The 288358-nt window shown below is 42.0% G+C and overlaps 1 protein-coding gene, 1 non-coding gene and 1 pseudogene across 7 annotated transcripts; all 3 read left to right on the top strand.

The window, feature by feature from the left end:
* The first annotated feature begins 117228 nt into the window (after positions 1-117228).
* ZNF518B (zinc finger protein 518B) lies at positions 117229-260357 on the top strand. Of its 6 annotated transcripts, none has more exons than XR_013346003.1 (5): positions 117229-117316; positions 254806-255035; positions 256400-256566; positions 257098-257172; positions 260128-260357. XR_013346003.1 is itself a non-coding variant. In XM_077815847.1 (2 exons), the coding sequence occupies exon 2, from the start codon at positions 123940-123942 to the stop codon at positions 127111-127113; it is 3174 nt and encodes a 1057-aa protein (XP_077671973.1). In that variant the 5' UTR covers positions 117257-117316; positions 123722-123939; the 3' UTR covers positions 127114-130096. The 6 variants fall into 6 exon arrangements, 1 of the variants encoding a protein (XP_077671973.1); XR_013346002.1 differs by lacking the exon at positions 117229-117316 and adding an exon at positions 251328-251627; XR_013346005.1 differs by lacking the exons at positions 254806-255035; positions 256400-256566; positions 257098-257172; positions 260128-260357 and adding exons at positions 197819-197907; positions 228318-228380 and having other exon boundaries at positions 117235-117316.
* A 14684-nt stretch (positions 260358-275041) lies between these two features.
* LOC144264442 (U2 spliceosomal RNA) lies at positions 275042-275245 on the top strand (annotated as a pseudogene).
* A 4644-nt stretch (positions 275246-279889) lies between these two features.
* On the top strand, positions 279890-280075 carry LOC144264441 (U2 spliceosomal RNA). Its single transcript, XR_013346047.1, has one exon. It is a non-coding gene; the product is annotated as a U2 spliceosomal RNA (small nuclear RNA).
* The last annotated feature ends 8283 nt before the right edge of the window (positions 280076-288358 follow it).

Here is a 288358-nt window from a genome sequence, read left to right as displayed (position 1 = left end):
CACTAAAACTCTGGAGTACAAGAACTTTATGTTCAGAGGGACTGGTGATGAAATGAGAACTTTTAAAACGATTATGTTGAAGAGACTGTCTCAATATGAGCCATGGGACAAACTAAACAAGCAAAAACTGTCAGCAGAAGACATGTTTTTGAAGCTAGCCAAATATGAATCTGGACAAAGAGCTGGAGAACAAAATTCCAACACTCCAGTAGAATTTGTCTCCTCTAATGATACATACTGAGGAGGCCGAACTTCCCAAGCCCCTGGAGTGGTAGCCTCTATAGTCAATGATGAGTGGGGCAGGCCTACAGTAAAAATCAAAATAATGGGAAGCTTCAGAAAATTTGAACAGCCAATGCTAGTGGATACAGGGACCTCTACTAGTCTATTATGTGCGAAGGGAAGTCCTACAGCCAAAGATTTACCAGTAAAAGAACTAAAATCTCTGGTATCCTATAATGGAAAAGAAAGTGTTATTCCTTTTACATATGCTATCACTTGTCATATTGGGTCGTTATCTACGCAGGCATCTTTTGGACTACAGAAGCTGGATAGCACCAGCACCCTAGGAATAAATCTATTACAACGATTAAATAAAGCCATCGATTTACCCAATAGAATGCTAATCCAAGCAGAACAAGGAGAATCAGGCAGCATAATGTATGCTGCCCACCTCATCTGTGCTGCCAAGGCTCCAGAAAAACTGCAACTCCCTGTATGGGAAGAAGAGATCCAACGTGTTACCAACAAACACAGGGAAGTGTTTGCTCCCAGTAAACTGAGTTGTGGTAAAGTTCAAGCTGCAAATTGGAAGGTCCTGACCCGAAACCATTGTATCAGTATCAGTATTCTGCAGAAGCAAAAGAAGGAATTTGATCTACCATAGAGATCTTACTACACCAGGAAGTACTAACACCTTGCCAGAGTGTCTGTAATTCTCATATCTGGCCAGTTAAAAAAGCAGATGGAAGCTCCTGGAGATTAACTGTGGACTACAGAGGACTAAATAAAGTGACACCCAGGTTAGCTCCTGTTGTTGCCAAGGTCCCAGAAGTAATGAACTTAATTACTGAGGGTGCATGCTGGTATAGTGTTCTGGACATTTCCAACACTTTCTTTTCTATGCCACTGCATCCCTCCTGTTACTATAAGTTTGCATTCACTTTCAACGAATAGCAGGTTACATTTACAAGGGTTCCCCAAGAGTATCACAATGCCCCAAGCCTATGTCATTGAATTGTTGCAGCATTGTGGAAAACTGCCTCTTACCGAGATAACATCATTAGCTATGTGGATGACATACTGATAGCTACAAACACCAAGCAAGACAATATCAAAGGTTTGGATGAATTTTTGGGAATTCTGAAGAAAGCTGGATTCATGGTGAACCCAACTAAAGCGCAACTAGTACAACAACAAGTCGTCTATCTAGGAGTACAACTGGGTCCTGCTGGAAGAAAGCCAGCTACTAACCGAATAGAACTGATATCCAAACTGCCTGCTCCAACAGACGTGAGTACCCTCAGATCTTTCTTGGGCCTGGTCAGTTTCTCTAGAGACTTTATTGAAGTCTATAGTGAAAAAGCAAGGCCACTATACCAACTACTCAGAAAAGGCCAACTGTGGAAGTGGGGAGAAACAGAACAAAAAGTGGTCCAGCAACTCAAGAAAGCTTTAATGGAAGCGCCTGCATTTGCGTTCTCACAGGTAGACAAGCCCTTCCACCTCCAGTTAGCCACTACCAGCATGGCAATTAGTGCTATCTTGTTACAACACAATGGAACTTCTTAGTACCTTAGAGCCATAGGCTATAGGTTTCAATCAGCAGTAGAACAAAAATTCACAGAATGTGAGTGAACTACTAGCTCTCATATGGGCACTGGCGCATTGGGAGTACATAGTAGGTATGGCTCCCATAGTACTGAAGACCACACATACTTCTGTAAAGTATGTACTGACTGGAAGAGCCAACTCAGAGAGAGAGTCACCCTCGTTTAGCTAATTGGACATTGGCCTTGATCAACAAGGAGATACAGGTGGAGAAAGTCACACACCCTAGCCTGGCACTATTTGCACGTTGTGCTCCAACAGAGTCCCAGACAAATCATGAATGTCCACTTCCGGAAATCAAGACTCCTGAAATTGTATTTCCCTTTAAATTGGAATCAATGTATGAAGAAGCTAAAGCATGTAATTGAGACACATGGGTTGTAGATTGTAGTAGCATGTACATTAACGGAAAAGCAGCCACAGGATTTGCAGCCTTACATGTTGCTACAGACAAGGTGTTCCAAGGAACCATTAGGCATAACTCAGCCCAGGCTGTTGAGATAGTAGCAATTATTGTAGCCTTGGAGAACGCCGAAGCTTCAACGAATATTACCATCTGTACCGATTCTAATTGGGCAATGAGAGTACTACTGGACTGGATGACAGTGTGGAAAACAAGAGATATGAAAAGTACAGACAACCAGCCAGTGGCTTACGCAGGATACCTACAATATGTATGGCAGCTAGCGGAATCCGGGGGGTGACACATTTTTGGTCAAAGTCAAGGCTCACCGTAAAAACCAGGCAGAAATCACCCTCCTAAACAGCAAGGTAGGCCAACTAGCAAAGCAAGCTGCAGCTTGGGACCAGAGTCCAGATGAGACAAAGTAAAGGCAACTATTGATGCCCTAACAACAACAACAGACCCCTCTGACCATTAGGACATTATACAGTTGCAGTTACGAAACCCAGAAATTAAACAGCTTTTAAAGAATGGAAAGTCTAAATCATATAACATTCAGCAGCATCCATCTGGCTTAATCATGGCAACAAAGAACAAAGGTAAAGATCAGGAATCAGAGAAAGAGAACATTCCACTGCTTGTAATTCTGAATGTGCTTAGTCAGGAATTAATACAATTAGAGCATAACCAAAGTCATTTTGGGGTATAAAAGACACTGAAGAAGTTGGCTACTGTGGCCTGATGTCCAGAAATTGTAAGGGACACTGAGCACCTTATTAACAATTGTCTAAGATGTGCTCAGAATAATCCAGACACTAAAATTGTAAAGGGACCTCTTCTCCATGAGCCAGTGGATGGTCCACAGCTAAGGGTATGAGTTGATTACATCAGTCCCCTGCTTCGTATGAACAGAGGAAACCAGTACTGTCTAGTATGTATCGATCTCTTTTCCAAATGGATCGAGGCCTATCCATCACGCAACTGTACTGCCCAAACTACCATTAAACTACTGCTAGAAAATGCATTTAGTCCACTGGAGAAGTGACGAAACAACTCTGTATAGCCCTGGGGTGAGACAAAGATATCACGTAGTGGGCGACCTCCAAGCTTCAGGCCTCATGGAAAGGTCAAACTGCACTCCGAAAAGTTATAGACGCCTCAGGCAAAAACTGTGATAGACATCTCCCATTGATCCTCATGACAATAAGATCCACAATAGGATCCCATGGTTTTACACCTCATGAGGTACTCTTCGGAAGGCCTGTGGTAACACCGGAGCAATGATGGGTGCCAGGAGGGGTGCCCCCTGATGAATATCAACCGAAAGTAGTAACTGACCAGTATATAAAATCTTTACTGAAGGTACTCTCTGATGTGCAAAAAATGGTAGCTATCACCCTGAAGACCAACTGTAAAAAGATGGACCAAAGATTAAATAATTGTTACCCAAAATTGGGCCAGCTAGTAAGCTTAGGGAGGATTAATGACCCACCAGAGTTTGGCAGAAAGCAGCACGTTTATTATGGTGATAGCTAAGCTCAAAAGAAGTGGACATGGGGGGTCACGCTCACATACTCACACTCCCAGGTCAGGCACAGCACTGGAGATGTCAGGATCCTTCAAGGTAAGTGTCCCACAGTGCAGCAATAGATGGTGTGATGAAGGTAAGTCTTCCCGAGGCATGATGGAATGCAATGTGGTGAACCACTGGCCAGGCGGTCCGGGCGAAGGGCCTTCACGGGAGGTACAAGCTTGTGAGTGAGATTCCACCACCTCCCTAGGTAACGCATTCCAGTGTTTCACCACTCTCCTAGTGAAAAAGTTCTTCCTAATATCCAACCTAAACCTCCCCCACTGCAACATGAGACCATTACTCCTTGTTCTGTCATCTGCTACCACTGAGAACAGTCTAGATCCATCCTCTTTGGAACCCCCATTCATCCCACAAGCAATCCAGGAGGGAGGGGGAGGGGAAAAGCCACTTCACTGGTATTCAAAGAGGGAGAGGAGACGGGGGGGTGGGGAAGAAAAGTGTAACAGACCTTTTGAGCATACAGGTTATACATAGCATACAGATCACGGCTGCTCCTAAAACAATAATAACCTCCAGTTTATTGAATGGCACGTAGGTGACCAAGTTTTGTTCAGATATTACTCAGAGAAGAACCATCCACTCAGCCCCAGATGGTTTGGTCCTGTCACCATTGTCAACAAAGTGAGTCCCACCACCTACCAATTAGAGTTAAGATCTGGAAAGAATGTTCTCTTTAACTAATTATGTTTCATCCAAGTTTTGTAAATAGGACAATTCAGAAAAACACCATAATGTTACCTGAACTGGAAATCTTCAACTCCAGTATTCTGCATTCTGGACTATGGGTTTTCAAGGGCCCCTTTGAACTGGAAACGTCATTCAAATTAACCATTGCGCCACCACCAAAAATTAGTTATGTGGGACCTTTTGTCATAAAAAGAGATGTTTCAAGAACTGTAATGATTAAATCTTAGTTTGTTTTAAAGAAAATCATAATGCCAATACAGATATCCATCATTCCACTACACCTTCTACGTGCACCCTTTGTGACACCTTAATTGATGGGATGGAAAGCATGGCTACAAGGCATCTTACCATCCTCTGTACAGCAAAGAAAGAAAAGGGATATAATAGTCAAGGTGCTTGGAGATGTAGGAGTCAGGCTTGGAGTAATTAATACCATCAACCAGAACTTTCTTGCCAAAAGAATAGGCGATCTAGGGCATGACGTTTTGACATTAACTGAGCCATTGTCATAAGTGTTGATGGAGTTAGGGACCACCGAGTTTGATATTGTTCATATCCTCCCTTATTGGCTGGATATACAAGAACAAGACCACCTGCAAGTCTTGGGAGCACTGGGTATTTTGCAATCAAATCTGTCTGAGGCACTGACCTGCATAAAGGCACAACAATGGTTACTGAATATGGCAAAATCAATCATGAGAAATGGTTTGAATGGAAACGTGCCCTTAGAATTAAAAAGAATAATTGGAAGTAATGCCAATAAATTTGAAAAGAAACATCATGAATCGTGGAAACTTGTTAGCTTTACATATTATCCCCACAATGAAACAATCATAGCCCTTGTACTTACCTTAAAATCAGCTGTTGAGGAAGTCATCTGTCCTCTAGTTTCATTGGAAATCTTCGCCAACAAATCCCTCATGGTATCTATAGAGGATAGTAAATGGGTACATTTTAAAGCAAAAGAGTATAAACCAGTTAATCTACGGGCTTGTATGGAGCAAAAGGGACTGGGGTATACTTGTACTTCGGGCATATGGGAAGAGGCATGTGTGTCTAAACTCTTTATTGGGGACATGCAATTATGAGTTACACCATCATTCCCTTGAAAATCAGTCAGCCATAGTCCAGGTGGACAAACATATTTGCTTGAGAAGCCTGTGTCCAATGTTTGTAGTAAATAAGTTCTATCATATAGCAAACAACTTTACTATAAATATTTGTTTGTGTCAAGTGTTCAGTTTAACAGGATGTGATATTAACCTAACACTGCGTGATTTAGAGTCCAAAGTTATACAACCTGAATATCGGTTATATAATTATATAGAGCCCATACATATTGGAGCTAACTTAGAAGCTATTAAAAAAACTATTGCATCACAAACAATATTTTATTATTTTAAAAACGGAAGGTCTCAAAACCTTGCTCACAGTCCATCATTCAGTTGATAAAATTAAATGAGTCCTCAAAAAGGTGAAGGATGAAACTATTCCATTACATTGGTGGGAAGGTATCTTACCACCAATGCAGGTGAAGCTCATGCTTCCTGGATTGTTATGCTCCACCCAATCATGGTGCTCTTTATAATACAATCCCTTTTAATCATATATGTGGTTATATTACATGTTTACATGTGTAAGCTCAGAAAAGGTAGAAAGAAGTCTAAGCAAATTCCTTTTGATATCTCTGTTTTAAATACCTTGTAGATGCTTGCCTGTTATATTATTTGTGAATCCTTTGTGCATTGTTATGTTAATATGTATTGTTATCATTCTACATGGTTTGAGGTTGATTGGGACCTTTTATAATTAGTTAAGTAAAAAGGCCCCAAGGAGGGGATATGTTGGGTGTAAATTGTTAAATTGTTGTTAGTTTATTAAATATATGTGCATGTTATGCCTAATAATTAGTTTATAAGGATATGACAGCAATCCAAGATGGAGTCTGGTCTGTCATCTTGTAAACTCCATTTGTGACTCTTTTGTGCCCTGTCGTCATGACCTAGTAACAACTGGATCAAACTGGTTTGTCCCCGCCACTGGGCGATCTCAAGAACATTTTACCTCAGACTGTTTCCCGCCTTTGCTGGGACTATACCGTGTTTTCCCACCACAAACTGCATAAAAGGACTCACAGACAAGTGGCGCAGTCCATCCTAGTGACTGTGCGTGCATGGTTCAGGTCTTTGCAGCATCAGTGCATCGTTGAAGGATACCACCTTTCCTGAAGTGAAGAGAAAAGAGAAGACAACATTCCACCTTACCTGCTCCTGTTCCTGGGGACGTCATCACCAGAGGGTTCTCAGTCCGCTTCTTCCATCCTGGTTGACATTGAGGGACTCTCCAGTGCTCCTCCTTTGTGGGTTCCAATTACCCTGGACTTCGACGCCACAGATGTGCTGATAATGAGATAATTAGGGTTCTTTTAGTCAGGGTTTTATATGGTTATTGCCAGGGTGACTTTGTATTTTGGGCCTGAGCTTCATGCTCCTGTTTTAAGCTGCTGTTTCCCTGTTTATGTTAGTTCCTATAGCTACTGTTTTATTCATGCTCATCCCCTTCCCCTTATTGTACTTATTCCCTCAACACACTTATCTGTTATTTTTAACTTTACTTATAGTCAGTCTTTATTTCACACACTATACATAGGGAAGAGGGAGATCTATCTGTGTGCCAGTCCAACGGTGACAGACATGGCAGAGGGCAGGTCTGCTCTTCTGAGTAAAAGGGGCTTGTCTTATCTCGATACCTACACTATTATACATATAGAAAAGGAGTACTTGTGGCACCTTAGAGACTAACCAATTTATCTGAGCATAAGCTTTCATGAGCTACAGCTCACTTCATCCGATGAAGTGAGCTGTAGCTCATGAAAGCTTATGCTCAAATAAATTGGTTAGTCTCTAAGGTGCCACAAGTACTCCTTTTCTTTTTGCGAATACAGACTAACACGGCTGCTACTCTGAAACCTATACATATAGAGTTAGCTTGGCTCCCCTCTGAGGTAACTGAGTCCCAGTGGGGGCCAGCTATGGTCACTCAATTAGGGTGAACTGCAAAGAATGGGGCAGACAATCCCCAGAAAGCTGGTGGATATTCCAATACTTAGATTTACCACGCCAGCATAAAACAGCTTCTTTATTACCTTACTTGTTACTCAGAAGTCCAAACAATGCAGTTCCCTAAAAGCGATCCAGCCTCAGGCCTCCATCCAGGTACTTAAGTCAAATATGATGATTTCTGAAAATCTTATTTCATCATATAAAAGAAAAGGTTCTACCAAGCCCAAAGGATCGGACACATTACCTCCCTGTTAATGAATGTTTCAGATCTTACCCAAATAAATGCTACAGCCAATTCTTATGAACTAAACTAAAATTTATTAAAAAATAGAGAAAGAGTGTGGTTAAAAGATCAATATCCATACAGACATGAGTTCAGTCCATTGAGGTTCAGATTCATAGCAGAGATGGTGAGCTTTGTAGTTGCAAAGAGTTCTATGAACTGAATTATAAAGGGTCATAGTCCAATGTCCAAATATACTATTCAGGGCATACCAGTATAACTGGGACCTCAGTCTTGTGACTCAAACTTCCCCTGATGAAGCTTAAGCAGATCTGAGATGACAGAATCGGGACCCAAGGGTCTTTTTATACAGTGTTCTAGCATCCAGTTGACCATGCAGTCCTGGTTAGTAAACAATGATGTAACCACTTACTTAAACACCACCAGTAATTAGTTACACACATTAACATAGGTCAATTTATCCATTAGGCAGTCTATCACAGACTTCAGAGACATATAGACAAAGAGACATTATTTTACCGAAGATTCATCTCAATGTTAATATTACATTTTGATCTCTGAATCAATAGTTAGAGTGATAGACAGGAACTGTCTGATTACATGCATAGCACCGAAGATACACACAATTACTATTACCTCTAACTTCTAACATAGGTTTGCATTTCAAAATTCTAGCCTACTTAGCATGCAATGGCCCTAATTAACATTTTTAGCATGTCTTTAAAGGTCGGCTTTGGGTCATTCAGCCTGCAAGCTGTTTAACCCTTTCTGGCCATGAGTTATATTTTGTATAAGATTTGCTGCAATTATATAGCAGTGGTAGCAACAATGGTTTGCACAGTTATATTTTAATTAGACAATGTCACACAGGCATCTATGTATACATAGATATTGTCTTTACTAGATAAATATTAAGATGTACTTTGATTTATGATCTGTGTAGAAGAATCTTTGAGATTTCTATTAGCATTTGTGCAATAGAAGTTCTACTGGAGCAAGCATTTACACATACTCAGAGTTTTCAATATGAAATGTGCTGTGGGGAGGGCTCTACTCACTGTAGGTGGTGCTGCCTCCTGGCAGTTCTGGCAGGGGTGATGGAACAACTTTTATAGTGGGTGTGCTGAAAGCCATTGAACCAAACTGTAAACTCTCTACATCAGTGGTGGGCAACCTGTGGCCCATCAAGGTAATCCACTGGCAGGCCGCGAGACAGTGTTTACATTGACCGTCTGCATGCACAGCTGCCCACAGCTCCCAGTGGCCATGATTTGCTGTTCCCAGCCAATGGGAGCTGCGGGAAGCAGCGGCCCGCACCCCCCTGCGTCCTGCACCACTTCCTGCCCCTCCCATTGGTTGGGAACGGCAAACGGCTGCCACTGGGAGCTGTGGGTAGCTGTGCCTGCGGACGGTCAATGTAAACACCGTCTCGCAGCCCGCCAGTGGATTACCCTGATGGGCCACAGGTTGCCCACCACTGCTCTACATAATGGAAACCACTTCAAGCCAGAGTGTGCGGCAGCACCCCTAGTTCCAGCACCTATGGGTTCTGGGGATTATCTTTACATGGCTGACCCCCTTCACACTCCATCTGTGTTTCTCTCTCTTGGTCTTCAGCTACTTTCTCGCTTCAGTTGCTACTGCTGCCTCTTCATGACTCAGCTCCCTGGTCAGGTCACTCAGCATTCCCCCCTTCTGAGTTCCATGATATCAAAGTCCTTTCCTGTAAACAGGCTCAGGCAGTCTTTTCATTCCTTGCCCAGATGGTGCCACTTCCTCAGTGGCTGGTAGGGGAACTCAGGCTTACCCTCTACTCTGGGTTCCAGTTCAAGGATCCTTCTCTCTAGTCAGCAGCCACAGTCACAGTCTGCTCCCTCCTGAAACTTGCAGCCTTTCCCTGAGCATCTTCCATATCTTCTGTCTCTTCCCACTCCTCTGGGTTTGTCAGCCCAACTCCTGGGAGTAATCATAGGCTACCTACCTCTATAACCCCCAAACAACCCTTTCTTCTCCTAGGGAGTGACTGCAGACAACTTCTGTCAAGGCTGAATCCCCACTCTGTCACTTTGAGTGCAGAAGGTAGGGGCCTGCAAGGATTTTGAAAATTAATACTTGCCACTCCAGGCTTGTATTAAACTACCCAGGTTACAGCTTTTCTCTGACCTTGGCTTGGTAAATGCTGCCACCACGCAAATGCAAAAAAACCCCTTTGAATCCAGGAAGGAGCACTTGGGAATTCCTCCCTGTGGGGTATCCTCAAGCCCATTCACCCCCTCCAGGGAAGAGCTGAGAAAGAAAACAACTGAAATTAGCTGTGTCTGCCAGCTAATTAAACAACATATACATAAGCCTCTTAGGACACCAAAAATCCAATCCTGTTCTTAAAAAAGGTAAATTTTATTAAAACAAAAAGAAAGAAAATACATCTGGAACTTAGGCTTTTGGTAGATTTTAAAGGAGCAATTCCAAAAATCAAGCACCCAAAATAGCTTTCTTGGGGGTTCAGCTTAACGGTTACAAGCAAACAAAAGCATCTGTGGTTAGCATAGAGGAGTCCACAAGCCAAAATAAAGAATAAACCTGATTGCATTATCTAAACGTTCCCTATCCCCCAAAGCTTATTACGTCTGTTAGTCTATAAGGTGCCATAGGACTCTTTGCTGCTTGTACAGATCCAGACTAACATGGCTACCCCTCTGATACCTATCCAAATGATTCCTTCTAGGTATGGAAGATAATTTTTCATATCTGGTTCAAACTACACACAGCATTACTGCTTATAGCATTGCTGCTCTGTCCCTGCTTCTCCAGAGAACAAAGGGAAAGTTTCTTTCCTATTTTAAAAAGTTCTAGCCTTCCCATTGGCTCTTTTGGTCAGGTACCCACTCCTTTTCTTTTACCTGTGGGCTTGTTAACACTTTACTGGTAAAGCAAGCCAAGAACAGTTACCAAGAGGAATTTTACAGCTAACTGGCTGGCTGGGTGTCTGTCAAAGGGAGCTACCTCCCCTTTCATTTATCACAACTTCGTTACATCCTTCCACGCTATTTCCAGTCTCCTGAATTTATAGAAGCCCTGCCTGTTCCTTCAGAGGTAAGCCTCCTTCTGATTAGCTTCCTCCAGTTTAAATCTCTCCCTTTTGCAGCCTAATTGGCTGATTGGGTCTAGCTGGATTAATTCACTCTTGCAGGGCTAGTGTGAGGCGTACACCCCATCACAAAGAGATTTTAAAATTTGAGAATCGCAGAGAAGAAAAGCATTTTTTAGGTCACTTCATCCATCTTCCCACAGGCAACATTTAAAGTGTATTTTCAAGTGTTTTGTTCATGTTAAGATGAATGTTTGTGAAGCAAGCCTGTCAGAACTGCATAAGCCAAGGGGACTTAAAGGAAAGCTTAGAGACCAGTGGGATATCATTTACTCAACAGCAAAGACTGATATCTTGCCCCTGAAAGGACAGAACACAAACACTTTTTGGCTTTCCTAAGTCTAAGTCCCAAAAGCAAAAATATGAATTGTGGTTTGCTTCAGCCAAGTCCCCCAAGCCACAAATTACAGTGTGGCTCATCTCCTTCAGTATTCAGAGAGGGGAAAAAAGTGGTTCATTCCTAATTTACTTAGATTTAAGTACAATAATAATTTAAAAAAACCCCAACTCTATGAAAAAAGAAAAGGAGTACTTGTGGCACCTTAGAGACTAACGAATTTATTTGAGCATGAGCTTTCGTGAGCTACAGCTCACTTCATCAGATGCATACCGTGGAAACTGCAGCAGACTCTATATATACACAGAGAATATGAAACAATACCTCCTCCCACCCCACTGTCCTGCTGGTAATAGCTTATCCAGCACAAATGGAAATGGCTTTTAGATAAGCTATTACCAGCAGGACAGTGGGGTGGGAGGAGGTATTGTTTCATATTCTCTGTGTATATATAGAGTCTGCTGCAGTTTCCACGGTATGCATCTGATGAAGTGAGCTGTAGCTCACGAAAGCTCATGCTCAAATAAATTCGTTAGTCTCTAAGGTGCCACAAGTACTCCTTTTCTTTTTGCGAATACAGACTAACACGGCTGTTACTCTGAACTCTATGAAAGGCTTTAAGCACTCTAATACATCACTGATAGTACAATAAAATCCCAGCAGCATTAATCACTTCAACAGGAATTCAGTCAATCACCTCCAGAAACTCCTCTCCACCCCTTCATTGTTCTGGAAAGCATACTGTCAACCCTCTCCAAAAAGCCTATCAAAGCCTACAGATATTTTTGTATCATGCCCAGAAGGTCTTAGCTCCACCCCTCTTCTTATAGGTTTTTCCTCCTGGACTCTTGTTCCCAGACAACTTTTAACTGTCAACATTATATCCATTGCAAGCAGTGGAAGACAATCTCCAACTGATTTCAGTGCAGCAGGATCAGTCCCATGGGGTTCTGTAGGAAGTTAGGGGTAGGTCCACAAAGGGAACTTTGACTCAGCAATGCAGCATTAAAAGTGAATGTGCCCTGCTGATAGGGTGACCGTACATCCTGTTTTGGCTGGGACAGTCCCTTTTTTAAGCCCTGGCCCAGCTGTCCTGACTTTTAAAAAAAAAATTATTTTTGGCAAAAATGGGCATTTGTCCCATTTGCTCTTGCCAACTTGTGGAGTGCGACAGGGGGTGTGGGCTCTGGGCTGGGGCTGAGGGGTTTGCAGTTTAAGAGGGGCTTTGGGTTGAATCTTGGGCAGGAGGTTGGGGTGCAGGCTCTCAGAAGGAGTTTGGGTGCAAGAGGGGGCTCAGAGCTGGGGTATGGGAGGGGGTGTGGGCTCTGGCTAGCCAGTGCTTACCTCAAGGCAGCTCCCTGAAGCGAACAGCATATCACTGCAGCTCCTAGGCTTAAGGGCGGCCAGGTGGCTCTGTGCACTGACCCCCCTGCAGGCACTGCCCCCGCAGCTCCCATTGGCTGCGGTTCCCGGCCAATGGGGGCTGCGGAGCCAGCGTTTGGGGTGAGGGCAGTGCGCAGAGCTGCCATGATTGCCCCTGTGCCTAGGGGCCACAGGGACCTGCCGACTGCTTCTGGGAGCCGCACGGAGCCAGGGCAGGTAGGGAACCTGCCTTAGCCCCGCTGCGCAGCTGACCGGACTTTTGGCCTATTAACATCCTACAAATTGCTTTCAATAGCAACTAGGCCAATTCCAGGAGACTCTTGGCCAATCTGGGAGGGTTGGTAACCCTAAATATACTTAGAACACTGGGTATCACTGCGGTGTCTTAACCCTCTGAAATAATTTTTTTTATATAAAAATTTAAGCAGCTTTTACCTAGCTAGAACAACACTTCCCAGAAGGAAGGAAAACAACAGAGTGGCTGAGTCTCCCTAGAGGGCTGGATAAACTCCAGGAAAGGGAAGCTTATAAAAAGTACTCTCCTGCTGTGAAATTCTCATTCCATGCTGAAGTCAGTAAAACAGATCAACATATACGCTTCTGTGTGTATTTAACAAATATTTATTTAGTCTTTGCTGCTGACAGTTACAAGTCTTACCAAATATGTTACCCCTGCTATGTTGAACACTGATACAAAGTCCCATGTTCCAGAAAGAGATAGTAACTTCATGCAGAGGGAGAGGAATTACTGACAAGTCAAACAGGAGGGGAGGTATGACTTCTGACCCTTGATTTGGACTATCCAAGACAGCTTGCTTCAGAAGCATTACTAGCTCTTTATCAGAGATAACAGGATATGCTGAATTCTTAATGGGAAATTACCTCCCTAGTGTAGCTGATATTTCCACAGGGAATTTGAGTAAATCCATTTTAGTTTTGCAAATGTTGAGATTTGTGGCAAATGCCAGTACACATATGTTGAAGGTATGCAGCAGTTTAAAACTAAATGGAGTTTTTTTGCTCAGACAACAGCCATATGTCTAATCGCTGGCTCAGAACGGAGTTGTATATGGGTCTGAAGGGTGGGAAGGCTTTGAGGATTCACCCATCATTTTGCATAAGCATGCCTAAGCCCAGAGGAAAGGTTTGAGTGAATTGTTTGGAAAGCATGAATCTGCCAGATCTGAGGAAGCTAGCTCCCATCAGTACATAAGAAGTATATATGTATTTTCCTGCCTCATTTAGTCTCTTATAAACATAAGATGGCATGCAATATTGCAAAGACTGACACAAGAAAATGCAAGCCAATGTACTGCTTTATTGGACTGCTTATGATGCATACCCAAGCATATGCCTTGTCAGATGAAGTAGGAGAACGAGCCCTCTAATGTGCTTACTAACTCTTGGTTAGGAACAAGGGAAGCTGTCATAATAAGCATAGATAGATTTTAGGGAAATTAATTTCAATTAGTTAATTCTTTCTACTAAAGAGACAAGCACCTTGACAGGTCCTTCGATTTTTTTTTTTTTTAAAGATGGTTAAAAGTTGCAGGAGTGCAGGTTCCAAAACTGATTAGGGGATGGAGACGAACTCTGCATTACAAAATGAACAAAGGATGTATAAGGCTACTGGTGTTTCAGATTTGTCAGAATTAATGCTAATAGAACAAACATTGCCTCCTTTAGTCAGATATGGATATCACCATTTGAAACCGGTATAATCTCCACAGGGAGAAAATTAAGGAGATTTAACTTTGCTTTTAGGATCCATTTCATTTCAGAAAAATGTACATGAGGATTCAAGCAGTACTTGGAGATTAATAATATGTTGGAAATAACTAAAGATGTAATTTGACATGTAGCCAAAATAGTTTTAACAGACTGCTCTGTCAGCACTGAGTGTGGACAAGAGAAATTAACGAATTGAGGAAATAATTAACTTTTATTTTTTTAAATTAGCACAAGCATAATGGAGATGTCACAGAAAGAAAAGGAGTACTTGTGGCACCTTAGAGACTAACGAATTTATTTGAGCATGAGCTTTCGTGAGCTACAGCTCACTTCATCAGATGCATCTTAGAGACTAACGAATTTATTTGAGCATGAGCTTTCGTGAGCTACAGCTCACTTCATCAGATGCATCTTAGAGACTAACGAATTTATTTGAGCATGAGCTTTCGTGAGCTACAGCTCACTTCATCAGATGCATGTCACAGTTTTTTTTAAAAAAGGTAACCAATTAAAAGGGGGAAATTAGTATTATATCCACTGTTGCAATTGAAAATTCCGTGCTTGATATTTGCACATTGTCTTTGAAAATGGAGATAAGATTGATAGATTATGAATGGCATATAGACTTATGAATGATGTGGGATTTTTTTCAAGTAGGCACACCGAAAGCTGGGAAAGCCTCATGCGAGAGATGACGTGAAAATCCCAGCGGCTGCTCAGGCTCCTAGAGCAAGGGCTACATTTTCAAAACTCAAGCACTGTTCTCCCTCTCCTTTTGAAAAATCTCTGTGTTTTCTAGGGATTTAACTAAGTGCTCAAATGATGATATTTATCTGTATTACAATAGTGCCTAGAAGCCCTGACTGAGATCAGGATTCTATTTTGCTAAATGCAGAACAAATACATAGTGAGAGACAGTTCCTGCCGCAAAGAATGTACAGTCTAAAGAGAAAAAGATGGGGTGAGAAAAAATAAGAGTAGTATTCCTGTTTTACAGGGCAGGATTGAGGCATAGAGAGATTAAGCGATTTGCCCACAGCCACACAAATAGTTTGTGGCACAGTTAGGATTTGAATTCAGACAATAGTCCAATAAATCCCTAGAAACACACCCAAATTGCCACCTCTGAAGATTCTTCGGTACATCTTTAAATGACAGAGTGTATGAAGATAAACTTCAAACATATGACGAAGAAATGTCGAACTACACTGTGACTTCTTGTATCATAGTCCTAATTGAGCGCATCAACACCAAAATACAGTGACCTAGATAAACTACAGAGCAGTGGGGGGCAACCTGCAGCCCACGGGCTGCACGCGGCCCGTCAGGGTAATCCACTGACGGGCTGGGCTGTGTGACAGTGTTTACACTGACCATCCACAGGCACGGCTGCCCGCAGCTCCCAGTGGCTGTGTAGCGCCATTCCCAGCCAATGGGAGCTGTGGGGAGCCATGCCTATGGACGGTCAATGTAAACACTGTCTTGCGGCCCGCCAGCGGATTACCCTGAGGGGCCGCATGCAGCCCATGGGCCGCAGTTTGCCCACCACTGCTTAGAGACTCTGAAGAATAGTTTTTAAATTTTGCATTTTAGTAATATATATAACAAGTTTGCTTAAATAACATTTTTTCAAAATTGTCTGTTAATATGAGCATGGCCTCTAGACTTTATTGGAATAGAAATAAGAACATTTTAAAACTGCATTGCAACTTACATACAGTGGTTGTGTCTATTCAACATCAGGAGGAAGTGGGAAGGAATAGAGAAAATTACTTTTCCGGGGAAGAATTTTTCTGAAAGTAGATTTTCACACTACAAAATTAGTTATTTTAAGCAGAAATCTTAGAAGATTAGCAACTCAGGACTTTCTTAGGAATATGTATTTTGGCCTGGCTTGAATATGAACAAAAATAAAGTGAAGTGGGCATAAGCAGAGGGTAAAGTTTGGAAGATTTCATATTGGGCTTGTTCTTAAATCTTTTTGGTTCAGAAGCTTTCCAGGAAAGTCTGTCTGCTACAACATTCTTCAAAGGGGAGTTCCACATCAGGATTGCAGTGCAGGTCTCACTGCTTTGCAATGTACAAAAATGTAACTAGTCAAAGCTTGGGTTTCACTGTTTTAAATAGGTTTTAGAGTAGCAGCCGTGTTAGTCTGTATCCGCAAAAAGAAAAGGAGTACTTGTGGAACCTTAAAAAACTAACAAATTTATTTGAGCATAAGCTTTCGTGAGCTACAGCTCATTTCATCGGAATGCATCCAATGAAGTGAGCTGTAGCTCACGAAAGCTTATGCTCAAATAAATACGTTAGTCTCTAAGGTGCCACAAGTCCTCTTTTTCTTTTTACTGTTTTTAATAACTGCAAAAGCATACAAGATAAGGATTAGACATTATTAAGAATAACAAGAATATCCAGAGCTATATATATATATATATATATATTCAGGCCATAGTCCAACCTCTATTTGTGGTTTCAAAGGTAACATTTCCTGGATGCAGGTTTTCCCATAACTGCCCACTGCAGGATTTCTTGCACTTCCCTATGAAGCATCTGATACTGGTCACTGCTGGTGATGAGATACTGGACTAGATAGATGAGTGGTCTGATCCAGTATAACAATTTCTATGTTCCTGGATAATCCACTTCATCTCCCTATAAATGTAGGATTGTTCCTTACATTACAAGTGCTAGCATTTGGTTTGATCTAGGCTACTTTTAGTTTACTCCAGTGTGCCTGGCTACTGCTGAGCTTGTGTGTGTGTGGGGATGGGGGGGGAGGGAAGTGCAGGGGAGAGTTTTCTTCCCACTCTAACAAGAGACACGAATTTTATTGCCTTGTACGCTGGGCTGAACAGGAATCAGTGAAACTCCAGATGTCTGAAAAAGTGCCTCTTTACCCCCAAAAGAGAAGCACAAGACCTACGCAGTCCTAACTGGAATTCTACCTGACCCATTTGGGTACAAGATGAAGCCCAGTGGCCCCTGAGCAACAGCATGTGGAAAAATTTAGCACTGTGAGGTTGCCCCTGACTCTTGCTAGCAAGCTGCATATATACATACATACGCATGATTCAAGATTGTGCAGGTACATCACCCATGCCAGGGATTGGGGACCCTCCAAAGGGTTTGGATGATTCACAATAGCAGGGGTAATCTCTACCCCTTGTCAATAGATCCCTTTCTAGGTCTCAGCTACCCCCAGAATACACCAAGCCAAGTCTTAAGCACTAATATTAAATGCAGGCTCCATAAAACAGCTAATCTGGATTTGCAACAAGAAAAATAGCATATATAAATATTATCAGACAACTTAATAAGGGGATCTCATGGGGAACCCACAGGATTCTTTTAACTCCCCAAAATAACTGACCACTCCCAACACGGCCCATTTGTCATGTGTAAGCCCCTTCATTTTCAGTTTAAACTGATTTTTATCGAAAAAATTCTGTTACAAAAAAGTATTATTTGTTTTTTTTCCTGATTTTCACCATACTTTTGTATCATTCAAATATATAAAAATAATTTGTTTTATTAGGAAAAAATGCATTGTATGAGATGCATGTATTATGAAAATACATTAGTCTGTGTATATGCAAAGCTGCCTGCTGAAGTAAGGCTATGTATCAGTTTAGAAGATACACACAATAAACAAACAGGCACGCATGCAAGCTCAGAAGTGTGTGCACATCTGAATGTAATGATTACTCTCATGCCCATCCCATACACAGTTCAAGCTGTTAGTAGATAATGGTTTAAAGATCTGACACACTAAAATGGGAAGAAGGCAAAAATCTGTAGCAGAATATGTTTCAGAACACAAGTATTCAAAAGCTTTAAACAAACAAAAACAGGAGAAAAGGATGAAGTTGTGGGTATGCGCTGCAAATGGTTTGGCCCAGCTATTAAATGTAAATATTTATAGGCTAATTGTTCTAAGTCTACAATAGTAAACTGTTTATTCAAATGAAAAGTTTTATTTGAGGATTAGAGAGATATTTTTTCTTAAATTCAGAGGTGGCATTGTGTTTTGAATTCTGTTTTACTTCTGCAGCAAACCACATTGAATTCTCTTCATCAAAGCATTAATCTCCTGAACACTCCTCCCCATCCTTGCGTTCACCAAAATAAATCCCAATATTTACCCAGAAAAATTATGAATAGTTTTCCTACCAATTTTCACCTGTTTCTGTTGATGTACTAATAAACAATGATAAATTCCCAGGAAAAACTAAAAACGAAGGGCCCTAGTCATGTGGTAGGATTAAGTTAGTGACATCTGTCCTATAGAAATGTGCAACAACAGTGACATCTGGTGTCCAGAGCTCAAATGGCAAGCTCCAAACCATGCTGTTATGTTGTTTATGTATAGACTCAGCAGCAGACCATACTGAGACAATTCTAACCAGGATGTGGCCCCTCAGCGCTTCCCAGATAAACCAACTTTATTTAGACCTCAATTCCTGTCACTGCCAGGGAATACATCAAGGGCCTTAAAACATATTCCTGTGCAGGATAATGGAACTTAGGTAGCAATCGTTACTAGTATTATCATTTCATTATTTGTAAAAAGAAAAGGAGTACTTGTGGCACCTTAGAGACTAACCAATTTATTTGAGCATGAGCTTTCGTGAGCTACAGCTCACTTCATCACTCCTTTTCTTTTTGCGAATACAGACTAACACGGCTGTTACTCTGAAACCTTTCATTATTTGTGTTACTGTAGTGCCTAGGAGCCCAAGTCATGGACCAGGACCCCACTATGCTAGGCAGTGATCAAACAGAACAAAAGATGGTCATAGCCACATGGAGGTTACCATGCCACAGTGGCATGGATTCCATCATCCCCCAGTGATTTAGTCATACTACAGTAGCATCCAAAATATTCTAGGCAGACAGCAGTACACAGTGCCTGCTCCAACAGTCAGAATGTTCAGAATGATGATTGGTATGTGTTTTGTAAGCTCCATGTTTATCTCCAACTGCCCCTTTATCCAATCATTGTTAGTTTCTGTTGTTCTTTCAATAAAAAGTGAAATGGAACCCAGCATTAATTTGGGAAAACACCACAACCATATGACTATACAAAAACACCCACTCCAGAGTATGTAGGGCAGTGTCCTTTGCCTCAGTTTCTCACCTTGTGGTGTGAAAGTCTGATAAACAAGTCACTCCCCTCTTCCTCCACTGCACCCCCTCACAGTTGCTGTTCATGGTCAGCAAAGACCCAGAGTTCAGAGGTGCGTTCACGTTAGTTCACCTCCCACTCCGGGTGGGTGGGAGGCACAAGCATCAAGCAGAGAGTACCTCAGCTGCCACCATTTGCTCTGCTGCCGCCCCCAGCCACTGCTGCTGCTGGCCACCATCCTGCTGCCACTGTCCTCTGCTACTGCTTTGTCTCTGCTGTGACATCACATTCTGATGTTCCACCACTTAACCCAGCTCTTGGTGAGTAGCCTCCTGCTAGTGCAGGCTGTCCAGTCCCTTTCACTGCAAGATGGTCCCACATCAGCTCAAAGATTCAGCACCTGGTTATTAGTGATTTCAGCTTTAACAAATATCAAACAAAACAAAGACCCTCAATTGAGTCCCATCAGCCCTGTCTTTAAACACTGGATAAGGGAGGGTCAAATGGTGTCTAGGACTTCTTAAGCAGAGCCTACATCACCAAATAAGAACACCTGTCTCCACCTACTCTTCCCTTCACTGGGATTTAGCATCCCTACCCCTGCTTAGTGAGTGAGGTTCAGTTTAAGGTGACCCCCTCAATCAGGGCAGGCTAAGTACAGTTCTGCTGCCCTTTACTCATGCAGTAAGAATAACAACATTTCATTACTTCTGCACTCAATAGTAAAGTGATTTGTGATCCAACACCAGGCAAAATTGATCACTTTGGCAAAGCAGCTCCATCATGCTGTGTACCTAGACAGAGTAGGTGTGTTTATGCAAATACGGTCTGTTCCTGAAAACACTAGACATCAGGGGAGAGCATACTGACAGGCTGAAGAATCTTACATGTTACATTTTCATTGAGAGTCAAATTATTTTCACATAAAAATGAATCTAATAAAGGCACACAATCAAAATTGTCATCTGTTACAGGATGACTCCACAACTGAAGCTTTTTTATCGTGACTTCTCCTTTGTCTTGCACATCAAATGTGGCCACTGATATTCCCTGGAGACCTAAAAGCAGTTCATTTAACTGAGAAAATATGTCCACTAAGTATGCCAGTTTGTGATAGCCAATTTTCATTTTTTAAGACCGTTAGAAAGTTCAGAAGGATAATCCATGGAAAGCATAATGAATGAATTTTGAAGAAATGGGTCAATATCTTTCCTTAGGATAAATGGACTTCTGCGTGTAGAAGTAATGTTGAATGTTTACTTCCCATGTCACTGCAAAGAGTACTAAATATGCACAAATTCATAGATGTGAATTGATAAAATTCACGAGTTTAACTGCATCATTAAAGACTATCTTTAATTCTGTTGACATTTTTTCAATGCTAACGCAACTTCAGGTTGCCAAATGTCGACTACATTAATACCCCCAAGTCATTTAAAAAGTAGCCCCAAAATAGCCAAATCTATTTATTGGCTACTTGCTCAAAAGTAGCCCCATCAATTTATTAAAACAAAGGTTTTTTTTATTAACACACTGAGCTATACATCAAATAACAAATGAAAGCTTTCATTAGATACCTAATACAGAACTGATTTTAGAAAATATCAATTAAAAAATTAAAAAAAACATTATTATATATTTATTTCTAATTGCATTCAGTGATGGTAGTCAGCGTCCATATTTTTTGTTGAATTAGTTTGTTACTGTTCATCTGTAAAAGGCAACATTTCATCCTCGCAGTTTTCATCGGAAGTAGAATGCTTCTGCTGCAGGTCATACATATCAGCAGTGATCAGTGCAATCACTTCTTTCGTTGTTGCAAACTGTTGGCAACAGATTTTGTGTCGTTGCATGTATGCCCTAACACAGTGGTTCTCAACCTTTCCAGACTGCTGTACCTCTTTCAGGAGTCTGATTTGTCTTGTGTACCCACAACTTTCATTGCATTTAAAAGCTCGCTTACAAAATCAGACATAAAATATACAAAAGTATCACAGCACTCTATTACTGAAAAATTGCTTACTTTCTTATTTTTATCATATAATTATAAAATAAATAGACTGGAATATAAATATTGTACTTACATTTCAGTGTGATACTTGTGCCTGTGTTTCGCTTGTCAGCCTCGTAATTCTGGGAGGCAGTGAAGCGACAGCAACAATTAAGCTTTTCTCCACATTGGGTCTATTCCTGCTCTTTGTCTTGACGACAGTTATAGCAGAAAATGAGACTTCACAAAGATACATTGACCCAAAAAATAACAGAACATCCAAAGCACAGTTCCCAAGGTCAGTGTAGTCTTTCTGTACTAAGCATCAGAACTGAGTTAGTGTGGAGTCCTTAATTTTCATTCGCAGACCATTGTCTGAGGACAGCTCAAGAAGATTTTCTTGCTGACTGGCAGAGCGGTGGCTAACAACTGACAAAATGAATGGGTTTCTTACTCAGTCATGTTGAGCTGAGTTGTGTTCAGTGTTGGGGAAATATGACTTGAACTCAGATGTCAAGTGGGCCAAATGATCTACTATTATTTCTTTAATTTTGCTCTGCTCAATTTCCCCTGTGCAGATAATCAGTGACATACACAAGAAGCAGTGGAAAAAAGGTAGAGTCTTTGTCTCCACATTTGGACTTACAGAATTCAGTTTTCTTGATAAAAGCCTTCACTTTGTCATAGAGATTCAGAATGTTAGTGTCACAGCTTTGCATGGAGAAATTTAGATCATTAAGCTTGCTAAATATATTTGGGAGGTAGGTAAATTGAGCTAACCACACAATATTGTCAAGCACAGAGGCAAGAGGGGATGATTGGTCAGAAAGAAACATGTGAACTTCTGTGCGTAATTCAAACAGTCTACTGAGTACTTTCCCTCTTGAAAGCCAGCAAATCTCTGTGTGAAGCAACAGCTGTGGGTGTTCTGAGCCCGTCTCTTTGCAAAGAATGCGAAACAGGTGAGCATTGAGTGGCCTGGACTTGATAAAATCGCCAATTTTGACAGACTCATTTAAAATTTCATGCAGCTCAGAACTCATCTTTTTTGAAGCAAATGCCTCTCTGAGTATGATACAGTGCACCCACTGCAAGGAAGGGTTTTCTTTCCTGATTCTAGCTACAAGTTCATTCACTCTCCTGGTCATTGCAGCAGCCCAGTCAGTGCAAATGAATTTGCATGAATTCCAATTCAAATAGTGTTCAGGAAAAAAAAAGTCAACTGGTTTAAGAATGTCCTCTCTGGTTGAGTATCCCTTTATACATTCACAAAACAGTATATGCTCATTGATATCAGTGGTTTCAGGGTATCGAATGTAAGCAATCAGCTGAGCTTCTCCACTAATATCCTTGGACTCATCAACCTGAAGGGCAAACGATTTTGCCATTTTAAGTTTCTCTACAAGTTGAGAGACAATATACTCCGCCATGTCTACGATACACAGTGTCGTTTGATAAGGGTACTTTCTTGAAAGTATTAGCTGCTTTTATTATCAAGCATGTGCTCTGCAAGTGCCACAGCGCCAAGCAGAATCAGATCTTCTTCAGTTGTGTACGGCGTCTTTGATTTTGCTGCAAGAAGGGAGACAGCATACGAAGCTCCAAGTGCTTTTGTAGAAATAGTTGACACTTTTTTTATTTGAAGCTGGCAAGTCTGTAACTCAGAAAACTTTCTTTCAAAAAATTCCACTGGCTTATCTGCATGCACGGGATGTTTCGTCTTCAAATGTCGTTGCAAACGTCGTTGCAAACGTGTCGGCTTCATACTGTTATTTGATAGAGTTTCTCCAGAAAGGAAACGCAGGCTTTCAGGTGGATCGCTATTTGAAGATGTGAATCCAAAAGCAATATATTCCTCGCAAAACTGACAATGTTTTATTTTTTCAGTCATTTTCAATTTCTTAGAATTTAATCACTGTCACCATTACCGCTGCTTCCAGCTGTCCTACTGTCCAAGGTTTGTACAAACACAACACAATGTTAAAAATGACGTCATTCAGGACTGAGCACAGTAGAAAGACTTAGTACTGCAAGCGATTTAATCACCTGGGCATTTGGTGGCAACCTCTGTTTCACAGACTCCAACTTGAAATCTCGACACCTATTTTTGACGCCTTCAAGAACGGGAATGGTTAGCGTGTATTTTGAAAGTTCCAGCTGAAAAGCAACTCCAAAATCAACTGCGCAAAGCAGTAAGTAATTTGACTCATAAGTGATTTCATAGTTTATCAAGCAGTCCAGTGCTCAAAAACACATGGTTTCACAACTCTCACTCGCAGGCTCTGGTAGAATGTCATCAATTCCTGCAGCAGCTTTCCAGTATTAACACTTTCCAACTGAAAGATTTGGTTTATCCTCCAGGCTTCCTGAAGGACTGGAGGTAGAAAAATCAGGGAAATTTTGTTCACTGGATCATTGTACATATGATAAAGGACTTTGGCATTGCAGTTTCTTTCTTTGTCTTTGGCTATCTGAAAGCATAGCTTCAGTTCACCAAGCTGATCAAGAATTCTGTTCACACAGAGACTAATGGAAAGCCGGAAAAGCTGCAGTATCTTCAATGGTGCTTTGCTGACATTAATAGTAGCGTAGAGCTCATGGTATGATTTCTGGCTCAGCGTGCTGTGAGAAAACTAATTGTGTTTGTGAAATCATATCATCAATATTTGAGGAAGCAGTGTAATTGCTTTCGATGAACAAAGTTGCAAAGAATGACACACACACTTGGTAAACACAAAGTTTGCATGAAGATCGCAGAGCCTGGATACCACAGAGGTTTTTGTCGCATGTTGTGTTGCAGCCATCAATAGCTAGACCGATAGAATTACTAATCTGCATATTGTTCTCTTTAAGAAATGTCACTGTGTGATGCATTCAGCATCTCTGCCCAGTAAAGTGATCATGCCACCAAATGCTGACGGAAGTTGCTTCTCTGTCTTACTGTAGTCCCTCAGAACCACACACAACTATTTGTTAGTTGTTGTATCAGTTATTTTGTCAATCAAAAGCAAATGTGATGCATCTTTTATGTCTGTCATAAGTTTGTGTGACATCATAGTGCCATGAACATTTTTACTAGTTCTGTGCATTTTGTTCAGTGCAAACTTATGTCCTTCTTAGACAGCTCAGCTACTGTAGGTTCAAGATGGTCTACAGTGAGAATACTTGAGTGACAAGCAATGTAAGCAGCTAGTTTAAGCTTGCCAGTTTTCAATGAATTATCAACATGTACTGACTTGAATCCAGAGTCAAACAGGGTTCATTAATTCAAAAATGGAGCAATATTCCTTATGTGCAAAACAAGATATTTATGATGTGATTGTAATTCACATTTGCAGTATTTACACATGGCTTTCAATTTATTCCCAGGTACATTCTTTATCCATTTTTTAAAGAGATTATCTCATTTCCAATCTTTGTTGTATTTCTTGCCGTACTTCGCTCACTTGCCACGATGCATGACTGACTAGGTGGATAATAATGACAACATTGACTTAGGCCACTACAAATGAAAGAATTTTAATATTTTAATGTAGTTGGTAACTACTTATGCACTTTACTTTCTGCATTTCTCTAAGCGTAGACAATGGAAAAAAATCAGTTCTACTACTTTTAATTCATTTCACGTTCAGTGTCTTAGTTCTCCAGGGGGTGTAGGTGCACAAGAATCTTTGTCTAAGGACTATTTTCAGTCGGATATGTAGCCTTTTTTGAAAAAAAGGGTTTGGAAACTTTTTAGTAGTCTGTGGTTTTATAATTTGGTATTTAAAAAAATAAATCATAGGTATTGGAAGTAGAGGTGCTGGGGGTGTGGCAGCATGGACCTATAATGAACAAATTTTGGCAGCCAAATCTTGCAAACTATTCAAAGTGGCTTGGGTTTCTGTGTACTGAAGGTTTATACAAATAGTTATGATAAATACAAACGATTAAGTTGGAAGAAGGTTTCTAGTGTGTTGCTGTAAGGATTTGAGAGCGTAAACATCACCTCAATGAAATTCACAGATGATACTCAAGTTCGTGAGACTCTGGCCTTGTCTATCCCGGGGGGGGGGTCGCGAGCTAAGTCGATCTAAGTTATGCGACTTCAGCTACGAAAATAGCTACCTAGAGCTACTTACCATGGTGTCTTCACTGCGGTAGGCTGACTGCTAATGCTCCCCCGTTGACTCTGCCTACGCTTCTTGCTCTGGTGGAGTACCGGAGTTGACAGGAGAGCGCTCAGTGGTCCATTTATTGCGTCTTCACTCGACGTGATAAATTGACCCCTGCTGGATCGATCGCTCCAGAGGTAAGTGTAGACATGTCCTCTGCCACCCTCAGAAATATTAAAGAGTAAGAACAACAGGAGCTAAGATTACTTACCAGCTGGAAGAGAAGGCCATATAGCAGAGCAAACACACAGCTGTAAAATGGCTGCTTGAGGGCAGCAGTTACTTGTTTTTGCACATATAAAGGACCAGCAGCTCCTCAAAAGGTGTTCTGGGAACAAGGTTTTAGAAAAGTGTAACCCTTGGGAGATTTGGTAAGATTAAAGCTTTCACAGAGGAATTACTATTTCTCTGTAACAGTTTATATGGACCTACCTGGTAACCTGACACAAAACCCATTGTTGGCAAAAGGAAAGACTCTCACAGACAAGTGGGACAAAATGGCAGAATAAATGGGCACACTGGGATACTGCATTCACTACAAAATTAGGGAGTTGGAAAAAAATTGGGAAAGTTTTAAGTGTAATTTAAACAATATTTGTGGTATGGCAGCACATGCTTGTTTCTTCACATTAGGGAAAAATTACAGGTGGTCATTCTGCAGCGCTAATCTTGCATTCTGCAACGTCCAGCTGGGCTGGCTGTCAGAATAATTATCCCTGCCCTGAACGTGCTGGGGGCAGTAGCCCCCTCCCCAGCATGGCCAGCGGGTAATGGAGGCTGGGGGAGGCAAAATGTCTCCAAACCTCTGCTAATACTCTCCACTGGAGCCCCCAGGCTGGGCCGCAACAGGGCTCAGAGCTCCTCTGGGCAGCCTTGGTTAAGGGCTCAGCCCCAGTGGGCTGGCTGGGGTTGAGGGCTGCTCTGGGCCCCAGTGGGCTGGCTGGGGTTTGGGGCTGTGCTGGTGGGCTGGCTGGTTAGAGTGTGTGTGTGGGGGGGGAGCGCGGAAGAGGCGGAATGGGGGCAGGGCCTCAGGCAAGAAGCGGGGGGTGAGGCCCTGGGTGGAAGAGGTGGAACAGGAGGCTAGCCTCCCTGAATGGGGGGGAGGTGCATGTGCTGCCCATGCTCCCCAGCTTGAGCAGCCCCAAAGCATTGTCCCGACCTGCACCCCAGACATTCTTAGCGGGGCAGGGGCTGGGGCAAGGGGTGCATTCTGCCCACCTAGGAACATGATGGGTGGGGGCGAGGGAGACCCTGACCTCTATCCCCGCCAGGCTCTGTGCAGATTAGGAAGCTCCCACAGCTGCTCCATGGGTTGGGGAAGGGCTGCAGAGCACATGGCAGCAGAACAGAGCAGGGCAGTGGGAGTGAGAGACTAAAGGGCAGTGCAGCAGCAACATCTTCCATACATGCTGCACACAGTCACTTGGGGTGGGGAGGGGGAGGGACGACATCACATGAGACAAGAGGATGGGGTGTCTCAGCAGGGGGCGGGGTGGATCAGGAGGCTCCCTCCTGACTCCCTAGCAATGCGGCCAATGGCAGCAGGGCAGCAAAATAGCCCAAAATACCTCCACCCGCAACTGCTAAAAAAAACCCCGCAACTGTCAGTTAGAAATAGCCCGATTAGGCTAGAAAACCACGACCTAATGCTCAAGCTCTGTCAGTAAACAGACCAACATGAAGCTCCCAACTGAACATTGTTTTCTGTTAAAAAAAAGAATTATTCAAAATTCAATGAATATCTTCTGCTGCTGTGTGTGTGGGCAAACAATGACAATTCACCAAATCTTCAACCACCGAATCATCAAAAATATACCAAATGCATGAAAGAAGATTAGCCACACCATCAACATCTGTTGCTTCATTGAGCTGCAAGGCAATATACAACTCAACTGCAAGTGAGAGACACCAGGTGTTTTTCCACATTATCGCTCAATGTCATGTATTCTGCTAGATACTATGATGTTCTCAGGCAGAATAATTTCTAATGGCTTTCCTTGCTGCTCTCCTAGTTATGTTTGCCATAAACTTTGTTGCTGGAAGAATCAGTTTTTCAGCCATTGTGTGCGATTTTCCAGCCTGGGCAATTTTGTAACTAACTGTTTTCCAGTCTTCAAGTCACCCAATTTTTGTTTAAAAAAATTCTACACAGCATGTTTTGTAGCTAAATGGTGGTGGAATTTGCCTGGTTTTCTGAACACATTAGAAAGTACATTGTAACATGAACCACACAGTGGCAACTGTATGACACAGGGAAATCCAAATTTAATGTGAAGTTCATCGTACTTCCTGTTGTTCTTTGTGCTTTGTCGTCTTCTGTATATTTATGTTTCACCTCAGTGACAATTATTGATGATGATTCCCTATCACGAATTACACTTTTGTTGTCACTTTGATCCTCATGGATTTCACATTCTGTTTCAATAGTAGATAAATGTGTGTTCTTAATGCTTCCACTTTTTAACCTCTTATCCTTTTTTGTCAGATCACCTTTATTTTTATTTTAACTAATATTATTTTGTGGTGTAGTATTGAATGCTCAAATACTGGTTCTCCTGCCCTCGCCAGCATGGGAATGCCCCACCAGCATGACCTCTGATGCATGGTGCATGTAAGCTCATTCTGTGTGAAGGAGGCAATTTGAGAACAAAATGACATCCTTCATGCAGCAAAAATGCTGGAATGCCATCCCATCACGTTCTGGCCCCACTCCAGTATGCTGGCTCAAAGGATGGACCCCTGCATAACCCACAGTGGACCCCAAGGGTTGTAACCCCACTTTGGGAACCACTGCTCTAGGGCAGTGATTCCCAACCTTTTGTCTGCTGTGGCACACCTTGAGACCTTTAATTATTTTGGGGCACACCACCATATTTTCTCCAAATGAACTCTCCCTCTTATTGCCTCAGTTTCAGCTGTTTCCACCCTTTCCATTCACTGTCTCTGTGTCACATTATTAACTTTATTGTGCAGACTGTGACAAGTATTTTCAACTCACACATTCACAAGAACAAGACGCCAAATAAAAAAATTAATTGTTTTATATGATGAACAGCAAATAATACAGAAGTTGTACCAATCAAAAAGCTTCAACTAACAATATTATTATGTATCAAGACTTGTGGGATTAACTTTTCATCTTTGAGGCACTTCCACTTTTATATGGCTTTGGAAGTGAGCAACATCAAATACCGAACTCCAGGTCAGAGATCCAAACCTAGCACTGTCTGACACGGAATGGAACTCTGGAATGCTGCCCTAACTCACTGAACAGAGTGGTGCTGCATGCTGTGATTCACAGACTGTGATGAATGACCACAAATTATATTAGAAGATGAAAAATAAATAACAAAAAAACTTTTAATGAGATATCTGAGCTTCTCTTGATGTGCAAAGTAATTTAATCCTGGGAGGAAGTGTTGACAGTGCCACTCTGAGCTCTTACTCCAACGCATATGCTCTCTTAGTTTGTTCTTGATGTAAGTCAAGCTTGGAAAATGTAACCTGCACAGCTATATTGTTGAAAAGGGCAACAGAATGGAGATAGCATGGTCAGAGATTACAGGACATTCGTCTCCCATCTTCAACCAGAAAGAGTCCAACGATGCAGTCCATCCTTAATTCAACAAGCTGACCTTGAGCCATTATTGTAACATTCTTAGCTTTTTGCAATGCAGAGAAACTCCAAGGATCTTGAACCCAGTCAAAATCTTCTATATTAATTGAAGAAAAATATGAACTAAAATTTTCTTCCAGGCTTTCCAAACACTCAGACATGACGTTGACCAAAATACAGGATCTGCTGCAGTTGCCAAGGGGAACATCTCTGTTGTTCCTTTTGCTACTTTTTCACAACTGAGGGCTAATTTAGACCTAAACTTGTGCAGTTTATCTGTGTTGCAGAGAAGATGCTCATTTCTACCTTGCATTTTCTAGTTGAGTTCACTGAGATGACAGAATATATTAGTCAGATAGGCAAGCTTTGTGCACCAAGCTACATCAACGATCGAGTCCATGTACATTGATTTCTCTGAAGTTAGGAACATTTTGATCTCCTCTCTCAGCTCATACAAGCATGAGAGAACTTTTCCATGGAAAAGCCAGCGTACTTCAGTGTGCAAAACTAAACTCTGGTGCTCTGCTCCCATTGCTTTACACAGCAAGGAGAAAAGGTGTGATTTTAAGGTCAACAATTTTGTAAAGTTTAAATTCTATGTGTATGAAAGTCAAAGTTAGAGAAGTAAAGGCTGAACACACAAAAAATTCATTTCTGAAAATTTTATGGAAGGAAGCTAATGTAAGAAAAAAAGAAACATGGTTGATCAGAGATACTGAAGTTCTAAGAAGCTGCGAGATTTTCTCTAAAGACTTAAGAAACTAAGTCTGAGATCTAAGATTGGTACATGCCCCACATCAGACTTTTTCCTATTTATTACTGAAGACAAAGATAAATGCATACTGTGGCAAAGTTGAGCCACCTGATTTCAGGCTCAGTTGTTGGGAGAGGTGGGATCAGTTGTTGGGAGAGGTGGGAGCCAGCTGATCCACCACAAGCTGAACCTTAAAGGGCCCAGTCAGCCTGTGACACATGCATTAAGTAAAAGTTAATTTTTGCTCTCACAGAAGGGGTGGAGGGGCTTGATTGATAGTTGAAATCTCTGAAAGAAATAAAGGAGTCCAGCTGCCCAGGAAGCATAATTCAAATAGAATAACCAACAGGGTTTCTGCTGCCATGTTTCTGTTGTTCAATGCACAAGTAATTAAATTGTATTTGTACACATTTCCTCTTTGCCTTCTCTTTTAAGTTCCTTTCTGGCTGCTCACAAAGAGTCGCTATTGTGCTTTTTTCCTCTCTCTGTTCTCTATACCACAAACCACACGTGCAAAAGTACTGGCTGGCACATACTGCAGAAAGCTACTATTTCACGTGAATCACGGGGAAGTGTAACTTGTTTGTGTGCAGTAGGATTTCTGTTGTAACACTGCACCCTTGAAGCCCACAGTGGAAAATTGTCAAATCATCCCAGCATCTGAGAATGAGTGCTGGAGAATAGAGTTGAGAGAGATGATAGTATGTGGATTTTTGCTTGTGGATTTGTGCTTGATCTTTTCTCCCTCTGCATCTTAATCTCCAGGTTGTCTCATCCACTCACATGGTTTTGGGTATTATCTCTATGCCGATGACTCACAAATCCACACCTGCTGGTCTTTGTCCAGTTCGCATTTCAGACCTTCACTGATATGCCTTGGTGGATGACTCACCAGCAGTACAAGCTGAACTCTTTATTTTTCCTCCTTAATCCTCTCCACTGCTGCCTTTTCTCCATGACTGTTCACAGCACTACCATCCTGTCACTCAGGATCACAGTCAGTCAGCCCTCACACCCCATCTAGGCGCTGACTAAATCTTCTTGCATCTTCTCTCCCTGGGGTCAAAATCAGTCTTTCACTCTGTCCCGATGGGTAAAACACTTGCCCTCATGCTTGTCTCCCTCCTCAATTGCTGAAACTTCCTTCTCTGCAGCCAACTGATGTCCTAAAAGAGTTGCATTTTGGATGAATGGGACAGAAATGAGATGGGTATATTTCTCACCACATCACTCTTCTATTGAGTCCGTCCACTGATGCCCCCTTGTCCATGATATGTTTTAAACCCTATGAATGTAACTTCTGGCTTATCTGCCCTGCTGTGACCTGGTGTCCGTCCAGACTCTGCATTTAATAATAATTTATAAATAATTAGTATCAATAGTGATAAACATTTTAGATACTTTTTAGAACCAATTTTTCAGTTTTATTCCTTTACATAAACCCACACGCTACACTCATCATGCTATTTATGTGACTATGCTCTTTACACTTTTTTATAGTTTCCATTGCCAATTTGGAAAGTATTTTTGATGATTAGGGCAACATCCATCTTGCTTCACTAATGATGCCAGCCTTGCTGCCCAGTTCATTTTCTTCTTCCATCTTTTTCCATTTTGTCCTTATATATGTAGCATGGCTTTCCCATCTGAGTATGCCAGAACCTCTCCATCTGCTCACTCAAGCCCCTTTTAAAGACTGAGTATTTCTAGGAAGCCCATGGGAACTAATTCACACTGAATGACCTTCCCAGCTCTGCATTTCATAAAAAGATACAAATGTAGCTTGACTTGCTCCTTTGATTCTCCCTGTGTCTGTCATTCAGACTGTAAGATCTTTTCGAAAAGGGTTAATCCTTTTTTAAAATAATTTTGTATAGAGCCAAACTCATTGTTGATGTTTAACAACTAACAGTGAAAAACCTCATCATATTTTACTATAGATTTTTAAGGTTGATACAGTCTTTAGGGTTTTTAAGGGGCTGTGGCCATCCTGGTACACCCTCTGCTGGCCAAGGTTTGGTATGGTCCCTCTGCCCACGCTGGGATTACCTTCTCTGCTAGTTCCTTAATAATTAACTCACAGACACCTTGTAGCATGTTAAACAACTCAGTTGCTGGTATTTTTATTTATTTTATCAATCCCATTCTCCTGCACTAGGCTGTGTAGACCTTTGATTGTCTTTTCTTGGGGTGCAGTCCTCAATTTCCCCTCATCTAGACAACCCAAATTAATGTCCTCCCATTCTGTGATAATCATAGTCTTGTAGAGTTCATATAAATGCCCTTCCTGGCCCACCTTCTCCTGAAAGGTTTTTATGAAGTTCCCATTGTTCTTTACCTGGCCTCCTCTTGGGGCTTACTGCTATTTAGAGTTCAAGTCTCTATCGTTCCTGGGCCTACCTTCTCCTTGGAGGTTTATGCTACTTCTTACAGCTCATAACTATTTTTATTATTGCCCTTCCCAGACTTACCTTCTTCCTGTAAGGTTTTCATGCAGCTTTCTACAGCTGGACATAATTCAAGACTTCTGCCCTCCCCATCCTATCTTCTCCTGAAAGGTTTTTCATTCAGCTTCTCAGGACAGAGCCTTTCTTTAGGTTCTCTTCCCAGCCCACTGTAAGCTGTCTTGCTGTAACCTTCTCTTTCCTCTCTGCAAGTCCTTGCTTATTCTCAAAGCCAGGTGGTGTTGCACCCCTCATCAGGCCCCAACTGGGCACAACTGCCTAGTCATCAGGAGGCTGGTCCCTCTTCATTTAAAAGGGCCAGTCACCCTTTGACAGGGTTGTATCAAACATGTTAGCAGCTACCTTCTTAGTACAAGCGGAAAAATTGTGAGGCTGTACTTTGCAAACTATTTACAGACATCAGGAATAATCTTTAGAATAAGTGTCTTCACCCTCACTCAATTTGCACTCATAATGCTGCTTTGGTCATGCCCTTGTTCCCTCAGGCTTTCTTCTGAATGTTCCATAAAAAGACCCATTATTCAAATGCCTCTAAATTCAGTGAAATCCTTCCATGTTTCCTGACTACTGTTCTCACTCTACTCATATCCAGAAGCTTATGTTATCTGGCCTTAGGAGAGAGATAGGGTATGTCTACACTACGGAATAAGGTCGAATTTATAGAAGTCGGTTTTTTAGAAATCGGTTTCATATATTCGAGTGTGTGTGTCCCCACAGAAAATGCTCTAAGTGCATTAAGTGCATTAACTCGGCGGAGCGCTTCCACAGTACCGAGGCTAGAGTCGACTTCCGGAGCGTTGCACTGTGGGTAGCTATCCCACAGTTCCCGCAGTCTCCGCTGCCCATTGGAATTCTGGGTTGAGATCCCAGTGCCTGATGGGGCTAAAACTTTGTCGCGGGTGGTTCTGGGTACATATCGTCAGGCCCCCGTTCCCTCCCTCCCTCCGTGAAAGCAAGGGCAGACAATCGTTTCGCGCCTTTTTTCCTGAGTTACCTGTGCAGACGCCATACCACAGCAAGCATGGAGCCCACTCAGGTAACCGTCACCCTATGACTCCTGGGTGCTGGCAGACGCGGTACGGCTTTGCTACACAGTAGCAGCAACCCATTGCCTTCTGGCAGCAGATGGTGCAATACGACTGGTAGTCGTCCTCGTCGTGTCCGAGGTGCTCCTGGCCACGTCGGCTGGGAGCGCTTGGGCAGACATGGGCGCAGGGACTAAATTTGGAGTGACTTGACCAGGTCATTCTCTTTAGTCCTGCAGTCAGTCCTATTGAACCGTCTTATGGTGAGCGGGCAGGCGATACGGACTACTAGCAGTCGTACTGTACCATCTTCTGCAGGCAGGCAAGAGATGAGGACTGCTAGTAGTCGTATTGTACCATCTTCTGCTAGGCAGGCAAGAGATGAGGATGGCTAGCAGTCGTACTGTACCATCTTCTGCCGAGCAGCCATGAGATGTGGATGGCATGCAGTCCTTCTGCACCGTCTGCTGCCAGCCAAAGATGTAAAAGATAGATGGAGTGGGTCAAAACAAGAAATAGACCAGATTTGTTTTGTACTCATTTGCCTCCTCCCCTGTCTAGGGGACTCATTCCTCTAGGTCACACTGCAGTCACTCACAGAGAAGGTGCAGCGAGGTAAATCTAGCCATGTATCAATCAGAGGCCAGGCTAACCTCCTTGTTCCAATAAGAACAATAACTTAGGTGCACCATTTCTTATTGGAACCCTCCGTGAAGTCCTGCCTGAAATACTCCTTGATGTAAAGACACCCCCTTTGTTGATTTTAGCTCCCTGAAGCCAACCCTGTAAGCCGTGTCGTCAGTCGCCCCTCCCTCCGTCAGAGCAACGGCAGACAATCGTTCCGCGCCTTTTTTCTGTGCGAACGCCATACCAAGGCAAGCATGGAGGCTGCTCAGCTCACTTTGGCAATTAGGAGCACATTAAACACCACACGCATTATCCAGCAGTATATGCAGCACCGGAACCTGGCAAAGCGATACCGGGCGAGGAGGCGACGTCAGCGCGGTCACGTGAGTGATCAGGACATGGACACAGATTTCTCTGAAAGCATGGGCCCTGCCAATGCATGCATCATGGTGCTAATGGGGCAGGTTCATGCTGTGGAACGCCGATTCTGGGCTCGGGAAACAAGCACAGACTGGTGGGACCGCATAGTGTTGCAGGTCTGGGACGATTCCCAGTGGCTGCGAAACTTTCGCATGCGTAAGGGCACTTTCATGGAACTTTGTGACTTGCTTTCCCCTGCCCTGAGGCGCATGAATACCAAGATGAGAGCAGCCCTCACAGTTGAGAAGCGAGTGGCGATAGCCCTGTGGAAGCTTGCAACGCCAGACAGCTACCGGTCAGTTGGGAATCAATTTGGAGTGGGCAAATCTACTGTGGGGGCTGCTGTGATGCAAGTAGCCCACGCAATCAAAGATCTGCTGATATCAAGGGTAGTGACCCTGGGAAATGTGCAGGTCATAGTGGATGGCTTTGCTGCAATGGGATTCCCTAACTGTGGTGGGGCCATAGACGGAACCCATATCCCTATCTTGGCACCGGAGCACCAAGCCGCCGAGTACATAAACCGCAAGGGGTACTTTTCGATAGTGCTGCAAGCTCTGGTGGATCACAAGGGACGTTTCACCAACATCAACGTGGGATGGCCGGGAAAGGTGCATGATGCTCGCATCTTCAGGAACTCTGGTCTGTTTCAAAAGCTGCAGGAAGGGATTTACTTCCCAGACCAGAAAATAACTGTTGGGGATGTTGAAATGCCTATATGTATCCTTGGGGACCCAGCCTACCCCTTAATGCCATGGCTCATAAAGCTGTACACAGGCAGCCTGGACAGTAGTCAGGAGCTGTTCAACTACAGGCTGAGCAAGTGCAGAATGGTGGTAGAATGTGCATTTGGACGTTTAAAGGCGCGCTGGCGCAGTTTACTGACTCACTTAGACCTCAGCGAAACCAATATTCCCACTGTTATTACTGCTTGCTGTGTGCTCCACAATATCTGTGAGAGTAAGGGGGAGACGTTTATGGCGGGGTGGGAGGTTGAGGCAAATTGCCTGGCTGCTGGTTACGCGCAGCCAGACACCAGGGCAGTTAGAAGAGCACAGGAGGGCGCGGTACGCATCAGAGAAGCTTTGAAAACCAGTTTCATGACTGGCCAGGCTACGGTGTGAAAGTTCTGTTTGTTTCTCCTTGATGAAACCCCCCGCCCCTTGGTTCACTCTACTTCCCTGTAAGCTAACCACCTGCCCCTCCTCCCTTCAATCACCGCTTGCAGAGGCAATAAAGTCATTGTTGCTTCACATTCATGCATTCATCACACAAATAGGGGGATGACTATCAAGGTAGCCCAGGAGGGGTGGTGGAGGAGGGAAGGAAAATGCCACACAGCACTTTAAGCACAGCACTTTAAAAGTTTACAACTTTAAAATTTATTGAATGACAGCCTTCTTTTTTTTTGGGCAATCCTCTGTGGTGGAGTGGCTGGTTGGCCACCGCGTTCTTGGGCGTCTGGGTGTGGAGGCTATGGAACTTGGGGAGGAGGGCGGTTGGTTACAGAGGGGCTGCAGTGGCAGTCTGTGCTCCAGCTGCCTTTGCTGCAGCTCAACCATACACTGGAGCATAATGGTTTGGTCCTGCAGCAGCCTCAGCATTGAATCCTGCCTCCTCTCATCACGCTGCCGCCACATTTGAGCTTCAGCCCTGTCTTCAGCCCCCCACTTACTCTCTTCAGCCCGCCACTTACTCTCTTCAGTCCGCCACCTCTCCTCCCGGTCATTTTGTGCTTTCCTGCACTCTGACATTATTTGCCTCCACGCATTCGACTGTGCTCTGTCAGTGTGGGAGGACAGCATGAGCTCGGAGAACATTTCATCGCGAGTGCGTTTTTTTATCTTTCTAAGCTTCAGTAGCCTCTGGGAAGGAGAAGATCCTGTGATCATTGAAACACATGCAGCTGGTGGAGAAAAAAAAAAGGGACAGCGGTATTTAAAAAGACACATTTTATAAAACAGTGGCTACACTCTTTCAGGGTAAACCTTGCTGTTAACATTACATACATAGCACATGTGCTTTCGTTACAAGGTCACATTTTGCTTCCCCCCACCGCGTGACTACCCCCTCAACCTTCCCCCCTCCCTGTGGCTAACAGCGGGGAACATTTCTGTTTAGCCACAGGCAAACAGCCCAGCAGGAATGGGCTCCTCTGAGTGTCCCCTGAAGAAAAGCACTCTATTTCAACCAGGTGACCATGAATTATATCTCACTCTCTTGAGGATAACACAGAGAGCTAAAGAACGGATGTTGTTTGAATGCCAGCAAACATACACTGCAATGCTTTGTTCTACAATGATTCCCGAGAACGTGTTACTGGCCTGGAGTGGTAAAGTGTTCTACCATGAAGGACACAATAAGGCTGCCCTCCCCAGAAACCTTTTGCAAAGGCTTTAGGACTACATCTAGGAGAACCGCGAATGCCAGGGCAAAGTAATCCTTTCACATGCTTGCTTTTAAACCATGTATAGTATTTTAAAAGGTACACTCACCAGAGGTCCCTTCTCCGCCTGCTGGGTCCAGGAGGCAGCCTTGGGTGGGTTCGGGGGGTACTGGCTCCAGGTCCAGGGTGAGAAACAGTTCCTGTCGGGAAAACCGGTTTCTCCGCTTGCTTGCTGTGAGCAATCTACAACCTCCTCCTCCTCCTCCTCCTCATCATCATCTTCTTCATCCCCAAAACCTGCTTCCGTATTGCCTCCATCTCCATTGAAGGAGTCAAACAACACAGCTGGGGTAGTGGTGGCTGAACCCCCTAAAATGGCATGCAGCTCATCATAGAAGCGGCATGTTTGGGGCTCTGACCCGGAGCGGCCGTTCGCCTCTCTGGTTTTCTGGTAGGCTTGCCTCAGCTCCTTCAGTTTCACGCGGCACTGCTTCGGGTCCCTGTTATGGCCTCTGTCCTTCATGCCCTGGGAGATTTTGACAAAGGTTTTGGCATTTCGAAAACTGGAATGGAGTTCTGATAGCACGGATTCCTCTCCCCAAACAGCGATCAGATCCCGTACCTCCCGTTCGGTGCATGCTGGAGCTCTTTTGCGATTCTGGGACTCCATCATGGTCACCTGTGTTGATGAGCTCTGCATGGTCACCTGCAGCTTGCCACGCTGGCCAAACAGGAAATGAGATTCAAAAGTTCGCGGTTCTTTTCCTGTCTACCTGGCCAGTGCATCTGAGTTGAGAGTGCTGTCCAGAGCGGTCACAATGGAGCACTCTGGGATAGCTCCCGGAGGCCAATACCATCGAATTGTGTCCACAGTACCCCAAATTCGAGCCGGCAACGTCGATTTAAGTGCTAATCCACTTGTCAGGGGTGGAGTAAGGAAATCGATTTTAAGAGCCCTTTAAGTCGAAATAAAGGGCTTCATTGTGTGGACGGGTGCAGGTTTACATCGATTTAACGCTGCTAAATTCGACCTAAAGTCCTAGTGTAGACCAGGACATAGTGGTCTCATCTGCAATTAAAGTTAAAGTGGTTTAACTCAACTTGTAAAATCTTTCTTTTCAACTGCATGTAAATCAATTGACATACAGTGTGATATATATGTATATACATGGCATATCTTCAAAAAGAAAAGGAGTACTTGTGGCACCTTAGAGACTAACAAATTTATTAAAGCATAAGCTTTCGTGAGCTACAGCTCACTTCATCGGATGCATACAGTGGAAAATATAGTGGGGAGATTTTATATACACAGAGAACATGAAACTTTGGGTGTTACCATACACACTGTAACAACAGTGATCAGGAAAGGTGAGCTATTACCAGCAGGAGAGCTGGGGGGAGGGGGGGGATCTTTTGTAGTGATAATCAGGGTGGGCCATTTCCAGCAGTTGACAAGAACAGTAGGAGGGGAAATAAACAAGGGGAAACAGTTTTACTTTGTGTAATGACACATCCACTCCCAGTCTTTATTCAAGCCTAATGTAATGGTGTCCAGTTTGCAAATTAATTCCAATTCAGCAGTCTCTCGTTGGAGTCTGTTTTTGAAGTTTTTTTGTTGAAGAATTGCCACTTTTAGGTCTATAACTGAGTGACCAGAGAGATTGAAGTGCTCTCCTACTGGTTTTTGAATGTTGTGATTCCTGATGTCAGATTTGTGTCCATTTATTCTTTTGCATAGAGACTGTCTGGTTTGGCCAATGTACATGGCAGAGGGGCATTGCTGGCACATGATGGCATATATCACATTGGTAGATGTGCAGGTTAATGAGCCTCTGATAGTGTGGCTGATGTGATTAGGCCCTATGATGGTGTCCCCTGAATAGATATGTGGACACAGTTGGCAACGGGCTTTGTTGCAAGGATAGGTTCCTGGGTTAGTGTTTTTGTTTTGTGGTGTGCGGTTGCTGGTGAGTATTTGCTTCAGGTTGGGGGGCTGTCTGTAAGCAAGGACTGGCCTATCTCCCAAGATCTGTGAGAGTGATGGGTCATCCTTCAGGATAGGTAGTAGATCCTTGATGATGCATTGGAGAGATTTTAGTTGAGGGCTGAAGGTGATGGCTAGTGGCGTTCTGTTATTTTCTTTGTTGGGCCTGTCCTGTAGTAGGTAACTTCTGAGTACTCTTCTGGCTCTGTCAATCTGTTTCTTCACTTCAGCAGGTGGGTACTGAAGTTGTAAGAACGCTTGATAGAGATCTTGTATGTGTTTGTCTCTGTCTGAGGGGTTGGAGCGAATGCGGTTGTATCGTAGAGCTTGGCTGTAGACAATGGATCGTGTGGGGTGGTCTGGATGAAAGCTGAAGCCACGTAGGTAAGTACAGCGGTCAGTAGGTTTCCGGTATAGGGTCGTGTTTATGTGACCATTGCTTATTAGCACCGTAGTGTCCAGGAAGTGGATCTCTTGTGTGGACTGGTCCAGGCTGAGGTTGATGGTGGGATGGAAATTGTTGAAATCATGGTGGAATTCCTCAAGGGCTTCTTTTCCATGGGTCAAGATGATGAAGATGTCATCAATGTAGCGCAAGTAGAGTAGGGGCATTAGGGAACGAGAGCTGAGGAAGCGTTGTTCTAAGTCAGCCATAAAAACGTTGGGATACTGTGGGGCCATGGGGGTACCCATAGCAGTGCCGCTGATTTGAAGGTATACATTGTCCCCAAATGTGAAATAGTTATGGGTGAGGACAAAGTCACAAAGTTCAGCCACCAGGTTTTCTGTGACATTATCGGGGATACTATTCCTGACGGCTTGTAGTCCATCTTTGTGTGGAATGTTGGTGTAGAGGGCTCCTACATCCATAGTGGCCAGGATGGTGTTTTCAGGAAGATCACCGATGGATTGTAGTTTCCTCAGGAAGTCATTGGTGTCTTGAAGATAGCTGGGAGGGCTGGTAGCCTAGGGCCTGAGGAGGGAGTCTTCATAGCCAGACAATCCTGCTGTCAGGGTGCCAATGCCTGAGATGATGGGGCATCCATGATTTCCAGGTTTATGGATCTTGGGTAGCAGATAGAATACCCCTGGTCGGGATTCTAGGGGTGTGTTTGTGCGGATTTGTTCTTGTGCTTTTTCAGGGAGTTTCTTGAGCAGATGCTGTAGTTTGTTTTGGTAACCCGCAGTGGGATCAGAGGGTAACGGCTTGTAGAAAGTGGTGTTGGAGAGCTGCCTAGCAGCCTCTTGTTCATATTCTGACCTATTCATAATGACAACACTACCTCCTTTGCCAGCCTTTTTGATTATGATTTGATTATGATGATGGTCTATCTTGGTGACAATTGGAGTACACTATCCAATCGTACTCTGCAATCTAGGAAAGCATTAACATTGCCACCATCTATTTTCACCCTGATTGCAACATTTTGCCAGTCACGTAATACTAAAATGCTGACAATCTAATACAAGGCATGCACTAAATGTTTGATCCTGTTCTTGTCATGCTCACAATAGACTGAGATGCAGTTCTTAGTTTACCATCACAAATTGAAATGAAAGAGTCTGATTTCGCAACATCACTTTCATGTTCCAGTGGATCTCAAGAACTGTTTTCATTGGACCAGTTCCTCACCAGTGTACATACTAATGTAACACTTGGTTTGATGAAAATTAAACAAATTGTACAAAATTATATCCACATGCTTTGTTTGTCACAAGTATGAATTTTAGTAATAGGTGTGTATACAGCCATCCCATGTGGATATGGAGAGGAATTCAAATGCAGTAAGTGGAAGCCACTGTATATTAAATATTAGTCATTTTTATGAATCAGAGTGCATATCAATCCATCAATGTGTAGTGCTCTGATTTCTAATATATCAGTATAATATTACTTATTCCTTGACTAGATCTGTGACTGTTTTCTTCACTGGTTACTGTCATAGAAAGCACGACTGTTTCTCAATCTCATTTGTCTCATTTTCAGGACAATACACACTGATGGATATCTAGTTATTAATTAAGTGCTGACAGTAAGATCAGTGGCATGCAAGACAACAAAATGAAGATTGCCTGCATTGAAGAGTGCACAGTTTAAATCAGAACTTTTTTGAGAACTTTGACATATTTCACATTTACCGTTTTCTCCAGTCTTTTAACCTTTTTTAGCCATGTCCTGACTTCATATTTCTACATGTAAGAATAATGCAAAGAACATATGACATTGGGAAATGTATCTTGGTACTGACCAATAAGAAAGATCTAACAATCTGAAAAATTAAATATCTGTGTGTGTTCGTGTGTCCGTGTTTAATGCATTGATCAAGTTTGTGTTTGTATCCCACTAGTGGCTGGACACTTAGAGTTGAACCAGAACTGCAGCCAAGCCACTGCTGATGAAAAAGCCACTACACGGGGTTGTTTTCATACATAAGTGACATTGTGAACACTCTCCCAAAGGTTTAAAGGCTTTTCCCCATGAAGCTGGTCAAAACAAAGTTGGTTTCATGTTAGCACTGATTGGTGGATACCAACTGGTCAGTCCATTCAGGAATTTGGACACATCAGATCACCAAAAATGGAGACTTCCTCTTCAGCAGGGAGGTAATAAACCAAGTTAAACACAAGTGCTCTGGGTTTTTAAGGTGTAATAAATAATCCAATGTAGATGTGATTAAAGCAAACCCTAGTGACTACTTTTGTTAGCTATATATTTAAAAGTGGTGTCTTTTCTCGAGTGTATGAGGACAGTCTGTATCTCAGAAGAGCCGTACAAGATATTCGTGGCGAGAGTCCAAAAACCCAGACAGGCAGACACAAGGATTTTGGGTCAAATTGCAATATCTTCCCTTCCTTCTGCAAGAGGCCATCTTGTAATGCTGGATGGCAAAACAGAAACTGACTAGTCTGCATCAGCAACTCTGTGTACCAGAACTGTCTGGCCCATGGAGCTACCATTAATCACCTAAACTTTGTCCTGTCTAATCTTTCTGAGCATGAAAGGAATTAATGAGATAGAAAGAAAGGTATAAAGGAACCCTGTGCTCCAATTCAGATGGTCTCTGCTCTAGAGCCAATTTATTTAGTGTTGGTTTTGATGGTGAACAGATCTATTGAGGGTAAGGGGCAGATGATCCCATTTGTTGACTCTGAAATCCACTGCACACTGCCTCAGGAACCATTTCTGGGTTGGCTATCTGTTTGTATATTGTCTTCCATGAGATGCAGAGGTACTGGAGAGATGTGGTGCTCTATGCACACATCACGGCGGTTGTCCCTCTGTGTAGGGTGTGGAAGTGAGCCCCTCCTTGCTTGCTTATATAGTATATCACTGTGGGGTTGTCAATTAGTACCTGCACTACTTTTCTCTCTACTGGTGGCAAGATGAATTTTAGCTCTGGACAGTGGGTGTTCCCTCCGGTGGTGATGGCTCTCCTGTCTTTGTCTGTGCCTGCCGACCCACTGCAGTTCCAGTCTCACTGCCACGGCTTCGTGGCACAGCCCTCTGGCCATGTCACAATCTGGGTTTCCCCCTTCTGGGGGACTCCTTCTGCAACAGTCTAGCCTCTCCTCTTAGTGGCTTGGCAGTCCATAGCCTGGCCTCCTCTTCAGTGGCGAGTGTGAGTGGGGGAATCTAGGCCTGCCCTCTACGCTGGGTCCCAGCCCAGGGACCATGTAAACAACAGCTTCCCACTGCCCCTTTCTTTTTCCACTAGTATGTCTCAATCCCCTGGGCCACTTCCCTGCAGCCCCAGCACCTATGGCTCCTGTCCCTGGCTCCTTCACCCTCTTCCCAAGGCCTCAGGCCTGCAAGTCCTAGCAGCTCTGTTCATGGTGCTAGTTCTGCAGCCCTTTAGGAAGCCAGTCCCCTCCCCTGGGGTTTTTGCAGGAGACTCCCTTGCTCTGACCTGCAGCTTCCTTTTATATGGGCCGTCTGGGCCCTGATTGGCTGGTCCAGCCACGGCCCTAATTGGCTGCAGCCACTGCCCTAATTGGCTATTTTCTTGCAGCCCTCCAAGCTGGGTTTTAACCCTAACAGGGCCAGTGTGAGGCAGATGCCCTGTCACAGGGCGCCATGTAGGGTTGCCACCTTTTCCACAGACCAAAACGGGACATATTTTTGAATTAGCCTAGGTTAAACACCCATAGTACTAGATCTCATTACAAATCAATAAGATATAATTACAATATGATTATACATATTTTACTTATGTAGATATAGTTCTATTTTGTAATTAAAAATACTATAGTTTCTTAAAACATAGTAACAAGATAAAAAAATTAACTTACCCAGTACTTCTTCCCTGTGTACTTTCTATTTGATTTTGTACCTTTCAGGAGTTCTTTGTTTTTCAGTACAAAGTCATAAAATTCCCCACAAGACACAATGAAGTTGAACTTGATGCAAATTTCAGACTTGACCAGGTGTGAAGACATCCGATTTTTTTCATCGTTCCAAAGTTTTTGCATAATACTGAACACTCACCCCACAAATGCACTGCTGACTGGAATTGCAAAAGCACATTCTACAATTTTCAAAAGGTTTGGTGCATCACATTTATCAAAAAATTTCACCCGTTTCTGGTCCACTGAGAGTTCATCACTGGGATCAACCTTTAGAAGTGCTTCTTTCAAGATGCAGTATTCTCTGAAAAGTTGTTCACCACCTATGTGTACATCAAAAATTCTTGGAATCTCACATAGATTCTCAAACATGAATGTGGATTTAGCCTTCAAGCTGAGAATGGCAATTTTCTATAGATATGACTCTGGTCCAAAATTAAACCGCTTCTCCAAATACTCTGCTTCTTTGGTAGAAGTATTTCATTTGAATGCCTTTTGATTGCTTGGTGGCAGATTCTTCAGTGCTTGGTTAACTTTGAAGTCAAAAAACTTTTCTGAAATGTGAGACTTTAGATTATGTGGCACTTCGTTTAGTACACTGAAGATCTCGATGGACTGTGTGTTGTCATGCTCCATTTTCAGGATTGCAGGTTGAAATACATTCATTTAGCTCTGCTCACACACACACACACACACACGCAAAGTAACACTCATGGACACTGAGATTTGTGTTGAGATTTAACCCATCTTCTTGAGATTTCACAAAATCCCAGCTAAGTGCTGGACAGCCTTCTTCCCCCTGTTGAATAAAGTACAACTTCACTGAAGGCCAGTTCTTCAGAAGCTTGTCTACAGCTGTGGGGAAGCCACTGGGGCTGTTGGGTTCTGAAAAGGTGCAGCCCAGGTTGGGCCTGCAAACAACGCCCCCCTACTGCTTGTGGTGGGGAAGGCCAGGGGCCACAGTGATGCTGCTACAGCAGCTGGGAGTATCCCTGCCAGAATTGGGTTTCTTCCCGCAGCCCTCCCCACTCCCCCTACTCAAGGGAAAGGGGGCTGCATATTACATGGTACTGCTGTGGTGGCTGGGAAAGGCCCTGGCTCTCTGCCCAGGCAGTCCTTCTGGAGCCAGACCTGTGGGATCAGGTTCTACCTACCACAGCCACCAGGTGGGGAGCCCAGGGGTCATGTGGTGTATCTCTGATGGTAGGGAGAGATCCTGGGTCCCTGAGTGTCCCTGAGTCTGTTGCTTTGGTCCCCTCCCCTCTCACTATTCACTGGGGAGGGTGACGGGGTTACATGGTGCCCCTAGGGTGGCTGGGGGAGCCTTGGTCCCTGGGCAGCCCTGATAGAACTGGATCTGCTGCTTCGGCCCCCACCCCACCCTGCGCACTGGAGGAGGGGCTGCAGGAGTGTCCTGCTTCTTGTGTCCTGCCATATCCCCCATCACTTCTGGCTTCTGGGATGGGGGGAGGAGAGGTGGAAGGGCTCGTGGGGGTATGGCCAAGGATATGGCCTGCAGGTGCCCACTCCAGGAGCTGCTCAGAGGGAGCCAGACAGAATGCCCAGTCCCTTCCCCCCAACTTGGGGGAAGGCGGCAGGAGTAGGGGTTCCCTTCCTCAGGCACAGGAGGGATCCAGCCCTGCCCTAATGGAAGCACTGAGAGTGGTGGCCTCAGAGGTGGGCGTGGGCTCATTTGGGCAGCTTTCCCAGGGAATTGTGGGGGAGCGCAGTCCTGTAGGAGAGGATGTGCTCAATCTCTGCAGGAATGGAGATGAGGTGAGGACAAATGGCCTGCAGCAGGTGCAGGAGGAGAGTTACAAGTTGAGGGGAGCAGCTGGGTAGGAGTTTGATGTGGACAGTTCATTTTGCAGATGCTGTTGAGTTGGAAAAGTGCCTTCTTCCTGGCTGGGATCCAGAACGCCTCATAGAGGAGGTTCAGGGAATAGATTCAGGGTCTGAGTCTGAGGATAGTGAGGGTCCAAGCTTCATAGAGGTGGATGAAGATGACAAGGAGCGGGTGAGTGGCCCTGGGCTGCACCTCACTCCCATAACCTGCTAAGGGTCCAGCAGGCATCCTCAGGATGCGATGGATTCATTAGAAGGCCGTAGATACTGAAGCAGGGGGATGCAAATCTCAGTGCTCAGGGGCAAGTGTGGCAGGAGGAGGGATAGCTCAGTGGTTTGAGGATTGCCCTGCTAAACCCAGGGTTGTGAGTTCAATCCTTGAGGGGGCCATTATGGGATCTGGAGCAAAAATTGGGGAGTGGTCCTGCTTTGAGCAGGGGATTGGACTAGATGACCTCCTGAGGTCCCTTCCAGCCCTGATATTCTATGATTCTATGATCCCAGGTCTATCCTTCCTTGGACACCCCCTACGCCACAAAGAGATATGGGTGACCTGGCACTACATATAGCAATGCCCCTCTGCCATGTACATTGGCCAAACTGGACAGTCTCTATGCAAAAGAATAAAATGGACACAAATCAAATGAAAAGAATTATAACATTCAAAAACCAGTTGGAGAACATTTCAATCTCCCTGGACACTCAATTACAGACCTAAAAGTGGCAATTCTTCAACAAAAAAACTTCAAAAACAGACTCCAATGAGAAACTGCAGAACTGGAATTAATTTGCAAGGTGGACACCATTAAATTAGGCTTGAATAAAGACTGGGAGTGGATGAGTTATTACACAAACTAAAAACTACTTCGCCATGCTAATTTTCCCCCTACTGTTACTCACACCTTCTGGTCAACTGTTTGAAATGGGCCATCCTCATTATCACTACAAAAGTTTTCCTCTTGCTGATAATAGCCCACCTTAATTGATCAGTCTCATTAGGGTTGGTATGGCAACACCCATATTTTCATGTTCTCTGTATATATCTTCCTACTGTATTTTCCACTGCATGCATCCGATGAAGTGCGTTTTAGCCCACGAAAGCTTATGCCCAAATAAATTTGTTAGTCACTAAGGTGCCACAAGTATTCCTCGTCTTTTTGCTGATACAGACTAACACAGCTACCACTCTGAAACAAATGGTGGGAAGCTTGTTTTCAGGTTTCTCCAACATTGGTAAACTTTCTTGCATTGCATAATGAGTTTTGATGCAATGGACTGGGTATTCACACTGTGCTACATTGTTATCTTCAAGAAGTGGAATAGTCTAGTACACTTCTTTCTTGGGTACGATGACATATTTTGCTGGATTTGGGTTAAATACCCACTTGGTTTGGGTCAAGTTGAAAAATGCTACTGCAAGTTGACAAATCTGGAAGCAGAATTGCAGTGAGTGTATGTTTCAATTTTTTCAGTTTGGTTAAGGCGTGCTTCTCTGCTCATTGCATACTCACATTTGTCAACACTGTTATTTGCCCACATTATGAGATCAAGTGTGTCATTGGTCACAATATGTGAAGGTATCACAGATTCGTCATATTTTGTTAAGGCATGCCTGGTAGGAGGTGCATATTTCCTTAAGATGTTCAGCTGTTCAAGGACTTCTGGAGATTGACACAAATCATAAGAACATAAGAACGGCCATACTGGGTCAGACCAAAGGTCCATCTAGTCCAGTATCCTGTCTTCCAACAGTGGCCAATGCCAGTTGCCCCAGAGGGAATGAACAGACCAGATCATCATCAAGTGATCCAGGCCGCGTTGCCCATTCCCAGCTTCAATGACATCTACATTGCACAAATGGCTTGAGTGATCCCTCTCTCCTTCATAAAATGAAAGATATTACTCTGTGTGGGCTAAGTGCAACCCAGGACTGTTAAACCAGCTCTGTCAGTGCCTTATTACTAGAATGGGGGGAATAGCGCACAGAAGTGAGCTTTATGTGCTGGGCCAGTTGTAAATGCCCATTTCACTATGGCAACCAGGTAATTTATGTTTTCAAGCTTTTCATGCCATGTCATCAACTCAGTTTAACAGTCACATGTCACATGCACAGCAGTTAGAAACAAAGGCTTCATGCTCTGCTCCCTGGCCTTTTTCATATATGTCACATTGCGTGACACAAAAGCATTAATCTGGTCAAAGGAAACCGCATATCTATCCAGTGTTTCCCATCTTGCTTTACTAATAGTGTTAAAGTTCAAAACCACACACTTCAACAGAATCATGTTTAACTTCAATTCATATTCATCTTCTGGTTTTCTTAAAATAGCCAAGGTGTTGAGAACATATTTGTCATCTGATTCCAAGATCTCTCCAGTATCAATGCCAATCCTGTCACAAGATTTCAGCTGTTCTTTAATTTTGTTTACTTGATTTTTATATACTCTTGGCAAATAGAGTTTCCATAAATGTCTTGAACTTGGTATGATTCCAGCATTTTCCAGGTTACATTCTAAATACTCCTTTTGGGTAATGTAGTAGAAAGAGAGGGCCTGAAGCATGGGGCCTGGTAAAAGGCCTGAAGCCTGAACTAAAGTGAACAAAAATCAGGCCATGAGCAAAAGTCAGGTCCTGCTATAAAGCAAAAGCCTGCTTACAAGTTCACTGGCCGGTACATGAAGTTGTCAAGAATATAGCTGGCATTGCTAAAACACAGAAATTCCTAAGAAGTACTAGGCACTAGGTATTCATATAAACACGTTCCAGAGGAGCAGTACCGGAACATCCCAACACAAGTTGTGATATAAACACACTCCCTAAAGATGGTACTGTTACCCCAGGAACAGACTCTGGGGTCCCAGAGTAGCTTTTCTGTTGCTTACTTCTGGGTTCCCAAATTGTTACCTATTAATCTATTCCTACAAGGTGAAAGGGAATCTCCTATGCCCTTCAGGAAATGGATCCAAGGATCTCCCTATGCCCTTCAGAAAATGATGCAGATCAGACTAGAACTGTTCACCCCTGGGAGAATATGGATATACCTTTCCGCTCAAAGGATTGACACTCAGATAATACTTTTCCAAAACAAAGTGTTTTCTTTATTTAGTGTACCCAATCATTTCTAACACAATCTAAACTTAAACTAAAAACATAAACATAAATCCCTTAGCACAGGTATACAAGTCAAAGTACCCAATACTGTAATGTCATATCGTTGGAATGGCGTAAGTGATATGTTTTGCGCATGGTGATCAGGATACTGACAGCAATCTTAAAAAATGGTTATTAACCTTTTGTAACTGTTGTTCTTTGAGATGTGTTGCTCACGTCCATTCCATGTGTACACTGTTGCCAGAGATTTTTCCCTTAGTGGTATCTGTAGGTCCGGCTCTAGTGCTGTCTGGAGTCACACACATATATACTAGTATAAGGGGTGCCGATAGCCCCGCACCCTCTCAGTTCCTTCTTGCTGGTAACTCCAACAGAGGGGTAGGACGGTGGGTCATGGAATGGACATGAGCAACGCATCTCGAACAACAACAGTTATGAAAAGTTAGTAATCCTTTTTTCTTCTTTGAGTGCTTGCCCTATACATTCCATGCTGGGTGACTCACAAGCAGTACTCTCAAAGGAGGGCTTGGAGTTCATGGATGTGCTGACAATAACACTGCTCTTCTGAAACTGGTGTCATCTTGGGCCTGTTGGATGATGGTGTAGTGGGATGTGATGACCAGGTTGCAGCCCTGCAGATATTCTGAATCAGTACCTGCTCAAGGAATCCTGCTGATGAAGCCTGGGCTCCTGTGGAATGAGCAGTCATCATGTCCAGGAGGTGGAACATTCACCTGCTCGTAGCAAGCTCGGATACAGGTGGTTATCCAGGATGAAGTTCTTTGGGGTGGCACAGGGAGCCCTCTCATCCTTTCTGCTACTGCTACAAAGAGTTGGGTGGACTTGTGAAAGGGCTTAGTTCTTTCACGATAAAAGGTGAGGGCCCATCTAACATATGAAGCCAACATTCCTCGAAGGTCTTGTGTGGTTTTAGGAAGAAGACAGGTAGAAAAGTGACCTGCTCGTTATGGAACTGCGACACCACCACCAACAAAAACCTTTGTGAAGACCATTGGGGCAGTCAAAGGGCTGAAGTGTCCAATACTGATAATGTTTGTGGCTGACCACAAACTAAAGAAAGCGTCTGAGAGCTGATAAATTGCGACATGAAAGTATGCATTATGGAGGTTGAGGGCCACAAACCAGTCCTCTGGATCTAGAGATGGTATTATTGCTGCTTAGGTTACCATTCTGAACCTCTGTCTGAATAAATGTGTTCAGTGTTTTGAGGTCCAAGATTAGTCTCCATCCCTGTAATGGTGTGGCCACTGGCCCCTCACAAGCATCTCCTGCTGGCTGGGGGCATGCCTGCACTCTCTGCTTTGCAGTAGGTCTTCAGTGACTCAGCCGTCGGGCTGAGTCACTCATAGTCTGTATGTGAAAAAACAAAACACTGTCCAACAAACAGTCAGCCCTCCCCAAGGTCCAGAGTCTCGTCTCTGGGCCTGTTTAAGCATTAGTTCCTTTCTCAAGTTCCAAACAAAACTTGTCCCCTTCTTGGGTTCCAAACAAAACTTGTCACCTCCTTGGCCTTTGGCCACTCTGCCTGTGACCGGTGGGGGGACCCAGGCCCACCCACTACTCCAGGTTCCAACCTAGGAACCCTGCAACTAGCAGCTACATGCTGCTTCCTTCTTTAATGTCTATTTGTTGCATTCCCTGGGATGCTTCCCACTGTGTCCCCTCAGCCTCTTGGGTCTTTGGCCTGTTACCTGTTTAATCAGGGTCTGTCCAGGCCTCCTTGTCTAGAGAGTCTAACAGTCTGTCCTGTTCTCTCAGGGGTTCTTTCCCTCAGACCCCTTCACCAAGTTATAACAGTCTCTGACCCTTCTTGTCATGGATCTCTCTCCCAGGCCTCTGTGCCTGGAGATCTTCACTTATCCCTGCTTGAGCAGGGTTTCTTCCCAGCCTTTTTGCCAATGGACGGGTTTCAGAGTAGCAGCCGTGTTAGTCTGTATTTGCAAAAAGAAAAGAAACTACACCATCTGCTCAAGAAACTCCCTGAAAAAGCACAAGAACAAATCTGCACAGACACACCCCTAGAACCCCGACCAGGGGTATTCTCTCTGCTACCCAAGATCCATAAACCTGGAAATCATGGATGTCCCATCATCTCAGGCATTGGCACCCTGACAGCAGGATTGTCTGGCTATGTAGACTCACTTCTCAGGCCCTAGGCTACCAGCCCTCCCAGCTATCTTCGAGACACCACTGACTTCCTGAGGAAACTACAATCCATCGGTGATCTTCCTGAAAACATCATCCTGGCCACTATGGATGTAGAAGCCCTCTACACCAACATTCCACACAAAGATGGACTACAAGCCGTAAGGAATAGTATCCCCGATAATGTCACAGAAAACCTGGTGGCTGAACTTTGTGACTTTGTCCTCACCCATAACTATTTCACATTTGGGGACAATGTATACCTTCAAACCAGCGGCACTGCTATGGGTACCCGCATGGCCCCACAGTACGCCAACATTTATGGCTGACTTAGAACAACGCTTCCTCAGCTCTCGTCCCCTAATGCCCCTACTCTACTTGCGCTACATTGATGACATCTTCATCATCTTGACCCACGGAAAAGAAGCCCTTGAGGAATTCCACCATGATTTCAACAATTTCCATCCCACCATCAACCTCAGCCTGGACCAGTCCACACAAGAGATTCACTTCCTGGACACTACGGTGCTCATAAGCGATGGTCACATAAACACGACCATATACCGGAAACCTACTGACCGCTATACTTACCTACATGCCTCCAGCTTTCATCCAGACCACACCACACGATCCACTGTCTACAGCCAAGCTCTACAATACAACCGCATTCGCTCCAACCCCTCAGACAGAGACAAACACCTACAAGATCTCTATCAAGCGTTCTTACAACTTCAGTACCCACCTGCTGAAGTGAAGAAACAGATTGACAGAGCCAGAAGAGTACCCAGAAGTTACCTACTACAGGACAGGCCCAACAAAGAAAATAACAGAACGCCACTAGCCATCACCTTCAGCCCCCAACTAAAACCTCTCCCATGCATCATCAAGGATCTACAATCTATCCTGAAGGATGACCCATCACTCTCACAGATCTTAGGAGACAGGCCAGTCCTTGCTTACAGACAGCCCCCCAACCTGAAGCAAATACCAGCAACTACACACCAAAAACACTAACCCAGAAACCTATCTGTCATAAATATAAAGGGAAGGGTAAACAGCTTTAAAATCCTTCCTGGCCAGAGGAAAATAACCTTTTCACCTGTAAAGGGTTAAGAAGCTAGGATAACCTCGCTGGCACCTGACCACAATGACGAATGAGGAGACAAGATACTTTCAAAGCTGGAGCAGGGGAGAAACAAAGGGTCTGTGTCTGTCTGTGTGTTGCTTTGGCAGGGGACAGAACAGGAATGGAGTCTTAGAACTTAGTAAGTAATCTAGCTAGATATGCGTTAGATTATGATTTCTTTAAATGGCTGAGAAAATAAGCTGTGCTGAATGGGATGGATATTCCTGTCTTTGTGTCTTTTTGTAACTTAAGGTTTTGCCTAGAGGGATTCTCTATGTTTTGAATCTAATTACCCTGTAAGGTATTTACAATCCTGATTTTACAGAGGTGATTCTTTTTACTTTTTCTTCTATTAAAATTCTTCTTTTAAGAAACTGAATGCTTTTTCATTATTCTTAAGATCCAAGGGTTTGGGTCTGTGGTCACCTATGCAAATTGGTGAGGATTTTTATCTAACCTTCCCCAGGAAAGGGGGTGCAAGATTTTGGTGAGGATTTTGGGGGGAAAGACGTTTCCAAACGGGCTCTTTCCTAATAAAAAAAACGGTTAGATGTTCGGTGGTGGCAGCGAAAGTCCAAGGGCAAAAGGTAAAATAGTTTGTACCTTGGGGAAGTTTTAACCTAAGCTGGTAAAAGTAAGCTTAGGAGGTTTTCATGCAGGTCCCCACATCTGTACCCAAGAGTTCAGAGTGGGGAAGGAACCTTGACAATATACTTGCAACAAAGGCCGTTACCAGCTGTGTCCACATATCTATTCAGGGGACACCATCATAGGGCCTAATCACATCAGCCACTCTATGAGAGGCTTGTTCACCTGCACATTTACCAATGTGATATATGCCATCATGTGCCAGCAATGCCCCTGTGCCATGTACATTGGCCAAACTGGATAGTCTCTATGTAAAAGACTAAATGGACACAAATCAGATGTCAAGAATTATAACATTCAAAAACCAGTTGGAGAATACTTCAATCTCTCTGGTCACTCGATTACAGACCTAAAAGTGGCAATTCAACAAAAAAACTTCAAAATCAGACTCCAACGAGAGACTGCTGAATTGGAATTAATTTGCAAACTGGACACCACTAACTTAGGCTTGAATAAAGACTGGGAGTGGATGTGTCATTACACAAAGTAGAACTATTTCCCCATGTTTATTCCCCCCTCCCCGCCCCTACTGTTCCTCACACATTCTTGTCAACTGCTGGAAATGGCCCACCTTGATTATCACTACAAAAGATTCCCCCCGCCCCCGATCTCCTGCTGGTAATAGCTCACCTTACCTGATCACTCTTGTTACAGTGTGTATGGTAACACCCTTTGTTTCATGTTCTCTGTGTATATAAAATCTCCCCACTGTATTTTCCACTACATGCATCCGATGAAGTGAGCTGTAGCTCACGAAAGCTTATGCTCAAATAAATTTGTTTGTCTCTTAGGTGTCACAAGTACTCCTTTTCTTTTTGCCAATGGAGTCTCTCAGCCTTCCTCATCCCAGCCAGCAGTTGTTCTGTCCAGCTGCTGAAGCTTCCTCAACCAGCTAGGAACACCATATATTTTCCTTTGGCTTCAGCCAGCATCTGAGCTGTCCAGGCCCTGCAACTCCTTTTATATGAGCCTTCTAGGCTCTGATTGGTTGCTTACCCTGTAGCCTTTCTAGGCAGTTTGGAGGACGCAGCTCTACTTCCTTTTTTTCTGGGGCAGGGTGTAGTAGGACAGTTGGGCCTTCCAGAGGGCCTCAAAAGGCCTGGTACACCCCATCACAATCCCGCTTTTCTTCTTGGATACTAGAAAGTATCTGGAGTGGAGCCCTTGCCCTATGTAAGGGGGAACTGCTTCCACAGCACCCAGTTGCAGGAGAGATTCTCCTTCTTGACTTAAGAGATCTTCGTGAAATGGGTCCCTGAAAAGAGATGGGTGATGGAGAGGGATGGAACTGAAGTGAATGGAGTAGTCTGATGTGATGACTTCTAGCACCCATCCATCTTTAGCAATTATTCCCATGAGTGTTTGAGGAAAGACAGTCCCCAGGTGGTGGGAAGTCAAAAGATGAAACATCATAAGGTTCAAGTGGCAGAGTGACTTGTAGCTCTCATCTGACATATTAAAATGGCCAGTTAGTGGAGGTTGATGGCTGGGTAGTCACAGATGTAGAAGCTGATTGTCTGTTCCTTTGGAATCTAGGTCTTTTCTTATGTGGTTCTTCAGCCCTGTGATATGTTGGGAACTGGACTGGGTGGGACCTGTGGGCTGTTTATGATCTGCTGTAACTTCTTTTAGGTGCAGGAGTACAGATTCCAAAAGATTGAAAAGTCACTCTGGAATCCTTTCAGGAGTGGAGGGATGCATCCATGATGGTGTTGAAGAGCTTATGGCCCTCGAACAGAAGATCCTCCACTGCATTCTGGACTATCTATGAATTCCAGAGGACTGTTACTAGGACTTGTGGTCCATCACTATGGCTGCTGCCATAAATCAGAAGGCCAGGTCTGCTGTGCCCCAGATGCCTATAATGAGGCCTTAGCAACTAGTTGGTCTTTAGGGATGAGTTTCTGGAGCAGGGGTGGCCAACCTACGGCTCCGGAGCCACGTGTGGCTCTTCAGAAGTTAATATGCGGCTCCTTGGATAGGCACCGACTCTGGGGCTGGAGCTACAGGCGCCAACTTTCCAAAGTGCCAGGGGGTGCTCACGGCTCAACCCCTGGCTCTGCCACAGACCCTGACCCCGCTCCACCCCTTCCCGTCCCCTCCCCTGAGCCTGCCGTGCCCTTGCTCCTCCCCCTCCCCCCGAGCCTCCTGCACACCACGAGGTGCTGGGAGAGGGGGAGCTGATGGGGGGGCTGCTGATGTATTACTGTGGCTCTTTGGCAATGTACATTGGTAAATTCTGGCTCCTTCTCAGGCTCAGGTTAGCCACCCCTGTCCTGGAGCATTGATCTCTTTGTTCCGGAGGCAAATATTCAATAAAATGAGTCCACTTGTTGTAGTTTGTGAAGGCTGCTGGAATCAGAATTGCTGAATCAGAGCTGCTTAACCCACAGACTCTCCGTGTAGGCTTGTATGCTGGCAGCGAGTGTCCAGACAAGAGAACTACTGCAGCAGAGCCTTTTGAAGCATTTAGGATTACAGGGAATGTAGTGACACAACTCCTCACTGGTCTGGATTGCAGCCCAGAATCTGACAACCTCTACAGGGAAGTTTCAGCACATGAAGACATGGAGGATACAAGCCTCCAAAAGCTACATCAAAGAGAAAAGAGACTTTCCATAAACTTTGAAAAATGTATTATTTGTCAAGAAAATATAAAGAATGCAAAACTGTCAAAAGCCACCAGTGCTGGCCAGAATTTGGTGATGCTGGCAGCAGAAGGCAGGAGAGATGAATTGTACTGGCAGCTACTGGATGAGTTTTCTAGTTTTGAAGATGTGCAGCCAATATGCTATCACAGGGGTTGCTTTCAGAAATACATAACAAAGTCTAATTTGGCACATCTCAGAGTTGTATTGAACTCACAAAAGAAAACAGATGCTGAATCTCAGAGAGCATCATGTTCACCTGCTTCTATAGCCACCTTCACTGATTGGTCCTGTTGCATTGTTTGCTTGAGAAAAACACACAAAGGCAAGAAACTTAATAAATTAGAAACATTTGAGAGAGCAACCAATCTAAGGGAGAAGTCACTTCACAGAGGAGATGATGACATGTTGTGCATATTATCTGTAAAACACTTAATTTCTAAGAATGCAGTTTGTCACTCAAAGTACCTTTTTTACTACTTGAATAAAACAAATCTTAAAACAAAGCCATCTAGTTATACTACAACAATACAGACACCTTATGATATTGCATTTTATTAGCTGATTGAGGAGTTAGATTGTGATCTTATGTACAACACGAAGGATTTTATCCTGTCCAAGCTGCTACAAAGCCATACTTCCCTCAGATATAGATACTGCAAGCTATTCCATGAACAAATTGCAGGCAAGATTAGAAAAACACTGTCAAGGTTCCTCCCCCACTCTGAACGCTAGGGTACAGATGTGGGGACCTGCATGAAAACCTCCTAAGCTTATCTTTACCAGCTTAGGTCAAAACTTCCCCAAGGTACAAAATATTCCACCCTTTGCCCTTGGATTGGCCGCTACCACCACCAAACAAATACTGGTTACTGGGGAAGAGCTGTTTGGAAACATCTTTCCCCCCAAATACTTCCCAAAACCTTGCACCCCACTTCCTAGACAAGGTTTGGTAAAAAGCCTCACCAATTTGCCTAGGTGACTACAGACCCAGACCCTTGGATCTTAAGAACAATGAACAATCCTCCCAACACTTGCACCCCCCCTTTCCTGGGAAATGTTGGATAAAAAGCCTCACCAACTTGCATAGGTGACCACAGACCCAAACCCTTGGATCTGAGAACAATGAAAAAGCATTCAGTTTTCTTACAAGAAGACTTTTAATAGAAATAGGAGTAAATAGAAGTAAAGAAATCCCCTCTGTAAAATCAGGATAGTAGATACCTTACAGGGTAATTAGATTCAAAACATAGAGAATCCCTCTAGGCAAAACCTTAAGTTACAAAAAAGATACACAGACAGAAATAGTTATTCTATTCAGCACAATTCTTTTCTCAGCCATTTAAAGAAATCATAATCTAACACGTACCTAGCTAGATTACTTACCAAAAGTTCTAAGACTCCATTCCTGGTCTATCCCCGGCAAAGGCAGCATAAAGACGGACCCACAGACCCTTTGTTTCTCTCCCTCCTCCCAGCTTTTGAAAGTATCTTGTCTCCTCATTGGTCATTTTGGTCAGGTGCCAGCGAGGTTACCTTTAGCTTCTTAACCCTTTACAGGTGAGAGGAGTTTTCCTCTGGCCAGGAGGGATTTTAAAGGGGTTTACCCTTCCCTTTATATTTATGACAAACACTATGGTTTTGCAATTTCATTTCATGCGCAGCCTGAACAAGGCAAGACTACCATTATTCTATGCAGCGTAACAACATTAGCTGATGCGATCCAAGCTGCTAGTAATCTGAAGCAGGATTTTAAGTCATCCACGTGTTTTGTGGATGTTCTTCAGGTGACTGTGTGTGGTGAACAGCTTTCAAATAAACAAATGGTCTTTTATAATGCTGCGTCAATCCTTCAGTCTGAAATAGCCAAAAAAGAAAGCCTCAGAATATGACCCAAAGCCAGGTGATCGTAGAAGTCAGCTACTTTTGTGCCCCAGTTGGTGCTGGAGTTTGTCCTTTGCTTGAAAGAGGCATATAATTCAAGCAGCAATGAGTTACCATCCTTCAGAAGACATTCACAGAAGATGCCTCTCAGTTGCAGAGTGTATAGTATTTAAAAATTCCAGATTTTTCACACCAGTGCACATGAATCTTTTTTCTGGGGCACGGTGCTGCACAGCTATACCATGGATTTGGGGCTCACAGTTTAATTGGCATACTGCACCTTCACTGATTCTGCATCAATTATGATGAGCTGATGCGGTTCAGCACTACTGCTGCAAACAGTGAAGTAGAAAAAAGACTCCAGGGAGGTGTGTTCATTGCAAATGGAATTATACTCCTTTGTGCTGGCAGAAATCTCATCCATGAAGGAGATGATAATGTAGATGTGATGTTGCACTCCATATTTTTATAAAAATATGTTTATAAGCATGGATATGATGTAACTGGAATATGCTTTATGCAAAAGGTCTCTTGTAAGGTATCATTATAAATTTATAATCTACTGAGTGTGGTCATCCTATTTGTATGAATGTATCATTCCTGTATCTAAAACTAGGACTATGAAATATAACTCTGAAGTCCTATTGTAAAAATGCAAAATGTGGGCCATTAATGGTGATTTGAAATCTTGATGGCTCCCATTTTCCAGGACAAATGGTTGTAAATGGCTCTGTTTACTCATAAGACTTCCTGTATACCTGTGTGCCAGCGAGTGGGTAATGAAGTCTCACAGGACATATGATCATGTCACCTGAACTGGAATCCATCTTTAACCTGGTGCTTTTCCATTTAGAAGGAAGGGTGGGAACCCAGAGAGAGACAAAGGATTCCCGCCTTGTGCCAAAGCTATTAAAGGAGGTGGAACAGAACAAATGGGCTCCCAGTCATGTGGAATCCCCTGCTTTTCACCTAAGATGCCTTCTGGAACTAACAAGGTCTGTACAGGGGAAAGGATTGGGCCCAGATTAGGAAGGAGTCTAGTCTGTAAAAGAAGCTTATTGGAAAATCTCTGAGGATGAGATTTAACTGTATTCAGTTTCTTAAATGTATTAGGTTTAGCCTTGCGTGTTTTTGCTTTATTTTACTTGGTGGCTTACTTTGTTCTGTCTGCTATTACTTGGAACCACTTAAATCCTACTTTTTATTCTTAAAAAAATCACTTTTGTTTATTATTGAACCCAGAGTTAGTGATTAATATCTGGGGGAGCAAACAGCTGTGCATATCTCTCTATCAGTGTAATAGAGGGTGGACAATTTATGAGTTTACCCTGTATAAGCTTTATACAGAGTAAAATGGATTTATTTGGGGTTTGGATCCCATTGGGAGCTGGGTGTCTGGGTGCTGGAGACAGGAGTACCTGCTGAGTAGTTTTCAGTTAAAGCCTGCAGCTTTGGGGACATGGTTCAAACCCTGGGTCTGTGTTGCAGCAGGCTTCTGTGTCTGGCTCAACAAGACAGGGTTCTGGAAGCCCCAAGTTGACAGGAAAAAACGGGCTCAGAGATAGTTTCAGCACGTCAGGTGACAGTCCCAAGGGGGTCTCTGTGACTGAACCCATCACAGTAGACATCAACAGAGACAACTGATGGAAAGAAAACCTTCCTGACTAGAGTGGTATTTCAAGAACAGTCTGCAGATAGTCCAGCATCACAGGAAATATCACTGAAGCATCTGAGAGAAAAGTCTCTTAATCATCTCTTATGCAGCGTGCAGCATTTGAAAAACCTAAAACACATCCAGAACCAACTTAATATGAAAACATATTTGAGAAAATAAACACTTGGCACCTACAAATGAACATTGTCTGAGATTTCTCCTGGGGTTGTTTGGAACTACTACCTACCAATATCACATGATGTTGGTATTGTTCACACGCAGATGACTCCATTTTGGACTGGTTTCAATCAGAAGCTTGTGACAAAGAAGAGCACCTACACAGCAGTTGCATATGCACCTACTGCGAATGCCAAACCAGCTGAAATGGCCACAGTCTATACTACAGTGTTGAAATGAAAGGAAATGTCAGCAACTCTAGGGCAGAAGCATGCTGTTCAGACCATGGATCAGCAGCTCTATGCTGTTTCTAAGCAAGTGAAATGGACTCTCCCAAATGAACTTAGTAGCAATGTGATTCTCTGGGGTGGTTTCCACACACTGTGCTGTTTTGTTTCATATATTGGGAAATTTTGGGGAGACGCAGGATTGCTAAACCTTCTTGTTGATTTTGATGGTCATGCAGCTTGTTCTCCAGATCAAATGCTTGTTGGTAAGCAATTCACCCATGCTCTGTGAGGCTTCATTTGAGGTCCAGAGTGCTCTGTTATTTATTTGTTAAATGGCCTAAGCAGGGAGGAGGTGCTCTTTTAGTTCCAGCATTTGTCTGGAAAATGTTGACTGACATGCAAAAAGTGTTTGAGTCTGAAGCCATCGAGTCCTTACAACATGTCATTAAAGAGCTTGATGATGCTGTAACTCAGTATATGCCACCACTACTGGAGAAATTTCAGACATCGGGGAATGTATACTAAGGGTATGTCTACACTTGTAGAGCTTTTGCACTGTAAGTTTCATCAGTGATAGGGAACTTGTGACTGTAAAGCACTGGCTTGTGTACTCACCCAATTCCTCAGGCATCAGAGAGTGTTTACACTACCAGCACTTCCATCGCTGATGAGAGCAGTGCTGTAGGGCAGCTATCCCACAGTGCAGCTCTCTGGTTAGGTCTTGTGGGAAGGGGAGAGTGAGCGGAGGGCATTCTGGGTCCCTGCTCAGTGCCCCGTGCTGCCCTGCTTCATGTCCCAGCAGCCCTGTTACTTCCTTGTTTCTTTCGTGGCATTTTTTTTAAAAAAACCCCTGCTGTCTGCCTGCTTTCCCTGCCATATCTACAAGCAAAGGGAAAGGGAGTTTCAAACTTCCCAGGGCTTACAGTGGGAGGGGTGGACGTCCATTTACCTCGCGTCAGAGCAGCCGAGATGCTAGCCAGAGTAGTCACTTTTGGAACTTGGGATAGCCTTCAGAGGCCAAAAGGAGTTTACACTGGTAGAACATGTCTTCACTTTCACAACAGCGCAAAAAGAACAGACGTAAGAGCTATATGCCTCTCGTGAAGGTGGTTTTCTTTTTGTGGTGAAACTTCTGAGTTTCACTGAAAAAAGTCATTAACAAGTGTAGACGTGCCTGCGGTTTTAGTGCAAAAAAGGGACTTTTTGCTCTTTAAATGGTAAGTGTAGACACTCCCTAAGTGTAAAAAGAAAAGGAGTCCTTGTGGCACCTTAGAGACTAACCAATTTATTTGAGCATGAGCTTTCGTGAGCTACAGCTCACTTCATCAGATATCTGATGAAGTGAGCTGTAGCTCACGAAAGCTCATGCTCAAATAAATTGGTTAGTCTCTAAGGTGCCACAAGGACTCCTTTTCTTTTTGCGAATACAGACTAACACGGCTGTTACTCTGACTCCCTAAGTGTGACACTGATAGGCCAGCTCAGGTCAGAGTCTCAGAACAATTCACTTGGGTGTGAATCTCAAAGACGTGTTAAGTGTACCAATTCACTTGTATGTTAGAATAGTTCAAAGGAATGTAGTGGTATTGATTTGCTTATCTGTTTCCTGTGATTGTTATCCTTGTACTTAGTTAGCCTTAGAGCAGAAGTATGTATTAGTGCTAAGATGAGGATATGTTCGATGTGTAAACTGCATGAAAACTAATTAAGGATTGTTTCTGGCTATCACATTGTTCATGAAACTAATGAAAGATTGGCTGTAACTAAAGGCATTATGTATAATTGCCCATCAAACAGGATCGGAGCTTTGGAACTATAAATGAAGAAGCATGTTAACTTCAAATCATGGATCATTGTGTTCAGCAATGGAAAATCCACAAACTTTTTGTCTGTGTTTAGTCAACAAAGGGAGAGTTCCAGCTGTGATGGGAGTACTTGGCAGATTGCTTTCCAGGGAAACCAGCTATAAAAATTAACTCTGGGAGTGATTCTGTATCTCTGGGCTGTTTGGATACCTTCAGGAGGTCTTCCAGATGTAAGACAGAGATTCCCCAAAACTATCTGCAGTAAACCTGAGAGACTTACAGAAAACCAGCAGATTACTACACCTCTGCTAATCATTTGGATTTACAAATTATGATTCACTTGTAATGTATTTTACCTGCTTTAACCTCTCAATAACTCTCATTTCTTTTTCTTCACTAATAAATCTTTAGCTAGTTTACTAGATAAATTGGTTTCAGTGTTGTCTTTGGTGTGAGAGCAAGAGCATCCATGATCTGGGGTAAGTGACTTGCCCTTTGGGGTCAGGAATGACCTAATGCATCGTGATTTTTGGTTTTACTTTCATCGCTTAGTCCAGCTTTTCTGGATGGCAAGATGTGCTGGAAAACAAAAGGGGACTGTCTGTGGCTCCATGGTAAGACTAATGTAGTAATCCAGGAGTGCATGCTTGTTGTTGGTTTGAAGTCTAGTTATAGAATATAGCACCAGAAGAGGGTGTCCACCCTGTTTTCTGACAGTCTGACCTGAGATAGGCTCTTTCAGTTGTGAATTGTCCCAGACACTGTGTCACTCAGTCTCCTGCATTCAAGTTCTGGGATCATTTGCTCCAGGTTATGCAGCTACTACTTCTAAATGTCCATGCAGAATGAGAGGGTGATTGGAAACTTCACCTACATTCACAGCATGCCGTGGTTCTATGCTTCTTTATTGCAAACAGGCCCAGTTATGCCAGGTGGATGCCAATCAATCTACATTCTATGTTAAATTTCCCTGAAGAAGTACACAGTGCCTTTGAATCTGAGGAATTTGTTGTACATCAGACTCCTGGTTCTTTCAGGGAAATCTGGAGTGACATGGGAACAAGAAAACTGTCATCAAGGACTCAAAGGGCAGCAGCGGGATTGTAGGACTGACAAGAAAGAAGCATGCCCTTGTCAGATGGAGTGTCACAAGACATGTCCTGTGTGAATATGCAAAAGCTATGAAAGAAAGAAGTGGCCTAACAAGTTCAGTAGTGAAGACAAAGTCCACAAATAAGTCTTTGCTTCTTCACTGAAAAGTGATGAAGAGCATGTTACAGTTCTTACCAACCATGGCATTAACAATATGACAAGCCCATTTGACTCTGAATCATATCCAGAGCTGCTTATCATCTTATTTACCGGAATACATGTAACATCATCAGACATACAAGAGCCTCTACTGAAGGTAGCAGATGTTGGTGAAGAACAAACGGAGAGATTTTTAAGAGGTGCACTTCATTCTAATGACACATGTCGCTTCTTTAGTCCAGTCAAGAAATCTGGCACCAAAGCATTTACTGACATGGCCAAGGAGACCAGATTTAAGTTTGGCAAGGAAGGGGCAATAACAGCAGCTATCAGTCCAGAAATTTTTTTCTGTCCTTAGCAAGATGCAGAGATGATGTTTCAATGGCAACTGTTTTTAGTCACCTAATAGGACCTGTGCCTGTGTCCCCCCTCTTCTGTGCTGGTGGAACAATGAGAAGAATAGACAACACTGAAGTAGAGCATCAGATGGAAGATCAAGCTGAAGAATCTACGAGCTAAGAGCATGCAACAAAGAAACCTCAGTGTACATCAGAAATGCCTTGGCTGTCATGGAAATGATGTCTAAAGACAAATTCCACACATTCTTTGAATTGACTGCTGAGTACTTGAGGCAGGTCCTCAAAGAATTTGACCGAGCTAATTCTGTAAGTGATGTCTTTGACAGATATGACAACACTGTAAAACTGCATAAAGACAACACCAGACAGGATATAAGATTGTGTGCAAGAAATACCCGTTGATTGGTGGTGTCCCTGTGCATCCATGAAAAAAGTTTCTAAATATGGCATCCAACAAGCAGTCACTTGTAAAATTCCTCTGTGGATATATGGTTCAAAATGCATCTCAGTGTGTAGGAGCACACCCAACACAAACACCCCTCATTGGAGGCTTTTCCAATGGTGAAGTAGGAAAGTCCATCACCAGCATGGGAAGCGTGTATAAGAAGCATGGGGAGGCTAAGCCTCCCCAAAATAATTTGTCCAGATCATCAGCAAAAACAAGGCTGGCCATGCAGGGAACAAAAGCCAGATGCGGTCATCTCCCTTTGGAGGATCATCATTTGCATTGTTTTTGGCTGCAGGGAGGTGCCTCTCTTCCTATTCCTGCCTTTGGTAATTGTAACTTTAATAAAACCTGTAAAATGGATGAGAGCTTGTACTTGTGAATGTATGTGTGGTCACTACCCTTGGTCTTTGTTCTTAAAGACTCTAAATCTGAAGCAAGTAGCAGAGGTGACTTTCACTCCGTTAAGCTTGAAACTGTAGCCACCAGAGCTGAACCCACGGTGATGAAATACAACATTATAAAATTCACTTTAAATAAATAAATGGCTACACCATGAGGAAGAGGACTTGTTAGTGGATGGTGTTGCCTCTTTGTCAGTCCTCGCTTCTTGCCCCTTAATAGGTTCCTGATGAGGTGGAGAGGGAGGGAGAGTCCTGAGAAATAGATGGCTACCTCTCCTGATAGTCTCTCCTGTGTGAGGGTGCCCTGTTGCACTGGTCCCCATATGTGGCCCAGGGGTTCCAAAAGGGCAGTTGAGGTGGGGCATAGGAGAAGAGCATTGTGGTTTGAGCATTGGCCTGCTAAACCCAGGGTTGTGAGTTCAATCCCTGAGGGGGCCATTTAGGGATCTGGGGCAAAAACTGGGGATTGGCCCTGCTTTGAGCAGGGGGTTGGACTAGATGACCTCCTGAGGTCCCTTCCAATCCTGATATTCTATGATTCTATGATACATAGAATATGAATCTGCTGAAGGAGTCACGTGTTTGGTTCCTGAAGACCCCCTTTCTGAGTAGATCTCATGGCTGAGGATATGAGGGGATAGGAAGTAGACCTCTGAATGGAGCTGTTCAAGTCTGAAGAGATGTTACCCCTATATTGAAGAGGGAGTTATCTTTCCAGTACTGGTGAGTGCAATGGCCAGTGAAGAGATTCAGGCTCCTTGGAGACTGGAGGTCCCTTGATAACAGGAACCTGGTGCCATCTGTTCTGATGTGGGATGCTGGAGAACTGATTCAGATATTATAGTGGCGCCAAGGATAGCAAGCCAGGCTCACCAGAATGTCCCCATCTAAGTTCCCTCTAAGCTGCACAGTGTCATGGCCTATCAAGGGCTGTGCAAGCGCTCAGGGCTGCAGCAGGGAGAGGTGCCTCTTCCCAGCCCCAGCCCTGGATCTGCTGCGGCTGGGGAGAGATGCTCTCCCCCTGCCCTGGAACTGCTGCAGCTGGTGAGAGGCGCCTCTCCCCTGGCCCCAGCCCCAGAGCTGCCACAGCAGGGAGAGGCGCCTCTCCCTCCAACCCAGGTGATGCTGCAGGAGAGAGGGCTGCGGGGAACCCGCTCTCCCCGTGTTGGACCCGGGGCAGCCTGAACCTCAAACTCCTCATCCCTGGCCCCACCCAGCGCCCGCACCCCCAGCTGGAGCCCTCATCCCCCTGCACCCCAACCCTCTGCTCCAGCCCAGAGCCCCCTCCTGCACCCTGAACCCCTCATTCCCAGACCCACCCCAGAGCCCTCATCCCCAGCTGGAGCCCTGACCCTCTGCTGCACCCCAACCCTTTGCCCCAGCCCTGAGCCCCCCCCATACTCTGAACCCCTCATCACCACCTCCACCACACATTACCTCATTATTGGTGCACACAGCAAAATTCATTCTGCATATGCGTGGGAAAAATTAGAGGGAACATTGTCCCCTATGGTTGTGTTCTGCTGGTGGAGTGGGTACCAGGGGATCTGATGCTGGCACTGTCCTCTTTGAGATGGTAGTGACTGGCTGGTTTTAAACAGGGTGCTGCCATTGGTGCTGGATGGGGATGCATGTCAAGAGATTTTGTAGTGCAGGAAGCATAATACGTTTTCTTGGTCAGCACAGGAAACTCAGTACTGGTGGGTCTAAAAGTCTCAACTGTACCCACTCCAAAAAGTGAGGTCTCCTTGGTGGGAGACATCTGAGGTGATTTTCCCCTTCAGTACCTCCTGCGACACTATATGATTGAAACATGACCATTTATATATTAATATTGCCACTGTTAGACAACTGCAATAAATCTTATGCAAAGTATGAAATGTAAGGTGTGAATGGAAACGTTATGATGTGTGAATATGATTATCATATTTGTATGCATGTATCATCTTTGTATCTAAAGTGATGAATATTCACTATGTACCAGTATTTCAAATGTGTTTGCTCCTGGGGTAACACCCACAAGGCAATTTACATCCACTCTGCCCAGCACATTGTGAATGGACCATTCAAGTTGATGGCCCATCAAAGAACACTTAACTGCAACAATAGGCCATAGAAGAAATTTAGCCAAAATATGGGTAATGGCTGCTCCTATGAGTCATCAAAGCATGCGAGGACATGTGACTTACTCATGTGACCCTGGACTCCATCTTGTGCATGTAATTTTCCACAAACTAGGACTAAGAGTAGTCCCTCCACACGGGAAAAGGTATAAAAGACCCTGGAAGCATCTCCATTTTGCTTCTTTCCTGCTCTGATCTCTGGACTAGGGACTTACACTGAAGGGGGCATTCAAACCAATGGAGTGAGGACCTTCCAATCTTTTGGAAGTTACCAGAGACTTTACAAGCCAGCAGTTTATTCCTTAACTGCTACAAACCTGATCCAAGAACTTTGAAATGATTGTATGTATATGTGATAGGGTGTATCAACACTGCATTGGCCCCTCAAGGGTTAAGTGTGCACTGCAGGCTGGGGAAGCCATGCCCCTCCATCTCTGCTGGGCATGCTCAGCCTGGAGATAGGGTATAAAGGGAAGCAGACCAGCTCAGGTGGGTGGACCACCGAAGAGGGTGGAAGCATATTGCGAGCCCCCTCCACAGAGCTGCGGAGCCCCCAGTTCACAGAGGCCAAGCATGCCAAACCCCAGGTGGACACCAGATGGCCAGCAGAGACCTGGGAAGGGACTGAGTCACTGCAGATCTCACCAGCAGACAAACCCAGAGGCCCAGAACACCCATGGACTACTGTACTGGGAGACCGAGTAGGAAGTGGCCCAGGGGAAATAGGTACTGGTCCAGTTGTAGGACCGGGAGACCCATCAGCCTGTTTTGGTGGGATCCCTGCTGACCCAGTGGTGGGACACCACTGCTAGGGCCTTGGGTAGGTCCCCCTATCCCCTGCTGCCAATCCCCAAACCAGGGTGGCAGCTCCCCCACATAGGCCTAGAAGCTTGTCTACAGTGTACCAGAGTCAGAATGCTAGATTACTCAGACTGTTTGTTTGCTCCTCCACCCTGCCTGAGGCCCTGAGCCTCCCACCATCTGCCCGACTGTTTGTTTGTTGCTCTACCCTGTTTGAGGTCCTGAGACCCCGGGTGGTGGCCCAATCTATCCTGACTACCAGGTCACTCTGCCCTGAGAAGAAGGGTAGCCCAAGGACTCTGACCAATAGGTCACATTCTCTCATTTGTGGGTTAGGCCATCACAGACTTGAGCAGGTGGGGCATAAGCTTCCTGCTGACTGTATGTGACCAGACACCCCTTGATGGGGTGTATCTACCTCACATCAGAATATGATTTCTTTGGCCATTTTAACTCTCTCTTTTCCTCTTATAAATAAATCTTTAGATATTATATTCTAAAGGATTGGCGACAGCGTGATTATTGGTTAATACCTGAGTAATATATTGAGCTTGCTATGTGGGTGATCTCTTGGGATTAGAAGGACATTTTCTTTGATTAAACTGGTTCTAAATAACCACTCACCATAAAGTCTAGTCTCTGGGTGGTGAAACAAGGGCTGGGATGCCTAAGGAGACTGCAGTTTGGACTTCTTGTTAACCAGTATGATGAGACAGAAGTTTATTTTTGTTTCTGGCTTGGTATATCTAATAAGAGAATAACCACCAGTTTGGAGCGAGAAACCCTATTTCGCAGGAGTTTGTCCTGAATCTGGTATCCTCAGCTGTGACCCAGAGGCACGGTGACACCTCCCTAACTGGAGGCCTAGGTCTCTTCTTTTTTGAGGTCTTAAGCTAGTCTCTGGAGCTGCCCTGTGGTTTTTACCTGTTGGAGCTAGAGCCGCAGTGGAAGTTGAAGATGACTGGCTGACTGACCCTATTGTACAGGACAGGTAGTCAAGCCCTGAGTCAAAGAAAGGACTCATCAAACAAACCATCAGGAGAAACTTACCCTTATCTTCCCTCATTTTCCTCTGCTTCTGAATCTCATGCAGATCTTGTATTTTGACAGGATATGTGTCCTCTCCAGACAGTGGAGACATTGGAATGACCATCACTGAAACAGATCCTGTGAAGGTATGCCAGGGTTTAAAACTTGGGGGTTTGGGCATACTGTACAAAAAAACTAAAAACCGTAGGGGGTGGTAGTGAGCCCTGACTGCGGAAGGATCGGAGGGTATGGGGAGCGCCCCCAAAATACACAGAATTATGTGCAAAGGTGAGTAAATCAAGAAAGCCTAAAATTAAAAATATGATATAGGACAAGGAAGTAGCTTAGCTAAAACTTGGGAAAGCACTAACTAAGCAAACACCCCAGGTTCTATCTCAGGCTTCAAGTGCTTGAGAAGAAATTGGAGTGACAGTGGCTTCACCCTGAATTATTTGCCCTCAAGTTGGAGCATGAGTGTATTCAGAGCCCAGGTGCAGACCATGTGCACACTGCTACCAAGAATCTCCAATCAGAGGAGCAAGGGGTGTTCACACACCTGGAACATCTATAGGAACAATTACTCAAAGAAGAATATAAATATCATAATAATTTCAGAGGCAGTGATATATTATCATGTTCATTGCACATTTTATTCCATATTAGTAGGAAGACGGCCATTGTGCAAGAGAAACTAAGAGCACTATGACCTTGCATCACTCCATCTCATTAGTGGTCTCTGGTCAGGGAGCAAATTTAAGAGGGAGCTTGTTTTACACACTTTCCAATTATGACTTGTGGAAGAAAACAATGAGCACTTTTCACAGGGCATTTGCACATAATATGCTACCACATTTACATTATTGTGTGCTCAGCACACCTATATGATTCCTGAGCAGTGATGACTTGCACAAGGGCTGATGGGTTTGGAGAAAAGAAAAAAATGACAACCAAACAAATGCCGGAAGTAACAGATAGTAGGTCATGATTGTCATTTTGGTTGTTTCCTTGGTGGACTCTACAGCCAAAATATGGCAGAGGCTTTTGGCTAGCACTGCATAAGTACTTTTCTGGTTTTTGCTAGAACAGTCCATCTAGCAAGACCCCAAACCAAAGACTGTAAGTTTTATATAGACACCATCACTAGAGCAGATTAGTGAACTGTGATTATTATGTAGCCAGACATACTCAGATTTGTGTGGAATAGGATTTCTATTTTCATTGTTATTCCTGTGATGTTCCTCATAGTAATAATTGACAACAGGTTACTATAATGATTGGCTGTATTTGGGGAAATTACAGGTGCCATAGATGAGTAATTTATTACCTCTTGTGGAGGCATGGTGACTTCTGTACTGTTGTCTGTCTACTTCAACATCAAACTAGTGTGGGGTGTTTGATTTGTGTATAGGAAATAGTGACTTCTCCTTACTGACATCACATAATCCCTTGAAAATACTGCTGTGCATCTGATGAAATATGCCACTCTACACAATCAAATGCTTTTTTCTACAGCTATCAAGACTATAATACAAATCTATTTTTATTAGAGATTGTTTAATAGAATCAAATCTCCCAACCTGATCTTTGTTCGTTACAGTAGATAATATACTTTTTAATCCTCTGGCCAAACTCACAGTATTTTTGATTCTGCATTATTAAAAAGTTTGCTGTCACAGGTTCGCTATCACAGAATGTCTCCTCTTGGCCGGTCACAACACTGCAAATATTCTGGATCTCAGTTCCCCCTCTTGTTACCAGTCCATCCTGCCTCCCAACCCAGTAGAACAGACACCACAGCTTATAGTTCTGCTGGATGACTTTTCCTCAGGCTGTCACTTTATTGTCCAATGGTAAAACAAAGCAAGTTCAGCTACATCAGTTAGTCCTTTACCTGCTTTTCACCCCAAAGTTCCCTTCTTCATTCAAGGCTTGTGCTATAATTAAAGCTACATTTATGTCACGGAGGTCACGGAAGTCACCGAAGCTGTGACTTCCAGAGACCTCCATGACATTTTCTGCTTCATGCCCTGGGTCTGCGGGATTGGAGCTGGCAGCCAGTGGGGCCCCAGCAGTATTCCAGTGACAGGCGACAGCCTCCTCAGGGTCCCCCTGCAGGTTTTCAGCAACACTTCACAGCCTCCTCAGGGTCCCCCTTAAGGTTTCCAGCGACAGGCAACAGCCTCCTCAGGGGGGTGCTCCTCAGGGTTCCAGCGACTGGGGACAGCCTTGCGGGGGGAGGGGGGAGGAAGAGGATGACCCTACAGCTCCCAGTCACCATGGAGGCAAAGGAACCATGGAGCCGCAGCAGCAAAAGTCACAGACAGGTCATGGCTTCCGTGAATTTTGTTTTATTGCCTGTGACCTGTCCGTGACATTTACTAAAAATAACCATGACAAAATCTTAGCCTTAGCTATAATCAATTGGCTAAGACTCTCTTGGTCTACAGGCTGCTTCTCTCATTTATAGTTGGGTCTTCTCCCAATTATATCAAGTCGCTTCCATTCACATTTCATCCTTAGACCCAGGGGCCCGTTCAGGAGTCTACAGTCTTCCTGCCGTCTTCTTCTCCAGCCCATCCTGTACTCCTGTTTGTGCCTCTCTGCTCCCAGAGCAAGGGCCTGCAGAGAGATTTCCCTTCTCCATTCCCCCCACCTAGTAGCTTCTTTTCTTTCCTTTCATTAGCATCAGGTGTCCATCATCAAGCCCAGCTGGGAGGCCCTACTCTGTCAAAGGGGTTCATTTCCTTTAAAGTAGTTAATCTCCCTGTGACAATTGCTACTGATAAAGAACATAATTGTGAATATTTCTTTAGATTTGGTGTACTTATCACTTTACACTCATTTTAAGAAAAGAGGTAATTTAAAAAAAATAACATTTAATAAATGAGTTCCTTTCTTGGAGCTCCTACATAACTTCTTGGTTGGGCCATCTGATCTAGGGGTCTTTCCTCCATTCATTATTTAATAACTTTTCTATTTCATGTTCTATACCTTTCTAATAGGATTTCCTTAAAAAACCTCATTTATTTGTAACTTTAGGTAATTTGGGTGATTGACTAATCAGTTTGTGGGTCACTTTAATCTATTTTCACTAGTAAAAGGTTCTTCATAATATGCTTGGAATTTTTCTTCTATGCCTATATATTTCATAATTAATTGACTGTCATGGATATCTTTAAGCTTTTAATATATGTTGTAGATTTAGATCTCTTTAAATAAATTTAGCCAACATTTTCCCCAGTTTATTTCCCCACTCAAAATATTTTGCTTAATTTTTAAAAAAATAACATTTTCTGTTTCTCCATGTGTACAAAATATCTAAATCGGTTTGTTTTGATCTTTTCTTTTTCTCATGCTAAGCTGAATAGGAAACTACATATTCCCAAAGGACTAGTTTCATTGTCTTCCAAAGCAGTGAGTGGGGGGATTGAATTGCTGTATTTCATTTCTAAATATACATTTACTGTTTCCTTTTTAATAGTTACATTCTTTTATGATGGCAAAGCACATTATCAAATATCCATTGGCTAGTTTGAAGATCTGAATTTCTGTCTATATCTCCCAATGGTGTGCCATGATATTTTTTTTTGTAAGTCATGCAAAAACTTTTAAGATGACAGATTAAAAAGATGTTTTTCTAATATACACATAGCAGTTAATAAACTTAATGCATTCATTTTGGCAAATACTAATAGTCATATATAGTGATAGCTGAGAATATACAAATATATGATTACCTAATCTTTCTACTGAAATTGAAAATCCGTTCATCTATCTTTTTTGAGAAACTCCTTGGTGACCAAGTCATAAAAATCTGATAAGCTAAGCAGATACCTAATCATTTTCTTTTTGATATTCAGTAAAGTCAAGTTGGACAGGTGTTCACCTCCCTGGGTGTTTCATGTGAATATCTTAATGTGCATTAAAGTTGATAAAGACCTTGCCACTGTGGCTGAAGAGTACAGAATAGTCAGAATTAACGCAGCCAACTTGTTGACCTTAGAGAAGCAAGTATGTAAATCCAGCATATAAATAGTTTCATTTATGTTCAAATGAACCTTTCCCTTGCAGCTGTTCTGAGTTGTACAGAGCTCACACAGTTTGGGACACAAACAGCTAATGTAAAAAAATATTCAGATAAGATCCTATCAGAGATTCAAGAACATCAACCTGAAAATATGTCTGGAGCTCCTTGAATCTTTTTAGATTCAGCATATGGACAAATTCAAATTTCTCTCCACTCCCAAATCATACTGATAGCTATTCACTGATATTGTCAATAACCTCAAAGAAGAGACACATATATGTTGCTTGGCCTTCCCTTGCTCTTTTTCCCAAGATTCATATGTACCTAGCTCTGACACCTCTTCCCAAAACTCATCAAAAGTTTGTCGCTTTTGGTGAATTTTCTCTAATGTCTCCCAAATCTGCTGAATACAAAATCCAGTGTCATACATCGTGCTCTGAAGAATGTCAAACACCACTTCTGTCACTTCAAGGATTTTGTTGCAGAGGCAAAGGAGAAACAAAAACTGAAAATCATCAAGGATGGTCAGAAAACTCTTGGCTGAGGAAAAAGACAGCATTCCAGTCTGCTGGGTTTTGTGCAACACTTTTGAAAAGTTTGATCAGAGCTTTTCTGTTCTGCTTAACAATTCAAAACAGAGGACAAGATTTAAAATATGAGTACAGCAATGAACAAAAATTGCACAAGGGAACTTTTCACAAACACATTTCTGAAGCCTACTTACATCACCTGCCATTATTGCTGTACCATCATATGTCTGAGCTACTAATTTATCACCGGATTTAAACTTCTGTTATACCATTTCAGCATGCTAGCAAAGGTCAGCTGTACTTAAATTGTTACTAACTTCAGTAAAACCAACAAAGCATTGTATAGCATCGCCATTCTTGGTCACTTAATGCAGTACAGTCGAAAGCTAAGATTTATTGGCAATAGCTGAAGTTTTATCAAGTAAAATAGCAACAAATGGTACTTTCTCAATTTATTTGGCAATGGCATTAAGTTGGGCGTTACTTACTGCTTCGACGAGGTCATTCTGAATTCTGTTCGATGTTGCAGAAAAAGCATTAGAAATTTACAGATGCTGCTTGAATAAAGCATTGAACTCACTAATTCTAAGGTTTCTCCATAATTGCCCTGATTCAGGGAGTTATGCCCAGCTCTTGTTCTCCAAGATGACATACAACAAGAATTAATCTTTGCAAAGTAGCCCAATTCTGACAAACTTTTTCACTGTGTTGTCTCACAGCAATTATGCCTTGCTCATCTAACTGAAGATCAGTGGGAACTTGTCCAAATGTTCATAACTGTATACAGACTGCTAGGTTTTGCCAGCTAGTTTCAGGATGTCTGCGGACATTGTATAGTTTGTTTAGGTCATTGTATCTTGCCTTATTCTACATCTTCTTTTCATTGAATAAAAAGTAGACAGGGCCAACAGTATAGCTTGTTTGTTTCCGCACACCCACAGTTCCATTCACATTTGTACACCACAGTGCTTCACTGAAATACCATTTCAATTCTTTTTCTGCTTTTCAGTAGGTACTCTCTAATTCCAATTTTGGTTTTGGCCTTTTATTTCTTATTTTTTATTGTTGAATAATCTCTTGCACTAAATGATTTAGTGACCAAATTTGCACTAAACTTTCCATCCTGATGAAGAGGTCATGCCGTTAGCTCTGTTCTAGCACAGATGATTCAGTTCTTCATTTGTATGCCTTAGCTACTTTTTCCAATGCACAGCCAGTCAGGAAATCAGCTGCCTGCAGAGTCATGTTGCCTAGGCAATGTGATACAACTTGAAGCATTGCATGCCTTGCCAGCAAAACAAGAAGACATCTTATGTGAACAGATTCATTACATGCAGGGCTTTCTTATTCTTGCAAAATAAAATATTTTTTTGTGACTTTTCAGGCATGTAATGTATGTGTTTCATGCACAGAAAGTATGCCACGATACGTCTGTAGGTATTGAATTGTGATCTGAAATCATGGTACTTCCTATCTGTAGCTGAATTACATTTTGAAAAACACCCACAGATGGGTGGAGAGAATTAAATACTTTTCATCAGTATTTGACATGTGGTAGTGAAATGTGTATCTCTTATAATAGATGCAAATGTTTCCAGAGATCTTTCCATTCCAAATCTTTTGCTTTATTTGAATGGGATTCTGTTCATTGCATTGTCTAAATGATAGCTAAATCTCCAGCACATATAATATGGCTCCTACCTATATTTACTATATTTGTGAAGCCTTCATCATGGGAACTGGGGACATGTATTAATGCAGAATGTGATGGGGTAGCTGCCCGTCACTGGCAGAAAAGGGGTTAAAAGCAGCCAATTAGAAAGGGGCTGAGAGGAGTAGCCAATTATGGCCTGGCAGGCTCATATAAGAAGGGCTGCAGGGCAGAGCAGAGTTCAGTAGCTGCCTGGAGCATGAGGAGGGAAGGTCAGCCTCCTAGAAGGAGAAAGGAGTGCCAACACCCTGGACAGAGGAGTGCTGCCAGCAGGGACCAGGGAAGCTAGAGAGAGCTCCTGGCTAGCTGCTAAAACAGGCAGGCTGAAGCCCTGAGGTAAGGTCAAAGAAGGTGCCAGGGGCAACGGGGAAGTGGCCTAGGGAAAGGTACAGAGATGTTGGAGGGGACCCAGCACGTGCCTGCCATCTACAGGGTCCCAGGGCTGGGACCCAGAGTAGTGGTTGGGCCCAGGTCCCCCCTCTTCCTTGCCACTGAGGAAGTAGCCAGACAATTGGCTGTGGCTGCCACTGAAGGAATTGGCTGGACAGTTGACTGCAGTTCCCCCGAAAGGGGGAGAACCGAGTGTGACACAGCCGGACTGCTGTGTCCTGAAGAGGATACCACAGTCCTTGGGGTGACACAGGTCCAGGAGCTGAGGTGATGGTGGGTGAGACACCACCAGAAGAGGATGCAGAGCTAATTCCCAAGACAGCCAGCAGGAGGTGCCGCAGTGGTGGGTCGCACCCCGTCACATGGAGTAATTAGCTGGCCTTGTACTTCACCTATGAACATTGCCTTTGTACAAACATTGACAGTTCCCCATTAAAAGGTCTTGTTTATTATGACAAGTATCCTTCCTTCAAGTTACATGTGGTTCTGCCAGCACCTGATTTACCCAATTTTTAATTTCATGTGTCCTTGATAGGGAAGTGAAGTGCCTTGCCAAGGACATGCAGCAGGCCAGTAACAGAGCCGGGAATAGGACCCAGGTCTCTTGAGTACTGAGCCATACTGCTTCTCTTAAATCCCTTAATATTCCAAGCATGCAGTTTGTTTTTCAGCATTGTATTGGCTGTGTATGTAGTGTAAGGATAACTGGAAATAATGTTAAAGCAGATTTTGATGTAGATCATATAAATATAATATAAACTATATTATAAACTTGGAATTTATCCTGAGCTTAGTCACGCATAACCTGTTCCTCAAGAGAGTTCTCTAGAATAAACATGTCCCAGTATCTGGATATACTTTTAGGCATACTGTCTTTAAAAAACAAACTGAGTTTTATAGTTGGATATGAACAACTATCTCCATTTTAAATTTCTATAAAGAATGTATAGTTAAATAAGGCTGAAGTAATTAACTATGCATAATTGAAACAGTTTATCAGTGTAATGCCATATTTAAAGGCATTTGGGGACAGCCTGCCAAAACATTGAGGTGCAATTTTCTACAGGAGATGCCATCTTTGTTATTTACTTATTTTGTAGTCTCTGTCTGAAATCCTGTAGAAGATAAAGGGAACCTTGCCATTAAACATCCACTATTGTAAAAACACACATTTTTTTCAGTCAAAATTAGGTAGTGGCACACTTCCCTCAAACAGAGGTACTCATGGTACAGAACATTGATCCCATATAGTCTCTCAAACCACTCAATATTACTTCAGTAGTTTTGCGCAAAGGAAATCAATTCTTCTTCACAGGGGAAGTCCACAGATCCATTACAATGCATCTTACACAAGCTTGCAGCTCCTTGGAGACAGCTACCAAATGTTTCAATCATAGCAGGCTGGGAATGGCCACATCCTTGAAGCCTTTGCCAGTTCAGTCTGCCTAAAGCAGGTGCAGGAAGGCTTCACTAGACCTCCTGCTCAGAACAGCAAAACAACAAAACAGAAAGGGATTGTTTTCCCCTTAATATTTCAGTTATTGGATACCAAGTGTCAGTGGGCTGTTACTTAACATCTGTGTCTGGTCAGCAAGATTGCTGGAAACCCCTTCTGATCCTGAGGTAACTGGCTGTAGGCCTCTTTGGTAGGAACACCTCACCTGCTATCCGGAGGAATAGAGAAGCTGGCAGAAAATGCCTGGGCTAACCAATGTGGGCTGGCAATGCCACACCTGCCAGGCTAACTGGAGCCTGCTTACTGTAGGTCGACTATTCCCCACTACTGACCTGTAGCCCTTTGCAAAAGAGGATGTCCCCAGGACTGTTATACAGAGGAAAACTTGACCTCTGAGTAACTCACCCAGGGAAAGGAGCAGCATACAACAGGGTGGAAAGTGGGGTTTGTAAAATAAACAAACAGAAGCTTCAAGGAGAAGTCAGCCAGAGGCCAGAGACGCCAGGAACAGCCAAAGCAGGGACTGCTGCTTTGAGAGGCAAGGGAGGTAAAATGGGATATATTTGAGGCTCCCTCCCCTCTCCAACACCAGAACATGGGCTTAAATTGCAGGAAGGGAGGTTTAGGTTGGACATTAGGAAAAACTTTTCAACTGTCACGGTAGTTAAGCACTGGAATGAATTGCCTAGGGAGGTTGTGGAATCTCCATCATGTTCAGAGGATGAACTCCTGTGGGGGCACTAGGACTCCTGTGTGTGTGTGGGAATAACTTCAGGAAGGAGCCAGCAAGAGACTCCAGCTGGCAGGAACAGCTAAAGTAGGGACAGAGACTTTTCTACAGTTCGGAGTAGACTTTCTCTGCCCACTGTTTTCTCCAATCCTTCAGCCTTCACGGTCTATTCACTTCAACTTCACTCCATACCTTCCTTTCTTACTCTCTTCTCCCTTTCTCTGCCCCCCTCAGCTCCTTTATCTTTAGAGTTCCCTCTTCCTTCAGTTTTAACTCATTCCCTCCTAACTAAACCCACTCAAATAAAATAAAACATATGGAACTAACATGCTGTTTGCTGACACTGCATTGATCACTCTGCTTTTGTGTTTTATGCCTTTCCACCCACTGTTTTGTCTAACTACTCCTGGGGGAATTCTGTGCCACAGCACAATGCAGAATTTTGCAGAAATTAATGCTGGGGATGCAGAATTTCCTTTTTGCCCCACAGAAATGGGCTGCACAGATGGTGGCTGCCACTAGGGGCTGCTGGACCCAACAGAGCCCAACTCGCAAATAGAAGACAAGGCTGAGGGGAGCGGGAAGAAACTGGAGGGTTCCCAGCAGCTGCAGTTCCCAGCATGCCCTGAAGGAAGGAGGAGGCAATGCGCAGGAAACTCTGTGCAAGCCTGGGACCCAGCACTAGGCTGTTTCTCCCTCTGGATCCCTGGGCTCTATGAGGGTAGGAGGTGTGAATGTCTGGGCTGGGGATAGCCCCATGACTGGGCTCTGGGGGGGGCATGAGTGTCTGGGCTGGGGCAGGGGGGGGGCACAGCTGGGCTCTAGGGGGTTAGGGGATCACAGAATCATAGGACTGGAAGGGACGTCGAGAGGCCATCTAGTCCAGTCCTCTGCACTTGTGGCAGGCCTAAGTATTATCTGGATCATCCATGACAAGAGTTTGTGTAACTTGCTCTTAAAAAATCTCCAATGATGGAGATTCCACAACCTCCCTAGGCAATTCATTCCAGTGCTTAACTACAGTGACAGTTGAAAAGTTTTTCCTAATGTCCAACCTAAACCTCCCTTGCTGCAATTTAAGCCCATTGCTTCTTTTCCTATCCTCAGAGGTTAAGAAGCACAATTTTCTCCCTCCTCCTTGTAACAACTTTTATGTACTTGAAAACTTATGTCCCCTCTCAGTCTTCTCTTCTCCAGACTAAAAAAACCCAGTTTGATCAATCTTCCCTCTTAGGTCATATTTTCTAGACCTTTAATAATTTTTGTTGCTCTTCTCAGGACTTTCTCCACATCTTTCCTGAAATGTGGCGCCCAGAACTGGACAAAGTACTCCAGTTCAGGCCTAATCAGCACAGAGTAGAGCAGAAAAATTACTTCTCGTGTCTTGCTTACAACATTCCTGCTAATACACTTATGCTATGTTAGACATCCAATCACCAACAACCTTCTTGGTGAAAACCAAAACAAGCAAGTCTTTAAGCACCTCTGCCATTTCCACATTTTCTGTTATTGTTTTCCCCCCATCATTGAGTAACAGGCCTACCCGGTCCTTGGTCTTCCTCTTGCTTCTAATGTATTTGTAGAATGTTTTCTTGTTACCCTTTATGTCTCTAGCTAGTCTGATCTCGTTTTGTGCCTTGGCCTTTCTAATTTTGTCCCTCATACTTGTGTTATTTGTTTATATTCATCCTTTGTAATTTGACCTAGTTTCCACTTTTTGTAGGACTCCTTTTTGATTTTTAGATCATTGAAGATCTCCTGGTTAAGCCAGGGTGGGGAGGAGCCGATGGTTGTGGTATATGTAGGTACCAATGACATAGGGAAGGATAGGAGAGAGGTCTTGGTGGCCAAATTTAGGCTGCTAGGTAAGAGATTGAAGTCCAGGACCTCCATGGTAGCATTGTCTGAAATGCTTCCAGTTCCACACACAGGGCCAGTTAGACAGGCAGAACTGCAGGGTCTCAATGCATGGATGAGATGATAGGGTAGGGAGGAGGGGTTTGGATTTATTAGGAACTGAGGAAACTTTTGGGAAAGGGGGAGCCTATACAGGAAGGATGGGCTCCATCTAAACCAAAATGGAACCAGATTGCTGGCACTTAACATTAAAAAGGTCATAGAGCAGTTTTTAAACTAAGGGCTGGGGGAAAGCCGACAGGTGCAGAGGAGCACGTGTTTTGGACAGACATATCCCTTAGGGGTGGATCTATTAATGGAGATTCTCTATGTCCTAGGAGGAGGAGGATAGAAGATGATAAAATACAGGTAGGTTCTGATGAGAAACAGACAAATAAAAAAAGTCCCTTCAATTACATTAGGTAATGGCAGAAAGCTAAAAAGGGACAAGTCTTTAAAGTGCTTATATACCAATGCTGGAAGTCTAAATAATAAGATGGGTGAACTAGAGTGCCTTGTATTAAATGAGGATATAGATATAATAGGCATCACAGAAACTTGGTGGACTCAGGATAATTAATGGGACACAGTAATACCAGGGTACAAAATATATGCAAGGACAGAACAGGTCATGCTGGTGGGGGAGTGGCACTATATGTGAAAGGAAGCATAGAATCAAATGAAGTAAAAATCTTAAATGAACCAAACTGTACCATAGAATCTCTATGGATAGTAATTCCATACTTGAATAATAAGAATATAGCAATAGGGATGTATTACTGACCACCTGACCAGAATGGTTATAGTGACTGTGAAATGCTCAGTGTGGAAGTGGGGAAAAAGGGATAAAGGGAATTTGGATGCAGGCCTCTTAGTTTTCTCTGAAATGAGCAGGAGTCAGGCTAACTCTAACCGTCCTAACGCGAGACTGGGCGAGTGGGAAGTGAGTGGGAAAGAACTGTAAGAGATGTTGTTTCTTCTTGTGTAAGATAAGAATGGAATGTAGACTATAGCAGAAATTGCTGAGAAAAATAAGATATCAGGAAGGAATATGTATAAACAAAATGCAACTGTCGATCATTACTGTATGTAACAAAAGGTATAAATGCTGGCCCTAATTGTTTACCTTTAGAGAGACCTGCCTAGACAGGGTGAATCCCTGTCAGTGTGCACTCTCTCCTCCTTGCAATTGCTTGAGAATAAAGACTGTCTCTGACTTGCTGCAATCAACCTAAGAGTGAAGACTGCGTTTCTTCCACAGATTAGAATGGCTATTAAAATTTAAAAAATCAATAATAATGGGGGATTTCAACTAGTCACCCCAGGAAGGGAAGAAGAGATACAGTTTTTTGACACCTTAAATGACTGCTTCTTGGAGTAGTTAATCCTGGAACCCACAAGGGGAGAGGCAATTCTTGATTTAGTCCTAAGTGGAGCACAGGATCTGGTCCAAGAGGTGACTATAGCTGGAGCGCTTGGTAATAGTGACCATAATATAATTAAATTTAACATCCCTGTGGCTGGGAAAACACAACAGCAGTCCAAGACTGTAGCATTTAATATCAGAAAGGGGGACTACACAAAAATGAGGAAGTTTGTTAAACAGAAATCAAAGTACAGCGCAAAAAGTGAAATTCCTGCAAGTTGCATGGAAACTTTTTAAAGACACCATACTAGAGGCTCAACTTAAATGTATACCCCAAATTAAAAAACATAATAATAGAACCAAAAAAGTGCCACTGTGGCTAAACAACAAAGTAAAAAGCAGTGAGAGGCAAAAAGACATCCTTTAAAAAGTGGAAGTTAAATCCTAGTGAGGAAAATAGAAAGGAGCATAAACTCTGGCAAATGAAGTGTAAAACTATAATTAGGAGGGCCAAAAAAAGAATTTGAAGAACAGCTAGCCAAAGATTCAAAAAGTAATAGCAATTTTTTAAAAAGTATAACAGAAGCAGGAAGCCTGCTAAACAACTAGTGGGGCCACTGGATGATCAAGATCGTAAAGGAGCACTCAAGGATGATAAGGCCATTGCGGAGAAACTAAATGAATTCTTTGCATCGGTCTTCAGGGCTGAGGATGTGAGGGAGATCCCCAAACCTGAGCTATTCTCTTTAGGTGACAAATCTGAGGAACTGTCCCAGATTGAGGTGTTATTACAGGAGGTTTTGGAACAAATTGATAAATGTCAGACACATAAATGAACATAATTTGTTGCGGAAGAGTCAACATGGTTTCTGTAAAGGGAAATCATGCCTCACCAATCTACTAGAATTCTATGATGGGGTCAACAAACATCTGGACAAGGGGGATCCTTTGTATCCTAAGTATAGTGTACAGGCGAGTCTCATCTTACGCTGGGGTTACGTTCCGCAGTCAGCGCGTAAAGCGAAAATCACGTATAGTCAAAATTACATTGAGTGTAATGGTGGGAGGAATCACCCGCACTACAGGTACAGTATTTCAATTGTTATTTTTCTCTGTTTGTTTTTTTTCCAACTGTGCAAAGCTGAATTCACGCACGCTAAATCCGCATAAGATGAGACTCGCCTGTATCCCAAACTGCTTGAGGCTTTGGGTGTGGCCACTCCCAGCCGGCCATGACTGACAGGTTTGATTCTGTTTCCAAAGAACTGCAAGCAGAAGTAAGAGCCATTGCAATAACTCTAGTGGGAAAGTCCACAGAAGAAAGGATATTTCCACATAAGTTAAGACAAATTTTCCTATAGCTATACTGTGAATTTATAGAGTGAATCCATTCATTCAAAGTGCCCCCAAGGTCCACTTCCTCCAAGTTTTATTCCTGAGGAATTGCTAACAGGAAAGTGCTTTTACATCATGAGATATGAAAAAAAGTAAAGTGAAGAAGTAACTGTTCAGTGTAAATCCCAGTCTATGTTCACTAAACCTGACATTCTAGCTTTTAAAGGCATTTTTACTCCTGATTAGCAAATTAGCTGTTATAATAGGTGTCAAGGTTCCCTCTCCACTCTGAACTCTAGGGTACAGATGTGGGGACCCACATGCAACCCCCTAAGCTTGTTTCTACCAGCTTAGGTTAAAAACTTCCCCAAGGCACAAATCCTTTGTCCCTGGACGGAATGCTGCCACCACCAAGTGATATAGACAAAGAATCAGGGAAAGAACCACTTGGAATTCCTATTCCCCCAAGCCCTACACCCCCTTCCTGGGAAGGCTTGAGAATAATATACCAACCAAATAGGTAAACCAGATTCTTAAAAAACAGAACTTTATTATAAAGAAAAAAAAAGTAAAAGAAGCACCTCTGTAAAATCAGGACGGAATATAACTTTACAGGGTAATCAGATTCAAAACCCAGAGGATTCCCCTCTAGGCAAAACTTTAAAGTTAAAAAAAACAGGGATAAACCTCCCTCTTAGCACAGGGAAAATTCACAAGTTGAAAGCAAAAGTTCATGTAGCGTGCCCTGCCTTATTTACTTACTCTTTTTGCGATATTGAGACTCACTTTAGGATGGTTTATAGGAGAAGGAGTTTTCTGACCTGGTGCTTCTCTACTTCCCAAGAGAACATGCATAAACAAAGCCTTCCCCGCCCCCTCGCAGATTTGAAAGTATCTTCTTTCCCCATTGGTCCTTTTGGTCAGGTGCCAACCAGGTTATTTGAGCTTCTTAACCCCTTACAGGTAAGGATGAATTCTAGGCTACCCTTAGCTGAATGGTTATGACAATAGGTTTGTCACACTGTTACTGGCCCTTTAAGGGGAATCAGGACCAAGTCTGCTCATGACTGCACTCTGAAGGTCCACCTGGGGTTAACTGACTGCCTGGGTGGACACTTAATGGTTAATTGGTAAAATAGAATCATAGAATCATAGAATATCAGGGTTGGAAGGGATCTCAGGAAGTCATCTAGTCCAACCCCCTGCTCAAAGCAGGACCAATCCCCAATTAAATCATCCCAGCCAGGGCTTTGTCAAGCCTGACCTTAAAAACTTCTAAGGAAGGAGATTCTACCACCTCCCTAGGTAACGCATTCCAGTGTTTCACCACCCTCCTAGTGAAAAAGTTTTTCCTAATATCCAACCTAAACCTCCCCCACTGCAACTTGAGACCATTACTCCTTGTTCTGTCCTCTTCTACCACTGAGAATAGTCTAGAACCATCCTCTCTGGAACCACCTCTCAGGTAGTTGAAAGCAGCTATCAAATCCCCCCTCATTCTTCTCTTCTGCAGACTAAACAATCCCAGTTCCCTCAGCCTCTCCTCATAAGTCATGTGTTCCAGACCCCTAATCATTTTTGTTGCCCTTCGCTGGACTCTCTCCAATTTATCCACATCCTTCTTGTAGTGTGGGGCCCAAAACTGGACACAGTACTCCAGATGAGGCCTCACCAATGTCCAATAGAGGGGGACGATCACGTCCCTCGATCTGCTCGCTATGCCCCTACTTATACATCCCAAAATGCCATTGGCCTTCTTGGCAACAAGGGCACACTTCTGACTCATATCCAGCTTCTCGTCCACTGTCACCCCTAGGTCCTTTTCCGCAGAACTGCTGCCTAGCCATTCAGTCCCTAGTTTGTAGCTGTGCATTGGGTTCTTCCGTCCTAAGTGCAGGACCCCGCACTTATCCTTATTGAACCTCATCAGATTTCTTTTGGCCCAATCCTCCCATTTGTCTAGGTCCCTCTGTATCCTATCCCTGCCCTCCAGCGTATCTACCACTCCTCCCAGTTTAGTATCATCCACAAATTTGCTGAGAGTGCAATCCACACCATCCTCCAGATCATTTATGAAGATATTGAACAAAACCGGCCCCAGGACCAACCCCTGGGGCACTCCACTTGACACCGGCTGCCAACTAGCACCTGGCCCTAAAGAAAAGTTAGCTGGGGCTAGTTAAGGGAGGCACTCCCATGGAGACAAGAAGCTTCTGAGGAGAGGAGCTCCCAGCAGGCCTAATCAGGAATGGTCACCAGAGCAGGGAACCTGAATGGGGTAATTCTAGAGCAGGGAGCCTAGATGGTGCACTCCTGGAGACAGGGAACTCATCACAGCAGGGAGCCTACAGGGTGCTCTTAGAGATAGGAGGTTCCCTCAGGCATAGCTACAGAAGGCAGGCATTCAGGAAGGGTTGGTTTCAAAAAAGGGATCTCCCAAACTGTGGCAGGGAGCCCAGCCTGCCAGGAAGCTACTCTCAGGTAGAAGGGGCTGACAGATGAAGGAGCAGTCCCAGTGAAAAAGTTCTCCCAGGGAAGGGATGGGAGCAACCCAGGAGACCAAACTTGGTGCGTGATGTCCCAGGGAGCTACTAGAAACTTATTCAGTAAAGAGCAATGCGCTGTCAGGAGAGGAATTGAAGCTAGCAGGATGCCCCACAGAGGCCCAAGCTCCAGACAAGGAATTTAGCCTGAGTGCACTCTGTGGCTGAAGGGCCAAAATGTCAGACTGACTAACCCCAAGGCAGAAGTTTTCCTAGTGGAATAGCTTACTGAAGGTACACTTATGTTTTGTATTGTCCTTTTCTATCAAACAGAGGAGACCCTCTGAAGAGGGTGCTCTTTAATACCTGAAAGCCTGCTCAGACTTGTTTATACCCCGGGTGAGGGTATTAAGGTGTGAGAGATTTGACTACAAGGTTCCTGCACTTTTTCTGAGAGATTGACTGGGTCTTCAGACCCTTGGTTCTTCTACACAAAGGAGGATCTTAACTCATATCTCCTCTCCAAAAAGTGTAATCAGTTGTAATCCCATCCAAGGGGGGGAAAAATACATTAAATGTACCATGTGTGACCTGTGGTGCTCAATGAAGGAGTAGGGATATTGAACCAATTACCAGTCTGCAATTTTGCCAGTGATTTAAGAGGGCATATGATCTGTAAGTATCATTCATATTCCATTACTGTACTGTATTAGTTTGTTCATCATACCAAATATGTAAGCACTTTGGAATTGTCACTTGAAATTAAATTTAACATGCTCAGGTTTTTTCCCCCACACCACACCACACCGATTCAGATACATATTTTATTCTTCCGTGTGTACACTGTACTTAGATGGCAACTCCATCCAAAACAATGTGTAACAAGATGTGTTAGGTTTGCTTTTATATTCCTTGTATCATATCAGTTTAAGTTCACTGTGGAAGAACTGTCACTGAAAATTAAAACCAACAAATATTCTGCCTCTATTCCAATTCCATATTCAACTTTACGTTGTAGTGTAATATTGTAATTCTATGAGACCATAATACCAGAACAGGGAGTGGAACCAATATTTTACATTAGTTTGTGTTCGGTTCCTTTCACTGTGTTCAGGTTCAGTTCTGGTTCAAGCCACCACAAAACCCAACAAAAAACAGTTCAGTTACCAGTTAGGACTGATTCAAATCAAATTTCAACCTTGGAAGTAAATTCAAAAAAGATAATTGAAAATTAACATTGAAACTATTTTGATTTTTAACCATTTATTTTTTAACGTTAACCTTGTAAGTTTTCCTAGTGTTGCCAATAAACACATTTTTAATGAACAATTTGCTTGCGTGAATTAAAACATCTTATAATCTTTAGACCTCTATGTGAAAGGATAAATTTGAGACCTGACAATGCTTTTTCAACACTCATTTGTGTTGCTGGAGCTGCCAGTACAACTTTTGCCAGTTAGAACAGGTCAGGCATGAAATTTTTATGAGGTTCCCAGTAGTTTAATATGTTTTTGTTTTTAGTGAGACGTGGCCCAATCCTTTTTTGGACTTTCTTTCATCCAGATAGCTCTTTCTTTTTGAGCATGTCATAAGCTTTAAGAAGTTGTTCTAAATCATCCTCTGATCTTTCAATTTCAGATGTGTCTGACATTGATTCAATCACATCATTATTTTTGACTTCTGACTGAAGCATTTCCATTTTCATCCACATTTTGGTTAAATGAAATTTTGCCTTGACTTTATGCTTCTGACAGTAGGAGTTGATATTTAGAATCAACGTATATACAGGAGAGAATGGTGGTATTTTCAAACAGATTTTTTGTCTTGCTTTTTCACTGCAGACAGAAGGATTCAGTAAAAAGAGATTTTTTATGTTTCCAGTGGGCATTTTAACCAAGCACCACAAACTCATCCGTGGCCAGAATATTTGTTTCACTTTAGCAGGCTTCAGTGCAATTGTGATGCCTTCTTATGACACTCCATTCTGTTTTGTTAGGTGAAGCTTATGGTTTGAGGTGGCCATGTCCTGGCAGAAATCCCTGAGCTCCAAGAACAACAAGGAGTCCGTGTGGCACCTTAGAGACGAACAAATTTATTTGGGCATAAGCTTTCGTGGGCTTGAACCCACTTCATCAGATGCATGGAGTGGAAAATACAGGAGCAGGTATAAATACATGAAAAGATGGGAGTTGCCTTACCAAGTGTGAGGTCAGTCTAACGAGACAATTTATTTAACAGCAGGATCCAAGGGAGGAAAAATAACTTTTGAAGTGGTAATGAGAGTGGCCCATTTCAGACAGTTGACAAGAAGGTGTGAGTAACAGTAGGGGGAAATTAGTATTGGGGAAATTAGGTTTAGGTTTTGCTCAAGCATGTCATAAGTTGAATGCCATCTGGTAGGACAATCTAAGATTAGGTATTTTAATTTTCTAATCACTACCAATATTGTTTGGTTTCTCAATTTTTTACAGACATATCAGCTTCATGTCAGAGATTATACATTCCTTCAAAGAGTCTTCACCTGCAAGCTGCAGTACCTGGGCACAACAGTGAACTCCCTTTAATGTTATACCCATGGCCCCAGCAGATATACTAAATCCAGCTTCTTCAACAATATGCATCAGATCATTTTGATCTTGGTCCACAGTCTTCTTGATCATCTTTCCCAGAGAGTAAATTGTGTTTCCCCTTCATTCTGAATTTTTTGTTCTGCTTCTTCAGTTTTCTGGTTCTCAGCTGTTAACTTCTCTCCTTTCACTATGTTTGCTGCATTATGTGTTGTGATACAATATATATGCCTTGGATTGCTTGTGTGGGTACCAACAACTTCAAGAGCAATTGATTTTAAATATTCAGAAGTGTTTCTTTGCTAGAGTCCAAAGAGCAATTTGTCCTGCAATAATATACTGAATATTAACCCCTAAAAGAAATCAGGGAGGCACAATCCACTTTCAATTAAATTAGTCTTAGTTTCTTTTTTGATCCCTTCCTGAATGGTGGCTGCTACAGCAGCAACTTTGCCTCATATGTTTTTAGCATCCAGTGTAAGTTTCATCCCCAGGCCTTTCAGAACGGGATCAACAGTTTTGCGAAATTCTGAATCCTCCATTAGTTTAAATAGCCTTCCATTTACAGTGACTAATTCTAGGCAAGCATCCAGTAAGGTAGCTTCATCAATTGTTAATGTAATTCGTTATGAACATGGAATCCAAAGTAACTTGTTGTAGGGTGGTCATGGCTGTCCCTCCCCATCCATCTAGGAGGACGGCTGTGCCTCTAGAGGGGCACAGTTCAGGGGGAATAGCACCAGGGTCTCTGACACTCAGCGGGGTAGCACAGTTAGTAGCCTTGGAGCCCAGGCCCGCAGGCTGGGCGGGGCCCCAAAGGGTTAGGGCACTCTGGCCTGTAGTCAGGACAGAGCAACAAATTCTATAAGCCCAGGCCCTCAAGCAGGTTGAGGCAGTAAATAGGAGGTCCTGGCTGTGGCAGACCACTGACAAATGCAGACTTCTTGGCCTAGGGCAGGGAGCCTGCTCCCCTTGAGGTGGGGAATTGACTGGGTGTAGGGGTACCCAGGACCACCCAACTCCACCGGGTCCCAGCCCAGGGCCCTAACTATGGCAGACTGGTCTGCCACTGAGTCAGCGGGGAATCTGTCTGCAACATGCTGGCCGGCTGTCAGTCAGCAATGCAGCCAAACTATATTCGGCTTCCCATGGCTACTTCCTACACTCTCGTTCAGGGGGTATCTGGATCCTGGGCTGTACTTTGTCTCGCCAGGGTAAACAGCTAATGGCAGCCCCAACAGCTCTTTGGTGTGTCCAGGGACTGGCAGCTCCGGCAGTCCTCCTGGGTGTCTGGCACTGTAGCAGCCGCCATCAGGTAGGAGCTCCAGCAGCAGGTGGAGTCCTTCTCCTCCAGTGGCTCTTCTCCAGCTGAGCTGGAGGGCCCGCCTTTTATATTTCTGGTTCCTGTCCTGCCCTCTGCTTCCAGTGGGGTGGGCATGGGTGTCCTGGCTCTGCCCATCAGGGGGCAGTCCCAGCTGTCCACCCATCTGTCCCGGCTGTCCACCATGTCCCCTCGCTACACTTGTGTTGTAACAGTCTCCTTGCTTGTGGGTTCATCAGGATTGCATGCATGTTGTGGTGGTTTATTATTATTATTCTGTAATTTTTTTTCTGAAGAAAGTGCAGCATATTTCTCAGGGTGGTGTATTTGAATGTGCCTTTCCAAGTTGGTGACATGATTTCCTGACATGATTAAATGTCACTCTAATTCTGCAACTTGACAGATATTCTTTTTATACTGTCATATTTGAAGAACTTTGTTATGGAATTGTGTTGGTTTCTCCCCAGGATTAATTCTTAATCGCTGTAATAAATTACAACAGAAATATATATTTTTATAAATAAACCAAGGTAATAGTGCAGCCCTGTTGCATATTTTCAGAATCTAATTAAGTATAGTTGTGTTTTAGCAAAGTAGTGGCAAAAAATATGAGAAGCAGTTCAGAGAGGGGTGATCTTGAGTCATGACCGATCCATGTGAATTCATTTAACTTGCAAACTTTTGCAGAGGTTGTTCTGACTCTGGACTCTGCCTTTCCAAAATGTAAGCTGCTTCTCAGATTCCTTGCCAGTGCCACTCCTTTGCTGATACTCTAGCAGTGTATGACTGTGGAGGAGCTTCAAGTGGGGCAGTTGGAGGGAGGAGCCACTTTTATTATTTTGTTATCTTGTTTTAGAATGAAAATAAAATCATAGTCGTTTTTTAAAATATTGAGCTTAAAAATGCTGAAACTTTAATTTAACTGGTATCCCAATTTTTTTGTTAAGTCCAGGTTCAGTAGGTAGCACAAAATTATGGTTCAGGTAAAAAATATGGGTTTGAAATGGTTCTCTGGTTCCAGATTATTATTTAAAATAAAAACAACAGGTTAGCTAGCCCCAGATGCTTGTGCTCACTGCTTTTAGAGAAATGTGGAATGAAATGTGACTAGGAGATGGTTTGGATACAAAGCATGGCTGCTCACTGCCCTGCTATTAGATTGTTTAATTCATATAATACATATTAGGGGCTGATTCTCAGTGATTTTTCCCCTTTAGCAACTAAATTGTGCTATGATATATGAAGAATTGACTGTATAATTCATGTTCCTTTACAAAGAATGGTTAGTTACCCCACAGTAACTATGGTTCTTTGAGATGTAGTCACTGTGGATCCTTCTGGAAGTGCGCATGTACCTCACGCATGCGAGACTGCCTGCAGCCATACCCCAGTTCCTTGCCGTTGAAAGCCTGTGTAGACGAGGACTCTGAAAAAGCAGGAATGGAGGGTGAGTTGTGGAATCCACACTGACGACAACAGCTCAAAGATCAACAGTAGGGTAAGTAACCATTCTTTCTTGCTGAAGTATGTGTCAGTGTGTGGATCCCACTGTAGGTGACTGGCAAGCAGTGCCCTTCTCAGGAGGGGATAGTAAGCAGTCTTGGCTTCATCAGTTAATCAGAGATTGAAGCACTGCTGTTCTGAAAATGGCATCTGCTCTGACAGCTATGACGAGTGTATAATGCTTAACAAGGTCAGTGGGCTGATCCCCATGACTGCCTTACAAATCTCAGAGACTGGCACATTTCTGAAGCAGGCTTAAGACCTTTCCTGTGCCCTGGTAGAGTTTGCCTTGATACTCAGGTGAAGAAGCTCGCCAACCAGCTGATAACATGTGTAAATACACTGAGGTATCATGGTGAGATTCTCTGGGAAGAGATAGCTTGGCCCTTCAATGCACCAGAAATATCCATGAAGAGGAAGGGAAAGAGTCTGAAAGTCTTGGTCCTATTGAAGTAATAGAGCAGGGCCCTAGAAATGTCCAGGGTATGAAGCTTCATTTTTCCCAATGAGTGCAGCTTTGGGAAGAGGACTGGTAAGGTAATATACTGGTTCAGGTGGAATTCTGAGACCATTTTAGGGATAAATTTTGGGTGTGGTTTCATCACCACCTCGTGGAAGAATGTGTGGGCCTGCAACTCACTGACTTTCCATGAGAAATACTATTTTAATGGTGAGGTAGTATAATGAGCACTCTGATAATGGTTTGAAGGGTGTCTTCATGAGCTGTAGAAGGTCAAAGTTGAGATCTCACATGGCAGTCAGGTCTCCTACTGGTGGGCAGGTACAAAGAAGGTTCTTGTGTAATTTCAACATCATAGAACGTGAAAAGACTGGATGTGACTGATTCAGAGCATGGCATGCTGATATTGCTGCCAGGTGGACTTTAAGAGAACTAAATACTAAAAGTCCTGCTTGCTTCAGAAGCAGTATGTAGTCCAGAATCTTTGGTATTGGGAAATCTTTTGGGTTCACTTTATATTGGGTTATAAGCCCATATGGAAAATCTTTTCCACTTGAAGGAATAAGTCTTCCTGGTGGAAGGTTTCTGGCTTTGTGAAAATAATCTTCTGAACCTGCAGGAAGCAGTCTCAGTTGATCCAGCTCATCCAGCCAACATTTAGGTTGTCAGGTGTAATGACTGTGAGTTTGGGTGCAGTATCTGGGTCTGTGATATCTCCAGACAGTCAGAAAGGTGTATGGGAGGCTGTCTGGACATTTGCAGGACATCAGATAAGCAAAACTGCCTCAGCCAATAATGGGCTATCTTGATCACTGTAGCTCTGTCCGATATGATCTTGGATATTATCCTGGAGATCAGGAGAATAGGTGGGAAGGCATATAGGAGCTTGATACCACTGAAAACAGAAACCTAGAAGGGAGCCAGGGCTCACAGCTCTTTTGGAGCAGAAGTCCTTGGCAGTTGATGTCCACCATGGCAAAGAGATCTATGGTGGGTGTCCCTGAGTGGTGAAATATTGGGTCTGGAATGGATTTCCACAGTGACCAGTTGTAGCTAGTTACCACATTCCTGCTCAAAGTCACTTAGGTCATTGCTGTCTCCCAGAAAGCGGAGAGCCAGCTGGGTTAAGCTGTGCTGATGGCACCATCCCCAGAACCTGATTGCTTCCAGACAAATGATAGGACACCTCCTTGTTTGTTTATATAGTGTGTTGCTGCTGTTTTGTCCATCAGGATCGCCATTGTAGAGTTCTGAAGGAAAGGTAAGTATCCATCCAGGCTAGCCTGATGGTTCTCAATTCCAAGATGTTTGTGAAACACTTGAGATCATCCCAAGACCATGAGCCTTGCATATAAGATGTTTCAGTGCTTGCCCTAGCCTGTCCTTGACACATCTGTGAGCAGCATCCTCACTGGGGAGGGAACTGTCTCTTGTTCAGAGGGTTTTGCAACCACCGAAGCTCCTGCAGGACTTGGAGCGGGACTGCAACTTGTTTGTTTATATGATGCCTGGATGGGGAGTAGATGGTCCTCAGCCATTACTGCAGAGGGCCACAGGCAAAGTCTGGCCAGCAGCATCGCATATGTATATGCAGGCAGGTAGCCTAGGAGCCCCAGACACATACAGATTGTTGTTGCCTGTCTTATCTGTATGTCACGTACTACCAACTGAGGGGATTAGAATCTGTCCTGTGGCAGAAAAGCCTTTGGCAAATTGGAGTCAAGTAGAGTTCACTAAGGGTCCCAAGTGAGAAAATAGGGAAAGGATATGATCTAAAGTTGTTTTGGTCTCATTGAGACCTGCCTGTGGTCAGCCGGTTGCCTACATATGGGAAGATGAGGATTCCTTGTTTCCTCACATGTACCACTACTACAGCCAGGAATGTGGTGATTACTCTTAGTGCCATGGAGAGTCAGATGGGCAGAACTCTGAATTGATAATGGTCAGGTCCCATTATAAACCTGAGGTACTTCCTGTGAGCCTGGTGGATGGCTATGTGGAAGTATGCATCCTGGAAGTCAAGAGATGCAAACCAGTCTGGATCTTGAAGAGCTGTAATGATGGAGGCAAGCTTTATCTTCCTGAACTTGAGGTGGTGTATGAATTTGAGTCTTCTCAAGTCTTGAATAGGATGGAGACCCTTCAAAAGAAGGAATTATGGGGAGTAGAATTCTCTTCCTGTTTTCTCAAAGAACCTCCTCTTTCACTCCTAGATCAAATGAGGCCTTTTCTGTTTGCAAAAAGTTCACCTGAGCAGGGTCCCTGAAAAGGGATGGGGAAGGGGGTGTTTAAAGAGTAAAGAGCAGAATTGGATGGAATAGCCATGAGTGGTGATCTGTAACACTCATATGTCTGATGTCACAGGAGTCCATGCCCAAAGGAATGGGGTGAGGCAGCTTCTGAATATCAAGCTCTGCGGACTGGTTTGAGTGAGGCTCTTGACCATCTTGTCAAATCTGCTGATGTGTCAATACAACAGATTGTGGGGCAAAGCTGAGGAAGGTTGCCACCCTCTATTGTACGTTAGGTATTTCTTATTCTGGTATTCAGTCCGTCTACGGTGAGACAGTGTCTGCTGCCTCTGCTGAAGTGATGGTTTGAGTGGTGCACTTCTCAGTAGGATGGAGGAGTGTGGCTCCCCAGGGAACATAAAGTCATTTTTTTCAAGTGCCATTTTGTCTAGAGTTTAAGTCACCTGCCTTCTGGATGGAGCATTGGAGGATGTGAGCTTTACTATAAAAAAGATATTTGAGCTCAGTTCTTCTGGATCCAGTTCCACTTTCATGATTACTCCAGAAGGTGGAGCTTCAGCCTTTTATCTTTGGCTTGTGGGTCCTCGCGATGAAGAAGAGGCAGACTGAGCCTGTGTGAGATATGGGATTCTTCCAAGCAGAACACACATCTTCTGTGCCATCTTTTAAAGAAATTAGTCTATCACAGGAAGGACAAGGTTTCAAGCCTGCAGGTTCAGAGTCCATCATTTCTAAGTCTTTCTGCAGGTGTGTCTTTACGGGGACAAAAGATCTGCTATAGTTGATCCAAAAAGCACTAGAACAGAATAAGGTGACTAAATTAAAACAATAAGGTTGTTCTGATGATTTTTGAAGGTGTTTAACCTGAGCTAAGATCTAGTGGATTGGACAGCAGCTAAATTCTGACTTGCTGCCACAGGTAGTAAGAGTGAACTGAGGGAGGGTTGTGGCTGCTCTGTCCTTTATGCGCTCATATGGGAGCATGAGAAGGCACAGGGCACACATGAGGCCCCGATGGACACTGTTAATAAAAAAAATTCCAGTCTTGCAAGCATGAGAGACTTGCACATCAACAGTGGGATCCACACTGACACATACTCAGAGAAGAACAGTATGTTGCACTTGTATAGAATCTTCCATTAACAGAGCACTATATGCCAAGCCAAACACTACATGAAGGCCTCACAGCACATCTGTGAAGGAGAGATCACTTCACTCACCACTGAAATACAGATGCCTCTAAGAAGCAGGACAGTGGTTGTTTGACAGGCCACAGCAACACTACACAAGAGTTTAGGCTGGCAGAATGCAACTGCCTATGATGGAATTTGACCTGAAACATCAGCTGTTAAGATATTATGAAAAGCCCAATGGGATTTTCAATTAAAAGTGGTCAGCTCAGTTTTGTTGTCTTTAAAAGACATCAGCAAAGTGTTCTCTCTCATCACACTGAGGCATTGTTTCAGTAGTGACTAGGACAGAAGAACCAACTTCATTTTCTGCAGCAACAAGTTGTTCATTTGCGATCTCCCCTGTAAATATTGACCCCGCCCAACCTATCCCTACTTAACTTGTGAAATCTTTCTGGCTTATATGGCTCAAAGTGGTGTGGCGTTAGGTCATCACTAAAGAAGCACAACATAAGTGGTGGTGTTTTTCTGTTAAAACAGCATGATATGGCAGGGACAGACAATACTACAAAAATATCCCGCAATGAATGATTGGGATAAGGGGAGTTTAATTCAGTTACTGGAAGAAATAAAGAGAAGTGTTATCTATTTTGAAGAATAAATTTTAAAACCACAAGCTCCCTGAGCCTAGTTTAGTTAACAGATGGGTAGAGTTTCAGCCAATTCAAACCAAAAGGGCCGGTTCCTTCATCTGGTAGCGATACAGTATCATTACAGGTTTTACATTTTTAATCGAAGAATCTAAAAAAATAAGGTTTTTGTCTTAAACCTTCTGATTAACTATTGCTGCATTTAAAAAGATTTGCAGCAAGATTTTACACCAGACCTGCTAGATTTCTTAATTCCCCAAAACTTGCTTTCCTAAAATCTGCTTGAACCTCTGCCTTCTGTGATCTGGTTCCTTCCTATGATGAACTAAAGTAGCATGTTGTCACTAATATTAAGCTTCCATATTATTCTTACATTCTCTGTCAGTAAGTATATCCAAGATGGCTTCTCTGGATCAGTTCTCTTACTTTGTGGATCATAAAGCTGTCTTAGGTGTAGCTACAGTGAATATCTATTTTGGACAGACAATACAGCTAAACATATTCTACAATTCTGGGCACTTTGGGAGGTGGTTCTGTAATTTTCCTCCCTTGCTCTTCTCTTAGCTCTTGTGGTCTGTAATATATGCATATTGTTATTTTCCCCTGTATTTTTCATTGTTGTACCATAACCCAAATAATTTCAAGGATAGTCTTAATTTTCATCTTTTGGTTCAGATCAACTCCATCTACTGCCTTGGAAGTACACACCTGATTATTTGAATTAAATGAAAGCTCTTTTCTTCTCTCCTACTACTTAATTTAAAATCTGCTTCAGAAGTCTTGCTTGTTTTGCATACAGGAAGTTAGTATCTCTTCTGTGTATGCGGAGACATATTTAATCCAAATAAGTTCTCATCACACAAAACAATCCAAAACCTTTCTGTCTACATCAGCTGCTCCTGCATTACTTGGTTTCCAGTATTTTTTAAATAAAATGCATGACTTGCTTAATAGCTTCAGGTTCATGTACAATTCCTCATATGTGAAGAAGTATGTATCAGTGTTTTACTTTCCTCACTTTTACTTGGTACTGACAAGAGCTGAGCTCACCTATGTTGGCCAATTTCACTTCTTCTGCCAGGTCCCTGAAGTGATCCATGAGTATACCAAGTCTAACCTTCACCAGTGTTTGTTTCCTATTTGGAATATAATAAATGAGAAATTCCCAGTAGTTCTTTGGGTATCTGATGTCTTTAATTTTTATATAATTTGTAATGGCACCTGACAGGGAACAAATCATCCATATTGTGTTTTGTTTTAATTCAACACACAGATGCCTTACTATGGAGGAACTCGGAGCACAAAACCCAGTTCTTATATTGTATCACTCACCAATCTTCCCCTTATCTGTCTTGTGTATTTAGTGTAAACTGTTCAGGGCAGGGGCTGTCTATTACTATGTGTATATGTAGCACAATCTCATTTGGGGCATATAGATTCTGCTGTAATACAAAGAAATCATTCTTCCTTCTCATCACCAATGGTGTACCATCTGTATCAATTTAGTAGATGCTGCAGCAGAAGTATTTTCCCAGTTCCTGATGCCTTCTTCAGTGATAATGAAATCCTGTCCCCAACACAGGGGACCCATTGTGAACTGGATGGTGGCGGTCCATACCTGAAGTCCCTGCTAAGAGAAGCAGCCTTTCAGCATCCTTTGAAGCCCGAGTGGACAGGGATGGGATGGGGGGAGGAACAGCAAAAAGTAGGAGTGGTACTTCCCTTCCAGGTGGTAGGGTATTAAGGATAGGACAGTGCAGACACTATCAGCCCAGTTCCAGAACGTTTGCCTGAATGCGGGCTAAGGTTCATGTAACAAATGTACTGAACTCTGGGCTTTTGAATTGGCTTTAGTTTCTTTATGAACCATTCACACACCTCCAGTAGCAACAGCTCAGTTCATATCTATAGCAGTTAGACCAATCTAGCATATTTTTCAGTTTAAGTAGTTCATCAATATCTCAGATTAGTATGAATGAAGTCTTACTGTACAGCTGAAGCAGAACTAATTTTGCTTTTTATTAACTCAGGTTTTCCTCTTCCTGTTTTTGCTACAACTCAGAGGAAATGGTTCTGATGTGTGTTTGTCTTGTACAGAAGGTTTGTTCTGCATCAGCAAGTCTAACTAAATTGCATCCATCCAGATATACAATGGCCAAATCCAGCAATCTAGTTGAATCCCCTTTAACATACTGCTGCAAACCATGTGACAGTAGATACAACAGCAAAACATGACACTTCAAGTGACATTCTGGGTTTTTCAAAATTTCCATTAAAAAGTCTTGTGCTAAATTTTAAGGGCAAAATTATGTAGTAACGGATGATACAAATGAATGGTTAGCAGTTCCTGTTTTTGTTAACAAATGTGACAGCTGATGTGGCAGAATCCATTTTCTGAGTTAAAAACATTTGGATACTATGGTGCTGGGGGCTACAAAGACAGCATAGACAGAAAATCATTTAGTGAACCTAAAACCAAATATAGCACACAACTTGCTAATGTAAAAGATAACTGTCCGCAGGTGAAATTTACCTGCTTTAGTTTTAGGTTACATTTCAGGCCTGAGGGGCAGATTCTCAACTGTATAAATTGTCATAACTCTAATGACTTTAAGAGACCTCTGACACTTTCAGGAGTAGCTCCTCAGCTAGTGTAAACGCTGTCCAGATTTGTGAACCTGGGCTGAGTTCATTGAAACTTCTGCCTCCATGGCAGGAAATTAAGATTTCAGCTGTGCATACATTGGATAGTTTTACATTTGCTTGCAGCCTTTGAGTTCTTTTGTTCAAAAGTAGTGAAACTCAGGGGTGTGGAAACCATGTAATGTGCAATTGTTTCACTCCTTATGCAGATGAGTCTTCCTGCCTTTGGTAAGGCCTAGAATTATCAGATTCACTTTATTCCCTTGGCATAATAAAAATCTGTGACTCTTTTCTAGGCACATTGCTTAAGGCACTGTGAATAAATCAGTATTTAACAGTTTACCCACTTCCAGGCAGTGACATAGTAACCTCTCTAATCAAAAATGCCCAAATTTACACTAGTTGAAAGCTACTGGCCAGTGAATAAACAGCATTGTGACTGTATAAAGAATGGAGTAAATCTAATGCTTCCAGTTTGTAGGAGATATTTGCTCATTTCAGAGATTATAGAGATGAAACAATTAAACAAGCTTTGTGCTGCTGGGTATTGTTTCAAATTTGTCTCTTAAAGCTGTCTTTACTGGCTTGCCTTTGCATCAGCAATATATCCAGTATAGTGATGAGATTAAATGAGAGTTATTTGAGCTGCAGCTGCATCTGTCTCACAAGCAGCTTCCATAAATAACTCAGCTTACTGATTAAGATAATTACCTAGGTCAGTTTTAAATGATTGCTTCCCTGGTTGCTAGACCCACAGCAGATATCCCTATGAGATAAGGGAGCAGGGAGATACCGGACACAGTGTTGGTATATAATTCACAAATACTCTTTATTGCTTACAAAATAAACCACTCACTCCACATTCATAACTCAAGCATACTACACCAGAGTCTGAAGATCAGAATTGATGTCCTGATGGCCAGTTGACGTTCAGTCTGATCAGAAGATGCGGGGAGCCAGCATTACCACGTCTTAATCCAAACAGGGCTCTGGATCCACAAACGACTCCAAATAGCAAGTGTATCGAACATCATTTATAATCCACTCCGTCACGTCATCAGTTGTCTGGGCAATTTCAAAGAGACAGTTCTGAGCAAACTGCAAAATCCCAAGATGTTTAGAAACAGTCACAGGCCCAAGATGTTCCTCTTTCCCCAGTTCTTGTTTACAACTGCGGCAGATATATTGCAACAGGTACATTGTCATGGCAATGCCCCCAGTGTTATTTCCTTATCTGGTATTTCTCCATCTTTCTCATAACAAAGTTATTTTTCACAAACAGCTTTTGACCACTTAAAACCTCAAATTCTTGCTTCGGTTGTCAGCACACAACTCACGTCAAGCACACTTCATCCACGCTAGGTCTATAACGTATTACATGGATATATGGCTTATATATTTGGGGAATGATCCAAAACCCATTGAGAATCAATGGAAAGACTATGAGCTTCAGTGGGTTTTGAATCAAGTGCTTGGAGCTCTCAATGAAGATTTCATTTGAGGGAAGCTTTCATATATAAGAAGAATTTAGTCACAAATCCAATAGTTTGTTTGATCACCTGACAATTATATTCAAACCCTCTGTGACTTTGTAGATACTGGGCTGAATTTAGTCCTTATGATTTTTCTAATTCAGTATAAGGAAATATCTCAATTATAAATCAAATAAACTGTAATACAAGCTCAATATACCTGGTAGGTTAGCTGTGATCCACCTGGTAAGACAAAATGTAGAAATGTATACCATGCAAGTCAGTTATTCTCACCAATTCCCATTGAGCATGAGGCTTACCCCTTCAAGGCTGATTTAAAAAAAAATACTTTGAAATTTAGTTGGAGACTACTTGTAAACAGTTTAACAGGCAGTGTTTTTTAACAAATAAGAAATGGAGTACTTGTGGCACCTTAGAGACTAACCAATTTATTTGAGCATGAGCTTTCGTGAGCTATAGCTCACTTCATCAGATGCATACTGTGGAAACTGCAGCAGACTTTATATCTACACAGAGAATATGAAACAATACCTCCTCCCACCCCACTGTCCTGCTGGTAATAGCTTATAAGCAAATAAGAGTGATATGTACTGAGGGCCAAATTTTTAAAAGTATTTAGGTGCCTAAAGATTCAGATAGGTGCCTAGTGGAATTTTCAAAAGCACAGTTTTCAGATGGGAGTTAGGTGCCTAGATGTTTTTGAAAATCCCACTGGGTGCCTATCTGAATCTCTAAATACCTAAACACCTCTAAAAATCTAGTCCAGAGAGCTTAGTAGACAAAAATGGCAATAGCTTAGACAAACCTGATTTTAGAGTAGATACTGTTCCAGAGCTCTGGCACATAAATCTTCTTTTTTCAGGGAAGTCTCTCGCTGATTTCAAATGATAAAGACAAGGTCTGTACCTCTGTCTCTGAAAAAGACCAAAATGTGCAAAGCTGCAGGCCTAAAGTTAAGCTACTAAATCCACATTTGTGAACTAAATGAAGATGGCCTGATTTTCAGAGTTAGTTAGCACTGGAAACTGTCATTAGAGTCAATACGTGATTTTAACTGAGGTCAAACTTTTAGCCATAGTGAGACAGAATAGAATGTAGGATTGAAGTGAAGACTGCTTCGAAGGTATTTGCTTTAAAAATGAATCTCTTTTTTGAACTGAGTTTTTAGTTTAATTGAACAGTTAATAAGTTGGAAAATAACCAAGAAAAGATAATACAGGGAAAAAAATCAAACAATGAGAGAATTGGAGGGTTGTTTCCTTATTAAAATGGGGACAGTACTAAGAAGCCAATAAAGTTTACAAATAGCTGAAGGGAGGGAAAGTAATTATTTAGGCTGGTCCATGAAATTAAGCAGTAGAAGGAAAAGTGAAATGAACCAATTCTAATTGGGAACACTAATGAAAGGGAAGGGGAATTCTCATGGTGAACACTATTCAACAGTGGAATAGTTTCATATGACAGAGTGGAAGCCTCATTGCTAATGTCATTAGGGAATGGGAAATATAGGGAACAATCCTGCACTTGTAGTAGAAGGATTGTTCAGTTGACCCAGATGGCCCCTGATCCTGCAAAAAGTGATGCATATGCTTAATTTTATGCACTCTGAGCAGTCCCACTGATTTCAGTGAGAGTACTCAGTGTATAAAGTTAAGCACATACATAAGTATTTGCAAGATCAGGGTCTAGGACTTTCTCTACTCTAATTTCTTTGATTGTTCTTGAACTCTGATTATTGATGCTATCAGATGGATAATTATAGGCTGAAGATGGAAGACTGTTTTTTCCTTGAAAGAAATACCAACTTGCAACTGACAGGAAATGTGTTCTCATCTTGGAATCACATGATTTGACTAGAGATTTCCTTGTTGCTAGCCTCATTATTTTTAAAAATAATTTATTGCAACTAAAAAATCTCTAAATGTGCCTACTGAGACATCAGATTGTCTTCAAAAAGCCAAATAAGATCAATAGGCATAATTCAAAAGATTAACTGAATCCATTATCAGCTAGAAGCCAATTAATTGGTATTTCAGTTAAAACCAAAAATCCTTTCTATAATTGTATGCATTTTCCAGTGATAATTATAAGACTAATAATGCCTAGAAAAACTAAATCACTCACTCTAAAATACATTTTAGACATTCTAAGAGGCAAGCAGTTTTTATCTAGCCACAAAAGAAGCTGTTAATTTAAAATTAAGGTGGCTCAAGCATATTTCCATTCAACATAATCAGTAAGGCCTAGGATCCTCATTTCCACTGAATGCATCCGATGAAGTGAGCTGTAGCTCATGAAAGCTTATGGTCAAATAAATTTGTTAGTCTCTAAGGTGCCACAAGTCCTCCTTTTCTTTTTGCGAATACAGACTAACATGGCTGCTACTCTGAAACTTCCATTGAAGTCACCGAAGATTTGAGCCTAAATACTCTTGTGGATCTGGGTGTAAGGCTCTGATTCTACAACCACTTGAACACATGATTAACTTTGAAGTCAATGGGTTACTCATATGCACAAAGTTAAGCAAATGCGTGTTTGCAAGACTGGGGCCTAAAAGTCTAGGAAGTCATTATTTAAGGTAATGTTAAGAAACCCACCTATCCACATACTGCCAACTTTGCTATTGCACAACACACACACAAATCACAACTTTTTCTCTTCCAGTACAAACCTATGTCACTCAGTCCATGCTCCCAGTTTTTCAAAATCAACATAAACTACTTTAATTATCACCATATAATTTTTCGAAGTATATACATTCTGACAATGTATGATTTCTCAGCTTCTGAAGTATCTTCATATGCTTTAAACAGCCATACAGTTTACTACACTTTTTTTGCATCATTTCACACATTCTCAAGAAACAAACTTCTACTTTTGCTTATAAAAACCCCAAACATATTTGCGGCCTCTTCAAAACACCATTTACATATCTGTATTTATTTTAAACTGACATTTCTCAAAGTCAGATTTACATGCTTCAAGAGCTGAGTACTTGAGGTCTGAGTTAAGGTTGTGCATTTAATTTTTATGTACTTTTAAAAAAATCACTTCAGAGCTGTGCAGAACATATGCTGGAAAATGGTGATTTTATTAACAAAGCTCTCTTATACTGACTTTCCTTGCGTAATTAAAAGTAGAGCTGGGTAAAAAAAATAAATCAGACATATAATTTATTCCCTGAAAAATGCAATTTTGGTTGACCCAAAACTATTTGTGAATTTGATATAAATTTACCAAATAGTTTTGGCAAAATAAATAAATAAAATTAAAAATACAACCAGGACTTAGGCACAATTTACAAAATGAGAAGGAGGAGCCTGCCTTATACCTTTAGCCTATTGGTTAGGGAACTCAGATGAGATGCAGGAGACCCAGACTCAGTTCTGTCTGACGTCGAGCAGGGATTTTAATGGGGGTCTCACACATTGCAAGAGAGCGTTGTAGCCACCACAGTATGGGATATTCTGGTGTGCATGTTGAGGGAAGGGAGGAAGAGATCTCAATCTTTTCGCCTGAAGCTGTTTCACCTTGTATACATAAATAGTCATTGACACAGGGATTTGAACTTAGATCACGTACATTGCTAGAGACTACCCTAACCCCTGGGCTAGGTCAGCCTAATCTGGGTCCTTTTTTCTTTTTGTCACTTTCTCTTGTTGAAGCTGTTCCACTTGGTACAAAAATACTTGAATAGTCATTAGGCCAGAGAGTGAGCCTGACTATGATGCAATAGCCTAGTGATTAATGCACTCAGTAGGGAAGGGAGAGCTCCAAGTTCATGTCTTTAAGTCCAATGCTTATTTAGTTATGTATACACACTAGAATTGCTTCAGCAGGAGATATTGAGAGAGAACCACAGCATGCTATCCCAGTGCCCAGCTAGCTCTGTTTAGAGACATAGTTTCAAACTTATGCATGACCTAGCTAATTTTTAAAAGAACGCTGCAGTGAAAAGATTGACTAAAGAAAAATTATATTGATCAGTTAAATAAAAAATAACTGCAGTGTACAGTAACAGTCGCAACTGCAAAGTGCATGGTTTTCACTGACTTAGTTATATAACTGTGTGTGGGTGCTGGCACTGTATCAAATAACATTGCCAGAAAAGAAAGTGTTCTTCTACTGCTGAATTATAGATAAGTTACAAATGAACAGCTCTGATTTGCTTGCTTTGCTTGTTTCTGTTTCTTTGCTTAATAACTTCTGAAAATATCTAACACTCCTAGAATAAGTTTCATGGGACTGCCTTGGGCTGGAACTGTATTTGCACAAATGCACAAGGTACAGATATGTCCCATAGGCTCACATGACAAGAGAGAGGAATATGACACAGAGTTTTATACAGAAACCAATGCCTTATACTTTGACTACTGGGGGGCATGGATCAGTGTTCATGTCATGCCCCCGTCAGTACCCAGCCTGGACCGGGGAAGCTAATGATCCAATCAGTGGACCTCATTCAGTGATGAATCCTGGTCAAATGCCTCCTGAGGCACATTGCACATACACTAAGAAGACGACTAACTATTCATAATATATCTTAACCCTATTTTCATCCTTTCCCATGTATGGTTTGCAGGCTCCAAGGGAGCACTACAGAAGTAATATATTGGAAGTTTAGTATAGCAATGGATACTGTGTCTCAAAGACTCACTTGAAATATTGAGTCATTTGGCTTGTATAAGCACACTGTCAGGGGAACAAGAAATTATTAAATGACCACATTGCAGTGGGCAAAGTATCAAGTAGGGGGAAGGCTAGGGTTAAATTTCATTTTAGTTAAAGGTGACCTGCAAAGTAGGAAACAATATTTTGTGCACTTTTTTGCCATCGCTATAATTAATAAAGGTATGAAAGACTTCTTGAAAGACTTCTTTTAACCTTAAAAAATTCAAGTAATCATGGAGCCTTCTCCATATAAGAACCTGAATCAAAGTCTTCTTTTTTGATAAAGATCATTAAATACGTTGTTAAAGGCAACATGCAAATATAAGAAAACAAATCAGATTTGTGACCGTTTTTTCTTTAATATGAATACAGAAGGCTTGAAAGGAAGGTTTTGTATTATTTTCTCAAAACAATAGAAATTCACATTAGGGAAATCTATGTATTATGACATCCCAAATACCAAGAAAGATAAAAGTGATCAAGGGGAAAATTATTTTTATACAGTCTGTTAAAGCTCTGAAGTGTTAGTCTTTTTGTTATTTAATTAATATGTTTGATAAACAGTTGGGAGAAAACATTTGTTAAAGATTCCACACCAATACTCCATTGCTGTGGAACCCCGCCTCTTGAAGGCACTGAATGCACACAGTGGATAGACGGAATGAGCAAAAGCTCCGTCAAGCTTTGCCTCATTCCTTACACACCTTTACATTCAATGTGGAATGCGGAAGGGAACCAAAGCCATGCATCATTCCATATATACCTTCACAAATCATATCCAGCAGATTGCTTTGTCATTTCTTGCCATCATAAAGGCCTGGATCTTGTCAACATTTATTGAAATGAATGGTCCTATTGGAGTTCCTCAGATGAATAAAGTTACTGACATGTGCAGGATCAATCCCTTTGATTAATAGTAGAGTAGTAGTAGTAGCAGCACTTCATGTTTATTTAGGTGCCCTTTCAGTAACAGGGTGAGGGGGGTAAGTTATGTACAACCCATATCACACTCTCCTTTCCTGACCTCAGCTTAGCTCTTTGGTGAAGCACAGGCCAATAATTCTGTTTTCTCAGAAAGCATTACACAGAGTTCCACCCCAAGCTATGGTATTCAAAACCCTAAATGCAGGTATTAGTAATGGCTTCAAAGAGAGAACATCTCATAACTGCTTAGTTTACAAACATCTAATATGAAAAATAAAAATTGTAAACTTTATTTAAACTTTATTTAAATACCTTTGAATAACTTTAAACAAAAGCTATTAAATAGTTCCTTATGTAGACCTCTACCACTTCGCTGCTGTTACATACGTTTCAATGTAACATTTCAACATAACATTTATACTTCTGTAATTTAGCACACACATTCTATCCCTTTAACTTTCAGAGATTATTTCTCAGTCTCTAGAGGTTGGCCTTAAAATGTAGAGTGTGCCACTTACATTTCTTCAGATCTTGAGAAGAACTGGAGCGCCACTTCTTTCTCTTCCAACCACTTCCAGTCTTGTCAGAAAAAAAAATGTCTAGGCTTCCTTCCAGCTCGCAGCATCCCAGTTCTTGGGTTAATAGCTGATTGGTCTATGGTGAGATAGGATAGCTGTAGCCCATATCCACAGTGGTAAATGTACTGAGCTCAACATATAAAAATATCTATTCCCTAGATCTCTGTGGGGCGCTATTCTTCCCCAGTGATTCCAGATGAATCAAATAATCTACAAACTCTCACCTCACTGAGCTCTGCTTCTATACTGTACTCAAATTTAAAGCATCTAGCTAAAAGCTAAACGTAAATTCTGTAAACTCTGAACCTGAGGGGTGACAAATACTTTCTTCTCAGCTTCCCCTCTAGATCCATAAAATAGACCACAGTGGACCATATGGACCAAAGTCTACTCTAAGGGGTTCCCTAATAAGTAAAGGCTGATTTAACACCCACCTGTATCCAATATAGTACAGGTATTGGGACAAACCTTGACAGCAGACACATCTCTTCGACCTGCATCCATCAGCCACTGAGTCCAATAGGGCTATGTCTACAGTAAAGACCTTATGGTGACACAGCTGTACCCAGTGCAGCTGCGCTACTGTAAGTTTTCTTGAGTAGCCACTCTATGCCAACAGGAGAGAGCTCTCCCATCAGCATAATTAAATGCCCCAGTGAGCAGCGGTAGTTCTGTCAGCAGGAGAAGCACTCCCACTGACATAACCCAGTGCACACTACCACTTATGCTGGCAAAACTTGTGTCACTCAGGGGTGTATTTTTTCACATCCCTGAGTGACATAAGTTTTGCCGACGTAAGTGATAGTGTACACATGGCCTAAAAATTTAACTCTTATGTTTATAAGCTCCCTCTTGCTCTGATTGGAAGATACAAGACTGCTTGTTTTAACAAAAGCTTATAGAACAATTAGTAAGAATGCCTAGTAAGTGCTATGACACCCTGGCACCCCAATATTCACTGTCATGTAATTAGGATATGTTTTGTACAAAGTATGCCTTGTGAGGTATCATTCTAAAAGTCTTGATCTACCAGACATTAATATGTCATTGGATAGTATGTGCTATCGTCATATGCGAAGTTATGAAATTTGGCTATGTATGTGTTACTGAAACACGTTGTGAGGTTGAAAACACCCACAACCAGCCTTTCAGGTACAACAGTAAAAAGGCCAAACAATGTTAATGGCTTATTGAGGAAATGTACACAAGGACAAAGATTACCCCAGGAACTGTGTACAACAGAAATTTCTCAGAGATAGCACTACACAATAGGAACTGTTTGACCCAGGTCACAGTAAAAGAACTTCCCAGCAAGTGGGAAGAAGATATTAAAAGGGGACAATGACATCATGATGGAACCTCAGTCTCCCTACAAAACACACCTGGAAACACCTGAGGGGCAAGGAATGAACTGTGGGAAGTGATGGTCCCAGGCTAGAGAAATTTTTAGCCTGTGTATAAAAACTTGGGAAAGCCAAGGCAACTTGTGCCTTAAGAATCTCCCAGCCTGTTTATCACTCAGGGTGAGAATTTCCTAATTTATATCCTACTTACTAGTGTGTTTGTGGTTTTGTTTATTTGCTAGGTAATCTGCTTTGGTCTGTTTGCTATCACTTTTAATCCCTTAAAATCTATCTTTTGTAGTTTTTTGTTTTGTTTTGTCTAAACCAGTGTGTGGGGAAATCCTAACTTGGGGCAGAAAGCTGTGTATATCGCTCTCTCCCCATTGAGGGAGGGGACAAATTTTATGAGCTTATGCTGTACAGTCCCATATACACCATGGGACGGCATAATTTTGGGTTTACGCTCCAGAGTGGGGTGCGTGCCTTAGCAACTGGGAGGTGCCTTAGCTGAGCTTTCCCATGCAGAACTGATCTCAGCATCTATGTGTGAAGCTGCACCTGGGTGTATCCCTGTGTGTATGCTGGTGAAAGAGCAAGATTGGCAATTTATCAAAGCACCACAGTGTGAAAAGGAACCCAGGCTGGTGGGTCAGGCAGGCTCAGTGGAACCTCAGTTCCAGGTGGCACAGCAAGGGCGGGGGACCCATCACAAGTGCCACACCCTCCTTTTGCATGTTTGAGCCCTTCTAGCTGCGTTGCACTCTTCTACTCTTTGCTAGTGTGCATAAACACAAAAGCGTCAAATAAAAATTTATATATCTTTCCTACTCCTACTCTCCCTGTCTTTGGACTTAAAAATCACATGCTGCAGTATAAAGCATGTGAATTATATTAGCTGTTTTAGATAGAGACCATGGGTGAAATCCTGGCTCCACTGAAGTAAATGGCAAAACTCCCATTTCCTCCAGTGGTGAGGGTGGGACAGGATGACTGCTTATTTTTTTGGTAGTGTTCCAAGCACAACTAAGATGCTATCTATAAAATAAATGAATAAGATAATGAGAGGGAAAGGGAAAGGGTTTAAAAGAAAAGATAAGCAGTCAAGTTTTTGCCATATTTAGTTTTAGGAACAACAGGACAGCCACTGGAAGATGTCTAAAAAACAGGAAGATAAATCCGCCATCATTCAACCCAAAACAAATCAACTCAAATTTCATTTTTTAAACACCATAACAGATGTTAGAGATATAGATGCTAAATTGTTCTATAAAATACACAATAATAAACTATTTGTTTCATCATCAGGAGTTTCACATATTTGTTAAATTAAAAAAGGGAAGATATCTGTCATAACTGAACAGTCTTCAACACTGATAGCAAAAGGACCATATCAAGCTGTTCTTTTACTCCTATCAGATGAAATAATTTGCACAGAATGATTTAAGCCTCTCTCTCTCTATCTTCTAATAGAAGTGCCTCAATCTCAGATCTATGGAGGAGCTTTTACTGTTTTTCCTTCTTATTGTTTAGTATTCATATTACAATAGTACATAGAGACCCAGTCAGGAATCAGCTTCCACTGTATTAGGTAGAACAAAAACAGCCTCTACTCTAGAGAGCTCACAGTCTAGGATTATGACAAGATGAAGCAGGTATATAAACAGGCAGGGCCAATTAGAGGAGGGGCCAGGAAGGCATTTGGCCTGGGCCTCAAGTTCAAAGGGGGCCTCAAATTTAGACACTTGTTAATTTTCTGGCATTTGATAAGTTTTGCAACTTGTTTTTATGCGCATCCTTATTGGACGAAAATGTGACAAACTCTCTCAGCTTAGAGCTGCAAATTTAAGCAAATAAGAGATGTGATTTGCTAAAAGACATAATCTTTTTGTTAACTGATATAAATTTGTCATATTAAAGAGTTAAAATGTTCATGAATATTAATAAAAATATATCGGTTCTGATGGCACAAGATTAGACCATGATGAACGTGTCCTCTCAGATCAGTTGATTATATAAACAAACCACTACTAGTAGGTGGTGCTGGATTAAGTGCGTGTTGAAAGGTAGAGAATTGTTACATTTTAGTGTCTGTATAGTTTTACGTCTAGTTGACTAAGGAATCATTTATGTGTGAGAATTCCTCATTATTATCTTCATATGGTAGCTAAAAGAGATGACTGATTGGTTGGTTGAGTCCTACCTTGGTAGCTTCGCCATCATCGTAGGCTTTTGTAGTCTATAGGCCCAGATTCAAGGTGAAAATTTGTGAGGACAATGTTGTACAGTGAGTTTCATGAGGACACACGTTTGAAATTTTTGGACATTATCCCTCTGTCTGTATCTGTGTCTGTGTTTACTATATATATATATATATATATATATATATATATATGTAAGCAGAGTCAGGATGAGCTCCACCCTGACATCTGGTGGTGAGGTGTGGCAAGTTGTGGAAAAGAACTTCAGGGGCTGATCTCATTTGCATAGGCACACCCACCCTGCCTAGAATGAGGCCATAGCTGCCCAAATGGTCACTTTGGCTGTTGTGGGATCCCCAGTGTCTCTGTTATTGGGGCAGGAAGAATAAATTGTTATTACCCTGATTATGGGAACTGTGCTTGGAACTGTACTTGACCTTTTGTTATGATGGAAGGACTCACCATCAACTAAGTAGCATTCGCTAGGTAAGGGACATGGGTTCCAAAACTCTGTGAATTGAGAGAGGCTTGAGACAGGTATTAGTACCTGGTGGTGTTGGCCCCTTTGTGAGGGCCTGAAACACCAACTGCATCTCTGTCTCTCTCCACTGTGGAATGTCAGAGCTAATTTTGGGTCTATTAAGAGTCTTGCTACAGGTACTGTGCTGAATTCACTTTGGCCTTATGGTGCACCAGCATTAAGGCTCCCACTACTATGAGCTGAAATCACTGAGCACTGTGTCAAGTAGTGGGGAGCCGGAAGATCTAGAGTGCAGTGGTGCTGTTTGCGGATAGGCTGGTTGAGTGTTCGTGAGACGGCGAGGTGAGCTGTGCAGAGCGGAGCCATTCATGAGACGGCGGAGGCGGAGCATTCATGAGACAGCGAGCTGTGCAGAGCGGAGCCATTCATGAGATGGCAGAGTGGAGCCCTGTGGGGCAGTCAGCTTCAGGTCACGTAAGGTGCCTCTTACCTCTTTCCCCTCACACACAGGCAAATTTCTAGCCAGACTGGGGAGTAACACTCTGCAGATGAACTTTTGAACTCTGGGGCTGGACTTTTTGGACTTTGGGTGATTTGTGGATTGCTGGACTCAAGAGACGTTTGGGTTCTGGCACTCAAGAACCCGAGGGAAAGGATGTGGCCCAATTTGCTGGGGTGGGTCTTTGCTCGTGGTTTGGTTAATGAACACTAGTTGTGGTGTTTCCCCAATTTAATGCTGATGTCGTTTACCTCATGTTATTAAAGATTCTCTGCTACATCGAGACTCTGTGCTTGCGAGAGGGGAAGTATTGCCTCTTTGAGGCGCCCAGGGGGTGTGTAAGATTTTCCCAGGTCACTGGGTGGGGGCTCGAGCTAGTTTTGCATTTGCTTTGATGAGAGGGAACCCCTGTGTAATGAACCCGGCCCTTGCTGCTATCAACTTGGCCTGGCAGAAGGGTTACATATATATATATGTCATCCCTTTGTCTTCAGTTCAGCCTGTTATATTATATCTTGTTTACTTGAGTTTTGATCCAGTGATACGGATAATAACCTGACTGTTTCATTTTGTGTTCTTAATTAGTATTCCTTCAACAGCAACAGGAAGATGTAGATCTTATGCAGCAAGAGCAATTAATGTGTACTACAGGTTTGACTGTGACTGACATTGGAGTTATTGACAAGAGCAATGCTACCCAAATGCAATCTTTTCTTCAAATTAGTTGTTTTGAAATTCCAAGTAATATTCCATGAGATGTTGATAATCATGCTTTCCCTACTCATCTGCTGACAAAAACTCTTCCAAATGGTGAGACCTGCACAAGAGACTGGTTATGCTGGAGTATGGAAAAACAATCTATGTACTGTGCACCCTGCTTCATTTTGAACAAAAGTGCTGCAAATGCATCAGTTCTCTCTGATCAATCAGGATGGAGCATCAACGGAGGTTGGAGGAAGTTGAAAGACCGAATACCATCACATGAGAGTTCAATGTCACACAAAGAAAACTATGTTGCATGGAAATCAGCTAGTAGGGCAGCATCAGCTGAAAGTTCAGTTGAGAATTTACTCTTGACTGAACTCTCTACAGAAACTAATAATTGGAAAAACTTCTTGAGCGCATCCTGAATGCCATCCTTTTTCTTTCTGAGCGAGGATTGGCTTTCTTTGGTTCCAGTCAACGTACTGGTGATCATGCAAATGGAAACTTTCTAGGCACAGTTGAGTACCTCAGCAAATATGACCCACTTTTATCAGAGCATGTTAAACGTGTTTGAGACTTGCAAGAGAGCAAAAGCGCATGCAAGTCCATTATCTCTCCACACTCATACAAAACAAGTACATTGACCTATGTAGGTCATTCGTACAAACAACAATTCTTAATAAGATTCGAAATGCCAAATATTTTTCAATCATTGTTGATGCCACTCCAGATTGTTCTCACAAGGAACAGACTGCTATGGTTATTTGATATGTTAGGATTATAGATAGCTCAAAATTTTCAACTGAAGAAAATTTTTGTTTGATAATTTCATGAGAAAAACTGGAAAAGAAATTGCTACTCAGGTACTAGGAATTCTAGAAGGTTTTAAGTCAGATTTTCAAGTCTGCATTGGTCAAGCCTATGACAATGGATCTAATATGGCTGGGAAATACAAAGGTGTACAAGCAGTTCTGCCTGAGCATAATTCAAACTGTATTTTCTCCAGCTGTGGAAATCAAACCTTGTAGGTGTTGACAGTGCTGAATCATGCAAGGAGCAATTACTTACTTTGGAACTGTTCAGCAAATGTACAATCTCTTCAGTAGCTGTCCACAAAGGTGGGAAATTCTGAAGCAATATCTTCCTGTTTCACTGCATGAGATATCCAAAACTAGATGGTCTGTATGGATTCATGGTGTTCAACCAGTTGCACAGCATTTGAATTCAGTGAGAAAGGCTTTAAATGAGCTTGAATCTCTCAATCTCACTGCACAGGCTCGAACTGAACTTCAGTCTATTCAGAAGCACATGTCCAAATTTGAATACATTCCGATGTCATCTTTGTGGATGAAGCTACTTACAATGATCCACCAAATTAATCTGGTAATTGAAGCATGCAACACTACACTTGATGTTGAGAGGGATAACACTGAAAATCTTATCAATGACATTTAACAGATTCATGAACAAGGGGATGTGATCCTGACTGAGTCCAAATTAGCAGCACAGAATATTGGCATTTAATCTGAGTTCTCCACCAATCACAATTTACCTATTGAATCCAATGCCGAGCAGCATTATAGGGGCAATGTCTTCCTTGTCATCATTGACTGTATTCATTCAGGTCTTACATGTCGATTTGAGTCACTGCAACTAATTTGTACCTTTTTTAGGTTTCTTTGGCAGTTCAACAGAGTGAGTAATGAAAATCTATTTTCTGCAGCTGAACAATTTCAGCAAAGTACAACAAACAAACCTCAAAAGATCTCAGTGATGAGGTCATCTTCCTCAAATGAATATATTCCACAAACTTTAAATTGGATTGTAAGCCAAGGGAATTGCTTCAAGAAATACTCAAACTTGGACTCTCTGGAGTGTTTCCTAATATCACAATTGCATTGCGTATTTTTGTCAGTTTGCCTGCATCAGTGGCTTCAGGTGAACGAACCTTTGCTTGCCATGCTTAATATCAACTGTGACATGGCATGAAAGCTAGATTTTTCCTCAATAATTAGTGCATTTGCACAGAAAAATGCTAGACAAGCATTTGTTAAACAAAAAAGTATTCAAATTATGTCTCACTCTTTTTTTTGGTGCGTTGTTTTGTTTTCATGTGTCGTCATTTTTTATTTTTATTATGGCTAGGGGCCTCAAAAACTGGAAGTGGCCCGGGACTCTCTGGACCTCTGAGACGGCCTGTAAACAGGCAAATGGGACTGGAGTGGGTAACAGTAAAGAAAGTTATATTTGCATTAATTAGTAATCTCGATGGTCAAAGTACTCACAAATGACCACTAGCCTAAGCAAAGTGGTTTTACTTCTGAAAACAGTATGCTTAGGCTGCACTGAATTGGGAATACTCCCATATTACTGCCTGTTTGTTACACATTACACAAAATGAAATCAAACTCATTAATGATATGGAGTGACCAAAGTTTATAAATGAACCAAGTTTACCAAAATGAACTGATTATCTAAACATCAGACTAAGGGGTCACTCAGTGACCTACTGGCAATGTTAATGTGGTTTTTGTATATTTATTTGTTTAACTCTTATCCAAAATGTTTATGGAACTGCTTATAATTTATTATTATATTATATATAAGGTGTCTAATTTTCTGTAAAATATACATAGAACCAAATAAACTGATGGATGACAAAAATTTCTAACAATGCAGATTAAATGGTTGATAAATTATGTTTGCAGTTAAATACTCATAAAAACTAACAAAAACAGGTTATAATCCCATAATTTAGGCATTTAGTATCCTCAGAGTAGGACACCAGGTTAAAAAGAAACAACATCAGAAGAGAATGAAAGCTCCTCTGGATCTCATCAGTTTTGTTTTTAAATAAACTGGTCAGATCCTGAATAGAGAAAGGAGGAGTATTTAAGCAGAGAGACAGTGGTAGTGAAGACTTGTCAAGGATTAGAGACACAAGAGAAGGGAAATAAGATTGCTCAACCATGACTACAGCACAGCTGAAGGAAGAGGACAAACTTAAATTGGAGGAAGGTAGCAATGTCATCAGACTTCTTCCAGAGGAGCTCAGGAAAGGGTGAGAGAGGAGAGCAGGAGTGGAGACAACAAAGGTGAGGAAAATGCCATCTTTAAAATTTGAAAGGAACAAAATGGCAAAGTGTGGAAAGGGCAGTGCTGATGGTAGAATCAAAAAGAGTGAAGGGGAACCAGGGAAGGAACAAAGAGGTTGACAGCATCACACTGATAGATGGAAGTCATGGAAGGAGCATAGGCAATGATGAAGGAGATAGGTAGAGAGAATGATATATCATGGAAATTACTGCAAATAATATTTTTCTCTCTGATGGTCCAAAGAGGTCCAGAGCTGGAGATCAAAGAAGGAAATGAGAAACAGGAACTGGGAGGCAGCTGAGTGTGATTCCTTCATCTGAAGGTTGAAGTCACACAGAAGAATTAGAGAAATAGGGATAACTAGGCACCACATTCTTACAGGAAGGTGGAAAAGAGCTGGATTGGATGCAGCTGGAAGGTAGCAAGAAAGACACAAAATGACCTCCAAACTAGAGTTGATTGAATAACTGAATAGCCATTGGAGCAGAGAAAAAAGTGAGATGGATTCTATAGCCTGGAAGTCGGGGGCTGCATTCAGGATGTCATAGAGTTTAAGACCAGAAGGGATCATCAGGTCACCTAATTTGACCTCCTGTCCAAGTCCCTGCTGCAATGACTATTTAATTATTTATATATGGGGTGGAACACCTTCCACAGGAAAGACTGAAACAGCCCCACACCAGAATGTCCAAAAGCTCAGTGACTCTTCTGTAGTGTGGGAAACAAGTTCAAACCCTTTCTCCACAGCAGATAAAAGGGTGAGACTGAACCCCTGTCTCTTACATCACAGCTGAGTGCCCTAACCATTGGGCACTAAAAGATATAAGAAGGGCTCTTCTTCCAGCCATTTTGTGACCCCATCCCAAAACATCAAAATGTTTCAGCAATGCCAAAATGGACTGTTTTGTTTTGACATTACGGAAACATTTCAGTTACATCAAAACTATTTGGCAAACTTAGCATGAACTTGTGAATAGTTTTGGGTTGACTGAAACTGCATTTTTCAGTGAATAAATTTTGCAGAAAAACCCACCCAGCTCTACTCCAAATTATCCATTACAGTGGCCATTTTGATTCCAACATTCTTGAGTTTAGTTTGATTTTATTTAAATACTAAGTGGTCTATACTGCCTTTGATATAGACAGTTGTCTCATTAATTCCACTGTGAGTTAGATATGCATATCCAGGCAAGAATAGACTCCAGGGTAAAGATACACATTTAATCACTGTTTTAATATCAGATAAATGACTCCCTTTCTGTTGTATGAAACATAATTTTTTCATTTTGCATCATCTCAGATTTATCTAGATTAATTTAATATTTTCATCATTCGTATGACTAAGAGGGCTTTAATTATGTGAACTACTGCTAGCTTGTGTGCCAGACTCTCAGATTTTGATTAAAAGAAATGTCTAACCCTTCTGGTTGTGAAGAAAATCTTGAAACTGTCAACCAAGTGTAATCAGTGTAGTGATATTTGCAGAGAAATTGAAACAATACCTCTGTGAGTTGTGAATTGCCCCCTGCCCCCACTGATCTGCCTCTGTGGACACATCTACACTGAAAAAAACAAAAACAAACCACGGCAGCAAATGCCAGAGCCCAGGTTAACTGATTCAGGCTTGGGGGGCTAACGCTATGGAGCTAAAAATAGCAGTGTAGACATTCCTGCTCCAGCTGGAGCCCGGGCTCTGAGATACCCCTCCGCCATGTCTCAAAGCCCAGGCTCCAACCCAAATCCAAGCATCTACACCGTTAGCCCTACAGCACAAGCCCTGCAATCCTGAGCCAGTCTGTGAGGCTCACACTGAAAACAAACAAAAACAACAACAAAACCAAACAAAAAACACAGCAGCAGCTGTACCCTATGACATCATCAATGGCAATTCTTGTGATGATTATTTATCAACATTTTTAACTTTTTCACATCAAAATGATACCAGAGAAACTCCATATTAAAGTCCCCAGACTCCATTTTGTATCCCTGGCTTCCATTTTGAATCAGCAGGAGTCAATCATTAGATGGAACTATAGAAGTGACAGGAAAACCAAATTGGTGGGGGAAAAGGTGGTAAACAAGAAGTCAGTGGGTGAAATAATGATCACAAGTCTAAAAATAGAACTGACTGTTAGAAGGAGCAGGTAAACAAGTAGGATGACGTCACGCATCTAAAGTTCTGACCGAAGGGTATGAAAGTCAGCTGGCAGTTGAGAGACAGACAATAGAGACGGTGTGGAGAGAAAGAGACGTCTGAGAGAGGAGATCCAGAGAGAGAAGCTGAGGAGAGAGAGAGAGAGAGAGAGAGAGAGTGCACAGTCAGTGCAGCATAGTCAACGAAGTAAGTCTGTCAGACAAAGTTATAGTTATAGCTACAGTACCGAATAGTGTTAGTGTACGTGTGTGTGCATGTGTTAATAAAGATATATGTTGTGTTGTGAAAGGAATTTATACATGTAAGACGTAAAGAACATTTAAGAACTGCTGTCAGCGACCTGTGAATAACTGGCCATTGGAAGTAGGGCACAGCCACTTAGCATCATTTCAAATTATAAGACAGTATGGTTTGGGGTGCTCTTTAACTCTTGTAAGGGATTAGTGTTTTAGATTGTTATTGTGCTAAGGATTTGTGTTAAAGGGGGCCTTGTTTTGGAACACTGCTTGCGTCAGTCATAAAAGGAGGGCTGTATATGTGTCCTCTGGGGATAACAGGTCTGAGCTGTTCTGAGGAGTTTCTGAAACAGGGAATCCCTGGCAAGCCCAAGATATTCCTTAACCACCCTGGAGACCCATACCTTAGGAGAACAGATTGGTGAACAGGTGGGCTGTTTTGAGGGAAGCCTTGGTAAGTCTGGAAGGGGGCAATAGGTAAGATATTCTAAGGGGTATCTAAATTCTGTTTTTGGGGTAACAAAACTATGTAAGAAAGGTCAGGGAGGGTAGCCCCTCATTTTAGTACTGCCAGTAGGTAGCAGGTACAAGGGTAGCACCATTCTCTTCTCTCCTCCCTCTCTCACTTGAAGAGCCAAAAAGCGCAGGAAGCATCTGAGCCAAATCTAAGGGAGCCCAGCAGAGGCAATGTGTATATCTGGATCTTGCTGAGGGTTAGCTAAGCCCTTGGTTCCCAAGGAAGTCAATGGGAACTGAAGGACACTTTGCCCCTCACAAAATACAACTCCGTATAAGTCCCAGTCATAGGACCCATTCAACCAAAATAGATATTTGCTAAATTGAATATAACCTTGATCAGGTGTATGTGAGCCAATGGTGCAGGTAAGTCAGTATGGCCAGGTATGCTGGACCATTAAGACAATACGCCGTACTGGAAAGACACATTTTCAAGAATGAATGAGCCCTGCATGGATACAAATTTATACCTGTGGATGCAGATATCTGGGGATAGAAATCGGTACCCGCGGAACTGCAGGGCTCTCCCAGGAACTGCAGCGGTGACAGGAGCAGAACGTGGGGCCACTGCTCCCCGGAGCCAGTGCCCCGCACCAGCAACTCTTCTGGCACGGCTGTACTGCCACCAGCTCTTTCACACAGCTACATCTCCTGTCTGGGATCTGCACAGCCCCACCAGAGGCCAGGGCTGGGGGCATGGAGCTGCCGGTGCAGGGCACTTGCTCCTGAGAGCGGCGGCCTCGCATTCTGCTCCTTTTGCTGCTGCGGTTCCTGGGAGAGCCCTGCGGCTCCGCAGATACACATTTCTACCCATGAATATCCACATCTGCCAGGTATAAATTTGTAAAATTCAAAAAAGAACTAGATAAATTCATGGAGGATAGGTCCATTGATGGCTACTAGCCAGGATGGGCAAGGATGGTGTTCCTAGTCTGTGTTTGCTAGAAGCTGGGAATGGGCAACAGGGGATGGATCACTTGATGATTCCCTGTTCATTGACCACTGTTGGAAGACAGGATAATGGGCTAGATGAACCTTTGTTCTGGCCATTCTTATGTTCTTATGTATCTGCACAGGGTTCTAGTCACAGAACATTTTTTGTGAGGGAGAGTGGGGTCGGTACCATACTGGTAAGAGTTAAAATCCCCTTGCACCACTGATGTGATCTTATGTAGTGACAGACTCTATTATAAGGTGAAAATTCTCAAAAAGGACCATGTAGCCCAAGTAAAAATTGGCTTTGTCTTGAAATAGAGTAGTGGGATACCCAATTTCACACCTTACCAGAGATGTAATGTTTTGCGGGAGAAAATGCGTTGCAGTTTTGTAAAACCCACATTTTTATGCCAATTTCCAGCGTCCCTTTAAATGAAATTTAGATTTGGTTGGAAAATGCCTGAGAATAACATGTAAGAAGAGCTGTTTTGACAGTTTCCACTACAAATAAAAAGTTAAAGCATACATCATCCTGTTACTGAACTCTAATTAAAGGGCAAATCCTGCTCATCACCCTACTGCGTAGTCCCATTGAAATACATGATGATAAGTGTTATGCATGAGTCAATGGCAGTGATGAGATATTTAAAAGAGCAATTGCAATAACATACTACTGTAATACAATCACCTTGGAATAAAATAACCTTTCCTCATGCTATTACTGACAGCTTTTTCTGATGTGACCATCTTTGATTTTGGCAGAAACCTTATTTCTGGGAATGCTCATCATCTGAGCCAAAATTGTGGTTAACATTTTAACAAATGAAAATGTAAGACTACATACAAACATATGAGAATAAAGTTTATGCAGATATTTTGCCCTGCATATTCATATTTCCATGTATACTGTTCCTTTTGGAAGTATTTTTGTGATATTTATAGAGATACTATAATGCATTTCAAAATTCACTTTAATTCACTTAACTGCTGATTCAGTTGTACATTTTTGCATGTATTCATGTTGCACACCATTGTGCTTTAATACTGCAGAACATCTCTATATAGTTTGTCATGCTTACTACATCTTCCCCTCATGAGGAATTATTTTTAAATGTTGTTTTAGATGTAAAGAACAGTAATGTACCTGATTATTTAAAATGACAGTGAAGTGCCCAGTGCTTTGCAAATGTATATTTATAAACAAGTGCATCTGTTAAAGAATCACAGGAAAAAGAAAGACTAAAACGGGGGCAATACAAAACTAAACGTCCGTTTGTGAGTTTGTAAGAGAAATTTAACATCTCGCTTATTTTACAGTTGCTATATGTTCTGAATTCACACTATTTCCCTGACTGACTTTACTTGAACCCACTATTCTGCCACAGTGTTCCTTTGTTTAAAGAATTATTTTACTCCCCAGGGAAGCTACAGTGAATCGCCTTTTGCAACAGATTGTTTTCATCCCTATTATGCCCCTCCATGTATCAAGTAGGCGCCGCAACCTCGAAAGCCACCATGTTACAGGCCCATGCGAAGGAAACACTGTAGACTCTTCCGAACACACTGTTACCCAGCCCCAGCGGCGGGGCTGGGCCTCGCCGGGCGCGCAGAGCGCCCCGCGCGCCCGAGCAGAGCTCTGCCATGCCCAGCGGGCCCGTGGAGCTGACCCTTGCGCAGCCCGTAGGGCAGGAGGCTCAGAAGCCCCGTCAGCCCTGGCCCTGGGCAGCCCCACGTGGCACTGGCAGCCCGCGCGCCCACCTCTCGGCGCATTCCAACAACACCCTCCGCTGCCGCCGCCGCGGCCGCCCGCCCCGCTCCCGGCGGCTCTGTAGAGCTCTACTCTCCCACGGGCGGGGCGGGGCGGGGCGGCGGCGCTGGCCAATCGGGCGGCGCGGCGGCTGGGGGGGGCGCTGAGGTCAGTTCCGCTGTACGCTCGCTGGCTGCTGCGCTCGGCGCAGGGCGTGGAGCCGCGTCGGCGCGCTCTGAGCGCGCGTGGGGGGCGCAGGCTCACCCACGGAGGGTAAGTACCTGGCAACGGGGCGCTCTTGCTCCCCCGCCCTCCCCCCGGGAGGCGTAGGCGGGCGGATGGGGGTCGCTGCTGGCAGCTCCGCGGCAGGGAGGCGGGGGGCGTCTGAGCTGCTGGGTGAGCTGTGGGTGTTCGGGGTCCTCAGCTCCCGCCTTTGTGACCCGAGGTGGGGGCTGTCCTAGCCCCCCTCTCTCCCTCCCGGGCAGAGGCAGCCCCTCGAGTAGGCCCCAAGGGGACACCCTCCCTATCCCGCCATAGGGGGAGGCTGCGTCCTCCCTTTCCGTCGTGGGAGGAGTCCCCAGCAGCGGGACCTGCTGCAGCCCCGAGTCCTGCTGTTCCAGCTCCCGCCTCGTCACGGGCGGTGGAATGGGGGTCCCCCTAGCTGCGGTCCAGGCGGGGCTGCACTCGTCGCTGCGGGGGTGGTAGGACTTGCTGCTGCCGCACTCCGTGCTGGCTGTACTGCCCTCGCTGGGCCGGTCGGAGCATTGCGGGGATTAGTGGGAAAAACCTTCCCCCTCCTACCCCCTTTTTATTTTGTAGTTACAGGCGGCGAGGAATGTCTCCTTTCCCCAAGGAAGGGATCAGGGACCCTGCTTTGAGCCTTGCAAAGTGCAGGGAGGGAGCAGGCTGTCTGCTCCAGTCGGTTCCCAGTAACGTTTCCTTGGGCGCACAGCCCACATGGGTGCAACTTCTGGCTATTCAACAATTTTGTGTGTGGCCATGGGGTTAGGCTTTTTCTGAGCCCTTCCATCGACACTTACTCTGTTTTCCCAAGATTACTATTGAATCTTTTGTCTTGGTACTGAATAGGAACTTTGATTAGTGGTTCTGCTACTGAGGGAGGTTTAGTACATGGCATTAATATACAAATTAACAATAAAATACTATGGGGAAGAGCTGGAATAGATCATAGAATCATAGAATATCAGGCTTGGAAGGGACCTCAGGAGGTCATCTAGTCCAACCCCCTGCTCAGAGCAGGACCAATCCCCAATTAAATCATCCGAGCCAGGGCTTCGTCAAGCCTGACCTTAAAAACTTCTAAGGAAGGAGATTCCTTTAATGATTAAATGAAATCTGTTCTATCTGTAATTTGTTTCAAAAGAAACTCCCCTAAGACAGTAGTAGAATTAATATATTTCCTCAAAGGATTTAAACACAAATAGTGATTTATAATTAATATGCTGTAGGGAATAATCCTGCATTAACTCAGATTTGGCTAAATGTCTTGCAGTATATTTTCCAATAGCAAATTTCCATGCTGCTACTAAGAAGACTGTGAGTGGGACTACTCATGGTAGTAAAATGTTTCCAGGGTCTGGGTCTAAGAGATACATACTTTTAAAATTGGATACCCTTCACCATACCCTTGGTTCTCTGTTTTCTTCAATGCCATGCTTCTTTACTGTATTCTTATTAGCCCTTACTTATTAGTAAGTATAGAATAGTATCATATTAAACCCTGCTTAAACAAGCTTAGACTATTGAAGGATTATTTTTATGGGCATAAATGTGTGCAACAGAAAACTCTGATATTTAATTTTAAAGGCTGGCAATTATACATCTAATCATAAACAAGTGTAGGTATCTCAAGTACCTTTTACAAAGGTAACTATAGGTGCAATAAATATTTAGCATGTCAAAGTGCGTGTGTCAGGTTACTGCAATAGGACTATTCTGTAGTTTTCTGCTTGAGGTTGATAGCAGCATTTTGTAAAAGGTAAATTGAGGGCCCTGTCCTTCACTGAACGATGTGGTAGACCCCTGTAGTTCTCAGTACAGGATTGGGGCTAGAATACTGTGCAGTGCATTTACAATACATTCTTGTTTTCATGGGACAAAATACATTTAAGCTATGCTTTAAAAATGTCCAGTTTGTTTTTAACTTAATATTTTGTATAATTCACGTTATAGGAGGTCCCAATAAATTGTTCTGCATATAATTCAAATGGAGATTTTTTTTTACATGTTGGCAGGATGTGAAATAATATAAAATAATTGTATATGTTATAATAAAGGCAAGCTTTAAAAACTGGTATATGGTTTTTGCTTTTTAAAAAATCTGGTGTATTGATATTTCTGTTTATTTTTAAAGAGAGAAGAACTTTGAACTCCACATACATTAAGTATTGTGCTACATGGCTAGAAGTTCATTTGGAAACAAAATATCTTCTACACCATTATTTCTGCCAAAGAAAGTTCCATTGGTATAATTTGGTGGCTCACTTGCTTTTTAGTACAATATTGTTTCTGAAAATTTATTAATACTTTTCTACATCTTTTGAAGGTAGCAGTTAGAACTGAAAACAGTATTCCAGGAGATTTATATTACAACATTATAACATTTTCAGTATTCTCTTCTCTTCCATTCTTTAAATATTTTCTTTGCTATATGGGCTGCTGCTGGACGTGAGCAGAGGTACAAAATGATGCCTTTGGATTTTATAGTCATCCATACTTTTCTGTGCTCTTTTGGGTTATGCTGCACTTTGAAGAAACTGTTTCCTTTAGTTAACCTTCTGCATTGTATCTCTATGAATACTTTGAAGAATATAAAGGTAGGCTACAAAGTGTCCAGTTTTTCTACATACTTTGTCATGCTGGTGTGTAGTGAATGGGCAGTATGTTGCCTCCTGAGACTGTGTGGATTTGCACAATTCATAGTCACCATGTTCTGGAATATTCTCACATCTTATTAAAACATCTATATTTCTCTTCTTCTCATTCATTCTATCCCATACAATGACAAAATGGAACCCTTCACACCAAAACCTTCCAGATTGGACTTTCAGCACTCAAGAATAACCAGTGATGGGACTTGGCAAAGAAAACAGGGCATGTCATTAAGACGACAGATTGCTGTTTAAACTTTTTTTTTCCCAGAACACTATTTGAATGATTCTTTTTATTTTCATTCTCTTGATTCTAATACAAATTTAATTTGAACATGGGGTTTGCCACATGCTTAAATACAGGATTTCTTCTAAATATAAGGTCTGTTCGGTTCAGAAAACTCAATAGGGACAATAGACTATCGAAAATATCCCAGTTCAGTTTCTACTGTGTCAGACTTTCAGCTTTTCAACTGATAGCTCAGTTGTATGTCTATTAAATCAAAACGATCTTTAAATAGTTTTGTTGCAAAAAAACTTCAAAATCTCTCGTGTTCTGCTAAGGCCTGCCTCTTTGATATACTTTTGTTCATTTTTTCATATTTTGTGAAAATTGCCTTGCTAGGTTTTTTTAATAGCATAGGAAAACACTTGAGTTTTTAATGCTCTTTTTTGTGATCATGTAATTGGCAGCTGAAGCCAGAAGGTTTTGTTTCCCTATTTGGTTGAGTGCAATTATTTTGTCTATGGATGGTTGCACATAGTTTTTTTTTTTTAAAAAACGCTTAGGATTGACAATGAGAACATTTATGTTCATTTCATCCTTGCTATTGAGATAAAGTTTCATTAAGATTTCAGTGCTGCAGACAGCATCAAAACAATTGTGTGGATGCAACAGTTTTGAAGAAAATGTATTTTAAATTTAACACCAATATAAACATCAAGTAAAGTGCTGTATCATCTTCTTGACCTGAAACACAGCAGTACGCCTGTCATATTTATGTCCAAAAGAAATAAAGACTTGGATGCAAAGTGTCTTGCTCATCTTCAACCTCGATGAGACAGACGTGATACTAGTATGAAGAGAGACGAACCTATGTGGGACAAATAGGAATTTTCATCTAGTTCTCTAATGAGGGCACATACCCTCCAATTGTCAATATTGTCAAAGCATTGGAGTCATAAAACCTACTCATAGACATCCAGATGGCTGTACAACAGCCAACCTTTGGCTGCGCAGGAGTCTAATATTGCTTCCAGATGTGAATTTAGCTACAGTTATTACCACATGAGACTGGATTACTACAATTTGGCTTCATCCAAAAGGCTATCAGCAAACTACAGTTTTATTCAGCACATACCGCCTAATCTGCTAAGTGGAGTGAACCAGTAAAAGTACATAACACAGTACTATTAATTATATTGGCTGCCATTTGATTTTCATAAAAATTGAGGTAATTCCTCAAAGCCCTGGATGGACTTAAAACCAAGATATCTTTGAGAATCAATCCCTTTCCATTGAAAGTATTTCCTAAGAAGACTAATGGATGGAACACAGATTCAAGATCAAATGAACTCACAATGCATTCACAAGGAAGGTCTCTGGAACTCATTCCAACCAAAGTTCAGGCTGACACTAAGACTTACATCATTGTGTAAAAGTGTCCTCTTTCACATGGGCATTGCCTTCATATGATATTACTAAGTAATTCCAACATCATGCTCTTGGGGCAATAGCCCAAACCTTACTTACCTATAAGTAAGCAAGGGGAGGGGAGAGGGTGACTCCTGACGGTTATGTTGCTATGCAACATCATCTAGAAATGTCTCCGTACCTAGATAAGCATTATGCAATGGCATCTTCATATATAGAAATGCTTGTACAGGGAAGATGTGAATGGATTTTACATGTTGCTTCTTGGGTAGGTGTGACACAGAAGGAGAGTCTCAATCATTAATCTTTATTGAGCTTTGTGCATGCTTTGAGGACAAAACTTTTTATTTTTTAACATATAAGCTTTCTCGCAATCTAGGCAACAGCTGAGGATCAGATTCTATTTACATGAAGTTTAAAAACTACAGGAAAAAAACTCCTTTGCTCTTTGTTGTTGTTCAAAGAATTTTGGAACTATCAGGTTGTGAAATACATTTTGTTTAGGAGTACTAGTGGCACCTTAGAGACTAACCAATTTATATGAGCATAAGCTTTCGTGACCTATAGCTCACTTCATTGCATGTGAGCTGTAGCTCATGAAAGCTTATGCTCAAATAAATTGGTTAGTCTCTAAGGTGCCACTAGTACTCCTTTTCTTTTTGTGAATACAGACTAACACAGCTGCTACTCTGAAACCTGTCATTTTGTGTAGGCTAATGCTACATGGTTTGCTATTGTCCTCCATCTTCTGTCCCACTGTGTTTGTGTGGTTTTTTTTCCTTTTCTTACCTGTTGCATCTCGTGTATTCAAATTAGATTGTAATCTTTTCAGGGCAGGGATCGTATGCCTATGCATAGAGCCCGGCATGGATACAAATTTATACCCACGGATGCGGACAGCCCTGGATATAAATCAGTATCCGCAGAACCACAGGGCTCTCCTGGGAACTGCAGTGGCGAAAGGAGCGGAATGTGGGGCTGCTGCTCCCAGGAGCCAGTGCTCTGTGCTGGTAGCTCCTCTGGTGCGGCTGTACCGCCCTCAGCCCCACCCATTGAGGTGGTCATCAGCCTCACCGGCAGCCATCCCTGGTCGCGCTCTTATGTTCAAGTGGCACGCACACCCCCAGACAGAAGACGCAGACAGCTGCATGGAAGGGATGGGAGCAAGGCTGGGGGTGGTACAGCTGTGCCAGAGGAGCTGCCAGAGCAGGGCACTGGCTCCTGGGAGCGACAGCCCCATGTTCTGCTTCTTTTGCCACTGTGGTTCCCGGGAGAGCTCTGCAGTTTCACGGATACTGATTTATATCCGTGGATATACATTTGTATCCATGAAGGGCTCTACCTATGCAGTAACTAGCACAGTGGGGATTTGGTTTTGACTTGGGTCTTTGTGCAGCACTGCAATACAAATAATAAAAAAATGTACATCAAATAAACTGGTTTGTCCTTATCAGTGGTAGGATTGGCCAACTGTAAGCTACATGCTTTTTTATGATTATCCAAATTTATTTTGATTAAAAACTTTGACACTGACTAAGAGAACCTTGCTTTAGTGAGGTTACATATTTGAAGCATTTGCAAATAGCTTAAAAATCCCCTTGGTGTAGATAAACTCATGGTAATTAGGAATGTGATCTTGATGGATAACAAATACAAAGACTATTGAGGTAGATTTGAATGAGTAAGGGAAGAAAATTTTAGACCTACCTCTTCTCAGTCCTCGGCATAAACAAGACATGGAAATGTATTCTAGTGTCCATTTGATAATTTGGCTTTTGCTCTCAAATGACAGAGAGGTTTCTCTCTGCTTCAGTAACCTTATGTCAAATTTCATTTTTTTTAAAGAATTAAAAAAAATACATAGGAGAAAATACCATAGAACACTGTATTGTGTGAATTTTATATAATACAGATTATAGCTGCAAAATGTAAGCACCTGTGAAAGAATACATTGAGTACACTTTAATGGTTGTATGTACTATATGCCTAATAAAGCAGAGAAACAGATTTGCAAACTGTATTTCAACAGTCAGCTATTTTTATTATACTGCAAATATTTACTTACCAAGTAACAACAATTTTTCAAAGTGTTTTTTCACTAACTGACCCAGTCTTTCGCTTTTATTTTTTTAGTGCTGCAAGTTGAGAGAATCCAGTAGAGAACTGAAAATAGAGTTTTATGGTTTCAGAACTTGAAGCAATACTTATTCATAAAGATAAAAATACACACTCTCCAGAGCAGTTGCCTGAATGATAACTAAGCAACACATTTGAGAGACTGTCACTATAAAAATTGTTTGTGTCCATTGCCATTGTATTTGCCTAAACTGGCAAGAGCCACTTGTTTTGAAATGCAGATAAAGAAAATGAGGGAAATTTTACCAAAACTGTATACAAGCCAAGTTAATGACATAAATAATTCTTTGACTACATCTCCAAAGCAAGCCAATGAGGATGAAGCAAATCAACCAAAAGGGACTGAAGGCCAGAACTGTGTCTATCAAGGGGATGAAGCTGAGGATAAGCTGCCATTGGTCCTTTGTATAAAGTGCAGAAGCGTGCAGAAACTTCCAGTGCCTGACTTACTAAAGCATAACAAACCCAGACAGACTGAAGACAAAAGTTTCATTTGCCGCAGGTGCAGTCTGAATACGCCACCGACTTTCCATTGTGTAGCTGACAGTGCCACTGCCATAGATTTAGAAAATCAAGAAAAACCATCCCTAAGTAAAACTCAGAAAACATTTAAAGTAAAAAACTTTCAACCAGACAAATATTACTGCGATAAATGTCGATTTTCAACAAAGGATCCTTTGCAGTATAAAAAGCATGTCGTTCAGCATGAGGAGATTAAATTTGTGTGCGCCCACTGTAGCTATGTATCCTACACCAAAGGAGAATTCCAACGGCATTTGGTGAAACATACTGGAACTTTTCCATATCAATGTGAATACTGTGAATATGGTGCTGTTAGGCATGATTATATAGTAAAACATACCAGAAGAGTACATGAAACAGTTACTGAGAAGGGGCCAATGAATATGGTTACAAAACAAGAGCAAAAGAGATCTTGCTTACCAAAGAGAAGCACTTTGTTTTCTGAAAAGCAGAAGTGTGATCAAAAAATTCCTCTTCGGAATGAGCCTTCAGATTTATCATCAAGTACAACTTGCAGCAAAATGCAAGATGAAATGAACAAAACAGTTTGTTTGTCTGGCGATGTAGAATGTAGCCTAGGTACGACATCAGTCCAAGATAAAACTGTATTGGAACCAGCTGAAGTAAACATATATGAGAACCAAAATGTGGAAGTTGAAGTTTATTCTCCAAAAAAAGAGCCCATACAGCCAGGAATGCCATTAACAGTGATTGCACCTTCAGAACTTGTAGTTCCTTCTAACTGCTTAGCTCAGTTATTAGACATAAAAATAGTGAATGGCACACAGCAGTTGGTTCTTAAACTTATTCCTCTGAAAGAAACAAGTAATAAACCTATAAACTGTAAAGAAGAGGAACTCAGGAATCAAGGTGCAGAACAAACAGAGAAAGGAAAAAGAATAACTTCTGTTGCTCAAAATGAATTAACCACTGAAGCAACTGTAAATTTATCTAGTGTTAGTAACATGCTTGCTTCGGATAATAAATACAAAAAGAACTCTGAATGTCTTAATTCCTCCAATTCTGACTGTAACTCAAATGTACCTAGGCAGGATAAATCAAAAATAAGTTGTCCTAAATCCTCAAATAAGGAAAAATATGCAAAAAATGATTTATACTGTTCTAAAGAGACCCTGGACATGTCCACACGTGCATATGCTGCTTCCTCTGAAAGTGATAGATCCCAGACTGTTTTGTTGCAGGCGGCTCAGAAGAGCAACAGTTCCTCTTCATCTCCTGCCCTTGGAGAAAAGGACATATTGCCTTTTAACGGTGATGACAAAGAATGCAGGAGCCAGATCATTAGCTCTCTGGAAACACATTTGTTTGATACCTGTTTGGTTAAAGAATCTTTTAAAACTTCTCAAGGATGGGGAGAGTTCTCTTTAAATAAAAGTTCATGTTTAGAGGAATCAAGTGTTGGCTTAAGTAAATTAAACAGAGAGATCTCTGATTGTCAGAATAATCCTTTAGAAGCTTTAGAATTGCAGAATGTAGAAAATAAGGACAGCCCTCCTGAGGGTCCTGTCATTTCATCTGTATTTTCCCTTAGCTCTGGGGCTGAAAACATCCCAGAGGGAATCAAGTGGGATAATACTGCATGCAATAAAAAGTCAACAACAATGTTGTGTAGAAAGATTGCTCAGTTGATGTCCGCTGCGGAGTGTAATGTGAAATCTACATTGGTTGCTTCACCTATGCCTGTTAGATGTTGTGCTTCTAATAAGAAGATGCCTTTGCCTCAGGAAACTTTAGCAAACTCTGAAAAAAAAGTCCCTGCTACTGAATTGGAACAATTTGCATCTTCACTTCAAACACCACAGAATGGTGGGATTGGTAATGAATTGTGTAATAAACAACCATCACAATCACGGTCAGCTACAACAAAAGCTAAAAGTAGAATGACTAAAAACACTCACATTGCTACTCCAGTGTTCATTCCAAAAGGGACAGTGCTGAAGGTCCTGAATGTCACTAGGAGTGAGAACACAAAAGAAGAAGGAGATAAGAATGAAATGTCATCTGCTACGATGTGTTGTAACGAAATGTTTCTACCACGACCAGTTCCTTTCAGCATTTCTGAGAAACTAAGCAGTAACCTACCTTTGCCAAATGAGAGTGAACTTAATGAGCAGTCCAGAAATCAAAATATGTCACTTAGGCACAGACCAAAAAGAGAGGCTAATGCAAAAAGTAATAGCAAACAAAATTTTATACTACTGCATCAAAAAAGTGATGAGCTAAGTAAGCAGAGCAAACTTACTTCAAAGGATCAACTTGGACCCAAAAATAAGGTAAAACAAGCAAAGTCCAGGGATTATTTGTCTAAGAAGAAAACAAGAATTTACTCAGAAACCAGTTGCATTTCTGAGGCGATGCCTCTTTTGACAGCAAGGCGTCTTAGGCTTGTACCACTTAGAGAACATCAGTTGATAAAATGTCCTCGTCGTAACCAGCCTGTAGTTGTATTAAATCATCCTGATGTTGATTCAGCAGAGGTAATTAATATAATGAAAATTGTCAACAAGTATAAAGGCAATATTGTGAAAGTTGTTTTATCAGAAAGAACGAGTAGTTGTCTTGGTGTGAAACAGTATAATAAACGGCTTACATTTCAGAACTTGGAAACAACAAGCCAAATGAAAAAGCAGAACTTTTTAAAAATGAAGCTAAAAAAGACCCATAAAAACAACTACAGGGTAGTGGAAACTTCACCAGCTAAAACACTGCAGTGTATGTTTAAGTGTTGGTTTTGTGGAAGGATATATGTAGACCAGGAGGAATGGATAAGTCATGGACAGAGACATTTGATAGAAGCAACCAAAGGCTGGGATGTTCTTTTTCTTCCTCTAGAAAGCCACAAGTGAGAAACTGTCAGTTTACTGCTCTTATTTTAACATGAGTGCCATTAATTTGTTTGGAAAGGGAGACAGTAAATATTTTACTGGAGGGTTTTTATATTTGGCAGGTGGGAGAGTGGTAATAGGAATTATAAACTGTATGAGAAGCCACTCTTGAGCACTAAACACTACATAGCACTTGGATGCCTGAAATAAGTGTTATGACTATCCCTTGCTTTTTTGAAAGAGACCTGGAAATGATTTGCTCTGAAAACATTCTAGTGCAATTCTCTTCACTAGGACACTATATGCAGTAACGTTATGTTGCGAGGTCAGTAGGGATTTAAAATATCCAACTATATGACCTGTGTGAAATTAATTGAATTCAGTCTGAATTTTACTACTACAGCTTAATGGTTCAGAGGTCAGGCATAAGTCTAATGAAGAGTATCTTTGACTCTTATGAATAAAAAAAGTGTGCATCATAATTTAGTAGCAAATTTTAAAAAAATGCCATAGTGGGGAAAAACTGGTGCTGAATCTGATTAAACTCCAATTTTAAGGAACAGAAGTAACTCCTCACTGACTTCAGTGGAGCTACACCAGTGTAAATGAGGAATTGGTGAGATCAGAATCAGACCCACAATGTGGAGTGGCAAGGAAAGCTTAATTCTGTGTTGTACAGTCAGGGGCCAAGTTGTGTCTTGTGCCACACAAGTGTAAGAGCAGGAAGAGGACACAGGTGACTACTTACTGTGCAAGCAAGCAGAAGCTCAACTTAAAGTGCATGAAATGAGGTCTGGCGTCTTTACTGGCTGGCATGATGTGATTCCGATGGATTGTGCATGCTGTAGGGCATAATGATCAGTGCTATGTGTAATCCGATTGGAAATGTATACTTTCAGGATACAGCCTTTAACCAGGACCCCAGCCAGCCTAGCAGCTAGTGCATAGATAGGAAGAACTAGCTGGAGAACCAAACTGCTGCCTTGAAAAAGAGAGATTATGTTGCAGAACTCTACATTGCCAGTACCTATCCACATTTTCTGTAGAATCTTTGTTTTGACATCCTAAATTTGAAGATTTTGCATGTTAGAATCTACACATGTAAGCCTCAATTCAGCAAGCTACTTACTAATAATAATAATAAGCACATGCCTAATCAACTCCCATTGATTGCTGTGTGACTACTCAGTGAAGTCAATAGGATGATTCATGTGCTAAGTGCCTTGCTGAATGAAGGTGAGTTTTTAGTGGGGAAGGAGGATGGTTGATAGTGAAGTTTAATAACTGGCCACTGTACATGTATAGAATTTTCTCGGTTATCTTGTCACAAATTGTAAACCATTTTATTTTTTTAAATTTCATGTACAGCAAGTGATGAATTGAGCACATATTTTGCAGTCACATTTCTACAGGTAAAAAAATAATTAATTTGATGCTGGAGATATATTATACATTTGAATTTTGTATAAATGCCTGTAGTTCCTAATTGTTAACAGTGGAAAAACACATTTTGTTAAAAAAACAAACAAAAAAACAAAACAAAAAACCCCACAACCCCTCCAGCCCCCGCAACAACCTACTAATCTGGGAATATTTTTTTGTTTTTTTTATACTCTAGAAAATTAAACATGGTTTTGATAAGGTATGTACTATATCTGTATTGAAATGTAAATATTTTGAAACTATAAAGCACATCTTGAGACTTGGGTCTAATTTACAAAAACAGTTATGTGAAACTTTTCTGTCAGACCATTTTGCAATACAATATTAAAATCTTTAGATATTTGGTGCTTTCAGAAAGGAGATCTTGTATTACTTTGCAACTTTTTGTATCATAGTGAAAGGCTAAACTGTTCAATGGAATACAGTTTGTATTATCTCTGTTTTTTTCAGTAATTAAATGACCGTTCTTATTTTGAAACAGGAATTTATATTTTTTTAGACTGGTACAGTAGAGATTTTCACTTTGTGTTCTTTGAAGCGAAACATCATGTTTCAGTTTTTTAAATTGTGAAAATAGTTTCAAATTCTAAATCTGTCATATCAGATTTTAATAAATATTGAAACTGCTAACATATGAAAAACCACTCGTGGCCAAATTCGTTCTCACTTACATTCATCCACCCAGGCAGATGTTTGAACCTACTTGAGTTTCTGTAGAAGCTGTTAAGGAAATACTTTTGAATCCTCTGTTTGTTTGGCAAAATATGACTGACATCTTTTAATCTTTAATCAATTTTGTATTCTTAAAAATTGTGTTGCGTGCAGGATTATAAACCGATTGTAGATGGTTTAGGGTGTTTTTCTTTGCTTATTTTAGTAAACAAAGACTGTTCTTTGTATCTCATTTGTTAATCTACATGTAACTGTTCTCCCTGTATTAAATTTACAAAATATAAGTGTTTTTGTATTAACATGAACATTTTTAGTAAATTGAATTGTACGGTGGATATAAAAATTTGACAGCAGATCTCATGCCTTTTTCTCTTGCCAAGGACATCCAAATTCTGGCCAGATGGGTGTTTGTCTAAATTATTTATTTATTTATTTATTTATTGATGTAGTATTGTATTTGGATAGTTTTCCTTCTGGAATTTTAATAGTTTTGTGACTTGAGATAAAGAGTGTGACCCAGATTCTCTCTGTCCTGAGCTTCATTTGATGGAGTATGTTCCAGGAGAGAGGCTGTCTGGGAGTTGGTTATGGCTTTCAGATTCTCAGAGCAGATCTGCACCTTGATGAGCCCAGTAGAAGTTAGAACAGGGGTTGGAATACCCTATTTGGGTTCTATAACAATTTTCTTCCTGCATCCTGTCAGACAAGATACTCTTTCTTGTTCCTGATTTGTTAAAGGACCCATGACTGATTCTGTTTTCTATTACATTTTAATCATCAGAAACAAGGTTTGCCCTATACATTCAAGCTGAATTTAAACTACAGTATGCATCTGAAGTGAGCTGTAGCTCACGAAAGCTTATGCTCAAATAAATTGGTTAGTCTCTAAGGTGCCACAAATACTCCTTTTCTTTTTGCGAATACAGACTAACACGGCTGTTACTCTGAAGCCTACAGAAACCTTATAAATCTCAAATGGTGTGTGTAAAATCCTTTTTGTACAAACTTTAGTGTGTGTATTTTTAAAGAGGCCAGAATTATGCTCTAGTCTAGTGCCTCTTGACTATGATTTTCTCTCAAGTTTGCAAAGGATATGAATTCAGTGGAACTAATTGCGTGAATAATCTTACCTCCATAAGGGTTTGAAGAATTGGGAATTAAATGCAAGCCTCTGTTGCTGGAGCTAAAGAATAATTACTGTTAAGTCTTACTACTAGGGATGACTATCTCATAGAGGCCAGCCCTAAAGTCTGATCCAGTGGTTGTTGAAGTCTGTTGAAAGACTGTAATTGATTTCATGGATATTGGATTGGTCCCCTACTGAGCAGGTGATTCCATTGTTTAAAACCCACCTGTAGTCTGCACCAGTAGTGAAAAGGTTAAACAGTATAAGTGCCAAGTTAGATGCAACTTCTCTGAGTTTAAATGCAGGAATATTTTGTAATGAAATTCTAATATATTACATTGTTTTGTTTCATGGATTTATTTTGTATTCCTAGTGACTTTTCAAATAACAGAGAGGTTTTGTTAATGTAAGCAATCAAACAATTTATCAATTATCAGCAAGACAGGGAAAATATTGCTCAGAAGTTAGCTGCTGTTCATACCTTTTTGTGCAGTTGTACTATGACATTTGTACATGCCGGAACACCCTTTATTTGAAGTTTCACTTTTGTATATTACTTAATTTTAATCACGCACAGCAGAGTACAATTTGATCTAGTCTCATATATGAGAAATCACATTTCATAGTCTTTTCTCAAGAATTAGAACTCTTCATTGTATTCATGTTGAACACAAATCTAATCTAATTTCTACACAGATTTTAAATATTAAAGTGTTCTTATTTTTACATTTATACAAACAGATTGAAATCACTTAGGGTAAGAAGCATCTTCTGTTCAACTTAAAAGGATGTGTTAGGTAACATTGTTCTCTCTGGATTCCAGACTTATCCTTTCCATCAATAAGTGTAATGGGAACACATGTGTAGAAGTCAATGATTTCTTGCACAGAATCAAACTTCTGAAAAACATTAAACAATTGAACACAGAAATGCTGAAAATCCTTATCTTCTGATATGAAACAGGTAAGAAGAACCAAAGCAATGACCACATATAAGAAATAACGCCCCCCCACCTCTCCCACACATACTCCCACCCCATTTCATCCCCTTTGTACCTCCAGTAGTCTTCCCTGCTTAATATTACACTGGGACACAGTAGCTTTCTTTTTTAGGGGCAGAGGGTTTTAGACCCTTGGAATGTAACCTAAAATCTAGCAAACAGCAACATGTGTGTGTTTTTAAAATGTGGCATTGTCCATAAGGGATAAAACAATTGATTTATTTATATATATATAAAATACACACACACACACGTACGTTCCTAATCTATTATTTACTGAACTATCTAAAAAACTAAAATTGACATTCAGTGCAGGATACTTTAGGCTGTTATGAGGAAAGTAAGATAAAAACATCCTCCTCCTCCTTTTTTTTTTTTTTTTTAAACTAACCAGTTGGGAATATCTTGTGAGGTGCTGAGCATCTCCCACCCTCGTTAACTTTAATGAGATTTGAGAATGCTTAGTAGTAACTCCCAGAAGATGCTTGGCTCGTTGTACGATTGGGCCCTCAGGTGAGCTCAATTTAATATACAAAATATGTATGTAAATGTGTACAGCTGTGGCTTAATTGCCAGAAAAAGGCACCAACAAAGTTATGATTTTAAATTTGGTTTGTTTTCTCTTTTGCTTGTATTCATTGCATTATGGCTTTGTACCAATTTAACTGCATGATGTTTTAGACACATGGTGTTGGTCACCGTGCTGCTAATAGAGAGGTAACAGTTTTCTAGGATAAATCCAAACTCTAGTCAATACAGTTCTTTTTCATAAAGAGACGTAAGGCCTAATGGTATCCTTGGATAGATGCTTAAGTGGAATCGATTCCTTCTCAGAAAACTTCCCAAGGAAGAGTATGAAAAAGAACATATATGATAAAATCTACATTAGTTAACAACTAACAATCTTTATATGAAAGATCAAAACTAGTATTTGGGATGGATTAAATTAATTGAGTTTAAAAAATAGGTAAAATAAATTGATCCAAAAGTGAAAGCATGCTGCAGAAAAATTCCGTCACAAGAGAGTTATCCTTTAAAGAAGTGAAGATGCGGAATTGGAGAGAGGATGTCAAAGTACAGATTTTGAATACTAGGGCTGCATCTGTTTTTTTCCTTCTGTCTCCCAGATACAAAAATGGAATTAACCTTATCTTAACAATATATTCATTTGTACCAAATACCTCTGAAAAGCATTTAAGCAGACAGGGAAATTACAGACTGCAATTTTACTCTAATTGTTGAAGCCTTATAAATGTTTTAACCTCTTTGAGACAAACTGAGAAGAGAATAAACAAGGAAGAGCAGCTTTGGAATCCTTCTGCTTACTCCATCTGAAATGCAGAGGCAGCTCTGATGAACAGTACACGGTGCCTCTGATCCTTCACTGTACCTGCATCTCTACCCCAGTTCAGTGCATCAGTTCCCTCCCCCCTTTCCCAAGGCAGGTGCTGGTGTGATAAAAAGAAATGCTTCTCTTGGGCGTCTCTCTTCTCTGGGGCTTCCTAATACTGCAGAGAAATGCTATTCAATAGGAGACTTTAGTCAATTTCCATGTTGGTTTCTGGGAAAGTTATTTTAGTTAAGTTTAAAAACAAAGCAAAACATATATAGCCAACATTAAAATGGAGGATTTAAGCCTCCTGCCCAGGTCGTCTGCCCCCGGGAACTAGCCAGGCAGAGAATTGGTGGCTTTACACAGAAAGGACGTTTGCCAGGATCCGGCAGGATTTCCATGCTGAAAGTTATAGATTTACTTTGTTAAAAACAACCAGTCTTATACACTATGGTGATAAGAACCAAGAGACTATTCAAATGCTTATTTTTGAAAATGGAACAGCATTGTAATCTGAGTACTTTTGATGCAGATCCACAGTCTAGGGTGGGCATGTGCTCTCTGTGCACAGATTAGAACCTACTTATGAGTTCTGACTTTTGGGTCTTTCCATTAGCTGAGATGACAAGGTTGATATGTCTACCTTCCCACTTCTATCAAATCATTGTAAGATTTTTTTCCTCAAAGTTGTTTGCATTTATAAGATCATATTATAAGTCTTTCTTTTCCAATGTACTAAAATGTTTGAAACTTGGTAGCTCTCTGTACCATTGTGTAATAGTGCTCTGTACTGCCAGTGTCATTCCATTCTCACTGTGGTCCCAGAGCTAGGAGGCTCAGATCTGAAAAGAGTCAGCACTTTAGAGTGCCTCACAACCAAGACAAGTGGGCTCCAGCAACACCTTGGTGATGAACCTTTTCAATCTGAGGGATAGAACATTTACATTCTTGGAGTGGATGGTCCCTTTAAGAGCTGAGTGCTGGCTGGAATCTACACTGTGATTATTAAGGTATAGTAACCGTCTACTTCCAAGTCTAACTCAATGTGCCTGAGCTGGGGTCCTGTCCTCATTGCTAAAAATGCATCCGCTGAAGGGAATCTGCCCTTGGAACTCAGGCCTCAAAAGTGCTGTCAGATGCATAAAGTAAAAACTGAAAAAATAGCAAAAATTATTTTAAAAAAATTGTACATGTCATTTGGAACCATGTGGATGAAACTATATAGGCCATAACTGTTCTTACTCAGGAAAAATTCCTGATGGTTTAAAATGGGAATTTGAGCATGCAAGATTAGGCCCTAAATTACTCCTGTGACTTATTTGTCAGCATTTCAAGCATTTACTATTTGAAATGAAAAGATTTGAAATGAAACTTTTAAAGAAACACCTAACAAGTTAGTCTTCTTTATGTTAGGTTTTGTATAAGAACATAAGAATGGCCATACTGGGTCAGACCAAAAGTCCATCTAGCCCAGTATCCTGTCTTCTGACAGTGGCCACTCCAGGTGTCCCAGGGGGAATGAACAGAACGGACAATCATCAAGTGATCCATCCCCTGTCACCCATTACCAGCTTCTGGCAAACAGAGGCTAGGGACACCATCCCTGCTGATCCTGGCTAATAGCCACTGATGGACTTATCCTCCATGAACTTATCTAGTTCCTTGAACCCTGTTATAGTCTTGGCCTTCACAACATCCTCTGGCAAGGAGTTCCACAGGTTGATTGTATGTTGTGTGAAGAAATACTTCCTTTTGTTTGTTTTAAACCTGCTGCCTATTAATTTCATTTGGTGACCCCTAGTTCTTGTGTTAAGAGAAGGAGTAAATAACATTCCCTTATTTACTTTCTCCAGTCATGATTTTGTATACCTCTATCATATCCCCCCTTAGTCGTCTCTTTTCCAAGCTGAAAAGTCCCAGTCCTATTAATCTCTCCTCATATGGAAGCTGTTCCATACCCCTAATTACCTTTGTTGCCCTTTTCTGAACCTTTTCCAATTCCAATATATCTTTTTTGAGATGGGGCGACCGCATCTGCATGCAGCATTCAAGATGTGGGTGTACCATAGTTTTATATAGAGAGAATAAGATATTTTCTGTCTATTCTCTATCCCTTTCTTAATGATTCCCAACATTCTGTTTGCTTTTTTGACTGCCACTGCACATTGAGTGGATGTTTTCAGAAAACTATCCACAGTGACTCCAAGATCTTTCTTGAGTGGTAACAGCTGATTTAGACCCCATCATTTTGTATGTATAGTTGGGATTATGTTTTCCAGTGTGTATTACTTTGAATTTCATCTGCCATTTTGTTGCCCAGTCACCCAGTTTTGAGAGCTCCTTTTGTAGCTCTTCACAGTCTACCTGGGTCTTAACTATCTTGAGTAGTTTAGTATCATCTGCAAATTTTGCCACCTCACTGTTTATCCCTTTTTCCAGATCATTTATGAATATGTTGAATAGGACTGGTCCCAGTATAGACCCCTGGGGAACAATACTAATTACCTAATTAATCCCCTATAGTATTTAGAGCTGTTAAGTGCAACAGGTAAATAATAAAGTAGAATATCAGATGGTATTTCACTCACATAATCTCCTCTGAGCCCTGTTCCCAATGCATATTGCTGGCTGTCTTCCAGAAAACGTATTTTAATATTGTATACCTTGTTTCCGTAATATATGACCAAAACATATGGTTCAGCACTTGATTTAGTTGAACAATCTCTGACCAAGAATGTCTCATCCTGCATGACAAATTATAACATTAGTTATACTTGTAAATTCCAATAATGTGTTTACATAAACAGCCCAGAAGTTTGGGGTAAATTCTACAGGATTATTTAATGTGTGAACTATATAATGGAATATTGTAATCAGAATAGATCTTGTAACATACTATATATTTAAACAAGGTGTCTTATGACAATATAACATAGAGAGGATTTTTAATTAGTAAAGTTATTAGATTTAAGTAATGAATTACATATACATAGTATACTTAATCTGTATGTACAATAATGAGAATTATAGCATGATGTATATTGCAGTATTATAGAATTTTTAATGTGGAAGTACCTTTTTCATATTACAATGCTGGAAAAACTGATGCTAAGAAGAAAATGTATGCGAAGAAAGAAGAGTAAGAAGATGATGTAAGGTAGTGGGAGTGTGATACCTAGGGTATTGCATCTAAAAATAAAGTTTTGGTTCATGCACCTCAATTACACCTGGATGTAAAGTAAAGGAATTACAGGGACTATCTGTAATGGAACTTATGACACAACCATAAATTCTATATGTTGCATTGAACCTCTTAATTTATTTTGATTTAATTTTATGGATCTAGATGGAAGTACATTTCAAAATTAGATTTTTCAAATAGTATTGTATTTGCACATTTTAAAGACCTGAAAAAAGCAGTGCTGTCTATCAGACTTAATTTTATTGTAGAATTACACGGTAAGAGAATTGTGTAGGCCCCAATCCTACATACACATACTTAATGTTGCGCTCTTGAGTTGCCCCATTTTTGTCAAAAGGACTTTGTGCATAAATTTAAGTGCTTAAGGATATGTCTTCACTAACAACATTACAGCTATTAACATAGCTGTGTCATCGTGGCACCAGTGCTGAGAGAGAGCTCTCCCACTGCTGTAAAAAAACCACCACCACGAGGGGAGCACGGCTGCCAGCGCTGGGAGCACTGTCTGCACTGCCACTTACAGCGCTGAAACTTGCATTGCTCAGGAGGGTGTTTTTTCTGACCCCTGAGCGAGAGAGTTTCAGCACTGTAAAGTGGCAGTGTAGACAAGGCCTTCATGATTGCAGGATTAGGGCCTTTATTCTAGTGAATTCAACAGGGTTGCTCACATGCATAAGTACCGGTAAGTCATAAGCTTAAGCGCTTGCAAAATAATGGCCTCAGATTCTCAGGTCTTCAGGGCAGACACTTCCTTCTGTGACTGGAATGTGCCTGTCACACTTTGGATGATACCATCATATAAGTAATATTAGCAGTAAAGCTATTAAGATATTCCCTCAATTTTACATTTAATTAGCCCAGTGTCTAATTAGGATCTGAACACGTCTGTAACTACTTTTAGCCACTCTAATTTGGGATTATTCAACCTCACAATAAAAGTAGTCTGGCAGGGAAAACAAAGTATGTGCCCTTTTTGACAACTGCTGTTTCACATATTTCATTTGTTGTACTGAACATTACAGTCCTGGGTGTGGATTATTTGCAGCCTATCTTGTGTGTATTTTATTTTTAACCTTCACAAAGTGTGAGGGCCACACTGAAAGTACAGTAAGAGAGACTAGAAATGTATGTTGCTAAGTAGGTACCTGTAATAAGTGTAGATATCACACAAGTTGTTTTGAGACACTGCTTGATAAATTAAGCAAATAGCTTTTATAAGATACTTCAGGAATAGTTTAGTATCAGGTAAATGACAGAATAATTAGATGTACTAGGTATCCTGAACTTCATTTTTCCTGTTCAAGAAAAGTTATTAGTGTCTATGGGGCTACTATTGAACCTATTGAAGTCAACAGCAAAATTTTCCAGCTCTTCGATGGTGCAAGATCAAATATTTTTTCACTGGCAGTTAACCCGAGAAAGAAAAGACCTCATAGTGATGGGGTTTTTCCAGAGGGCTGTTTTATTATTGAAGGGGAAATATTTTCAAAATCCATTTCAATGTATCTTTACATTAATGGAAGTTTTCCTTAGCCCTTACCATGAGAACATTAAAAGACAAAATAGGACCCTCTTTTTGTGGTGGAGTCTTAATGTCTTAGGATGAATATTGGGTGGGATTTTTCACAGGTGGCTAAAGGAGTTAGGTGCCCAACTTCTATTGACTTTAAAATGACAGAAAGGAGGGTGTTCCCTCTCAGACTAGCAGGAGAAGTATGCTCTGAATGGTGTCCTTTTTATATTGAAGTCTGAAACACATCCATATAAATACAAACCACCAATGCAACAACTCCTTGCTGAAGTTATCCCTCCCTAATACAAAGAGAAGTTTTGCCTGTGATCCAATTTATAGTATTGGAAAGCTATGTTCTGGTGAGATATCTCCTGCAGTCAGGTTGTGACAAATAGCATGCTCTTGTTAGCTGCTTTTCCTTTATACCACTCACCTGTAAGAAAACAAAAAACAAAAAAAACACTCCCTCTTTTGCTTACCAAACCAACTATTGTGAGGATGGCCAGTACAGTTTAGTGCTGTCAAATACAGCCAATGCAAGGGGCTTTCAGCTCTTGTATGCTGCTTCATGCTGATTTAGAGTTCTTTGGGGAAAAAGTTGAGCCCTTGGAGAAACAGAAGGTCTCCCACTTACCTTGGTTTAAAAATATGCATAAAATGGCCTGAAATAATATTGCAGATTCCTTCATTCACCTATTTAACAGGAAACCTGTCTGCAATATTTAAATGATAAATAAGGCTGGTTTCAGGAGAGCATTCCCTCTAATTTTTCCCACATGTGCAGAATGAATTTTGTTATGTGCACCAATACGAAGGTGATGTGTGACACATCACCTTCGTATTGGTGTACATAACAAAATTCATGTGGTGGGGATGGGGTCAAGTGTGGGAGGGGGCTCAGGAGTGTGGAAGAGGGTTGGGCTGCAGGGATGTGAGGGATCCAACTGGGGGTGTGGGCTCTGAGGTTGGGCTGGGGATGAGGGGCTCAGGGCTGGGGCAGAGGGTTGGGATGTGGGCTCTGGGGTGGGGTGGGGCTGGGCCAGAGATGAGGAGTTTGGGTTTGGGAGGGTGCTCTGGGCTATGGTAGGGAGAGAGGACTTCCCTCAGCTCTCTCTCCCCACAGCAGCATCTGGGATGGGTTGCGGGGGAGAGGTGCCTCTCCCTGCCACAGCAGCTCCGGGGCTGGAGCCGTGGGATAGGTGCCATGGCCGTGGCAGGTCCGAGCCAGGGCTGGGTTCGGGCCAGGGGAGGGGCGCCCCTCCCTTGGCCGTGGCAGGTCCAGGGCTAAGAAGGGTGCCCCAGCCGCAACAGGTCTAGACTGGCGCTGGGTTTGGGCTACCCCTCCCCGAGCCATGGCAGGTCAGGGGCTGGGTTGGGGCCGGGGGAGGGGCGCCCTTCCCCTGGTCGTGGCAGGTCCAGGCCGTGTGAGTTGCCTGAGTGCCTGCACGGCACTAAATAGGCTGCTGCATGATCACACGGTTTAGAGAACTTACTTATTTATTTAACAAGCAATAGCAGTACTGATGCTGCTGTATCTAGCCTTGTTGTTGGAGAAAGAAGGTTGGTGAGGTAACTTTTACTGGTAACTTTCTGTTGGTGAGAGACAAGCTTTCAAGCTTACACAGAGCTCTTCAGGTCTGGGAAACTAACTGAGTCACAGCTAAATACAAAGGGAAACAGATTGTTAAGCATAAGTAGTTAAGACATAATTCAACGGACTGTGCTGGTTGTGTTTGGATTTTTCTCTGAGACCTTTTCCATTCTGTTCCCAATAAATGAGCTCGAATCTGGGCTTGTCACTGATGTGTTTTTAAAATTGACATTCAGCAAAATTACCCTTAGGTGATCAAGGTCAAATGCAGTGGCGTGGGTATAGAGATTTACCACAACTCCAAAGCACATAATACATTAATTTTATATAGAGACTAATGTGTCCTCATTACATAAATTCTAAACTGTCCACAAGGTACAAAATATGCTAGTAAACAAAGCTGCAGATGCAAACTTATCACACATTCCTTTTTAAAATTATTTCTTTATTTACTAACTACATGTTTACAGGACCATTTGTGAATTCATGCTTTGTCCATTGTTAACCTCTTTTTTTCCTTACTTTGACTTACTGTTTTCTTTCTTTCAGTGTAGCAGCCATGTTAGTCTGTATTCGCAAAAAGAAAAGGAGTACTTGTGGCACCTTAGAGACTAACAAATTTAACTGAGCATAAGCTTTCGTGAGCTACAGCTCACTTAATTGGATGCATTCAGTGGAAAATTACTGAATGCATCTGATGAAGTGAGCTGTAGCTCATGAAAGCTTATGCTCAAATAAATTTGTTAGTCTCTGTGGTGCCACAAGTACTCCTTTTCTTTTTGTTTTCTTTCTTGTTCATGCAAGGCCAACAGTTGTATTCTTGGTCTCCAAATCTGTGTCTGCTGGAGAATCTGTGACAGTCAACAGGAAATATGGCAATGCATAGTTTCTTGCAAGACCCTGGCAACTTTAAATTTCCTGCTGCTGGAGATTAACCCTATAATTCCTTTCAGGAGTGTATTTGTGGGACATTAGATGAAAGATTTTTTTTTTTTTTTTTGGCAACAGTACCCATTTTTTAAGAGTACTGCTTTTTTTCCTGAAGAAAGACTGTTTTAATTATAGTACATCCATGTGCAGAGATGTATGTCATATAATATTAGTGCCTTTGTCTTGTAGTTTTACAGCAATGATTTCAATTCCTGCTTTTGGTTCCCGATTATGATTCATTTAGTATGTTTATTTTTTCCCAGTCTGTCATGTTTTGGCTTGGTTAAAGAGAGGTTCTAGCAGTAGGGATCATGTAAGAGAGGACTGAGCTACATTTACTATTTGAGGAACCTTGCATAATGTTGACTTTACCCTGCGTGTTTTAAGATTTATGCTGATGCAGCAGTTGGAGGAGGTGAACGATAGGGAACTCAACCCCAATAGCAAAGAATTTCACTAAAGAAATCATTAGTGTTTCCTCTTGGGATTAGGTCCTGTGTAACAGGATGGTCTGTCCTTTTATAGGTCAGGGAGGTTGGGGAGCAGACAGCCCTGTTCTAGCAAGGAGCCTGGAAGGCAGGTACTGGGAATCATCCAACCCAGCTGGGCAGCATCAAGCGACTGGGTCTGATGACTTCCAGCTAAGGAATATAAATGAGGGCCTGAGCTCCATGTGGGAGCCTGAAACCAGAAGAGGTCTGAGAGAAGACTCCTGAAATTGCAGCTGGGGACGGCAAGGTGGACTTAGACAGGCCAAGTGGAGGTTCTGACCAAAAAGTTGCTGAAGGCCAGTAGGCTTTGGGGCTGGTTTGAGACTGGGTGCTGTTACTTTATGTTATGAATCCATGTTTCCTTTTGTTGAACAATGAACAGAGCCCTGAGACTATGACTGTGAACAGATCTGAGCACTGCTGATTGTCTTTCCTATGCTGGTGATTGAGTCCACCACCTTACATCCCCTTTCTTAGCTTCTCTCCCCTCCTTTCCACATTGTCACTTCTAATTCTTGGTCCTTAGTCTGTCAAAAAGTGTCACAAGTGCCTCCTCTGAGGAGCAAGCAATAGTCAGGAGCCTCATGAGTGATACAAATTAACTAGGGCTATCCCTCAAAATTGGGGCCCTACCTGACCAGGGCCCATGAGTAGAGCCTTGCAAATCTGCGGATATCCGTGGATGCGTGTTTGCAGACCGCGGATGGATGCGGATCCAAATTTTGTATGTATACAGGGCTCTACCCATAAAGCTTGCCCTGATAGCAGCATACTTCTGGTACTGTTCTATTTAAAGGAAAATGTTGGTTTGCCTAGAAATAAATAATGTTGCTAAAATAAGCATATTTAATCCAGGACAAAATATGGCAGTGTACTATGGTGTGGTATTCTTTCCTTAGTCCTGATCCAGCAAAGCATTTAAGCACATTAATGTACGACACAACTGCAAGATGTGTGTGTATTTTTATGAGTATCCGTATATTAAAAATCCCATAAAAATAGGCCCACTGCAGCCCTGAGGAACGGTGTAACTCCCTTTAATATTGTCTGGAATGTAAATCAGCAAAGAATTTGGCCATATATGTTTGTTTGACTGATAATATGTAAATTACAGCTTCTGAAATAAATATAATTAACAGCTGTACAATGAAAAGTCAAAAGTGATTAAAAAAAAGTTGCCAACTCTGTTCATATACGCTGTACCCAATTAGACTGCTACATAGTAAATCTTGTTTTTCTCCGAGAGATAAACCCATTGCTTTAAAGATTAGTGATACTCACGGTGTTCTCCTGTAACAAAGCCTCTTCTGCTTTCTGACGATCAAATTCTCCAATATACCAGTCATATTTATTTAAATCCTGAAATGTGAGATGTTATCCATAGTATATAGCAATGAAGTACAGTTTGCAGAAGCAAAAGCCAATGAAAATATACTGATTAGATACAGTTTGCTTTTGAAGGAGAACAAGTTGTGGCCAAAATAATTTATCTAGTAGTATAGTTACATTAAGGAAAACCTTTTTTTAAAAATCTGTGCTTAAAGTTAGGCATAATAAATCTGTAATTGGCTTGATTTTCGGAGCTACTAATTGTGACACTATCAGACCATGTGCCAAAGTCCCCCGTCTCAGTTAAACACTGACAAATACATAGCTGGAATCAGTCTGGCTCACCTGTGTGTTAGTGTTGTTAAAATGAGTAGAAGAATTTATAAGACTGTGTTTGGACTGCTTGTTGAATGCTTGTGAGTTGCTGTGTGAATTAATCTCACTTATAACATCTGTATCCCATACTATAAGGGAATATTTGAGTGGTTGTATTGTGAACTTCTGTGACTGTGTAAATCACCAGGCAGGAGATAGACATAGTGCGAAGAGCTGATCTTCAACAAAAGGTGTTATATGCTGCCCAAAAGGAAAGATCCATCGACACTTGGTGGACTATTGTGGAATGTTAAAGAGGACAAAGAACTTTGTTGCTGTGCCTCCCCACCCCAATGAAGATGAGTCATGCAAATAGTTTCCTCCCATCAACTGAGTTTTTCACCTCAGAACATGAGAGAGAAGGGGGATAAAAACCCCTGAGAAGAAGGAACTGTTTCTCTGTGCTACTTGGACTCTGTGGGGGCAAGGTTTTCTAGGCATAAGCAAGAGATTCCCCAGCTGCTTAGCCTGGGTTAGCCCAAAAGGACATATAGAGCTGTGGCTCCCAAGTGGGGATCCGCGGCCCCTCAGCAGATTTCAAGGGAGCTGCCAAATGGGTCCGCCTGGAACTGAAGCCCGAGCCTCACTGCCCAGGGCCAAAGTTGAAGCCCAGACCCTGCCAGGTTTACACTGAGTAAGTAAAACAAAAATAATATTCAGGGTTTTTTTATTTTTGTACCTATCTTATGTGTTTGTTTTTTTATATTATATCTCTGTGTATGTTTAACTGTATAACTATCAGTTTAATACAACTTTTAATCTACTGGATATGCAGAAAATCAGTTGTTGAGGCACAGGTGGGCTGTGGAGGTTTTATAGCATGTTGGGGGGGCCTCAGAAAGAAAAAGGTTGAGAACCTCTGAAATAGAGTTTGCGTATTATAGAAGCTTCCATTACCTTTGGAAACTTAGATATAGGAGTTACAGTCTTATGTTTACCTACTTTAACATTGTAAATAACGATTGCTTCCTTCTCCTATTTAATTATTTTTTATACAGTTTATTAAAGGATTGGCTACAAGCATTGTCTTTGTGAGATCTAAGTTGCAACTGGCTTGAAAATTTACCATTTATTCCTACCCTTTGTTCCCTGTCTTTTAACCAGTTCTCTTCTCCCATGACATCTTAATTTACGTAAGAGCCTTTGGTGAGGGACCTTGTCAAAAGCTTTCTGGAAATCTAAGTACACTATGTCCACTGGATCCCCCTTGTCCACATGTTTGTTGACCCCCTCAAAGAACTCTAATAGATTAATAAGACATGATCTCCCTTTACAGAAACCATGCTGACTTTTGCGCAACAATTTATGTTTTTCTATGTGTCTGACAATTTTATTCTTTACTATTGTTTCAACTAATTTGCCTGGTACTGACGTTAGACTTACCAGTCTGTAATTGCCAGGATCACCTCTTGAGCCCTTCTTAAATATTGGTGTTACATTAGCTATCTTCCAGTCATTGGGTACAGTAGCTGATTTAAAGGACAGGTTACAAACCATAGTTAATAGTTCCGCAATTTCACATTTGAGTTCTTTCAGAACTCTTGGGTGAATGCCATCTGGTCCCGGTGACTTGTTACAGTTAAGTTTCTCAATTAATTCCAAAACCACCTCTAGTGACACTTCAATCTGTAACAATTCCTCAGATTTGTCACCTACAAAAGACGGCTCAGGTTTGGGAATCTCCCTAACATCCTCAGCCGTGAAGACTGAAGCAAAGAATTCATTTAGTTTCTCTGCGATAACTTTATCGTCTTTAAGTGCTCCTTTTGTATCTTGATCGTCCAGGGGCCCCACTGGCTGTTTAGCAGGCTTCCTGCTTTTGATATACTTAAAAACATTTTGTTATTACCTCTTGAATTTTTAGCTAGCTGTTCTTCAAACTCCTTTTTGGCTTTTATTACATTTTAATTTGGCAGTGTTTATGCTCCTTTCTATTTACCTCACTAGGATTTGATTTTTTAAAAGATGCCTTTTTATCTCTCACTGCTTCTTTTACATGGTTGTTAAGCCACGGTGGCTCTTTTTTAGTTCTTTTACTGTGTTTTTTAATTTGGGGTACACATTTAAATTGAGACTCTGCTATGGTGTCTTTGAAAAGTGTCCATGCAGCTTGCAGGGATTTCACTCTAGTCACTATACCTTTTAATTTCTGTTTAACTAACTTCCTCATTTTTGCATAGTTCCCCTTTCTGAAATTAAATGTCACAGTGTTGGGCTGTTGAGGTGTTCTTCCCACCACAGGAATGTTAAATGTTATTATATTATGGTCACTATTTCCAAGCGGTCCTGTTATAGCTTCCTCTTGGACCAGATCCTGCGCTCCACTCAGGACTAGATCAAGAGTTGCCTCTCCCCTTGTGGGTTCTTGTACCAGCTGCTCCAAGAAGCAGTCATTTGAAGTATCGAGAAATTTTGTCTCTGCATTTTGTCCTGAGGTGATGTACCCAGTCAATATGGGGATAGTTGAAATCCCCCACTATTATTGAGTTCTTTATTTTGATAGCCTGTCTAATCTCCCTTAGCATTTCATTGTCACTATCGCTGTCCTGGCCAGGTGGTCTATAATAGATGCCTACTGTTATATTCTTATTAGAGCATGGAATTACTATCCATAGAGATTTTCCCCACAGTTCGACATTGGTGAGGCCTCATCTGCAGTACTGTGTCCAGTTTTGGGCCCCACACTACAAGAAGGATGTGGAAAAATTGGAAAGCGTCCAGAAGAGGGCAACAAAAATGATTAGGGGACTGGAACACATGACTTATGAGGAGAGGCTGAGGGAACTGGGATTGGTTAGTCTGCGGAAGAGAAGAATGAGGTGGGATTTGATAGCTGCTTTCAACTACCTGAAAGGGGGTTCCAAAGAGGATGGCTCTAGACTGTTCTCGGTGGTAGCAGATGACAGAACAAGGAGTAATGGTCTCAAGTTGCAGTGGGGGAGGTTTAGGTTGGATATTAGGAAAAACTTTTTCACTAGGAGGGTGGTGAAACACTAGAATGCGTTACCTAGGGAGGTGGTGGAATCTCCTTCCTTAGAAGTTTTTAAGGTCAGGCTTGACAGAGCCCTGGCTGGGATGAGTTAGTTGGGGATTGGTCCTGCTTTGAGCAGGGGGTTGGACTAGATGACCTCCTGGGGTCCCTTCCAACCCTGATATTGTATGATTCTATGGAACATGTGGATTCATTTAAGATTTTTATTTCATTTTTTATTCTACATTTTCTTTCACATATAGTGCCACTCCCCACCCCATATGACCCGTTCTGTCCTTCCGATATATTTTGTACCCCAGAATGATTGTGTCCCATTGATTGTCCTCACTCCACCAGGTTTCTGTGATGCCTATTATATCAATATACTCCTTTAACATGAGGCACTCTAGTTCACACATCTTATTATTTAGACTTCTAGCATTTGTGTACAAGCACTTTAAAAACTTGTCACTGTTTATTTGTCTGCCCTTTTCTGATGTGTCAGATTCTTTATGTGAATGTTTCTTGTCTGATATGGCCCATACTTTATCCTCTTCCATCCTCTCCTCCTGACTAAAACCTAGAGAATCTCTATCAATAGACTCGCCTGTCAGAGAAGTCTCTGTCCAATCCACATGAGCCTTTGCAGCAATCGGCTTTCCCCCATCTCTTAGTTTAAAAACGTTGCAGAGCAGTTTTTAATGTTAAGTGCCAGCAGTCTGGATCCACTTTGGTTTAGGTGGAGTCCATCCTTCCTGTATAGGCTCCCACTATCCCAAAAGTTTCCCCAGTTCCTAATAAATCTAACCCCCTCCTCTCTACACCATTGTCTCATCCATGCATTGAGACTCTGAAGCTCTGCCTGCCTACCTGGCCCTGCAATGGAACTGGAAGCATTTCTGAGAATGCCACCCTAGTGGTCCTGGATTTCAGTCTCTTTCCTAGAGAATGTTCTATTAGAGTATGGCTAATTGCTTCTGCTTTGACTAAGCGAAGCATGCATGGACATGTGACTCTAAATTCCATCTTGTCGCCTGTAATTTTCCACAAACTAGAGCAATGGATTTCCCTGCATTTGGCAGAAGCTTTAAAAGGCCCTGGAAACATCTCCATTTTGCCTCTTTCCTGCTCTGATTTCTGGATTATGAACTATACTAATGGGAACATTATAACCAATGGGCTGAAGACCTTCCAATGATTTGGAAGCAACCAGAGGCTTAACTGAAGCCAGCAGTTTATTCTATCGCTGCTACAAGCCTGATCCAAGAACCTTGCATTTATTGTATGTATTTGATTCCTTAAAACAATTTTAACTCTCACCTTTCTTTCTTTTTACAAATAAACCTTTAGATATTAGATACTAAAGGATTGGCAACAGCGTGATTATTGGGTAAGATCTAAGTTCTATATTGACCTGGGTATGTGGTTAGTCCTTTGGGATCAGAAGCACCCTTTGGTTGATGACATTGGTTTTAAATAACCACTCATCATTAAGTCTATTTGTTTTTGGTGGTGATACAAGGACTGGAATACCTAAGGAGACTGCTTTTCTGATGGCTTGTTAACTAGTGTGGTGAAACAGAAGTTTACTTTTGTTGCTGGTCTGGTATATGTTATGGATGAATAACCACCAGTTTTGAGGTGTATCTGCTCCATTTCTCAGCAGTTTGTCCTGAATTTGATATTCTCAGTTGTGACCTATGGAGAGATGGTAACAGGAGTAACCGGAATATTGCTTGTGGCACCTTAGAGACTAACAAATTTATTTGAGCATAAGCTTTCGTGAGCTACAGCTCACTTCATCGGATGCATTCCGATGAAGTGAACTGTAGATCAAGAAAGCTTATGCTCAAATAAATTGGTTAGTCTCTAACATGCCACAAGTACTCCTGTTCTTTTTGCGAAAACAGACTAACACAGCTGCTACTCTGAAACCTGAATATTGCTGTGATTCTTGGTGTAAGCCATCTGTTACAAAGATATGCTCACCTGGGTGGCAAGATAGATTTGAGTACTTGACTGGGGACTCTGTGACTCCATATTTAGGCTATTCTATCACCTGAGGAGTTTATACTTTGATTATTGATTGGTGAAATCGAAGTATAGAATTTACAACCAATTTGCAGTTTGTTCCCTGGTTTTTAACAGTCTTCCCTGAGGTTGGTGTTCATGCTCATCACAAGCAGCATTACACTAAGCACCCACATTTTCCAGGCCACTTAGGTGCCTAGATGGAGTTAGCCTACAACTATTGTGGCTATGCCAGTGTGTACACATACAGAATATACAGTGATAACACCTTTTTGCTGTGTGCTTGTACAGCAACCAGCACAATAGGGCCATGGTCTATAACTGGGGCACAATGGTAATACAAATACTACATACTACTACAACGACATCTCTTTGATAGGAAATTGATTCTTTAATGTATCAGAAGGTTGTTTACCTTTTCAACAGGCTTCGTAAGATGCGGTGTTGGCAGGTTTACATATTTATATTGTGATCTACATTCAGAAGGCTTGAGCTTTCCTGGAGATGGTGACCTCTCAGTTGAACAGTTTTGTATGTTTAATCTGGATCCTGTAAACATAAATTATTGGGATAAAACCCATGTTGTTCTGTACATCAACCATCACGTCATTTTGCCAGCATATGTGCCTTATTGAAAATACCTTAAAGCGTAGTGTTTATTATTTGAAAATGCAGTTTTGTGATCACATTTAAAAATAAAGGGGCCTGATTCTGATCTGGCTGATATGGCTATAACTCCACTGATTTCAGAATCAGGCCCAGTGACATTTTCCAAGGATTCCTTTTTTACTTCACTCAAGGTTCATGCACAAGGAAAGTCACTTGCAAATATTAACTATATACTACTTATTTACAACATAATTTCTAAGGGCCCCATGGTCAAAACAGTGCTTTAGCAGAAAATATTTATGGCTATCTATGTGCTATAAAGGTAACAACATTTTATTTTACCACATTTTATAGTGCTTGATTTCCATGGATCTACGTTTGTAGCCTTAGCAGTGCTTGGTCTGGGGTACATTAGAGCCATTCACAATCCCACCATTTGGGGAAGCCTCTTCTGTCCACCCATCCACAGGAATCTCTAAATGTTCAGGATCTCTGCTGCTCTACTTAATATGGGTCTTCCCAATGAAGTCTATGAGCTTTGGATCAGGCCCTGTAGTCTGAGTTCAGAGAAGTGACATCTGCTACCTGTTGCACAGCTGGAAGGCGTGAAAAGCTGTCATACATTTCTAATTTTCACTAATTAGACAACAGTTAATGTACAGATAATATTGGAATAAAACTGGGTTATTGTAACAATATTTAAAAACATATCACGAGCATGTCTCTTATGTCACAAATATTTTGTTTGTTTTGAAAAATGCCATGTGGAAAGGGGTACAATAAATGATTACAAGACAGGAAAAGAAAAATGTGATTATCTAGATCTTCCATCTTTTCTTTCTGGGGTCTATCACATGGGCCTTGTCTGTTTACCCAATCTGTATTTCATTATATTTTATCTGTCTTTCTTGCACTATCAGTTTATTACTGTTCTGACCATATTGCATGCTGGAATAACAAAGACACCCAATCTTGAAAACAATTTATTTGACAGAAAAGTAATAGTTTTCATGTGTTTAAAATTAAGGCATCTTTTGTGCATGTATGTACCACTTTCTGGCTTCTAACAGCATTAAATTTATTTTTAAAGACATGAAACAATGCCCATTGAAGTCACTTGGAAGTCTCCTTTTGTCTACAGTAGGCATTGGATCAGTTCCTAAATGAAGGCTGTGAGCCAAATGTTTAAAAGGTCTGGAACCAGCCTATAATTTTGTGTCTGCAATCAATTGTGTGTGCCAAATTGTGGCTATGTCTACGTATCCAGTTTGCAGCTGGTCACTAGATACCAAAGCTCTATCATCTGCATCCACAGTTGATTGTAGGTACAGAACTAGTTGCTGCTTTCTGGGGGGGAAGGTAGCCCTATAAGCAAGATTTCATATGCTCTACATTGAATTTATTGCTGTAAAGTCTCCTGCTTTGAATGGAACTGTGGTGCAGCAGCCTGGAAATTCTGATGCAGCGCTGGGTAATTTTTTTTTTAAATGGGATTCTGATTGATTTAAATATAATAATTAGAGCTGCTATTTAAAATTTTTTTAAAAAAAATATTTTTGTTTCATTTTTATTTCCCACAAGAAAAAATTGATTTTTGACCAAAAAATGCCTCCAGAAATCCTTGAAAAAAGTTCACTTTTTTTATTAACACTCAGAAAATTTCAACCAAAATGACATTTTCCATAGGAGTTTGGTGCCTAACCTACTTAGTTAGGTACTTTTGAAAATCCCACTAAGGTCCAGATTTTTAAAGGTATCCAGGCACCTAGAGAAATCAATGAGAGTTAGTCATTTGGAAGTTTTTGAAAATCCCCCTAGGTGCCTGTCTGCATCTTTAGATACGTAAAACCCTTTAAAAACTTGGCCCTTTGGTCTGTTGGAAATGGGACTTAGGAGCCTAAGTAATGAAGCACTTCTGAAGATTTGACCGCAGGTCTAATAAAAATACATGAAAACATTGAATTTTTTCCTGGTGGTGTTTATTTTTATAGTAACTTTATCTTATGCAGCCCTTAAATTCAGTGTGACTCAGATTTTTGTGTTGGCAAGACATCAATGCATTTGCAAAAGTAGTCAAGGAAGAAGATAAAGGTTTTGGTAGCTGGGTAGAGATAAGCTGGAGCATTTACCACCAGGCTCACTTCCTGCAAAACGCAAGAACTGACTGAGCCCTACCCTGCTTAACTTGAGAAATCTGATAACAAAGGCTTGTTTGCCTGCTGCAATATTAATGCAATAAAAACCTCTGTTAATAAAAAGAAAACAAATTAAAGCCACTTCATTCTTATTTATAAGTAATCTATCTTGTGGTTCTTATACGTTAACCCAAAGACTGTTCATACATCAGCCTGTAAATGTAGAGACAATACAAGGAGATATTCCCTTTAGCAGGTGTTTGTGCCTGAAAGACATCCTGTCTACATTCAACTAATTACAAACTGATCGTAAAGTCTTCTGCTTAGACAATAGGGGTCCCATTCTTTTATAACCAACCCTGGAGCGTAGGTGATAACAATAACCCTGCTCACATTCTATCTAGCTACCTAATTAGATAAATAGGTGGCTCCGATCCCCATAATAGCTGACTGCTTTTCTGAGGTTGAAAGAAAGAGATATTTTGTTCTTTCTTCCTTGCCTGTTTGGTTAGTAGAGGGTTTTTGGTTTTTTTTTTTTAGTGTGTATGTGTTGTTATGGGAACATTACTGTAAACAACAATCTTACTAACCAGTAAGTAGGGATGAGCCAAATAAAATTTTGGGGTCACATAAAAATTGGTCTTCATTTTACCAACACAGGTTATCCAGGGTGATAGTGGACAGCAGGTTTGATCTGTTTGCAATGTGATTTGGCAATAAAAAGGCCTATGCTTTTATGAAGAAGCCTCCTTTTCTGATTGGAGAAATGAGTATTTCTCTCTGTGTGACTCTGAGGAGACTGCTCTTGAATGATACATTCAGTGCTGGTAATCAGAACCAGAAAGATGCAGAGAAAATGAATAGAACTGAACAAAGCTGTCACAGTTACTGGGCCAGCCACACCGTAGACCACTCTTTATCCCTCTTGTGTGTACCCCTCAGTGCACCCACTTAGACTGGATCTTTGGGCCTCCCTGTTCCCCAGCCATGTTTGCTGAACAAAGCGCAGTTTGGGCTCCAGTTCCAGCAGCTGACACTCCAGGCCAGGATTCAGCAGCTGCTGAGCAACTTACTCAGCCCCAGCATGAGTTTGCAAGCTTGCCCCCCTCTGGGCAGGGGTGGGTGGATGGGTGTAAACAATGTGTCTCCCTCCTGGCCAGTGGAGAAGGAATAAAAACAGCATGGCCCCCTCCCAGCGTCTTGCTGTAAGCGGCTGCCTTGCGAGGGTGGGGGCCTGGAGGGCAGGCAGCCCAGATGTGCCTACCTTTAAGATGCAATACAGGCACAGTACAGTACTTGGTTTTTCTTTTATTTTTTTTACTCTCTGTTGATGCCTGATTGGTTACTTCTGGTTTCGCATGGTGTTCGGTTGACTGGTCAGTCCGTGACTCTGGTGTTCGTATCTTTGAGGTTCTTCTGTTTTTCCCCTTGCCTACACCTTAATCTTTCCTTAAAAGAATCTGTAAGTTCCCCTCAGCTCAGCTAATCCCCACCTGTGGTTGGGAGAAGCAGACTTTACTGCTTTCAGCATGCTCTCTCTCTCTTTTGTAAAAAGAAATGGAGTACTTGTGGCACCTTAGAGACTAACCAATTTATTTGAGCATGAGCTTTCGTCGAAAGCTCATGCTCAAATAAATTGGTTAGTCTCTAAGGTGCCACAAGTACTCCATTTCTTTTTGCGAATACAGACTAACACGGCTGTTACTCTGAAATCTCTCTTTTGTGTGTCACCTTGTATGACTGTCCTCTCTCACTGACGCTCCCTGGGGTTGCCTGAGTTATCTTATCCACACTTTCTCCTTTTTGTAGGCCCAGAGCCATGTAATGGTTAAGTATCTCCTTTGTCCTGAGCTTAGCCTTGGAAAGAGTAAGCTATTTTTAACTTGGATAGAGCCACATAGAGGGCATCCCCAAATAAACAGCTTCCCTAGTGTTTCCCCAAGGACTCATATCTGTGTCACTGTTTTACTTTAACAACCCTTTTTGATCTTAACTCCATAGCAAGTAACTCATCATAAACAAACACATAGGCACTCATTGTATTAATCAAAAATAATACAACTATTTTCTAGTTCATCATAGAAGTATTTGTACATATATTTGTGTGGACTAGGACTTATCCATTCCTGTTTTACAGGGGTTTTTGTATGGAATCTTAGGATTCTTACCTGAGCCTTGAAAACTTTTACTACTCAGCATACAAGGAGGGCTAGGAGAAAGTAGTAAATAATGTTAAGTAAGTGCAAATGCTCAATTTGTTATGGATTGTGATATTGCATATATGCAAAGATGAAAAATATGGAAAGTCTAAATGCCATTGAGTTCCATCAGGGATGAATTTGTATTAAAATAATCTGTTTAAACATTAAGAATGAAGACAAGGAAAGTGTGAGATGAATGTAGCATGAAAAAATTTCTAAGTTTGAGCTCTAATGACTACAAAGGGAAATTAAAAAGTGTTAAAGGTTGGTGCATAGGAACCACAGTCATAGAATCCTAGAAGTGTAGGACTGGAAGGGACCTCAGTAGGTCATCTAGTCCAGTCCCCTGTATGCAAGACAGAACTATGTAATAACTAGACCATTCTTGACATGTGTTTGTCTAACTTGTTCATAAAAACCTATTATGAGGGAGACTCCCTAGGCAATTTATTCCAGTGCTTATCTACCCTGAGAGTTAGGAATTTTTTTTGAATGACCAATCTAAACCTCCCTTGCTGCAATTTAAGCCCATTGCATCTTGTCCTATCCTCCGAGGTTAACTAGAACAATTTTCACCCTCCTCCTTGCAACAACCTTTGTATTTGAAAACTGTTATGTCCCCCCTCAATCTTTTCTTCTCCAGACTGAAAAAATTGGTTTTGTTTAATCTTCCCTCATAGGTCATGTTTTCTACACTTTAATCATTTTTGTTGCTCTCTTCTGATCTTTCTCCAATTTGTCCACATCTTTTCTGAAATGTGGCACCCAAACCTGGTTACAATACTTCAGTTGAGGCCTTATCAGCATGGAGTAGAGTGGAAGAATTACTTCTTGGGTCTTGCTTACAACACTCCTGATACATCCCAGCATTATGTTCACTTTTTTGATAACACTGTTACACTGTGGACTCATATTTAGCTTGTGATCCACTATAACCCTCAGGCCTCTTTCTGCAGTACTCTTTCCTATGCAGTCATTTCCCATTTTGTGTGTGTGTAATCGATTGTTCCTTCCTAAATGGAGTACTTATTGAATTTCATCCTGTTTACTTTTTGACCATTTCCCCAGTTTGTCCAGATCATTTTGAATTTTAATCCTATCCTCCAAAGCAACCCCCACCAGCTTGGTATTATCCACAGACTTTCTAAGTGTACTCTTCTCAGCCATGATCTAAATCATTTTTATCTAGATATTGAACAGAGTCAGATCCAGACCAATCCCTGCCAGATGCCATTCTATATGCCCTTACTGCTTAACTGTGAATCACTGATGATTACTCTCTGGGAATGTTTTTCCAACCAGGTACATACCCACCTTATATTAGCTCCATCTACATTATATTTCCCTAAGTTGTTTATGAGAAGGACATGTGAGACAGTATCAAAAGCCTTACTAAAATCAAGATATATCACATCTACTGCTTCCCTCCATCCACATGTCTTGTTACCCTGTCAAAGAAAGCTATTAGGTTGGTTTGATATGATTTGTTCTTGACAATGATTGTATGTTATATAGCTATGTTAGAGACAGAGACTGCTCACAAATAAATACCATGGATTAGAAAAGTGGAAGACTCATCACTTTGGAATTTTTTATTGTGATGCATGGCTAGAAAAGGTTAAACATCCTGCAAAATAAACAACCCTGAAAAGACATGTGGAGAGATAATGTTTTTGTGTATTTACATATATATGAGTTGGGTGGACAATGTAATCAGCGGTCCCTGTCTATGCTGTATTCTGATAATTCAGAGATCAGAAGAACATCCTAGCATTTAAATGAATTGTAAACACAGAATATCTCTGTATTCATCTCTCTTTGAAATGTATAGCAAATAATCTGTGAATGGTGGAGGAACAAGCAAATTGCCTTATGTTAATTCTATAGTTAAGTACCAGTAATGGACCTCCTTCAAAGTCATCCTAATTGCCTTTTGTTCCTGGAGGAACTCCCAACTTGTCAAAGAGGACATGAAATTGTATACAGGATCCTTGGGTCCTGATTCTGTCATCTCAGATCTGCTTTGGCTTCATCAGGTGAAGTTTGAGTCACAAAACTGAGGTCCTATTTGACTATACCTATGCTGGTATGCCCTGAACATATTTGGACATTGGGCTATAACTGATGAACTATTTCTAAAAGAACTCTTTACAACTACAAAGCTCATCATCTCTGTTATGAATCTGAATCTTAAGAATTGAACTCATGTCTGTATGTATATTGATTTTTTTTAAACCATACTCTCTCTCTTGTTTTTAATAAATTTTAGTTTAGTTAATAAGAATTGGTTGTAGAATTTGGGTAAGATTTGAAACATTCATTAACCTGTGAGGTAATGTGTCTGATCCTTTGGGATTCGTAGAACCTTTTATTTTATATGATGAAATAAGATTTTCAGGAATCTTCATATTTGACTTAGGTGGCTGGATCACTTTAAGGAAACTGTGTTGTTTGGACTTCTGAGTAACCAGTAAGGTAATAAAGAAGCTGTTTTATACTGGCTTGGTAAATCTAAGTATTGGAATATCCACCGGCTTCTAGGGACTGTCTGCCCCATTCTTTGCAGTTCACCCTAATTGAGTGATCATAGCTGGCCCCCATTGGGACTCTGGTCACAGTATGCTGTATATATTAAAGACAGAGACTGCTCACACATATATACCATGGATTAGAAAAGTGGAAGACTCATGGCTTCAGAATTTTTTTTATAAAAAACCGATTGGCTAAAGCAATAAAAACTATACTATAGGGAACAACTCTGCACTGTAATTGGTAAATAATAGGGCCTCATTCAAAGCCTGTTTAATGGTAATCTCTCCATTGGCTTTGGATCATGTTCTAAATTTGGTGATAATATAGAATCATAGAAATGCCGGACTGGAAGGGACCTTGATAGGTCATCTAGTCCAATCCCCTGCACTGAGGCAGGACTAAGAATGATCTAGACCAGTAGTTCTCAACCGATTTACCACTATGGGCCGCATATGCAGCTCTCTGTGTTATGTGGGTTGCATCTACACAATATATATATATATTACCTGTATGGCCCTGAGAATGTCACTTGGGCCTCAGCTTTGTTCTGATTGGGCCGCAAGTGGCCTATGGATTGAGAACCACTGATCTAGACCATGCCTGACAGGTGTTTATCTAACCCGTTCTTAAAAACCTCCAGTAATAGATATTCCACAACCACCATAGGTAACTTGTTCAGGTGCTTAATTACCCTTACAGTTAGGGAGTTTTTCCCCATGTCTTGCCTAAATCTTCCTTGCTGCAATTTAAGCCCATTACTACTTGTCCTGTCCTCAGCAGATAAGGAGAACAATTTATCACTCTCCTCTTTATAACTTTTTACATACTTGAAGACTGTTATCATATACTCCTTCAGTCTTCTCTAAAGAAACCCATATTTTCAATCTTTCCTCATAGGTCACGTTTTCTAGACCTTTTAGTCATTTTTGTTGCTCTCCTCTCTATATGTGATAGTTGGTTATCTCAGTTTGTGGGGGTTCATAAAACTTTTCCATCAGTTTGTGCTTCTTATGGATTCACATTCCCTGACTTTTGCTCTGGGTTTTAGGTTTGAATGATCTCAAATACAAAGTGCAACTCAATCAAGTTTCACTTGGATTCACACAGGTCACAAGGGTGACTCTGTATCAAGCAAAAGAAAGCCACAGCTTGATTTTTCAGAAATCAAGTTAAGCTTGAATTTTTGGCAGTAAAGTCACTGTGCCAAATTCAATCCTAATGTAAACAACCTATGATACATCATTGACGGAGGACTACCTCTGTAATACAGGGGAAAAACATTATGGACTCTCATACCTCTGCATGATTGTATTTTAGGGAACCCTCTGAACAGGAACATTTCCTTAAACCAACATTTGTGCATTGGTCAAAGTTTCCCATGGGATTTTTGGCTTAAACTGGTTTTACTCATTTGTATCTTGAATTTTAGCCACAAATCTCAAATAGTGCTATTGAAATCAAATCCTAATGTGTATTGAGCTTGCTGCACATGCATAGGCATTGGAGGACAGGGGAGGTCACATGTCCCCCCGCCCTCAATCCTCCTGGCAGCCACACTTATCTGCTCAAGTACATATGTGGACTATCCTGGGGTGTGCAGAAGGGAGCTTGGGGAGTCAGTTGGAGTAATGGGGGTGGGGGAGGGAGGAAGCAGGATCCAGGGGAGGCGGGGTGATGGTCGTGGGTGGGTGGGAAGTCCAGGGAGGCAGTAGGAGCCAGGGTGATGGTCGTGGGTGGGGAGTCTGGGGAGGCAGTGGGGGGCCAGAGGAAATTGGAGGACGGGGGGAGGCAGCATGGTCCAGAGGCAATGGGGAGGGGTGAAGGTCCGGAGGAAGGCAGCAGGGGTCAGGGCACCAAAATACAAGTTTGCCCAGGACACCATTTTTCCTAAGACTGGACCTGCCAGGGCTGGCCTTAAGGGTGGGCGACATATCAGCTGCCCAGGGTACCATGGTCAGGGGGGCGACATGGTCAAGAGGGTGTTGCTGGATGGTGCCTTGGCAGTCACCAGGAAGTTGATGGTGGCGAGGGGTGGCTTGTCGTGCCCCCACACTATCAGCAGTTACCAGTCACCTATGTGTATTCACTACTTGGAAGACTCCTTAGTTGAATAAAGCCTGGTCTTTGCTAGTATCTGTGAAATCTATGGGCTGGTTCCAATGCAATGGGAGTCTATTGACTTCAGTTGGCATTGGATCAGGACCTGTATGTCTTTAACATTCTTTAATTTGAAAGGACCTTGACTGAATAATTGCAAATTACAGGACCACTGGTTCCATAAACCAAGAATCTAGTCACAAACAATTAAGGGCTATGTTCTGCCAGACTTAATCATACTGTATAATACCTTTCTCCTCAAGTAGTTGAAAAAAAATAGGACCTGTTTTGTGAACCATTAACAGTCGGTGAGTACAAAATGCTAGTATGGTATCTTTTGAAGGACAAAAGTTAAATCATTATATACTTCAAATTTCCCTACCCCGTCTTTTTGTGTGTCAAAAATAATTGAGAAAGGGGGTATGAGTGGTATTCAAAGAGAGGTTGAAAAGGCTTATGAGGGTTAGAATGGGGAAAAGACAGAAAAATTATAACAGATCTATATAACAGTGACTTGTCTAGAGAAGGCCAAAAAGATGTTCCTTATTAAGAAGAACAAGGCACCTTCCAATGAAAGGAACAGGGAACAAAATACCAAGAATATACAAGAAAATTTCTTCTTTACATAATATATGAAACTCACTGTCATAAGTTATTATTGAAGCACTGAATTCAGTAAGACTATAAATAGGAAGAGCATCTGTAGTTACAATAGCTTGAATTAAAATTACAATGACCATCAAATGTCGTGTTTCAGGGTGTAATTACATAATGGTATTAGAAAGTAGTCATGCCTCTGTGGTATGGTACTGCATAGTTTTCCAGGTGCAGGGGTTTTTATTTCTTCTGAACCATCTAGTACAAGCTCATGCAATTCTTATATTCCTACCTGGATGCAGGATATTTTGTTTTTTGCTGTCGTGTTTGGAAAGATAATTCAACTTCCCTGCTGATATCTGGAATTTCATAAATAAGAACATATTATTTCTTTACGCATGTAAATTGCACAGCACTAAATACAAATAAGAATGCACCTAATCACAGTAATGAAAGAAGGAAATTAATCTATATTCATGTATACTACAAAGTGATTCAGTAAAAAAAGCTAATGGGCCAAATTCATCCCTGATGTAAATGAGCTAAACTATTGACATAAATGGGAATAATTTATTCCAGAGCTGACTGGCATATAGTTTACAAGGTAACATCAGAAGCTTTCCTGATACCAAACAAGGAGTAATGTAAAGGTAAGTAATGCAGAATGCTCCCTAGAAGAATACAAAATATCCTTCTCTCCCTGTAACAGATGGGTGGAATTAATCCTCATGTTAATGGACCAATGCTGTTTTCTGTGTAAGTCAATGAGAATTATGCCATTGACCTCAAAGGGAAAGAAATCAGGCCCCCCAAAAAGTAAGGAACTCTGTCATATGGAGGTATAAATGTCAGGGAATGAACAATGTATCTTCTTGTTACTTTGAAGTATTTATGCTTTTTCAGGTAGGAATTTGAAAGCACCCTAAATGAGAGGGGCACCCAAATCCATTAGAATTCAATACAAGTTGGGTACCTGGGGGCAAACTTTTAAAGGTATATAGGGACCTAGAGAGACAGATAGACCCTTTGTGGCATTATCAAAAACCTAACTCCCACTGAAATCAATGGAAGTTAGCTGCCTAGGTGCTTCTGTAAATCCCACCATGTGCCCATCTACATCTATAGACATCTAAATGTCTTCGAAAATCTGGCCTGTGGCTCCTTGAGAAATCCAAGCCTTAAATTAGATTTGACATGAGAAGTAAGTGTGATACTGTTGTTACACAGAGAGATTTTGTTAGTTCCATTTTAGAGTCCTTCTCCAGATAAGCTTTCCATCACTGTACGGGTATTCTAAACTTCTCTCTTCTCTTCTTCATGTTGTATACATGAAGGCTTTAGTTTAATACTCTACTTTTATGCATCATCCACTATGAAATTTTGGCTGTCACTTTCATTCTAAAAGAAATAATCGGAATATAAGACCAGACCCTCGGCTGCTGTATTCAAAAGATGAATTCAAAAGATGACACCAGTTTACACTATTTGAAGATTTGGCCCAGAATTTGTTGTTCTTACAATAAGAAGGAAAAAACAGGGAATCTGCAATATACTGTTAAGTACTAACCTCTTCCTTTTCCAGGTGCCTATATAGAATGATAAAATAGATAGTGAATATTGGAAGCTTTCAGTGACAATAATATACTATTTTTTATATTTGTTTGCTCCACCTGCTTCTTACCACAGGACAGGTGTGATTTAGCATACCTCACTTGGGCCAAATATACTACTTGGTAAGTCAGATGCATGCCTGGTGCAACTACATTAGAGACACACCAATCCCCAACTAAATCATCCCAGCCAGGGCTTTGTCAAGCCTGACCTTAAAAATCTCAAAGGAAGGAGATTCCACCACCTTCCTAGGTAATGCATTCCAGTGCTTCACCATCCTCCTAATGAAAATTTTTCCTAATATCCAACCTAAACCTTCCCTACTGCAACTTGAGACCATTCCTCCTTGTTCTGTCATCTGGTACCACTGAGAACAGTCTAGATCCATCCTCTTTGGAACCCCCTTTCAGGTAGTTGAAAGCAGCTATCAAATCCCCCCTCATTCTTCTCTTCTGCGGACTAAAAAAATCCCAGTTCCCTCAGCCTCTCCTCATAAGTCATGTGTTCCATCCAGTCCCCTAATCATTTTTGTTGCCCTCTACTGGACACTTTCCAATTTTTCCCCATCCTTCTTGTACTGTGGGGCCCAAAACTGGACACGGTATTCCAGATGAGGCCTCACCAATGTCGAATAGAGGGGAAAGATCACGTCCCTCGATCTGCTGGCAATGCCCCTACTTATAGAGCCCAAAATGCCATAGGCTGCCTTAGCAACAACAGCACACTGTTGACTCATATCCAGCTACTTGTCCACTGTAACCCCTAGGTCCTTTTCTGCAGAACTGCAGCTGAGCCATTCCCTAGTCTGTAGCGGTGCATGGGATTCTTCCGTCCTAAGTGCAGGACTCTGCACTTGTCCTTGTTGAACCTCATCAGATTTCTTTTGGCCCAATCCTCTAATTTGTCTAGGTCCCTCCGTATCCTATCCCTACCTTCCACCACATCTACCACTCCTCCCAGTTTAGTATCATCTGCAAACTTGCTGAGGGCTCAGTCCATGCCATCCTCCAGATCATTAATGAAGATATTGAACAAAACTGGCCCCAGGACCGACCCCTGGGGCACTCCGCTTGATACTGGCTGCCAACTAGACATGGAGCCATTGATCACTACCTGTTGAGCCTGACAATCTAGCCAGCTTTCTATCCACCTTATAGTCCAGTCATCCAGCCCATACTGCTTTAACTTGCTGGCAAGAATACTGTGGGAGACCGTATCAAAAGCTTTGCTAAAGTCAAGGAACAACACGTCCACTGCTTTCCCCTCATCCACAGAGCCAGTTGTCTCATCATAAAGGCAATTAGATTAGTCAAGCATGACTTGCCCTTGGTGAATCCATGCTGACTGTTCCTGATCACTTTTCTCTCCTCTAAGTGCTTCAGAATGGATTCCTTGAGGACCTGCTCCATGATTTTTCCAGGGACCAAGGTAAGGGTGACTGGCCTGTAGTTTCCTGGATCCTCCTCCTTCCCTTTTTTAAAGATGGGCACTACGTTAGCCTTTTTCCAGTCATCCGGATCTCCCCCGATTGCCATGAGTTTTCAAAGATAATGGCCAATGGCCCTGCAATCACATCTGTCAACTCATTTAGCACTCTCGGATGCAGCGCATCTGGCCCCATGGACTTGTGCTCGTCCAGTTTTTCTAAATAGTCCTGAACCAATTCTTTCTCCACAGAGGGCTGGTCACCTCCTCCCCATACTGTGCTGCTCAGTGCAGTAGTCTGGGAGCTGACCTTGTTTATGAAGACAGAGGCAAAAAAAGCATTGAGTACATTAGCTTTCTCCACATCCTCTGTTACTAGGTTGCCTCTCCCATTAAGTAAGGGGCCCATACTTTCCTTGACCACCTTCTTGTTGCTAACATACCTGTAGAAACCCTTCTTGTTACTCTTAACATCCCTTGCTAGCTGCAACTCCAAGTGTGATTTGGCCTTGATTTCACTCCTGCATACCTGAGCAATATTTTTATACTCCTCCCTGGTCATTTGTCCAATCTTCCTTTATTCAGTGAAGTGATTGGGGAATTTTGCCATTTCTTGACTGAGAGCAAGATAAGGAGCAATATTTCAAATCATCCTCAGTGGGCAGTGATCCAAAGCCCATTGAAATAACTGGGAGTCTTCCCATTGACTTCAGTAGAGCTGGATTAGGCCCTCAGTATTAGTAACTATACAACTTGAATTAACCTTCTATATATGTCTTATGTGATGAACTGCATACTCATAGATTCATTGATTACAAGGTCATAAAGGACAATTGTGATCATCTAGTCTGATCTCTTGCATAAAAAATGCCATAGAACTTCCCTGAATTCCTGTTTCAACTAGAGCAGATCTTAGAAAAATCTTGATTTAAAAATTGGCATGATGGATGTATCCATATATGGATATAAGTGTATATATATAAATGACATGTTTACTTTGATATAATCACAAGCTAAATTCTGATCATAATTCCACCAACATCACTGAACTTTGGATTTATATAGTGGTGTAACTAAAAGCATAGTTTGTCCCGGTAATGGGCTCACTGAAACAGTGGATCAAATTCTGCTCACAGTAACATTACAACCTTTATGAAGTGAGCCATGTTGTGCCTGTGTAACTGAGATTAGCATTTAGCCAGGTGTTTCCATAAATAATCTTCCATTAAATCAAGCACCGAAATAAAATGCTTCTAAGTAAAACTGGATTTTTCTTTTGAGCCTACCTCATTGATAGCGCGATTATCTTTCATTCAAAATGTATTGTATGAACAGTATTGACCAGGACATACTATGGTGCAAAAATTGAAACAATAATAATTACTATAATAAACATAATGGATCAAATTCATCCCTGGAGTAATTCCATTGAAGTCAGTTAAATTGCATCCATGGGAATTTGACCTTTATGTGATTTTAATGTTACTTTCTTCCACTAAACATACAGGAGTATCTTCAGTAACATAAATTAATAGTAAAGAAAAGATAATACCCTCTACAATCAGTATACACCTTGCACTTTGAATCTTAATTAAAAATTACTTCCTAACTACATTTTCTCATTGCTCATAAATGGAAAAGGGTTTATAGTCACACTATCTGTGTCATAGGGGTTATATTAATACAGTGTAATTTAATTTGAAATTTCTTTTCATATTGTGTAACACTCATTTGTCCTGAAAATCTGGGCTTGTCTTCATGTACAGCACTACATTGTACACCCGTGAAGATGCATCACTGTAACGGTTAGTGAAGATACTACTTCACCGTTGGTGTAGTTAATCCACTCCTGCAAGATGCGGTAGCTATGTTGATGGGAGAAGCTCTCCTGTTGACATAGCGCTGTCTACACTGGGAGTTAGGTCGGTATAACTAAGCTGCTTAGGGGTATGGATTTTTCACACCATGGAGCGACAGTTATATTGATACAGATCTGCAGTGTAGACCTGGCCTCTGTTTTTTAAACTTAAGTATGAGTATTTTTGCACCAATATTAGTGTGGCTGTCATGGGTACAAGCAGAGTAGGTTAATTACTGGAATGGGTTCCCATTTGTTGTTAAGAATATATTCATTACTTTATTTCTGTAATGAGTCAAAATGTCAAAGAGAAGCCAGAGCAAAAAATACTAACATCTTTTTCTTTCTTGCCAACACGTCAGTTCTGAATGTTAGACATCAGTAAACTGCTGTAATAAGTAACTGTATCATAACCTGGTTTGTAATAATTCAGCAAATAAACGTGGAGTCGATAAAAATATATTAGCTCCTTTTAAAAATTAATCCTACAGATAATTGGGGTTGGGTGAACTCCATATGGATAAAATAAAAAATGACCATTTTCCCCCCAGGTTGGTCTTTCTGGAAGATTATTATTATTTATTTATTTCATCTGCTCACCTTCCTGTTGTGTACAGGTAGTAGAGGATGAAATAGCAAAACCCTAGACAGAGAATATTCTCAAGGTATTTTTACCTTGGTTGGAACTAGAAAATTTCAGCTCTCATACCGCAATTTGTATTCTTGATTATTTCTACTTCAAATTATTATAAAAAGTTTATGGTTGCACAATCAAGCCTTCAGATTACATCATTCTTATCTGAGAAGGTTAATAAGGAAGTTTATTTGACAAATGGGATAGTGGGGAAATCCAAGACAGATGTGATTCTGTGGCAGTTAGTACATCAGAGTAGCAGCAAACGTCCAAAGTCTGCAAACATTCCCATGGCAGTATGGACTGCAATTGTCCCTCATTTCCCCATTTTTTTAAAAAAAAGACTATTATTAGACAGGTGTCAGGATTGCCAGTCGTAGGAAAATTGAACATTTTGAAGAATCAACACTGTAAAATACATTAAAGAAAAATCCTATAAAATGTAATGTTATAGAAATGTAGTAGTATAATATAAAAATTACTGTAAAACCTATATGATTTAGTAGAGAATAATAACTTTTCTATACGGATTTGAACGATGCATAGAATTGTAGGTATTATGTTCTTTTAAAATCCTATGGATAGTTAAAAACCCCCACAAACCATAGAGAAGTTATTACTTATTATTGATTTTTATAACATTTATTAATGCAAATTCCTATTTTTCAAGCTCTATCCTTGTGTTTTCAGTTTTCTGTCTTTCAGAATATGTGTTGAACAAGGGCACAATTTATATTTTTCTGCAATAAAATTACTAATTTTTATGAGTATGTACCGCTGAACCTTCATAGACCTCTACAGCAGTTTGCGTGAATGAGACACATTCTTATCTAAATGCTTGGGAAGATAACTTTAAACCATGTATACAAATCTCATTTAAGCAAGTAACTTTACACTGATCTGTCATTGACGGAGCAGTGGCTTTAAGACTACTACATTTTGTCTTTATTAACTTTCTATGCTGATAATGTATACAAAGATTACTACTTACTTCATTTAACTCCAGGTGTCTAGAAAAGAAAGAAATAGATGCAAAACATTTCATTATTGTAAAATAAAAATTCTGAGTTGTCATAAATATAAAGGGAAGGGTAAACCCCTTTGAAATCCCTCCTGGCCAGGGGAAAGCTCCTCTCACCTGTAAAGGGTTAAGAAGCTAAAAGTAACCTCGCTGGCACCTGACCAAAATGACCAATGAGGAGACAAGATACTTTCAAAAGCTGGGAGGAGGGAGAGAAACAAAGGGTCTGTGTCTGTCTGTATGCTGGGTTTCTGCCGGGGATAGACCAGGAATGGAGTCTTAGAACTTTTAGTAAGTAATCTAGCTAGGTATGTGTTAGATTATGATTTCTTTAAATGGCTGAGAAAAGAATTGTGCTGAATAGAATAACTATTTCTGTCTGTGTATCTTTTTTGTAACTTAAGGTTTTGCCTAGAGGGGTTCTCTATGTTTTTGAATCTAATTACCCTGTAAGCTATCTACCATCCTGATTTTACAGGGGGGATTTCTTCATTTCTATTTACTTCTATTTTTATTAAAAGTCTTCTTGTAAGAAACTGAATGCTTTTTCACTGTTCTCAGATCCAAGGGTTTGGGTCTCTGGTCACCTATGCAAACTGGTGAGGCTTTTTATCCAACATTTCCCAGGAAAGGGGGGGTGCAAGTATTGGGAGGATTGTTCATTGTTCTTAAGATCCAAGGGTCTGGGTCTGTAGTCACCTAGGCAAATTGGTGAGGCTTTTTACCAAACCTTGTCCAGGAAGTGGGGTGCAAGGTTTTGGGAAGTATTTTGGGGGGAAGGACGCATCCAAACAGCTCTTCCCCAGTAACCAGTATTAGTTTGGTGGTGGTAGCGGCCAGTCCAAGGACAACGGGTGGAATATTTTGTACCTTGGGGAAGTTTTGACCTAAGCTGGTAAAGATAAGCTTAGGAGGTTTTTCATGCAGGTCCCCACATCTGTACCCTAGAGTTCAGAGTGGGGGAGGAACCTTGACATGAGTACTTAAATATGTTGTTGATATTATCAAAGTAAAATGAATCGCCCATGGTAAGGAGTTTTACTGCTATATAAATTCAGAAGTTGTTTATTTTCTACAAATTCATTGGAGAAAAAAGTTATGGTTTTCCATAAAAACTGTAGCATAAATGGAATTAATTATGCTAAATGAGACATGTCCATTTGAGATGTTTATATTTTGGGAGTATATATGTGCGTGTGGTGGTGGAGATCTGTATGCTTACAAGATTTCTTCTAAACAGTTTTCCCACCCTGTCAAAAAACATCACTAACTTTTATTTCAACTATAAATATATGTTCCCTGAAGAATGAAGGGCCATGTCTACACTATCAGTAGATCGGAGCTGCTGCAATCGATGCAGTGGGTGTTGATTTAGCGGGTCTAATGAAGACCCGCTAAATCAATGGCAGAGCGCTCTCTTGTCGATTCCGGTACTCAAGCAGAATGAGAAGAGTAAGGTAAGTCGACGGGAGAGCGTCCCCAGTTGACGCAGCACACTGTAGACACCAAAAACTTCTAAGGAGGGAGATTCCACCACTTCCCTAGGTAACCATGGTAAGTCGACCTAAGCTACGTTGACTAACTTAGGTCCATTTACTGCGGTAGTGTAGACAAGGCTGCAGAAGGGGAACCCAAGATACAAACAAGTACAGAGAAGTGGACAACAGTCATCAAGGCCCTGATTCAGCAAAACAATTAACTCCTATTGAAGTCAATGTCCTAGTGAAGTGCTTTGCTGAATAGAAATGGATTTATGCATGAGCTTAAAGTTCAGCCTTTTGGCTCTTTGTTCCAGAGCTACAGCTGATGCACACTGGAATAGCTCTTTTTGATTTCAGTGGACGATGCACCTGCTGAAGAGGTGACCTGTCATGGATAGTTGGGAGGGAGAGTGGCTCTACAAGATTTCTTACATTAACTTTTATTTATTTCATATAATAGTTGGACTAGGTGCAAAAACGGAATTGATTTCCTACTCTTTTGTCACTGGAGAGTTTAAATCTGTTTTTGATTACATATGAATTGTATTTGATGGACAAAGCCTAAGTCCCATTTAAAAACAGATTTATGACCAGAGTTTTTAAGGTATTTATGCACCTAAAGATGCAGATAAGTGCCTTGTAGAATTTTCCAGAGCATCTAGATGCCTAACTCCTATTTAAAATCACCTAGGTACCATTTAGAAAAAGACATAAGCATGTTCTTAAGTCCATTTTTGTGAAGCAAAGCACTTAAGTATGGCCTTAACTTTAGGCATATGATTAAGTTCCATTGATTTTAAGCTTAAGTACTTTGTTGAATAGGGATGGACTGCTGAGTAGTCCTTTGTAAAATGAGTTGGCACTCTGTGTCCCCTTCAAACTAAACATAGTTGGCACTATTATTGGAAGGTTCAGCAGTAGGGTGACCATATTTCTCAGAGAAAACAAGACATCTCCAGCTGCTTGCCTAAGCCCCCCACCCCCATGAGGCTGTTGCCTGTCGCTGGAACTCTGTGTGCCCCTCTCCCCCACTGCAAGGCTGTTGCCCCCTGCAGGGGCCCCCTCAGGAGACTTTTGCCCCAGTGGCTGGAACCCTGCTGCCCCGAGCATGCTGGAATGCTGCCTCCCCCGAGCTGTGCCTCTTCCCTGCATGGGGGTGGCATCTCCGCTTGCCTTCCCCTCTCCCCCAACATGTTCCTCCATACTGCACACCACTTTTTTGACAAAAGTGGACATTTGTCCCATTTGCTCTTGCCAGCTGATCAAGTCAGCAAGAGCAAACAGGACAAATGCCTCCTTTTGAAAAAAAAAATCGGGATGGACAGGACAGGGCTTAAACAAGGGACTGTCCCCGCCAAAACGGGGTGTATGGTCACCCTATTCAGGAGGGCTGCCAAGAACTGACTGGAAATGTGACTGAACTACTCTCTACACAGTAGGATCCTTGGGGCAGGGATTGTGTTTTATTCATAGAATCATAGAATATCAGGGTTGGAAGGGACCTCGTTCTCTATGCTTGCATACCACTGTGTCCACCATCTGTGTTAAACAAAAACAATTATTATACTTAGAGATGGCTGGTCATTTTCAAAATTTCAGTGAAAGAAGTGGGACAAAATTTTCACAAGAATTTTCATGAAAATTCCACCCATTTTTCTAATTGGCTCTGTTTTTCCCAGAATCATAGAATATAAGGGTTGGAAGGGACCTCCGGAGGTCATCTAGTCCCACTCCCTGCTCAAAGCAGGACCAATCCCCACCTAAATCATCCCAGCCAGGGCTTTGTCAAGCCTGACCTTAAAAACTTCTAAGGAAGGAGATTCCACCACTTCCCTAGGTAATGCATTCTAGTGTTTCACCACCCTCCTAGTGAAAAAGTTTTTCCTAATATCCAACCTAAACCTCCCCCACTACAACTTGAGACCATTCCTCCTTGTTCTGTCATCTGCTACCACTGAGAACAGCCTAGATCCATCCTCTTTGGAACCTCCTTTCAGGTAGTTGAAAGCAGCTATCAAATCCCCTCTCATTCTTCTCTTCCGCAGACTAAACCATCCCACTTTGCTTTTAGTGTTAATATCAGATTAAGCTAACATAAGCTACTCTTTATAAAAATAATTCAAGTCTGCTAAAGAAGTGGCATTTTCTTTAATACAGTCAGGGGTCCAGGTTTCATATTTTGGTCTATTTCAAACTTTCAGGTCTTTCTTACACAATGTATCTGAGACTCAAAAATTTGTCCTTGGCAAGGTGAACAGAAAATGAAACAAACACGCTTAGTAACCATTACCTGGTGTTCTTTGCTGACATTGGAAATGTGTGAGCCTGACTACATATTTTCCTTGTTTGAGACAGCTGGTTGCTTCTCTCCGGTTCTGGGGGAAGTGGCTGATATTTCTTTGGAAGTGTCTTAAGAGGCCTAAAGTCAAAAATTGAATTTGAAGAGCTATTAGGATGTAAAGAGGACATAAAACAGTCTAGTAATTGCAGGTTGCCCATGTAGAGCACTGGGATTTTATTAGGACTATCTCTTATTATATATTTGGACAATGCTTAGCTGAGTAGGGCCCTGATCTTAGTCAGGACCTCTAGATGCAATCCTACCATTACATGCACAGGACACAGTACCGGGCCTACCACAATGACTTCCCGGTCCACGATGAAGGATCCTCAACACTACCACAGCACAAACTATAACAAATATACTAATATTTAAACAGTGTTGAACACTGAAATCACTACATTTGTATGACTTTGAGTTTACTAGGATATACATTTACTGTAGTGTTAGTTGTATTCCCTATATTTAATTTAGGGAATATTATGAATACTGCAGCAATACTAATGGTTTGCAAAGCTATTTACACTTTTAATGGCATTCACTGTATGTGTAGTAAAATCAGCTTGGCAGTCCTTTCAAAAGTATATTTTATTTATGATGATTGTTAATCTTAGATGAAAACAAAAGGACCAACAAGGGAAAATTGATTTTGAATAACAAGATAAAAAAATTGCTTTATATTAGCAGAGTAGAGCCCAATCCATTTGTCATGAAAGTAAATGACAAAAATTCCCATCGAAGTTCCACAAGAGCAGGATTTAGGTCTGGAGTATATGAAGCAAATTAATAAAAGGAAAATGTTACCAGGCATTAAAATGTAATATTGTTCTATTGAACAGAACCCTGGGGCTTCATCCAGCAATCACGGAAGTCAACAGGAATCTTTCCATTGACTTCAGTGGGAGCTGGATAAGACCCAGGTTTCCTGACTAGGGGCCTTATCCTTCTCTCATTCAAGTCAATGGCAAATGTCCCATTATCTTCAATGATGCAGGCCTAGGTACAAAGCTTCTGAGCCTAATCCCTTGTTTTGCCTAGCACCCAACTTAGTTTTAGAATGTAGGAATGTCCCAATAATACTAATTAGATGATAATGTGTAAATTCACTTCCAAACATTTTATTGATATGACTAATTGGGGTGGGCTTGTGTACTAGTTTTATTATGACTTTACTTAACCATCCCCCAAAAAGTTATTAAGGAAACGCATACATGTTCTATGTTAGCACGCTTACCTTGGAGGGGGCAAAGGGTGCTGAAAGAGAGAGGAAACAAACACGTGTAACTTTTTTTTCTTTTCTTTACAAGAGGAGGTTGGAAACTGAAGAATGTTTAGGCTTCACAAGCACAAAACTCCACATTCAATTCTTTAAGCCTTTATTTCTGCATAACACACAGACATGTCTAGCGATGGCAAAGGGCCTGCCTTTTAAAAAGACTTCCAACTCAGCTTCCATTTTTTGTGAGTGCAAATAAGTGAACCTGCTGTTAATTGCAAGGGCTAATGCTATGGTGTCAGACATAGTTCAAGCACATGACTAGATGTCTGTGGGCAGGATCTGCAGGTGCAGTTGGATCTACAAGGGCATGGTTTACAGGTGCAGAAATCTAAAAATCAACGTTTGTGGGTATCATTATTTGGGGTGCACAAAGTGGTGCCTGCAAAAATGGACCCTACTTTTCAATATCAAGCCCCTAATATTGTTAATATTTTTTCAGTGGAAAAAAAGACAGCCAATGAAATTGTCATTAATGAGAGAAATTATCCTTACCTGTGATCCAATTACTTTTTCTTTTTCTCCTAAATATAGGGATGATTAAAATAAATGTTAATAGACTGCTGCCCATGTATTTAAGAAACAAGCCTGTAGTTCGTTTGTTCAACACTATGAGGAAGAGATAGGGCTAGATTGTGTCTTTAGACACAATCCTGAAGCTGGAAAAGGCGCTAGTAGAGGAATAGCCCTTGAAGGCACTTAGAACCATCCCTCTAAAGTACAGTTCCCATCCTTGCTCCAAGAGCTTAATAATTTGTTGCTGACCTGCATCAGCAGCAAACTACAATATTCCTACTCCTGTCCCTATATTCCAAGTTTGAGAGAGTAAGTAGGGGGCACAGCACCCCAGACCAAGCTCTAGGTAGTGTAAGGGGTGTCTCTTATTCCCTGTGTGGGCACAAAGTCAAATTCACAATCTACACAGAAGGCTGGAACAGCAATTGCTGGGGACTGCCCAGTAGTCTTGCAGCCTGGCCCTGGGATGAGGATGGATTCCACACGCCAGCTGCTCTGCACTTGACACTCACAGACCCCAAATCCCGAGGGTGGGATGGATTTCGTTCTTTCTCCTTTGCATTGCACTTCTTGGGCAGCAAAGGATCATAGGTGCACACTTCTGTATGGATTTCAGGTGCACTCTGAACTTCCATTCTCAATCATTTATGCTTATCTCCATATAAGATGAGAATTAGTCTGACCAGCCGTACAGGAGCAAACATAGTCAGGTAATTGCCATGACAACAACAAAAGCTGGGACATTATTCCTCTTTATGTTTGCGTCCAGACCAGTTCTCTCTAACATCACTCACAAACAGCAGTTTATTATGTGTGCTAACTAAAGAACAATTATGGTTAAGAAGAGGAAAAAGCTTTATTTTTGTGATCTCACATTTTCAGTTGCAGAAGAAAGAGCACATATAAAATTGGGTTAATTTTTTTTTTTTACGAAAGTTGGTGTGACATTGGGACTGAAATTTGATTTAACTACACATCTGTTATATAAAATATTTGGCATTGATATTAATGTTTCTAAAACAGTTCATAGATTATATTTTTGTTATAGTTATCAAGTTGTCTGGCATTCATTTTGTTTTGTTAATTTACATGTTAATTCTGACTTTTCCATAAGACTCTGTTACCCTAGTGAACGTACTTGCTGACTTCTGTAAATAAGACTATCAAGTCAAATCCTGTTTTCATGATTATAGTGTTTCCTGTAATATGCCTGATTACATTTTCTTCATTCTTTAATCAAGTGTTCTGCAAGCATTTAAATCACGGTATTTTACTCTTGCTGTTGTAGTTTATCTGCTTTTTTAAAATAAACACCACCTTTGTCTCCATAAAGTTCCATGAACCAACAACATAACTAAACAAAAATGAAACATAATAGACGTTAACTTATCCTGCAAGCAGTGAACCATAACAAATTATTCTGAACTGAAGTAATTATAGCTTAAATATTTAACAGTTCTATAATGAAACTGACAAAGGAATTTTGCAAGTTTGTTTGTGCAGATAAATCCCTTATGCCATCTTGTGGTCCACTGGTTTAATAGCACCAAGCAGGAATATGAATGTTGAGAAGATAGTTTTTAAACTGTGCAGTTTCTATTGTTAATTAAAGATAATAATGAAGAGTCCGATATAGGTGCCATAAGTGCTTTACAAATATATTTTAAGACACCTGCTCTAACCCCAGTCAGTCCACCCTACCCTTATTTTGTGTCATCACATATGTCATGGAAGCATCAGCTAAATACGTAACTTTTTTTTTTTCGCAAATCTGGGCTAAAATTTTCAAAGTGCTTAGGAGACTTCAGAGCCTAAATAGGATGGAATTTAGGCTAAGGGACATATTTTTAACAGTAAGTTCCTAAAGATGCAGATGGCAACCTGGGGGATATATGCCATCATGTGCCAGCAATGCCCCTCTGCCAAGTACATTGGCCAAACCGGACAGTCTCTACGCAAAAGAATAAATGGACACAAATCTGACATCAAGCATCATAACATTCAAAAACCAGTAGGCGAACAGACCTAAAAGTGGCAATTCTTCAACAAAAAACCTTCAAAAACAGACTCCAGTGTGAAGCTGCAAAACTGGAATTAATTTGCAAACTGGATACCATCAGATTAAGCCTGAATAGAGGCTGGGAGTGGTTGGGTCGTTACAATACTAATTTCTCTCTACTGTTACTCACACCTTCTTGTCAACTGTCTGTAGTGGACCACTCTTTTACCACTTCAAAAGTTATTTTTCCTCCCTGGGTATCCTGCTGTTAATTGATTTCTCGTTAGACTGACTTAGTAAAGCAACCCTCATCCTTTCATGTATTTATACCTGCTTCTCTATTTTCACTCCATGCATCTGATGAAGTGGGTTCTAACCCATGAAAGCTTGTTCCCAAATAAATTTATTAGCCTCTAAGGTGCCACAAGGACTCCTTGTTATTTTTGCTGATACAGACTAACGCGGCTACCACTCTGAAACCTGTATCTATGCTACAGATCTACAACTGGGAACCCCCATCCCGGAGTCAGGTGGGTTAGGTGCTTATCTCACACAAAACAGCCAAAGGAGGAGTCCATCGGATAACTTTTAGCCAAGTCCTACCTCCCAGGAGTGTGTGCTAACTATTGAGATATAGGATAATCTGATGTGGGTTACCCTCAGTCTCTGCTGGTGAAGCAGTTCCATTTTGGATAAATACTTACAGTCATTTGAGTAGGGAGACTGGATCTTGGGTCATCTACCTCCCAGGTGAGTTCCTTATCCACCAGGCTACAGAGTCTGTCTCTCTTGCTTGCTCTTTACCTGCCCTCTCCCCCCCAGGTCTCTTTCATAGTTCAATCCACAGTGGACCAACTTCAACATGAGAGTCTGCAGGTGATCCACATCAGACTGTCCAGAATGTTCCACGGCTCAGTGTTAGAACACTCTTCTAAGAGATGGGAGGCTCCGTTCAAATTCCTTCTACTCATCAGACAAAGGGGGAAAATGAAATCTGTCTCTCCCACATCCAAGGGGAGAGTGCACTAACCACCAGGGAAAAGTTATAAGGTGGACACCATCAACTCCTCCTCCAGCCAGACTGTGGCTACAGAGTGGCTCTGCAGTCCCTCTACTGTCAGTTGGAGGGAGGATTCCTTTTAGTCACCAGCCTTTGGAGAACTCCCCCCCACACTTGGCCTCTTTAAGGAAACTGGTGGGACCGAATGCACCCCTGTACTCACACCCTACATGCTACTGTAATAATTTTTGTACAAAATACATCACGTGACATGTCATTTGAAAACTAATAACTCACTGGTCAATAATATTGTGGTAAAATGTGCATAACATTATATGTGGAGTTGTGAAGATAAGATGAAATCATCACTGAAGTGTGTTTACCAGACAGGTCTGGGGAGTAGGTAAACCTGTTTCTCAAAGACAAACGATAAGTTGATGCCCAGTGAGGTGTCAAAGCCTATGGGCCATCACCCATCAAGTTGCTATCTTTCGTAAGGAAAGGGGGCAAGAACAAATAGATCTGCATCTTAGCAAACAACTTATAAAATCACTGAATCATTTTTCCCCTTACCATGGGAAGCAAGTCTACCTTACCTACCAACTCTGAGTTTGCTAAAGTCTGCCTTCTTGAAATCCATGATCTTTATTATGCTGTTTTCTCTCCTACCATTCCTCAGAATCATGAACTCTACCATTTCATGATCACTTTCACCAAATACCTTCCACTTTCAAATTCTCAATCAGTTCCTCCCTATTTGATATTTGTCAAAATCAAGTTTAGAACAGGCACTCCCCTAGTAGCTTTCTCCACCTTCTGAAATAAAAAATTGTCTCCAATACATTCCAAGAACTTGTTGGATAATTTATGCCCTGCTGTGTTATTTTCCCAGCAGATGTCTGGGTAGTTGAAGTCCTCCATCACCACCAAGATCTGTGCTTTGGATTATTTTGTTATTTAAATTAAAGCCTCACCCACCTCTTCTTCCTGGTTAGGTGGTCTGTAGTAGAGGCCTACCATGACATCACCCTCGTTTTTTACCTTTTTTATCCTTACCCAGAGATTTTCAGCAAGTCTTTCTCCGATTTCCAACTTTGCAAACTTCTCCCTGACCAGACTCCATGTCTTCTTGCTCTCAGCTTGCTGCTTTCTTCTGTGCTGTGCAAGTTTGTTCAGTAGCAACAGACTTTTGGTAGGCTTTGTATAATCAACTGAATGTTATTTATGATTCAATAATATTTCTGCATTCATGGCTCAGTTTAGCATAGCACATCCACATGTGCTTAGCGTTAAGCATATGCTTAAGTGTTTTTGCTGAATCAGGTCTATAGTTACAAGATAACATGTTTGCCCACCTGATCCAAAGTCCATTGACTACAGTTTTGAGAGGGTCGAGTACCTTCACAGCAGTAGAAACTGGAATAAATAGTGGACCATCCTCCAGTTGGGAATTTTTCCTCACCATTCTAAGAGAAAAGTTTCTTTCACTTCTTAGAGACCAATCCAAGTGTATTGCTCTCCCAGCTAGAAAGGGCTATGTGTAGTTTAAAAGCTTCTAGTACACTTTTGGGTTTCAGTCATGGGGTGACTTGGCCCCTTTAAGGGGGTGGGGCTGGTCCACACCCCAGACAATTGGCTGGGGCTGATCTGGGAAGTTTTTCTGAAAGGGTTTTTTTAATGAACAGCTGATACAATTGGAGAAGGAGTCAGGTGGGAAGGAGAAGAACTTAAAAGAGAAGACAGGAGAGTTAGAAAGGAGGCTGCAGAGAGAAATGGTTTGGTGTTTCGTCTTGCTGGGAAAAGAACCACAGAGGAGATGCAGACAGTATCTTACCACGTGGGACTGGCCTGGAAGTGAGAGGGCAGCAGAGGTAAGGGAGACTCCTGAAGTAGGCCTGGGAGAAAGACAACCTCCTCCAGACAAATGGCCTAGGGTAGACCAGGGAAAGAACCTATCCTGGAGAGAATCAGACAAGGGAAAAGACCCCAGAGTGAAAGCCTTGAGTTGTCAGCAGCCTGACAGAAGCTGGGATACAGGAAGAAAGTCCCAGGATGGAGCTCTGCAGAGTCTGGGAGTGGAAGCTCTCTGTGAATGTGGGGGACAGAGGGAGAGTGAGTGGAACTATTGAGACTTGATGGCAGGGGCAGCTGGCTTCAGGCTGGAAAGAGGGGTCCCAGCAGTTCCTACCTGCTCTTCATCCTGATCCTGGGCACCCCTGTGGTCACACTTCCACCACTCCCACACATGCATTAGTTTACATGAGACCTGAGCCCCCACAATATTTCCACTGTGGGGGCACTAGCACTGTCTGCCCCCCACACCTCCCACTTTTATTGCCCCTGGAGAAAGGGGTGGAGTCTGTTGAGGACTGAGCCCTGGCAGCGTGGAAGGGTTTGTTCCTTTGAATTTGGTTTGGACTCTGCATAGTCCAGAAGGTGTGTGTGTGTGTGTGTGTGGGGGGGGGACTTCAGTGTGACCAGAGGGCCAAGTCACCACACCAGACCACAGAAACTCCAAGGGTGCGAGAGAGGCAGAGTGGCTGCAACCCCATAAGGGATGCTCCAAGACAGTAAGCTTATCTACACAGGTGGAGAAAGCAGGCATCTTGACTGACCCTTAAAATAAGGGAAGAATGTGAATTTGGAGAATCAGAGGTAGAACCTCAGCTGCACCGCGCTACATGGGGCCACAAGAGGGTACAGTGGAGGTCATGCTGCCACAGTTCCACAGCAATAATAAATGAGAAGAGGAGGAAATTTTTGGCTACAAAATAAGGAAGTTTCACACCAGTACAAAACTTGCAAATATATAAACCAGTAAATCAAAACTCACCTATTTGTTTGCTTTCAACATTTCCTGTAGAGTTTATAGATTTCTTTTGAGCCCCAAGTCAGAGATGAAGGAGGAAGGCACTTGACTGTATGAAATCACTCTACTGTATTGCCATTGCATGTTTGTCATTAGATTGCATGGCCCAATGTACAACCAAAGCCTTGCCACAGAGCTATCAAGCATGCTTTCCCTAGGGCCAAAAATGTCCAATTAAGCCAGAGAATTTTTTAATCTTCCTTTGATCCCCAAATCAGGGTTGAAGGATAAGGCCTCTTTAATGTATTGAAATCAGTCTGTGACAGTCCCATTGCATGTTTCTCATTTGACTTCATGGCATGGTTTAAAAGTTTGTACCTTTCACCAACAGAAGTTGGTCCAATAAAAGATATTCCCTCATCTACTTTGCATATCCTAGGAACAACACAGCTACAACAACCTGCACATACTTAAAGGCAGACATGTATTTAAGTACTTTGAAGAATTAGGTCTTAAATCATTGTGGCAATGTGGGGAAGTGAGGGCTGTTCCAAAGCTGACAGAAGGACTCCCACTGACTTCAATCAACTTCAATTAGTTTTGGATCAGGGCCATAAACAAGTTCTGTGTCATTCCATTCATTTGGTTTTCGCTTGAGCTATATCAGTGTTTGCTTTTAAAGGGTAGTTAACCTTTTTTTCCTTTTCTCTTTTGCAAACTTTATTTAGTAGACTGCTGGCTTACTTGTGATTTCAGCAAAAAGTATGTTTGGCTTTATGCTTCGTTTTACAGCAGGACCTAAAAGGGGGAGGGGAATACATTTTGTTTCAGGATTGATGAATTCTTTGCATTGTGTCTTCACAGCTGCTCATACATACTACTGTCTAAAACTTGGCCTTTGCACTAAATATCAAAATATCAAAAATGATCAAGCTAGACTTCATTTTTATTCCTGGAATGGTAAATTGTAGATAGTCTTTGTGTAATTATCAGCACTAACACTGTTAATAGATTTCAGAGTAACAGCCGTGTTAGTCTGTATTCGCAAAAAGAAAAGGAGTCCTTGTGGCACCTTAGAGACTAACCAATTTATTTGAGCATGAGCTTTCGTGAGCTACAGCTCACTTCATCAGATGCATACCGTGGAAACTGCAGCAGACTTTATATATACACAGAGAATATGAAACAATACCTCCTCCCACCCCACTGTCCTGCTGGTAATAGCTTATCTAAAGTGAGCAACAGGTTAGGCCATTTCCAGCACAAATCCAGGTTTTCTCACCCTCCACCCCCCCACACTGTTTTTAAAGAAATAAAAAAAGATTTAGCTTGAAAAAGATTTAATCCTTCCAGAGCTGACTTAGTCTCAAAGTCACAATAAATTTGGAAATATTTTTTATTTTAAACAAATTAAATATAATTTTAATATAGTGACAGAGTAAAACTGTAAATTAAAGGATCTAAAAGCTGGCCATTTCCTTTAATTTATGCAAAATGACACAAGTGTCTGATCCTAATTAAGGCTGTGTGTCTGTCACGGAAGTCTGGGATTCCGTGACTTTCTGTGACCTCCGTGACTTTTGCAGCAGCCAGTGCAGCTGGCTCAGGGACTGTCCGAACACTTGGGCAGCCCCTGGGCCAGCAGCAGTTTGGGTGTGGGAGGGGGTCAGGGCTGGGGGTTGTGGTGCGGTGCTTACCTTGGGGCGGGGGCTCCCTGGAAGCAGCCAGCATGTCCCTGCATCTCATAGGCGGAGGGGCCAGGGAGCTCTGCATTCTGCCCCCCTGCTTGCAAGCACCGCCCCAGCAGCTTGTGGCCAGGGCAGCGGGCGGAGCCACCCTGACCTTCCCTCCAGCTAGGAGCTGCAGGGACATGCTGGTTGCTTCTGGGGAGCTGCGCAGAGCTGGGTAGGGAGCCTGCAAGCCCCTCCACCCACCTCCTGCAGCACCAGTGAGAGTCCAGGCTGTGAACTGCCTCCCCAGCACCAGTGCCAGCAGGGAACCTAGGTGGCATGCCACCACCTCCCCCCCAGCACCAGCGGGGGTCCCAAGCCGCATGCCTCTGGCTGCCCCCCCAGCACCTACAGCACCCCTGGACTGCCCCCCAAGCACCCTCAGCCCCCCTACTCAAGTTTTAGCCAGGGGTATATAGTCATGTCAGTCTGTGACCTGTCCATTACTTTTACTAAAAATACCAGTGATTAAAATGTAGCCTTAATTATCATATACAATTACCCCATAGGTAATAAATCATTGGAGGATGCATTTACAAGTATCTCTAAATTATGGGATTTTGAAATGAGATGCAGATAGAATTAGCATTAAACCAGAAGACACCAGTGTGTGGTAAATACTGATAAAGGCTGAGTTTTTAACAGCCACTCCTGGTGGCATTACAATGAAAAGAGAATTATCAGAGTATGTAGTGGAATGGCTAGGCAAAGAACCAGATTCTGTTTCGATTTGCTCCATCTGAAATCGGGAATGACTCCAGTGCACTCTCTAATTGCTCAGAAGGTGAATGTATCAGACTTGCCACTTCTCTCTATATATTATATTTCCCCTCTCCTATTTCTTCTATCTATATCTCTGAGTTTTACACAGGGCTGGCCTGTCTCTGAGGAATGGAGAGCTAAACGGCACAACATGTACCCTCTTGAAAGTGATTACTTCAGTGTTGTTACTGAGTTGAAGCTGGATTCTCAATTGTAATATGATGAATTTTTAAAGTGACTGATATTTTGAAAAATATAGGCCTTTTATTCTTTCTTCCCTGACGTATATGGTTCTTCCCCCTATATACAGCGCTTAAGAAAATTGCATTTCATAATTTAATTGCAAAACAAGTTTTTTTAATTGTACCTTTAACATTTGGGACTCTGCTCTCCTCTGAAAGATATCTGCATTGCTGTAAACAATATAAAATGTTTAGCTGTGATATTGGTCAGTAGTAATGGAAGTATAGCTAATAAAATTCTGCTGTTCCTGACAGAGCAAGATGACTTGCCAGTTAATGGATTTCTCCACATATATTTCCTCCACCATTACACACACTTGGCCTCTTCATACCATAAAATAGTTAACAATTGAAAGCCACTAATCTAGGCTTTAATCTATTCCATAATTGTTATTATCTCCTAGAAATCTCCTCTTGACATGGCATTAATATGGCTGACACATCTGCATTCAGCACAAGTTACAGAAACAAGGAGAGCAATATTGCATGGCAATATGGCAAAGTGAGTGAAAAGCCCAGGCTAAAATATGGGTCTTAACACTGAATCGTACTGATTCAAAAAGCTGTCCAAGGATTTAGCCATGCAACTCCCATGACTTTGCACAGCATTAAGTGATACAGAAAAAGAAGGAATTATATTTGTGTATGATCTTTACTTACGCCTAAGTCTCGAGGGGAGTCAGAGGACTTCGTCTGGATGATGATAGAGGATTTAGTGTTTCTAGAAATGTGAGTAGTGGCTGAATTTCCTAAATACCGTTGATCTGTGACAAAGGCAAAAAATAGAGTACATAAGAGCTGCCATACTGGAACAAACCATGGTCCATCTTCTCCAGTATCCTGTGTCTGACAGCGGCCCAGACCAGACCTTCAGGAGCATGTACAAAACATTTATAGAGTGATCCACCTGTCTTCCACTTCTGACTTCTGGTAGTCAGAGGTTTAGGGTTGCCCCGAGGGTGGGGGTTGTGTCCCTGACCATCTTGGCTAATAGCCATTACTAGTCCTATCCTCCATGAATTTATCAAGTTCCTTTTTGAACTTTTGGCCATCACAACATCCCATGGCAATGAGTTCCATATGTTAGTTATGCAATGTGTGAAAAAGTACTTTCTTGTTTGTATTAAATGAACTGCCTATTAATTACATCAGGTGACCCCTGGTTTTTGTATTGTGTGAAAGGGTAATAACATTTCTCTATTCATCTTTTCCACACTATTCATGATTTTACAGACCTTTATCATATCCCCTCTGAGGCATCTCTTTTCTGAACTGAAAAGCCGTAATCTTTTTAGTCTTTCCTTGCATGGAAGCCATTCCATACCCTTGATCATCTTTGTTGCCCTTCTCTGAATGTTTTCCAGTACTACTATATCCTTTTTGAGATGGGGTTACCAGAAATGGACATAGTGTTCAAGATGTGGCATTATGATATTGTTTTATTTTCTATCCCTTTCCTAATAGTTCCCAAGCTAATTAACCTTTTTGACCATTGCTGCACATTAAGTGGAAGTTTTCATAGAACTCACCATGATTATCCAAAATTTCTTTCTTGGTTGGTAACAGTTTAAAACCCATCATATTTTTTTTGCCTAGTCACTCAGTTTTGTGAGATCCCTCTGTAACTCCTCACAATCTGCTTTGGAGTTAACTACCTTGAATAAATTTTATATCCTCTGCAAACTTTGCCACTTCACTTTTCCCCCCCTTTGTTCCAGATCATTAATGAATATGTAGAATAGCATCGGTCCCAGTACAGATCCTTGGGGGACCCTGTTGTTGCCCTTTTTCCATTGTGAAAACTGACCATTTATTTCTACCCTTTGTTTCCTATTTTTCAACCAGTTACTGATTCATGAGAGGACCTTCCCTCTTATCCCATGACCACTTAATTTGCTTAAGAGCCTTTGGTGGGGCACCGTATGAAGGACTTTGTGAAAATCCACGTACACAATGAGCTTGTCTAGACTTAAAACACTACTACAGCACAGGTGTGCCACTGCAGCCATAGGGCTTCAGTGTAGTCACTACCTGTGCCATGGGCGGGGTTCTCCCACTGACACAGGTCATCCACCTTCCTGAGAGATGATAGTTAGGTAAATGGAAGAATTCTTCTGTCGACCTAATGCTGTCTACACAGAGACTTAGGTCAACTTAACTATGCCAGTTGGGTGTTGGGGGGTTAGATTTTTCACAACCCTGAGTGATGCAGTTATGCCAACCTAATTTTCTAGTGTAGACCAGGCCGCTATTGACTGGATCACCCTTATCCAAACGCTAGGTGACTCCCTCAAATAATCCTAATAATGGAATTATAGAATCGTAGGACTGGAAGGGACCTTGAGAGGTCTTCTAGTCAGGTCCCCTGCAGTCAAGGCAGGACTAAGTATTATCTAGACCAATGGTTCTCAAACTTTTGTACTGGTGACCCCTTTCACACAGCAAGCCTCTGAGTGTGACCCCCCCCCCAATTAAAAACACTTAATATATTTAATACCATTATAAATGCTGGAGGCAAAGTGGGGTTTGGGGTGGAGCCTGACAGCTCGCGACCCCCCCCCACCCCCCCGCATGTAATAACCTCACGATGCCCTGAGCGGTCCCAACCCACAGTTTGAGAACCACTGATCTAGACCATCCCTGAAAGGTGTTTGTCTAACCTGCTCTTAAAAATCTTCAGTGATGGAGATTCCACAACCTCCCTAGGCAATTTATTCCAGTGCTTAACCACCCTGACTGTTAGGAGGTTTATCCTAATGTCCAACCTAATCTGCCCTTGCAGCAATTTAAGATCCCTGCTTCTTGTCCTATCCTCCGAGGTTAAGGAGTACAATTTTTCTCCCTCCTCTTTGTAACAACCTTTTATGTATGTGAAAACTGTTATCATGTCCCCTCTTAGTCTTCTCTTCTTCAGACCAAAAAAAAAAAAAAAAGAAATTTCAATCTTCCCTCATAGGTCATATTTTCTAGAGCTTTAATGATTTTTGTTGCTCTTCTCTGGACTCTCTCCAATTTGTCTACATATTCCTGAAATGTGGCTCCCAGAACTGGACACAAGTACTCCAATTGAGGCCTAATCAACGTGGAGTAGAGCAGAAGAATTACTACTTATGTCTTGTTTACAACACTCCTGCTAATACCAAAAAAGTGAACATCATTCCAGAATGATAACAGTGTTACACTGTTGACTCATATTTAACTTGTTATCCATTATGGCCCCCAGATCCCTTTTCACAGTACTCCTTCCTAGGCAGTCATTTCCCATTTTGTATGTTTGTTCCTTCCTACTTTGCATTTGTCCTTATTGAATTTCATCCCATTTACATCAGACCATTTCTCCAGTTTGTCCAGATCATTTTGAATTTTAATCCTATCCTCCAAAGCACTTACAGCCCTGCCCAACTTCATATCATCCGCAAACTTTATAAGTGTACTCTCTATGCCATTATTTATAGCATTGATGAAGACATTGAATAGGACTGGACCCAGAACTGATCCTTGTGGGACCCCACTCGCTATGCCATTCCAGCATGACTGTGAACCACTGATAACTACTCTCTGGGAACAGTTTTCCAACCAGTTATGCACCCACCCTGTAGTAGCTCCATCTAGGTTGTATTTCCCTAGTTTATTTATGAGAAGGTCATGCGAGACACTATCAAAAGCTTTACTAAAGTCAAGATATACCATATCTACCGCTTCCCCCTATCCACAAGGCTTGTTACCCTGTCAAAGAAAGCTCTCAGGTTAGTTTAACATGATTTGTTCTTGACAAATCCATGCTGACTGTTACTTATCACCTTATTATCTTCTAGATGTTTGCAAATTGATTGCTTAATTATTTGCTGCATTATCTTTCCAGGTACAGAAGTTAAGCTGACTGGTCTGTAATTCCCTGGGTTGTCCTTATTCCTCTTTTTTTAGATTGGCACTATATTTGCTCTTTTCCAGTTTTCTGGAATCTCACCTGTCTTCCATGACTTTTATAAGATAATCGCTATTGGTTCAGATATCTCCTTAGTCAGCTCTTTGAGTATTCTTGGATGTATTTCATTAAGCACTGCTGACTTGCAAACATCTAAGTTGTCTATGTAATTTTTAACTTGTTCTTTCCCTATTTTAGCCTCTAATCCTACCTCATTTTATTGGCATTCATTAAGTTAGATGTTCAATTGCTACTAAACTTTTTGGTGAAAATTGAAACAAAAAAGTCAATTAGCATTCTGCTATTTCCACATTTTGTGTTATTGTTAATAGAATGGTGAAGCATGATTTCCCTTTACAAAAGCCATGTTGGTTCTTACCTAACAAATCACATTTATCTAGGTGTGTGACAATTCAATTCTTTATTATAGTTTCTACCAATTTTGCTGGTACTGAAGTTAGGATCACTGGCTTGTAAGTGCTAGGATTGCCTCTGGAGCCCTTTTTAAAAATCAGCATTAGGCGGGATTTGATTGCAGCCTTCAACTACCTGAAGGGGGGTTCCAAAGAGGATGGAATTAAGTTGTTCTCAGTGGTGGCAGATGACAGAACAAGAAGCAAGTGGGGGACTCAAGTTGCAGTGGGGAAGGTCTAGGTTGGATATTAGGAAAAACTATTTCACTAGGAGGGTGGTGAAGCACTGGAATGGGTTATCTAGGGAGGTGATGGAATCTCCGTCCTTAGAGGTTTTTAAGGCCCAGCTTGACAGAGCCCTGGCTGGGATGATTTAGTTGGTGTTGGTCCTGCTTTGAGCAGGGGGTTGGACTAGATGACCTTCTGAGGTCTCTTCCAACTCTAATCTTCTATGATTCTATGAACAGTACATAAGTAATGTTAGTGTACTTTGACAAGTTCAATTCAATCTTTGTCAAGTCATTCATTTATAAAGCACTACCACCTAATCATTCCAGAACATCACTTGTAGTGTACCACTTACAGCTGTGGAATAGTGTTTGTTTGTTAGCCACTTCATGGTGGCTGAGTGCCCCCAAGTATATTTGGCAGCACCTTTAAAGCTGCCAAATGCGTAAGCTACGTCTAAGGCATTTCACTGAATTCAGTGGAACAGTCATTTGAAACATCAGCAAAGGACATGGGAGGATCCAACAACGTAGATATTAGTGGCTGGTTCAGAAACAATAAAGGATGTGCAAACCCTTCAGCTTTCCCTGCTCATCTTACTCATGCAATTAGTCCCAACCATACTCACATGATTTCGGCACATGGAAGTGGTTCCTCCAGGCATGGATCTGACCCCTTATATTGAAGAAGGGTGTCAGCTATCTTCTGTGGCTCTACACCCCACTATCTAGGGCTCTACAGAGGAATTTCCATTGGGGATATATGCAGGGTGAGAGGGGCAGTATTAAGCAGGGAATAGGCAATCCCAGTTGGGTGTGATCAGGGTTGTGGAGGATGCACATAATTCCCCTGTAGCTCCCCAGAAATTATCTGGGAAAGGTGATAAATCCCCAGACTATATCTTTTCTATTGTGCAAACTCCACATTGGGGAATTCCCCCTGAAAGTGGGGGCTCCCTGGGCTACATAACAGTGGCCAGAGGAGTCCCTGCAAGCCCAACTCCACTGCCATGGAGTTATTGTGTTGTCTCTCTGGCCCAGAGCTGATATTGATTGAAAAAAGTCTCGAGGATAGGATTTGCAGGAGGCCTGGGCTGAGAGAGCTGTGGAGTTTATAAGCCAATTCTTTTGGGAAAAGAGGGTAAGCTCCATCTTCTGCCATTTGGGAGGAATTCTACCAGGATGTCTTTGTCAAGTCCCACTCCGTTACCCCTCAGGAGGGGGCAACTTGGCCTATTTTCTCAAAAACAATCATAAAAGATGGTTAGAAACCCTCTCCCAACTAGTCATTTTTTTAGAAATTTCCTGCCTAAACTGCTGTCCGACACTGTTCCCTGCACCCTATATTCTTGTTCGCTATCATTTATTCAGAAGGTATAACAGGAAGTCTTCCCAATACCTATATTTGTTTCTAGTACACATTTATGCTTGTCTAAAATGTGCCTACATGTTGATACACATCCATGTACATGAGCATGTTTTTCCAAGTCAGTACATTTTCTGAGTCATTAACTTCAAGTGTGTATTTTTATTTCCCATAAAAGATTGCAGAATGGGGCATGAACACAAAAGTCTGTCTTTCTGAAATGTATTTTCAGATTCTTTTCTGGAATGTGGCAGCTACAGGTCATAACTGAACTAAAAATGGCTGTCTATTTGTTTAATGTGCTTTTCTTTGGATCCATCAGTCAAAATTTGCATTGTTTTCCCCAGGCAGTAACTGTACTCTAGGGTGCTCTTAGATAAGCACCAGAGGATGCTTCCAGAGGGTTCCTAACAGAAATGTTCCCATTGGCAAGCAGGGGGGGAGAAAAGATTTAATCAAGCATTTGAGTGCTGCTACTTCAAGTTTCCAAATAAAGCCTGGAAATAAGTTTAGAACTCAGCATAGTCTACCCTGAGTTGAACCCATACTGTGTTCATACACGCTGAGGAATCTAAGGAAAAAATGAGCTCAGTAATTTGATTAGGGTCCAATGTAAATCCCATTGAAAACAATGGAAAAAAACTTTGGCTTCAGTGGGAACTGAATCAGGCCCTTACTTTATACAAACCTCTCCCATTTGCTGCTGTAGAATTGATTTTAGTTTTTTTAAATTTAATTTATTTGCTATTGTTGGGTGCATTTTATGTACATATTTGAGATTTCTGCCTATGGCTCTTTTTTTTTTTTGCAGGAGTTTAAAATTTCTAGAAAGTAGTTATTAGGGCTGACTAGCATAGCCTGTAGGGGCCACCTTTCTTTACCCCAAATTTGACAGCGGCTTGTGTCATTATATTATAGGTAAGCACTAAAATAAAATGAGACTTGAATAGGGCCTTCTGTAAAACAAATCACTGGATTGATTAAAATACAGAATTTTCCTACAAACAATCCTTGGGAAAATTTATTTAAAAACAAAATGCCCATTCCTGAAGGATGTGGTAGGTGCCCTTAAAATAATGTTACATTCATTCATATGCAATTGATTATCCTGGCAATCACATTTTTCTTTCTATATCTTTCACCCAGTGGAGCACTTGGTCTAAATATTTTTAAAAATGACCAAACTGAGCACAATCTGGTCCTTGCTTTCCCCATTTAACCAAAGGACCCCGTTCTGTTTTAGCACAGAAGTCAATTACCTGCATACTCAGATTCTTGTATCGGTTTGGCAGGCAAAATTGTCAAAGCATGCATTGCCTCCAAGCTGGAAGTTTTTACAGTATCATAGGGATACTGTTCTTCATCAGGTACATCGCGTGAATGTTCTGATTCATCCTCACCCGCTTTTGCAAAATGTTTATCCTAAGCAAAAGAAAGGAAATTCAGGTAACACAGGGCTCACTTCAGGCTTGGCCAAAGTCAATGGAGTTGCATTCACTCGAATGGCTCAGGTGCATGACTTCAGTGACCATTGATGGAGTTGGGCTGACTCCTGCCATTTCATGCCTGCAGACTGTGAACTGGGAGTTTTGTTCAACTGTTGAAGGGATGAAGATGAAAGGTTGCACAGAGTACACTGGTGCAGCAGAGTTTCTGTTTGCAGTTTAGAATTTAACTAAGGCTGCATACAAACTTAAAAGTGACTTTAATTTAAAAGTTAGTGGGACTCAGGCTCCTAAGAGGGAGATTTTCAAATAGCAGTTAGGAGTCTAATTTCCATCAACTTTTGCTGAGTATCATTTGTGCCTTTGAAAAGTCTCCCCTAAGTGCCTAAGTCACTTTGGAAATAGTAATCTGGTTCCTAAGTCACTTACTTTTGAAAATGTTACATAGAGTGTAACTTAACCAGCAAAGCACATTTTAAAAATTGTACATTTCACTGTAATATTTTCAATGTGTCATTTGTGCTATGCTGTTCAGTTACATAAATCAAGCAGCTAGGGAATAGAACTAATATTGTCACAGAGGGTATTTCTGTCCTTGGACTCTGTGAATCTGAACATCAGTGATTTATGTAATTACTCAGTCATCACAAATTGTAAAATAAAAATCTAACATTCAGAAGTCACTTTTGGTTAATAACTATTCAAATATTTGAGTCCTGAGTGCTTGCACTAGCAAATCTTCTGTTTCCAAGCAAACAAGGCAGGGCGGTGAATATTACTATATGGTAGAATTGCAATCAGCTTTCAAATTTGAATGAAAGTTCACTGCAATGTTTTTATTTGCCCAGCTCTTCTGTTGGCACTACTTGGATACTAATTGTCCAATTTATAGCACATGGTCTTGCCATTCTTGTTTACACCAACTTCTATTGATTTCAGAGTGATTTTTGAGATACACGGGTAAAACAGAATCAGTCCATAGATAAGTAATTGGCAGAGTAGTCTGCTCATGTAACCCAGCTTCAGAAGTTCCAAGCCTATCTGGAAATAACCATTTTCCATGTTTATTTGAATACAAAATTGCACACTGGAGAACAGATGCATCTTATACTTTTGTAGTTTTGATACTGAATGATTATTCTAAATACAATGTTACTGTAGTTCAAAATAGAACACAGCTATATACAGAAAATGAACCATATTCTTGGTATTTTCTAAAACAAGCATTGGCCTAATCCTGCTCCCACTGAAGTCAATTTAAAGCTTTCATTGATTCCAATAGGAGCAGAGTTAGGCCAAAACTAAGCACTTTTCAAAATCCCACTCTACATTCCAGATGCTCAGGCAGAAAGGATGGTCTTCCCACAACAGCATTACAGCAGGTGACAATCTTAAATTTCAAGTCTAAGTGAAAGTAAAGTAAAATTTTAGAAAGGAAGGGAAAAAAATACTTACAAAATTAGATGTTTTTCCAGGAATATTTCTGCTCTTGCCTTCTAAATAAAGTGGTCAGAAAGATTACAGCAAATATTATATATTCTATATAGAAGAGTGATATTATTTAGCATTTTATTAAAGGGAACAGAACTTAGTTAACTGTATAATATACTGAAAATATTCACATAGCTCACATAGTGAAAAATGCCAGCTGCCCCTGAGTAGATACATTAGTAAGGAAAGAGTCTTATGGAACCTCAGACCCACCCTTATTTCATCTGCACAGAGGCTATGAAGGCCAAGTTTTTCTCAAATGGGTGCCTAAAGCTAGGTGCCTAAATAATAAATAAATAAAAATATTGTAAGTAGTTTTATGGTTCCCATGACCATAGCATCTGAGCACCTCACAGTTAGAGCTTAGAAGAAAATGGTTTTCCTGTCCCATGGATATTTTTGGGAGCTCAATTTCTTCCTGTCTCAAATCTGGACAAAAAGTTGAAATCTCAACTATTCATGAACTGAAAAGAACCCCAATTTGTTTGGTTCTGGGCAATCAAAATGTTTCATTTTGGTTCACAGCAGCCCTTATTTTGGCCGTTTCTGCTAGAGGCTCAAACCTGCCATTCACTCAGCTAACCTCATCACTGGCCAGCATGGGGGAAATGGAGAACAATCTCCACAGTCTCTATTGTCCCACCTAGTGTTACTCACAGACCAGGTCAACTCCTCCTGTGTCCGATCAGGAGTTGGGGGACTGAGGGGAACCTGGGCCCATACTCTACACTGGGTTCCAGCCCAGGGGCCTGTGGATAGCAGCTGTCTATATCTCCTGTATCAGCTGCATGACAGCTACAACTCCCTGGGCTACTTTCCCATGGCCTCCCCCCCAGCACCTTCTTTATCCTCAATGCAGGATCTTCCTCCTGAAGCCTGGTTATTCTTGTACTTCTCAGTCCTCCAGCAGTACACCTTCTCACTCCTTGCACACCCCCCACTAACTGATGGGTGGTCCTTTCTAAACCAGGTGTCCTGATTAGTCGGCCTGCCATAATTGAGTCTAGTATGTTCTTAATTGGCTCCAGGTGTCTTAATTAGCTTGCCTGTCTTAATTGGTTCTAGCAGGTTCCTGGTTGCCCTAGTGCAGCCCCTGTTTTGGTCACTCAGGGAACAGAAAACTATTCATCCATTGGCCAGTATATTTGCTTTCTACCAGACTCCTGTACGTCCACTGGTCTGGGTCTGTCACAATATGTATTGTGTTATGTAGATCCTTTGGACATTCTAACTGACCCTGACCAAAAAACAAAAGAAACACACCCTTTTATGCATCATTGTTCTTCTGTAAGTTAGATTCAATACATGATTCCAGCAACAAAATATTGCACAATGTTGCATGGCCCAGCAGATGGCATTAAATGTTCATTCGTACTGTACCTGTACTACTGTTATCTATGTTTATACAGTCATACGTGGGGGAGGAGAAACAGACTCCTGCAAACTATGGGCCTGACTCTCCACTCACTTACACCAGTTTACTACTATAGCTCTATTGACTTCACTGAAGTTACTCCTGATTTACACCAGTGTAAGAGAGAGGAGAATCAGGCCCTACAAACATAATGATGAAAACAAACCAGTGCTCTAAAGTTTCATTCTTTCGTTTTCTATTTCAAGTTATAAAAATGACTCTATATTCCTTGAGTTCCAAGTTAAACACCCTCAACATGACAGGAAAATGAGTCACACAGATCAACATTATTGGCCACATTCTCTAGTATAACCAAATGGAATTTGGAACAGGACCAGGCAGAGGTAGCCTCATTCCCAGCATAAATTAGAGCATCATAAAGACATCAATAACTTAAATTTATACCTGTATGCCCAGAGACCCAAGCCATTCTGATAGTAAAGTGGGTGAGGTTCTGTGACCTCTAATGTGGAGGAGGTCCAACTAGATGATCGTGATGGTCCCTTCTGGCCTTTAATGTCCATGAGTCTATGAGCCTGGGATCACTGGAGCTCAGAGGCATCCCAGCCATGCCTCCTTTCTTCTCGGAACACCTCTTCTGACCATGGGTGGTGAGAATGATCACATAGAGCCACAGCGCTGGTGCTGTTCTATCTAGGGATTCCCTTTACGCAAGGAGAACCCTCAGTTTTCTGGTTAAGTTATCTGTCCAGCTCCTTTCTGCTGACTGAGTAGTGCAAACCAGCCAGTACAGGGCGGAAAATCTTCCTCGTATATCATGATGGACTTTCAATTCAATACCTTTTCTATAGTGGTGACGAATCTTATATACAGTAATGTAACATAATCAGCACAATGTGTATTGGGGCCTGATCTTCCAAACCACTGAGCACCATCTGGAAGGTGCATGGCAATTGAGGGCACGAACACTTTTCAGGACGGTGTTCATTTATTATTTGTAATGTGCTCATACCCTCAGGTCTCAGTCAGATCAGGGCCCCATTGTGCTGGTGTTGTACAAATGCACGTAGGAGACAGTCTTTGTGCCAAAGAGTCTACAGTCTAACTGACCTCTTCTTACCACTGTTATTTTCATTGGAAACTGAAGACCTGGTGTAGACTTGGCATTTCTCAGCATTTTCAGGTTGGTGACCCCTTATTCACAGTCAAAACATCTTCACAGCTCCCTTACATTTACCAAAGTGCCACGGGTTACCATATTGCACATTAGTACCAAGTATCAAAATTGCCTTTTTACTTTAAATGAGACAACAGGGACAACTTTGATTCTGTGGTCATACTAATTAAAATAGGAGTTCACAGGGTCTGAATCTGCACCCATGGACTTCAGTGCAAGAAGATCTTAGAAAGGTCAGTGATTTCATTATGTTTCTAATACTGACATCAGACAGGAAGTTGTGTTTTAATAAACAGCCCAACCTGCAGATGCTTAGCCAATCTCTCCAAACCCCTTTGATATACAAAATTGGGTTGACAATTTTTCAAGGGTAAGATTCTCTTAGGCAGTTTCTAGTTTGTCTGGAAATATCATGAAAAATGCCCATCTCATGTATTTAGGCATCTCTGTTTTAGGCCTTAGTGAGGACATGCAGGATCCTCAAAAATTATGTGGGTTCAATTCAAGGGATGAGCAGGAGAATAGGCTGGCCTCTCTTCCAAGACTACGGGGAGGAGGCAGGAAGCTGCCAGTAAGTGCCAGCTGTAGGGAGGTTTTGCTGTGATGTGGCCACTTGTTCACTTAGAAGTGAATCGAAAGAGAACACATGTCACTGAAACCACCAGACAGGTTGGTTTTATTTTATCTGAGTTGGTTCTTTTCACCACAAAACCTACTTCCTATTGGTGCTGACTGGAAACATCACCTAGTGTTTAGGGGGTCCCTTCCTTCTTAATACGGGGAACCAAGGGGTTAGTTCCTTCTTAATAGGGGAACCCAGGCCCTGTGACAGTTACCAAGGTCTACCCAAAAGCACCTTAAGGCTGCCTGCCGTGGGCCACTTCCTACCCTCTTCTCTATGGTCCAAGCTTTGCAGTCTGTAGCAAAAGATAATGAAAAAAGTACACTACCTACACCTTTAGCCTGTCTGAGCCCAGCAGGAAAGCTCCTCTTTTCCCAGAGAAGCTTCTACAGCATCCCTTCCTAGGAACTCCCAGGGTAGACCTTTCTCCCTGCCTTGTCAGCCCCCTTCAGAGCTGTCTGGATTCCTTTTAAGCTCCACCTCCATCTGGAGCATGCTCTGCAGCTGCAGCTGGGCATGGTCAGCTGGGCCCAGAGTTGCTCTTTAACCCCTTCAGACCTAGTGCAGGGTTTATACACCCTGTAACATCCTCTATTAAAAAAGCCCTTTGATGCTATTTTAAAGTAAAAAGTAAGGGGGTGGTGGATGTACACATTATAGCAAACGTCCTTTATGTGTGAATGTGTAACATGTGGCAAGATGCACGTGTTGTACAATAAATGTAGGGTACCGGCTTTACATCCAGCACACATGTTTGGTTAATAGAGCCCTTGATTTCACAAAGCACTGATGTACATTCTTTTCATTAAGCATGTTCCATTGAAGTCTTGGGGTGAAATCCTGGGCCCATGGATGTCAGTGGGAATTTTCCCCACTGATTACAGTGGGGCCAAAATTTTACCCATGAAGTCAATGTGACTTAAGTACATGCTTAATGTTAAACATGTACTTAAATGCTTTACTGAATGAGGGCTAGAGAGCACCTTATAATTAGGATCAGGGCCTTATAAATAGGAGAAGTTTAATTTTTTTTTCTAAATTAAAATGGATTTTTTTTTGCAAAAGGTCAATCACCCGATTGTTTTAAAAGAGATCAACTGTTTTGATAATTTAAATCAGATCTGATGGTACAGACACCTGTGCCCATGAAACTTGGCCTAAATGGGGCAAGATAGATATAGATAAAAAGGCACTTTAAAAAAAAAGCTTTGTACATTCTTCCCTCCCATGGTTTTTAGAAGCAATGAACCATTTCATTAACAATTCAATGTTTGTTGTTTTAAATCTCCATTTTATATGCAGCAGGATAACTTACTCCATGTGATGTAGAACTTTTTAATGCATGAGGCCACAGAATCAGTATTCTTCTTGTGTGCTGGTAGTTTTTGGCCTCATTCATTCATTGATACCTGAGTTGTGTATATTTCTTACAATAGATCAACACACCTGGGTTCTGATTCTATATTCTTTGCATATCCCAAACTATTGCTGACACCAAGGGTAATAAGAATAGTAAAAAGAAAACAGAATAAAAAATGTTATTGAGAAGAAACATGGTATAAATGGTAACATAGTTTTTTACCTCTGTGGTTTAACTCTAGCTTACTTGCTGCATTCATGTTTAGCCAAGATCTAAAGAAGTAAAAGAGAACAAATGCAGTCACCAAAATATTAGCAAGTTTATCAAAACCTCATTGAAGGATTAGCATAACAGAATGAGGGAACTGCTAATCATTTAAGTGAGAAAACGTTTTTGGTAACTGTGGGAAAATTGATGATTTTGGGGCCTCTTGGGTCTTGGTTGTATTGCCAGTAATATGTTGCAGTTACATAGGACCCATCTTTCCTATGCAAGAATCTCAAAGCATTTTACAAATATGAATTAATTAAGCATTGTAGGTAAATAGTATAACTCCTGTATTGGTGATTCAGTAGATGGCACTCTGCCTTCTGAATCTGATCTGATCCAGTGTCTAAACATGCGCCCCGATGAACCACCAAGATGTGAGCACAGAGGATTCATATGCACAGATCTCTCCCTTCACTGTTGGAATGATGGCTCTGTCTGTCACCCTCATCCACCTCACCCCTTTGTATTTCAGATCTTACTGTCCCAGTACTTATATGGATCCACCATTGTGGTATGTGAGCACCTACCAACTATTAAAAAACAGGAAAATAACTATGTTTTTGAATTTAGATGTAACCAGGATTAGGAATAAATTTACACACACCCCATCACCCTACTATCTGAGCAGCTTCTCTAGGAAATGCGAAGGGTTAGCAAAATATCAGCTCTAAACCTTTGGCTCCAAACTCCCCCCTGTACTTAGAGCTGTCCTGTAGCTTCTGCTCTTTTTTGTCTTATCTCTTGTAGCAGCTACTGAACAAAAAATGAAGCTGAGTGGTTTCCTGTTTAGTGAGCTCTCTTCAAACCACACTGGATTCATCTGACCTTTAGCTGGCCAATGTTTGAAGCAGCTATACATCAATAATGAAATTCTTATAATTATTTATCAGGGCTTTAAAAATAATAAATTTACTTACCTATTCATTGGCAAAGTTAGCTTCCTGTTTTTCAGATCCGTTGGTCGTTCTACTATAGTTTTCCTGTTGACTCTGATTCAGTAGAAAATAACTTAATTAGAAAATAGTAATATGTTGGAAACAAGCTTCAATGGGAGCAAAATTAGGCCCATGTATCTTAGAAGTTTTTCAAATCTGGAAAACTATATGTGTATTGCTGAATGACATTTCTTCCCCCCCCCCCATGTCTTTCCCTCTAATGGGTGGATTTGACTTTTGCCGGTTCTTGTTTTTAACAATTTAGAACCAAATTGTTCCCTATGCAAAAAGAAAGGGGGAGAAAAACCCATTGGTGACAGGAAACTTTGAATTCCAACTTCCAGTGACATCATTCCGTTAGAGTGGGGATGCATTAACTTCTTGTGGAAGGGAAAGCGAATTAAGCTACCAAAACCTATGACTGTCCAGGCATGAACTCCATGCCAGAAACTGTGATTGGGAAATGGGATGGATCACTCAGAATTGACCTGTTTTGTTCATTCCCTCTGAAGCAGCTGGCACTGGCCACTATCAGGACACAGGGCTAGATGGACCATTGGTTTGACGTGGTATGGCTGTTCTTATGGACAGTGGGACACTTGCTGAACAGTAGGGCATACACATGAAGCTCTTGTCCTGATTACTCCCTTCATGGCAACATAGCTCTGCTTCCCTGCCATGCCCTTTCCACTTGCAGTTGCTCCTGAGACCCTTTGGAGTGGGGTTTCTTCTAGAAGGCAGGGAAACCCAGGTAAAATAATACTGATCTATGACTCAATCCTGCAAACTCCTGCAAGCTTAATTTCTAAAGACTACTCCCATGCTTAAAGTTAATCATGCACTCACGTATTTGCAGGAAGAGGGTCTTACAACTAGCTCACTGCATAATCTCCATAGATTTCAAGGGTGACAATTCCCCTGTGAGCAGTTTTCCCTAGCTCAATTTCTGGCTTGCTCACTCCAGAGCCAAACAATGCAGCTTTCTTATGTAGGGTTTTGCTGTGGTCTCTGATTCGTGCAACAGAGGCACTGCTCCCTCCTTCTGCATGATAGGGAGTTTTCCATGCCACTTAGCACCCATTCACCTTTGTTGCAGAAGGGAGTATGTGGCCTTTAAGTTAATGGTAGCATTTTCCAGCGTTTGCCATCAATGATATTCATTCTCTAGCTAGAGCATGTTCAGAAATCTTAATTCCATATTTGTGACAGTGCCCTTCATTGACACAAAGTACCATCATGCCCATTTCAATTCATGATTCAAGTCACATTATTTATGGTTCAAAGATATTAAGGAAGAGGAAATGTAGGGTAGCATTAATTTTAAGTGTCCATTGACTAATGTTTAATTGCTGACAAAATGCAATGAAACACCTACAGAAATACATCTGACATTTACACTAATGCCAGCTGAATTCAGCACGATGGATTCTATTATAATAGATTATGATTAATTCATGATGAAATGGATACATAAAAGTTTCTATTCCAAAATCAGAAATTTGCCAAGAATCGTGATACCAAGGGCCATATTTTGGTACACTTACTCAAATTCAGGGGTAACTTACTTCACACAGTTCCATTGACTTCAATGGCACTACATGAGGGGTAAGGTGCAATTTACCCTGAGTGAGAATATCAGAATCTGCTTCTAAACAATAACAGGATCAATTCCCAGCCTAAAAAGAGTTAAAGAGATTCATTTTCATTTCTTGACCTTTCTCCTAGCTCCTCACTCTCCATAAATTTGTCCCACGTGTGAACAGTGACACACAGAACAACTGGTAGTATCCCATTCAATATTGTCACATCCAACTTCAGCACTTTAAATGAGTCCAATACTGGGCATTTGCTTTTTCATTAGATTGCTAATTTCCACGGATAATGCAACAATTATTCCTGTGAGTAATCTTTATTCACAAGAGATTGTACATTTCACAGTCTGGCCCAAAATGTTCACTGGCACGTTTGGGTTGGTTGAACATTATTAATTATTATTATTGTATTTATTATTTATAGTGCAGCAGCAACGAGGGGCCCCATTCATAGACCAGGGCCCCAATGTACTAGGCATAAATACATAAAAAAAGCAATTCCTGTCCCAAGGAGCTTACAATCTAAATAAAGGACAAGAGAAAACAGACAGATACACCTAACAGGTAGCATGAGCACAAGGTAACAATGACACAAAAGTAGGTCAGCAGGAAAGAAGTGGACCATGGAACACATTTAGGATGTGGAACCAGTGCATTATGTAGTTACACTCCCAAAAAATCAATGAGACTAATCATGGGATGAGAATTACTCATGTGAGTAATGCCTGCAGGATCAGGTTCCTTGATAGAAACACTGTCTCAAAAGAAACACTAGGCCATTATTTCTGCAGGGAAAATGTCTGTTCTAAACTTCACAGCTGAACAATAGTGCAAGATGTGACCAAAGGATCCTGTTTCATATCTCAGTGCCGCTTATCCTACTCCATAACTCAAAATTATGTTCAGTATAAGTGTTTACCACGGCAGTTGTTAACTAATTTCATTATTAAGACACTAGTAAAATAACTAGCTTAGGTCCTGAACTGTGGTTAAAAATGTTACACATGGTGCGTGTAGAAGTGTGATTAAAACTTTAGTGGCTTAGAAATCGCAAGGTCATTTTGTTATATTGTGGTTTAGCGAGCATTGTGTTGCTCATTTCCTTTTCTGATAAAATCTTTTTTCAAACACTGTAGCTTAGTACAAGCGTTCTGGTCAGCAGAAGCATCGGTCACAGGCATTATGACTCTGGTGAAGCAAAACTGAAATCAGTGGAGTTAAAGTCAATGGGACATGCTTAAAGTTAATCATAGGTAAAATTCTCAAATGCACTGAAGTCTCTCTTTCAAAAATGAGGTAGGTATGATGGCTTCCATCTTGGCTAACCCACTAAAGACTGAATCAGGGACCTTCAGAGCTAAAAGCACTGGATGCTATAGCTTGAGCTAAAGAGCCAAGATTCTGTAGCTCGGGGCTCATATCTCATAACCCATATTTTCTCTAATACACACTCACTGATGGGCCACATAGGCCCACATCCTCAAATGTATTCAGGTGTCTACCTACATGGGAATTCGGGATCTTAATACTTTTGAGGATGTGGGCATGGAGGACCTAACTGCTAACTGACTATCACTTTTTTTGAAAATGAGACTTAGGTTCCTAAGTCACTTAGGTGCTTTTGAAACGTTTTATCCTACGTGCTTACATGTTTTGCTGAATTGGAGCCTATATTATTTTTAATCCAAAAAGCCCCTTTCTCCCAGTACATCAGTAATAGGATGCTCAGTGGAAAAAATATATAGAAGACAACATTTTATTCAGTGTTGTGAGTAGTAGATAACATTGAATAAAACTGATGCTCAGGTAAACAAATAAAATACAATTAGAATACTGAGGCCATCAAACTGCCAATGGTTCCACCTTGGCAGACTCCAGCATCCATACAGAGTCGTGTTTTGTTTTTCACTAAGGTGAATGTTGGTATCAAGACTGATAATTTGTTAATATTTATCTCCTTTTTAAAAATGTCTTTTTTTTAAAAAAAACGCAAATAAACATTTGGAACAGCTTATCTTATTAACACCTACTTAGCAGATTTATGTAACTGATCATTGGCAAAAAATTTAAAATGGTGATTGATATGTATGTTTTTATTTACATTGTTAGGACACTACAATGAAAGTGTGTTGGGGGTATGTCTACACGGCAAAATTTTCTTTATATATACACACACACACACACACAACTCAGCTGACCCCGACTCACACTACAGGACTAAAAATAGCAATGTAGACATTTGGGCTTCGGCTGTAGCCTGGATTCCAAGACTGTCCCCCTCACTGTTGTTTCAGAGACCAGACTGCAGATCAAGCCCAAATGTCTACACTGCTCTTTTTAACCCTATAGCACAAACTTGACTCAGTTGATGCAGGTTTGTGCATCTTTTTTTACAGTGTAGCTGTACTATGGATGTCCTTGGTAACATTTTAAAAGGACACACACAAATAAACAGGCTCACCAGTTATCTCAAGATCAAATCAAATAACCCAGGGGTGAACAAACTTTTTGGCCCAAGGGCCACATCTGGCTATGGAAATTGTATGGCAGGCCATGAATGCTCTCAAAATTGGGGGTTGGGGTGCGGAAGGGGGTGAGGGCTCCGGCTGGGGGTGTGGGCTCTGTGGTGGGTCCAGAAATGAGTTTGGTGTGCGGGAAGCGGCTCTGGGCTGGGGCAAGGATTTGGGGTGTGGGGCAGAGGAGGGCTCTGGCTGGGGGTGCGGGCTCTGGGGTAGGACTGGGGATCAGGGTTTGCAGTGCAGGAGGGTGCTGTGGGCTGGTACCAAGGGGTTCAGGGGGCAGGAGGAAGATCAAGGCTGGGGCAGGGGGTTGGGGCATAGGTGGGGGTCAGGGGTGCAGGCTCTGGGCAGCGCTTACCTCAAGCAGCTCCCGGAAGCAGCGGCATGTCCCCCTTCTGTCTCCTATACAGAGGCGCAGCAAGGCAGATCTGAACACTGCCCCATCCATAGATGCCACCCCTGCAGCTCTCGCTGGCTGTGGTTCCTGGCCAATGGGAGCTGTGGGGGCAGCACTTCGGGTGGGGGCATTTTGTGCGGAGCCCCTTCACTGCCCCTACGTGTAGGAGCCAGAGTGGGGACATGCCGCTGCTTCCAGGAGCCACGCAGAGCCACAGCACATGCAGAGTGGGGCAAGCCTCTGAGCCCACTCCCCAACTGGAGTGCTGGAGCGGGACAAGCCCTGGATCCTGCTCCCTGGAGGGAGCTCGAGGGCCAGATTAAAATGTCTGAAGGGCCAGATGCGGCCCCCAGGCCGCAGCTTGCCCACACCTGAAATAATCCCACAGGAACATAAATATAACAAAATTTAACCACCATGTTGGTTAAATGAAAATGTCAGAAGTGCCAACTAGGGACATTTCCTTAGCATTTTTCCAGAGAGTACCCTGGTGCTGAATAGCAGTAACCAGCTGCAAAAATACAAGCACGATTTTTACACTCAGAACACAAAAGGTTAGAAAAAATTAAAGCTGCTTCTATTAGGGAAACAAATCCCCAAGTATATGTGGTATGAATCCTGCTCCTCTAGTCCTCTGACAACACAGGTATTCAAAACTGACAATTAAGATACACACTACGTACTTATATCTATATTATAGCCTAATCTTCTGATTTGGAATTGCTGCAGTGAATCCAAGTCTGGCTATTTGGCACTGGATGAAAGAGATTGAAAAAAAATATCACTGTGGCTGAAGAAAAGCACGGAACTATGATAAGGTATGTTTCAAACAGCAAGTATTTTGTCATCCTGTAAAAGATGGAAATATTTTACTTAGCCTTTCTTCTTATTTCCAAATACTTACTGAAACTAGCCCTTTAAAAAAACCTGCTGCTGCTAAACACAGATTATATTATATTTCATTTTTAAAAAGCGATAGAGTGCTGCACTTTGAAACTTGGAAGGAATTTGGCATTTGGCAGTATAAAGAAGGGTCATTTTCCCTCCCAGAACTCTTCTGTCTGCAAAGACCAAACTTGTTCTGCCACCAAGGAAGTGTTTCTGGCCAGGTGAGGTCAGACTCTGTACTATAATCTAGATGCATGCACAGCATTGCAAAGCTTCCTCAGGGAGAGCATTGTACCTCAAGAGGGGAGAATGTGCATTGCATGCTCTGTCATGCCTTTCAGTGATACAGTCTGTGCTCTCTCCTGGACCACCACGTTGGGTTTGCTTCCTCCTTGTGCAACACCGTTTGTACAGGGATTCATTACACACAGTGAAGGGCAGTGCCAAATTTCTCCATTAATTTTATGCTGTGTACTGCTTTATGCTTAGCAACCTATATCACACCCTCAATCCAAACCATCCTGTGACACCCAATAACTTTCACAGATGTACTCAAATACTTGGCATTGTTATTACCAGCAAAGTTTGAAGCAGTAACTTCCTGACTGAACTCTTTTTGTGAGGAGTAGCATGAACCTTAGGACCTGAAAGGTAACTAGATATGCTTGGAAAAAAAAATGCAGGTTAGGGGTTTGTCGAATGTGTAGTTATTACTCCTATAACTGTGTTTGTGCCAAGTGTTTTCTTATCTACAATAGCCGTTCTGTTACAGGCACAGCATAGAGAAAGGAGCTTAGGAGAACAGTGGGGAGAAATATAAATACTTATTAACTGTGATACGAACTGTCTCTGCAGTGGATCTCTGCTAAACTCACCCTCAGTCATGGATTCTGCAGAAGGATCAGCAGGGTACAAGTGGAAGTACAGCTATCACATATACATACTTTGTAGGTTTTCTGCCCAGCTAGCTAGAAGCAAAATATTTCTTTGTGAGTAAGAGAAGGAGGATTGGGAAGGGAATGTGAATAGTAGATACAATCGCAATTAAAAGAAAGAGTTGTCCAAATTCAGCCCTGCCCCGCACCACCGAATTCAATGGGAATTGCCCACTTTCTATGCTGAATTTAGCCCAATGTTGTTGTTGGCCTGATTATAATATAGTTAACGCATGTTCTCATCACTAGGTTGCTCCCACCTGCCTGAACACAGCATTGCAGGGGACTGTGCCTCTTGCTCAGCCTCTGGCCAGAGGACTTCCTCGGCCGCAGTGGCCACTTCTAGCCGGTCTCTTCCCCAAACTCCCTCATTAATCTTCTGTGTCTCAGTCCTCTGGCCAAGTCACACAACAGTTCAGTCCCCTTACGGGCTTTAGCTTTACCAAAGGTCCTTCACCTCTCCTGGGCTTGACTCAAAACAAAAGGCTTTTTCACCCCTCCAGGCTTGACTTCAATTCTTCCCCCTTGTTAGGGTATTGACCCCCCAGACTTTTCCATGCTGGGAGTCTAAGTGCTACTTAAAATAGTCTTCCACCCCTCATGGGCTTCTAATTCACTGGTCCTCACAGACTCTAACTCGAGGCTCCTCTCCACTCTAGGGTCCCCCCACAGGAGTTAACCCTGATCCTGTAACTCTGCTTTCTGGTCACAGTGACTCACAAACTACTGCACCTTCCTGTAGGCCCTTCCCAGAGAGAGAGAGAGAGAGAGAGAGAGAACTCTCCCTAGCTCTTCAGGGGTAGGAGCATATGACGGAAGAGTAGCTAATATTATACCTATATTTAAAAAAGGGAAAAAAAGTGATCCAGGCAATTACAGACCTGTTAGTCTGACCTCAGTAGTATGCAAGGTTTTAGAACAAATTGTGAAGGAAAGAATAACTAAATTCATAGAGGTAAAGTGGATACAATGCAACAAGAATATATCAAAGATACATAGTGCTGGACTAACCTGATTCCTTCTTTGAGAAAATACCTGATTTTTTAGATAAAGGAATGCAACAGATCTAACATAGTTGGACTTTAGTAAAGCATTTGACATAATGCCACATGGGAATTTATTAGTTAAATTAGAGAAGATGGGGATCAGTAAGCCTTGTAAGGCAGTAAGGTCAAGGAGAGAAGGTAACAGGTTGTGCTGAAGGGAAACTATTGGACTGGAGGGAGATTTACTAGTGGAGTTCCTCAAAGATCAGTCTTGGGCCAATCTTATTCAATAGACCTGGGCACAAAAAGTTGGGAAGCATTGAGAATACAGAGGAGAATCAGAACATTAAACAGGAGGATCTGGATGACCTTGAAGACTGGAGTCACAAAATGGGATGAAATTCCATAGTACACTTAAGATCTAATACTAAGAATTTCTGCTATAAGCTGGGGGCTCAACAGTTGGAAGTGACATAGCAGGAGAGAGACCTAGGATAACTATAAACCATCAATGTGATGTGGCTGTGAAAAAGGCAAATGTGATCCTAGATGTATCAGGCAAGGTATTTCCAGCAGAGATAGAGAAATATTAATAAGATTTTACAAGGCACTGGTAAGATCTCACTTGGAATACTGGGTACCATTCTGGTCACCCAAGTTTGAGAGATGAATGTAAACTGGAACAGGTGCAGAGAAGATGGATGATCAGGTGAATGGAGGACTTATGAGAGGAGACTAGAAGAGTTTGGTTTGTTTAGTCTAACCAAAAGACTGAGATGGGATTTGATTGCTTACTAGAAATACACTAGGGGGGTAAATACCAGAGAGGGTGAAGAGCTATTTAAGCTAAAGGAGAATGTTGGCACAGGAACAAATAGGTATAAACTGGCTATGAACAAATTCAAGCTGGAAATTGGAAGAAGGTTTCTAACCATCAAAGGAGTGAAGTTCTGTAACACCCTCCCAATAGGAGTTGTGGGGGCAAACAACTTAATTAGTTTGAAGAGAGAGCTGGACAAATTTTTGAGAGCAGTTGTATAACAGGTTGTTTGTGATGGAAGAGAGCAGGGCTCAACATCCCTGGGACTCACTTCTGGTTTATGTCATATGTTCCTAAACCTTATGCTTCAGGGTTTCAGCCAGCCACTAGCATGGGTCAGGAAGGGATTTCCCTCACCATGTATTCTGGGAGGTTTTTTTTTTTTTATCTCCTTCCACTGAAGCATAGGGTTGGCCACAGGTGGAGATGGGACATTGTGGGATAGGTCAGGGCTTTGAGGTGGTACTGAACATTCTCTCAGGTTGGCTGGTTCTTGCTCATGTGCTCATGGTCTAACTGATCACCATATGTGGCACCAGGAAGGGATTTCCCCACTCATCAGATTGTCAGTGACCTGTTTTTTTTCCCACCTTCCTCCAGTGTGTGTGGACGCAGCTCATTTGCCTGAATTATACAGAGAACGGGGAAGAGACTCTGGCCCTGGTGCACCTTAGTCCCTTCTATTCTCTGCCTGTGTCACATGATAGTCTAGTTTCCTATGGGATGTAACACTTTGATTTTATTTCAGTTCTGTTGGGTTAGCATGCAGATGTTGGGTGCTGTTGGTGGTCTATACTTTATAGCAGGTTAGCATGAATGATCTATGACTCTCTGTCCCACTCCACTGAGTTCCCAGTTCTATTTAAATAGTATTCACCCTCCTTCACCACCATAGCTGGGGTCAGTTTCTAATTAAGCCCCATTACAGCCAAGTGAGGTCACCATTTAGCTCTTCTGTTGTCATAGAATCTCAGGGTTGGAAGGGACCTCAGGAGGTCATCTAGTCCAACCCCCTGCTCAAAGCAGGACCAATCCCCAATTTATGCCCCATATCCCTAAATGGCCCCTTCAAGGATTGAACTCACAACCCTAGGTTTAGCAGGCCAAAGCTCAAACCACTGAGCTATCCCGCCCCCCGAAGCTGCTATCCCTCAGCCTCACTGAGGGACTAAGTCATAGGCAAGGCTGAGCCCAGGTCACCTCAAAGGGCTAGCCAGCTCATAGCAAATATTAATAGCCCTTCTCTAAGAATCATTGAGAGCTTGAGTCAGTGCTATTGTTCCCACTTCCTAGCCTCTGTCGAGCTTCTCAGACTCCTCCAGAACTGACTGGTAGAGAGCTTGTTCTGGAATGAAGAATTCAGGTGAGACTAGGAGCTGGATAGAATTTTGTTCTTTATGACATTGCAGCAGCTTTCATATCACATTCACTATTAGCCCGTGGGAAAACTTGGAAAAACATTCCTTCTAAAAGCAATTCTGCCTCATCATATATTTTCTCCTTGTGTTGTAATGTTCAAAATCATATTTTAATTTATTTTCTATTTTGCTTTTATCTCACAAATGTTATGGCTTCCAAACTTGTGTTGAGTAGCTCCTGAACAAGCTGCTTTTAGTGACTTTTTGTCAGCATTTTAAGCTGGCTTGCTTAGCATTGTGCCTACTCTAGTTTGCCATCTTGGACCCAAACCCCCAAGTCCTTATTCATATGAAGGAGCTGGAGGGCTACTCACATGTGGAAGAGTTTGTGGGTTTCTTAGCCCTGGAATTCCAGAGTCAGATTTTACTAGGCCCTGATGGAGTTGCTCAGTTTGTGGGAAGGATGGCAAAGCCTCAGCCTCTGTCTATTTGTATGTCCTGCAAAAAGGCTAGGTAGTACTCCAGTCTCTGTTCTCAAAGGAGCACAAGGGCTACTTTTTCGCTATTCCCCCAGACATGTGTAGTGTCTAGTGACTAGTTCAGGGGGGAGGGATAGCTCAAGGGTTTGAGCATCGGCCTGCTAAACGCAGGGTTGTAAGTTCAATCCTCGAGGGGGCCATTTAGGGATCTGGGGCAAAAATTGGGGATTGGTTTGGCTTTGAGCAGGGGCTTGGACTAGATGACCTCTTGTGGTCCCTTCCAACCCTGAAGATTCTATGAAGGTGGGCAAGAGGCAAGGCAGGTGATATGCTTCACTCTGTAAATGGTTCTGCCCAAAACAAAACAGATCAAATGAAAATCTAGAGGGGGAAAAACAGACCCTAGAGCACTCAACTTCTATTCACTCTATATACAGTGTCATAGGGCTTCTTATGCCTTTATGCTTAATATCTGCAACTCAGAAAAATAATACTGTACTGTGGGGAAAGGTATACAGTGACTTAATTTTTTCATCCTGTATCTGTGTTCATAGGTGCAAATGCCTGAGCCAAGTATGATGACTTCACTTCATTATATCACAATATTTGTGAAGAAGTCTTTTCACACCAAATTGGAGATAAGAATAGTAGTCATTTTTAAAAAAACCTTGAAAAACATTCTTTCTAAAAAATAATTATGTCTCTGTCATGTATTTTCCCCTTGTGTTACAATGTTCAAAAATATATTTCAATTTCTTTTCTATTTTGAGTACTTCCATTTTTATATAATGACTGGAGTCTCTGAAAAATTTCCCCCAAAACCAACACTCACCATTACCCTGAGATGAAAAGACTATTTATTGATTCAGGTGGATGTATTTTGGTAAAACTAGAATACATAAGCACAAATTCTTACACAGAGAATGTCATACACAGATAGGTGAGTAATAAAACAGCAGTTACTACAGATGCAGGGCTGGAATGTAACAACCTGCTAATGACTTGCAAGTTTCACATGTGGCTTTGGCATTGCAATATAATATCCATAAATCTCATCTTGAAATGTAAGAATATAAGAAAATTCCCATTTTTGAGAGCGGGAGAGACTTCACTATAAGTTGAAATATCTATGCATTTTATTTATACATACATTCATGTGTAAAGATCTTGTCACTTAGGCTAGAATCTTGAAACATAGGTACCTTTAGTTTGGTGCTTGAATCAACTTTAGGGGCCTAGAGGCTTCCAAGTTTGAAAATGCTGGCATTTGCCTAGGTATGAATATGACCACCATCATAGTAGTAGCTGAGTGCCCCCCCCCCCCAAGTGTTAAAATAGCACTAACAATACCAAGTTCTTTCACTCTCCATCCCATTGCTTGTAGAAGCAAATTTGAAAAGTTAGCAGACTTCATATATGTCTGTTGTGTGTCTATGGCTACTTTAATTTAGCTAACTCGAGTACCAGATCAGTGAAGCTTTGGCAGTACAAGCTAGTCTCCGAGAAATTACCCAGGGTCCTGGGAGGGCTGGTATGTCCTGCCCTCAAGCCCGTGTTGTCATGGCTTCACTGCTCCAGGTATATTAAAGCTAGCTTCGGGATGCCTACATGAGCTGCAATCAGACCCCATGATTGCAGTGTAGTTAGACTTTATGTGAAGAGCTTATTGAGGGAAAGTTAAATCATAGTTTTGCATTTTGGCATGCAAGTGGTGAAGTTGCTCCCATCTCTTGAGGGAATGAATTCCACAGGCTAGATCTACCCTTGATGACCTGCTCGATCCCAGAACCACAGGCAAAAAATGAACAGTTCTGAGGGTAATTGAACACTCTGCAAACGTTCACAGTGAATCAGCACAACTTATTTAGCTCAGGTGCATCAGTGATTGGTGTGTGTGGGATGTTCGTGGTGCTAGATGGTTTTCCAAATCACACTTTTGTCTCTGCAATGTTGTGATCTAGTATTAGTACACTGGGCTAGCTGTAGCTCACGAAAGCTTATGCTCAAATAAATTGGTTAGTCTCTAAGGTGCCACAAGTACTCCTTTTCTTTTTGCAAAAACTGATAGGGAGGCTGGCTGGCTCCACACCAGCAAATTACTTTCTTGTGGCCTGTGTTGCTTCATTGATCTCTGTGTATTTCTTTGTTTCTGCATTTACATCTAGCATATGGCAACATCCAGACTGCTAGCCAAACAATTCTTAGGTGGGCATAGGAAGCATATACTGCAGTGTTTAGTAAGCACATAGGGGACAGACTGGTTGGAGAGATGGCCTAGTACTTTAACTGCACAAGCCTGCAGCTCAGTCTGCGTCCCTTCAGCCTCCTGGAAACATCTCTGTCATAAATATAGAGGGAAGGGTAAACCCCTTAGAAATCCCTCCTGGCCAGGGGAAAGCTCCTCTCACCTGTAAAGGGTTAAGAAGCTAAAGGTAACCTCGCTGGCACCTGACCAAAATGACCAATGAGGAGACAAGATACTTTCAAAAGCTGGGAGGAGGGAGAGAAACAAAGGGTCTGTGTGTCTGTCTGTAGTCTTCTTTGTCGGGGATAGACCAGGAATGGAGTCTTAGAACTTTTAGTAAGTAATCTAGCTAGGTATGTGTTAGATTATGATTTCTTTAAATGGCTGAGAAAAGAATTGTGCTGAATAGAATAACTATTTCTGTCTGTGTATCTTTTTTGTAACTTAAGGTGTTGCCTAGAGGGGTTCTCTATGTTTTTGAATCTAATTACCCTGTAAGATATCTACCATCCTGATTTTACAGGGGGGATTTCTTCATTTCTATTTACTTCTATTTTTATTAAAAGTCTTCTTGTAAGAAACTGAATGCTTTTTCATTGTTCTCAGATCCAAGGGTTTGGGTCTGTGGTCACCTATGCAAATTGGTGAGGCTTTTTACCAAACCTTGTCCAGGAAGTGGGGTGCAAGGTTTTGGGAAGTATTTTGGGGGGAAGGACGCGTCCAAACAGCTCTTCCCCAGTAACCAGTATTAGTTTGGTGGTGGTAGCAGCCAGTCCAAGGACAACGGGTGGAATATTTTGTACCTTGGGGAAGTTTTGACCTAAGCTGGTAAAGATAAGCTTAGGAGGTTTTTCATGCAGGTCCCCACATCTGTACCTTAGAGTTCAGAGTGGGGGAGGAACCTTGACAATCTCGTTCACATCTGATATGCTCAGAATCTTAACAAGATTTAGCAGAGTCACTCTAATACTATAATTGCATCATCTCTCTGCCATGGTCATTCCTAATCTAGGGGATGATCTGAAGCCCACTGAGGTCCGTGGAAAGACTCCCATTGGCTTCAGTGGGCTTTGGATCAGGCTCCTAGTGAAGTAATACTGCAGTATTCTACAATAATGGTTTCAAACATAGTCGCTTACAATAATGGTTCTGGTGTTAAGAACTATTACTTATACAATAATGTATAAGTACAATACGTACAATAATGTAGTATATTTGTATAAGGATATGATATCTGCAGTTATGCGCTATAAGCCACAGTAAGGACAAAAACAAAGCATTAAGAACAAAGACAAAACGCTCCAAATAGCAACATATTTTTTTTATCCTTGTGTAGCAGAAGGCACAGCACTACATACACTTGACTAAACCCGACCTCTCAGACAGGAGTAAGCGATGGGGAAAATCGATATCTAAGTAGGTTTGAAATATGCCAAAAGGGAAGCACATAACCTGGGCAGACAGTCCAATGAATAGAAGTAGAATCAAATGCAGAAAAATAAACACAATGGTCAGATCTTCAGCCCATGCAAATAAATTTAATTCTGTCAGATTTACAAGTGGAACTTCATTGATTTTACACCAGCTGAGGATCTCACCCAATAAGGTGCAGAGATCTAAAAGAAGTCCTTTTGATCTCCTTATCTTCTTCAATAGAACAGGGGGAGAGAAAGAAAGAGAGAATGGGGATATAATGGGCAGACATATTTTTCCTTCTTGATCATATGTCTATTCAGAGAAGCTATCCAATGAGCGCCGTATCCTCTACATCCTGATTTATGCTTCTCTTGCAACTTGTGCATTATCTTTTTTTCAAATGAGATGTTTTCTGTTAACAAAACCACTCAGGCTCATGCTGCTGGCTTCACATTTGTATTCATGTGCATCAGTAAAACAATTTTTGCTGTCAGGATGCCAATGATAACCCAAGAGATTTTTTCCTTCTGACGGCGATGGAAGCCTAGAAATATCATATTAGAGGCACAGGGCTGCAGAGAGTCGCATACATTTTTCTGATGATGATGTCACTGAATGTAGATTTAGACAGTCATATTTTTGATTCAGCACTTCAGCATGGAGCCTGCACTTCCTTGCTGATTTCTGGCTTGTAATAAAGTGCAAGGACGGGATTATTTTTGGAAGGCAGATCCTGCTCCTAGTGTGTGGTAGCACAGCACAGGAGAAAGGCAAAGTTTGGCAATTGAAACATGCTGGGATGAGGGAGGGGAGAAGAGGAGGTTGTATAACTTTAAAAAAAATTATTTAGATTAAATCCAAATAAGGCACCAAGAGAAAATGGCAGATCCTCAGCTGGTGTGAACTAAAAAAGATTCACTGACTTTTTAATGGAGCTGTACCAATTTACGCCAGCTGACAGTCTGGCCCATTTTTGCATTTAATTAATAGGAATTAAAAACTGACTTAGAATAATAATTTTCTTAAAAACATGCACTATAGCTATCTTAGGTACTTCTATGCCCCCCCCCCCTTACTGTAGTATTTGAGCACGTCACAATTGTTCATGTATTTGTCCTCACAACACCACTAGGAGGTACTATTATCCCCATTTTACAAATGGGGACCTGAGGCACAAAGACTCAGGGCACGTCTACACTTTGTTTTAAAAGCAACGAGTTTCAGAGTCCAGGTCTACTGACTCTGGCTCATGCAGCCTGTGTTACAGTGCTCATAAGCTATTACCAGCAGGACAGTGGGGTGGGAGGAGGTATTGTTTCATATTCTCTGTGTGTATATAAAGTCTGCTGCAGTTTCCACGGTATGCATCCGATGAAGTGAGCTGTAGCTCACGAAAGCTCATGTTCAAATAAATTGGTTAGTCTCTAAGGTGCCACAAGTACTCCTTTTCTTTTTGCGAATACAGACTAACACGGCTGTTACTCTGAAAAAAGTGCTCAGAACAGCAGTATAGACATTCGGGGTCAGGCTGGAGCTCTACTCTGAAGCCCAGGGACAACGGAGGGCTTGAAAGCCCAAGCCAAAACGTCTACACAGCTGTTTTCAGAACCCCACGAGCCAGGGCAGTGTAGACGTACCCTTAATGACTTACTGGAGGTCACATGGGAAATCTGCACAGAGCAGGGAATTAAATCTGGGTCTCCTGAGTCCCAGGCTAGTGCCCTAATCATTGGATCAACCTTTCCCCTAAATGAGAGAATCTGAGTGAGAACAAAGATGCATGGGAGTGAAAGAAGCAACATTTGCTTTTATTAGGAGTTTTTGGATGATCACTTCTTTGCAGTCAATTCAAGATTACTTGTGGGTTGAAAAAGGGCGCTTTAAAAGGCGCTTTACTGTCTCTATGGGATACAGAAGGTCTCTACTTATACGCAGCAAAACTCCAGCAGAGGCAGCACTGCTCGTGCAGACTTGACTCCATGCCCCTGCCAGTGTGCCTCAAAAGGATTCCACCGGAGCTACCTCTACAGGTGAAATGGGCAATGCTGGCTCCAAACCCTCTTTGCTGAGGTTGGAAACAGTGGTACCAAGTATGTGAACTTCTGCACAATCTGAGACCAGCATCTCTTTTCCTGTTAGCCAGGGTGGCCAGCTCTCCAGCTAGGTCCATAAAATACTGGGCATAACAAAGGCTGGGTTTTAAAGATTCTTTTAGTATTTTCTGCATCGAACACAACACTTGGAAAACCCAACAGTTCCACAAACAACATGATTCACACTAAGAAGCTCGCTCCGTGATTCTTGGTGGGTCTCCTCTCCATATCTGTCCAAGCTCAGCAGGAGCCTGGCTCCCCAAAACATCTCTCCTCCTGAGGGGGCTTCAGCCAAAGCCTATTGAAGACAATGAAACGGCTCCTACTGATTTGATCCAAAGCCTGTTTGGGTCTACAAAGCCTTCATTTATAACCTTCATTAACTCCTTAGTGTGACTTATTTATATTTTATCACATTTTGCACTTATAGATTGCTAGTTTCATTGCATGGACAATAAGGTAATGCTAAGATGGTTAGATAAAGCATCACAAAAATCAGGAAATGCAGATTTAAAATTAAAAGGTCAAGAGCTGATGCCTGCTGCGGCTCTCTTATCCAGGAATAGAGATCCAGCCCTGCTCTCACTGAAGTCAATGGTGGTTGCTGAGTGCTCAGCATCCTTGAAAATCAGGCCATTTATTTACGTGTTTAAATATGGAGGGCCCAGAGTCCAAAGGGAATTAGGGGCCTAAAATCCCAGCTTCAGGTGCCACTGAGATCAACAAAATCCTTGCTCAGCTACTGGCTACACCTGTAGCTGCCTCAACTCACTCAGTGCCCACATTTTTGCTGTAAAAGTCCCCTAGGTGCTGAAATTTCTGCCTCTGGGCAAGTGCACTACTGCCTCAGGGCAGGTGTCTTGGTGCAGTCCTCAAACCAGGTAGAGATAGATGTTCTCTCACCTATCTTCTCTAGGGGTCCTGATCCAGTAGTTGTGCTCTGAGCATATCTGACAGCACACTAAACTGGAGGGGGGGGGGGTCGGGGGAAGGTGATCTCCTTTAGCCCAGAGCACTCATCTAGGATGTAGGAGATGCTGGTTCAATGCCCAACTCTGCGTGTTGAGAAGGGATCTGAACAGCTGTGCTCAAGTGAGTGCCCTAACACTGAGCTTTAGATTCTTTCTGGTGAGCTCTTTTTCCCAATGCATGTTTAATTATTTATAAAAATGGCATGCCTTCAACAAGAGAGATTGAATATTCTGATGTGGGTTTCCCTCAACCTCTCCTGTTCAAGCTATTCCATTTTGTATAAATACTTTAAATATGCATTGGACCGAAGAGAGTGAATAACTAGATAACACACTGATCACTAGACTAAGAGGTAGGAAACCCCAGTTCAAATCCCTTCTCCTTAGCAGGCAAATTGAACCAGGGTCTCCCACATCCTGGATGAATTCCTTAACAACTGGGCTAAAGGTTATAAGGGAGGTGTCTTCCTTGGCATCTACTAGTTTAGGCAGCTCCTAAGCGATCAGGGTGGCTTTTTTGGATCCCCTTTTTAGCCACCTATCTCTCCTCGAGCATTGTTTAGGGAGCCTAGGTACCTAGGTTTGTGAATTCCATGAGATGGTAGGGTGCCTACATGTTAGGTGTTGCAGCACCTAAGTCCCTTTGTGGATCTGGGTTCAGGAGCCTAACTTTTTGCACTCTCTTTTTTTTTTTTTTTTTTTTTTTTAATTTTAGTAAGAATGTTTAGGGGCCAGGGGTGCAGCCATGAAAGGTGTGTGTGTGTGTGTGCGTGCATATCAGACATACCAGCTGAGAATCTGCCCCTCTAAATTGGTGTAGATCCATTGACCTTAATGGAGCTCTGACAGCAGAAGTTCTGCCACCCAGACTGTAGAGAAGAATGTTATCATGGAACTATATTTTCACCATTCCTCCCGAGTGGCTGCTAATGTCACACTAGTTGTATATCAGTTACACCAGTTAGCTCAAAATGGATGTCAGATGGGGAAAACAGCCTGTCAGTCAGCATTGTAAGCACATCTTTGCCATGTCAAAGTTAAATAAAACCTAACGCTTTAGTGTCAGAACATCATCATTTTCCCCCCTACTCTCCCATTCATCCACTTCCAGAAGACCACTGGCAAATGACTCATGGTGATAGTTTATATTAAAACTTTCAAAATTAACCAGAAATTTGACATGCTTTAAATAATAACAGATAGCAGTGGAGTGGCTGTATTTCACTCTTGGGGCACTGCTGCTGTTCATAAGCCACTTGAGCTACCCTCGCATTGTTAATAATATCAGTGCAGCCACTCAAGTTAATTACAGTAGTATATTTACCCCATAGTTCTCTATTATGGCATAAGACACAGTAAGAAAGAGGGCAAGCAGATAATGCCCCCAAAGAGATTACTTTGTCCTTGTTAAAAGGACTGGCAGAGCTTCACAGCTATAGATGAAATGTTTTACTCCATCATGAAATCAGAGATACTCTTGAATGTCTGTTGAATGGAGCAGCTGAACTGACAGCAATTCCAGCTGGCCAGGCAACAAAACATAATGCTGGAAACCACAGACAACTACTAAGAAGGGCTATTGCTTCTCCACGGGAGAAGGGGAGGAAATAGGAAGTGAAGGCTAAGTATGAAAGAACAGATTCATAGTGAGTTTGAAACTGTCCTCAATGCTCCCTTGACAGTGTGAGTAATAAAATAAAAACAGTCTGCATTTTTTACAGAGAACGGGGGGATGGGAGGAGATGCTGTTGAAAGGGGAGAATGGGGGGAGGGGGAACCTGACAATATTTAATCAAAATAAGAGAATTTAAAAAATATTCACAAATTTCACTTGTAAGAGACTAAGGCCACTTTTGATACGAGCTTTTTTAAAATAAAAAAATGTTGACCAAGTACATTCATAAATAAGAAGGGACTCTTAAGTGTGGCGCTAGATAATTGGAGAAGAAAAAGCCATCACTAAAAAGTCCAAGATGCAAGAAAAATAAAAAAATACTTCTTTGTTTTAAAGGTAAGTCTTGTGTCTCATTCTGTGAGCTCAGGGACCGCTGAAAATAACAGATCCAGAGCAAGTCTTTCCCCTACTCCTTGTGCCTTGCATACTGCATCCTGGAAAAATCTATAGCAAAGGCCACTCAAGTCATGCTTGCCCATCGCTTCTCTGTTTTCACAACGTTGCTGATCACTAGGTCATCCTGAGTCTGCCTTAAGTGCAGTGTCTCTGGGAGCAGCTGCTGGTGAAGAACTCCTTCACACGCTTCCCCAGGTTGCAGCAGTGGCTTAAAGACACAATCTTGGCCCAACGTTCCCCTCCAGCTACCATACTGTAATATATGAGTTATCATGGGTTATTTCCTGTCCAAAGTTAGGGAAATACTGCTATACCTCAGATAGCACTGTATGCTAAGTGTTGGTAAGAGCTGACTTTTTCAGTAACCACTGTACTGGATACATAGTGGTAGATGAAATCCCTAAGTATTACAGTGGTTCTAACTGTGCTAGGCAGTCTACAAACACACATTAAGGCGATGTCTATGCTGTGCCAATGTACGTTCTTTCATGTAGCCGCTCTATGCTGACAGGAGAGAGCTCTCCCGTTGGCTTAATTAAACCACCCCAATGAGGGGCAGTAGCTATGTTGGTGGGAGAAGCTTCCCACCAAGGTAATGCTGTGCACTCTACCACTTATGTTGCTCAGGAGGGTGGAATATTCATAATCTGAATTTGAGCAACATACATTTTGCTGACAACCTGTATAAATATAAATGTTTTTAAAAACATACTGGATTAATTCCCTTCAAATAATTAAAATGTAGCTGTATTCCCCACCCAACACTTGTTTGTAAAACTTCGTATGAAAGTTGGAAATGGTTTCTAATTGGTTAAAATTCTGTAACTGAGGTAAAATGGAAGTCTCTGCCTGAAACCTCCAGTGTGTGTGGAAGCCTGAATTTCTAATTCCATCTCTAGTCCCAATGGTGGCATCTCTGCCTTTGAAGTACTCACAGCTGGGGTTGAAACTCCTCTCTGCAGACAGAGAAGCCTGCCGTTTTAAAACACAGGCTCTAAATCTACTAGTAGTTTAGTTGAAAGTCGACTTAATGTCCATTTTCTCATTCCTGAGAATTGAAGATTATGGCCTCGTTCTCAGCTCCTTTCTCAATCAAAGCTACCTTTAATCTAATCTGTTTTAAGTATTTTATCCATCACCCTAGTGTGCAAGTGCTGACTAGCATTCATTGTGAGCTTTGCCTGAGCAAGGAGTAAATGTGCACTCCAGAATCAGGGCCTGCATTTTAAAACATCAGGGCTCTCTCTTCTCAGAGAGGTCCCACCTATGAGTACTTCAAAACGAGAAGCCACAGCTGGGGTTGTAGCTGAAACGGAAAGTGCTGGTTTTGTCTGACACTGGCAGTTTTAGGTGTCTGCTATTTCAAGGGCTTTTTGTTCATTTGAAATGCATTTTTACAAGAAATATTATATTTGTTGGGTGTTATAGGGACACTGGCAAGCTATTGGCTACAGTTCTGATCAATGTCCCTGTTTTCCCATGGTGAACTTTATTACAAAATGCAACAGAAAAAAAAAGCATTGTGGGAACTGTGTATTGACCCCATTTCTACGCTACACCCAGCGAGTGTCATAATACTGAAAGGTAAATTGCAATGGCTAGATGGTCTCTTTGATCTCTTTTATGATGTAAAAAAGAAGCCTATAATATTTTTGATGTTTTGTTTTTCAATTTTATGTTAGAAATGTCAAGAATAGCAGGTTCTGCCTCCAATCTTTGTGCTGGAGGACTATTCTGGCAATGTTTACAGGGACATTGACAATATTTTTGGTAGAGAGTGGGAGGGAACATTGAATTTTATGCTATTTAGGCCCCAATTTTGAAAAGTAATTTAGGCATGGCTCCATTCAGCATTGCAAGGCCTAAGTGATTTAAGAGTTTAATTCTCATTTTCAAAGCTGACTTATGCACTTAAGTCTGATTGAAAATCAATCAGACTTAGGCCTGGTCTACACTTAAGAACCTAAGGATGGGCAGACCAATAGTGCATCTAACTCAGTATCTTATCTCTGACAGTGGCCACTGCCAGATGCTTCAGGGGGAATGAACTTACAAGTAAGATTGACATAGCTATGGTACTCAGGGCAATGGAGCTATGCCAACATGGTGAACATAATTGACCTCTGGAACAATTTACCAAGGGTTGTGGTGGATTCTCCATCATTAACAATTTTTATACCAAGATTGGATGTTTTTCTAAAAGATATACCCTAGGAATTTATGTTTAGGAAGTTCTATTGCCTGTATTAAAGAGGAAGTCAGACTAGATTATCACAACAGTCCCTTCTGGCTTTGGAATCTATGAATCTATATCTCCATGTAGACACAGTTAGGTCAGTGGAAGAATTCTTCCATTGATCCAGCTACTGCCGCTTAGAGAGATGGCTTGCCTACAATGATTGAAAGATCTCCTCCTGTCTCTGTAGGAAGCATCTGCATTACGGTGGTGTAGCTGCAGTGCCACACCTGTGCCATTGTAGCCACCATAGTGCAGACATGGCCTTAGACTCCTGAGTCACGTAGGGGCTGATTTGTAAAGGTTTAGGTGCCTAGTTGGATTTTAAAAAATCAATGAGTATTAGGCACTTGGTGCTTTTGAAAATCCCACTAGGTGCCTACATACCTTATTTCCCAGTTCTACAACTGACTGCTTGGCCCACATGGAGTCCCACTGACTTGACTGGAGTTCTGCACCACTTTGCCTAAACCCTATTAATTTCAGGATCAGAGTCATAGAATCAACACTCCCACCCCACACAAATGAGAATTAGGAAAGATGCAACTTGGGTTTCAGTCTTGTGTGATGAGCAATATCTGAAAGACTGGAATGGGCCAAGTCCTCCAACCTACAGAGAGCAGCCAGAACCTGACAGTTCTAAAATCAAACACAAATAGGAAAAGAAAAAATCTGTACACTTGTTTTTTAAAAAGTAGAGTCCATATTTATACCTAATAATAGATCAGTAAAATAGATCAGGATTTTATTATTTGTTATTACTATTTTGCGTTGATTTACCCCTTTAAGGGAGACAAGTTGGGTGAGGTAATATCTTTTATTGGACCAACTTCTGTTGGTGCGAGCGACAAGCTTTTGAGCTACACAGAGCTGTTCCTAAGGTCTGGGAAAGGTACTCAAAAGTGACACAGGCAAATACAAGATCAAAGAGATAGCTTATCATAAGTAGCTAGCACATATTCTAATGGACCACTCAAGGTGAAGTGCCCTGTTAATACCCGGTAGTCATAGGACAAAAAGGGGGGGGGGTAGTGGTTTATAGATTGTTGTAATAAGCCATAAATCTAGTGTCTTTATTAAGACCATGATTTTTAGTGTCTAGCAAAATAAAGAATTTAACTTCCCAGTCCCAGGTTTGTCTTTTGAAAGGGTTGTCGTGCAGGATGAGGACTGATAGGTCAGATATAGAGTGAACACTTTGTGAAAGGTGTTCACCCCTAGGTGATGTTGTGTTTTGTCATTTATCATTTTTCTGTGTGAATTCATTTGAGAGCATAGTAGTTGTTTGGTTTCACCCACATAGTTTTTATTGGGGCATTTAGGGCACTGGATGAGGTATGCCACATGTTGTGATAGGCATATGTAAGACCCATAGATCTTGAAAGGTGTGATGTGGGGGATGTCTGCAGGTTTTGCATGTGTTGTTCTGGAAGGGTCTGGTACCATTTTGGGTTGGCATGTCCTGCTCTGTGGGGAGCTTGCTGCTGATTGAGTTTGTGGGGGTTGTTTGAAGGCCAGAAGGTGGGAGCGGGAAGATTTTCAAAGGCAAAACGGTCAGTCACGCACTCAGCACCCATAGAAAGCCAATTTAAATTTGGTGCCTAACTCCCATTTGTGTTTTTCAAGATCTTTCCCTTCAATAGTAACACAACAATGAAGAGGACGATTTTTAATTTCCATACTCTGTCATGTAAGCAAAACCAAATAGGAAAACTATTGCTAGACCAAACAAGCTAATTCTCAATGGATTGCGGTCAGATACACTTTAGACAGAATAGTTCAAAGGGTTTTGTTACTCTAATTGCAAATGGGGGCGACGAGAGAGACACTTATATCAGTTTTACATTATTTCACTGACTATGGCCCTGCTCCTGCATACACTGAATAACTTTAAGCACATGAGCAATTTTCAAGGGACTACTCAGTTGAGTAAAGTTACATGCATAGTTAAGTGCTTGCAGGGCTGAAATCTACAGTAGCACATGTAATAATCACTGAATTTCTATAGTTATAAAAACTGGCATGTGTATGCATAATGGTGCAGAAATATTCAGAAATGGGAATTTTTACTGAAATGCAAAATTAGAAAAATACAAAGTGTAGGATCAGACAGAGAACTGTCAACCTCAGACATTGCTAGTTAATTAGAACTGAGATTTTATCAGATACACACAGACCAATAGCTGCTTATACACCCCATAACTAGTCTTGGAAGGATTGGATTTAAATCAATAAATGTTGGTAAATGTTGATTTCACAGTACAAGCAGGAACAGTCAAAAAAATCTTTCCATCAATGATAATAGAAATAATCGATAGGCAAAGTAAGAAAAATGCTTCTTGAGAACTTATTAGAGTTTGATTTAAAGATATTTACTTTGTACATTTTGATATGTGATGTTGACAATTTGTCTTTAATGGTTCCAAAGCTTTAACTTTTTGAATCTCAATGTCTGCTGTCACTAAATAATTGTCTGACATCCCTATAATTTCATCCAACTATGAAAATTTAAAATCAATAAAGATAGAAAAATGCTTAAACCCCACAATTTTGCACAACTGTGAAAATTTAAATTGATAGAAACAAACAAAAATCTTAAAATTAAACTTCAATATTATTCACAGAGACTATTTAAAGAAAGAAAAAAAGAATTCTGCCAAGTCTACCTATACCTTAGCACAGGTCTTGACAGCTTTTCACAACTTCCTGACATCACATTTTCCTCTCCCTGTGCCCTTAGGTACAGTAATCTGAGCAGATCTTATTGTGTAGAGTAAGTATTTTATTTTTGAGACAGCTCAGAAAATAAATATTGTGTATCCTTTTGATTAAGCTAGGATTATACCATGAGAACTGGCAACATCTCTTTTCCCCACAAAAAATATCAACAGTAAAGAGGATCACTCTTCAGACAGAGTTGACCAGTAAATGCCTGTTATTAATAATTTTTTCTCATATACTACAGAATTCAATGAAAATTCAGAGATACCTCCTGGCATACATGTTTCTGTTAGTTTATTACCTTAGTGTTTGTGTGCGTGCACACACATACACACAAAATCTATGTGGGGCATCTGATGTGAATTTTGCTGTATCTCCTTGGTGCATTTTAGTTTTAAAGTGCCAAAACAAAAAATTAAAATAAAAGCTTGCAAGTTTACACTATTAAATAAAAATTACACAATGCAAATGTTGTAGCAATGGTAATTCACCCAAGTTAAATTGAAGCTAACTTGAGAGATCTACAAAATATTTGCACTGAACATCAAATCTATTTCATGGAATCTTTGGTCACGAAATTCAGTGGTTTTGTGAACTTTAGCCCTGGCTTACAAAAGTTTGGTGAAATACAAGCTGAGCTTTTCCACAGAAAACTTCTTTCTTCTGGCGGTTATTATTTGTACTGTGGTGGCATTCAGAGGCACCAGTCCCATTGTGCGAAGAACCAATGGAATGAGTGGCATACTGTGATTTGGATCAGAGAATCCCAGAGCAGAGTTGGGTGACTTTTGTATTATTTTTACAAATTTTTTCCTGAAAAATGCTTTTTTTTTCAGGGTCCAAAGTATTTGCCAAATTCGGGTCATATCTGACAAATTGTTTCAGTTGGGCAAAAGAAATTTCAAAAGGCTTCATTTTGACTGTTTCATTTAGAAACACTTTGTTTCAACTTTTCAGTTCTAAATGGTATTTTGATATTAAATTTGGCCTTTATTCTGTTTAAACACACAATGGCCAAAACCCTGCAAAACAGCTGAATTAAAATGAAAAACCTGTGAGGAAAAAATTCACTTCAGGCTAACCTGCAACATTTTGGTTAATTTATAACAATGTTTTTTTCCATTTTTGAATTTGACAAAAATATGCAAAAAATAAATGTGTTTCGGTTCCAATCGAACAGGACTATTTTTAATTTTATATTTCTGTGTGGCCCCTGAACAGAAAGCGCCACTATTTTCTCAGTTCTGCTCTAGAGCGACAAGCATCAGGTGCTATAGCTTGAACTAAAACCAGGACTCCCTAACTGGGGCTGTAACAGACTCATTGCCTCTGTGTGAATCACAGTAACACACCCACCAATGGGCTGCACAAACAATTAACAGAGACAACCCAGCCCTGAATTATTTGGCTTCCTTCACGTCCCCAATTAATACCAGGACAACCAGGAAGCCATTAATTCAGTAAGTGTGAGTTTGGTGTTTCCTGGCAGGAGGAGCTGGCTATGGGGTGCTTCCCTTGAAGTTTAACTCAAATCTTCAAGCAAACTAGCCGATGCTTGATTGCTGCTACCAAAGTCTATGAACCAAGTTCAGCGTGTGAATCTCTGTCCACCCTCCCCTCCCTCCTCCCACTCCCCACACAGCCCACTCTGGTAGTGTAAAAGTGCCTCATAGTGAATGTATGTTACATTTGCACCCCTTCAAGACCTCTTTACACTGCCAGAGTGGTCTGAAGCAGCCTCCGTGTCAAAGAGTTAGGCCCTACACACAAACAATATACCCATAGAATATACAGGAAAACATTCAAAAGCTTTAAAATAACATTTATGGGCTTGTAGTAGCAGCAACTTTCCTTTCTAGAACAGCAACAGTGTGTAGGCATGTCTAGGTGTCTGTAATGCTCCCAACACATGGATGCATGAGGGGAGAAGGGAAGTCCCTGGCCTTAGGGGCAGTATGAACAGAGGGATGATGGGAAAAGTGGGAGAAGGAAGCAAAGTGAGGGGAAAAGATACATTGGGAGAGTGTTTGATTTTATGAAAAGTGGGAAGCCAGTTATTTTCTGTCTTGGGGGACTTCTTCAGTTCAGTATTCAGGAATTAATGAGCCCCATTCCCTAATGGCAGGTATATCCATAACCCCCATCATACTGAGGTAAAAACAAATGCATTCCTTTTAGCATTTGGGGCATTCTGTTATATTTTACCAAACTGACAAGTGAATATTTAAAACTACAGTGCTGGGTACTTTCTCCTTGTGTGCTGCTGAATCCTGATGCAGCATGAGGTATCTTTAACCTACAAATAAAGTAAATTGAGCTAACAGTGAGCACAGAAAACAGGTAAGGGATCATTAAGGGCACTGAATGGTCAGTGACTTCGTGGCACTTGGTAGCAAGTGAAACCATCATAAACTGGAGGCTTAAAGATGCAATGTCGATATGAGTGAGGCAGCGTGAGGGGAAGCTTGGATGCCGCAGTCCATAGCCACTAATCATTGCGACTGAATCAGAGGATAGATGGCTCTCTCTACAGTAGAAATAATGATGGGTCAGCTTGTTAGGGAACTGGCTGGTCTTTGGGAAGATGCAAGAAGAACAAACACAAAATAAAACCACCCTTATGCCACTGAAAATAATGAACTTCTAAAAAGTAGCATGAAAACCAAAAGGATGGCAATGAAATCATGGCCCTATTGCAGTCATTGGCAAAACTCCCATCGATTTCAGTGGGGCCAGGATTTCTCCAGACATCTTTTGACAGGGCTAGAGAATACTATAATGGATTTCTTGCATCTTTGTCCTCTCTACTTGAATAAATGGACAACAAGGACAAGTGCAGAGCTCTGCATTTAGGACAGAAGACTTTCATGCACTGCAACAGGCTGGGGACCGACTGGCTAAGCAGCAGTTCTGCAGAAAAGGACCCAGGGATTACAGTGGTTGAGAAGCTGGATATGAGTCAGCAGTGTGCCCTTGTTGCCAAGAAGGCTAACGGCATATGGGACTGTATTAGTAGGAGTATTGCCAGCAGATCAAGGGAAGTGATTATTCCTCTCTATTCGACACTGGTGAGGCCACATCTGGACTATTGTGTCCAGTTTTGGGCCCCCCCACTTCAGAAAGGATCTGGAAAAATTGGAAAGAGTACAGCGGAGGGCAATGAAAATGATTAGGGGGCTGAGGCACATGACTTATGAGGAGAGGCTGAGGGAACTGGGCTTATTTAGTCTACAGAAGAGAAGAGTGAGAGGGGATTTGATAGCAGCCTTCAACTACCTGAAGGGGAGTTCCAAAGAGGATGGAGCTAGGCTGTTCTCAGTGGTGGCAGATGACAGAACAAGGAGCAATGGTCTCAAGTTGCAGCATGGGAGTCTAGGTTGGATATTAGGTGGTGAAGCACTGGAATGGGTTACCTAGGGAAGTGGTGGAATCTCCATCCTTAGAGGTTTTTAAAGCCTGGCTTGACAAATCCTTGGCTGGGATGATTTAATTGGTGTTGGTTCTGCTTTGAGCAGGTGGTTGGACTAGATGATTTCCTGAGGTCTCTTCCAACCCTAATCTTCTATGATTCTATGAAATGAATAAACAAAAATAGCAGAGGCAAGAGAGTTGGCTCCCAGCTGCATTACTGTCTGTGGTTGCAAGTGAAGAGATCTACACTTGGGTATTAGAGAGACAATGTGGGTGTGGTAATATCTTTTATTGGACCAACTTCTGTTGGCCAGAGAGACAAGCTTTTGAGTCACACTTAGCTCTTCTTCACATCTGGGTAAGGAACTAGAAGTGTCACAGCAAAATGCAAGATAGAACAGATTGTTTAGCATAAGTTGTTAGCACATATTGTAAGGGATCATTCAAGGTAGAGTGGTCAGTTAACACCTCTGCAGACATAAGACAAAAAAAGGGGGTTATTTGGTTACAGATTGTTATAATAAGCCATAAATCCAGTGTCTCTGTTCAGTCCATGATTGGGTATAGCAGAAAAGAGGCTAAATACCTTTTAGAAGGCGAAAAGTTAGTCCTTGCCTTTGAATCTTTTAGGCTTAGACATTCTCTTCAAGGGACACTGTTAAATTAGGAGTAACTCCTAATATACCCTTCCGCCAGATATTGATAATGAAAAGCTATTTGTACTCACACATCATAACTTATATTTCCAGATTCTCTGCTAATTTGGGTGTGCTAATTGCGCCACCTCCATTAATGAGAAAAGTGTACTCAGGACTGCTGAAAACCAGGGCCCAGGGATCTCAGCTGAGAAGGAGAGACATGTGATCAAGATTTTTTTTAAGTTAGTTGGTGCTAAATTGAGGTTACAGCTGGCTTCAGTTTGTTGTATTTTTAGAGCTGTGCACCAGTGTGTGTTATTGATGCCCCTAATGCAGAGTGAAAACAATTCTCTAAGCATGTTTAACCTTCACCTTTCCCAAATGAAAAATGAACACAAGAGGCAGTGCAGATCAGTGGATTAGCACTCAGGAGACTTGGTTTCTACTTCTGGCTCTGCCACTGATTTGCTCTATGGCCTTGGGCAAATCACTTATGTCTCTGTTTTCCCTCCTACTCTTTGTCTATCTTGTCTATTTAGATTGTAAGCTTTTCAGGAGAGACTGTATCCTGCTATGTATGTGCACAGTGCCTAGCACAATGGCACCCTGACCTCAGTTAGGGCCTTTACATGCTATCATAATACAAATAAATACGTCTACTAACAAAGATTCAGACCAAAACCTGTTTTTCCCTAAACAAAAACATCCCCTAATTATAAACTTCAAATTTCAATTGCTTTTATCTAACATATTACTTGTTTCAAGTGTTCAGATTATAGCTGTCTTCCTCTTTGTATCATGCTCATCACCATGGTACCTGAGTGCCTGACAAGAATTACATAAAGTCAACAATGCAACATCACAGAATGGCACAACGAGACCAGGAAGTCTGCTGGATAAAAAGAAGGAACTATACAACAACCCCTTTTTCTGAGGCAGTGGAAGTTTTGTCATCAGTGTCAATTGAAACTAGATCACGTCATAAATTTACAATGAGAAAAATATTGTGTTCTGTATACTTTAGTACAATTATCATTTCATGCATTTTGTGTAATGTTTTAGAAAGCAAATGGCAAAATTTATTTTGGACTTTAGAGCCCAATAGAAGCCCACACAGTAAATAAAACCTGGGGTGATTGTAAAGAGAAGTATTCCTATAGGGATAAATCCAGCATTTCTTGTTTACAAAGTGCCTCCCGCTGAAGTGAATGACAGTTTGGAGAAAACTGGGAATGTAGGACTATCCCGGATGCTACTCAATTACAGGAGATTTTACTATTTAAAAAGTTCTTTGTTGGTGGGGGGAATAAACCTCACAGCAAAAATAAAACTATTAATTATCTCACAAGCTTTGGCTACAGGGTAGTGATGCTGATGTACAATCACCTTATTATCACTTCACAGATGGAATAAAGACAACACAAACATTGGGTTGAGAGATTGCGGGGGCAGGAAGAATGGATTGGAGAATATATACTTCTGTTTTCCTCCAGATCCCCCAGGAGGCAGAGAGAAAGTAGCAGTGACTGCAAGAGCAGTCCAGGCTGGGTTCTCCCCACCCATTTCCCACTTGACTGGCTCTAGGTCCACAGTGGCCTCCATCTCCAGAATCATGTGAAGGTGGCACTTCTCCCTCCACATGTCCAAGCGGTAGGGTGAGAACAGCAGTGGGCAGAAAAGCAAGCTCCTCTCTTAAGGGCTGGTCCTGCAAATACTTAAGCTTTTTTCCACTTCATCCCTTGGGCATGGAACACTCTTCCTCAGCTAGTCCACGGAGCCATTGCCTTCTATTACGATTCCCACAAAAAGTGAGTCAAAGATATTTATTTATGTAAAAAATATCCTTGCTTCACCACGATGCACATGTGTCTTTGCTGAATAACTATATAATCTTACTGGTGTAGGCCCAGCCTCTCTCTTCCCTCAACTGTACCCTTCTGTTTTGTTGTGTCATTAGGGTTTAGGCCTGTAAACCATGTTCTACTGAGGACACCGAGGGCTTGTCTACACTGGCAAGTTTCTGTGCACTAAAGCAGCTTTTTGCGCTCAAACTGCAGACATATACAAACTGCCAACCCACTTTGTGCACAGAAACTCTTCATTTACAATGCTGCAGAAAAAACCACCTCGACGAGAGTCGTAAGGCTATTTGCACAGAGGCTCCAGTGCTCTATTGCCAGTGTGGACACTTGATTGCTTTCTGCCCTTAATTGGCCTCTGAAGCTGTCCCATAATGCCTCAAGTGACCACTCTGCTCATTGTTTTGAACTTGACTTCCCTGGAGACATGCACCCCCTTTCAAAGCACCGTTTCTGACAGCTGTTGTGTGCTGTGCTGATCTGCTCCGGGACACAAAGCAAACCATTAATGTGGAAGCTCGTGCTGTTGAACACAGAGTGTTAAGGAAAAGTTAGCATATGTGCATATGTGACTCCATTTTGGTTTGGGGCCCACCATTGTCTAAAAACAAAAATCATGCACCAGGAGTGTTCCTTAGATACTGCATTCCTGTGAATCCCCCTCCCCCTTGTTTCCAGCCTGTCTCGACTCCTGGTTTCTGTTCTTTGTCTGTTCCTAACTTTCTACCTCCTGGCCTTGATGTGAGCCTTCCATCCTGATAAGAAAGGCTACTGGTGCATTGCTTTAGGACCATGTTGTGTAGTTGAAGTAATGGTTTAGCACAGGGGATGCACTTAGCAGGGATAGGTGGTGGTTAAGGGAAGGGTTTGAATATTGGCTAAGGTTTCCGATGCACGAGGGCAACATGCTTTGCTAAAAGGTATATAATCTCTGTACAACCTGCATTCGGGGTCCCCTCCTGATTAGCAGGGGGGCACCATACTCGAGCGTAATAAACTTAGTATCTTTGGGAACTCTGCAGTTATGGACTTTGTTCGTGTGCCTCAGCCTAGACTCGAACTGTGCGTGACCTATTGGGTATAATTCGTATCAGTTCCTGTGTGTGCGACCTGTGAGGTATAATTCGCAGCGGTTTATGTGCGTGACCAATTAGGTATAATTCGTAACAAGAGGCAGGTGTCCGTGAGAGAGAGAGGTATTTGAGAGAGAGAGCCGAGGCGGGGACTGATGGCCGGGTTTCCCCCGCCCCCTGCCTCAGGACTGGTTGCTTCCTGCCGCTGTCTGAACTTACAAGACAGCATGCTGACACACTCTCCATCCCCCAAAGCACACTGTCTCTCTCCTCCCCTTCCATACACACACACACTCTCCCTGTCACACACGCTGCCCCGCCCCATCATTTCAGTTGAAAAGCAGCTGGCAATGTAGTAGGATGCCCATGGAACAATGGGATGGGGAAACCTCCATCATGTGATGCTGTGCCTGCCCCATGAGGCATTGCAAACCCTTCCCAAAGCACCCTGCACCCAGTAGCACAGTGGGATAGCTACCACAATGCACGGCTGTCTTTGCCGTTGCAAGAGCTGCTAATGTAGATGCGCTCCAGCGTCACAAGGAGCACAGTGTGGACACGCAACAGCAGTTTAATTCCAGTGCTTTTATAAAAGTGGTGTAACTTGTGGTGCAGAAACTTGCCAGTGTAGACGTACCCTTACTCACATGCTTAAGGGCTTGCAGGAAGGGGACATTTAATTGTAAACTCTTGTAGGGAGATCCCATGTCTCCTTACCCCTACTGTGACGCAGTCAGTACCATGAAATTACTAATGAATGCAATGACAATGACAGGATGATAAATGTCACATTACAGTACTTACTCTCTATTCATGATTCTAGGCACCCGTTTAATACAAAATCTTCTGGTCAGTCTGTGAAGAGAAAGTCCGGTGTGAACATGAGGAAATTATTTATCTAGGTCTTTAAAAATAACAAGCTAGCTGACATATTACCACTGAATGTTGTTTTAACTTGATCAAGGGACCAATCCTACAGCTCTCTTGTAAGCAGAACTCCCCTTGAAATCAGTGGGAGTTTAGTGTAAGCAAGGGCTGCAGCAATGGGCCCTACATAATGTTAGAATAAAGCTTTTCATTTAACTAGACAGGTTCTTAAATCAAAATGTCATCTATTTTTAAAGCAGAAGGGATTGTTTTGTTTTTCAGGGAGCATCTGTTTCTGGGATGCTTTGATCATTACTGCAGGGAGCAGCAGGTGGACATTAAGGGCCATGTTTTCAAAGGTGGCCTTAATAAGTTCTCCATCTGTACTTTTGCAGTTTAGCACCCATGCACACACTGTGCTAGCATTACCATCTGTGTGCACAGGTGATGGGGATCACATGTACAATTCCACATGGATTTTTGGTAAGCGGGGGAAGAAGTGTAAATCTTATCAACTGTGTTTGAACTTCATGAGTATCTTTCAAAACTGTACAGAGGTAAGTGCTGCCAAACAACATGTGCAGGTGTATGTGTCTGTGAAGTTGCTCATTCATACAGGGGAGGCTCTTTTTGGGTTTTTTTGTTTTCATTTGGCTCCAAATACTTGCTGATTTGGCTCTTAAACTTGCTGATGCTAAAAACCAGTTGGAAGTTATCAGTCAGCTATTAAATTGCAATCTCCTTTATGCTGATGACTATCAGTGTAGCTTTGCATCCCACTAATCTCTTCCTGGCTCACTGGTATTTCTCATGGATGCCTCACCATCCCTTAATCTAAACACAGCCAAACAATGAACTTCTAAACTTTCCATCTCACCCTCTCTCAGATTCACAACCTGGTCTTATCCACAACCTCTCCATTTTCTTCTCTCTTCAGGGCTCTTGTCAAATTGTTGCTTCTCCTCCATAACATTCTAAAACTCATTCTACTGCTCTGTTCCCACTGCCAAAAATCTGGGTCACACCACAGTTATCTCTCACACACCTGAATTAAATTAAACTCCTCTTCAATCAAGTGAACTCTGAGCATGTCAACAGGCTCCTCTAGCTCACTGTCTCTTTCCATAGATGACAGGTTTCAGAGTAACAGCCGTGTTAGTCTGTATTCGCAAAAAGAAAAGGAGTACTTGTGGCACCTTAGAGACTAACCAGTTTATTTGAGCATGAGCTTTCGTGAGCTACAGCTCACTTCATCAGTGAATATCTTTAAAGCTCTGAGGAGCCCTACCCCTGCCAGTTCTCATCTCTAATCATTCCATGTCTGCACTGCACTCAGTCTTTCCTCCTCTCATTGTCTCCTTCATGTTTTTTTTTTCACTCTTTTCTCTGTGGTGTATTGAAGACTCTGTTGAAATTGCAAGCGATCACTGTAAGAGTGGGTGGTTTCCTAATCCTGCTGGCATGCTGGATGCCTTTGGAAGGAAGTATACAACCAGAGTCATTCTGGGAAAAAGTCAGCCTATGGGAAGGTGAGGTGAGTTGTGCCTTTCTGTGTTAGGGAGCAGCCTGCTGTGTGTGTCTCTGTTTTGGGGGTTCTTGGGTGTTATCATTCTGAATTCTAAGCAATAGTGTTATGCTGCAACCTTCCATCAAGAGTATTTGCTTTTATCTTACTTCTCTGTGTTTATGCTATGAACATAACTTTCTCCTAATGCCTGGAATGACATTCCTCTTCCTGTTAGAAAGCATCCCCATTCTCCTCCATTTCCCTCCTCAAAGCACTCTTGTTTTCTATCATGGACTTCCACACACTATATAAAATGGGCCAAAATTTAATTTTTGGATTAGGATTATCAGGAATGAGGATTTACAGCTGTGCTTGCACAACCTCCAGCCAGCTGAGGAGCACACCTAGGAAATTAGCAAGCCTGCTCTTAACCCAACTGATGTCTAGCTGCTCAATATACATGCCCACAGGTGCATTTTTTCCAGTGCCTGCCTTGTTCTCAGCCTTGCTCCTGTCCTGCCCTGTCTACTCCAGCCCTGCTTTCCTACTGGCTTCCTGGCTCCTGCACCAATCACTAGACCTGATAACCTGCATCCCAGGTTGTGACAACGATAAGGTCACAGAAGTACCTGAATGAATAGAGGTATTGGCTACTGCTATTCTTTGGCTATATAACCCCTTTAAGTTTCCACAAGAAACATGCCTCACTTCTCCATACAGTTAGAGACCCATTGCACATGCATGGTACTGCATTGTTTTTGCTATGGGGTCAATGGGCAAAGTCAGGAATGAGTAGGAGGAGGAATCTGTCAGTCATGTACATATTTATGGGCTATCTCTGAGTTGTCTGCCTTTATTGTACAATTTCTTGACCTTTTCATTTTAAATTTGCATTGAAGACATTCTGGTACCTCCCCATAAAAATTACTAAGCTTTCTATTCAAAGAGAAATTGTTCATATACTTTTCTTTTCCTAATTTTAATTGTAGCCCACTGATATTTGTATGGAAACAAGAGTTTTGATCTGTAAAATCCACCCACTCCTGCCGTTTGCTGTGTGCAGATTAATTTAGTTAATGTTTGTACAGTTCTTGATAGATTTAGCATTATTATTATTCCTCACCTGAAGTCACAGCACAACTGGTTGGCTGTGGCTTGTGATTCATTGGAGGTGCACCAGGAGCAAATGAACCTTTAATTACGAAAGATCATGGTTTCCTATACATCTTTTATAATGAAGACGGAATGAAGAATAAAATAACCCAGGAAATATATAGTATACCAACATATTTGTGTATGAATGAAATGTTTTTCAAAATTTCCTCATGAGGTGTCAGTTTCTCTCTAATAATAATTCAGCAAGACCGACATTTAATAAAAAAATGTTTTTTGGGTGTCTCAGTTTGAACACCTTAAAGGGGCCTGATTTTGAGAGGGCAGATACTCAGCATTTTCTGAAAATCAGGCCCCATCAAGTCACATACGAGGGGCCCAAAATCATTAGTCACTTATAAAAATTTAGGCCTTTAGTTCTTCTGTGAAAGATTTGTTTTCACTGTTAATCTGATGCTGAGACTATTAAAGGGATAACAGCAAGGATGGAGCAACTCATACTGTATAGACAACATATAGACATGCAGTTTTGCAAACTCTGACTTATCACGTCTCATGGTATTAGGTGCTCTTAAAGCGGCAGCTTCTGGAGCCATGTATTACATGAGACTCTATTTCCTTTCTTTTCTGTTTCTAGACCTCATGAAAATGTGAAAACTTGAAAATGTGAACTGTAAAAGCTCAAAAGGCAGAGTAGAAATCAGAGGACCCCCAAATCTCATGATTTTTGGGGAGGGAGCATCCTGAATTTAAATGCTTGGTGTTTGGCAGTATGGGATATGATAGATGAGATAGGGACAAAGATATGGAAACACCAGTAGAACTCCAATGAGAGCGAGAGCTGAGATAGGATTTGGCTGCATACTCAACTTATTTGTAGAAATGGTGCCACTGCAGTCAAAAGATTTAGTCATGAGAATAAACCAAGCAGGAATTGGCCCATAGTGGAGAACTGGCATGATGCAAACTTCCCCAGTACTCTAATAAACCACACTTATAGCATTCCAGGCCCACTGAGCTCAGACTCCTACCTTTTGCAGCATCGTATCAGGTGCTTAGAAACTATGTTGATGTCTTTTGAAACTAGATAGAAGAAATAATTTGACTTGTAATTTGGAGACACATCTGTTAGGAACTAGGTAGAGACCACTGGATTATTTTTACGAGTGACTTGATCTAAATTTACAATTTTGGTTCTCAGTCTAGTGGAATAACCCACTGCACCAACTAGCCCTGCCCACCTTTGCTTGCTAGAGAGAAAGAGAAGGAAGAGGACAGGTTACAAGTAAGACAAATCTCTAGATATCTGTTTAGCTTGCTTATGTTAATAAAAATGAAAAGAGCCAGAGTCTGAAAAATGCTTTGTCAGGAAAAAAAACTTTTTCAAGAGGAAAAAAGAATTATTACAACTTTTGCCCTTGTCCTTGCACACCTTCTTGTTTTCTGAGTACTAGATAAATCCAAAGACGGTTTTATTGTACTGTTGTGATTCAAGCCTGGAATCTAATTTCTAGTTGGTTTCTTTTCTCTTATTGTTTTAGGAATGAGTCACCCAGCTGAAATTTCATTCCCTAAGATGTTGATCCTATGGGAATGAATGGGTGTCACATCACTAGAGCACCACATTCAACTGGAGCTGAAAAGTAGGATAAGTCTTCAATAAGATAGAGAAAAACCTTCTTTAATAAAAAACCCTGCAATAATCATTGTTCTTATTATTACTATTGCAGTAGCATTAGGACCCTCAACCAAGAGAAGTGTCCCATTGTGCTAGGTGCTGTATAAACACATAGTAAGAAAGAGATACCCTGCACAGTCTTAATAATCAGCAAAATCTTATTGCTCCTTGAGTGACTTATGGCTCTTTAAATTAAACTGTGTAAACAGTTTTGAAAACGTGTACTGAAGTGTCACTAGTGTTAAGGAAAAGTTAGCACATGTGACTCACAAGGTATAATTCGCAACAGTTGTGTGCGTGTCCTACCAGGTGTAATTCGTAACACTAGGGAATGGTCAGGAATTGGGCCACAGCTAACTTTTATGTGAGGCTAGGCTGTTCTCAGTGGTGGCAGATGACAGAACAAGAAGCAACGGTCTCAAGTTGCAGTGGGGGAGGTCTAGGTTGGATTTTAGGAAAAACTATTTCACTAGGAGGGTGGTGAAGCCCTGAAACGGGTTACCTCGGGATTTGGTAGCATCTCCATCCTTAGAGGGTTTTAAGGCCCGGCTTGACAAAGCCCTGCCTGGGATGATTTAGTTGGTGTTGGTCCTGCTTTGAGCAGGGGGTTGGACTAGATGACCGCCTGAGGTCTCTTCCAACCATAATATTCTACGATTCTATGATTCTGTGTATTGGTGGAGAAACACCTATAGCCAATCTCTAAAGCATTGTCCAGACATACCAGCCAAGTTGCAATTAGCAATTTGCCAGGAACTCACAGCAGAATGAATCATTTTTTTTTCAAAGCTAGACACTTTGAAATGTCAAATTAAAAAAAAATTGGGGGGGGGGAGTTGCAAAAATGTTCACAATTATTTTCCTTTTCCTTTGACCAGCCCACCCAATTACATTAAATGTAGCAGCTAGTATCATAGACTATCAGGGTTGGAAGGGACCTCAGGAGGTCATCTAGTCCAAACCCCTGCTCAAAGCAGGACCAATCTCCAAATGGCCCCCTCAAGAATTGAACTCACAACGCTGGGTTTAGCAGGCCAATGCTCAAACCACCAAGTTATCCTTCCTTGTTAATATGGAGTGGCAACTCAAGAAATTTTCAAACCAGAAGCATAATGTGCTTCACCTCGAATTTTCCTTCAGTTGTCTGGCTGCCTGGATCAAGATGGAGCACTGCACTTGGACCTGCAGTCTCCATGGACTGAACCGCTCTGTCAAAGCACAGACACAGGTGTTTCATTGTACAACTTGGTGAGCACATTTTCTGCCCATGTGCATGTTAGTTTTTAATCTTTGTTTTAATGCTCTTGAAATTTGATTGGATGGATAATCTCCAATATCCTTACTCTTTGCCAAATAAACCACTCTCTTGCAATTCCAGTACACACACAAATCCTCAAGGAGTCCTTATTCAGACACACTCCCAGTGAATTTAATGAGAAGTCTGGCCAAGGACAGACTAAATAATCTGTCCCTCGGTTGCCTTCAAATAACTATCTTCAACCCTGTTTTTAACATCAGAGCCCACAGTAACAACTAAAATAACATGCCTAAATGTAGCCTGACTATTAATTAGAGATGACAACAGCGTAGAGGCAGTGGGTAAAATTTTATATGGACTCATTCAGCTCCATTGCCTTGCTTATACATTTTTTTATTGTAGAGTTTTAATGGAAAGAATTGGAAGTTGTATTAAGCAATATTATATGCCTGACACAGAAAATCTATCACAGGCCTTGACTCCAATCAAGGTGCATGGAATGTAAGTCAGCATAGTATTTGACCCTGCTACTGTCGCCCTTTCATATCTCATATAGAAAAGTTCTACCGTATCAAGTCACAGATGGTAGAATGTAGTAGGAGAAGGATCACTTTTAGATAGCGGAAAAAACATATATATTCTATCAATTGCCACATGGTGTAGAAATTTCTTCCCATAACAATGGAAAAAAGTCATATGCAGAAGAGACAAGCTGTAGAACTGGTTTCTCTGACTGAAATGAACCCGGTCTGTTTCTAATTTGTTTCTGGCATAATTAGCACACTGCTCAATTTATTTTAGTAACATGTTAATTTGATTCTTCCACTTGCTAGCAATGCAGCCAGAAGCAACATATTACCAAGATGAATATATTAGTATATAACTGATAGGAGCTCCCACCAACATTTTTAAGTAAAGTTGTTTGTTGATTTAATAAAATCCTGATGTGGGGTAACTCAATTTAACTTTACAATACAGTCCTCTTTAACACATCACTTTGCAAAGAAATATAAATTAGCAATGAAATCGACACATGCAGAGAACTTAACAAAAAAGGTCTATTTCAGTTGATTGGAAGTGGTTATATTGATTGTCCAGTTGAAGAAGGGACTGAAAATGATTTAAAAATGCTGAAGCCTGGAGGTTTTTGACTGCAGCTGTCTTGCATATGGCAGACTACACACAGTTAGCATTTACATACCGTACAATCTTTTTTGCCTCAAGTAGCATGAGACGTTTGTCAGGGAAGGAACAGGCCGGGTACCATAAATCATTCCCATGTTTAAAACGCCTGTTTGGAGTAGAAGCTTGTTCAAAAGCAAAAGAGTTTAGGCAGAAGCAAGAGTTATTCATGTAGGTTTACCTGAAGATATGTGTGATCTGAGGCAGCAAAGCTCTGAGATGCTGTTTCCTATGAAGCAAATTCTGTGCACCATTGCTAGATGCTTTACAGAGCTGAATGGGTTTCAGTGTTATTTCTTCAGTATCAGCAATACTGAGAAATCTCCTTTGGAGAATGTTGTCTGATTTCCTGTAAAGGGCTGCCACAGGCCCAGCCACCAATCAGTAGTATGAGCTTTGACCGGTGAATACCTATTATTTCTCTTGAACAGAGAGAAAAGTAAGCACACAGCTCTTACCTCCTTTGTGCTGCATTTAACAATTCTACCCCAATGTCTGCTTTTCAAAGAGCAGCAAGTCTTAGCATGAAAGAGATGAACTTCTTTTGCCAGATATCTTTTTCAGTTTAAGAAAAAAAAGATTATCCACTGAATTTAAACTTTCTCCTACCTTCTCTGCCTGATCAAACGGTTTATAGAATTGTTTTAAGATGTGTCTAAATATTTTAATCACTTTGTTCTCAAAAGAAATGAATACACTGGAGGGAAAATAAATTAATTCTGCTCTCAAGTGACATGGGATCTCAATAGATTTCTCTAGCAATGTGTGAGAGGAGAATTTGGCTGCATGTACTTAACTAGGAAATATTTTGCCTTATCTTCACAGCTGTTTTAAAACCAATACAGGGGAAAAACAGATATTGTTTGCATCCAGAGCAGGTTGGACAAAAAAAATTTCCACAGAAAATTTGGGCTCTTTGGGGAGGAAAGGCAGTTCATCATGAGAGTCCATGGCCACAGTACCGCACAGAACAGGGGTGGGCAAACTTTTTGGCCCAAAGGCCACATGTGGGTATGGAAATTGTATAGTGGGCATTCATGAATTTGGCAAAAATTTGACAGGAGGGCTCCAACTGGGGTGCAGGATCTGGGGTGGGGCCAGAAATGAGGAGTTCAGGGTGCAGGAGGGGGCTCCGGGCTGGGGCAGTGGGTTGGGGGGTGTGGGGAGGGTGGGCACTACAGCTGGGGGTGCGGGCTCTGGGGTGAGGCTGGGGATGAGGGGTTGGGGGTGCAGGAGGGTGCTCTGGAATGGGACTGAGCGGTTCAGAGGGTGGGAGGGGGATCAGGGCTGGGGGTTGGAGTGCAGGAAGGGGTCGGGGCGCAGGCTCCAGGCGGCACTTACCTCAAGCAGCTTCTAGATGCAGTGGCATGTCCCCACCTCTGGCTCCTACACAGAGGCATGGCCAGGCAGCTCTGCATGCTGCCCCGTCCACAGGCGCTGGTTCCAGGCTGATGGGAGCTGTGGGGGCGGCACTTGGAGTGGGGGAAAGGTGTGGCGCCCCCTGGCTGCCCCTACACATAGGAGCCAGAACGGGGATATGCCTCTTCTTCCAGGAGCCGTTAAGAGCAATGTCTGAAGGGCCGGATGTGGCCCCCGGGCCTTAGTTTGCCCACCCCTGTCATAGAAGATATGTAGTTCAGCTGGGTTATACTACTGCATTGCCTTCTCTAATATAAACAACAGAAACAGGTATCGATATAAAAAAACAAAACCAAACAAAACCCTACCAAAACAAGACTCTCCATTGCACATGCTTCTTGTGGATGAGGACGAGAGAACAAACCACATGTGACAGATTGTGTACTCATGCTGGTTAATGCACTATGGGAAGGCACTCAAATATTATGCCGATGAACGCTGTAAAATCTATATAGATTAGAATGGAGGAGAGTGGGGGCATATGGCACCATGAGTGCATTTCTAAATTGAAATATTAATGCGTTTGGCAAAAAAACCCTGAAGTTTTTGGTTTTGGGGTATTCATTTTTTTAACGAAAAATCAATATTGTCCATGGCTAGCAAATACTTTGCAAATTTAAGCAAAACCATAATTGTCAGCCAGCCCTATTTATGGCTCTCAAACAGGTGCTTTATTGTAGTTAGTTGGAAGTCATATTACACATAGTGCAATGTGTGTGACATAGAAAATCATGCCCATCACTGTGGTGTCCGGACAGAATTGTAATTACAAAATAAATAAATAAATAAATTGAGGCCTGAACCAAAGTTCATTGAAGTCGGTGGGAATTTTGCCATTGACTTCAATGGGCTTTAGCTAGGGGCCCTAAGTATGAAGACTGTATTTTCTTCCTTTCCCAAGTAAACAGGTACTGATTTTCTTCTTCCTTTTCTCTATCCTCTTCCTGCCCCTCCTTGTTACCCCACTCCTGGGAAGTTGTGGGAATGTTAACATGAAGAGATGGGTCTCACAATTTGTTTCAAAAGTGGACAGATGTGAGGGTGTTCAAACATTTTGCAGAAGAGGGTTCCATAACTGTTAGGTAGCTGCTGAGAAGTCCCTTGTACTTGTGACACACCCTCAGCATGATGAGCTCTGGTGCTCCTGTGGAAGGGAACTGTTGTGCTAGCTCAAGTTCCTGGATAAAGGGATGGTTTCTGAAATAGTCAAGCCCAGTAAATTCAGAACTGAGCTGTGTCACTATTATTCATGTTGTTTGGCTTTTCCTCAATGGCTTGTGTAAAGTTTGCACAGCCGGGCCCACGTGGTTTGAAGATCAAGATTAGGGCCTTAAATTGGATCTTGCATTGGACTAGGGGGGCACTGAAGTGAGGAACACTGGGTGATGACTTCTCATTGCCCTGTGTTAGCTAAATGACAGGGTCCTACATCTTGTACCATCGGATTCCATAATAGCATTCTCAGACAGGTATAGAGCATTCCAATCATTGATTCTTGAGGTGATGCACATATGGCCATATCTGCATTGGAGTGGAAGGGCTGAAGCCTCCTGCCCTACCAAAGATGGTTGTATTTTTGGCTACTAGAACTATTTGACTATCCAAAAGCAATGAAGAGCCCAGAGGGGTCCCAAGACTGTGATCAGAGAGTAGATGCCTTTGAATGAAAGTGATGTGGTATAGGTCAGTTCTTCAAAGCATATCTCCTGCTTTCCAACATTCGCTCCAACTTGCCTCAGTGTAGTTTAAGCCAGCTGCTGATTCCAGTGGGGCACTGAGTAAGCTGTGAAGAAGATGATGTTCAGTGTGAAGAAGATGTAACACGGGGCATCCCTTGAGTATTTATAGAATACAAGACTAGTAGAACCAGAAGTCTCATATACATGTTGACAAGGAGGGGAATCCTTGGAGGGCTCCACAAAAGAGTGGTCATGAGGCAGAAAAGCATTCATTCCTCTGTGAATCTTTCTGAAAGTAAGTATTAGAATCACCTAAGTGTCAGTCTGTCCATTCCTGTTAGGGCTCAGCTGAATCAGTAACCCCCCATGTTCATCTGTGTCAGAAACTGCTGACAAATCTAACGGTATGAGCATGGATGTTTATCTCCTGTCTAAAGCCAAAGAGAACTTTCCATTCAAAGAAACAGTTTCCTTTGTTGATATGAGAATATGCACAGAATGCCAAACAAGTAACCATTGCCAAGACTCTTTATTTTGTATTTCTGGTATGTGAGAATACTATGCACTATCTTTAATGATTACAGAAATTAAGGGATGTATTTCATGGTTATTATGAACACACAAAGTATTGCACACATAGTACATGCATATTTTAAAATTACCTAATGGCATTAGAGCTGGAAGACTCCTCAAAAGTGTTCAAAACTATGTGAGATACAAAAATCTACTCAAACACAAAAGATGTAATTTTAACTGGCAGCTTACCAAGATACAACTGATTTCAAGCCAATTAACTCAACAATGGGATTCTCAGAGAGGCTGCACTTGCGATCAGCACAGTTTGCTGCCAGGAAATCTGACTTGAATCAGATGAAAGTTTCTAATACTGATTAAGAAAGGAAACATTAGAGCTGAGTGAACAGCAATAATAATAATAATGATGATATTTTATTTTAATTCAGCTAGGTCTGGAAGATGTTTGAAAATATGACCCATATGTTTGTGAACCGAGAATAATAGAAACAGAATATACCTTGCATGAGTGAAACATGCCTTTCTGATTGTTAGGTTTGATATACTACAGCACAAGTCATTTATGGTTAACCCCTTATATGTTATATGATCATCCCTACCTAATTCATGCTATTAAATGGCATAGACACTGTCCACAGGTGGAATATGTGTTTGTGTGCTGACAGTTTCGGACTTGGGCAAGCCCATTGAACTCAGTGGAAACTCCCATTCACATGAAGGGAGTTTGGATGAGTTCCGTAGATCAGAGTTCTCAAACTTCATTGCACTGTGACCCACTACTGACAACAAAAATTTCTGCACGATCCCAGTGTGCTGTATTACTCTGAATTCTAGAGTCTAGAATCAGGGCCGACGTTAGGGGATGGTAAGCAGGGCAATTGCTCTTGGCCACATTCCACAGAGGGGCCAAGTTGCTCATGTGTTGGCATCTGCTCCGGGCTGTGGGGCGCGGACTTCAGCTTCCGCCCCTGGCAGCAGGGATTCTAACAAAAGCCCCCTGGTGACCCCATTAAAAGAAACTCACAACCCACGTCGGGGTCGTGACCCGCAGTTTAAGAACTGCTGCCATAGATTGTAATACTGATACCTCTAACTTACCTGCTGCTGGAGCCTTTCCCTGTAGCAAGGCTGAGCCTTTCCCGCTGCCAGAGTCTCTCCCTACAGCAGGGGAGTGGCTCTATGAGCAAGGGGGCGGTTCTGCCAACCTTTCCCTGCTGCTGGGAACTTTCCCTGAAGCAGGGAAATGACAAAGCCTTTCCCCGATGTCAGAGACTTTTCCAGCTAAAAATAGCAGCATAGTCAGGGAGACCCCCTACATGGCTCTCCATTCACCCAAACTGCATGTGCTTGAGTATGTACCCACACCCTTCAGGCATGTCTTTACTCAACGTGCCTAAACAGTGTCTCACTATCTCCATTGCTATTTATATCTATGCCCGGGGGGGCTACACTGGTACATGCACTACTTGCCACTGAAAGAAGCATGCAGCATAGACGCACCCCTGCTTCCATTCCAGACTCTGGAGTGGGCTGTACTCTAATAGGTACAGTCATTTCTGCTTATTCATGCCCCTCCCCTCAGATTGACCCCTTCTGTCCTATTTGCCCAATCTGTCCCTGGTCCTGTCCCTGACCTGTCTCTCTTCCCCACCTGTAACCTGGTTGTGGTGAATGCTATGGGGCCTCACACTGTAACTTCGGTTTCCACAAACAAGGGGTATAGGGATCCATCAGATCTTGATCATAGAAGGTGATCTGCTTCTATAGCATCATTCTCCTTTTCTACCAGTCTCACTGATACCCTTCTGTGGGGTTTAGGATTCATATGTGAGAAGGAATCAGGTTGGGGGTGTGCTGGCATCTCTTTCCACTTGCTGCATGGAACTTCAGGGGAGAAAGATAATACTAACTTGTTCAGCATTAGCATACTCACTTTCTCCTCCAGGCTGTTGAATCTTCCATGCTGTTGAATCTATCTCCTTAAAGGGGTCTCTGGATGCTGTGACTGGTGGAGGGGTGAGTGGGATTACGAGATGCTAAAGATGGCCCTGGCTTCCAGTGATATCTGCCTAGATCCTGGAGCTCTCCTGTTTTGTGAGATGCAGGTCCCCTATTTAAGTATATAAGCGCCTGTATGTGGATACGAGCAAATCTCAACTCCTAATTCAAAGTCACATCCAAAATACATTAAATCTTGACTTGTACAGAGCTGTTCATTATTTTCAGGTAATTATTGATGTAGGTGCTAGGAAACAAGCTTATCAAAATGTTGCATTCAGAAATAGCATCTCTTACAGGATCCAAAACTCCCATAGATTTCAGTGAGCCTAGAAGTTGGCCCACAGCAAATAATTCAGATAAAAGATGTTTTGGAAACCTGTAAAGAACTGAACAAAGTTAACATTGCCTCCCATTAAAACCGTAAGGAGACATCTCAGCAGCTAGCCTTTAGTTTTATTTTTTCAGCTAATTAAATCCCATACTGCAGAGTAATCGCATGGTGCCAGTTTCTGCTCACTGTGACACCCTAGCCTTCACCCTGCTGAGGATAGAATAATGGAATCTGACCAATATTATTTTCTTGTGGTCCTCCATCTGTCTGTCTGTATCCACAGGTTGTTTCTTGTTTTATATTTAGATTTTAAGCTTTTAGAATACAATAAAAATAAATAATAATAAAGAAAGCACAAAAGCCCAGCAATGGCATGTGCAAAAACCTGGTTACATTTTGTACCATTAGAAATAAAAAATTTCAAAAGGCTCAGATAATTTTATTTAGATTCCTTAGCATATTTACTAATTTACTTCGGTTAAAAAAAATCACATTAGCCGTTAGGCAAATTCCTTCCGTCTTCACTCAGACAAGTGTCCCATTGAGATAGGTGGGAATTTTGCCTGATGGACATCATCCTGTGAGGTGCTAAGCATCCTTAACTCCTATAGACTTTCTGGGTCCTGAGTAAAGTCTGCAATATTTTTAAATAATACCTCCTCTAAATGTAGTTATTGTCACTTCTCCTCCTGCTGATTCAGCATATTGTAACCCTGTATTAGCTGTGCACATGGTGATTTCAGTTTTACACAGACAACTACAAGATCAAAATTCAAACTAACAGGTGATAATGGTCTGAGTATACATTGCTAGGCTGTGCTAAAGGTGAGGTCAAATTTTTGAAGATTTACTAGTATGAAGAGCTGTAAATGGCTGCCTTAACAAAAGCACTCAACAAAACAGCTGAAGCCAAGCTCTTTAGCAGTAAAACCCAACATGGTAATTTAGGTTAGCATCTTGTGTGTGGGACACAGTAGTGGTTTGAACTTTATATCTGGTTGTTTAGTTTTTTTTTGTGTCTTTTTTTTTAAAGGTAGGGTGATTTTTCTCTTTAAAATGTTGTGAGCAAACATAAAGGTTATGAAATCAAGGGACTTTTCACTAGCTAGACCAAATTCTACCTTGATGTATCTGCTGTCTTATTATCATAGCCTTTGATTCTCAGTGCACACAAAGCTCTGGTGAGACATTTGAATTCAGCAGCGCCATTACAAGGTGTCTCTAAAGTGGGAGTTGTGTCCACTTTCAATACTTGCAACTCTCCCTCTGCTGTACTTTCTCATGGGGAACCTGCATGTGGATTTACATGAGAGGTAATGATGTGAGAACACCCCTTCCTAAGAGAGATGCTGCCAGAGGAGAGAGGAAGGTGAGACAACATCGTGTAGGGGCAGCACACTGTGAGGAGGGAACTTTCTTCCTCCATGGATTGGTCTGCAGAGCATGGAAGCTGTACCTGGTGACCCCTCCTTTGTCCCCAAAGACCTCCCCTTTCATGGAAACATTTGTTTTTCTCCAATGGGTTTTACCATGGAGAGTAGGATATAACACATGGTGCTAATTAGGGTGTGATGGCTGCCACCTTGGTTGACATACCAGAGATTGAACTAGGGGATTCCACAGCTAAAAGCACGAGCTGCTCAAGCTTGAACTAAAGCTCCCTTGCAGGTGCAAAAACAAACTCATATCCTCTGTGGATCAGGCACCAAGCGAGGGACCTGTAACACATACTATCCATTGGGTTGCAACAACATAAGAAGTATGTGTAATGCAACCCATTATGTCAAACAGTGGTTTTCAGAGTAGAGTCCATGGAACCACTCCTGGTGGCCCATAGAATGAAGTTGTTTGAGAGCTAAACAATGGAAGGATTGGGGTGTTTGAAAGGAAGATGACTCTGTGAAAGGACGTCTCTTTCAAGAAGTAGCCTGCTGAAGGAGAACCTCTGATTTGATACAATGAACAATGTTACTGGAGAGAGGGTGATCATAGCCCAAATTCAAGTAAATAATTCATTTCACCACAGTTACATATGTGCACAGACCTAATGTGGATAATACCCATGTAAGCAGTGTCAGGATGAGCTCCACCCTGACATCTGGTGGTGAGGTGTGGCAAGTTGTGGAAAAGAACTTCAGGGGCTGATCTCATTTGCATAGGCACACCCACCCTGCCTAGAATGAGGCCATAGCTGCCCAAATGGTCACTTTGGCTGCTGTGGGATCCCCAGTGTCTCTGTTATTGGGGCAGGAAGAATAAATTATTACGCTGATTATGGGAACTGTGCTTGGAACTGTACTTGGCCTTTTGTTATGATGGAGGGACTCACCATCAACTAAGTAGCACTCGCTAGGCAAGGGTCATGGGTTTTAAAACTCTGTGAATGGAGAGAGGCTGGGGACAAGTATTAATACTTGGTGGCATAGGCCCCCTTGGTGAGGGCCTTACATGCTAATTGCACTTCCTTCTCTCTCCACTGTGGAATATCAGAGCTAATTTTGATTCCATTAGGAGTCTAGTTACAGGCTGCTGAGCTCACTTTGGGCTAATAGTGCACCAGTACTGAGGCTCCCCTACTACAAGCTGAATTCACCAAAGAGCTGAAATCACTGAGCATTGTGTTAAGTAGTGGGGGAGCCTGAAGATATATTGTGGAGCAGTTTGCGGGACGCCTGGAGTGCCTTGTGGACAGGCTGGTGGAGCAGTGCATAGGACAGCGGGAGCTGCTGGTGGGACGCGGAGCGGAGCTGAGCAAAGGAGTTTGTGGGGCGGCTGGCAGAGCGGAGCGGAGGCCTATGGAGCTGTGGGGCGGTCAGCTTCAGATCATGTAAGGTGCATCTTACCCCCGTCCCATCTCCACCCAGGTTGGGAGGTAAAGCTCCACAGATAAACTTTCAAACTCTGGGGCTGCCCTGACCAGGGACAGAGACTTTTGGGTCATTGGACTTTTGGGACTTTGGGTGATTTGGGGTTGCCAGACTCAAGAACCAAAGGGAAAGGGGCATGCCCCAATTTGCTTGGGGTGGGTTTTTAGCTCATGGGTTGTGTTATGAATCCTGTTGGTGGTATTTCCCCAACATAATGCCACATTGTTTCCTCTCTGTTATTAAAAGGCTTTTTGCTACACTCAGACTCTGTGCTTGCGAGAGGGGAAGTATTGACTCTTGGAGGCGCCCAGCGGGGGTGGTATATATTTGTCCCAGGTCACTGGGTGGGGGCTCGAGCCGGTTTGCATTGTGTTATTGGAATGGATCCCCTAGATACTGAACCCGGCCCTTGTTGCTGCCAACTCTGACGGGCAGAAGGGTTACACCCATTTCTTTAATTTATATTTCAAACAATTATTAGAGCTTCTTGGCACACTTAGGTATTGTAACTTTGTTCCTTTCTTGGGTAGTTAGAACTTCTAAAAGAACATGCACAAATGGTTTCAAACATCACAAGACATTTTTCTGAAATCCTGATTTAGGACCTGACCCAAAGCCCATTGAAGTCACTGGAAAGACTCATTGACTTATATGGGTTTTGATCAGACTCCACATGGATGGCTGCTATATACTATATCCCAGAATAATTGCAGTTAAACACTTTCCATCACTCTTCCTTGGAAGAATGGAGAGAAACTACTTTGCATTATGGGATTTTATTCTTCTTAATTTTGTGTAATCGAGGTACCATGTTGTTAGGTACTAAAATAAAGTAATAAGCTGACAGACATATATGTAGGTCGAGTATATCTATCTCCCAGTGTCTCAGAAGTTCCTTAGGCCTATATTACAAATGATAAAACAGTATTGTTTAAAACTGTGATCATGTAACAGCTTGTGAATATGACAAGAAGCGTGTGTTTGAATCCACATTCTTTTATTTATTAATATTTCACAAGTTAATGTTTTTCTTTTAAAATAATCCCCCACAGCTTCTAAAATGTTCCCTGTCTGGGACCAGGCCAAGGAAGACGCTGGTCTCAATTGCTCTGTGCACTGGGCTAGAGAGGAAAAACACTCTGTGCAGAGAGGAATGTGCCTTCAGGTGGCAAGACATAGTGTGTATATATATATTTTTTTTTCCTCCTAGTTTTTTGTTTTGCCTGTTACCTGTGTGTGCAGCCAGGTCACAGTCATAAAAAAACAAACAAACCCAAACCTGTTTTTAAAATGATTTCAAAATGTAGATAAATAAACCTGCTACTCCTGGAATGTTTGGAGTTTGGTGGTAGGAGCTGGAGAATTGGATAATTTGCATTTACAGCTGGCTCTGTATTTTTAAATGCAACCTACTTCACTGTGTTTTCTAAACAACCGTAGCTAAGGAATTTTAGAAAAATAATGAGGCATTGTTGAGCCAACCATGGAAGTGAGCTCAGTGTTCCTGGGGCTAAAAGTTCTGTTTGTAATTCTGCCTGGAATCATTTCTCGGTGGGAAGCTGAATTGAGGAGAATATCTAATAGAAGAGAAAAATAAAGAAAGGAAGTGCATGGAATTGTAAAAGTGAAATAGCAGAAGTTTTAAATACTGTAGTACAGAGAATTTATTGGTCCTGAAATGTTACGTAAGTGCATATGAAGTGAATAACAGTGATGGAAATTATCTGTTCCCTGAAAAAATGAGAGACAGAGAAATTTAAGGGGGTGAGAGAGATCAGGAAATAAGAATGATGTGGTATAAAAGTTTTTAATATTTTTATTATCTGCATTTGTGTAGGGCCCAAAATGCATTCACAGTCCCTGTCCTGAAGGGTTTGTGATCTAAGATCCCAATCCTGAAATCAGCTCTGCTTGAGCAGACCGTTCTGATGTCGATGGGTCTCCATGCAGTGGCTTAAGTGTCCACTGTTTGGGAAATGAAACGGTTGGCATTGTACAAGCCAGTTAATAATTTATTGTCTAATCCGATAGGCCCCAATTCAGCTAGGCAGTAAGGATAAACTTAAGTGAATAAGCTCTACATATGTTCTTAAGGTCAAGCAGGTACTGAAATGCTTTGCTGGTTAGGGACACAGAGCTGAATCGAGGCCCTAGAAAGGTAGAGTCTTTTGGTGAGAGACGAGCATGTGCCTCAATTATTCGGAAGCATTTTTAGAAGGTTCCTTTACAACAATTTTTAAATGTATGGTCTGCAAAACTACTCAAATCTTCATTTTCTTCTGGGAAACTGAGATAATTATTTCATTGTTCCAGAAAACGTCCTGTTTGGCTAGATACAATAAAGCATATTTTATCCCGCAGCTTGCCAGGGACTTAACTTTGCCAAACTTCTGTCTCCTCTTTGCTAGTTTGTTCCTAAAATCTTGGAAGAAGTAAATCTAGTAGTGTTTGTACTGTGCTTGATGTCTGTGTGGCCTTTGGGCAGCCTCAAGTCTGTTTCCTTTCCTCTGAAATTAAAACAAAATTATACAATAATAGCCAATGATTTCCCTCATGACTTGGTTTGCCAGCAGGGTTTTTGTGTGCACATACAGTTGTGGGTTGTCTGGGGAAACAAGTGCCACTTGTTTTCCTCATCAAATTTTGAACAAAGGTAATATTATTTTTAAGGCTGATTGAAAAACAGGAAAATAAATTAGCAAAAAAATCCCCCTACCTTTTTATTTTTGTCAACATCCAGAAAATTTCAGTGCCGCCCCCACCCCCCCCGCCATTTTCAACCTCATGATGGGCTCCAAATGTTTTCTAGTAGTTGAGCATTGATTTTTCTATTGTCAGTGTTGTCTATTTTTCTTTCTGGTAAAAATCAATTTTCTTTTGTGATTCATTTTCGAATACCAAGTTTCCTACATTATCCCCTGCAGAGCAGATGCTAAATTCAGCAGCTGAGGACCACTGGGTAGGACCAGTCTTTCTACAAGGCTTCTGTTCATTGAGACAACTTTTATTGGCTATTCTAATTTCCCATGCACTTTCTCTTCACCAGCCATTTTCTTTCAAATTTCACTCGATGGATAACCCCATTGCAATTCTACGAATGGCAGCAATGGTGTGACCTCTTGTGCACACATGGCACTATCAGAAGCCAGTACTTTAAGCCTCTTGGGGCAGGGACCATCTGTTTGTTCTGTGTTTGTACAGCATTTAGCACAATGTGGTCCTGATCTATTATTATGCCCCCAGGTGCTACAGCAATACAAATATATAATAATAGTAAGTACTAATAAGTAATAATAGACTTGCTGTGAACTCTGTAGGAGTGATCTTTAAAGTGAAACCCTTTCAAGGTTTGCACCTGCTTATTATTCTGAGAGCTGATAAGATCACAACCAAAGGGGATGTGACTTCAGACTATCAACAGGCATATTCAGTATAGATTTAGTGTCGAGGATAATTTGGAACTAGTGTTACAAGATGAACTCAGTGACAGCCTTTCTGTCAATATTTTTACCAACTTTAAGACCAGATTCTCTGATCCAAGATGTTGAAAAGCTAACTGCTACTAAAGTATTTGCTGCTTCTAAAATTTCCAAAACTTCTTTAAAGTCCCATATTTTGCCAACTCTGGTTGAAGCATGTTTAGCATTGTATAATTTAAGCTATTACTAAACCGAAAAACCTTTAAGGTGAGGTTAAGATTGCAGTAGCATATCAATGTTTTGAATATTTCAAGAACTAATTATTTTGTATTGTATTTATTACAGTAGCAAGATTGGGATCCCATTGTACAAATGCATATGAAGAGTCACTTTCTGCTCCAAAGGTCTTAAAATCTAAAGAGGAAAGACAAAGAAATAGTGGGAGCAGAAACAGAGGTGAAATGACTTGCCCAAGTTACCCAGGAGTTGAGCTGGAAATAGAACACAGGTCTCCTGATTCCCAGTGAGGTATCCTATCCATGGACCACGCTGCTTCCTCTCTAAAGTGTTATCTCTAGGAAACGGATAGTTAAAATAAAATATTAGAACAGGAAATTCCAAATTAATGTTAAACCTAAAAGAACACCAAGGCTTATCTCCTTGAAGTTTTAGCCAGTTTATCAGGACTTCCCCAAAAGCCTTAGGATGCTCATTAAGGCCCCTGTGCACCACCAAACGTGGTTCGTTGACTTCCACTGCAAAGCTCATAGTCCCCTCTGTGAGCCTTGGAGGCACATGGCTCAAAAGCCAAGTTAGGCTTATTTGGAAGCATACACACAGCATTGCTAGACTCTTTGGGCTTCTCCCTGACATACTAAATTAGTTTTATTTACAATTAAAAAAAACTCTGGTGGCTCAGACCCCAAACCATCTAAAAGTTCATATGTGGGAGAGGGATCCCCAACGAGCCAGCTAAGGTCAGTTGTGGGATTCTTGTATCCCACAGCTCTCAGAAAGCCCTCAAGAAGTTACTTCCTGATCCCGGTTCCCCAGTCCTAACCGCTGCAGCCTCTCTCAAGCTACAGCTTCCTTAAGGCCTGTTGAAACAGGGCTCCTTTTCTATGGACCTAGGGATGACTATAGGAGGGGAACTAGATGAAAACAGGGAAGAGCAGTAGTGGGTCCTTAGAGATTTGAAATGCAAAGAGGGTTTAATTTTTTTTTTAAATTTTTTTTTTATGAAATCACACTGTTACTTAGAGCCAGTCAAAAAATTTCCGACAGAACAGTTTTCCATCGGAATATGCAGTTTTCCAAGAATGCTTTGATTTTGATGTCACACAGAATGGAAATTCTGGTTGCTAAGCAGCTCTACCATGACTTAATTTTTTCTTTCTATTTGTTTATGCTGTAGTAACAAAGTAGGCAGTTTGCAGGACGAGGGAAGTATGTTCTAGAGACAAGCGTCCGCAATCTTATCTCAATTAAATCAGCATATATCCAGGGTAACACCATTGACATCAGGGCTGACACTGGATGCTCACTGCTGAAAGTTAGAACAGAATCTCCCCTGGTCAGTAAGGTTCTTTCTATATTAATCTCTTTATTAATGTTATGATTAAGAGAACGTACTTAGAGAAAATGGACACATTTTTCAAAAGGCCTACCTCCCATTTTTCAAAAAGTAACTTGGGCACACAGAAACCTAAGTTCCATTGACTTTCAATTATCATTAGGAGCATAAGTAGAGCTGGGCAAAATTTTTTGACTCTAACTTTTTTTGATGAAAAATGCAGATTTGGTGACACTAAAACATTTCATGAATATATGTTGATTTTGGCGAATTGTTTCAGTTGGAAAAAAACTTTAAATTCCAAAAATTTGAAATGTTTAATTTCAACATTTTTTGAAAGAAATGTTTCAATTTTTTTATTTGAAATTACTTCTCATTTTGAAATTTCCTTTAATTTAATTTAAAAATAAAAAATTAAAACATGCTCAAAATCTAAATGAAGCATTTTATTTTGGGTTGATCAGAATGTTTCATTGAACCCCAAACTAATTGCTTTTGACTTTTTGATTTGCCAGATTTTTAAAAAAACTTGTTGTTGGTTAAACCCCTGATTTTTTTGGAATTGCCAGCAAACTGAAAAATATATTACTTGCATAGCTCTACCCCTAGGTCACTTAGATACTTCTGAAATTTTACCCAATGCCTATAGACCAAATATTTCTGTGTGATATGGGATATGACCTATGGAATGATTAAAATAAATGAAAATATCATATGTTAACAATAATTACTAATGGTAACTGAAATGCGCAATAACAGAACCAATTTACCTTTATTTTGTTGAAATATAAAGCTCAGGGTGCAGATTTTACTCCTCTCTTTCTGGTATGATACACTACAGTGTTTCAAAGCTGGTGACAGAAGATTCCTTTGTTCTCCATTTAATTATACTGTTCCCTAAAATTATGATCCACAGACAAGCTGTGGGAAAGTGAAACCGGTGTATTAACCATTTCCTAGGAGGCATGGTTGACTGCAACTCCTAGCCTGTTTTTTTCTCTCTGAGCTTTATAGCGTAGCTTTAACTCGTCTTCAACAACTGCCTTTTGTTTTGGTGTGACATAGGGTAATCTTGATATATGCAGGTTTAACTAAGAGAGGAAAGATATTGGGGTAAAAAGGATTTTAAAAATTCCTGTATCTTTTAAAGAAATCTGACAATAACAAATAACTTATTTTAAGGTTTCAGAGTAACAGCCGTGTTAGTCTGTATTTGCAAAAAGAAAAGGAGTACTTGTGGCACCTTAGAGACTAACCAATTTATTTGAGCATAAGCTTTCGTGAGCTACAGCTCACTTCATCTGATGTAGCTCACGAAAGCTTATGCTCAAATAAATTGGTTAGTCTCTAAGGTGCCACAAGTACCCCTTAACTTATTTTAAGGGAAAGTAAATACTTTAAAAAGGTCAGTTATGTATACTGTATAATCCAGAAAGAGTGGGTGAGTAACATATAGTTTATTAAAGATACCTTATTTTCTTGTTCACTGTAAGTTTGAGTTTTCTGGGGGGTTTTTGGCTATAGGACAAGTAAGGTACACATGGGGTTTTGGCTGGAAAGTCTAACTCATGAGTCATACAAATGGGTAAACTGAGACACAGAGAAACCAAATAATTTGCTCAAAGTCATACAGTGAATCAATGGGAAAGTGTGGGAATAGAACCGGAGAGTCCTGACTTCCACTCTGACTGCTAGACAGTGCTGCCACCAGGAGAGGATTTAGACTTGACATGATGTCCGCCTGATATCTTTTTATAATCAGCAAATTCCCCCTTTAAAAACAAAATCTCCTGGAAATCTTTCCAGTGCACACTTTTCCGTATTCAGTCCAGTTCTCACGTTGAAACATGGTGTTTTTTTGGTGGCAAATCAGACTGTTGGCTAGTGTCGATGGGTGTACAGCTATGGGCACAAAACATCTGGAAGTTGTAAATCCAGAGGGGGGAAAAAGCTCTCCTCTTGTCCTATGTAATTAAAAGCTCTTAAAATTTTATAAGATACTTTGTTCTCCAGTTGGGCATTCATTCCTTGGAAGCAAAAGCTTTTTTTTTTTTATGCTTTTTTATATCCCAGTGAGGTAGCATCTAAGTGACAATAATCCTTTTCCATTCATTCCTCTCCTTTGAATGTCCTTTCCACCAAATACCTTAAACTGTATATTTTTCTCACCATTGTAGTTACCGGGGTTTATCGTAAACTCCATTTGTTGTTTAATCTCTGCCTCTAATCTTGTAAGGCTGAGTTCTGAAAGCCCCTAGGACGTCTTGATCCTTGCCACACCATTTTCAGTGAAATACATAATAGTTTATGGATGGGACTTGTAAAGCAAGAAAGACAACCACAAATTTGGATGCAAACATAACATTATATGGGTGGAAATACTGTGCCAGCGTTGGCTATTTTCTTTTTTAAAAGCTGGTCTTTTAAGAAAACTTGGGTGATTGATAGTCCTTTAATGCTCTAAACACTGACCAGCAAAAAGCATAAGGCTTACATTATTTCCATTAGCAAGATGGCATTAGTAAAAAGTAAAAACCAAGGTACAGTAGTAAACAAGGTTGTCAAAATATTGGAAAATTTTTAAAGGCCAGATCTACAGCTGGTATATCAGTACATGGGAGGGCACCTGGGACCTAAGCATAGGTGACTCTGGAATCCCACAGATCTCTTGGGATCCACATGGTATGGGAGTGAGCCTCATGGACTATTCTGTAAGGACATGTGCCCTGCCCCAACCCCATTCCAAAGGATGCTGCTGCCGTTTTGTCCTGTGATAATCATATCAGGACATACAGTTCGAGAGTGAATTCAGCAACCTGTATAGGCCCTTTTGTAAGGGCATGATATAAAGGGTCCAATCTGAAAAACGTGACTTTCCTTACAATGCAACATTCAAAAGCATGGGAGGTGACTGCTCCAGACACATCTTGCTCAGTGGATATATCTGAGTCCATCTCTATTGATTTTCATTTCTGCAGCGTGTCCCATCCACGGTCTTTTGATAGTGGACGTTGTTTTCTGAGAAGCTTTGATATAAGAAGATCTTTAACCTTTTGACCATTTCTTTCAGCTAATATTTCCTTGATAGGATGTTAATACCCCAACCATTGTCATTCCAACCTGAGCTTCCGATCTTCCAGTTTTGGCAAGATCATCTGCTACCTCGCTCCTGTATGCACCAATGTGTGATGGAATTCACTGAAAAATCAGTTTATTGCCTTGTTTTAGAACCCTCTATTTATTTCTGCTCTGCTTATTTCTTGCAGTGCAGTGAAAACAGCTTTCAGTCTTGTTGGCTGGCTGGATCAGGGAGGAACTCTTCAGAAGATCTTTGTGTAGGTTTCCTCCCCAAAAACTCCCTTGGACAGGTGTTTCCACATGAGGGTGATCCAGCTATGGGCTTGCATCCTTGACCGCATGCTGATCAGATATTCTATCGAGTCTATCAGAACTAACTCAAATGCTGCATCTGTATATGAGTATGGTTCATATTTAGATGCAGTAGTCAAGTGCTACAGGGCCAATTTGACTGAAAAGAGTTACCCCAAGGAATCTGAGCAGCATCAACACAGAGGTCCACCTCTGAAGCTGCTCAAGGATTGAGATCGGAGAGAGTAAAGGAGAAGGGCTTAGTAACACCATCCTTTGAATTTGAAGAACAGAAGCAGGAAAAGGGGGTTCTACTGGTGTAAGTGGGGATTCTGGAGGCTCTGTAGCCCGGTGGGGGGCTCTGCAGGGATCTGCTGCCTAGAAGGGTGCTACTGTTTCTCATCATCATCGTGTTCCCAATAAACCTCTGGCGTTAGGAAACCAATGAAGATCCTGCACTCCTGTCTGTTTCTGGCAAGTCTTTCAATGGTTCCCCAGTTGTGTCTCAGGTTTTTCAGCAGTGCCCCACAAAAATCTTAATGTTTAACAAATTCTGTACCCCTTTTTCCTTTGTCAGCCCCTGCACTTTTCCTCTGAGAAACCCGTAATCCAAGGCTGCTTATGGAGAGCGCATAGCCTGAAAAGCTGAGCCAGGGAATCTAGCTTCCTTTGGTGCAGCTGCTCTGCAATACAAAGGCCATGTCGACACGAGGGCACTACAGTGGTATAGCTTCAGCGTTGTAGCTATACCACTACAAGTTGGTAATGCAGACTCAGACTCCCGCAGCAGTAGGAACTCCACCTCCCCGAGCGATGGCACTAGATCGACTGAATCATTCTTCCCTTGATCTAGCTGCATCTATGCCAGGGCTTAGGTTGGCATAGCTATGGCACTCAGCATTGTGGATTTTTCACACACTGTGTCAACCTACATTTTCACTGTAGGTCAGGCCAAAGGAACATTTACTAGCCCACACAAATGAGGAGGCTTTAAACCACACACTACCTCTAAATGACTCTCTGGGTGTGAATACTTCATGGCTTCTTTAACTCCCTCTGTGCGCTATTTCAGTGGTGCTTATGCATCAGTGACGGCTCATATGCAAACCATTGGCACCTTTCACCATTACACTGTAATAATTGTGTCATTGCATGAATGGTTTACAAAAGTAGTTCTCCAGTCATCACCCATCCTGAATTTCTTGGCACTGGGATGTCTTTGCTACTGCGTTAACTCGGGTGCTTGGCACCACAGCCTGACTGGTTTTGTTTGCCTAGCCCAGGTGGAGAAGCCACACTGCAAAGCCATACCCAAGTTACTGTCCTCAGCTGGTGCTGCTCTTACCCATGTGTGATGCTAAAACTTCTCGGGGCATAGTCCATTGTTTGTGCTGTGGTAAGCTGAGCTGCTCTGATTCTTTCCCAGTGAATTGTGGGAGAACTTATCTGTCCCGGGCACATAGGCGGAGTTGTGGGAAGGCATTGGAGGACTCCGAGCATAAAAGTGGTTTAGTCTGTGCGCATGCTGCAAAGTGGGATGTATTAGCCACCTGAGTGAAAGCAGTACCCGAGCTTTAGCCTGCAGCCCCATACAGGTTGGATTAGTCTGGGTTGAAAGCACCACTGAACTCAGATGAGAGGTTTTTGTATGCGACCAGAAGGGACATTAGGAGCAACACCCGCGTAAGAGCTTGAGTTAACTCTCCAGTGAAGGTGTGACACAAGAGGCTACTGGAACAGCTGGCTGTGTAAGACTTGTGACGAGTATGTTTATCCAGAATATATCATCACTTTCTAAAACGTGTATTCATTTTGTTCTATTTTTAATTGTGTTAATTTTAATTAGGAGCAGGATTTCATTGTGTTGAGTCATTCTTCAAAAAATGTGAACTGCAGCTTTATATGCAGGATTAAAGATATCTGTATTCAGAGATTTAAGAACAATCAGAGTGAATTAATATTTGTGTAGGGAATAAGAAATAGCATTGGCAAAGCTTTTAAAAATTAATTAAAAATGTTTAAGCGTTTTTTATAGGTCATTTTAGTTGAATCACACTGAAGTAATGAACTATGATGAGCCAGGTTTTTAATATAAATCTGGAGCATTTGGGTATTTAAATTTTGTCCCACCTGAATATTCATTCATTCATTCCCCCGATTTTTGAAATACTTAATACTGCCTTTTATCCATACTGGGATATTCCTATTCTTGATTTTCATTGGTAGGGGATTTGATGATATTCAGAAGACTGACTCAACTGCTATTTCAGACTGTGCATTAAATAATTACTGAATTTTTAAGACCGTGTGATTTTTGCCTCTTTCCCTTGGGTGTGCCTGATGCTACAATATTTTCCAAAATTTAAAAATGGAAAAAAAATTCCTAGTTTGCCACAAATCTGTCATGAATACAACTGGTACTAACTGAAATTGTTGCCATTTCTGGAGACACCAAGGACAATTAAAACTCTCTTATTTGGTGGTCAGGGTTGACAGGAAGCAAGTGCACAGTTTGGAGTGCTGCTGCTTATGACAAACCTATTATGTCAACAAATGGAAGGCTTCAGCCTTCAAGACTGCTAGTGCTGCATCTTTCTTGAGCCCTACACTCAGTTTAAACATTTATTTATACAAGAAGTATTAAAAAAAAAAACCCAAACCCCATACATGATTTTTTTTGACAGCTGAGAAACTGAAGTACATGAATAAGCCAGATGCTCAGCTGCTGTAAAATTGTGAAACGAAGAATACTGCATCCAAAACGTTTACCGGGGAAATGTAAATAAGCATAATTTGGTCAGGTCACCATCCTTACTTTTGCAACAACAAAAAATCTGTTGGGATCTGTTGTATTTGTGTGTACTCGCAATCACCCACAGTCGGCAGCAACAATGAACTCTTTTATTTTGTTTTGTCCAAAACAGAAAAAGTACAGATGAACTGCCTCCTAGCAAGGAGGAAGCTGAAGTGAACCCTGAGCAAATCCCTTCCTCTGTAGACGACAGCTCATGGGTACTAACAATAGCACTCCTGGTGCTCATGTTCACCGAGATAAAACTATAGCACCCCTAATGCATACATAACAGGATGTTTAATGACCACAAAAGTAGCTTATGATGATGTATTTTCCAAAATTCAGCAGCACATCCAACAGTACAGTGACCCTTAATGCCATGCTGCCTTCTTACTATTGCAGAGGGAAGAGTCTGACTGAATCAACAAGAGCATTTTATGCAGCACCGTGAGTTTTCCTTGACTGCCTCCTTCCCAAGGAAAGTGCAGCACCTCAGCTTGTGAGATCGAAGGAGTGCACAACCCAAGTGACTGCAAGTGACCAACCATAAAAAAATCAAGTTACCAGGAATATCGCCTCAGCCATGAAGAAGATAACTGTTTGTAGTCCGAAGTATACTGAAAGTGTGCTTTCAGGTTAGGGGAGATACTGAGAACATGATATTAAGCAAAATAAAAGCACTGCCTGTGAGCAGTGCTGTTTTCTTTTAAGAAATTGGCCTGCAATACTGAATGCTGAGATTTGCAGGTGAGAAGAGACAATGCAGTTGGGTCCAGATTCCTGAGCTTTTATTCTTTTTGATAAATAATTCCATATATTTAGACAATAGCTACCTCTGCACTAAATACCATGCCCAAGCCAATTTCATCAGATGGATGGCTCATAGGAATCATTATTCATCTACTGCAGTTTTTATCTGGAATGATATTCACATGCGCAAATTAAGCATGTACTAATAAGCAAAACACACAAACATATTACTAATAAAAATGTTGTAGATATGGCTGCAATTTGGTTGTGTAAGAGAAAGGTGGAATTATGTGGGCCATGAGAAGTGAGGTGATTTGAGGAGAGGTACAGGTGAGTGTAGATGGGGTACTGAATGACTCATTTGTTTGTTTCCTTGGTTTCACAGTTTACCTTGGTTGGACAGCAGTCTAGCAATCCAAAGCTGACAAAGTCTTTCCATCTGGATATTTAGGACTTGATGCTATTCCTCTTGAAGTAAATGACACAGTTCAGTTTACTTCTAGGAGTGCAGGATTGGCCTTTAGTAGTGTGTATTGTACTGTGTACTTAGTCATTGGAATTTACAGATTTTCAAATGAAGAGCAATCACTAAAAAAAAGCGTAGCCTTGCTTTACATAGTTTTGATGTTCTGAAAATGGCGCCAATACATATGCAAAGATTTCCTCTTGATTTCTGCTTCATGCAAACTGTAATTCTATCAGGTCTTTCTAAAGTAAAAGAATGCAATGTGCACCCAAGATCAGAGTTGCTTGTATGATCTACCCAAATTCTAAAATACTGCATTTTCTCTCTCTAGCTCAGAATGCAGATTTTGCAGGTGGGTGCCACAACCAGAGATCCAAACCTATTACTCATGTGCTCTTCTTTAAAATGATTCTATATCACTAGTCTCACCGTTCAAAAAAATGTTCATTTTATTAACAGAGTAAGTTATGTGACTAGCAGTGCAGGAAAGCAATACAGAACGTCTGCTAAGCATACTGAAATTACAAATATATTTGTCAGTGCAATGAGTTAATGACCTCTTTTACACTGACTTATTGACCTACCACACACTGCCACTGAGGGATTGTTAAAGCAGCCGTTATCATATATGATACTCGATGGATGAATTGCACTTTTACATGTTTATATTAAGCACGTGATTTTTTTCAAAACTGATAATGTTTCTCTGCTGTCCTGAAGATATTTTATGCACAGTATTATACCTTGTAAGTATAGAGAGACAGATTCATGGGGTACATTCCAGCTGCTTTGTGCCTCTCCACTATTGACCACGTTAGGATTTTGTTGAACTCTACCTTCTGAGCCACACGACTCTTTGGCCCAAATTAAGTAGTGACATAAATGGGGTAAGAGCATAAGATTGTTTGTTTTACCCCCCCCGCCCCCACAGGGGCAGAACGATGTGATTGTGGCAGGTTTGTAAGAGAATGTCAGCTTCTGAGTAAGGGCTTGTCAACACATGGAATTGGGAATAGCTGTTCCAGAAAAACTCCATATGTGGGCACTCTTATTCCAGAATTGGAGTGCCTCTTTCTGAATTTATTTAATTTGTGGAAGTGGATTAAGTGAAATCAGCAAAGGCAGTCTTATTTCAGAATAAGGTGTTCACACTTGGAATTATTCAGGAATAGCTATTCCACTTTCAGTTCATACCGTACCTTTGTTCCAGAATAACTTTTATGTGTAGACACTCTAGAGTGGCCAGGTGCCCGGTTTTCGACCGCAAAAGCCCTTTTCAACCGGACACCCGAAGTCCAGTTCCTGCAGGTGGGGGAGGCACCAAGTCATCACCCACTCCAGCCCCTATTCAGCTGGGGCTGCCTTCTACCTTCATCAGGTGGCTGCAGCTTCCAGCTCCGGCTCTGCAGGCAAGTCCCTCCTGACCCATGCAGGGATGGGGAGGACGGGGAAGAGCAATGAGCGATGCGGGGAGGGGTAAAGAGGAGCTAATGGGGGGGTGGAGCCTCCAGAGGAAGGGGCAGGAGTGGGGTCTCGGAAAAGAGTTAGGGCAGGAATGAGGCCTAGGGACGGGGGTGGGGCCTGCGGGGCACAAGGTGGAGCACGGCCTCATGGAGAAGAGGCGGGGCAAGGGAGATTCCGGCACTCCTGCTGGAGTGTCCAGTTTTTATATATTACAAAATTGGCAACCCTAAGACAATCCCTTACATCAATCTGCACCGACATACAGTTGTTTACTCTGATTTGAAGTACTGATATGCAATAGGCACCATCAAGTATCACCTCTGAATTTATAAATCCAATTTTTATGTGGCTAACTGTAAATATTTGGCAAATGCTGTGTAAGACAACTGCAGAAAAGAATATTATGGGCAGGCTTTCCAAGCAATGTATTGTTGTGTTTTATTATTTGTGCTGCAGTAGTGCCATAAGGCACCAGCCATAGTGTGTTAGGCAGTATGTGTATATCACAAAAGATGTTCCCTGCCCCCAAATTGATTACAATCTAAGAATAAGATGAGAGACAGGATGTGTATTCAATAAACTGATGTTGGGAACATGAGGTAACAGTGACATGAGTACAATCAACATGACAAACAGCAGTTGAAGCATATTGTCTGGATAAACATTTTAGGCACAGAATGATATGCTCACAGTGTGTCCATTTGGTAAAGACAAATGCCACAGTGGTAAGAACAAGTCCAGTAATGGTGTATTCAGTAATGGTATGCATGTAGGCATATGAGCCTCTGTTTTTTGAAATTCTGGTCGTAAAATCACATCACTGAAATAGGTTAACAAATGTAGATATTTTTTCTCTCCCTTTAAAAGATGGGAAGTAGGGACCAGCTAGTTCAGAAGCCATGTCACCTGTGAATTAAACAAGACGCAGAGCCATTAGGAATTCAACCTGAGGTTCAAATCCTTTGACGTTGAGGATCCAGGCCAATATATATTGCTTTTTCCAATGCACAATACACTCTCTTTAATTAATCACCTGTTGCTGTCATGTCATTTATGCAGTATTATAAAGCAATGTTTGTGGGTTGAAAAGCTGAGGCCTTACTTAGTCCTTAGGTCTCTCACTAAATTCCTTCCTCAGGCAAAAATGGAGTGAAGACCTCAGTAATTTTTTCCTGTCTGTAATACTCTGCAAGGAGATTGAAAATAATTTTCCATTTGACAAACTTTGTTTTTTTTTCTCCGCAGTGAAATTGGAATGAACATCATGGATTTTGTTTCAGGACCACAACTTCAGCTGAAATAATACTTTATCTTGCCAAAGCACATTTGCTTGTGCAGTGCACCTGCTTCATCAGCAATGTCAGCACAGCTCTGAAATCGTGATTTCCAGATAAATGCTGCTGCAGAACCAGTAGCGGGACCAGAAAATATAGGGCCAAGTGCGCCTCTCATGTTAGAAAACCATAGAAACCACAGTAAGCACTAACTGGGTGAGATAACTGGGGTAATATCTAACAGAATGTCCCCTTATGGAGGTGGTATGAGCAGTGTTACATATGGGCCCGAGGGTGTTGCCAGCAAGTTGCAGAGGCACCAAGAAGCTGTTAGAAATCTCTTTCCCAATCCTGCAGACCTCCTGGTATCTGTGTATTTCAGCGCCCAGTGAGAATTTCTGGGGTCTGACCTACTTGTTCATTGAATGGTTGAATCACAGTCTGATGTGTGTGCGTGCATGTGAGCACACACATATGTGCAATAAATATATATCTGCTCCATCCAAAAAACTACATTAAAAGTAATGTTTAGGTCCCAAAGTAAAGCACTCAAAAATTAGGAAATGCCAGAATTATGACAGTCTTTAGTTGCATGTTCACATACTAATTTTTTTCTAGGACTCCTGCCTCAATATTTCTTTTTATCCTCTTTTATCTAAGGTGTGGGCCTTGAGTGCTGTTTACTGCACACCATTCAAAACCTGTACCAAACACAAAATTAATAATTTCCTCGTGGGCATTTCTATGGTGTTTCTCCATAGTATTTGACTGCTTCACAGACATTTATCTTCACTATACCCTGGTGAATTGAAGCCTGAAATCATCAAAAGTGTCCACTAACTTTGGATGCCTAACTTAAGAGACCTAGGGAACCTGATTTTCCTGAGTACCTAGCATTTTTATACATTTGAAACACGGCTCCAGTTGATTCAGTTGCAGTTGTAAGCACTCAGCCCTTCTGTAAATCTGTCCCCACACGTCTCCTGTTGGGCACCCAGAAAACGAGGAACACTTAATTAATGGTCACTTGTGAATAGTTTGGTTTAAGTGGATTGCCCAGCTTCTTACAGGAACTCTGTGACAAAAGTAGGGATTTAATTCTGGCATTTCTTAACTTTTGAGTGTTTGACAATGTAACCTTAATGTTAAGTTATTGGAGGTTTTTTGTATGTAATTCCTAATTCAGACAACAAAACAAAACAGAAATTCTATTCTGTGGAACCATATTGTTGACCCTCAACTTGGGTCATCAGCATGGTTTGAACCTTTAGTAATGGAGTAACTAACAGTTGTAGTAGTTTGGTTATGTGGAGCAGGAAAGATTTGGAAGTGTGAATTATCTAGCAAAAGGGTCTTCTTTTTTCCTTATTTTCAACATCTTCCACAATTGCACCTGTCTTGAAGCTTGGCAGAATTGCTACATTTCAGGTGACACAAAAATCTTTCAAAACCAAATTGTTTGTGGAACAAATTCGGAGACATGTTTCTCCAAAATATTTGATTGCTGTGACATAGCTCTCCTTTCTCTCTGTAACTTACATGTGCTTATTCTTTCCTATTGTTAGATTTTTCAGCTCCATGACCGTGGAAGAAGTATGGGTGGATCCCTGGGCCTCCAGTGTGCTCCATGAAGGCACAGGATTCTGTACAGAATTTCTTGCAGGATAAGTGCCTAAATCTTGATATTCAAACTTCACATCAGTGCTTTGTACCTAGCATGTTGTTTCCAATGGTAATTTATTTCAGCTGCTGAATTTTTATGTAGTGTCAAAGTGTTTATTTATCTTTATTTATTACAAAGTGATATTTATCTTTACTAGGAAATAGGACACTTTTTAAATGTATCTTCCCTTATCAGGGAATTTGTTTCTATAATAATTTAACTGCAAAGTAGTCATTGATTCGTTCCATGAATATTCCTTAGCGGACATAAATGAAATACTAAGAAATGATCATCCGGTATGAGCTGTGCTGCAAAATACTTGCAATTTTTGGGAAGCATTTTCCAGCTGCTTTTACTCAACAGCATTGATTAGAGATCACAAAGTGCATGTCTGGCTGGCTAGAAATAATATTTAACATATCATTTGTTTCAGAAACCATCTCTGCAGTAAGAATAATGAGGTGTGATGCCTCTAGAAATGGATGTACCAGCTATATTGTGCCTATCATGTCTTATTTCATCATGTGGAAGTGTCATGAAATAATAGTAATAAGCTGAGGAAAGAGGAACTTTTTACCAAGCTTCTGTCTCTTCTTTCAGGAGGGGCGGTTCTGTACAGTGATGAATTTCTGGCCAGCTCTTCAAATCCTTTCTGTTAGTACATGGTGATACAAGGTAGAAAGATTTGTCCTGCTGTTTATTTCACCTGCTCATGTATTAAAGACATTTCCTATCTTAAGCTGACATGAGCAAGTTCTGCCCCTATACAAATATTGACACATTTTAACACAACAGTGGAGATTAGTCTGGGACTCTGGAAATTGCTTAAGGCTGAGGTTTCTTTTCAGGAGGTCTGTTGTCTCTTTCCATTTTAAAAAAAAAGGAGGGAAGTTGATAAATGTTTGTAATTTTAGCTGTTACTCTGCACCTTGAGAGCTTCGATGGGTCAAAAAGGGAAAAAAATGGAAATAATGGCTTGATGCCCTCGAGGGTAAGGAGCTCTCTGCTCCCATCTGTTGGTAAATAGGCAGAAGAACAGCCACAGAGCTGCTTCACCTGCATAAACTAGTTCCCCAGAATTCTAGATGAATGGAAGTTCCTAAGGGTAAGGAACTCTCTTCCCTCCTCTGTTGGTGAACCAGGTGAAATACGGCTACAGAGAGGGCTTTGTTTGCATAAGCTTTCTACCCTGAATTCCTCTAGTGACACTTTGGGAGCCACCATAACTGTACACAAACTCAGAATTGGTTGCATGGTGGAACTGAACTGAGGGGAAATGAAGTGTGCATCCCTGGTTGCAAGAAGTCTGTTCAAGGGTCCTATACATGATTGTCCCATTTGCTGGGGCTCCTGTGCTGTTGAGAGAGTCTCACAGTGAGAGACGATGCAAAGAGAGGACTTTGTGATGGTTGGTGATGCAGTGGTAGGGTGGCTCCTTGATAGGGTACAATGCAGAGAGGGCTCTTCACTGAAGCCACAGAAGGCCACAATAGAGCTTTGAGTGAACTCTGGTGAGGCCTCTCCTATGCAGCCACTAAATAAAGCTGAAATCACTAGAGCTGGGCTAGATGGTGGAGTCTCAGGACCGGACCAAACAGCACTTCCCAGAGGACTGGAGACAGGCGTTCCTGGATGCACATCAGGACCCTGACTATGCTACTCACTGACACCAAACTGTGAATGGAGTTTAGTGGATGGGGAAGGAGAAAGTGACATCGTAAAAGGACATTTGCCTATTGGATGTACGCACTGGCGGGTGGGGAACAGAGCTAACAGACTCCTTCTAGAGTTACCTTGGGGGAGTGATTTACTTACATTCATTGAAATATGTGTAACGATCTGTACCTTGAGGGAACACCCAGCACCCCCATGTTCATCCTCTTAATACGATTGTGTGGTATCTAATGCAAAGTTTGTCACGTTGGGTGTCTTCGGAAGGCTCATGATGCACTGAGCATTGTTGTTATAGTAATCATTGTTATAGTAATGTTATAGTTGTAATGTCATGTATATAGTTATGAGCAATGTTCCCTCTAATTTTTGACAGGCCATGTGCGCAAAACATTTCTTCTGTGCAAATTTTTGACAGGTCGTGTGTGCAAATTTTTGTGCTTCTGTACAAATTTTTGTGCATGCAGTGTTTCGCCATGTGCACGGGGTTTAGGATGAATGCACTATAAGGTGGGTAGAAAGCTGGCTAGATTATCGGGCTCAACGGGTAGTGATCAATGACTCCATGTCTAGTTGGCAGCCGGTATCAAGTGGAGTGCCCCAAGGGTCGGTCCTGGGGCCGGTTTTGTTCAATATCTTCATAAATGATCTGGAGGATGGTGTGGATTGCACTCTCAGCAAATTTGCAGATGATACTAAACTGGGAGGAGTGGTAGATACGCTGGAGGGGAGGGATAGGATACAGAAGGACCTAGACAAATTGGAGATTGGGCCAAAAGAAATCTGATGAGGTTCAATAAGGATAAGTGCAGGGTCCTGCACTTAGGATGGAAGAATCCAATGCACCGCTACAGACTAGGGACCGAATGGCTAGGCAGCAGTTCTGCGGAAAAGGACCTAGGGGTGACAGTGGACGAGAAGCTGGATATGAGTCAGCAGTGTGCCCTTATTGCCAAGAAGGCCAATGGCATTTTGGGATGTATAAGTAGGGGCATAGCGAGCAGATCGAGGGACATGATCGTTCCCCTCTATTCGACATTGGTGAGGCCTCATCTGGAGTACTGTGTCCAGTTTTGGGCCCCACACTACAAGAAGGATGTGGATAAATTGGAGAGAGTCCAGCGAAGGGCAACAAAAATGATTAGGGGTCTAGAACACATGACTTATGAGGAGAGGCTGAGGGAGCTGGGATTGTTTAGCCTGCAGAAGAGAAGAATGAGGGGGGATTTGATAGCTGCTTTCAACTACCTGAAAGGTGGTTCCAAAGAGGATGGCTCTAGACTGTTCTCAATGGTAGCAGATGACAGAACGAGGAGTAATGGTCTCAAGTTGCAGTGGGGGAGGTTTAGATTGGATATTAGGAAAAACTTTTTCACTAAGAGGGTGGTGAAACACTGGAATGCGTTACCTAGGGAGGTGGTAGAATCTCCTTCCTTAGAGGTTTTTAAGGTCAGGCTTGACAAAGCCCTGGCTGGGATGATTTAACTGGGAATAGGTCCTGCTTCGAGCAGGGGGTTGGACTAGATGACCTTCAGGGGTCCCTTCCAACCCTGATATTCTATGATTCTATGATCTGTGTGCGAACACACATGCGCACAGCTTAGAGGGAAAAATGGTTATGAGGCTGAGAATGTGTCCTCATGGCTTAAAGCAAGCCCAGGCAAAAACTCTCCAGACGCAGAGGGGCAGTTCACACCATATCAGGACATGTATGGGACAAACCCAGCCCAGACTCTGACAGGAACAAAGAACACTGGCCTATGCAACAACAAAGGATCTGTGGACTCTTGAGTGAGTCACCCCCTTCCTTTGGTCAGTTTGGGACTGCGATGAGGTAATGCTCACCAGACTCTGAAGTGTGGGGGGGGGGGACAGGCAAAGCCAAGAGGGAAGAAAGGACATGATAAAAAGGAAAGATGTTTGCCATGCTCTTTCTCTCTTTTCCACCTACATCTACAGACGCAGCACCAAGCGACTGAAGCACTGATCAAAGGGGAGAGCCTGGCTGAACCACAATCAGCCACCCTGTGATGAGAAGAATCTAAGTTTGTAAGGGCACTGAAAGTGTTAAGATCAGCTTAGAATGCATTTTGCTTTTATTTCATTTGACCAAATCTGACTTATTATGCTTTGACTTACGATCATTTAAAATCTACTTTTGTAGCTAATAAATCTTTTTGTTTATTCTACCTGAAGCAGAGTGTTTGGTTTGAAGAGACTCCCCTTGGGATAACAAGGCTGGTACATATGAGTTCTTCAATTTAACAAAGAAATTGATAAGTTTGCAGCATCCAGCAGGCATAACTGGACGCTGCAAGACAGAGGTTCCTAAGGTTGTGTCTGGGACTGGAGATATTGGCTAGTGTCATTTTGGTTGCACAGTCCAAGCAGCAGCTGGCCAAAAGTGCTCACTCACATAGCCGGGAGCAGCTTACATGATAGAGGCTGTGCATGAACAGCCCGGGAGTGGGGGTTCTCACAGCACAGCAGGGTAAAGCTGGCACCCAGAGTCAAGGAGTGGAGTGACCTAGCAGATCACCAGTCCAGATAACACCAGAGGGGAATGTCACAATATGTTGTTGCTGTTTTCCCAAGTTGATGTTGTGTTTCCTTTCCCTACTAATTTAGTTCCCCTTGTTTCATACACGGACTCAGTGCTTATGAGTTGGAAAGTGTTGTCTTATAAGTATACTTGGTAAGGTATTTAGTGATCCCAAAAATTCTGGGTTGTAGTTTGAGCCAGTGGTGTTTCTTTGTTCTTTATTTGAACTGGTCCTGTTACTGCTGACAACACCCAGAAGAAGGGCTACATATATGATTCAAGAAAAAGATGCTATATTGGCTTTGAACTAGTTATTTTTTCATTTTGTTGCTTGTTAGTTGATCTTTTAGACTTGTGGCAAATCTGTCATAGGTCTGATCCAGCATGGCAATTCCTATGCTCCTAATGTCCATTTAGTCCATTATTCTGTATCGATAGGTCTCATCCTGATCTGTAATAGTTAGTGATTGGCTTAAGTCCTGAACCATAAGATTTAATAGCCCTTCAAAAATGTATGTTATAGTAAATTGTGATAACTCTGGATATTTTTAATCGATAAAGATGTCCAGTCTCTTTTTGTTTTCTTACTAAATTCTTGGCCTCAATGGGTATGTCTACACTGCATAGCAAACCCAGGCTCAGACTCAAGAGTAAGCCCCATCCCCAACCATGCACGCACAAAGCCGTCTGACTCATGCCAGAAAACTCAAGACTTGGGCCTGTGTCTTCACCGAGGGATATAGATTTGAGCCCAAGTCCCAGTGTGGCGCAGGTCCAATCGCATTCATTTTGCAGCATGAACGCAGCTGAAGCCTGGATCGTCAGGCTTGTGTGTGGAGAGCCTGCCAACACTATCGCACGATCCCCTAGGTCTGTGTTTCCTGACCCTTCTACCCCAAACTTCCCAGCCAATGCCCAGGAACTGGAAACAACCTCCTGGTTCAAATTTAGCAGCTCAGAATTTCCATGCAGACTACTCAACTGTAAGCACAGTTAACCCAATGTGTTAGCTATGGCCCGAATAATGAAGAAGCTATACATCGAGCATGCCACTAGCTAGCTGGCAAGAGGAACAGCCTGATTCTGGTAAATATGTGGTGTAAGGAGGGCAACACATTTGGCCACCAGACTGCAGGCTCTAGATCTAGCACCAGCACCATGCGCTGAATCATCCTAATGTTTCCTAACGATGTTAAAACACTCATATAAATATATATCCTGGTAAGGTAAAAGTAAAACACTTCTTAAAAATATCTGGAAACATTTGGGTATTACAGGGATGGTTAGAGGTCAGATATTTGAACTATGGACCTTCCTCTGAATTTTCGACATCTGGCATTTTACATTAATTCCTTAAACAGCCTGCTTCCTAGAAAGTATTACTGCAGAAAACATACCATCAGCTAACTAGCAGTGACAGATAAAGAGTTGTTCCCAGAAGTGAAACCCAGTATAGAAAGGTAAAAGAAATGATCAGGAATGTAAATAAATGCCAATGATTAGCATCACTAATATTGTTTGTTATGTAGGAAGACTGTGGAGGAAGGTTGTGTGAAATGTTCACAAACAGATTTCACCCAAGCACAGAGGGCTCGTGCAAAGCTCTCTACCTATGCTGGGGAGGAAAGGGGGCTATGTGGGAGGCAGCAGATGGAGCAGCCACATGGCTTTGTCTCCTCCTGCACGCCACACTGGAGTTTTCCATGTCAGCCCCACATAGGCCAATATAGAGGGCAATGCTGGTGCAGGGGACAGGAGGGGTCAATGGTATCTGGGATTAACCTGTGCAACTAGCATGGAGAGGGGATTTGGCTGTTGACCACACTGGCTGGAATAGCAATTACAAGAGGAGGTCTGTGTTGCAGCCCTGTAACTTGATTAGGGATGTTGGATTGGCCTTTTCCCCCACAAAACCTTTGCACGCTTCAGCCATGTAAATCTGTACAGTGTAAACAGAAACATTAGGAATTCACCTAGTTCTATTTGCTACAAACTTGAAACTCCAAGCTTTAGGACTCTCGAGCAGGGCCCATGATTGTGTTATGGTTTCAGTGTGAAGCCAGGAGAAATTAATCTACTTCAAACAAGTTTGGGGTTAATTTGAACCTAGAACTCACAGCAAAAGTTGAGAAGTGCAATAGTACAAATATTGAATTAAATGAAACCTTGTGAAGTGAAATGGCTGAGTTTTGTACAGCTATGCTTGATGTTACTGGACCCCTCCAGAGTATTAGGTACTAACAATCATGAAATCCAGCTGGATTTGTCTCAGAGATCTAGTAGAGGTGAAAGTCACTATGCTGTGGTGGGCCTAAACCTCCCTAACAAGGCAGACCTAGAGGTAATGATGTCAGTCATGAGATAAGAGGGAAGGCCCTCTCCTGGATCAGTAACTGGTTAAACGACCGGAAACAAAGGGTAGAAATAAGTGGTCAGTTTTCAGAATGGAGAGAGGTAAATAGTGAGGTCTCCCAGGGATCTGTAGTGGGACCAATGCTGTTACAACCTAGAGTAGAACTTCAGAGTTATGAAAACCAGAGTTACAAACTAACCAGTCAACCATACACCTCATTTGCAAGAAAACATACCATCCAGTATGAACGCAATCAGGCAGCCTCAGAGATGACAACGACAAAAAGCAAATACAGTTAAACATAAACTACTAAAAAATAAAAGGAAAGTTTAATAAAAATGATTTGACAAGGTAAGGAAACTGTTTCTGTGCTTGTTTCATTAAAATAAGATGGTTAAAAGCAGCATTTTTCTTCTGCGTAGTATAGTTTCAAAACTATATAAGTCAATGTTAAGTTGTAAACTTGTTCTTTGAAAGAACAACCATAACTTTTTGTTCAGAGTTATGAACATTTCATAGTTACGAACCACCTTTCATTCCTGAGGTGTTTGTAACTGTGAGGTTCTACTGTAAAAAGCAGACTGTGAAGAGTTACAAAGGGATCTCACAAAACTGGGTGACTGGGCAACAAAATGGCAGATGAAATTCAGTGCTGATAAATGCAAAGTAATGCACACTGGAAAACATAATCCCAACTATACATATAAAATGATGGGGGTCTAAAATTATCTATTACCACTCAAGAAAGAGACCTTGGAGTCATTGTGGATAGTTCTCTGAAAACATCTACGCAGTGTGCAGCAGCAATCAAAAAAGCTAACAAAGTTATGAACCGTTAGGAAACGGATGGATAATAAAACAGAAAATATGATAATACCACTATATAAATTGATGGTATTCCTACACCTTGAATATTGCATGCAGTTCCAGTCCCCTCATCTCAATAAAAATATATCAGAATTGGAAAAGATACAGAGAAAGGCAACAAAAATGATTAGGAGCATGGAACAGCTTCCATATGAAGAGAGATTAAAAAAACTGGGACTTTTCAGCTTGGAAGAGAGATAGCTAAGGGGGGGATATGTTAGATGTCTATAAAATCATGAATGGTGTGGACAAAAATGAATAAGGAAGTGTTGTCAAGGTTCCTCCCCCACTCTGAACTCTAGGGTACAGATGTGGGGACCTGCATGAAAAACCTCCTAAGCTTATCTTTACCAGCTGAGGTCAAAACTTCCCCAAGGTACAAAATATTCCACCCGTTGTCCTTGGACTGGCCGCTACCACCACCAAACTAATATTGGTTACTGGGGAAGAGCTGTTTGGACGCGTCCTTCCCCCCAAAATACTTCCCAAAACCTTGCACCCCACTTCCTGGGAAATGTTGGATAAAAAGCCTCACCAATTTGCATAGGTGACCACAGACCCAAACCCTTGGATCTGAGAACAATGAAAAAGCATTCAGTTTCTTACAAGAAGACTTTTAATAAAAATAGAAGTAAATAGAAATGAAGAAATCCCCCCTGTAAAATCAGGATGGTAGATATCTTACAGGGTAATGAGATTCAAAAACATAGAGAATCCCTCTAGGCAAAACCTTAAGTTACAAAAAAGATACACAGACAGAAATAGTTATTCTATTCAGCACAATTTTTTTCTCAGCCATTTAAAGAAATCATAATCTAACACATACCTAGCTAGATTACTTACTAAAAGTTCTAAGACTCCATTCCTGGTCTATCCCTGGCAGAAACCAGCATATAGACAGACCCAGACCCTTTGTTTCTCTCCCTCCTCCCAGCTTTTGAAAGTATCTTGTCTCCTCGTTGGTCATTTTGGTCAGGTGCCAGCGAGGTTACCTTTAGCTTCTTAACCCTTTACAGGTGAGAGGAGCTTTCCCCTGGCCAGGAGGGATTTCAAAGGGGTTTACCCTTCCCTTTATATTTATGACAAGTGTAATTTACTCTTTCACGTAGCACAAGACCCAGGGATCACACAATGAAATTAATAGGCAGCAGGTTTAAAAAAAGGAAGTACTTCTTCACACAACACACAGGCAACCTGTGGAACTCATTGCCAGGGGATGTTGTGAAGGGCAACACTATAACTGGATTCAAAAAAGAATTAGGTAAATTGATGGAAGAAAGGTCCATCAATGGCTCTGAGCCAAGATGGTCAGTGATGCAACCCTATTCTGAGTGTTCCTAGCCTCTGACTACCAGAAGCTGGGAGTGGATGGCAGGGGATGGATCACTTGATTGCCTGTTCTGTTCATTCCTTCTGAAGCATCTGGTATTGGTCACTGATTGGGGACAGGATACTGGGCTAGATGCACCATTGATCTGACCTGGTATGACTATTCTTATGTTCAGATTGCAGCTCCAGTTTCAGAGCTCTCAACTGTGGCTCCATTTCCTTCTCCATCACAGTAAATATATAGGATAATCCGCTGGGGGGCAGTTTGTAAGACATCATGGTCTTGGGTGCCAGCAGTGCAGAGACAGTACTACACTTCACATCTTCTTCACGTCCAATACAAATAGAACCATTTCCCAGCTATGCTAGTGTCTGAATGGAATCAGCACATCAGAAGAACAACTGTCTGAAACTAAAGCCAGCCATAATAGTGGTGATTCTGGTGGGAACAGAGGAAAATGTGAAGAGCTAACAAACACTATATAATCACCCTCTCTCTAAAATAGTACATAGCCTTGTCCTTTTAGACTCCTCACAGGTACTGGATACTAAATAGCAATGTCTACAAAAAATGCCTTCTTCCATGTATTCTCTCTGGAAGGCTCTGTCCCAACCTGACTAACACAGACTTGGCGATAAGGCATTCCAACCTGAGAATGAAACTACAGTCAAGAAATATCGCCAGATGGTGTAATACAGAGCAGTCCACTGGAACAATACAGGTTGTTGTAAGTATATGTTGTAGGTGTTCCGATAATTTCAATGACTCCCTATCAAGTTCCAAGGTCTTGATCTTCATTGCCCATTGATCCCATCGGTTTTAATGGGTTAAGCCTGGGCAATATCAAGAATCAGCTGGCCCCGGTGTGACCATGACATTTGTACTGGTCAGGAAAAATCAAAACTATCTCCAACGAGTGAATCTAGTGGAAATGGGAGAAAGAGCCTTTTTGATGACGGCATGTGTTTGTGGAACTTCCTTCTATGAGGAGTAGACTGCCTTTGGTCAAAGCAAGGCCTTCCTCTTTGCCAATTTCTCCAACAACAAAATAAATAATTATGGGATGAAAAACATCTTTCTGTGTGCAGGAAAAAGGGGAGAGAAGCAAACAACTTATGGATGCCCTGGTGATGCATGTAGTATAGATAAAAGGATGTTGTAGGCTGTAGTCTAGAAACCAAGTAATTCCCATTTCATCTTGGGTTACATACTATTCCTGGCCTGGAATTACTGGGAACATAACAGATGAGTGCAGCTTTTGTGTTCATTAAATTTTAATTTGATAAAATGTCTTATGTCGCCCAGAATAAATTTCTTCAAAAATGCCATATTCTGTTCCTCTGATAAATGTCTGGTGAACCTTTTAACTGTGGTTAATTTTTTAAATAGATTCTTCTAACCCTTCAGCATAAATTGTGCAGTATTGTAGTTATCTAAAAAGTCTGAAAAGAGGTGTCTGAGACATGATGCTTCTGTTCATTAGTTCTATGGTACTTCTGTATCTTAACTTTTATTATTAGTGTGCTAGATGGCTATTTACACTCATTTAAGTGATAAAGCAAATCTGTTGAGTGATCATGCTGAAAATGAACAGGAAATAATTTACAAAACTGTATAGAATATCATAGATATAATTTTATTCCTGTTTCATATTCTCTGTGTGTATATAAAGTCTGCTGCAGTTTCCACAGTATGCATCCGATGAAGTGAGCTGTAGCTCACGAAAGCTCATGCTCAAATAAATTGGTTAGTCTCTAAGGTGCCACAAGTACTCCTTTTCTTATTCCAAGAGAGAGACTAAATTCCTTTTGCCTGACTGATTTTGGCTTTTATAGATAGATCCTGACTTGGACTATATGCCTGGCCAATGTGTATGGAGAGGTGAGGATTCCCTTTATAATCCTGCACAGGCTACCAGATGCTGGTCTAGGCATACAAAAATAAGTGCGCATTGTATGGCCTCTGATTCCTCTCCACTCATTCTTGCCTTCCTGGGCGCAGGTGCTGAGGGATGGGCTAGCAGTGAGTGGAATTTTGCCTCTGATCCTCAGACTGCTCTGGGCAGCTGGGTTGCTGCAGGGAATATTTTAATTTGCTGCTGGCCTACGTCAGCCACAAATTACATGCCATGGAGCTAGACAAAAAACAGGGAAGGAAGTGGGCCTCAAAGGGGTGTCCCGGGGCTATTGTGGGGGTGGTGCCATTTATACTGTGTTCAGGTTTGTACCTCAATGCACAGTCTGGCCCTTAATTGTTAGCCATTAGTTAAAAATAAAGGGCCAGCCTCTGCCACCCTTAATTGCACTGAGTAATATCTTACTGAAATCAATGGGATTACTTGGGAAGTAAGGACCAGATCCTCAAATGTGCCTAATCCCCATTGGCACTACTAAGCACTACTCAGCATGAGAGAGACTACTTGGTATTAGTAAAGGCAGAAGAATCTGGCCCAAAGTAATTACATTGTTTTTTTGAAACATATTCAAAAGTAGATCTGACTGAATAATTAAATTATTTGATACTAGCATCTTAAAATAAGAGTTCTGAGTGGATAATGGGGTACCACTCCATTATTATTCATGAATATATGGAAGACTGTTGGGCAGTTGTGAAAATATTTCAATCCACACATTTTAATTTTAGCACAAATGATTATTCTTCCAAAAAATTGTATCAGAAAGTGAATTGTTGTTCTATTAAAATGTTTGTCATTCAATCAGGGATTAGAAACAGCATCATGCAATTGAGCCTACCATGTCACAATACTAATACATAGTAAAGAGTGTGGCTGAAGCAAACTGTTTAACCCATACTCTGAGAATTATTCATCCAAACTACTCTGCATATACTTACTAACAACACATCGCAGACCATACAACTATCACAGACCGTACAAGTGATGTTGGGTCCAGTCAGTGTTTGAATGGGACACTTCCAAAGAAAATCCAGGGCTACAGGAAATGGTGTCAATGATTCAGTAATTGGTGCTCTGTCCTCTAAGCCAGTACAGAGCCAGAGCAGTATAGTGAAAGAAGGAATTTTGTTGTGTGAAAGTCCAGTGTTCCAGAGACGTTAACCTCTTAAGGATTCCATGGCTTCCTTTCAAAGGGTGTGTTTAAAAGCAGTGTGAATGCCTGGCTGTGTCCTAGTTTGTGTAATTACATTCTGCCCACCTAAATTTTCCTTGCAGTTAAATCTTTTTTATTCTGCTTCATTTCCTGCCTGAGACTGGTTAGCTGCTTAATGGCACAATAACTGGTCGTGCTGTTGTTTGTTAGTAAAGCAGAATGGGTGGCATTTAAATGGCAGCTGATGTGACCCTAGTATAGCCATATATAATGTACTTTGGGCTGAATGATATTCTGTAGAACAAATGCAGTGGTGATGCATAAAGAGATGCAAGTTATACATTTGTAAGTGGAGCTGAGTCTAAAGGAACCTAACTAGCTGTAACTTGCATATTAAGAGGGCTGGAAGAAGATGTAAATTACATCTACTTAGATTTGGGGCCAGGCTTGCTAGAGTAATCAGGAGGGCATTAAACTAAAAGCGAAAGGGGGAGAGGGGAAAGAGGACAGGTATGAGCACTCAGCACAAAACTGAGATGTTGAGAATAAAATTAATCAAGGAACTAAAGGACATGAACAGAAGAAATTCTTTAGTTAATAGACTAATGCTAGCAGCCAGGGTAACAAACAGGAGGAATTGGAATTGCTCATTTATGAGAATAAATTTGATCTAGTTGGTATTACTGAAATCTGGTGGGCTGATTCTCATGACTGGAATGTTAAAATCAATAGTTAAATTTATTTAGGAAGGATCGAGTAGGCAGCGGGGAAGTGTCACTGTCAAAAATGGCACTACCTATTTCTGAGTCACTGACAATTTGGAAGAAAATGATCTTCAATGCTTATGGATCAGTGTCCTAACAGACAGCACACAATATGGGGTATTGCTTGCGGTCTGCTACAGACCACCAAATCACACTAGGGAACAGGATGACTGACTCCGAACACCCTATATATAGAGTGTAGGGGGAAAGAATAAGTTTGTGATCATGGGGGACTTCAGTGTGAATGGCATATACTGCAAGCATCAAGCTGCCAGTATTAAAAGATCTCTGGAATTTCTAAATATTATAGATGACAATTTTCTACCTCAGAAAGTGTTGCAGCCAACACAGGGGAATTCTATATTACATCTTGTCTTGACAGATAAAGAGCAACTGATCGCTGAAGTAAAATTTAATGGTAACTTAAACACAAGTAATCATGACTTGATTGCACCAGCCATGCAGGGGTCCATAGGGATGCCAATTCCTAGTGAAACTGAGAGGAGCGGGGGTTGGGACCTGATGGGATGGATGCTGTCTAAAGAGTTCTAGGCACCATTTGATCCTCCCTTCTCCAGTGTTTATAGACAGAGCTGACTGGACTCAACTGAGAGTCCTCGTTTCTGCTCAGTGATTACTAGCGCTGACATCACGGAACAGTAGGTGTGGGGATAGCGTTGCATTAGAAGACAACAAAGAGGCAACAGCTGAGAGGTCCCTACTAACCAGTGAAATCATTAAGAGCTGAAATCACTTAGAGCTTGGCCAAGTGGTGGATGCTCTGCATGTAACATCACTGAAGTGCCAGTGAGTGGCAAGCAGCAGATGTGATACAGCGACAGAGGTGGCAGAGATAGCAGCAGCAATGAGTCAGTTTCAGCAGCACCGGGGAGAGAGGTGAACCCCCATGAATGCACCTCTCCGAACTCAGAGTCCTCACTGACCAAGGACAACCAACAGTGAGTGGGGTGCAGCAGAGGGGGACAGGGAGTGGCGTGTTGAAGGAACAGTGGTTCATTAGACATTCACACCTCAAAGCAGGAAACCGAGGCAAAGGACACTGCCTGACATAATGGGGGTGAGTGTAATGTTTTCAAATTGTGCCTGTGGTGTTTTCCCCCAATTAATGCTGGGTTCTCTTTTCCTTTTTATTAACTTTTCTTTTGCTATACACAGACTCAGCACTTGCAAGTGGGGAAGTATTGCCTCTTAGAGGTGCTCAGGGTGGTGTTTAGTTTTCCCAAATTACTGGGAAGGGGCTTGAGCCAGTTCTATTTTGTATTATTAAGAGGAACCCCTAGATATTGAACCTGGCCCTTGTTGCTGACTCCATCTGGCAGAAAGAATACACAATGATTAGACTCGAACTCCATCTATTTTGCTTAACGAAAAGAAGGTTAAGGGGTGACTTGATCACAGTCTGTAAGTCCCTACATGGGGAATAAATATTTAACAATGGGCTCTTCAGTCTAACAGAGGAAGGTATAACACAGTCTAATGGCTGGAAGATAAAGGTAGACAAATTCAGACTGGAAATAGGATGTAAATTTTTAATGATGAGAGTAATTAATCACTGGAACAATTTACCAAGGATCGTGGTGGATTCTTCATCACTGACAATTTTTAACTGATGATTGGATGCTTTTCTAAAAAATATGCTCTAGGAATTATTTGGTCCGTGCTATATTGGAAGTCAGACTAGATCACAATGGTCCCTGCTGACCTGGAATCTATGAATCTGTGAATGTGGCCCTATAAATGTAATGGTCCAAATTCATCCAGTGAATTCATAGGAAGGATGAATTTGGACCACAGTCTATTTGTCTTTCAATGTATTCTTACTTTGATATTTTAGTGCCAAATAATACTGGTACAGTGCTAGTGAAATAAACAATGGAAATGGAAATGAAAGCAGAGTGAATGGGACATATAACTTTAATTGTAAAAAGATATGTGAAAGTATTTGATATTTTTTAAACTTTATACTTTGTATTAAGTTTTGATTAATGTTATACTCAGACACATCCCTAATTATTAATAATTAGATAATCAGTGAAACTTTTATGAAGTAATGATGGTTCATTACTTCAGTAATTAGGTTTGAAAGACAAATTTTATGGAGGTTGGATGACTGTATTTTTTCTTTAGTTGTTATTTCCTCCTTCATCTTTGAATAATACCCAATCTTAGTGTACAAGTGTACTTACTGCGACTCCCATTGTATGGGATGAACATGTCCACTGCTAGATCTGTTCAGGGGGTGCACTATGCACCATTACATTGCTGAACAGTTCTGGTGCATACATGGCATGGGGACATGGCTGTGCCACCTTTCTGCCCCCTTTGAGTGTCTAGTGCTCAAGGACTGCTATGACTAAATGAATTCTCTGCTCTGGGGAGCACAAAGATTTCAACTTCCCTTAGCCTTCTTGTGTGTCCGTGGATACAACATAGGCTGCAGCAGTCAATGACTCTCTTGTATTAGCAATATTGCTCGTGTAGCTTGTATAGTTGTACTCTGTTAGGGCTTATAGGTCAAATCACCTTACCCACCCAAATAGTTCCACTGAAGTCAGTAGAACTACTTGTAGCAGTAAAGTGAGCAGAATTTGTGCCTACATCCTGTATAAGCTGGAGCTGCCTGTAAAAGGCAACATGATCACACAAAGTAGAGCAGATCTGACACATTCTATCCTTTGGAAGGACTGAGAAGCAGACATAAAAACAAGTAGAGAAACAATAGCTTCTTTATTGTAATGCTAATTTCAGAGTAAATAGCTATTTTGTAAGTAATGGTAAGGTTAGGAATCATTCAACCACCAACTGTTATTGCATCGTGTATTTGTTAAACCGGACTTGGAGTCTGACTTACAAACTGCACGTGCGAATTAATGGAATAAAAGAATGGTTTGTAACCACTGTGTCACAAAGGAGTACCTGCATAATGTATGCCTTTATTTGAGCATACAAACATTCTTTATTATAAGAGAGGAAGGATGGGTCAGTCAGGGTGCTGGCTTAGGACTTTGGAGAACTGGGTTCAGTTCCCTGCTTCCTGGGTACCCTCTGTCAAGTCCCTCTGACTCAGTTCCCATCTGTAAAATGAGGATAATAATATTTCACAGGGCTGTTATGAGCCTAATACATTAAAGATTGTGAGGTGCTCAATTCCCTAACAGGGGCCACCTTAGATAAATTATGGTTTTATTACTATTTATATTTTAGTAGTGCTTAGAGGCCCCAAGTAGGGATCACTGCCCCACTGTGCAAGGCAATGTAGAAACAAGTAAAACAGAGACAATCCCTTTCCCCTAAAGCTCAAAAACTAGATTATGGTAATATGCATACAAATGGGGATTGGATGAGTTACGGTACCAGTAAGAATGGGTGCATTTTCATAACTAGTAGTCAGAAGTTAATCATTGAAACAAGTTCCAACCTATTGTGTCAGAAAATGCAGTTTGTGTAACCTGAACTCTTCAGTTGTCTAGCACAAGGAAACTACCTGGTGTATCTTTCATTTCACATCCCAGTACTTCTGCCTTGTCAGCAAACAGAACAGATGAGTGAGCGAATCAAACAGCACTCAGTCACATGATAACAGTTGATTCTGCGTCCTAATCAGATAGGAAATCTTACTGCTACCTAAAGGATAGCAGAGGATAAAATAGTTCCTGGCTTTCCACAGAGCTCCTATTGGAAGAGAGCAAGGAAAAATACTCTAGGATTCTATGTTGGTTTTCATATTGACAGATTTTAGAACAAGTTATTTAGAACTCTTCTACAGTACATAAAAAAGAAATTTTATATCCAAACACACACAAGTAGAGCTGGGAGGTCTTAATGACAGTGCTGAAAGTGATCAGAATATGGGATTTAAAAGCAATTTATGTTTAGAATCAACAACAAATGGCAGAAAAACAGTCTGTGTCTAGAACATAAGTCATATATTCCCTCTTACGTCTGTCCCTTAAAAATAATGGAATATTTTGTTTTTTACTGGAAAAACATATGTAAACAGATACTGTTACCATGTCATTAACTACCGCCATCAAAAACAACTGGAAACCTACGGGAGAAATGTATTAATACTTCCAGCAATAATCTATATGACAAATAAATAGCCCTGATGTCTTTTACAAAGATATATGAAAATACTATGCATCATTCTGAGGAATAAATTCAGTTACAGAGGTCACCCATAGAAGCTATATAAATATCTAAATGATTTAAGGTCTTTTCTGGCCACGATAGTTGTACCGCTTTAACTGGTGTAATTAAAATGGTACAACACCCCTAATGTGGACATAGTTATATCAATATAAAAATGTCCTGTATTAGTACAGCCTAGTCCCCTTCCCATATTGAAAAGGTGCTCTATATGTAAAGGTGTCTTATATAACTGTGTCCACACCAGCAGCTGTAGTGGTATTTACATTAAATCTCAGGAAAAGCTTCCTAACTGTAAGCATAGTAGGACAATGGACCAGGCTGCCTAAAGAAGTCATGGAAGCTCCTTTGTTGGAGGTTTCCAAAAAGAGGCTGGATAGCCATCTGTCTTGGATGGTTTAGACACAAAATATCCTGCACCCTAGCAGGGGGTTAGACTAGACGACCCTGGCAGTCCCTTCTAACCCCATGGTTCTATGATTCTAACTATATGATTTAAAAAAAAAAAATCACAGCCCTAACCCAAAATGGTGTTCTGGTAAATCAGGCCAAAGTATATGCAGTATCCCCTAGACATTCCCTGTACTAGGGAAGATTGGAAATATTTTAAAGGCAGCTGTTGCATGTTGATGGAGTGAGGGTTGATTGAATGAGGGGGGAGAATCATATAGTTTTACAGTTAATGGTGTTTCCAAATTCAAGTGGTGTTTGATGATTGGAGTCACCCTGTGGTTATTAGCTAGGGCAGGGAGCCTTGGAGACATTCAGATCTGAGCAGTGTGTTGAGTTCCTAAAGACCGGTGGCAAACAGTGGCAATCTGGATAGAACTGGAGGGAGTATGGGAGGAAGGCAGAGAGATTATATTAACTGAAGGAATGAGCAGGTAAAGCAAAGGGGAGTGTAACGAATGCAAGGAGAGATGGGGAAGAGAAAACGAAATAAATAAAAGCATAAATCAGAAGCTGCTCCAGTTTGGAGGAAAGTTTTTCCCAGGAAAGATGGGCAGAGCCTTAGTGAAGAGAAGAAAAAAAAATAAATAGGAAAACAAAAAGGGAGGGAAATGATAGAAACAGAGGAAAGAAGGGGAGGGAGAAAGAACTAAAAATGGCAGCAGAATCAGACTTCTGCTTTTTAAATATTAATATTTGAAGGTATTTCTCTGTAGCCTCTCTCTGATTTATCCCATTTGTGAGGTGCTGCACCAGCCATGTCCAGGAACTCAGTACAATGACGATTGAATAGGAATGCTGATTTTTATAACTGAATGTCTACCCCTTCCCTAGCCACATCCTTCCCTGCAAAAATAAAATTAGTTTGCTGTGCTCCTCAGTCTAAGCCTTGAACTACTGGTAGCTGAGGAAGGTTCCCCTTTAGCAGAAGTAGTGGACTAGGCATATATATTTAGAGAAGAAGAACCTGGGTTTTATCTCTAATGCCAAATATAATGTATGTGGTTTAGCTGACAACCAGCCTGTCTTTAGGCAATCATTAATTGTGACATATGAAAGGCAGGGGCCAAGATGAGACTAACCACTGAGTGAAATGAAAAAAAGATGCCCTTGGGTTAATCTTATAACAAGTCCTATTATATTCAGCTACTTAATTTTAAACTTAAAATTTTACAAAAGGTATGGCACCTACTACTCTTAAAAACCCATTTGTAGGCTTTAAAAAGTTGTCATTTCTTTTACTGAGCTCTCTTCCTGCCATGCTATTCAGGTCATATCTTTTCATAATTTCATTCTTCGCTCTCTTCAGGAACATTTCTGACTTCAACCATCGCTTCTCGGCTCCTTGGAGCTAAAATCAAAGTGTAGTGTCTGTTCTTATCAGTTTAATCTCTTTTGATGAACACTTACAACACCTGCTCTGAAGATGGATTCTCCTGCTGCCATTTTTGAAAAAAATCGATGCTGCTTTGAAGATGTATTCCGCTGCATCTTCTTTGGAAGAAAATCCTCTCTCTGCTCCTGAGACATCCCCAGCTGCATCGTGTACTGCTACGGCTGCTGCTCCACGGAAGGTCTCTTGGACAATGACTATGAAGAAGATCCTAGGTGCCTCCAGGACATTGCAGACCAGCAGCACGAAGGGGAAGAACGGTGCCTCCTCGAAGGACCCTCTCTGAGATGCTGCTCCAGAAAGATCCTGCATCCTGAGGCTGGCCTGTCGTGACATCACAACCAGAAGGAACATTCGGCCCCCGACACCCCAGCAGCACCAGCTGCCGAGGGATAGCCCCCGCACTTTCCAGCAGCTGCCAACGGAGAGCCCCCCAGCTCTCGAGCAGCACCAGCCGCCAATGGAGAGCTCCCCCGCTCTCCAGCTGCAAGATGCTCTGAGGTGACCACCTCCCACCCCTGCAGCTGCCCAGGTCCCTGACACTGGTGGTGCTCTCGCTGCTCTACACACCATCAAGGTAGGAATCCCCACAGACAGGACCAGCATCTCTCCAGAGACCATCCAGAGGGTCACCAGCACCTTGCCGGATGCCTGCCCAGCCTCAGGAACCACCCAGAGGGACCCCAGGACCTTGCCAGATGCCCACCCAGCCGGACCTCTCGACCCCACCCGCCCACACCAGGAAGAACCAGCCAGCGATACCGCCAATGCTGCTGGAACCCCCCCGCTGCAAGGTAATGAGGACACCATCTACCTGCAGTACCCCCTCCCTGCGGATGTGCTCATCTGCCCCATCTGCTCTCCACCCCGAAGCTTCCACCTCCTCGGTGGCGTCACCAGGCACCTGAAGAAATGCCACAACAAGCGGGTCGCCTTCAGCTGTGCCCTCTGCAGTCTGCCCTTCGAGACACAGAAGCAACGCAAGAAGCACCAAGTCGCCTGCAGGAAACACAGTCTCCTGCCCCGGCTCCCAGCCCTTCTGCTGCGCGCCGGCCCGCTGCTCCTGAGCCTCAACAAAGAAAAACCTACCTTGCAAGCTGCCGTCAAGAAGCCTGCCCCTGTCGCCAGGCCAGTGGAACAGGATGCTGCAATCGAGAAGGTACCTGCTGCCTCGGGGAACATTACCCAGGTCCTCGCCAGCAGGAGGCCCGTCTCATCCTCCCATGTCGCCAAGCAGATCCCCATGCTGAGACGACTCAGTGCTACCTTGCCACCTGTCCAGCATGTCCCCGTCCCCAGAAGGATCAGTGCCCCACCGCGCATAGCTGCTCGAGATCCTGTCACTGGAAGAGCCAGTGCCGCCCCTCAGACTGCCCTGCGAACTCCAACTGCTGGAGGAGCCAGAGCCAAGCCTCAGACCGCCCTGCCAGCTCCAACCATCGGAGGAGCCAGTGCCACACCCCAGACCACCCTGCGACCTCCAGTCACCAGAGGAGCCAGCGCCCGCCCCAGATCGCCCTACAAGCTCCAGATGTCACTGGAGGAACCAGCCCTGCAGCCACACCAAAGCACCAGGCCTTCATCGCCAGACGGACCAGCACGGCCCCCAAGTCCATTCTGTGGGACACTGCTTACGGGAGATCTCACAGTCCAGCGGCAACTGCCCAGGCAGCAGCCACTCATAGCAGGACCAGCGGTGTCCCAGCAACCCCCGAGCCAGACCATGTCTCTCCGACCACTACCAACGCCAGCATCCCGCCAGAGATCCGGCCCCAGCACCCAACCGAAGGGAATCCTGACCCACGAGACAGACAGCAGGCCGACCACGCAACAGGCTCAAAGCCTGCAACAGATGAGGTTGAGGACCCTGAGGACCAGCAGCCAATCGTGAGGGCTGCCACTCTGTGGCAGACCGCCTGAACTGAGGAGCTACAAGCGGCAGCTTCCTTTGACGACTTCGATCGCCTCGTAGACAGGCTAACCTGAGAACTGTCTGTGGAAATCACTCCCAGGAGGAGTTCGAACCAGGAGAACACCTCGCCTGCCCACAGAACGCCTGCTCCGAACCACACCACCACCACCAGGGGAGCCAGAAGTAGAGATGCCAGTTGCCGCTACGATCCAGCAGCGGCTTCAAGGATTCAAAAGCTGTACCGGGCAAACTGCTCCAAGGCCATGAGGGAGATCCTAGACGGGCCCTCAGCCTACTGCACGATCCCATCTGAGCGTCTCTACAGCTACTTCAAGGATGTATTCGACCGCATAGCCCAGGACGACGTGCAGCGCCCAGAGTGCCTCCACTCCCTGCCCCGTGTTGACGAAGCAGGTGTCCTGGAGACTGACGATACGCCCAAGGAAGTGATGGCCAGACTCTCAAAAACAAAAAACACAGCTCCTGGGAAAGACAGCATCCCTACAGCCTCCTGAAAAAGCGAGATCCCAGCTGCCTGGACCTCACCACGCTCTTCAACCAGTGCAAGTGATTCTGCCAGACTTCCATCTCCTGGAAGAAGGCCATGACAGTGCTGGTGTACAAAAAGGGTGAGTGGGATGACCCCAGCAATTGGAGACCCATCTCCCTCTGCTCCATGATGTACAAGCTATATGCCAGTTGCCTGGTGTCGCGGATCACGGAGTGGTCGGTGAGCTGGGGAGCCATTAGCTCCATCCAGAAAGGCTTCATGTCCTGCAAGGGCTGCTGTGAACACAACTTTGTCCTCCAAACTACCATTGAAATGGCCAGAAGGGCTTGGGAGGCAGTGTGCAGTAGCGTGGCTCGACCTGGCTAATTCCTTTGGGTCCATGCCCCACCACCACATCTTGCGATCTCCAATGGCACAGATGGCTTCAACCTCCATGGTGAGAGGGTGAGCGTTCTGGCTTACGCGGACGACCTGGTCCTGACCGCGGATGACCCAGAAAGCCTCCAAGGTATGCTACATGCCACCAGTTGAGCTGCCGACTGGATGGGGTTCCGCTTCCATGCAAAGAAGTGTGCAACTCTCCACGTCGATGGCAGCAAAAGGGACTCGGTGCAGATGACAGGGTTCCAGATCCAGGGCAAGCCCGTCATCCCCCTGGCAGAGAGGCAAGCATACCAGCACCACAGCACGCCGACGGGTTTCCATGTCCGGCAGACACCCAAGGACACCATCCAGGAGATCTTGTAGGATGCCGCCAAGATTGACGCCTCCCTGCTAGCACCGTGGCAGAAGATAAATGCCCTGAACACCTTCCTGATCCCCCGCATCTCATTTGTCCTAAGGGGATCTGCTGTGGCAAAGGTACCCCTCAGCAAGGCAGGCAAGATCATCCAGCAGCTGGTGAAGAAGTGGCTGTTTCTTCCCCAGAGAGCCTGCAACGAGCTGGTCTAAATTATGGCATGGCGGTGCCAACGTCCACCACATGGGCGACCTGTGTGACATTGCGGTGACCACCCACGCCTTCCGCCTGCTGATGTGTCCTGATGTCATGGTACGGAACATCGCGGCGAACGCCCTCCATGATGTGACAAAGAAGTGGATCAGCAGAGCCCCCTCCAACCAAGACATAGCCACCTTCCTGAGCGGTTCCCTGGATGGCGAATTCAGATGGGATGGGCGCAACATCGCTTACCTGTTGTCCCGTGCTCGCAACGCCACGTGTTGCCTGTGGAAGTGCATCGGCTGCCGCTGGAAGTGGTGAGAGGAGCGCCAGGAGCTGGGAGTCTGGGTGCCGCAGATCAGGTCCAACGACAACACCATCGTCACCCAAGCACCAGGGGCATGCTGGAGAGGACCCTGAAGGCAGCCATCCACTCACTGTACATGGAAACCCTGAAGCATAAACCGGACCAGGGTAAAGCCTTCGAACTGACCAGCAAGTGGGACGCGAGCAACCACTTCCTTGCTGCTTCACCCGTTTTGCCGACTGGAGGTTCATCCACCGTGCCCGGCTCAACTGCGTCCTGCTCAACAGAGCCATCCGCCATGGGAACTGAAACAAGAGTTGCAGGAAGTGCGGCTACTCCAACGAGACCCTGCCCCACATTCTGTGCGGCTGCAAGCCTCACTCCAGAGCCTGGCAGCTGCGCCACAATGCCACCCAGAACCACCTGGTGAAAGCCATCGCACTGCGCCTGGGGGAGGTTGCCTTGAACTGCGCCATCCCTAGTACTGACAGCCAGCTGCGACCTGATGTGGTTGTCACCGATGAGGCCCTGAGAGCAAAGGGCTACGAGGTGCAGATGGATGCCCTGATCGTCGGAGCCCTAGGCGCTTGGGACCCCTGCAACGAGCATGTGCTGTGTGTGGTCCTGTGGGATCGGTCAATGCTACGCACTGCTCATGCAGTGCCTCATGGTCTCAGACACCATCCGATGGTCCAGGGACATCTACATCAAACACATCACCGGCCACCGACAGTACCAGAAGGTGTGAGCCGGAACGACATCGTGCATCAACTACGAGAAAGGGACCGAGAGACTTTTTCCATTGGACCACATGAACTGGAACCATAAATTCACTGAACATTAAATTGCACCAAATGAGGGTAAATCCATCCTCATCATGGTATCCACTCATTATACTCCACACCTGAACATGGCCATTATATGAACAACATACCCTCATATCTCAATGTCTGTACTTTGACCTGTTAACCTTTTACCCCCAATCGGGGATATTGCAGATTATGTATTCCTTATGCCACCCGATCCTAAACCGAACTTCACACCCTTTGATAATCTGTACGTTATTCCCTGATAACCAGACACTTCTATGCTTAAACTCTGTACCGTTTTCTTTTTATTTTAACATCCTCTTAACAAAATTATTAAATCGATTCTTATCAGTTTAATATCTGCTATGTCCTTTATTTGAGGACTGTATATTAAATTGATTTTTGAAACAGGGGGATAGAAGAGGAGCTTGCTCTGTCCACCCCATGCATTGACCTGGTATTGCAGGGTCCCCTGGAATGGTGCATTTTTAATTTTTTTTAGAGGGGAGGGATAGCTCAGTGGTTTGAGCATTAGCCTGCTAAATCCAGGGTTGTGAGTGCAATCCTTGAGGGGGCCAATCCTTTAGGGATCTGGGGCAAAAATTGGGGATTGGTCCTGCTTTGAACAGGGGGTTGGACTAGATGACCTCCTGAGGTCCCTTCCAGCCCTGATATTCTATGATCTTTCTTTTGCTTTTTCTTTAATCCCTGCACATTGCAGCACCATTCTCAGAACACTTTCAAAGTCTTCTATCAAAAAGATTTGAAAACTACTTTTTTTTTAAAACCACCTTATTTAGACCTGAGCAAAAACTTCAAATCCAGGCTCCAGCGAGAGACTGCTGAATTGGAATTCATTTGCAAATTGGATACAATTAACTTAGCTTTGAATAGAGACTGGGAGTGGCTAAGTCATTATGCAAGGTAACCTATTTCCCCTTGTTTTCTCCTACCACTACCACTACCCCTCCCCCCCCCGACGTTCTTGTTAAACCCCGGATTTGTGCTGGAAATGGCCCACCTTGATTAGCATACACATTGTAAGGAGAGTGATCACTTTAGATAAGCTATTACCAGCAGGAGAGTGGGGTGGGGGGAGGTATTTTTTCATGCTTTGTGCGTATAAAAAGATCTACTACACTTTCCACAGTATGCAGCCGATGAAGTGAGCTGTAGCTCACGAAAGCTTATGCTCAAATAAATTGGTTAGTCTCTAAGGTGCCACAAGTACTCCTTTTCTTTTTTATAATTTACAGGAATTACTTCATGCATGACTTAAATGCAGTGAAATGCAAGCTGTTTAAAAATGCACATATGATGTATTCCAGAACGCCATTGTACCCACAAAGTTGCTTGACGTCTTGTTGAAGGTCTTTGGCTGAGAAGCCATCATACACCAATCTAGGGCCATCAACTCTGATGTCCTCAACTGCTGGCACAGTTTCAGGAAACATTCAATTTTCTACATAGTGATGCCAGTGTGACTGGTAGAACTGCAGCTTCTCAGCCTGGGTGCATGGCAAAAGGAGGGAGACTATATTTTAAGGGAGGAATTGCTCCTCTGAAGGGGTTCAGACTATTGCCACGTGTAAAGTGGGATATGCAGGAGAGAGGGGACAGGAGAGACTCCACCTAGCCTGAAATGCTGACAAAACTTGGACTCACAGCAGGGTTAAGAATAGACTAGGGACAGGTGCATCTCACAGCTTTTATTATTTTTTGAAGATCTGTAGAACTTTTAAAGAGTAGATAGACCATGGTTAAGAAATTCCTTTGCTAAGCCTATGCACCTTCTTTCCTGACATTTAGTTCCTGAACAGGTTAAACGAGAGACCACAGCCTAAGCAGAACTCCGAGGGACTGTGTGTAAGCAACAGAGGAACTGGTTCTAGGATTTAGGGAGGCAGGACTGCAGAGTCCCACATCCCAAGGAAAGGCTCAGATGAAAGCTCTTAGATCAGCAATGTGCCTTGCAGACCCCAGAGCTAGGAACAATGACTAGACTCTGCCCAGACACAGCTGGCTTGAAAGCACATAGAATCCTGTGGTTGGGTGCATTTGCAATAGACTGCTGACCATTTTGGGGAGGACTGGGGTAGGTTGTGACAGCATGCATGAAGCATGGCTTTTTAAGGAAGTTATTGGGTTAAACAACATGTCATGTGCAGAACTGTTTGCATATGGGATTGATGTATCTAGCGCTAATTAATTCCAATCCAGAACACTTTTTCAACTGGATAATAAAAGGACATGGAGAATGATCTGGATCTGAAGTAGTCTATGAAAGTTGGTAATGTCAAGGATATTCATCCATCTTTTATAAGCTCACAGGAAACAAAAATGAAATCCTCTTTTTCATATTGGCAAGTGAACTTTTTATATCTTTATAGCCATTGCTTCATAGTGAAGTGCTGTTGCAAATGGTACTCTGCCCATGAAGGATTTTTTTACTCCATTAATCTAGAGGTAACAGAAGTTTTCAGGCACAGACATACAGTTGTTTCTGTGGGCTTTGGTACATTCATGCGTTTGATTTGGACACAGTAGGAAAAGGTTCCAGTTCAGAAATGAAAAGGATTTTTCTAAACTAGGTTAGCTTCTAGAGACATGAATGTGCTGTCTGGGCACAAGTCAATGACCAGATTCATTCCTGGTGTACTTCATTCACTTAAACAGAATTACAGTAGAGATGAACTTGGCCCAGTGTCTTGTACTATAACTTGGTTATTTGATCTAACATAAAATATATCACCACTTTGAAGAGGAAAAAAGTGTGTTATTAATGATTCTTTGGGAGAATTAAAACTCTCATTACACATCTGTTTACATTTTCAGACACTTAAAAGTATTCATCTGTGGCTTCCCAAATCTGTGCACATTAGTGTGAACTCCATGGGCAAAGAAAGTAACCGCAACCTTAAACCAATAAACAGCCCAGTGGTAACTGGTTCAGTGCAATCCTGTAAGGGCTTCTGTAAAGTCCTCATACTAAGCGGGTAGGCTGACCATAGCCTTGCCCCAAATATTGTTAAAAGGATTTGGCTACATAACTGAGGTACCATCTCAGCTAGATCATAAGTCAAAGGACCCATCTTTGACTTCATCCATCCTTGTCCTTGGGTTTTGGGCATCCAAATCATTTGGATAAACATCAGACACAAGATCACGATATTTGAGCTAAGACTTCCAATAAACACAGGGCTATGTGAAGTGAAGCAGCTGATGCCCTGCACGCAGCCCTCTGCCCCACCCCCAAGATGATTTGTGGATGAGTGGATTGCTGTCAGGTATAGACATACTGCCCATGCTCTTGATCTGCCCATGCGCACACCATCCATGGTGAATTATGGTAACCCACCCGAGGGATTTTACACCCCTGCTACAAAGTGCAGTCAAACCAGGAAATCTCTGTAGTGTGCAGTGAGGTACAGAGTGCCCTTGGGGAATGTTTTCCTTGCTTTGACTGCCCTTTGCAGTTGACCTGTAACTTTAAAACTGATTTGACCCTACGGGGTCTGACATGTAAGCGTAAGATGGAATCTCAAGCACTTTCATCAAAGATGTGTGAATTGCCATGCCATGGGAACTGGAAAAATTAGAGGCCCTGATCCTGCAGACACTTAAGAATTTAGGGCTTGTCTACAGCAAGTTAATCTAGTTTGAAAACAGTTGCATACACATGCTGCAATCCATCATTGAGCACTAACTCTGCATTTGCTGTGAACTCTGGAGTGCCCTTGTCAAGTGGACTATGCTTGCTGCGAATGGAATTAATGTGGTCTATGGTTCGTGTGGATGTAAGTGTTGTGCACTGCTTTTTGCCATGTGTCCAATGGCTATCTCACAGTGCTCTGCAGGTCAGCCATTACTGACGCATCTGTTCACCTGTCTGCCTTCCCCTGCTCTGGTGTCAAGTTCCCAGGACATCCCCCTCCTCTCTTTAAATGCTGGCACAAAGCCAGAAGTTGCCCATTTGCTTCTGGATCCAGATGTGTCAGCAATCCTGTGATATAAAGAGAGTAGTGCTCCAGAAGGCCCACAATGTGGCTCGTGCAGCTGCTTAGAAAGGTGCTGAGACCCTGGATCTCATTGCCATCTGGGGAGAAGTATCAGTGCAGGAAGCACTTGTGGCCAGCCACTGGAATAAAGATCTTTTTGGGGATATTGCCAAGCAGCTGTGTGAGCGAAGCTATGACTGGGATACCAACCAGTGCTGGATAAAGAGCAAGCCGCTCAGGAGTAAGTACACTGAAATGAGGGACAAAAGCAGACAGACAATCTGGCAGAGGACATATGACCTGTCTATTTCATGAAGTTCTCAAGGAACTCAAATATGAAATTGCAGAAATACTTAGTGTGGTATGTAAACTATCATTTAAATCAGCCTCTGTACTAGATGACTGGAAGGTAGCTAATGTAATGCCATTTTTTAAAAGGGCTCCAGAGGAGACCCTGGCAATTACAGGCCATTGAGCCCTAACTTCAATACTGGACAAATTGGTAGAAACTATGGTAAGGAACAAAATTATCAGACATACAAATATGATTTATTGGGGAAGAATCTAAATGGCTTTTGTAAAGAGAAGTCATGCTTCATCATTCAGTTAGAATTCTTGGAGGGAGTCAACAGGCATGTGGATAAGGGTGATCCAGTTGATATAGTGTACTTGGACTTTCAGAAAACTTTTGACAAGGTCCCTCACCAAAGACTCTGAATGAAACTAAGTAGCCAAGGGATCTCACTCAACTGGGTGATATACCTGAGACACATTGATGATATTTTCATCCTCTAGAGGATCGCACTGGCTGAGAGATGGAAGCAGTACATGGTGACCCAGAGGGAAAAAGAATTGCAACTCTCCCAGGCGATCATGGCAGTGACCAAGGAAAGCAAAACCATGACAAAGGAGATCTTGGAAAAAGATAGGGAGCTGCAAAGGCAATTCATGGTGCTATCCTGAGCCAGAAGACTCTTACAAAACATCCTCCTGCTCAGCCAGGAGGTCTTGCAATCCTGTTAGCCAGAAGCCAGCCCTGTCCTTTAGCCCCTGGGCAAAACTGGCTACAGGGACCAGCAGTAACTCCTCCCCATCATACCCATGCAGCACTTGTCCCAGAGGCCATTCCCCATTAAGGGACCAACATCTGCCCACTGAAAACACTGGCTCCTAGTAGCCCAGCACTCCCGATCCCTACAAAACACCAGAAAACTTCAAGCTGAGCCATTCAACTCCAGAATCCCCATGTATAAGAAGAGGCAGAGGGAAGACCTACATGTGCTTCTAATTTTAAGTGCCTCCCCTCCCCCATGTTATATTTTACACAGTCTGCATTGTTACACTTTCCGTTTGGTTTGCACTGTTATTTTATTGAAAGCTTTGCTCTTTGTTGGGCAGTAAGTAAGTAAACAAAAAGGTATTCTTATTTCTCCATGGGTTCAATCAAAATTTTACTTTTGGCTTTGTTACTGTTTTATAACAGAAAGCATTTAAAATCCAGTTTGGTCTATTATGACTTATCACTACATGTAACACAAAAGGCTTTAAATAAAGCTAAAACGATTCATATGGTTTTGCAAAAGTATATACGCAACATCTGACTTCCACCACTCAGACAATGCTGCACTGCTCACAGTCTATCCCAACCTCTCCCCTCCACAGATTAGCAGCTGGACATACAGCTACACATATTCATGCATGAATCTCAAAATATGAACAATAGACATCCCTGACAATATTCCCCTGGATGTTAGGCTGCTTGTACTGCTGAGTGAGTCTCTGCGTCTCAGCCTCTCACCCATCATTAGGGCTTTCCTCCTGGGTCTTATTAATATTATGCTGAATACAGCATGAAGCTATAATAGTCCCATCTTGTTTTCCGCTGTTGCTGCTGACAACGAAAACCAATAGCAGTGCTGTTGACTTTCAAAGGGCCAAATGCACACGCGACCATCATTCTTCAACTGATCAGGCAATAGTTAAAATGTTCCTTCCTTCTGTCCAAGTAAACTGTTTATGTGTAAGGGGACTGTTGCCCCCTAACTAACATTCAGTGGGGGTGTTTTAGTGGCTAGCTCCCAGTACTAAAAGGGGGAAGGGTCGATGGGGAATCAGGACCCTGAGACTGCCAGTCCCTAGGAGCAATGGGGAGAGGCCAGTGCTCCAAGTCAGCCTGAATGACAGGGCGGGAAGGCTAGTCAGGGAGTCAGGAGACCAGGGAAGTCCTGTCCTCCGTGTGAGCTGGATTTGCCTGGGTCAGACAGAGTGGGGTCAAGCTAAGGAGAAAGCAGGAGCCCAACTGAGCTGGGGAGCAGAGCTGTACCAGAGCCACAGGGACCGCAGCCCAGAGAGAGCAGCCCTGTGCTGGGAGCAGAGCTGCAGCCCCAAAGCCAGAGGCACAGCCCAGATTGAGCAGACTTGCCCTGGGAGCAGAGCTGCAGGAACACAGCCAGAGGGGCCAGAAAAGCGGCCCACGAAGCAGGTCAGTGCTGGGAGCAGAGTCACAGAAGCAGCCTGCAGAGTGGACCTGTCCTGAGAGCAGAGCTGGAGCAACCAGAGGCAGAGGGGCCAGAGAAGCAACCCGGGGAGCTGGAGGTAGAGCAGCAGCTGTGCTGAGGCAGAGTGGAGCTGGAGCAGTCCGGGGCCAGGTGTCATGAGCAGTGGGGAGAGCGAGGGGGGACCCTGGGCAGTGGGCCCAGCACAGGGAGACGCTTCAGCCAGGAGGTTCTGCAGGCCAGATTCGGAGGGGGATTGGTAACCCTGACAGGCAACGCTGGGAAGAAGGGCCCTGCCACCTAGAGCCTGAGAGCATGTGGCCACCACCAGAGCAAGTGTCCAACCCGCAGCATCCCTGCAGCACAGCCCGGGCCTGAGAAGGCGACCTGGGTCTTACAAGGAACAGACTGTGAACTGCCCAGACATTCCAGAGACACTGTTTGTGATGTTTCCTGCCACAGAGCAGGTTGATGTGTTTCCTTTAACCTTTCCCATTATTCCTTATTCTTTTTAAAATTAATTGTTGATTAAATAACTTGCATTTGCTTTAAATTGTATGTAATGATCAGTGGGTCAGAGAAGTGCCCAGTGCAGAGAGAGTACCCCGCAGCGGGGACACCCTAGCCCCTGTCCTAGGTGACCACAACAGGGTGGGGGGTCGAGTCCCCCAGGAATCCTGGGCCCAGCCTTGTTGGGATTACGAGGACTTTGCCAGACAGGAGAGTGGAAGGGGAGTCCTCAAGGGCAGGGAGGCCTCTGATCCTTTCGCTAGCCTGCTTCACCGGGGTAGCGCAGAAGCCAGGAAAGTTTCCCACAATAGCGGGACTATTCTCCTGCTTACATATGGCTTCATTAACCAGGGCATCCCAGAATAACTAGATCAATCTCCGCACCATTAATATCCATAGTGGTCCTTGGGGGAAGCCATCCTTTCTCCATGAATTTTAATAAAATGAGTTCTGAAACATGCTTGCATCATGGACCCTTCCAGACCATGCAGCATTTGTGTTTGTAAACCTGCAACAGCAGTCAACCACTCCTTGGAGCATCATGGAGAAATACCTCCTTCTATTTATAAATTCTGCAGCCTGGTGGAGGGCTGAGGGAAAATGATAAGCATATGGGTTCCATCAACTGCCTCAATACAGTTTGGGACCCCCATGCATGCAAAGCTGTCAATAATTTCCTGAGCATTATCTAACTTTATAACCCAGCTATACAGAACCTTATAATGGCATAGCAGACCTGCATGACAGTGGCTCCCACAGCTGAACTCCCAATGCCAAACAGGTTGGCTACAGACCAGTAACCCTCCGAGGAGGCCAGCTTCCCCACGGGCATGGGGAGCTACACGTTTGTGTGCTGCCGCTGCAGCTCCAGAATCAGTTCTGCACAGAGCTCAGAAAAGGTAGCAGTCCCCATCCTGAAATTCTCTTGCCATTGCTGGTTATCTTGGGTCTGCAGAATGGTCGTGTCTCATCATTCCACGCTGGACCCAGAAACAGTGCTGCATGGTATGTAGTGGATCCTGAAGCCAATCCTCTAGATCCAGCTGCTCAGGGTCCTTGTCCTGCTGCAACAGCTTCATAGGGATCTGCTGTTGGAGGAGCCACTGATGCTCCCATTGAATATTCTTCTGCACCAGCACCAGCTGCTCAGTGGTGCAGCAAGCAAAGTCTAACGTTGAATGCGTCCAGGTTTGATGCTGTAATAGAGCCCAAGCAGCCTCTGTGTATTCACATTTGCCACTATAGCAGCGTGGTGCAATTCTGGGTCCATGCTGGCAGACAGCGATTCAAAATTGGCGCTAGCCCACCCAGAAAGGAAGAGTGGGGCGGCAACAGCAGAAACATCTTTTTTAAAAAACGTTAGAGTCCACCTGGCTTCCACTTTGCATCCCACAATTCACAGCAAAAAAACAAACAAACAGTCTCATGATACATGTTGCTCAGCTGCAAAGCAAAGGACTCTGGGATATACCCCAAGAATGCTACTCACTCCGTTCACAAAAAATTGCTGCCAGGATGAGAATTTACAAATGGGATGCCTGTTCCGTTTTACACTATTGGTGCAATTTGCGTACTGCAAGTCAAAAAGCTGTGCATTAACCCTCCTGTTTAGACATATTCTTTCCTACTTTTATGCATGTGAGTAATCCCATCGATTTCAATGGAGTTACTTGTGTGTGTAAAGCTAAGCACATATCTAAATGTTTGCAGGATTGGAACCTTAGCAACAAACTGACAATTTGACCAGTCAGTGTAGAACAGTTTTTCTGAG

This window comes from Eretmochelys imbricata, chromosome 4, assembly GCF_965152235.1.
Source record: "Eretmochelys imbricata isolate rEreImb1 chromosome 4, rEreImb1.hap1, whole genome shotgun sequence".
NCBI classification, from domain to species: Eukaryota; Metazoa; Chordata; order Testudines; family Cheloniidae; genus Eretmochelys; species Eretmochelys imbricata.
This window is presented reverse-complemented; position numbering and strand designations above follow the sequence as displayed.

Bases quoted from the DNA above. Each gene is read 5' to 3' on its own strand.
- ZNF518B (XM_077815847.1), top strand. From the start codon at position 123,940: ATGCAGATAAAGAAAATGAGGGAAATTTTACCAAAACTGTATACAAGC.